General features: G+C 45.2%; 1 protein-coding gene across 1 annotated transcript; it reads left to right on the top strand.

Annotated features, from left to right (window-relative positions):
- Window positions 1–111585: 111585 nt before the first annotated feature.
- Window positions 111586–264037, top strand: GTF3A (general transcription factor IIIA). The gene is made up of 9 exons (XM_069639704.1): window positions 111586–111866; window positions 147239–147339; window positions 153960–154056; window positions 182908–182996; window positions 202886–202959; window positions 205088–205171; window positions 233795–234024; window positions 234112–234165; window positions 263760–264037. The coding sequence occupies exons 1-9, from the start codon at window positions 111681–111683 to the stop codon at window positions 263922–263924; spliced, it is 1080 nt and encodes a 359-aa protein (XP_069495805.1). The 5' UTR covers window positions 111586–111680; the 3' UTR covers window positions 263925–264037.
- The last annotated feature ends 24321 nt before the right edge of the window (window positions 264038–288358 follow it).

The following is a 288358-nucleotide window of genomic DNA, read 5'->3' as shown; positions in this document are numbered from 1 at the left end:
TAGTGGCAGATGCCGCCACATAAAAAACATAGTAGGCCTGCCAGACAGCAGCAGTAATCAGACCAGTGGTGAAAAATATCTCTATCATCTTTATTACAGTTGCTATTACCAGTGGCATTTTTATTCTTACCTTTGCTGCGGTCCTGCAGCTACTTTACTTTAGATGATATAGGTGACCGCCTGAAAATCTCTCAAAATGTGCGTTATTACTGTTAGTACTTTGATTCAAGCCCTGCGTATCAAGTGATCATTCAATGCCCAGGCGAAAAGCTCTTCCCACACTTTCCTTACCGTCCTATCTCTTAAGGCAGGTAGTGCAGCGTGGAGGTGTGGAAACGAGCGTATAATTAGCAGGAGAAATGCGTTATAATAGATGCGTATCATCCGTGGTTTTAAGTATTTCGGCCTTTTTATAATATATACAAATTGGTGTGACAGAGATTCTGGTATATCGTCTATGGGCAGCATTTGCCCCTGGGCAGTGGTGTGTATTCCTTGTTAGCCACTAACATATACAATAACAATGCACAATACCTGCATGTGCGAGACAAAAAGAGATCATGCAGGTGTTTACACAGTGTGGTGTATATTGCAGATTCCTTTGACAATATTCCGCATCAACTGGTGGCTGGGGGGGTGTTAATTTTAGCTAAACTTATTTATTTTGTCTGGGATCATGGGGTGGGCTATAGGTGATTGATCGTTTGTGTCTTTTGGGGTATTTGGCTCTTGCACGTTGTTGTTGTTGTCAGTTGTCGTTGTTGGAGCGTTGGCCCCTTCGCTGAGGTGAGGGCAGGTCTGTGCTTTGTAGGGCTTGATGTCATAAATGTTTGTCCTTGTCGTGCAATTTAACAGCTCTAGGGGCTACTCTTTGCACAATATGGGGACTAGTGAATCTAGGGGCGTTCCACTTTCTGCGATAGTTTTTTAGAACTTCATCTCCTTCTTTTACTGTCCACTGTGTAGTCAGTTCCTGTTCATCGCTGTTTGCTTCTCCATGTTGATTGTTCTTCGACCCGCCCTGTGTCCGTTGGATCTGTTGAGAGATAAGAGAGAGAGATAAAAGTGGCACTAGTAAACAAGGAAGAGACATACTTGTGCATTTCTTCACCAAAAACAGTACTTGTGTTGTCACAATCAGTCATTGCCCTTGATGGTGGTGTAAGTGGGAGGTGCATCTGACGTCCGGTCACCACCTCATGGGGTGTGAGGTGGTGGTCCGACCCTGGTCTTTTCCTCAACTCAAACAAGGGCAAAGGGAGGCAGTACAGCCAACTCTTTATGGTTGTTTGCTGGCTTGTTGCTATTTCTTCTTTTAGGAGGCAATTGAGGCGTTCACAGATGCCATTGGCTTGTGGGTGATACGCACAGGCAAACTTGTGCTTAATTCCTAGACGGGCAGTTACGTGCTGGAACAATTCATTGGTAAAGTGAGCGCCATTGTCTGACCTCAGTACATTGCATACTCCCTACCTCGGGAACACCTCCCTCACCAAGAACTTGGCTGCTCTTATTGCATCTGCATGAGAGCAGGGACTGGCCTCGATCCACCTTGAAAATGGGCACACTACTAGAATCATGTATCTGTAACCTTGACATACGTTGATCATGTCAACGTAGTCAATGTATAGATGCAAGAAGGGTCCTTCCGGCCGGGGTATTGTACCTTTGATCACCTGCAGCGTGTGACCGGACGTGTATTGCTGACATGAAATTTGCAATGTGTGAGTTTAGCTCGGGCAGAACCATGATTCTTTTATTCGTGCTGCAATTACCTCTTTCCCTGTGTGCGTGGGATGGTGTAGTTGGGTCAGAGCTGTTTTCAGTAGGGCCAGGGGCATCACAACGTTCCCTGTATTGTTCTGCCGCCATAGTGCATCTGTGGGGGACATGGTGCATCCTCTTTTGACCCACAGTTCCTTTTCTGCCATTGGTGCTGCTGCCTGCAGCTCCATAATCTGTGTCTCGGGGATGTGTGTGTACCCATCCTTCATTAACATCTGTCTTACCCCCACCCCCTTGTCTTTTTGTTTTTCTGGGAGGTTCCATGACTCACCAAAGTATGCAGCATATTTTGCATGTAGGTCTGCTGTTTCGTTACCTCTTGAGATTGGGTCGTCACCATTAGTGTGTGCCTGGCACTTCACCAGTGCTACCTCTGCTGGGTAATTCATAACTTCAATTAGTTCACCCAGTAGGAGAGCATGTTGTACAGGAGTACCATCTGCCCTTCTGAATCCTCTTCTTTGCCACTTTATCAATCCTGAATGTACTGTTGACGTGACATATGCACTGTCAGAGTATATAGTTACTCGTTTGTCATTGCTTTCTTCTAAAGCCAGAATAAGTGCTACTAGTTCTACTGCTTGGGCTGAATAGTGCTGGGGTAATTTGACACATTTTACTGGAACGTAAGTCCAGTCTTCCTTCAACCGCACTACTACTGCTCCTGTCCTTCTTATTCCATCACTTTGATCAATTGTTGATGACCCATCGATGTATATTCCCCCCAACCCCCCGGGGCATTCTCTTCCACTTTTCTGGTACATGAGTAATATTTAATTGCATGTGCACAGTCATGTGCATACTCTCCATTTTCCACTTCCTCTGCTATAAATCGTGCTGGATTGACATTACTGCACCTTACTATTTTTAGCTCAGGTCTGGACAGGATAATCTCATACCCCGTTGCTCTTTGGGTAGTCAGTGCGGATTTTGGCTTGTTTAATATTGCAAAGAGTGCGTGTTCCACGCACAGTGTAGTGGAGCACCCCATGGTGACTGAGGATGAATTTTCTACTGCAAAAGCTGCTGCAGCTAGGCTTTGTTCGCATGGGAAGTGTCCCATCATTACAGGGTCCAAATGGCCACTGTAAAATGCCACTGGTTTGTGTTACATGCTTGTCTTTTGTGTTAGTACTGCTTTCATTACTGCACTATCACAATGTGAGAAGATGTGAAATTCCTCTTCGTAATTGGGGGTTGAAATGGCATGTTTTAGTTCATTGAATGCATCTGTCATTTCTCTTGTCCATCCCAACTTCCTTGCCCCCCTCTGTGCTTCCCTGAGGGCCTCTAGCAGTGGTTCTATGTATGAGCTGTAATCAAAGACCCATGATCTGCAGTAGTTGCATAGGCCAAGGAATTGCTGCAGTTTTCTTACTGTCTGTGGTTGTGGTGTATTCTTTATTGCTTGTGCCCTTTGTGGTGCAATCTTCCTTCCTTTTTGTGAAATGATCTGCCCGATATAAAGTACTTGTTCTTGACAGTAGTGCAGTTTCCCCTTGTCCACCTTATATCCTTTCTCAGCCAGTACTGTGAGCATCTTTACAGAGTCCCTCCTGCACTTCTCCTCAGTGGTGCTGCAGATGATGATATCATCTACATACTGCAGCACCGTGCTTTCCATCTCTATGTTTCCTAGGTCCATTTGTATTACTCTATTGAAGATGGATGGTGACTCGCAGTACCCCTGGGGCAGTCTAGTGTGTTTCCACTTTGTGTTGCGGTATGTGAAGCTTGTTAAATGTTGTGAGTCAGGGTGCAGTGGTATTGAGAAAAATGCATTTTTGAGGTCGATCACTGTGAATCGTTACACCTCTGCTGGTATTCCGCACAGTATGGTAGCTGGGTTAGCTGCTATCGGGTACTCTGCCTCCACAATGTGGTTAAGAGGCCTCAAATCTTGTATGAAACAACAAGACCCTTCCTTTGTCTTGCGCACAGGCTACACCACAGTGTTGCACAGTGACTCTGATGGTACCAATATTCCTCTATCTATTAGGGCAGTTATTGTCTCATAGATTCCTTCATCAGCTTCCTTAGATAGTGGGTAATGTTTCACCCTGGGCAGAATTGCACCTTTCTTTAGCTTTATTTGTACTCCTCCAATGCTTTTTATCCAACCCACGTCATAGGGACTAGTAGTCCATAGTGAGGCGGGTACAGCTGCTAAATCTTCCTCGTAGAAAGGTACTTGGGTAGGGGTGGGTGCTTCTAGTGCCATTGCCATTTTCTGTGCTACTTCCTTGTATGTCACTCCCAACCTAATATATATGCTCATCTGGAACACCATCTCCCCATCTCCTGCTTCGTCTGAGAACAGCTCCTCATCTGACACCTGCGTCAGCCTGCACCCTTCTACTAATGCTATCACTGCTCTTCATGCTTTCCCTTCCCCATCCTGGGCGCAAACTGCAATGTAGTCTGTGGTCACCACAATACTCTCGATGTCCACTGATATTATTGCCCCTTCCTCCTCACTAGTGGGCGTTTCTGGCCTGAAAATGTATGCTGCTGGTCTCCTCCACACCTTGCCCTCAATTCCTGGTAGCCATGCTATTGCCATGTCTGTTCCATACTGGAAGAGGTCTCTGTCCACTGGTTCTGCTCTTGCTACTGTTTTGCCACAGTAAGCCTGGAGCATGTGTCGTGCGGTGAGCATGTGTATGCCTGGTGTGGAGCACACTATTCCCTTGTCAGTGAAGGATATAGTCATGTTCAGTCTGCTCATAATGTCTCTCCCAAGTATATTTACCGGTGATTGTTTTGAGTACAACAATGGTAGAGATAGATTGTGATCTCCAACAGATAAGGAGATGTGATCAGTAAAAGGAACCAGCCCTCGAGCCCCAGATGATCCTTGAGTGTGCATGGCCTCGGCTGACAAGTTGAACTTCCCTTCCCTAATACAGGACCTAGTGGCCCCTGTATCAACTAAGAAAGACAATGTTTTGTCACCTATCGCCACCTTTATGCGTGGTTCCTCTGCAGGATTAGGTGTTACTGATAGGATGAGACACAACAATGACGTCTGTGGGCTGTCCTACTGGGGGTATAGTGATTGTTCGTTCCCTGTGTATGGGTTGTGGCCCAATATCATCACCTTTCCCAATTGCGTCTGTTGTATTGGTGTGTCTGCAGGTAGTTGTTTACTGTCCTCAGGAGCATAGGAGACACATAAAATCTGGGGGGAACAGGGGGCATCTTGGGGACTTTGCTTTATTTATGCTTTATTTATTTATGTATTTATTTATTTATTGGGTTTTAGTCAAAGAACTCGACTTTTCACAAAATTAGAATTAAAATAGCAGTACGTATTAAATTACAAATATCACTGTATAAAACAAGAGAAAAGAAAAAAAGAAAACAGAAGAAAATTAAAGGATGCAGCAGCAAAGAACATGTGTTTGTATGTTGCATTTCTGGATTTATCATCTGACTATGAGCTCATGGTAATCAAGAGGAAATAAGAATTATTTCCAGTGGGCCACAGCTAGGACGCCTGCTCGTTAAGAGGCAGATCACCTGTAAGTGGACTGCTGCCAAATAAAGGAGTTGCAGCCTTTTCTACCAACTGCAAGTGCTACTTTTTTTTATGTGGAGCAAGGAGACGTGTGTGTTGGAATGGAAGGATGGTGGTTTCAAAGAAAGAGGAAATCTTTTTTGTACCTCTGAGTAAGCCCTGTTATGGGAATAGAGAGACCAGGTGTGTGATGTTGCTGCTTTGACTGTCCTCAGGGGGGGGAGTACAGCAAACTAGGAGGATGAGCAATCGCAAGCCCACCCCCTTATAAGCACTCGCGAGGTCTGCAACTGGATGTGTCGAACCCGGGGGATGCCTAGTAGGTGGGGTGTATGTGGACCCAGGGGGTGGCCAGAGGGGCAGCCCGCTATGTGGGCTGCCCCTCTAGCACTCCTGCGAGGGCCAGGCCAGCCTCTCACAATGAGTCTGGTGCCTCTTATTCCATCTCATGCTGGCTTCAGAGCCTAGCCTTTCTTTGCCTTTGTTATTCTGAATGCAGAGCTGGACTCTGTTTCTTTCTCATTTAACATTTGCTGCAAAGCCTGATCTATTTTATTCTCTCATATGTTTCTAGGACGGCAGAGCATGGGTCCTCTGCCCTGCTACATTATTCAAAGAGCTCCTCTGGCCTTTCTTTGCCTCTCCCTTGTCTCACTGCTTGCTTGCTTAATACATACCTCCTTGCATGAACACTCAACATATTCTCCCTAACACAGCAAAGGCAGCTGCAGTCTGTCTTAACTTCTATTTGTTCTGTATCTTGAATTGGCCTCTTATTTCTGCTTTTCTGTCTGCAGGGGAAAGGCATTTGCCAGTCACTGCCATGATGGTTCTACCTGGCCAGAAGAGGGCAACAGCTAGCCAATATTGGAAGAACATGGGCATATTATGCCAGAGGCTGGCAACTGCCTTCCTAATGCCTACACAAGAGACAACTCTTGCCTTTGTTTCTAACAGTAATTCAGTGGATGAAGAAACGCGAGAACACACATATTGCTAATAAATGAAGGGGATGATGTCACACTTGGTTAAGGCATTTTGATCACACCAGGAGCTAATTTCCAGCTGCAATTAAGCTATTACCTTTTAGACCTCTGGCTTTAAATAATGTTAGTATCACCTGGAAAGCACAGAGGTTGCTCAACAGGGTTCCTGGAGCACGAGGGGTACCCTACTCATGGGCATGGATGATTGGAGGGCATTCTTGCCCTGGTTTGGAGCCTGGCCCCTACAGCCATGATGGGGGGGAGGCCTATTACTTTTGGTTGTACGTACCCTTTGAGGGTGGGCAGACATTGCCTCCTGCTTTAGCCCACTAACAGCTCTGCTTTACAACTTTATCACACATACATGTCAGGTGGCATGTAACTCAATGCTACTAGTTTTATCAGCCTCAGAAGTCTGAAATCCCTTGCCACATCAACTAGGGTACAGGTTTGCTACCTGAGACTTACCCATGTCTGAGTCGGCATCTGTCGCCCTGTGGGGAAGACACACGCAGAAAGAGCAGGGCGCAGTGCCATTGTGGGTTTTTCACACTTCTTCCTCTGGGTGGGCACAATTTACTCCACAGAGAAAGTGGCACATGCTGGGCAACATTCTCCCACTTTGACAATGTCACCCAACGAGCGAAATTGACCGTTTGAAATACCTCTATCGACTTATTATTGCGCAATCCACACTGATGGGTTTAAGCACCATGGGTTTAACGCGAGATGGCAATTAAGGGCATTTACCAACGCACTAAAGAAGCACGGGATACCCTCTTACCAGCAACATGCCGTGATCACTCATTCTGATCACGAATTGCCATTTTTCTGGGGTCATGTTAAATGCATTTATTTATTACATGTGTAGCATCACGCAAAACCCCAAAGCATGAAGGTGCAAAGTAAACTGCATGGAGTGGACCACTTCCATTGGCGCACGTTTTTCCTTTTCCGCCACAAAATGGAAGATTTGAATTGACAATGGCTTCCTCTGGACTCTGCCCGCTTTTACCAGGTTTCATTTCTAAGCAGATCCCAGAGAATCCCTTTCCTTATTTCCAACATGAGAATCCATGCTGGCAGTAAGGCCGCATTTGTCTGGTGGAGTGGGAAATACAGGGGGTCCTGGTATGTCCACTCGGCTCTAGAACTCCACACAGAGAATGAACGAAAATCTGGCCAATTAGAAAAAGCGACAGTAATAGTGTTTTCCACCACTTTTTCTGAACCAATTGACCTGGAAAATTCTGTGTTGCTTCGGAAGCTGAATGCATTCACTCTGCCTATTATCCCAACGGAAGATTAAGCCAGGAAGTGAACTCAGGTGTTACATATTCCTGTGCACAATCTGCATTTGGAGCATTAACTAACTGAGCTACCCTACAAACGATATCTCCTCTGGGGCTTTACAGTCTTAACCCCTTAACTGCCATGGGTATTTCCCCCCAGTGCCAAAGCCTTTTTTGGTGATCTCGGTATGTCGCCTTTGAATCCCTTGTAACTTCTTTGTTACATGAGATAACTCGGCCAAAGTTGGCCCCTTTTTTCCCACATGTAGGCGGCTGTAACGCCACCAAGGAATCCTAGTTTACTGTAGGGGGGTGAGAGAAAATAACCAAAAATGAGAACATTTGTTTTTTTTCTGAAAATGGCAATAAAATGTTGTACAAAGAAGCCTGTGGTGTTTTCCTTGTAAGAGCTAGGAACAAATGGTTTGCTGTGCTGGATTCACCATTGTCCGGGCTTTCAACAACAGATTGAGTAGAAACCAAAATAACATATTTTGATATGTTAATCAGTCGTTTTGTGAGAGGTAGGCGATTTTGGTGTTTTTTTGTCCAATAGGACTTGCGTGGACGGAATGGAAGAAAAGGGTGGTGGTGCCAGTTATGGTTGCTTAGCTTACCATAACTGGCCAATTTCAGGGGTTTTTCGGTTTTACTTGGAACCATAACGTCAGTTTAACAACGTTTTTTCTTTGAATTTGATAGGTTTTTATTAGTCCAACTTAACCATAACGTCCCTTTAACAAGGTTTTTTCATTGAATTTCAAAGGTTTTTATTAGTGCAACTTAACCAAACGTCCCTTTAACAAAGTGTTTTCATTGAATTTCATAGGTTTTTACCAGTGCATGCTATTTTCCTACAACTTACTAATATCATACTTACCCAATATAGCAATATTTGCATCCAATTTCCAAAGTTTCACCTTAAAACTCTGCGATTTCACACCATTTGGAATCATTTTTAACACTTCTATACACTTCTTGCAACTATTTGAACTAGTTTTGCAAACGTAGACGTCTAGGAACATCTGACTTCATAGCGAACCTTCCGGACAGTGCCACATGACCATACGCTGGCGCACGGCATGATGACGTGTCTGAGAACCCGTCCGCACTTCACGATAAGATCTCTGCTTGGCGGACAGTTCGGAACTGCATTTTCTACTGATCTAGGAACTTCCAACTTCAAAATTTCCCTCGCACAGCTCCAACACCTATTCCTTCTCATTATCCATTAACAATCTAGTACACATTACATACTTTCAGCAAAACTGCTATTTATCTTAAAATGGCATCAGCTAATGCCATCCCTACTCCCCAAGAGCCACCACCACTGCTGTAATCAAGGAGCATGAGAAACAGTGCCCCCTAACTTAGAAATAACACACACACAACATTTTCCCTTGTCCACCTACCCCTCCATATTAGTGTTTGGTTGCTCTTCCCTCATGTCCCTCCCCACCTTTCGTTCTCAGCTCTCCTGCCAAAAAAAAATACATCCAAAAACAACAAACGACATATTCCTTTAGGAACCACCTTTCATAGTTAAAAAATAGAACTAAAAAAAATGTATAGACTCCATTTACTTTATATTTCTCAGTAAAGTACATAGACTAAATAAGATTTTCCAACATTTCCATTTGCATTTTGTGCTATGCTAATGGGAATATTGTGGCGTTGATCCTCTGTTCCAGGGACTGGAACGGTGAATACTGGCCCAGCAGCCCAAGTTATCAGCCCAAGAGAAGCGAGGGTGGATAACGAGGTCTCTGGACCATTATCCCCTCATTCCAGCCCCTGAAATGGGGGATGAAGGCCATTAGCACCCTAGGTTACCAAAGCGGGAACCCGGGGTGCTAAAAAATAGGATTTTTCTTCCAACACCAGGACGCCTGCAGCATCCCGGTGTAGGAAGGAAAATCCTTTTCCAGGATGGACACCATGGAAAGGGAAGGTGAGGGTTCCATACAGGGCCCCTCTTCGCTTTCCCTAGTAGCCTGCAGAAGGCAAAAAGAGAACCCTATGACCATATTACCACAAGCACATTTTTCTTCCCTTTCAAATCTATCCTAATTTCAAATAACTTTACCACAAAGCCAGACCCAGGTGGATATGGCCACTTTAGTCCTATGTTTTGTCCCTTGTGGTCATGGCCAGTAGCCAAATTGGCTGGATCATGACCTTATTCCATGACCTGGACAATCTGGCCACTGCCCATGGCCACAGGCTACCCCTCAGTCACTAAAGGTATACCGCTATTTTTTGTAGCTACATTATGACACTTGTGAAATAATAAAACACTGGCACATTTGCAAAACCATGCTTGTAGGTCCTTGCCAATGCTTCTTACGCAAGTTTGCTGGAAATCCACCCATGTTTTATCTTTTCTAAAGTGTCAAATGTATGCACATACAATCGTCATATAACCTAGCCCCCACTTGACAAAATCTATTCAGACTTTACGAAAACATCTGAATCTAGATCTATAATCTTTTTGCAAACCTTTGTATAGATTTGTCAAATGGCACCACGTTTATAAGCCTTTACAATATTTTGGGACCCCCACTCTAATTTTGCTCCCTCTTGACAGAATCCCACCAAACTTCGCAAAAACATGTATATCATGATCTATTATCAGTTTGATATGATATGATATGATATGATATGGCATTTGTAACGCACCTATACACAAGTGTTTCAAGGCGCGACGAGGCAGGGAGGGGGGAACAGAGGGAAGACAGACAACGATCCTACTAGGCCAGGTGTCATTCAGATCGCGCAAGTGCATGGGTGGAGAGAAGGGAAGAGTGCAAGGGGAAAGGGAGGGGGGAAAGTGCAGTACAGGGTAGTGGAACAACAGATAAATAATAAGGCCAGACTGGTGGCAAGTGCAAGGTAAATGCAGACAAGTGCTGGTAAAGGGGGGAGCTGTAGGGATACAGAGACAGTCCCACAGTGCAGGGGTTGCCAGGGAGGCAGTGCAAGTGGAGAGCAGCCCAGTTGCAGGTGAGTGCAGTTTCAGTCAAGAATTTAGCAGGGGAGAGGGGGGGGAGAAGGCAGAAGCAAAGGGGAAGGTTTTGAGGTGCTTCCGGAACCGGAGATGGTTCTCCTCAAGTTTCAGGGAGGCAGGAAGGCTGTTCCAGAGGGAGGCCCCTGCCGCGGAGAGAGATCTACCCCCAGCTTGTTTCTTGGAGAAGCGGCTGACCCTGAGGGAGTTGGAGACGGATGAGCGAAGAGCTCGAGAAGGAAGATATTTAGGAAGAGAGAGTTGAAGGTATTTAGGCCCCAGCCCCCAGAAGGCCTGGGGCCTGGGGTTTGCCAAATAAAGTGTAGATTTGTCAAATGGCACCTCATTTAGAAGCCTTTACATTATTTTGGGACCCCCCTCTAATTTTACCCCCTCTTCACAAAATCCTACCAAACTTCGGAAAAACATTCATATCTAAATGTATTATCAGTTTCCCAAATTAAGTGAGGATTCGTCAAATGGCCCCTCATTTATAAGCCTTTACATTATTTTGGGACCCCCCTCTAATTTTGCCCCCTCATGACAGAATCCCACCAAACTTTGCATACTCACTCAGAATCAGCCCAGGAATGTACATGCACAATTTCATGCAGTTCCATTACATGGCGCCAAAGTTATGAGCCATCCAAGAATTGCATTTCAGCAACCCTGTAATGCTAAGGTGTTCGCAAACTTTCACAGGACTGTTCGCGAACATCAGGACTGTTCGCAGACTTTCACGGTAAAAACCACCTGTTTTTTTTTGCTTCTTGCAGCCATATCCCATCCCATCCTCATCACCCCTCACCTTCCAATAGATTATTTGTTAAGTTTGACAAGTGGAATGCTGTGTTTTTTCATATGTTTTTACCGCGATGTCCGCGGACATCGGCCGCTGTCCGTGAATCCAAGATGGCGGGTTTTTCCAAAAATCTGACGCACTTCACGCTCATCAACCATCCAATCAGCGAACACGTTGCATGTCCGCGGACATGACGCAAGATGTTTAGCCAATCAGAACATTGTCCGCGGAGCGAACAGGGAAGTGTGTCCGCAGACTGGACATACATATCACTAATTTTTTGTGACCTACGTTTTGGTCAATTTTTAAAAAAACTACTAGACGGATTTTCACCAAATTTACAAAAACACGGTTTCGGGACCAAGCCGCTGCTCCTGCGCAAATTTGGCGAAAGTCCGTCCAGCGGTTTGGGCTGTAGGCGTGAGCAAAGTTTTTTCCCCATTCAGTCTAAGGGAAAAAAACGAAATTTTGGGACCCCCCCTATAACTTTGCCCCCCCTGGACCAAACCTCACCAAACTTTGCAAAACAATTCAGAGTGGGTCATATACTTTGTTTACAAAGTTTGGTGAAGATTCTATATATATATATATATATATATATATATATGGGGTGGCAAAACGTACTGCCCCAGGCTTGGGGGGAGGGGTGGCTCTGCCAATATTTGCAGTGGCCTCCCCCCACCCAAAATGGATGGGGGCATCTCATGTACCCCTTCCTAGGGGCAGAAATCTACCGCCAGGGAGGGCTACATAAGGTGCCCCCCATCCAATTAGGGTGGGGGGGAGGGACACCCCCTTGCAAAAATCCCTGGTGACTAGTCGTCCCACCCACACCCACCCCAACCCAAAACTACGTTTTAAAAAAAATCTTTTTTGTTTTGTTTTCCCCCCTTCCCTGGGGGCAGATGATCACCCATCTGCCCCCAGGGTATTGCCCCCATGCTTTGGGGTCAGGGGGGAGAGGGCAGCTTACATAGTAAGCAGCCCCTCCCCCCACTTCAAAAACAGATCCCTGCATCACACACCAAACACATCTTCTGGGGGGGATAACTGACATTACATCCCCCCACTTAAAATTGTGGTGGGGATTTGTCCCCCCTATCCACCCCATGTCCTACGCCCATGACTGTCTTGTATTTGTGTGAGCTGTTGTACTGTCTGGACGTGTTGTTGATGTGCTGTGCTGGTTGGTACTGCACTTGTGATGCAGGGGGCGTCATGTATGTTTGCTGTTGCAGCTGAGGTGTCACTTGTTGTTGTACTTGTGTTTCTGTCACCTGTTGTGACTGTTGTTGTTGGTAGTATTGTTGTCCCCCATTGAACCCCTGTTGCCCTTGCTCTCCCCATCCTGTTTGTGTCGGTCTTGCCCTGCATGTGCGTGGTGCGTGTCCTACTAGTCCACATGTCCAGCAATTGGCGGCTCTCATGCTTGCCATGGGTATCGTCCAGTGCGTTCTAAGTACCCCTGATGTCCATATTGGTTGTACCCTCGGAACCATCCCCCTTACTGTGGTGCTGCTGGTCTAAATCCCCTCCCTCTTGCTGGCCCACCCCTCCCCCTGCAGTTGTTTGTGTAACCATTTCCCGTTTGTGGGTATCCACCCCCCATCGGAGGAGCGTATGAGTGTTGTGCTGTGTATGGGGGTGATGGTGGCATCTGCTGTGTCGCTATTTGTGCTTGCTGTGGTGATGCTGCTAGTTGTTGTGGTTGTTGTGTAGCTGCTGGCAGGTGTGTGCTGGTACTGCTGTCACCTTGGCGGGGTTTGTTATTCCATGACGTATTTGGATAATTTCTACTGGACCAGTTTTGCCTCCTCTGCCTTCCTGTCTTCCTCTTTCCGTGTCATCTTTTCCTGCCATTGCCTACAATGGTGTACTATTGTTAGCTGTATCTCTGGCCATGCTTTTGCCTCCATGCCTACCAACTTTTTTAACTGCCTTTGTACTGGTTCTGGGAGTCCCCGTATCAGTATGTGGTAAAATATTGCTAGTGTTTTGTTCCACGGTTCCCGTGTTTCCAGGCACTACTTCTCCTGAATTTCCTGGATGTAATCAACAGGGTCCTCATTCTCACGCATTTTGCGTGACGTTATTGCCCCTATGTCTGAAGTGTCTGGATATTGCACCCTCAGTGCCTGCCATAGTGTGTGTCTACAATTTGCAAATGGCGCCCCATCATGTGACGTGTCACTTATTGTCACCCCTGGGAATCCCGCCCTCTTCCAAATGTCATCTGCTGCATCACCCAGTATGGAAATTAACAACCCCTTGACATCGCCCACTGCTAGCTTTTGTCCTGCAGTTTGCTTTTCCATTTCATATATCCATTTCCCTGCCCCTCCACTCAAAGATGGTAGCCTGCATTTAATGTTTTCCTTGTCTGCATGTTTCCATGGGACATATTGCGGTCTTGCCACCCTCTCTCTAATAATGGCATTAGTGTGTATTCCTTTACCTCCCCCTGGCGTGCGTCTGTGCGGTGATGTGTGCGTGTATTCGCTCTCATCTTCTATGTCAGAAAGTTCTTCAAGAAAGTCAGTAAGGTGTTGTGTGAGTCTATTATCTCCTATGCTCTTATGTCCTCTCTGTTGGCCCATCTGATTCTTCTTGTGTGGTGTAGCTGATCGCTCCATTCTGCGTCCTGGGAGCTCTCTAAGTCTATTAAGATATGGCGTGTGTTGTGTTGGTGGTGTTAGTGGTCTTTATGTTCCTTCTTTTTGTTGTCTTTTGCCCTCCTTCCTGTCATTCCTTCTTCTTGTGTCTTACATTCCCATGATGATCCACTGTCTGTGCGTGTTATGTATAATTTACTTAGCCCCTCCCCAGTTCCATCACTCCGTCCTCCGCAAGATCCCTCTTCCTCCTCACTGCAAAATCCATCTGAGAATGTCAATTTCGTGCTTGTACGTTTACCCTCCACTGTTACAGTCTCTAAATCTATGTATGTGTATTCATCTGTCTTTTCTGTGTCTCCCTATTCATGTGTCACCGTTATCTCCTCAGTGTCACACGCATGTATCTTAGCCCCATGTGTTTGGTTCTTGGACCTGTACCGCTTCCTTTGTTTCCTTCGTCCTCTAACCCCTTTCTAGCCCTGCACAGTTCGTTCATGATAGCATCACTTACCTGTTTTAATACTCTTGCGTCTCCATCCTTGTCGTTCCATATCCCGCCCTCCTTTGCTAATATACTCTCTATTAATCTCTCTTCCTCGTACTTCCATGTGCTTTCAGCTATAATCTTCCTCTTCCATAGTGTCATCTCCCTGTTGTTCTCTTCTCGTTCCTCTTCTTTCCTCCTGATCTCCCGCTGCTCCATGCATGCTACTCTTTCTGCAATCCCCTTAATGCTGTCCTCTTCCCGTTTCCTTCTTTCTTCCTCTTGCAATCCCGCTCGACCCTCTTTACCTTCCTTCCTCTTCACCCTCCTCTCCCGTTCCTCTTGCTCGAGCTGTCTGATCAACACGCTCTGCGCCTCCCTCAGTTCTTCTAATTTCGCCTCCAGCACTGCCTCCTCTTCCCTTGTCATGCTTCCCCCTTCCCTTGTAGTTACCTCGCATCCTCTCTGTGTGTGTCCTATCTCTTCCTTGCCTACCCTGTTTACCGTTTCTTCCTCTTCTTCTGTTAACGTTCCTCGAAGTTTCAGTAACACCTGCGCTGCTATCCATTCGTCTGGCCCTATATTTGCCAAATCTATCTGTGCCTTTTTTATGCTCTCGGAGCTTACCTGTGCCGAATTTGTGTCTGCTGCACTCTCCGCACCCACCCCCTTTTGGTAGTTGTCTGCTGGCGCGTATGGCGGTGGGTTGTATGTAGGGTTTGAATATCCTTCAGCGGCTGTTAACTGTGATCATGTCACTTCTCTCAATTCTCTTATTGGATACAGCCCTTCTATTTCTTTCTTTACCTCTTTAGTTATGGGTATATCTCCCTCACTTTCCTTTTTTATCTCTGCAACTGGGTATGATCCTTCTGCCTCTTCCTCACTCTCTTCAGCGCTGGGAAGAGCTTGCAGTGCGCTGCTCCCGGCCTCCTCACTCACTTTCTCCTCCTTTACCACCTGCATGTTGAACATCCCTGGTACACCTGGTACAAAACCTTGAAATACTTTCCAAAGATCGAAAACTTCCAGGTGGCTTGCTAACTTCTTCCCCTTATATGTGTTATGTAAATATGCTAGCAATGAATGTTGGGTGGACATGTCAAAGCTGCCGTTGAGCGGCCATGGTATCCTAATTCTGTTATCCGTCCCTTGAGTCCATTCAATACTGTACTTTACTATTTTGTCTCTGTACGGTGTTAGTGTTGCGCAAATATGCTGGAGTAGTGTGGTTAAGGTGCTGGTTCTGTATCCCGCCCCCGCCCCATAATACATAGACATTTTGAAATGTTCACTTTTCCAATACCACCGTTACCTGGCCCCGTAAATTGGGGACTTTCGACTTCCCGCCGCAAGGAAAAGCAATTGTGTTATTACAATACTTTAGTGCTGGGCGCCACCGCCCTCCTTCTCTGTACAACACTATCACCTTCCTTTACACTCCTCCCTTCGGAGTTAGGGCCCCCTTAAACACGTAGCGCACGAAGCCCCCTGCGGCTTCGCACCCCGCGTGATGTGCTTTGAGCCTGCCCACCTTTCCAGTGCCGCCGCTTCTCGGTGCATCTGCAACATACTTCTGACTCCTCCTCCTTCCCCTCTGACCTCACCGCCTGCGCAGTGTATGCCCTTTTCTTCCCCCCCCCACTGGTCGCACCACCTCTCAGTGCGACCCCTGTTATTGAGGACATTCTAGCGTTCTCCATGCACGGCCGCCTCTACCCCTTCACCCCTCCTTTACCGCGTGTCTCTGCCCCGACCACGCTTGAAAAAGACAGCAGTATTCTATGCAAGCCCTATGGGTGACGTCACCAACTACTACAATGGGTTACCGGTGCGTACAATTTATAACAGAAAATGAAATGCGTGCTGTTTTTGACAATGTTATTCCCCACAATCCTCCCCACAGCTGTCTTCCCACCACGCCTGGAGTGGAGTATTCATTAATCACTTCGTCATTACAATTGGACTGCACACGATGTGTCGCCTCACGTGTGATACGCTCCCTCACTAGGGGAGCTTAACCAGCCAACTATATTCCGCACTGAGAAACAATCTAGCTACCTCCTGCAGGAATACGTCGTCTATTCACCGAGCTAAAACACTCAATCAATAGGAATCCTCATCTATTCATTGATCTACAACACCAACTCATAAGAATGCCGCACCCCCTTATACAGGTGTCCGCGATCAAGACCAATCAGCACGATTCGCCAGACCCACGTGGGTGCTTTAGGCCCCACCCAACTTGCTCTGTCACACTAGAGGGGGCGGGCCTCGTGCCGGTCCCCACTACACTTTACACATCAATTGCCGCTCAATGACCAAAATCTTTTCTTAACACACTGCGAAAACCACCCTCCACCCCAGTTACAATGCCTCCCGCCACCCGAACAACATTGCAATGCTGGTTGTGTGTGCCATACTCACATAGGGCTATCGCCTGCCGGTGGCGCTCGACTGCGGGCACCCCTCCAATCTGCTCATCGCCTCCCCTCGTTTGGACCACGTCTGGACACTCGGCAACTGCGGGCAGGTTACTTCTGAATTCGGCTCCCGATGGCCAATCTCCGGATTGCGCTGTCCGGTCGTCTCACAGTTCCGCGATGGTCCTGCAGTCCTCCAAAGGGGGCAACGGCAGAGGGGGCCGTGTTGCTGGGCAACCTTGACGCAAGTGGCCTTGGTGTGGTCTATCTCACTATCTCAGCAGTGTCTCCAACTTGTCAGGGCCCCAACTCCTCCCGCGTCACAAAGGAGTATGAGGCACACACAAGAGCAAAAGAGTTACTGCTGTTTATTGCAAAAACAGACAGGGACAATTTCTCGGATCACAGGTACCCAGGAAACGTCTCGTTTGTGGTGGGCTTGCGGGCCCTTGTTATAGCCGGATGACACAGCCCCTAGAAAACTAGCCCCTAAACCTAACGCTATCTCAGGTTGGCTCCCGGAGTGGTAGGGTCAGTATTGACCCGTATAGAGGAAAAGATTATTGGTAGAGAAAGCGTTAGGTGGTACACTTGGGTCGTCCCTAATAGTTGCTACATGAAAACTGTTACAAGGGGAATATTAGTGATTAGCTAAACTATAGTGGCGTCAGTGGTTAGCCCCTCGTATTCTGATTGTTTCACCCGTGAGCCCCCAAGCCTGGGACCATCGCTGTTCCCAATTCGTGGTGTACCTGCTGCTGGCAACAATGTATGACTATGTGTCAGTGGCGGAAAATGGACAGGTCTGACTATTGGCTGTTGGGTGTCCCTTTCCCATCGCTGTCGGTGTCCAATTTGTCACTTCATTGTTGCAGTCTGTGTCCCAGACGTGAGACCCCAGAGCTTCTCTGGTCCTTGGGCTTGGCATCATATCAGGTCGGCCTGGTCACGTGTTGTGAGACCGTGGCTGGAGCAGAATTACGGGTATTTGATTTGTATTTCTACTCTGAGGAGTGTTTAGCAGTAGCAGGTGTAAACTTGGCGCGGGGAGCGCGGCGTGTAGATTGTAATTTCCTGGCCTTTGCTGTGGGCTTTCGTCAGGGTTCGTTCTGCATGATCAGCGTCTTGCAGCTTCGTCCGAGCTGCTCCGGCCTGGGAACTCTGGTTTGCGGCCTACCTTGGCCTTGCTCATGGATAGCGGTATACAGTCCATAATACAGGGGTTGTGGGGGCGACATGGGTTCTTATGCATTAGTCCATATATAGGATCTTGATAGCTTTAGTAGCGAGGAAGCGTCTGCAAGCATGTACACAAGCTCTTCTGGCTTCTTGCATTTCTGCGATGCTGTAGTTGGCTTATGTGAAAAATAACAACAATACATATGTGAGTGTGAGTGGTCCTCTATGTCATAGTACTGAGTATGTTCTTTGTGTGGGTTGGTGTGTCTCTGATCCATGTGCTTGGTGGCACGTGTGTTCTTGTCTGCTGGCTATGTCGTCATGTCGTCATGGCATCTCTAACGATGGCGATGTTGGTGGGTGATGTCTAATCGAATTGGTCCATATGGTCGGTGTCAGCTCCACCCGAGATCCCAGCCTGAGGGTGCGATGACACCTGCATGGGAGTGCGGGGCGTGGCCACGGTGGATCTTGACGTCCGGGGCGACAGTGGGCTGGTCGAAATCCACCCGCAGCGGGTGCTTAGGTCGTGACGTCATAGGCCATGGTCTGGACGAGAATCGGGGGAAGGGATCGTCCCATTTGCCCTCTTCAGCTCTGTTAGGATACTCCTTTAATTACACAGGCCACTCAACTTTTAAAGCTTTATTAAATACTTGGGAGCTGAGGCTGCGCAAGTCCCTCTTTAGGCCCTGCTCCCTAATATTGCATCACTATGCATTGGAACCCACCCTAGATTTCTTATCCCACATAAAGCACTGGGGACACAGAGATATAGGGCCTGATTCATGGAATTTTGTCAGCCGTGCAAAGTCACTTTGCACCAGTGAAAAGTCACATTCCTACGTGCAAAAAATTCCACGAGCCAGGCCTTCGATCTCATCCATGCATTCATCCTCCATCTCATCAGTGCATTTCGTTGCATTCTTGCATGAGATTTTCATGCAGGCGTACAACAAATTGATTCCTACGGAATCCACTCAGTTTTGCACCTGGCCAAGACCAGGCCGATTTTATAGGAATCCCTTAGTGAACCCCATTGATGATACGGAGGGGAAAATTAAAGAATAAAAGTGAGTTTGCCCTGCTTTCACGCTTTCATTTCTGCTTTAGCCCTGGGAAATGTTACATTTGCATGCAGGAGACCCCACAGCACGTAAGTGCTAACGTTGGTGGTCCCTTGCATGCAGTTTGATTTTCATGTAAAATGAGGCTCTTTCTACCTAGCACAAGAAGTGATAAGGGAATCTTGCTGGTCTCAGAGATCCTATGGTTACTCAAAATAGAACACCAGAGATTTATCCTTACTACACCTGGAATGTCGACACTATTTCACTAATCAAAATTAAGTATAATGATCAAAATACTACGATTTCAATGATCAGTTGTGAGTCAAACATTTCCAATCTCAGATGTTTACAACAAATATGAAATTGGTACAAAAAAAATACAAATATTTGACATACAGGTGAGGAAACATATAAGTGATGCCACCATAATTACATAAACATACAAAAATGAAAAGTAATGCAATGTCATTGATATAACTGAACAAATACAAAAATTACATCAATTTACAAACAAAAACCCCAAAACATGAATTATATGGTACAGTCGTGACATTCCAAATGGACTATTACACGCATATCTTCTAGTTGTGACTTTGCAAGTATTAGTTTATATTGTATTTTAATTAAGTTGTGATAGCTATTCACTTTACAGTCAGTATAAAAAGAAAGTGGAACACTTTTAAACATTTAAAAAAATACAATGAAACTGTTACTAAAGAGGAAAATGCAAGCTTGAAAGAAAAGGAAACATGTCCTAGATAACAGGGAAAAAATGTCAACTTTGTCAACAAGGACAAGCCTAGAACTTTATTTACAGAGGTGAAGGGGCATGTATACTGCCCCCGGTGAGGCAAGGTGCACACAACAGGCTTGGCCTCAGAGTCGAAATGTCTCTTTACATTCAGGACCCGGATTCTTGGGTAGGAGCTTGACCCGCATTGCTCACACTGGTCCTGTTCGTGCACACCTGCACCGCGAGCTAGGTCGAGATCGTTTCTGGTCCCATTTTGGGCCTTGGCCAACTTTCTTGCAGTGAGCTGCCCTACTTGCCTTATCTGGAGAACTAGATGTGGCAAAGGTGGCATTAGGTTGATGCCACCAGACCACAGGCTTAGGTCTTACTAAGTTAATGACCCGTGACTCTGTGTCCTGTTTTTGGCCTATTTCTTCGGTGCTATTTGGATCTTCAGCTGTCTGCAGAGCTCGTTGCTGGTGTTCTCGCTCACAGCTCGTTGTTGCGCAGTACTGTTTGATGGAGGTTTCTGTTCCCACCCGCTACTATGATGTGGTCTTTGGTTTTTAGATATGACTATACCTGGTCCCAAGCAGTAACTTTCCTTCTCATCATGTGACTCAGCTGTTTTGGATATTCCTGCACCCAGGACCATGAGATCCCTATGGTCACTGATTAGGTCTTCAATTTTCTTGTTTCCCACTCTCGGCGTGTCGCTTTCCTGCAGAAGTCATTGTGTGGTCTTGCATGCTTGCACCCCTAGATTTTCCTGTTGCTTTTCCAAATGGTCTTTGTCCTGGGTGCTAGCTTTAGAATAATGTTACCCTCCTGGCGTGGGATTCTATCAGTCTGTGTTTCTGCCTTTTTGGGACCCCGAATGATGTGGATTGGGGAGGAGGTATGGTTGTTTGAGGCTTTTTTCTCTTTGCCGTTCTTCTTCCAACTTCTGCAGAACTTTTTTCCAGGGCTTCTTTTGTTGTGTATAGCTTAGCCACAACCACTCGGATTTTATTCCATAGCACACACCGACTTGCATCTGGGACCTTTGTTGCTTCAGATGTTTTCATGGGCTCTTGGAAGTACACGCCCACCATTGGGGGTTTTGTCTATTTTATTCTCTGCATTTTCCCTGTTTCCAGCCTTACATCAGTAATTTTCTGTTTATTCAAGTGTGAGGGCCTGGTCACGTTGGGTACAAGAGGTGAGCAACCTGGACTGGGTGAGAGCAAACTGGTTGAGGATTTGTTTATTTATTATTTATATAGTGCTGAAAGACAACCAAGGCCGGAGGCATCAAAGCACAAACAAGACAAGACAAACAAAGAACCAAAACCTGGCATTCTAGGGGCAATCAACAAAGGCTAGGAAATCCTATGCATGAGCTCAGGCAAGTAAACGAGTCTTCAAGGCACGCTTTAAGCAGTCCAGCGAGACACAACCCCTCAGATCTGGAGGTAAAGGATTCCAGAGTTTAGGTGCTGAGTAGTAGAATGCACTCTTGCCGACCATGGTCAGTTTCGTTCTCGTCACTAGTAAAAGATAGGTGTTGTTCGATCTCTGGGTCCTTCGACAAAGCAACCAAGACAGACTTTCTGATGGACCAGACTCTGGCCAAAAAGGCATTTGTGTGTCAGGGAGAGAAGACAAATGGAGATCCTTGCTTCCACTGGCAACCAATGGAGTTCTCTCCTGGATTGGGAGATGTGGTCTTTCTTCCCAATGCCTTCAACTGCATGCACTGCACTATTCTGAATGACTTGCAGTTTAGATAAGTCGCCTTTCGCAATTCCCTGAAGCAAACTTCCACAATAGTCGAGTTTGGCACCAATGCTGGAGATGGAGATGTCACAACCTGCTGCGGAACAGGCGAGGAACATTTGGAAAAGACATTTAATGTTGACCCTTTCTCTCTTCTTGTTTGTTTTGCTATTGACAGCCACCCCATTGCATTAGAAATGTGAGGTGATCTCTGCCCACTCTTTGGCTTCTTAATCACAGGCTTGGGTAAAATCTTAGAGTTGGTTAAGGTGGTTGATCTCGCTTTCATGGGCCAGTGTGTGTCTCCGAACTTGCCGAGGAGCCTAGACTCCTGCTTGTTCCACTGTGAAAGCATGCGTTTCTTGCAGTCTCTTTTGCAACATCTACCGCAGAAACAGGGAAAGTGGTCTCCCTCTGAAGGGATGGTCTCATGTTTTAACTTAGATTTAGAAGGAAATGACAACTAGCCTGGAACACGTATGGCGCTTGCTAGACTGTGTACTTAAACCTGTTTTACACTCTGCTTCAATGCCAAACTTGGGGTGAGTGGCGTTTAGTGCACCACATGAGGGCTTGAGAGCAGGCTTTGTGAGGTTAGTAAGTGTTGGGCTATTGTCGGAGGCCCGAGCCTTTGGAGGCATGTGTCAGGTTGAAGCTTTGGGGGGGTGGACTTTGGGCTAAGTGTCAATGGGCCTCATTAGGACTCCGGCGGAAAACCATGGTGCTATTAGCACCATGGCCGATGCCGGAGTCCGCCATGGCGGAATGGGGAATCACCACCCCATTCCAAGGTTGGCGGGGCGGTAATTTCCCATGCCACCATGACCCTTCCCCATTCCCACTTTTGCCCCATAGGGCATAATGGGAATGGGGAAGGTGGTAAGTATAAAATAAATTCTCACTGTGGAAAAATGTGTTTATGGTGGAGAAAATATATTAACCAGCATTTATATAAGGTCAATCAATCTGTCACAAACCCAAAAAGATAACTGGACAAGAGAGGGGTAATCATTTTTTCCTTTTATAAACTTTAATTTTCCTTTGTAGAGTCCATTTTCTAAATCCAGATGGGGATTGGTCGGTCAAAGTCTTGGGCTTTATAGTCTTCATGAACATTCCCCGCTGGTGACCATCACTTATCATCAGGGCTGGCTCTCATTGACGGAAGAGCAAAACACCAGTGTCTGGATTGGTCATTGAACATCTGTCACTCTGTCCTTGCATCCCACATGTGGGCCACAGCAAGAAACCACACCTGTGTCTAAAGGGTACTTACATTCTTTTTGTTCTGAGGTGCTAAGGTGTAGGATTATAGTGTACCATGAAACCCCTTTCGGTATCTTGCCATGCATTAAATGTCACCATTCAATATACTAATTGTGAAACGACATGCAGTCTCTTCCGTCCTCATCTGTATGCGTGCTGTGCTGTGCTGCGCTGCAGAGGTTCAATAATGTGTTGCTGTCCCTTCCTTTTCCCCTTCTTATAGACCACACAGAAACCTATTTGTAACCGGACTTCAACCTTACTTCAAAGGTTTGCAACTTAGCTGGGCAACTTTCATGCCCCCGGGTGTCTGTAAATACTGGGAAACTGTGCCATGAATGTTCCTTTCAGAGAGATTGCTCATGTTATGTTAGGAGGTTTTTACACAGCATAATGTTTGCTATGTATGTGGCTTCATGGCGCAGTTGGTGCGCTCTTTGAGTGAGGCAGCTATTTCCAGTTGGGTTGTGTAGGATGCTATGCTTTGGCAGTCATTTCAATGGGGCATCCAGTAAAATGTGTGCAGATGGGAACAGCAAATTATTTAAACATGACAGCACTTTCAGTGGGGTCAGTATGGATAAAGGCAAATAGGGACTTAGTGCAGGTGAAGGCAGCAGATTAAAAATAATACATTGGATTCATGAAGCAGGGAACTAGGCTTTCAATGGTGTCAGCAAAATGGATGCAAAAGACAGCAGATTTAAGGTGCACTGAGCACATATAAAAATGACTCATGTTATATATGAATTAGCATCTGTGTAGTTTTGCATTAAAGAAACTAACCCAGATGAATCAATTAACCATTCCTATTAAATAATATCCCATTAACTAATTAGTACTTCTTTTAACATTGAAATGCAAGTGAGCACAGATTGAAAATTCTTTTTTTTCGTTCTGTGGAAATAAACGTGCTGCAAAAATGAATGGGCAGTCTTTTCCATTCAGAGAGATTATTGTTTTTGCAGGAAATAAGTTGATACATGTGTGCCCTCCCTGAATGATTGGACGGAGAAGGGCTATGGGTCTGGAAACCTACTGGGGCGACAGAAGGCATAAAAAAAGGGCAGGTTTAGTTTTTGATCGACAGGGCTCAGGCATAAATACATGAAGCAGAAAGGGTGTGGGTTCTTCTTTGCTGCTGGCGGTCGAAAGAAGTGGGAATAGAGAGAGCAGAGGGAAGCATTGAGCTGCCCAGGCCTTGGTTGCAGCTGGGCTCCGAGGTTCGGAGGCCTGAAAAGCAGTGCAGAGTTTGCAACACTTCTTTGCAGATAACCACAGCAGAGAGGGATTTCTTCCTGTCTTCCTGCCATTTAGCGTGAGTATATGTAAAGTGAGGAGAGCGCGGGGAGAGAGAGAATTATCTTTGCAATTAGATAGACAGAAATAGATCATTAGTAACTGAATCATTGTTTTGTTTTTCTTTCAAACACAGTGAATTCACAGAAAATGAAAAAGGCTTGAGCCATGCATGTATGTGTCTCTTCGCTTAGAAACCTGTATGTGTGTGTGAGTGTGTTCAGCTGTGCATGCTGGAGGCTGAACAGAACCGTTAAATACAGTAGGCTGATTTGTTATATATGTCATCAGCACAAAATGTGGTAATATTTTATTCCTACTAAATGTGTAAGGTCTTGTAAATTGTACTTACAGTCAACCCTAAAACAGAATACAAGTACAAAAGGGGGGGGGGAGTTTGTCTCATCATATAGTGCAGTACTATAAATATGCTCACCACTGTTATACCGCCATACTAAATTACCACCAATTTACTGCCAATTTACCATAATACTAAAATACCACCCAAGTTAGGTAATAGTTCTATGACACAACCCCCAACAGTTGGCTCCCTTTAGAGGGACTATCGAGTTTGGGTTGTTGGCACAGGGTGGCCGGGCCGTGCCATGGGACTTCAACAGCAATGAAATAATTGCAGGAACAATAGTGTAGAATGACGCAGCCCCAGAGAAAGGCAAGCAACAGAGGTTTAAAATGTGCATTTAGTAGAAAAATGAATAGAATTCAACTAACGGCATTTCTTATATTTCTATGTATCTTTGTACACAGTGGGCCCTCTGGAAATGCCATATTAGTGTGTGCATCAGCTGGAGCTGCCCTGCTTCTGCATGCTTTTTTCCTCACCTCCCCCCTCTTTCCCCAGCCACTTTCCTCCCTGGCCTTAATAGCGCTTACCAGCTCCCAACCGTAGGGCTCCCCCAATATTGCTCTTCTCCCTCTTACCCCATCCCCTTGCACTGATCATCTTGTCATGCAATTACACAGTAGGATTGACACAGGGCCAATATAACCATTTCAGTTGTTTCTTGTCGTTTTCCCCCTGATTTCCCATGTCCCCTCACCCCCCACCTTCTTGTCTTGTGGCACCTGGAAACACTTGTGTATGGTGCCATACAAATGTCTAATAAATAAATAAAATAAACAAATAAAAATGAACTCAAATTGGGATCTCATCCTCCAACCTCCACCCTAACAATGACATTACTTAAAGTTCAAGGTGTCCAATGAGAGCACTAGCTTCCCGAGCAGCACCTGCTTTGGGGTGGGACACTCCAGAAATGGCGTCATTTTCAATCTCCCCGTTTTTGCTCTGTGTCTTTCAAGCTTGCTCAGATATCTACTTCTGCGGCCCCTTCCTTGATTGGTTATTCTCGGCGCACCAGGACTCGTTACCAGGGTGGGGACGAAATGGACGAAATTCACTCCAGTGAAAAATTGGTGAATTACGGGCAAAGTCCGCCTACTTTACCAATTGCACCCACAAAGCCAATTCTGGTATTTTCCAGGCCACAATTTCATTTTTCTGGATGGTTTTGCCGATTATTTCAGTCAATCACGTGGGCGCGAAAGGTTTCAACCCTGTAGCTGCCTGAACTTTTATTAAAAACCACCTAAAAAATAAAATGTTGTGTAGAAAAACTAAAATTGTTCAAAAGAGGCAATTCAAGAAAAAGTCTGACATGATGGTGATCAAAAACTGAAGGTGAATTTCGCTGCTTTAGCTTCGCCAGGGATAATTTCACACACCCATACTATGGTGATAACACAGGATTTTAAATGTGTAAACTATTTCATTTGGAAAAAAAGCACCATGATGCCTAATGTGTCAAAACGTCTCCAAAACCTAAATCATTAGCTTAGAAACATTATTTATTTATTTTATGTATCATATAGTTGTAAGGCGCCTATACAACAAGGTGTTTCAATTTTGCACCTGTCACATTTCTTACTCGCCAAAGCTCCTGGAAAATCCATTGCTATTGCCAATCTTGCACCAAAATTACTCTCATTGAGCGTTTGGGGGCAACAAGCAACATTCATGGTGACATTGCATAAGCTTTTGCGGCCTGCCCCCAGCAAGGCGCCAGCTGCAAATCCGTCCCCACCACCCACGTGTGGTGCCACTTCCATTAGGCAAGTAAATGGTTCGTGCACAAAGCAATTTTGCTTCAAAATATAATGCAAGTAATCGGTACTGCAGGCCAACACAACCATGAGCCATATTTTTACTTGAAGTCAAAAATCAATATTCATTGCATGTAGAGTGAGGATGGCTTTTGTGGCCAGCGAACCGAATTTCAGTGACCGCAAAAGCGCCTAGGATAACTCTTGGAATGTTTCAAAATACGTTGGAGAAAGCAGGTGAAAGTGGAGCAAAATTGTAAAACGAAAGATGTGAGCAAGAAAGTGTAAGGTAGAAATTGGTGCAGTCACACTGTGAGACTATGCAACACTGACCTGCTTGGTATTCGGTAACGCACCCTTTGATATAGGTCTGTACTACACAGCTTGGTAGTGTGATTGAGCAGCCAGGCCAATCTCAAGAGGGCTAAATGTGAGCTGTAGAGCTGAACAAATGGAATCCATAAATACAAGTAGCCAAGTAACACATACTCAAGGTTTTAGTTATAAATAGTTATTTCTTTATTTAATGACTGTTTTAAATAAGCATTCTTTAAAAAGGCAATGTGTTGTAACAATGTAAATAGACTTTAAAATTACTGTTCAGAATCAAAACAAGTTAGTGGATCATTTTTGGGTATGCTTCTTACGCAATTCATACACCGTGAGGTGTTTCAATCCCAACAACAGTAATGGCATTTATATATCACACTGGTAAACTTTGCAAATTGTGAGGTTGTAGAAAGGAAAGGTTAGGGAAGTAAAAAGGTTAGAACAGTTTCTCAGTAAATGTGAGGACAACTAAATCTTACAATGAAATCTAGATAATCCTTTCCCAGCAGTAACAGTATGCAACACGCTACCACCTATGAGGGACAGACAGTATCAAAGTCAATGGACTAGAAGAGTCTGCAGGGAGCCAGGACAGCCAAAGTCATTTGGCACACAGTCTATGGATCTGATGCACTTCATTGATCAAAGTCTTACACAAAGTTAGAGAGTGGTACAAAAATCACTTGCAGTGTGACAAGTTGTTAAGCCTGTGAGAAGTGAGTTGGAATCAATTAAAAAAGAAGGTAAGCCAATGCAATTCCCAAGTGAGAAAAGCGCGGCTACAGGCAGTGAGGTAAGTACCCCAAGCCTAAACAGTACCTCTGGTTAGAAGAAGAGTGGTCCAGCTGGATTCTGTCTTGCTACAGCGGTGAAGATCCTGTGTTCCTGAGCCTCAGTCATGGGGACAAGAGGGAGGACGTCTGGAGGGCGCCTGCGGCAGTACTTGGGAGGTCATCGGCAGCTACTGGCTCTTTTTGGTTTAGCGGCACTTTGTGGTTTAAGCACTTAGCAAACAGCACTGATGCAGATCTCAGACACTGGTTGGATCTGTTCGCTCCCTCGGTCCGGCACTCTGGTGAGGGGTCTCTGGATCTGGAGGTCCTGTTTCAGGATGGTCCTTAGGAGTTTCCTGGAGCTTTAGGTCGGATTTGTTCTGTGGGGTATGTTGCACTCGACTACGGACACTCGACCCCTAGCATTGAGCTTTCGAAGCAACGGAGAGGCACAGCAAGTTGGCATGGTGGTCCAGTGGAGTTCGTCTCTGGGTTAGTTGGTCCCACTAACCCAAGGGGAGAGGTTGTTCTGTCTGGAGCTTCTATGTTGAGGTGAAAAGGGAGTTTCAGCACAGCAGCAGGGGTTAGCCGGGTAATTCAAAGGTCCAGGAGGTTGCAGCAAGCTTTTTTCATGTTTTCTTCATCAGGTGTTTCTCCCAGTGGTCGGCTCTGCCTGTAGTCTCAAAACCCCTGCCTTTCAAGCAGGTTTCTCCCATTCATGCACAACCTAGGATGTCAATCACACAGCAGGATAGCCAGCCAGCCAATCAGGACTAGTTGCATTCAGGCATTCCTAGGGACAAAGTACAGGGGGGTGTCGGGACCCTCCCTCACATCCTGTCCTTCCAGACACACTGGAGCCAGAGGCGGGCTTCAGGGCTGAAGCCCACTAAAGGCAAGACAAACAAATAGCTCAAATCTGTCTCAACACACGGAGTAAAACCCAAGAAAGACCTCACAAACAGAAAATGGCAAAAAAAAGAAGACGGGGCAATTTTAGAGAAGCACAGAGGTAGGAAAAAGTAAACCACTGCCACCAGCCATTTAAAGTAGTGAGGGTAACATAAAAATGTTACAGGAGAATGTAGGATAAGGGGCTACTAGGTAACCCCCCAACACTTCACATAAGATGGTGTGTGCTGGACCTACAAAGAGAAAAGTAAAGTAAAGTCAATTTCACTTTATTATTCTTGGGAACTGTAGTTCGCACAAGAAAAGGTATTTAAACCTTATGAGAAATCTAAAGGATTTCTCAGTGACACTGCACTGAAGGTGCTGTGTGTCACCATACAAAAAGTAGATGCTTATGGAGTTTGTCAGACTTAAAGTCCCAAGTCCAGCAAAAGAGCTGGGGCCTCTAAGGTTGAAGGGAATTAGCACAGAAATTAGAATTCTCCCTAACAGAAAGGAATGAGAAACAGCAAGAAAGACACAAGAAAGACAGCACTGGAGAGAAGATGGCACACTAACAGGCGTAAGGCAGAGGCAACACTGACAGAAAAAGACAATGCAGGACAATGTAGAATAAAGAATGATAGATTATGAGAAAAAAGTCAACAGGAGGAAGTGGTGGAGGCGAAGATTAGAAAAAGCACCCTGGGTGAAAAGGACAAGAGAGGGCTGTAGCCAACCAGATGAAACAGCATCAGGGGGAGCATGATTACAGCAATATGGAGGAAAGCGTGAGAAAACAGCGAGGGGAAGAAGAAACACTATTGAAAAGTTTGAAAAACGGGCGGGAAGAATGAAAATGTTCCGAGAGATAACGCAGAAAATAGCAGAAATTGAGAGGTGACGTATCATAAAATATACATGCTCCTGGGGTAAGAACGGGGTAATAATGGTGTCTTTTTTAAGTTGCACCATAATGGGCTAAGCTTTCACCACTGAGAATTTTATGCAATCTGTATTTTCAAAATAGCAGAAATTGAGAGGTGAGGTATCATAAAATATACAATTGGAGAACCTATAACGACAGGCAATGACTTATCAGGGAGGAGACAAGTGAAAGGCCGGACATCATCTATTGCATGCCTGGAGGATACCACATTCTTCACAGTGTGCGTGCTGGGCAGGATGTCACTGTGTGTGTGGTGTGTGGGTGTTGGACAGGATATTGTCCATGGCACGCATGTGGGGGTCTTGGCATCGATCATTGTTGTTGATTAGGCAATTGTCTATAATGTGAATGCTACGCACGGTATTTCCTGTAATGTGTATGTTGTGCAGGATATAGCTCACAGTGTGCATTTCGGGTGGGCTATCGTCCATAGTATGAATGCAAGGCACGGTATTTCCTGTAATGTGTTCGTTCTGCAGGATATAGTTGACAGTGTGCATGTCGGTTGGGCTATCGTCCATTGTGTTAATGCTAGGCACAATATTTTCTGTAATGTCTGCGTTGTGCAGGATATAGTCCACAGTGTGCATGTCGGTTGGGCAATCGTCTATAGTGTGAATGCTAGGCACGGTATTTCCTGTAATGTGTGTGCTGTGCAGGATATAGCCCACAGTGTGCATGTTGGTTGGGCTATTGTACATTGTGTGAATGCTAGGCACAGTATTTCCTGTAATGTGTGTGTTGTGCAGGATATAGTCCACAGTGTGCATGTCATTTGGGCAATCGTCTATAGTGTGAATGCTAGGCACGGTATTTCCTGTAATGTGTGTGCTGTGCAGGATATAGCCCACAGTGTGCATGTTGGTTGGGCTATTTTACATTGTGTGAATGCTAGGCACAGTATTTCCTGTAATGTGTGTGTTGTGCAGGATATAGTCCACAGTGTGCATGTCGGTTGGTCTATTGCCCATAGTGTGAATGCTAGGCACGGTTTTTCCTGTAATGTGTGTGTTGTGCAGGACATAGTCCACAGTGTGCATGTCGGTTGGGCTATTATCCACAATGTGCATGTCGTTTGGGCTATTGTCCATGGTGTGAATGCTTGGCAGGGTATTTCCTGTAATGTGTGTGTTGTTCAGGATATAGTCCACAGTGTGCATGTTGGTTGGGCAATTGTCTATAGTGTGAATGCTAGGCACGGTATTCCCTGTAATGGGTGTGTTGTGCAGGATATAGTCCACAGTGTGCATATTGGTTGGGCAATTGTCTATAGTGTGAATGCTAGGCATGGTATTTCCTGTAATGTGTGTGTTGTGCAGGATATATTCCACAGTGTGCATGTCGGTTGGGCTATTGTCCATGGTGTGAATGATAGGCACAGTATTTCCTGTAATGTGTGTGTTGTGCAGGATATAGTGCACAGTGTGCATGTTGGTTGGGCTATTGTGCACAGTGTGAATGCTAGGCACAGTATTTCCTGTACTGTGTGTGTTGTGCAGGATATAGTTCGCAGTGTGCATGCTGGTTGGACTATTGTCACAGTGTGCATGTTGGTCGGGCTACTGCCCATAGTGTGAATTCCAGGCACAGTATTTCATGTAATGAGTGTGCTGTGCAGGATATAGTCCACAGTGTGCATGTGGGTTTGGCTATTGTCCATAGTGTGAATGCTGTTCCTGTAATGTGTGTTCTGTGCAGGATATAGTCCACAGTGTGCATGTCAGATGGGCTATTGTCCATTCTGTGAATGCTAGGCACTGTATTTCCTGTAATGTGCGTGTTGTTTAGGATATAGTCCACAGTGTGCATGTTGGTTGGGCTATTGTCACAGTGTGCATGTGGGTTGGGCTACTGCCCATAGTGTGAATGCAAGGCACAATATGTGTGTGTGTGTGTGTGTGTATATATATATATATATATAAATAATGTGCATAGCGTGTGTTCAGGGTGCATCTCATGTGTAATATGGATGTCAAGCGGGGTGTTGCCCATTGTGCGCATGTTGAACAGCATAGCCTGCATAATATTCTTATTCTTATTGGACAGGGTGTTGTTCACAGTGGATGTGATGCGTTGGATATTGTCAAAGAGCGTCTTCTTGGCAGGATGTTTACCACACCATAATGGCGAGACGCGATGTTATCCACAGTGAATCTGAATCTGGTAGTTTGTTTGTTTGTTTATTTATTTAATAATGTGCACCAAACCCATAGGTAGCTGGGCGCAGCAAGAAAGAATACTTTAAGCTTAGTTACAACATGGTATAGATACAATACAAGACATAGTAGTTACAGTAATATTTACAGGTGAGAAAATGGTGAAGGTATAAGTACAAGTAATGTGATAAAAAATAACAGTTGACTAGCAAGGACTTTCTTAAGAGTATAGGAGGTAAGGAGACATTATGTGTCAACATACCGGAGCCAAGTTAGTGCCTTACCTCTGAAGCTAGTGTAGGATTGGTTTATTCTAAGGTTCAGTGGAAGGGCATTCCAATATTGTGCAGCTTTAACTGGGAAACTGCTCCCTCTAGCTTTGGTGAGCTTAAACCTTGTTATCTCTAGACAGTGGGAGTTCATAACTGTAGTCGGATGCGAAGAGATTTTTTTATTTATTCGGTTCACTAGGTATGGAGGGGCTGCATCATTAAGGCATTTGTGGGTAAGTGAGGTGGTTTTGAGTAGTATTCTGTCGTTAATTTTTAGCCAGTGATGCTCTCTTCTAGAGTTTGAGATGTGCTCTCTATTGGAGAGGTTCAGAGCTGTTCTTAAGGCATTATTTTGCAGTATCTGCAGTTTATTGAGGATGTAATTATTAGCTCCTAAATAAAGCGCGTTGCAGTAATCAAGCTTAGATAATATAAGGGCATTGGCCAAGCTGATACAACTCGCTTCAGATAGATACAGTCCACATGCTCAGATGAGTTTGCCTGTTTAGGCCATTGAAGAAGCTAACGAGTTCACCTGCTTCCTTAAGGTTAAGGTAGAGTCCAAATAGAATCCCAGAGTTTTTACCTCATTTAGTGTTTTAATTGTGTTTCCATCTATGTTAAATGACGCGTAGTTGGGGGTTAGTTTATTTAAGTTGGCTTTGGAGCCGAGGATCATGATTTCAGTTTTCTCATCATTCAAGCAGAGGCCATGGGAAGCCATCCATGCTTGAATGAGAGTGTATATTTCATTTACCAAGGCCGTATCATTGTCGAAATTGCCCGGGGATGAGGATCTGGGTGTCATCTGTGTAATTCGTGTAGGTGACACCCAGTTTGTCCAATTTGTCAAATAGGGGCTTGGTAAAGATATTATACATGGTAGGTGAAACACAGGATCCTTGTGGGACACCACATGTAGTATGGATCGGGTCCGCTGAGTCAGAAGGGGAAAATATTCGCATGGTTCTATTTGCAAGAAATGATTGGACCCAGGCTATGGCGTCACTTGAGAAGTGGGCCGCTGTAGCTAAGTGTTTGCATAGCACTGTATGGTTCACTAAGTCGAAAGTGGCCAACAGGTCCAGGAGCAATAACATTGCTGTTTTTCCCTTGTCTTTTAGCTCATCTATCTGTGTTTTAAGGTCAATCAGTGCTGTCTCAGTGCCATGTTCGGGTCTGAAACCTGATTGTCGAGACCCTAAGAGGTGGTTTGCTTCAAGGTAGCCCTGAATCTGAAGGTATGCTACCCGGTCAATTATTTTAAGAAGAATTGGGACTGTTGTAATAGGTCGGTAATTCATAGGGATAGAGGGGTCCAGTGTCTGTTTCTTTACTAGAGGAAGAACCCAGGATTCTTTTAAACACTCAGGGACACAATTCTTTTTAAAGGATGCGTTTATGAGTTTGGTTATAAATGGTGCTAGGTCTCTAGCTGCGTCTTTAACTATTTGGGCAGGGCAATTGTCACCTTTGCAATTAGACGGCTTCAGGGACAATATAACTTTCTCTTTTTCCAGGATCGGCACCTTTGTGAAGCTGAAAGGAGTTAACAGGTTCGGGGTTATGGGTGGTAGGGTGGTAGAGGTCGTAGTTGGTATCAGTAAAGCTTTCTTTTTTTAAATTTTGGTTTGGAGGGAGACTATTTTATTAGTAAGCGCATTTGGAATATCCGTGCACCACTGTTTGTCTTTCGGGATGTTGTCTGCAGGGGGGATGGGGGATTCTAGCTCCCGGAGGATCATAAAGAGCTCCTTAGTGTTAGAATTTGCTTTTGCAATTCTTTCATTAAACACATTTTCTTTAGTATTTGTATATTGTCAGTAGTATGTGTGAGGGGCAGGATGGTGTTCAAAGTGGGGATATTAGGACATTGTTCATAGTGTGTGCATTGGGCAGCATATTGTCAAACGTGTGTGTGCACGCGCGCACGTGAGCGCCGCAAGCTATGGCACGTTGGGCGGGATAGTATAGACGTTTTCTTATTGGGTAGAACATTGTTTATGTTGTATATTGTTATAGGTATGCACGTGCTTGGCATGACATTGAGTAAAAGTGTGTTAGGCAGGATATAATGTACATTGCTGTGTTGGACATAATAAACGACTTCAAATTAATCATTAGCCCTACAGCAGTGAAACGTGTGAATTAAATGCCTAATAATCCTTATTATTTTACTATGTGTACATGTTTTATTAGGTATAGTAATGTCTTAGTTTTATTGACATTGTTACACTAATTACCACCAGTAGAAAATGTGCTTGTGCAAGAACGCGTGTCATCTACAGCCTCTTGCATGTTGGAATTCAGTATCATTCACTTCGTGTGATAAAAAAATATAAAGAGCATCAAGCTTGAGTTTGCAATGTCCAAGTTTGACCACAAGGTGGCAATGTTCAACCATAACTTGACATTTTGCTTCCAACAACCGCGTCTAAAGCAGGCGCACTATGCTTTTTTATTAGTTAGGTCTCATGCTGCTGGGACGTATGTGCTAGGATTTGAGGCAAAACGTATTATTTGCACAAGCACGCGTGCTTTGGTTCCATATCAGGAGTGACTCCTGCAGCCATTCCCTGCTTTTTAGATAACAGCACATTGTTTGCAGGCGATACGCGTTGGCATGTCATGATTCATTCTGCGCCAGAGAGAGCATATAGGGTGATTTGGGCACATTGCTAATAAGCGCAAAGAATTAATCTTCATGAGCAAAAATGTGCATACATTTAGAACCATTGTTTGCAAATTCCACTCATTGATATTAATGAGGGGTATCCTGAAACTCTAATCCTGCCCTTGGGACCTGGAGTTGGACAACCCTGCGCTTTTCTCTTGTCTTTAGAGACAACACAAGTTCCTCCTGAGTGATTTATATAATCTAAATGATGAGCCCATCAGTGGCCTCGTGTGTTCCACGTAACATGGGGCCACGGAGCAGATATTGAAAAAGCAGTGAATATGGGACGCAATTGCAGGGTCTGGAAGCAGGGTTTGTGTGTAGAGGCCTCCAAACTCCATTAGAAAGTCGCTTCCCTGGAGAAGGTCGGGGAATTCAGCAAGCCTCGTGTGTCTCTGTGAAGGGCAAATAACCACATGAAGGTTTCCATACAAGTAATCTATTAGCTGTATAGATACATACTTAGAGGGGGCAACATAATGTAAAGGCTTATAAATGAGGTGCCATTTGACGAATATTCACTTAATTTGGCAAACTGATAATACATATAGATATAAATGTTTTTCCGAAGTTTGGTGGGATTTTGTCAAGAGTGGGCAAAATTAGAGGGGGGTCCCAAAATAATGTAAAGGCTTATAAATGAGGTGCCATTTGACAAATCTACACTTAATTTGGCAAACTGATAATACATATAGATATAAATGTTTATGCGAAGTTTGGTGGGATTTTATCAAGAGGGGGCAAAATTAGAGAGGGGGCAACATAATGTAAAGGCTTATAAATGAGGTGCCATTTGACGAATATTCACTTAATTTGGCAAACTGATAATACATATAGATATAAATGTTTTTCCGAAGTTTGGTGGGATTTTGTCAAGAGTGGGCAAAATTAGAGGGGGGTCCCAAAATAATGTAAAGGCTTATAAATGAGGTGCCATTTGACGAATCTACACTTAATTTGGCAAACTGATAATACATATAGATATAAATGTTTTTGCGAAGTTTGGTGGGATTTTATCAAGAGGGGGCACAATTAGAGGGGGGGCCCAAAATAATGTAAAAGCTTATAAATGAGGTGCCATTTGACAAATGTATACAAAGGTCTGTAAAAAGATTATAGATCTAGATATAAATGTTTTCGTAAAGTCTGAATGGATTTTGTCAAGTGCAGGCTAGGTTATATGACGATTGTATGTGCATCGTTTAACACTTTTGAAAAAATAAAACATGGGTGGATTTCCAGCAAACTTGTGAGGAGCATTGAGAAGGACCTGAAAGCGTGGTTTTGCAAATGTGCCCGTGTTTTATTTTTTGACAAGTGTCATAATGTAGGTACAAAAAATAGTGATATACCTTTGGTGACTGAGGTGTAGCCTGTGGCCATGTGCAGTAGCCAGATTGTCCGGGTCATGGAATAAGGTCATGATCCGGACAATCTGGCTACTGGCCATGTCCACCTGGGACTGGCTTTGTGGTAAAGTTATTCGAAATTGGGATAGATTTGAAAAGGAAGAAAAATGTGCTCATGGTGATATGGTCATAGAGTTCTCTTTTTGCCTTCTGCAGGCTGCCATGGAAAGCGAAGAGGAGCCCTGTATGGAACCCCGCCTTCCCTTTCCATGGTGGCTGGAGTCCCGGTTTTGGAAGAAAAAACTTTTTTTTTTAAGCACCCTGGGTTCCCCCTTTGGGAACCTGGGGTGCTAATGGCCTTCATCCCCCATTACAGGGGCTGAAATGGAGGGATAATGGTCCAGAGACCTCGTTATCCACCCTCGCTTTGCTTGGGCTGATAACTTGGGCTGCCAGGCTTGTATCCACTGTTCCAGTCCCTGGAACGGAGGATGAACGACACAATATTCCCATTAGCATAACACAAAATGCAAATGGAAATGTTGGAAAATCTTATTGAGTCTATGTACTTTACTGAAAAATATAAAGTAGATGGAGTCTATAAGTTTTTTTTTAGTTCTATTTTTTAACTATGAAAGGTGGTTCCTAAAGGAACATTTCTTTTGTTGTTTTTGGATGTATTTTTTTGTTTTTTTTTGGCAGGAGAGCTAAGAATGAAAGGTGGGGAGGGAAATGTGGGAAGAGGCACCAAACACTAATATGGAGGGGCAGGTGGTCCGGGGATAATGTTATGCTTGTGTTATTTATAAGGTAGGGGGCAGTGTTTCTCATGCTCCTTGATTACAGCAGTGGTGGTGGCTCTTGGGGAGGAGGGATGGCAATAGCTGATGGCATTTTAAAATAAATAGCTGTTTTGCTAAAAGTATGTACTGTGTACTAGATTGTTAATAGATAATGAGTAGGAATAGGTGTTGGAACTGTGCAAGGGACATTTTGAAGTTGAAAAATCCTAGATCAGTAGAAAATGCAGTTCTGAACTGTCCGCGAAGCACGGATTTTATCGTGAAGTGCGGACGGGTTCTCAGACACGCCATCATGCCGCGCGCCAGCATATGGTCATGTGGCACTGTCCAGAAGATCCACAATGAAGTCAGATGTTCATAGACGTCTACGGATGCAAAACTAGTTGAAATAGTTGCAAAAGGTGTATAGAAGTGTTCAAAATGATTCTAGAAGTTGGGAAATGGCAGAGTTTTAAGGTGACACTTTGTAAATTGGACACAAATATTGTTATATTGGGTAAGTATGATATTAGTAAATTGTAGTAAAATAGCATGCACTGATAAAAACTCATGAAATTCACTGAAAAAAACATTGCTAAAGGGACATTATGGTTAAGTTGGACTAATAAAAACCTAGTTGCACTAATAAAAACCTATGAAATTCACTGAAAAAACTTTGCTAAAGGGGCGTTATTGTTAGGTTGGACTGATAAAAACCTATGAAATTCAATGAAAAACCTTTGTTAAAGGGACGTTATGGTTAGGTTGCGCTACTAAAAACCTATGATATTCAGTAAAAAACGTTAAAAGGACGTTATGGTTACAAGTAAAATCAAAAATTCGCCAGTTATGGTAAGCTAAGCAACCATAACTCGTGCACTGCTAAGACTTACACCCAGGACATCAAAGATGACATCACAAATATCATTGATGACATCACTGATGACATCACATGTCTAGCCCCTTCTTTTTTGTTCACTACCATATCTAGGACAGGTGGTTTAATGTACTGACAGTCAGAAACTTAACATTCAAAAGGTATTACATTTATAGATGTTGGTATTCTCACATGTTCTTACACTACTTTCCTTAGAATTTAATTGCATCTTATGATGTACATATATAGGGGAAGAAGCAGGCCTGTAACACAGCAATCATTTTTGTGTGTGAATACCATCATGTAGGTTATACACAGTTGCTAATGATATTGCCTCTTGTTTGCTTACTTTAATCTCCATAAATAAGCCCCATATGTGTATGCATTGTAGTCTATTTATGTTTTGTGTGTAACAGTAGAAATATGTAGTAAGTGATGCATCGTTAGCTACTTAGTACAGGTTTCACAGTACGGACAAGTCTGATACAGAAGCATTCACCGTTTTATTATATAACTTTGGAAAATTACAAATATTGCAACTTTATGGTGTATGCTGCAGCCAATACCTACATTTCTGTATGAGTAGGTTCCTGTACTAGAGAGAACACTGCAATGGAATGTTCTTTAGGACACTACATTGCGCAATGAAGTATGTAGTTTATTACACATCTCCCGATAATCCCTGATACTTTTTTGCCAACATTACATTCAGAACCCCTTGTATGAAAAGTAAATGCACATGTGATGTCATCAGTGATGTCATCAATGATATTTGTGATATCATCTTTGATGTCGTGGGTGTTAGTCTTAGTAGTGCACTGTGGTGGCACGAGTTATGGTTGCTTAGCTTATCATAACTGGCGAATTTCAGGGGGTTTTCGATTTTACTTGTAACCATAATGTCCTTTTAACGTTTCTTTACTTAATTTCATACATTTTTAGTAGCGCAACTTAACCATAACGTCCCTTTAACAACGTTTTTTCATTGAATATATATATGCATACATGTGTATATTATAATTATGGATGAATATGTAATCGATTATAACACACTTTATTTAATAATTAAAAAAAATAATACATCAAGGTGTCACATGCCAGGGGTGAGTGAGTAGTGCAGGGCGTTATTTGACGCAAAGGACAACAGAGGACCTTGCAGCAATGATGCTGTTTTTTAGGCTACCTCCCTATTTTCTCTCCTTGCTTTCAAGACAACACATCCTCTCTTCCTCAGGCAGTAGTGGTCACATTTTTATTCTCTGTATTCTGGGATTAGGAGTTTTAGTTTTCCCATTTGTAAGTCATGATCACTAGAGACAGAGCGCAATGAAACGCAGGACTGGATGACCCACTTAAGCATGATGGCGCGTGATAGTCGGTCTCGTGCACATTATTTATAAAAGGTCCAGAAAGCTGCAGTTGGGACATTGGCCATTGGATACAGGCTGGAAGGCCTCCCGATTAGATGTTCTAGTGCCAAAAATAGTTTATCGCCTCCTCTGGAGTAGCCACACCAATGTGTGAAGCGGATGTACAGGCACTCTTCCCAAAAACTTTACTCCTAATGGGGCAGCTGCGCGCCCTACAGGGGTCTGCAACCTGCGTCTATCCGGATGTTTTGGACTATGAATCCCATGATCCTTCACCATTGACTAAATTGGCTAGTGCCCAATGAGATTTGTAGTCCAAAACCTCTGGAGAAACAACAGTTGCAGTTCCCTGCTAATACATCACAGGCTGAAACCTGGATTGTTTGTGGTACTCACTTTTGAACACAGTTTAAAGAGAGTGCAGAAGTATGTAACATTTGGGTATTAATTGTTAGTAGACTACAAACTACGCAGGTCATTCAAAGTTGGGTGGATTTGTTGGAATACCACTGTAGAAAGTTACCACCTTCACCTGTAGTATTTCTGAAAATCCACATAATTCATCATTTGTCACCAGCTGCAATAGTATTTCTGGAATACCTCCAGAGGTATTTCAGGAATACCAGCTCTCTCAGTGGTAATGTAAAAAAGGTGTTTTTGAAAAACATTTTTTACCCATTCTCACCGTTAGTCCAAATGTGCAACTGTATTATGTACAATAGTGGAACATACTACTTAAGCAATAAGCCCCGCACTGGCTTCACTCGGGCCTGCAACTATGGGCCCCGGGGCCTTACGTGAAGCGGTAATGCCCCCCACTGAGGGGCTTATTGCTATTAGTACCCCGGCCCGTATGTCCGGGGTAATAATGGTGTCTTTTTTAAGTTGCACCATATTGGGCTAAGCTTTCACCACTGAGAATTTTATGCAATCTGTATTTTCAAATCCTGTCACGGCCAACACAGAATTTCACCTTTATAAAATTGTTAAATGAGTACTGACTTCCATTGGTTAAGAGCCAGTATCTGCGGTATAGCTTTCAGCAGGCTCTCTGCATCCCTCCTTTCTCTCTGCCTGGTCTCAACCGTGTCTGAGGAATAACTTTAGCAGGCTCTGTGCATTCCTCATTCTTCTCTGCCTGGTCTCAGCCAGTGTCTGAGGTAGAGCTTTCAGCAGGATCTCTGCATTCCTCATTCCTCTCTGCCTGGTCTCAGCCAGTGTCTGAGGTACAGCTTTCAACAGGTTCTCTGCGTTCCTGCTTCTTCTCTGCCTGGTCTCAGCCAGTGTCTGAGATATAGCTTTCAGCAGGCTCTCTGTGTCCCTCCTTTCTCTCTGCCTGGTCTCAGCCTGTGTCTGAGGTACAGCTTTCAGCAGGCTCTCTGCATTCCTCATTCCGCTCTGACTGGTCTCAACTAGTGTCTGAGGTATAGCTTTCAGCAGGTTCTCTGCATCCCTCCTTTCTCTCAGCCTGGTCTCAGTCTGTGTCTGAGGTGTAGCTTTAAGCAGGCTCTCTGCATTCCTCATTCCTCTCTGCCTGGTCTCAGCCAGTGTCTGAGGTATAGCTTTCAACAGGTTCTCTGCGTTCCTGCTTCTTCTCTGACTGGTCTCAGCCTGTGTCTGAGGTATAGCTTTCAGCATGCTCTCTGCATTCCTCATTCCGCTCTGACTGGTCTCAGCCAGTGTCTGAGGTATAGCTTTCAACAGGTTCTCTATGTTCCTGCTTCTTCTCTGCCTGGCCTCAGCCTGTGTCTGAGGTATAGCTTTCAGCAGGCTCTCTGCGTTCCGCCTTCCTCTCTGCCTGGTCTCAGCCACTGTCTGGGGTATAGCTTTCAGCAGGCTGTCTGCATTCCTCATTCCTCTCTGTCTGGTCTCAGCCTGTGTCTGAGGTGTAACTTTCAGCAGGCTCTCTGTGTTCCTCCTTCCTATCTGCCTGGTCTCAGCCAGTGTCTGAGGTATAGCTTTCAGCAGGCTGTCTGCATTCCTCATTCCTCTCTGTCTGGTCTCAGCCTGTGTCTGAGGTGTAGTTTTCAGCAGGCTCTCTGAGTTCCTCCTTCCTCTCTGCCTGGTCTCAGCCAGTGTCTGAGGTATAGCTTTCAGCAGGCTCTCTGCGTTCCTTCTTCCTCTCTGCCTGGTCTCAGCCTGTGTCTGAGGTGTAGCTTTTAGCAGGCTGTCTGCATTCCTCATTCCTCTCTGCCTGGTCTCAGCCTGTGTCTGAGGTATAGCTTTCAGCAGGCTGTCTGCATTCCTCATTCCTCTCTGCCTGGTCTCAGCCTGTGTCTGAGGTGTAGCTTTCAGCAGGCTGTCTGCATTCCTCATTCCTCTGCCTGGTCTCAGCCTGTGTCTGAGGTGTAGCTTTCAGCAGGCTGTCTGCATTCCTCATTCCTCTCTGCCTGGTCTCAGCCTGTGTCTGAGGTGTAGCTTTCAGCAGGCTGTCTGCATTCCTCATTCCTCTCTGCCTGGTCTCAGCCTGTGTCTGAGGTACAGCTTTCAGCAGGCTGTCTGCATTCCTCATTCCTCTCTGCCTGGTCTCAGCCTGTGTCTGAGGTGTAGCTTTCAGCAGGCTGTCTGCATTCCTCCTTCCTCTCTGCCTGGTCTCAGCCTGTGTCTGAGGGATATCTTCCAGCAGGCTCTTTTCGTTCCTCCTTCCTGTCTGCCTGGCCTCAGCCAGTGTCTGAGATTTATCCCACAGCATGCTTGCATTCTCTCTCTTCCCCTTGGAACCTTCTCTGCTCCTCTTGCTTCCAGGTCTGAATCCTGGACTGTGACTTGCACTGCCAAAAGTTTCATGCTTATAAAGTACACTTGATTGTCCTGAAAATTCAACCAGTGGCCCTCTTGCCTTTCTTTGTTTGGGGTCTAGTATTGGCAATGCCCTGTTCCTAAGTCCTTGTTTTCAGGTAAAATGCGTCTGCTTCTTTGATTCCACAGCTGATAATGATTATTTTCCCTTGGTGAGTAATATCAAGCAATCACCTTTCTTTCTGTAATGGCACATGGTTTAAAAAACAAAACCGCCATGTTGAATTCAGGCAGTAGTGATTATGGAGCCATGGGGGTACTTGGAGCAATGACAGGCTCTGGCAACTGGCTGCCTTGAGTCCGGGCGGCTGCTTCACTTTGCTGAGTGTTGCAATATTATCTCTAGGGCTTGGGGCGCAGAATCAGGAGGAGGCAGACTGAGGGCTGTAACACTCCCATGTGAATACCTGCTTATCAGGTTCCAGGCACCTTCTTCTTGATAGGCAGGATTGACATAAATAAGATGCTCATCATGGGCTGAATAGGGGCCTCACTGGCTGGTTTTGTGGGAACCCAAGAGCAAGTTAGGTTGTGGAAATAAAAACCTGCCTTCATATTTTGTCTCACTCTATCTGTGAAGCGCTCACCTTGAAAAGGAGAGCTAGCACGATGACTGACCAATCAAGTATGCTTCTAAGTAAGATTGCATGAATATCTGACATCCAGGGGATCTTTACATTCTCTAAGTCCCCTGGCTTGGAGAAAATGGATGCATGGCATCTGTACCTGCTCGTGTGATGCCCGATGTTTGGAATAGGTAGAACGATTCCTCAAGATGGACAAAGAAAAAGACTGGGGACCCTGGTTGTGCCAAATTTAGATTCTAGGTCCACGGAAGCAGCTACTCCTTCCACAGAGGGTCTTGTGGTGAAGGTGGTGCATGTTGCAGTGGGACAGGATTCAGTGATGCAAAGGTTTTCTACTGGCATAGAAACAGGACCTGAGATGAAGATAACTTATTTGCTTCAGAGGTCAGGGGCCTGACGGAATTGAGTGATTTTTTCAAAGCTGGAGGCCCAAGTCGGCTGACATTTTCTAGGCACTGAGAGACTACCTCACTCTATCAAATCGGCAAAGGGCAGGCAGAGAAGCAGGCTCTGGGCTAAACATCTGAGATATTCAAGGTGTACTGCGAGAATGGTCTCCTGTACAGTGAGGTTAAGAATTCTGATGACAGGATCAACCAGAGCTTGGTTGTGCAGGTACAGGTTGTGCAGGTACACTGCTCATCCAAAACCATCAAGGACCATATTGACACCCTCGCTCCTGCCCAAGATGACTTCTTCAACCACTCCTTCGCCTCTGGATCCTTCCCCTCCCCTCTGAAGCTCTCTCTTGTGCACCCCCTACTTAAGAAACCCACAGCTGACCCCTCCTGCCCAGCTAACTATCGCCCAATCTCTATCACTTCTTTCCTGGGCAAACTCCTGGAAAAGCTGGCCATCTCCCAGCTTAATCTTCACACTGATTCTGTTGGCTGTCTCCATGACCATTAGTCTGGCTTTAAAGCAGCCAGAAGCACGGAAGCCGGTCTCCTGAACCTCCATGAAGACCTGCTCTCCAACCGTGATTCTAATCTCCCCTCTATCCTCATCCTATTCGATCTCTCTTCTGCCTTTGACATGGTCAACTATGCCATCCTGCTCAACTGCCTCGGTGATAACCTGGGTATCACTGATCAGGCTCTGGCCTGGCTGACCTCCTTCCTCTCCAACTGTCCCTCCCAGGTCCAACTTGGGTCCTTCTTCTCCTCTATCTCACTCTCTCCCTGTAGTGTTCCCCAGGGGTCTAACCTCTCCCCCTGGCTTTTCAACCAATACCTGCCACCCCTCGCCCACTGCCTTGCTGCTCTCTGCTCCAATTTTCAATGCTATGCGTATGACACTCAGCTCGTTTCCAGGCTCCCCTCTGCCACCTCTTCTCCCTCTCTCATCTCTGATTGTCTGTCTGCAATCCAGGGTTGGTGTGCCACCAACGACCTCTGCCTTTATGCCAATAAGACAGAGATCCTCCTCATCGGTACTCCTGCACCTTACTTTCCTGTCACTCTGTGGCCACCTCCCATTGGCCCTCTCCCTGCTCCCACCTGTGAGGCTAAAAACCTCTGGGTCATCTTCGACTCCATGTTCTCCTTTTCTCCACAAATCTCTGACGTCTCTAAGAAGTCAAACTACCAACTTCACCTCCTCGGAAGTATTCTGCCTTTCCTCTCCTTCCCCAAGAAGCTCAATGTCTCTAGAGCTCTGGTTCTCTCCAGGCTGGACTACTGCAACAGCCTCTTTCTAATCTTCCTGTTAACACTCTCCACCCTCTGCAACTCATCCAGAACAGGACTGCAAGAATTGTCCTTCGCCTTATGCCCTGGAATCGTATCTCTCCAGCCCGGAAATCTCTTCATTTGCTCCCAGTGGCTGCAAGGATTAAGTTCAAGACCCTTTGCATTGTCCACAAGGCCTTCTGGGGCCTGGGTCTGCAATAACTTCAACTCTCTCATCAGAAATATGTTACTACTCAAGCTCTTCGCTCCTCCACCTACAACTCCCTCAGGGTCAGTCGCTTCTCCAAGCAACGTCTTGGGGGTAGATCCCTTTCTTCAGCAAGGGGCCTCCCTCTGGAACAGCCTTCCAGCCTCTCTGAGACTTGAGGAGAATCATCTTTGGTTCCGGAAGCAGCTCAACCTTCCTCTTTGCTTCTACCTTCTCTCTTCCCTGCTGATCTCTGTCTGCTTCGGCACCGGGCACCTGGCTACCCTCTGATTTCGGGTCCAGATGCCTGTGCACTCAGCTGCATACCCGCACGCCTCCCGGCAACCCTTGCATTTGGGCCTGTATCTGCAACCCTAGAGTCCCCTTCCTGCACTTATTAGACACTGTTTGTCTGCGCCTTATGATTGCACTTTGCCACCAGCTGGCCGCATTACCGGTTTGATGCTTAGATCATGTGTTCAGCACTTCCACTCCCCCTCCTTGCCCCTTGCACTCCCCGCCCTCTCCTCTGCACTTGCACATTCTCATTGTCACTGGGCTTAGTAAGATCTTTGTTTTTTGTCCTCCCTTGCCTCGTCGCGCCCTGAAACACTTGTGTATGGGCGTGATATAAGTCAAATATCATATCATATCATATATCCAATGCCACAGGAGCTTCCTGCTGGACCTGGCTCATTACATTCCTTTGGGGGTCACTTAGGAGTGACCAAGGCAGCTGCCAGGTTGTCTGTCCATTTCTACTGGCCTAAGATCAGAGAAAAAGTCAAAGAACCGGTCCTGTGCTCTCATAGTTGCTAAGCTTCAGGTAAGCCAGGCGGGATGACAAAGGCCTCCTTAATTCATAACAGTGGTTGGGTGGCCTTCCAAGAGGACTGGCATGCCCAATGTTGAGCCTGTGCAACCCCAAAACACCTCAGGGCACTGGTACATCTTGGTTGTGATAGATCAACCCCATCCAGGGCCCTGAAACAATACCCTTGAGGAGCATCAACACCCCTATGGTAGTGAAGGCTCTAATAGGGTTATTCTGTCATGTGGAGCTCTGTAAAGAGGTCATATCTGACAGGGGCTCTAATGTCATTTCTGAAGGCAATGTGAGAGGAGTGTGGAGTAACATACAAGTTCTCTACAGCTTTCCATCCCAAACTAATGTGTTTGTTGAGAGGCTCAGCCAGTGTCTGAGGTATGGCTTTCAACAGGCTCCCTGCGTTCCTCCTTCTTATCTGACTGGTCTCAGCCAGTGTCTGAGGTATAGCTTTCAGCAGGCTCTCTGCGTTCATCCTTCCTCTCTGCCTGGTCTCAGACTGTGTCTGAGGTATACCTTTCAGCAGGCTCTGCATTCCTTGCTGCCTCTCTGACTGGTCTCAACAGTGTCTGAGGTGTAGCTTTCGGCAGGCTCTCTGTGTTCCTCCTCCCTCTCTGCCTGGTCTCAGCCAGTGTCTGAGGTATAGATTTCAGCAGGCTTTCAGCGTTCCTCATTCCTCTATGCCTGGTCTCAGGCAGTGTCTGAGGTATAGCTCTCAGCAGGCTCTCAGTGTTCCTCACTGCACTCTGCCTGGTCTCAGTCAGTGTCTGAGGTATAGCTTTCAGCAGGTTCTCTGCGTTCCTGCTTCCTCTCCGATTGGTCTTAGCCAGTGTCTGAGATATAGCTTTCAGCAGGCTCTCTGTGTCCCTCCTTTCTCTCTGCCTGGTCTCAGCCGGTGTCTGAGGTATATCTTTCAACAGGTTCTCTGCGTTCCTCCTTCCTCTCTGGCTGGTCTCAGCCTGTATCTGAGGTATAGCTTTCAGCAGGCTCTCTGCGTTCCTCATTCCTCCCTGCCTGGTCTCAGCCAGTGTCTGAGGTATAGCTTTCAGCAGGTTCTCTGCGTTCCTCATTCCTCTCTGCCTGGTCTCAGCCAGTGTCTGAGGTATAGCTTTCAGGAGGCTCTCTGCGTTCCTCCTTCCTCTCTGGCTGGTCTCAGCCTGTATTTGAGGTATAGCTTTCAGCAGGCTCTCTGCGTTCCTCCTTCTCCTCTGCCTGGTCTAAGCCTTTGTCTGAGGTATATATTTCAGCAGGCTCTCTTCGTTCCTTCTTCCTCTCTGGTGGTATCAGCCTGCGTCTTAGGTATATATTTCAGCAGGCTCTCTTCGTTCCTTCTTCCTCTCTGATTGGTCTCAGCCTGCGTCTGAGGTATGGCTTTCAGCGGGCTCCCTGCGTTCCTCCTTCCTCTCTGCCTGGTCTCAGCCAGTGTCTGAGGTATAGCTTTCAGCATACTCTCTGCGTTCCTCCTTCCTATCTGACTGGTCTCAGCCAGTGTCTGAGGTATAGCTTTCAGCGGGCTCCCTGCGTTCCTCCTTCCTCTCTGCCTGGTCTCAGCCAGTGTCTGAGGTATAGCTTTCGGCATACTCTCTGTGTTCCTCCTTCCTATCTGACTGGTCTCAGCCAGTGTCTGAGGAATAGCTTTCAGCAGGCTCTCTGCGTTCCTCATTCCTTTCTGCCTGGTCTCAGACAGTGTCTGAGGTATACCTTTCAGCAGGCTCTCTGCATTCCTCCTTCCTCTCTGACTGGTGTCAGCCACTGTCTGAAATATAGCTTTCAGCAGGTTCGCTGCATTCCTGCTTCCTCTCTGACTGGTCTCAGCCAGTGTATGAGGTATAGCTTTCAGCAGGCTCTGTGCAATCCTCCTTCCTCTCTGCCTGGTCTCAGCCTGTGTCTGAAATATAGCTTTCAGCAGGCTTTCAGCGTTCCTCATTCCTCTCTGCCTGGTCTCAGCCAGTGTCTGAGGTATAGCTTTAAGCAGGCTCTCTGCCTTCCTCATTCTCTCTGCCTGGTCTCAGCCAGTGTCTGAGGTATAGCTTTCAACAGGTTCTCTGTGTTCCTGCTTCTTCTCTGCATGGTCTCAGCCAGTGTCTGAGGTATAGCTTTCAGAAGGCTCTCTGCGTTCCTTCTTCCTCTCTGTCTGTTCTTAGCCTGTATCTGAGGTATAGCTTTCAGCAGGCTCTCTGCGTTACTCCTTCTCACCTGCCTGGTGTCAGCCTTTGTCTGAGGTATATATTTCAGCAGGCTCTCTTCGTTCCTTCTTCCTCTCTTGCGGGTCTTAGCCTGCGTCTGAGGCATATATTTCAGGAGGGTTCTCTTCGTTCCTTCTTCCTGGCTGACTGGTCTCAGCCAGTGTCTGAGGTATGGCTTTCAGTAGGCTCCCTGCGTTCCTCCTTCCTCTCTGCCTGGTCTCAGCTAGTGTCTGAGGTATAGCTTTCAGCATACTCTCTACGTTCCTCCTTCCTATCTGACTGGTCTCAGCCAGTGTCTGAGGTATAGCTTTCAGCAGGTTCTCTGCATTCCTCATTCCTTTCTGCCTGGTCTCAACCAGTGTCTGATGTTTAGCTATCAGCAGGCTCTCTGCATTTCTGCTGCCTCTCTGAATGGTCTCAGCCAGTGTCTGAGGTATAGCTTTCAGCAGGCTCTGTGCGTTCCTCCTTCCTCTCTGTCTGGTCTCAGCCTGTGTCTGAGGTATAGCTTTCAGCAGGCTTTCAGCGTTCCTCATTCCTCTCTGCCTGGTCTCAGCCAGTGTCTGAGGTATAGCTTTCAGCAGGTTCTCTGCGTTCCTCCTTCCTCTCTGTCTGGTCTCAGCCTGTGTCTGAGGTATAGCTTTCAGCAGGCTTTCAGCGTTCCTCATTCCTCTCTGCCTGGTCTCAGCCAGTGTCTGAGGTATAGCTTTCAGCAGGTTCTCTGCGTTCCTGCTTCCTCTCTGACTGGTCTCAGCCAGTGTCTGAGATATAGCTTTCAGCAGGCTCTCTACAGCCCTCCTTTCTCTCTGCCTGGTCTCAGCATGTGTCTGAGGTATAGCTTTAGCAGGCTCTCTGCATTCTTCATTCCTCTCTGCCTGGTCTCAGCCAGTGTCTGAGGTATAGCTTTCAGCAGGTTGGCTGTGTTATTCATTCCTCTCTGCCTGGTCTCAGCCTGTGTCTGAGGTACAGCTTTCAGCAGTCTCTCTGTGTTCCTCCTTCATCTCTTCCAGGTCTCAGTCAGTTTCTGAGATATAGCTTTCAGCAGGTTCTCTGCCTTCCTGCTTCCTCTCTGACTGGTCTCAGCCAGTGTCTGAGGTTTAGCTTTCAGTAGGCTCTCTGCATCCCTCCTTTATATCTGCCTGGTCTCAACCTGTGTCTGAGGTATAGCTTTAGCAGGCTCTGTGCATTCCTCATTTCTCTCTATGCCTGGTCTTAGCCAGTGTCTGAGGTATAGCTTTCAACAGGTTCTCTGTGTTCCTGCTTCTTCTCTGCCTGGTCTCAGCCTGTGTCTGAGGTAAAGCTTTCAGCATACTCTCTGCGTTCCTCCTTCCTATCTGACTGGTCTCAGCCAGTGTCTGAGGTATAGCTTTAGCAGGCTCTGTGCATTCCTCATTTCTCTCTATGCCTGGTCTTAGCCAGTGTCTGAGGTATAGCTTTCAACAGGTTCTCTGTGTTCCTGCTTCTTCTCTGCCTGGTCTCAGCCTGTGTCTGAGGTAAAGCTTTCAGCATACTCTCTGCGTTCCTCCTTCCTATCTGACTGGTCTCAGCCAGTGTCTGAGGTGTAGCTTTCAGCAGGCTCCCTGCGTTCCTCATTCCTTTCTGCCTGGTCTCAGCCAGTGTCTGAGGTATAGCTTTCAGGAGGTTCTCTTGGTTCCTCATTCCACTCTGCCTGGTCTCAGCCATTGTCTGAGATATAGCTTTCAGCTGGTTCTCTGCGTTCCTGCATCCTCTCTGACTGGTCTCAGCCAGTGTCTGAGATATAGCTTTCAGCAGGCTCTCTTCATTCCTACTTTCTCTCTGCCTGGTCTCAACCTGTGTCTGAGGTATAGCTTTAGCAGGCTCTGTGAATTCCTCATTCCTCTATGCCTGGTCTGAGCCAGTGTCTGAGGTTTGGCTTTCAGCAGGCTCCCTGCGTTCCTCATTCCTCTTTGCCTGGTCTCTTCCAGTGTCTGAGGTATAGCTTTCAGCAGGCTCTCTGCTTTACTCCTTCTCCTCTGTGTGGACTCAGCCTGTGTCTGAGGTATATATTTCAGCAGGCTCTCTTCATTCCTTCTTCCTCTCTTGCTGGTCTAAGCCTGCGTCTGAGGGATATATTTCAGCAGGCTCTCTTTGTTCATTCTTCTTCTCTGACTGGCCTGAGCCAGTGTCTGATGTTTGGCTTTCAGCAGCCTCCCTGCATTACTCCTTCCTCTCTGCCTGGTCTCAGCCAGTGTCTGAGGCATAGCTTTCAGCAGGCTCTCTGCGTTCCTCCTTCTCCTCTGCCTGGTCTCAGCCAGTGTCTGAGGTGTATATTTCAGCAGGCTCTCTTCTTTCCTTCTTCCTCTCTAGCTGGTCTCAGCCTGCGTCTGAGGTATATATTTCAGCAGGCTGTCTTTGTTCCTTCTTCCTCTCTGACTGGTCTCACCCAATGTCCTGTTCCTAAGTCCTTGTTTTCAGGTAAAATGCGTCTGCTTCTTTGATTCCACAGCTGGTAATGATTATTTTCCCTTGGTGAGTAATATGGAGCAATCATCTTTCTTTCTGTAATGGCACATGGTTTAAAAAACGAAACCACCATGTTGAATTCAGGCAGTAGTGACAATGGAGCCATGGGGGTACTTGGAGCAATGCCAGGCTCTGGCAACTGGCTGCCTTGAGTCCGGGCGGCTGCTTCACTTTGCTGAGTGTTGCAATATTATCTCTAGCGCTTGGGGCGCAGAATCAGGAGGAGGCAGACAGAGGGCTGTAACACTCCCATGTGAATACCTGCTTATCAGGTTCCAGGCACCTTCTTCTTGATAGGCAGGTTTGACATAAACAAGATGCTCATCGTGGGCTGAATGGGGGCCTCACTGGCTGGTTTTGTAGGAACCCAAGAGCAAGTTAGGTTGTGGAAATAAAAACCTGCCTTCACATTTTTTCTCACTCTATCTGTGAAGCGCTCACCTTGAAAAGGAGAGCTAGCACGATGACTGACCAATCAAGTATGCGTCTAAGTAAGTAAGATTGCATGAATATCTGACATCCAGGGAATATTTACATTCTCTAAGTCCCCTGGCTTGGAGAAAAAGGATGCATTGCATGTGTCAAAAACAAAGAGGTGATGGCTGGAAGGTTTAGACTTAATCTTAACCACTGGCAATGCTCTGGGCAACCCTCCAGACCACCGTTCTTCGCCTGCCAAGCCATTACAGAAGGGAAAGACCATATGCAAATCAGGCTTGGCCCCACCCCAAAAGGGGCAGTCCAGCCCGAACTGCTAGGCCACATCCCTTCTGCACGAGACCACAAGCATCCCCAAACATGTTTCGCCCTTGTTGGGGCTCATCAGTGAGGAGTAGCTTGGGTCTCTAGGCCCAGCAGGCACGGGACCCACGTCTGGGCATACCCGTCCCACTCGGGGTGACATAGCAAAAACAAAGAGGTGATGGCTGGAAGGTTTAGACTTAATCTTAACCACTGGCAATGCTCTGGGCAACCCTCCAGACCACCGTTCTTCGCCTGCCAAGCCATTACAGAAGGGAAAGACCATATGCAAATCAGGCTTGGCCCCACCCCAGAAGGGGCAGTCCAGCCCGAACTGCTAGGCCACATCCCTTCTGCACGAGACCACAACCATCCCCAAACATGTTTCGCCCTTGTTGGGGCTCATCAGTGAGGAGTAGCTTGGGTCTCTAGGCCCAGCAGGCACGGGACCCACGTCTGGGCATACCCGTCCCACTCGGGGTGACATAGCAAAAACAAAGAGGTGATGGCTGGAAGGTTTAGACTTAATCTTAACCACTGGCAATGCTCTGGGCAACCCTCCAGACCACCGTTCTTCGCCTGCCAAGCCATTACAGAAGGGAAAGACCATGTGCAAATCAGGCTTGGCCCCACCCCAAAAGGGGCAGTCCAGCCCGAACTGCTAGGCCACATCCCTTCTGCACGAGACCACAAGCATCCCCAAACATGTTTCGCCCTTGTTGGGGCTCATCAGTGAGGAGTAGCTTGGGTCTCTAGGCCCAGCAGGCACGGGACCCACGTCTGGGCATACCCGTCCCACTCGGGGTGACATAGCAAAAACAAAGAGGTGATGGCTGGAAGGTTTAGACTTAATCTTAACCACTGGCAATGCTCTGGGCAACCCTCCAGACCACCGTTCTTCGCCTGCCAAGCCATTACAGAAGGGAAAGACCATATGCAAATCAGGCTTGGCCCCACCCCAAAAGGGGCAGTCCAGCCCGAACTGCTAGGCCACATCCCTTCTGCACGAGACCACAAGCATCCCCAAACATGTTTCGCCCTTGTTGGGGCTCATCAGTGAGGAGTAGCTTGGGTCTCTAGGCCCAGCAGGCACGGGACCCACGTCTGGGCATACCCGTCCCACTCGTGATGACGCCCAACAAGGCTGAAACATGTCTGGGGATGCTTGTGGTCTCGTGCAAAAGGGATGTGACCTAGCAGTTCGGGCTGGACTACCCCTTTGGGGGTGGGACCAAGCCTGATTTGCATATGGTTTTTCCCCTTTTGTAATGGCTTGGCAGGCGAAGAACGATGGTCTGGAGGGTTGCCCAGAGCAATGCCAGAGGTCAAGATTTATTCTAAACCTTCCAGCCATCAACTCTTTTGTTTTGCATTGCATGTGTACCTGCTCTTGTGATGCCAGATGTTTGGAATAGGTGGAAGGATTCCTCAAGATGGACAAAGCAAAAGTCTGGGGATCCTGGTAGTGCCACATTTAGATTCTAAGTCCACAGAAGCACCCACTCCTTCCACAGAGGGTCTTGTCGTGAATGGGGTGCCTGCTGCAGTGGCACAGGATTCAGTATTGCAAAGGTTTCCTACTGGCATAGAAACAGAACCTGAGATGAAGATAACTTATTTGCTTCAGAGCTCAGCGGCCTGCCAGAATCGAGTGCATTTATCTAAGCTGGAGGCCCAAGTAGGCTGACATTTTCTAGGCAACAAGAGACTACCTCACTCTAGCAAATCTGAAAAGAGCAGGCAGAGATGCTGTCTCTGGGCAAAGATCTGAAATATTCAGGGTGTACTGCGAGAATGGTCTCTTGTATAGTGATGTTAAGAATTCTGATGCCGGGGTCAACCAGAGCTTGGTTGTGCAGGTACAGGTTCTTCACTGCTCATCCAAAACCATCAAGGACCATATTGACACCTGCGCTCCTGCCCGTGTCGACTTCTGCAACCACTCCTTCGCCTCTGGATCCATCCCCTCCCCTCTGAAGCTCTCTCTTGTGCACCCCCTACTCAAGAAACCCAGAGCCAACCCTTCCTGCCCAGCTAACCATCGCCCAATCTCTATCACTCCTTTCCTGGGCAAACTCCTGGAAAAGCTGGCCAATCTCCCAGCTTAATCTTCACACTGATTCTGTTAGCTGTCTTCATGACCATTAGTCTGGCTTTGAAGCAGCCAGAAGCACATCAACTGCTTTCCTAAACCTCCATGAAGACCTGCTCTCCAACCTTGATTCTAATCTCCCCTCTGCCCTCATCCTACTTGATCTCTCTTCTGCCTTTGACACGGTCAACCATGCCATCCTGCTCAACTGCCTCAGTGATAACCTGGGTATCACTGATCAGGCACTGGCCTGGCTGACCTCCTTCCTCTCCAACCGTCCCTCCCAGGTCCAACTTGGGTCCTTCTTATCCTCTATCTCACTCTCCACCTGTGGTGTTCCTCAGGGGTCCAATCTCTCCACCTGGCTTTTCAACCAATACCTGGCACCCCTCGCCCACTGCATTGCTGCTCTCTGCTCCAATTTTCAATGCTATGCGGATGACAATCAGCTCGTTTTCAGGCTCCCCTCTGCCACCTCTTCTCCCTCTCTCATCTCCAACGGTCTATCTGCAACCCAGGATTGGTGTGCCACCAACAACCTCTGCCTTAATGCGAATAAGACAGAGATCCTCCTCATCGGTACTCCTGCACCTTCCTTTCCTGTCACTCTCTGGCTGCCTCCCTTGGCCCGCTCCCTGCTCCCACCTGTGAGGCTAAGAACCTCGGGGTCATCTTAGACTCCACGTTCCCCTTTTGTCCACACATCTCTGACGTCTCTAAGAAGTCAAACTACCAACTGCACTTCCTCAGAGGTATTCTGCCTTTCCTCTCCTTACCCCAGAAGCTCACTGGAGGTCATTACGAGGTGGGCGGTAAGGGGTTAACGGCGCCGGTAAAGGTGCCAGAGCCGTCAACCTCTTATCGCCCCATTACGAGTCTGCTCGCGGGAACCAGCTAAGGACGCCTGGTTTTCCCAGGCACCCTTAGCGCGTCCCGCGAGCAGACCAGGGTGCTAACAACGGGCCTGTTATTTACGGGCCCATTGTTAGGACACTCCCCATTCCAATTGAGCCCTATGGGGGCTCAAATGGGAATGGGGATGGGTTCCTTGCATGAGGAATTACCGGCCTTCCAAAGTCGGAATGGCCGGTAATTACTCATTCAAGGAACCCGGACCCGGTAAGGGGGTGACCATGCCGCTAAAAGCGGCATGGTTACCTCCTACCTTGTAATGACCCCCACTGTCTCTAGAGCTCTGGTTCTCTCCAGGCTGGTCTACTGCAACAGCCTCTTTCTAAATCTTCCTGCTTACACTCTCTACCCTCGGCAACTCATCCAGAACAGGACTGCGATAATTGTCCTTGGCCTTCAGCCCTGGGATTGTATCTCTACCACCCTGAAATCTCTTCATTGGCTCCCAGTGGCTGCAATGATGAGGTTCAAGACCCTTTGCATTGTCCACAAGGCCTTCTGGGGCCTGGGTCTGCAATAACTTCAACTCTCCCCTCGGAAATACATTCCTACTCAAGCTCTTTGCTCCTCCACCTCCAACTCCCTCAGGGTCAGTCGCTTCTCCAAGCAACAGGTTGGGGTAGATCCCTTTCTTCATCTGGGGCCTCCCTCTGGAACAGCCTGCCTGCCTCTCTGAAACTTTAGGAGAACCATCTTCTGTTCCAGAAGCAGCTCAAGACCTTCCTCTTTGCTTCTGCCTTCTCTCGTCCACTTCCCTACTGATTTCTGTCTGCTTCGGCACCGGGCACCTGTCTACCCTCTGATTTTGGGTCCAGATTCCTGCCCACTCAGCTGCATACCCGCACTGTCACCTGGCAACCCTTGCACTTGGGCCTGTATCTGCAACCCTAGAGTCCCCTTCCTGCACTTATTAGCCACTGTTTGTCTGTGCCTAATGATTGTACTTTGCCACCAGCTGGCCGCATTACCAGTTTGATGCTTAGATCATGTGTTCAGCACTTCCACTCCCCCTCCTTGCCCCTTGCACTCTCCTCCTTCCCTCTCCCCTGCACTTGCGTATTCTCATTGTCTCTGGGCTTAGTAAGATCGTTGGTTTTTGTCCTCCCTTGCCTTGTCGCGCCCTGAAACACTTGTGTATGGGCGTGATATAAGTAAAATATCATATCATATCCAATGCGACAGGAGCTTCCAATGGACTTGGCTTATTACATTCCCTTGGGACGTCACTTAGGAGTGACCAAGGCAGCTGCCAGGTTGTCCGTCCATTTCTACTGGCCTAAAATGGGAGAAAAAGTCAAAGAACCAGTCCAGTGCTCTCATAGTTGCTAAGCTTCAGGTAAGCCAGGCGGGATGACTAAGGCCTGCTTAATTCATAACAGTGGTTTGGTGGCATTTCAAGAGGACTGGCATGCCCATTGTTGGGCCTTTGCATCCCCAAACCACCTCAGGGCACTGGTACATCTTGGTTGTGATAGATCACACCATCCAGGGCCCTGAAACAATACCCCTGAGGAGCATCAACACCCCTGTGGTAGTGAAGGCTCTAATAGGGTTATTCTGTCATTTGGGGTTCTGTTAAGGATGTAATATCTGACAGGGGCTCCAACGTCATTTCTGAAGGCATTGTTATAGGAGTGTGGAGTAACTCACAAGTTCTCTACAGCTTTCCATCCTGAAGAGAGAATGGAAGGAGACTGTGACTTAGGCGCCCTTTCTAACACACATGAATTCAGACACTAATCACTCTCTGTAGCAGTGGTGGTTCCAGGGTTAAAAGCTTTCCTGGTGCACTCATGATAGACTGGGGACATGGGTGAGGGCCTGGTGTGAGCCTCATCAACTGGGAAAATGCCTCATCAAATGGGTGATTACTAAATCAACTGGTTCCCAGGATTCAATCCATGCACCATTGACTCTTCTAATGCATTCAGTACCTCATACTGTTTACACCTGTTTTTAGTTTCTCCCTGCATTTTCATATAATCAAATATGTGGGTGCTAGTAACAAGCCCTGGAAATAAGCACCAGTGAATGCATGCAGTGTTTACTTTTACTTGCTTTTTTAAATTCTTATATATCCACAGTAGCTTTTCCAGTTCATTGGACATATTGGTTTGTACTACATAAAACACAAACAGAAACAATCTACAGCACTGTTCTTGATAAATCCCCAATCCACCACCTTACTCCAAAGTTTTCCTCCCCTTGCTCACTTCATCTACCCTCTTTCTATTTCTATTTCTTTTTGGTTATTTGTATAGCGCCACACAGCCAGGGGCATCAGAGTGCTTACAAGACTCACAAACAAGAAACATGAAGCTGCCAGTGGTACAAGGTAGTCAATTAGTCAATATCTCTGTCAAACAGGAAGATCTTCAAACATTTCTTAAACCGGGGTAAGCAGGGGATCATTTTCAATGAGTATGATAGGGGCTTCCATAATAAAGGCACCCAGACCTCAAAACTGGTGCCACGTACTTCTTTAGGGCAAAACTAGGTTGATCCAATAAACTGTCCTTGTTAGAGCGCAAAGTACATCTGAAAGGATCCCTCTTAGGACGTATACTAAGGTAGCAAGGGGCATTACCTGACAGGAATTTGTAGGCAGGGGATGAAGCCGTATGCTGCACCCTATGGTGTACTGGGAGCCAGTGTAACGTTCGACAGGCCTCTGAAACATGGGATAATTTTCTGAGACCAAAACCCGCTCTCACTGTCCCATTCTGAATTACTTGTAGCTTCCTGATGTGGGACAGCGAAGTACCAACCAAGAGGCTATTGCTATAGGCAAGTTTTGCATTAATAGTGGCAGACGCTACACATGCCCTATTTTTATCAGATAAATATGGCCGGATCTGCCTCAACAGTCTGATCATGTACGAACAGGAGGATCTAAGATGCTTCACATGCTTGCAAATATACTTCCAACATTTATATGTCCCTGGCAACAGGTATGGCACATCCCGCAATTTTAAACTGGCTATACTGAGGATCAAGTTTCCTCAGTGTAGCACCCATTCCAACGATAAGTACTTCAATTTTCTTATCGTTCAGTGCCCGGGAGTTTAGCGCCAACCAGGACTGGATGGCGTTGTAAATTCTGTTAATCATGCCTGTGCCCCGGAGATTGTGCCTGGAGAGCTCTACAAGTATCTGGATATCATTAGCATGATTTGTGAAATTGTACACCCAGCCCATCCAGAAGGTAACACAGAGACCTGGTATAGATATTAAATAATAAAGGGGACAGGCAAGATCCCTGGGGTACACTGCAAGTAAGACTCACACGGGTAGATGGGAAATCATTCTTGACCACTATGGCTTGTCGTGGACCCAGAACGGATTTAAACAACAGTGCAGCCTCATTAGAGCACTTTTCTATCCTGACTAGTCTTTCAATCCAGAGGGCATGATCGACCAGGTTAAATGCAACAGATAGAGCTAGCAGCAAAAATAATGCTGTGTGACCTTTATCGATAGTGTTCACAATATTGGCCTTCAGATCAAGCAGAGCAGTCTCTGCATTTACACCTGACCAAGTGCCGAGGATTCCACTTGCTCACCTCTCCTGCCCGATGCATTCACACTTGATAAAGTGCTGAGGACTCCATCTAGGGCTCTTCAAGCCTATAGTACTTGGAAAGTCAACTGGGACCAAGGACAGACAGACAAAGACACACACACACACACACACACACACAGAGCGCAATCCTTGTTGTTGTAACAAGTTCCCTTTCCCTTATGACATCACACCCAGAGTAGTTTGCTTACAGGCAGGAAATACAGGGAACAGGAAAAAGGTAGCAACCCCTAACAGAAACCAAGATGGTGGGACCTGTGATGAATCCGGCAGAGTCATCACTAAACCCCAGCATAAAGTCTCCTCCCATGTGGCCAGGGGAAGGCAACCACTATGTGATCCTAACCCTGGGGGTGGCATCAGGAGGAAGGATCACATGGGAGGAGATGGCTGTCAAGGGGACGCTGTGACTCTGTTAGGAGAGACCCGAAATTCTGAGGATGAGATTTCCCTAATGCCTAAATATCTAATGGCATGCTGTCACTGTATGGTTCCCTCTCAGAGAATTACCCAAAGTACCAAACATGAAGACCCTTTTAATAAACATGAAAATGGTACACTAGGGGATCAGGCAGTTAATATCACAGCCTCAGGGTGATATGGTTCTGCTTTATATCAATGTTCTAAACCCAAAGGAAAAACACCACTCATTTAATAATCTCCCCTAGACCTGAACACTCTCAGTTACCCAATCAGATTGAGTTAACTAGTAATCATAAACACAACATTATGGACTTGAAGTCCCATAATACCCATAGTACTGAGGCGAGGAAGAGGGGCTCAGAGTCAAGGAAGTGTTATGAGCGGTCTAGTAGTTTAAATGCAAAACACCTAAGTGGGATCCTTAAAAAAGTAAAGGCCTTTCAGGTGCGGGAACAGCAGCAGGGAGACGCCAAAGCTAATGTTGGCATTGTGGGGCAGCTGGACGCTGTGTAGGAGATGTGGCAGATGTCGGGACAAGGTAGCCATGCAGAGGGCGCGAAGCGAGAAGCAGTGCTGAATCAAACAACGGTGTGTGGGAGAGAAGTTCCCGACATACAGAGAACTGCTCCAGTATTGCATTCACACAGTACGGTGTGCGGAGCTGCAGGAGCTCCATTTAAGGTCGGTGAGCATGGCGATAGTCTGAGAGGAGCTATCAGTAGCAGAAGTGGTCCCAAAGAGAGCAGCAGCAACATGGGTGAGTCTGAAGGAGACGTCAAGGCATACCAGTAAGTTGGCCTGAAGAAGGTGATATCTACCATCTCTTTTGTCCTCAATATGATGTGCTCCCAGGAAAGGACAAACTCCTAATCTCTCTACAGTTAGAGATAGAGTACCCTGTTTCCCTATCCGTCTACATTATGCCTTTACAAGAGACAGGGTTGAAAATATTTCCTTTGGTTTCTCGTAGAAAGGAAAACTGATGTTCCTGAACACTTCACTAGACTCGCGTGAAATACATAGGGGTGATGGAGTAGGAAGATTGATATATGATATCGCTTTGGAGGCATGTGTTTTGAACAAGTCCAGTTAGAAACTAGAGCTTTTGACCAACCAGAAACTGTTAATCTGAACTCTGAAAACATATAACCTTCTTGGAACTCAGATAGATCTGATAACTACTTGAAACATATAGACAGCTGTCAAGGGGAAGTGGTGACTCCATTAGAAGAGATGCGGTATTCATCCTCTTCTGAGGAGGAGATTTCCCTAATGCATAAATATCTAATGGCATGCTGTCACTGTACAGTTTCCTCTGGCAGAATTACCCAGAGTCGAAGCATGAACACCCTTTTAATAAACATGGAAATGGTACACTAGGGGGTCAGGAAGTTAATATCACGAACTAATGGTGTTATGATTCTGCTTTAACTCAAAGTTCGAAACCCAAGGGAAAAACACCAACTCTTTTAATAATCTCCCCAAAACCTGAACACTCTCAGTTCCCCAATCAAATTGGGTTTACTAATAATCAAAAACACAAAAACATTATGGGCATCAAGTCCCATAATGTCCATAGTACTGAGAAGCGGAAGAGGGGCTCAGAGTCAAGGAAGTGTTATGAGCAGTCTAGCTGTTTAAATGTAAAACACCTGAGAGGGACATTTAAAAATATAAGGGCCTTTCAGGTGCAAAAGCAGTGGCAGGGAGATGCCGAAGCTGATGTTGGTGTTGTGGTTGCAACAAGCCGCTATGCAGGAGACGTGGCAGAGGTCGGGACACTGTGGCCATGCAGAGGAGGCGCAGTGGTGCTGGAGCAAGCCACGCCATGTGGGAGAGAAGCTCCCGACACACAGTGAACTGCTCCGGTATTGCATTCACACCGGAGAGTGTGCAGAGTTGTGTGAGCTCCATTGAAGGCCGGCGCGCACCATGTCAGACCGAAAAGAGCAGTCAGAAGCAGAAGAGGTCCCGAAGAGAGCAGCAGCAACACAGGCAAGTCAAAAGAAGACGCCAAGGCATCCTGGTGAGTTGGGCAGAAGCAGGTGACCGCGGCGCTCCGTCCGAATGAGACCACTAGCTGATAATAACTATTCTGAATAATGGACAATTAAATTAAGGCAAACTGGGAGCATTCTCCTATTGTGGGATTCCAAATAGGGGAATATTGTAACCTGCATTGCCAAAGCCAGAAAAGACTTATACACAGACGTATTGGGCGCAACTCTCCTAACCAGGGATACCAATTAGGACACAATTGTAATCCTCATTCTCGAGTCAGTAGAAGAGTATTCCAAAGGCAAATTGGGTACAACTCTCCAAGAAAGAGATGTCAAGTAGGAGATAATTGTAACCAGCACTGCCAGCAGCCAAGAGGTTTCCCAGCCAAAAAACAAAGGCTGCAGGAGCAAATCCCTCTTTGTTTGAGCGATCAAAGTGGAGAGAACAGTAACCTACATTGACTAAACCCAACTAACAAGCAAGATAACAAGTATCCTTTTGTGGAATATCAATTTGAGAAGAAATGTAACACATTCTGTTAAGAGTCAAAAGACTATCAAGAGAAGCTGTTGTTGGTTCAAATGTCCTAATGTATGGTTCTAGTTTGGAGAGTTTTGAACAAGCGAGTGAACATTTTAGTAGTAGGAGTGTTATCCTGGCAGGTGAAGAAGCCAGGAAAGGGACCAATTGTAGTTAGTTCTGGCAGGTAGTTGTACATGGAAGAAGAAGATGATTTAAAGTACTGTGTTTGTAGTAAAAGGTTGTGGTGGCAAAGAAGTGTTGACTCCATCACCTTGTTTTGATAAACTTTTGCATTTCAGAAAGTGATTGTTGAACCATTTGATTTGTGAATTTATGTTTGGAGGAGAAGACTTTTGTTATACTAAGCAAGAAGTATTTGGAAGTATTTGGAAGTAAAATACTTTTGTTTTTCCAAGCAGGAGGCCATGGAAACATTAACAATTGCTTTGATTGGTGAGCAAACCTTTGAAAGAGAGATAATCACTTTGCCAAGAGAAAGGATATATTGACTGGAAAATACTTTTGTGTGATACGAATGGAACTTTATTATTGCACAGAACTTTCCTGATACTGAACTGTGTTTCAAATATTCCTGAATTGATCCAGGGGAAGGGAACCCAACCCTGGACAAAAGGATTGCTGGTTACAACTTTTGAGTATGAATTATATGTCATTTTGTGCGATTTAAGACAGCCAAACAAACCTTGTATTATTTTCTTGTGTATGTTAGTGTGAGGGTCATATGCCTTTTCGACACTAGGGGCTTCATTACGAGTTTGGCGGCAGCCATGGAGCTATTAGCTCCATGGCTGCCGCCAAACCGGACTCCTTTACCGGGTTCCCTGAATGGGGAATTACCAGGCCATTCCCAGTTCGGAGGGCCCGGTAATTCCTCCCTCAGGGAACCCGGGCCCGGACCTTCCCCATTCCCATTTGAGCGCCCATAGGGCTCAATGGGAATGGGAGCTAATAACGGGCCGATTATGACCGACCCGTTGTTAGCTCCCTGGTCCCCTCGCGGGACTCGGTAACAACGCCTGGTTTTGCCAGGCGTCCTTAGCGGGTCCCGCGAGGGGACCTCGGAATCGTGCCGAATGGTGTTAACGGGTCCGCATCCATTAGCGGAACCCGTTAACCCATTCCGCATAGGTCATAATGAGGCCCTAGGTCATTTTTCTTTAGCCTTAGTTTGTTAGGCATGGACATTCTTGGTAGGTTAGGGAAAGATAGGTGATTTTCTCAACCCTTTTTATATAATAAAAATGGCAACTTGTGAGAAAACTATACCTGTGTGTCCGTCTCACCTTTCTGACCCCTCTCATACTCTTGTCCAGACCTACCTTTCATCTCTAGCTAGTCAAAGCTTGCCCCTTCCCATTCCTGCTGGCTTCAAAAGGAGTCCAGTGATCATCACCTGGTGTGAGGATGACTTTGTTTTGCCAGTGATGCCTCCAAAGGACTTTTCTGAGGAGACCGCCTGGGAGAAATGTCTATACCGTGGGAGAAGGCGTTATCCTTCCTGCTGGAGAATCAAAGAGGCAACACCCTGGCTATTGGTCACGTGTCAGCTGTTGAGACAGTCAGCCTAGACACCGATATACATCAGTCCTGTCATAATTAGGCTCTGCACACAGATCTCACACTGCAGTGATACCAAATTGCTTTGGCTTTCTAATTGCGTGATTCTAGCAATCACCATGCCAAACCAGGAATTATTTACAGATTTTTTTTGTGCCATAAGACTGTCTAGATTCCACAGTCATTTAAATTCAGATCAGTGGTGCACGGAGTTAAAATGCCATCTCTTCCTGCAGGGACTTTTGGCCTCATTACAAGTTTGGCAGTATTCTGGTGGTAAATCAATCACAATACCACCAAACAGAATTACTGTTACCGCCTTTTGGTCTGGTGGAATTCCCGCTGGATTATCAGTGTTGGTATGGCAGTGGTAGTCCCCATTCATGGAGTCCATACGACTCCATGGGTATTTCGACGAAATTATTACCAGTGGTTATTCTGCCAATTTTTCCAATTTCTGGTGGCAAGGTGGCATTTTACTGGAGGTTTTCCTCCACCTCACCACCAAAATTGTGGCCTCCCTTTCAGAAACAGAATTGCTCGCATCATTTTATTTAAGACAAATCTAAATATCCAAGTCTTCACAACCTTTCACAATCTGTCACATGCCAACAGCCAAAAAGATTGAGCCTCAGCCTTCTTACGGTCTGGCTCATCAGCAAAGATATAAAATATAATGAGGCCATCTGCTTTTAAGTGCTGATATTCAGGCGTAAGTGATATGTCTCAGTTGGGATATCTGTACAGATTGTTCAATGTCAAATCTTCTCAACTGTGGCCCAATCTCTACCTCTTACCATGAGTTGCCTGCTATGGTTGGCCATATGCTGATGACCCCCTTCTGAGGTCAGTTGATCTGAGTCTGCTCCAATTTCAGATTTACAGGTGCCTGACCAGCGGGTATGTGATTCCCTGCCCAGAGTTTGATAATTCTAGGAGTGGGGCCCTGCACAAACCATCTTTCCATCATTGAAAAGCTGTTTGGCAGTCAGAGGTCTGCTGACTCTTTTGTTGTATCTGCATAGTGTGATGAAGGCATGGTATCAATAGTAGACACAGACACAATGGATACAAGTTTCGAAAACTTTTATTTATACTTGTGTTTGGAAAGGCAGAATTCCTAACTGGGCCTAACACTAAAATGGGAGAAATCTCGACCATTAAACGATAACAAATGCCTCCAAGTCATTCTGGTTAAAATAAAAAGGCCTATACTAAGAATACCTAACCTTGCCCGCCTTCTTAGAATAACAAATGTGTTAAGGGAATAACAAATGAAAATATTGTCCCAAAAGGCAATGTCAGAATGGCTTCAGAACCAACTCCCTTCCCCATGGGATCTAGAGAGTCTCTAAAAAAAACAAAGAATGGGTGGATGGCACAATTCTTTCAGTCTTGAACACTTTGGGTTACTGGTACAATTGAACAGTTCATTCTTGGGCTTTCAACTTCTGGTAGTTCAATTGCTTGTTGCAATCAATACTCAGTATATTCTCAATTTCTCACAGTTCTGCACAGGCTTCCCTCTGCCGGGCTTGAGCCTGCTTCGCTTCACTTTATTATATCTTTTCTCTGTCGAGGACTTTCAAGACTGCAAGGAATTTGCATAGACCTCTGCATGATCACCTCGACCTTTCTTTCAGCAATGCTTCGGTTCATAATTTTCTCTGGTAGCACATTGGTACTTGAAGTTCTTATCCTCTCACTTGCCTTCTTGGCCTTTCTCCACAGTTCTTATAATTTACTTTTACCCTCTTGACATATGTCACAGTTCACACATATCACTTTCCTCTTATTCAACCTTCCTTCCTTCTTGCGGTTTCCTTTGACCTCCGCTTGCAATATCTTTCAAATTCCATAAACATTTCACAGAGACTTTGGAATGTGCAACTTTCCCTCTCAGGACCACTCTGCTACTATGTATCCTTGTCTTTCAACAATTGTTTTCTTCATTTGCGCTTTATTGGCACACGCGCAACCATCAACTTTCATATTATAGTCACTTTCACTTTAACTTCGAGCAGACTTTAGCTTCCCTCGATAACTCACCGGTTATGTTAATTGGATTTCTTTCATCTCTTTTCTGCAGCTCGAGGCCGTTACCAACGCCTCTTCTGCTACTCCCCAACTCTGTCGTTCACCTGGGAGGGTCGCAGACACTTTCTGGCAACTTGAAGGTTTCTTTCCTCCACTCACTCAGCTTTGATTTTCAAATGCTCACGGCCTACCGAAAGCATGGAAATCTTGCCTGGCTTTCTCTTGATCCTTTCCACTGTCGATCAGCCCGTTGGCCTTCCATCTTCCTACGGGCAGGTTCACAACATCCTCGGCAGAGCTGTTCCTTCTCGTACCATGCCTCGCTCAAAGTGTGGTTGTGTGTGCCACCTTTTATCTTCACAGGGAGTGCTAATAAGTGGCAGGTGTACATTGTCGGAGTTAAATGCCTGACTCTGCTGGGCCTCATTACAGGAACATGGCCAATGCAAATCAGGGGAGGTAATCCTCCTAACCTCATTCCTCATCTTCATTGGTGCAGTACTTTTGGCAGGGAGAAGTGGGGAGGAATTATGAGAGTTGTAGTTTCTCATAAAATAAGTGGGGATAGGGGTTAGATGGGCTGTGGAAAACGGCGGATACAATGTGCCTCATTACACGGTAGGCGGTAGCCATGGTGCTATTAGCGCCATGGCTACCCCCTTACCGCATTCCGGGTCCGTGTTCCCGGAATAGGGACTTACTGGGTCATTCCGACCCTGGAGGACCCGTTAAGTCCCCGTTCCGTGAACCATTCCCCATTCCTATTTCAGCCCCCATAGGGCTCAATGGGAATGGGGAAGGAGCTAATAACGGTACCGCAATTAGCAGTACCGTTATTAGCTCTGAAGTCCCTTAGCGGGTCCCTTCCCTAACGCCTGGTAAAAACAGGCGTTAGGGGAGGGACCCGCTAAGGGACCTCGTAGTAGGCCGGTAAGGGATTACTGGCACCAGTGCCCTTACCGGTGACGGTAATCCCTTTACCGCCTACCGTGTAATGAGGCCCAATGTCTCACCATTGGGTGCTTCTCCCCCACTCCCTGAGGACCACCTACCAAGGTAATCCTCCTTCGCTTGTCCACCCCCAGGGTCGGGATCCAAAAGCAATGGCCTTCCGCAGACCACCTGAGTACGGGATCCCTGGTGACTAAGTTGCGAAACACCCTGTGGTTTTTCACAATAGCCACCAACATGAAATGGGGTCTCCTGCCAGATGTGACTTCCTGGGGGTTCCCAGTTGAAAAAAGCTCCCTTTCCTATCACAAGGACACCCAACAACAAGTAGTGGATTTAAGGGATTCTGGGTTGCCTCATCCGTTGAGGGCCTATAAAAATGATCTCACAAGCTTTCAGTTATCCCAGTCACCTCTAAGTGACCAGCCAGGATTTCAGGAGTCAAGTCTGGGAGCAAACACCTGATGTCTGGGGAACAACCAACTCCTGGCTGTACCCTGTCTCAGAATTCTTGAACTCACTGCGTTTAAATAAATCAGTGCTTTCACCTTGCACCTGCTCCCTGTTTCGAAAATAGACCAGAGTTCTGTCCCTGTGCCTGTTCCACTTTTTGGAGTAAACCAGGGTTCTCACCGTGCATCTGCTCCCCTGTCTGCTTCCACAGCCCTGCCAGATTAGGCCAGCCCTTTTGTTCCTAGCAAAAGTCCAGCTCAGAACAAATTGCTCAGTCCTGCCAGGTCTGATACTACCTGGTCCTCCCTCTCAAGTTCTGCTTCTACACCAGTAGTTAACCATGAGATCGCTGAATCCTGTGCTACTGTGCTACATGCATAGACTCCTCTGTGGCAGATGGGCCCTCTCCCAAAGAGTAGGGGCCTAAGGGGACTTCAGGACTCGGCTAGGGGATACCGCTAAGACTGGTCTCAAACATTCTGTGGCTGAATGAACCTCAGGGCCCAGGGTCTCGAGCGCTTTGTCCTTTGCTGCTTTTAGAGCTCACACTCTAGTGACTGCTTTGACTGTGGGGGTCATTACGAGTTAGGAGGTAACCATGCCGCTATTAACGGCATGGTTACCCCCTTACCGGGTATCGGGTCCGGGTTCCTCGAATGAAGAATTACCGGGCTATTCCAACCTTGGAGGGCCCGGTAATTCCTCATTCATGGAACCCGGATCCGGTACTTCCCCATTCCCATTTGAGCCCCCATTGGGCCCGTTGTTAGCATCCTTGTCTGCTCGCGGTACCCGCTAAGGCCGCCTGGTAAAACCAGGCAGCCTTAGCGGGTCCCGTGAGCAGAACTCGTAATGAGGCGGTAAGGGGTTGACGGCACCGGCACCTTTACCGGCGCTGTTAACCCCTTATTGCCTCAATTGTAATGACCCCCTATGTCTGGATCCAGGAGGTCATTACCTAACATACACCCTTCTGATTGGAGCCTTTGACTGCAACACAGTACATTGAGGATTTCTCCCTCCAACTAAGCTCTACCACTGCCAAGGAACAGCAGCTAAAACCATGAACCACCTTCAGATTTTGGTTTGGTCCTGGGATATACTGCCCTTCCTTCACCCATTGTCTCCTGACTGCTGCAATACTAGCAGCAGTGTCACTCACAGCAGAAGATTGTTCCCCATTTATGAAGACATGCACCAAAAATAAAAAGTTATAGCGAAAACTGGGGCCTACACTGCAGACCCGTACTGTCCCTTCTCAGAGAGACTAGGGAACCTTCGGCCTCAACCTGGCCTAGTGTGACTTCATCTGATAAGATACCTACACTGACTATGGCCTCCTGCATGAGACCAGCAGCCCATATGGCAAGTTTGGGTTTAATCTCGCAGGCCAGACCTCCCACACAGAAAACATTATCAGAGTGTTAAGAGGGTGGGTGCCTCAGTGCTAGAGGGACCCTCGCTGTTCTTTTCTGTGTTAGTGGTGGATGAACTATGTTTCTGGGATTTCCCTTCATGTTTTGAGGGGACTTGCTCCTTATGTTTACTTCTAGTAGATGCCTCTGCTTTTGCTTTGGGTGTTTTTGCCTGAGCCTTCTCGTGAATGTGAGTACTCACATACACATTGGCAGCCCCTCCAAGCTGCCTAGGGACTGTGACAGTCTTGTCCACTAGATGCTGGTGTAAGTCTGTCTCCTAATTGTTTCAGCACATGCTTGCATACAATCAAATAAAACATTCCTTCCAATGTGTCCCTTTGTGACCCACCCATTCAGATACTTTAGGGGCAAATGTTTAAACTCCTCAAAGTTTTGATTCTCCCTTTTTGTGAGTTCTCTACAGCTCCTGGGGTTTTGTCCTAGGGTTTTGCAGAACATTTTGATGATGGCTTCCTTAATTTTGGCATAAATGGGCGTCTCCTCAGGAACCAAGTGAATAATTATGTCAGAGCTCCAGCCATCGTTAGGCGGTTCATTGAGGCTGTTCCCCACAATTCCTCTTCTGCCTCCTGGAGATCAAAGGCTAATTTCAGTGTTTTCAACCAGCTGACAATGTCCATTCCCACCTCATACGGTGGGACAAAGTCCTTGGGGTTCTTGTGGCTAGGTTTTCCTTAGGTGCCACCACTGGATACACTTCACTACCTGCTGGTGTTTTGTTTGATCCCTCTGTTCCTCACGTTACAAATTCCACAGCATCACAAAATCCTTGTTTTTGTCACTCCAATCCTGCTAATGCCCACTGCTTTTTCTTGTTAGGTTCACATTCCCCCCCCCCTTTTAGAGCAGCTTTCTAGCAGTTAGCTCCTCCCCAGAGACACTAGCCTGGGACCTCACTGACGTCTGGGACCTAACCAACGCTCAGGAATTTACTGAAACTCAGGAAATCTGGGCTACCACACAGCCTTCCTTCTGGGAGGAATGGTAGTAACAATTGTTGCTGTCACTGTCTCCTTCCATACCTTCACACCCCAGTGGAATGTGTACTCAGGTAAGGGGCTCCAGATCACTACTGCCCCCTGGACCTCCTTCATGACCCTAGCTTCCTCACAAGCTTAAAGCTTCTTAAGCATGTCAGGTTTACTAACCTTACTGCTGTGGGGGAGTCCCTTTTCTCCTCATAGCCCCGCATGGGGCTCATGCCCATCTCCATTGTGTAGAAATCAAAAAATGCCTGTCAGGGTTTCAAACATTGAAAACACTGGGCCTCATTCCGAGTGCAGCGGTAAGGGGTTAACGGCACCGGTAAGGATGCCGGTGCCATTAACCGCTTACCGCCGCATTCCGAGGCCCTTCAGCAGGTCCCGCTAAGGGCGGCTGGTTTTACCAGCCGCCCTTAGCGGGACCCGCTAAAAGGACCATGGACCTAATAATGGGCCCGTTATTAACGGGCCCGTTATTAGCTCCCTCCCCATTCCCATTGATCCTTATGGGGGCTCGAATGGGAATGGGGATGGGTATTTTGAATGGGGACTTACCGGGTCCTCCAAGGTTGGAATGACCCGGTAAATCCCCATTCAAGGAATCGGGCCTGAGTTTGGAGGCAGCCATAGCGCTAATGGCACCATGGCTACCTCCAAACTCGTAATGAACCCCACTGTCTTTTATTTTGAATGATTCAACTGTATGAAAACCAACAGCTGCCCACCAGCGTAACAAAATGACTAATGCTCTGCAGGAGTACAGGGCTGACTAGTGGCTGTACCGCCCACACAACTACTAAAACCGCAGTCATCCCAATCAAAAAGTTGAAACAGACATAGCCCGGGAAGGTATACCTCCACATCTTTTGATAGTGCAGGCTGAGGGCAGGCTATATCTTCAGGAGGGGTTTGAGGTAATAGCAGTGACAACTCAGACAATTTAAGTAAAATGGTAAAAAATAAAAGCATGTCCCAAAATGTTTCTATGAAAACAAAGACTTTTAATGAAACAATAAAATGCAAACACCTAACTAAAAACACTAGAAAAATCCTACCCTTGTAAAGTAAACACAGAAAATGCAGACTGTTGTATAGCGACACCCTGGGCGAGATGAGCACAGCACAATGTCAATGTTCAAGAATGTTTTAGTAGAAAAAGGCAGAGTAGGGGGCTTGAAAGTTACGATGGTTCCCAAAGTGGACCAGGGGGACAGGGCCTCTTCACACTACCTTATTTAGGTCTACAGTGCCAAGCCAGGCTTCTAGGAACTGCCTTAGGTTGTGATTCGGTGTTAGGTTGAAGAGTTGGTTGACTGGATCCAACAAGTGGTGGGGTCCAAGAAGCAACGGCATGCGGCACAAAGAAGCTTGGGACCGGCAATAGCTGTCCAGTTTCATGGAAAAGAACATCAACATTGTGTATAACTATGCTCAGCACTCTTGAATAAGAGCATCAATGCCTAAAGGATTTGAACCAGTACAAAGTCGGGAGAGAAGATCTGAGTGGCAATTAGGGGGCCCTCTGAGGTGTTTCAGGTCACTATGTCAAAGATAAAAAAAATAAGTGCTTTGCATTGAACATCAAAAGTCACACATGTGGAAAGAAAGGGCATATTATTAGATGGTGTGCCTCTATGAAGAGCAAGAAGATTCAAAAGGTACATGAAGCTATCAAGCAAAGAGAAGAAAGTGAGGACAGTGGTGAAGAGATCATAAGCGTCATTGAGGTGTGTTCTGGGAAATAGAAAAAACTAATGCCTTGATCATCTGCAATGGAAAATCCACCAACCCTTTAGTGGATAGTGGACCAGCCTACACTCTCATAACCAAGGACAGTTGTAAAAATGACAATGATTGCCAACTTACTCTTCAAAGTGCATAGAGCGAAGATTGTGGTATGAGTGACCAATAAACAAGGACATTTCCTTAGTTAGGAAGACCAGGGGAAGCTTGGCATAGTGTTAGACCCCCAACACTGAAGGGCAGGTTCTCATAGTGCAGGGTGGAACACAGCCACTGAGGAATGGACAAGTTAAGGATTGGTTCCCTTAAGTCTTCCAATATACGGTTGGACGCCAATATGATGTATGGAAAGGACTTGACAAGTTGATGTCTGAGAGCATCACAGAACATGTAAATGTGTCTGAGTGGATCAGCCCTCTGGTTGTGGCCAGGAAAGCCAGTGGGTCTATCATACTTTGGATGGACCTCAAGGGGCCCAACAGAAATGTAATTGTAGAGCAATTTCCATTGACAAACATAAGTGAGTTTGTTACAACTGTGCACAGTGCAAGGCTCTTCTCCACAATAACTCTGAAGTCTGCATATCAGTAGCTGAAATTACATCCCAGTTCAATAGATCTTATCAGCTCTAGAATCTTCCTTTGGCCTCTTCCAGTGCAGATGCGTGTCTTTAGGGCTGAACTCGGCAGCCAGTATTTTTCAAAATACCATGTTGAGACTTTTTCAGGATCTTAGAGGTGTACCGCAGTACCAGCATGATATTTTGGCGTGTAGAAAATATGAGAAAAAACAATGCATGCCTGTTTGAGGTATTACAGATACTCAGAAACTGGCCAAGCCCTGAGTTTGAACATGTGCACCTCTGATGAGAGAAGGACAATCGTTTTGGGCATGAACCTTCAAGAGAGCGGGTTAAGCCTGAGATTGATATTTACCTTTCCCAGGAAGTAAAAGTGAAGTTTCATCATTTATAGGTCTAATTGAGTCATATTGCAAACTTGCCAGTCAAGTTTCCGAAAAGACCACACCGGTCATTTTGTAAGGCCTGGCGCAGAAAAACAGTACGCCAACCCAAGGCATAAAGAGGTTTAAACCTTGCTTAACCGCTGTAGGAATGTTACCTTCTGTTTGAAAGCAGAGTAGGCGCACAAAAGGGATCCAATGTTTCCACCATGCATTCCTGATCCATCCCCAAAGAGCGCATGGTTTAACACCAGCATGTATTTTAAAGCTGGCATTAAATGAATGGATTACCATGGAATCTGCCTGCATTTAGCATTTGCTTAAAGCAGGAACATTCCATAGGTATCCATTGTAAATGCCATCTGCAAAGCAGTTTTAAGGTTACATTTTCTTTTACCAAACAGAGTGTAACAGAACGAAGTAAAGGCAATTTCTACATCTTGTTTTACTTTTTACTTCTGCACTCCATGTTGTAAAAGTTAGAACTTGCATACAGAGGTCCCGCCAGTATGTATGTTCTAATGTTTGCAGTCCCATGCATCTAATTAGCTATCTATCGATTTAAATGCCCTGGTGCATAGTGTGATGAGTCCCACAAACTCCTCATGAAGCCACTGCCTAAAGTCTCCTCTCAGGTGGCCAGGGAAAGACAGACGCTCTCTGATCCTGACCTTGGTGGTGGTGTTCTGCGGGAGGATCACGGGGGAGGAGAAATGGCCCAAGGGAATAAGAGGATTCCCTGGGGTGAGACGCAGTATTTGTTTCCCTTTAGGGAGAACATTTCCTCAACACCAAAGTATGTAATGGCTTGTTGTCATAACCATCTTTTTGTTTCACAAGTTGAACATATTAATGTGGGTAAAAACAATAATAAACCCTTAGGCATTGAGAGAAATAAAACCCTTCCTCAAACCTGAAGACTTATAGAGCTAGAGGCTCCCCTAACTCTCAAAGGTACAGTAAAAAGAAGTCAATGAATAATAACAATTCAAACCCTAAAGAACTTTTTTTTTTCTTTTTTTATTGTAAAACTTCAGTTCAATAAATCAATACCAAACTTTTGTTACATTTGTGCATCATCGTCATTTACATGATTTGCCAAGTCGTACTCGACTCCTAAGTCCAAGTTCACATTCGTTACTTTATTATTATTATTTTTCTTTCCTTTTCTTTTTCCCCCCTTTGGCTATTTCATGCTACTTGAGCTTCCTTGAGGTCTGTTCTTTCCACTGAAATGCCTTTCGTCGGGCAGTGACTATGGGCCTCATTACACGGTAGGCGGTAAGGGTTTACCAGTACCGGTATTTTACTGGTACCGGTAAATCCTTACCGCCTTACTACGAGGTCCCTTTGCGGGTTGGGGATTTTAACGCCTGCTTTTTGCAGGCATTAAAAACCAACCCGCAAAGGGACCCAGGGAGCTAATTACGGTACCGCAATTTGCGGTGCCGTAATTAGCACCTTCCCCATTACCATTATGCCCTATGGGGCAAAAATGGGGAAGGGCAATGGTGGAAGGGGGAATTACCGCCCCTCCAACCTTGGAATGGGGCGGTAATTCCCCTTTCCACCAAGGCAGTGCCGGTATTTTACCGGCATGAACCATGGCGCTAATTGCACCATGGTTCACCGCCTACCGTGTAATGAGGCCCTATTTGTCGCACAGAATCATGTCTAGATAGTCAATTAACCTGCATGATAGCTTGATGTTTCTACCGGCACTTACATATGCCCACTATTCGTCCATGTCATTATTTTGCGGTTTGAAACTACTCAAATGCAGAATCCGCTGGCTGTTGGTACCAGTGCAGGCCGTTATCAGGTGCTTCAAGGACTCAGTATCTCCTGTACTACAATATCTGTATTTATTGTCCGTCGTGTCTTTGTTCCGTCTTATCCAGAGCATTTCCCTGTTATTCAAGGCATTTAGCCTGAATATTTTGAACTTGTTTCTGTGATAATGTGACAGGCAGTCTAATAAGTACTTTGGTGGTTTGTAGAGTTTACTTTCGCCCAATCCCAATGGAAGAGCAGTTTTAAGTTTCATGCGTTTTCCGGAGTTCGAAATCCAATCCCAATTTTCTAGTTTTTTTCTTTGTGTGTTGCGGGCGATCTATTAGCTCCGATCTGCTTATGTTGGCGGCTTTCATAATGGCATCTAGCTTTATCTTCCAAATTTGAATTAGTTTGGATTGCATCTCATTGTTTCCAATCTTAAAGATTTTATATGCAGGTATCTTTCGACCAAGGTACATTTTCCTCAGAATCGCGAGGGATTTGCATATGATTATCATGTGGAGAGAGTTGACAGCAAGTTCATGTCTCAGCGCAATTACAGAAATGTAATAAGGGAGCCTCAGGGCTTGTCTCCAAAACATACCTTCTAGTCTTTGCCAAAGACGATGGTCGAGATTCCAGCCAGCTTCGGCACCAAACACAATAGTCGGAATAAACTTTTCGAGGTAGAACCTCATTACTGGAGCGATCGTGAATTTCCCGTATTCATAGTTGATCTTTGCTTCTTGTAGACCAAGTTTGGTTGTTCTGTTGATCAGGTCTTTAGTCCATGCCGCTTCATAGATCGAGTCATTAAACATCACACCTAAGTATCTTATGGATTTTCCAGTGCTAAGTGCATCATTTGCAATGAACAATTATAATTTTTTGTCTTTCCTTGTAAGCGTTTGTCCAATGCTCATGATATTTGTTTTTTCTGCGTTTATCAAGAGCTTGTTTGTTTCCATATACTCGCATAAGCGATTCAAAAGATGCTGCAGACCGATCTGAGTATGGTCAGTCAGCACCACGTCATCTGCATAGGTGAGGCATTTGATTGGAGTATCGCTGATCTTGGGCGAAAAGCATGGTACTGTGTCCAGCCACTCAGGTAGGTCAGCTATAAAATAAATAAAGTTTAAATAGTTCAGCTGCCAAAGGGCAGCTTGCTTGACTCCTTTATGTGTGGTCTCCTTGTTGATTCAGCCTTATTTGCACCGTAGTATTAGCATGAAGTGCTTTTAGTGGTTCCAGAATTGATGGTGGACAATTCCACTTTATTAGTTTTGACCACAGTTGCTTCCGATTTATTGTGTCAAAGGCCTGCCTCAGGTCTATAAATGCAAAGAAGATTTTCCTCTTAGCCCGTTGGGCCTCCAGTTTTAAGACATTCAACAGTAATAGGTTCACATCGACTCCCACACTCTCAGTGAAGCCTGTTTGTCGAATGTCAGTTATCGCTGACTTGGAAGCCCAAGAGGCAAGCCTCTTGCGTAGAAAGGAGCCAAACATTTTCCCAATTGTATCAAGAAGGGTGATAGGTCGATAGTTTGCCGGATCGTCTCTATCACCCTTCTTGTATATTGGGACCACAATTGCTTTTAGCCATGACTTTGGAATGCTCTTGCTCTTGGACACTTTTTCAAATAAAGATTTGATGAACTTTGCTCAATATTCCTTAATGTTTCTTCAACATGATGTTTGAGATTTGGTCAGGGCCGGCAGCTCTCGAATCTTTTAGATTTTGTATTGCCAGTTCAATTTAATCTCTTGATGGCATTATGTCCCACGCTAAAACGGGGTCATTTAATTCGGGTTGGGTGTCCTCAGTTGGCTTTTTGTAAATTCTCTCAAAATACTCAACCCATTTCGCACTGTCAATTGAGTTAGAGATTGTCAGTAAAGATTTTGTGTTTCCTTTATTTAGGATAACCCAGATATTACGCGTGTTTTTTGTGATCAACAGTTCCAACATAAGTTCGGCATGATTTTGTTTGATTGTCACTGCATGAGCCTTTAGCCAGTGTCGATATGCCTGGCGTCTTGCTTTTACTTTGGTGACCTGACAATGCGCAGGTATCTTCATTTTCTTTATCTGTCTCAGGTCTTTCCTTAGTTCCTTTTTTGCTTCTATGATGTCTTTACTGAACAGATGTTTATAAGTGTGGCCAACTGTTCTTAAAGACGCCGCATTCGTCTTGAAATCTGGCAGCAAAGCGGAATAGTCCACATTGTTCCCTCGATTTAGCTCGATTCGTAGTCTTTCAATCTGTGGCCCGTTGATCCTCAATCGGTTGCCTGCTGCATTTGAAGTAAGTTGCACATCATGTTTGACGGTTGGTTCTCCCCAGTCAAATTCCCAGGCAAGGCATAGCAGGTCATGGTCGCTGTTAGACATTGCAATTACATTTAGGCAAGCCACTCTTTCGAAGACGTTTCGTGAAGCACAGATGTAGTCCAATGTATTTCGACTACACGATCCTCGCCATGTTGGGTTACATGGCTGATCGCCTTTGGTATTACCGTTTACCATTGTGCAATTTCTTATTGCAAGGGCATCGGACCAAAGTTGTCCTCTATTGGCTACCGCATTGGCTGGCTTCTGCATATTCGTCTTTTTTTCATAGTCATATTTGACCAACTAAAATTTAGATCACCGCAAAACATTATTGATAGATTGTTGTAATTCAATATTGCTTCATCGATTAATGTTGTTACAGCACTGATGATGCTAGTTGTGGTAATCATGGCGGGGTTCCAATATCCGTTTATTAGAAGTAGGTGTTGTTTCTCAGTCTTATTTGTAGGTGTTGTTTGCATCAAAGTGCCTTGTACAAAAGGATTTGGATTTAACGACTCCAGAGGCGTCAGCCAGTTGTGGTTTTTCAGTAAGTTGACTAAACCAGAGAAGGGGCGTCCAGTAAAAGTTTTCCCAGCAGGGTTTAGGAAAATGCTAAAACCATCTTGGGTCGGTGGCTCACGTAGCCAGGTTTCCTGGAGGCATACAGCAAAGATGTTGTCGATCGGCACCTCAAAGTTGTTAAACAGATGCACAAAGCCTTGTGCATTTCAAGATAACACGATTTGAACTGGATTACTCCTCTTCAATCATTGCTATTGATGTTGAACATTAGATGAGAGGATTCCTGTTCGTGTTCTAGTGGATGGTCCTTGGTTCGTGTACTCGTTACGAGTAGCAGAAGGATATGCCAACGAATTTCGCAGTGTAGCTCGTCGTAAGTCAGTTTTTTCCGCATTTTTGCGGTTCTCTCGACCCGAATTCCCATGTTGTATCTCTTGCTCGGGTTCCAAAGTTAAGTCTAGTCCAAATGCAAGTAATTCCTCCGTAGCTTTCAGTAACATGTTTTTCACCGCCGAGGAACTGATATGTAGTAGTACCTGATCAGAAGTTATCTCAGTTGGGTATTCGACAATTTTTATGTCGTCAGAGGATATTGTCCGCAGTACGGGAATGCATGAGAATAGTTTCATTACATTGGCTCTGTTTAGGTTAACCTCGTTGTAATCAGTTTGAATGTTTTGGAGACGCAGTTTCCAGAGCCGAGTGTTATTTTTTTGGTTTTCGCTTAGGTGAACCCTGCCTGAATAATTGGCTCCTGTATTCCTGTGATTTGATGGTAGTTTTGGATTAAGCTTGGAGGCAAGTGAAGACATTGCCATCCGCAGGGATTTGTCCTTTTCTTTTTGCAAGGTGTTCTTGATAGTTTTTTTTTTTCGGAAGATGGCTTTAATTGTTTCTGATTTTCAGCAGCTGATGTCCACGAGATTCCTGTGCGTCCAGCAGCAAGCCCCTTATTTGTGGCCCTTTCTTGGTCATCAGCTTCGACCGAGTAAGTTGAGAGGTTGCATAAATCTATTGCTGAGGAGGCAGATGAACTGGCATTACTCATATTGTCAGATTCGAGACGACGACGTTTTGCTGACTGTTTATTAGCTTGTTGAACATTTTCTTTGCCAGGGTCTTGGTCGGGCGCAGACTGAGCGACCCGTTTGCTTTGCTTATTCCTGCTGTGCGATCGAACAGACCAGTTTTTGTCGGTGTGGTTAGGTTCCTTATGAACATTTTCACATTTGAGTGCACAAACTTTTGTTGATTGTTTTTCTTTTCTCAAATTGAGACTTTGTTGGCTTCTCTAGCCGATCTTGTAGACTTGTCAGTCATCAGGTTGGTTTTTGCAGGACCATTAAATATATCAAACAAACCTTTTGGGTTGTTTGTTGGTGCCGTTTTTTCCTGTGCCTACAGTTGCTTGTTCGAGGCTGTGATCATTTTTACATTTGATTGTGAAAGTGACGTTCCGGCTACGCGTTGCAAGGCGTTGATTGCATTTGAGGTGCCTTCGAGCGTATTTTGGATGTTTACTTCTATGTTGCCGACTATAATGTGTTCAGGGTCATTAATTAGAGTTCCTTTTTCTGTCGGAGAGCCATCCGAGATCAGTGTCAAGGGTTGTGTCTCGTGGTTTATAGAGACGAGAGGTGTTGTACTGATCTGTGGCTGGCCTTTTTACAGAATGCCTCCCCTGGTCCTTTGGGGTCTTGGTTTTGTTTTGTTGATGGCTAGTTTTAGACGGATTGTCTTTCATTAGGGTGGATTCTCATTGTATCTGATCTTGCTTTTCCACTTTTCTGGTCTGGAGGTGCATCCATCTTACTGCCTCTAGCAAACTTTCAATTAGGTTATCATTTTGATAACGGTGCTGTGCGGCTAAATTGCTTAGGCGTTCCTGCCATCGGACCGACAGATCGGCTTGCTGTTCTATTTGTTTTTGTAAAAACCCTGTAAAGAGATCCAGTTTTTCCATTTTGTTTGCGAGGTTTGACAGCATAGCCCCTTGATCACTGATAGCTCCATTCAGTGATTTATATAATTTGGTGAACGGGAGCAGCACAATTGATGAGGCCGCTACAACGTTATTGTGTAACTGAGTTAAGGTTTAAACAGAAAGACTCAGTTGTGGTTCGATTTGGACAGATGAGTCATTTCCGTTCAATGAAGCATACGAGTTTTCTATATTAAACTGGGCATCCAGATGCAAAAGATTTTGTGATTTTTTATTTGCACGGGAATGCAGTTGTTTTTGGAGCACGGGGTGCTCACATTTATTGACAGGAGTTACGGCTCCTTAAATGTAGAATAATTTAATTTTGATTTTAGTTCAATGATTCGCTGTAGGCGTCGTGCTCTTGCAATAGAGCTCGAGTCCAAGGTGTTCGTTTTGGATGTTGGTTGGGGTGATCTTTGGCATGCAGCCGAGGCATCAGCATTTCCCAAGACCGTGACTGGAGTTGCCAGGGTGTTCTTTCCTGTTTCGTCGGGTACTTGGCATGCATACGCACTGTGATTGCCGAGATTGCTGCTTTCCTTTGTCTGATTGTTTTTTTGCAGCTCCCAAATTTCACCGATTTGGCTTGCCGCCGCCTTATTTGCAATTGCATACAGATGGTTTCTGTTGTTTGTGGCCGGGACACGTGCACACGTGTCATTTCTTGGTGCATTTTGGTCAGCCAAGTCTTTAAACATTTCTTTGTTAGTAACTCGATCGTTTCCTGTCGTGTCCTGTAGCTTCAATTTAGAGGCTCCTGTCTCTGTTGCAGCTGCTTGAGAAGTAAGCCGACACGCTAAAGATGGTGAAAGAAAAGCTTCATTGAAGAATGTTCGAGGTATCTCATTTCCATTTTCAATGGATGAGCATGTTTGAGAGGCCCCTTCAAATGACTCCCGGGCGTTGATGATTGCGGTCTGCAGGTCAGCATGTGGGTCGTTAGATACACTAATTAGCTCGGCATCAGTGACGTAGAAGGGCGAATAGAACGCATTGGGAGACTCGCCATAGTTACTAATCGCGGCCATCTTGGAGTGTAATTGGGGCAGATTAGATGCTGCTGGAGTTGTAGCAGGCATGGTGGCCAAGTCGCGTAGTGATAGCAGGGTGATTACTTTTCCATTAGGGATTGCCACAGACTCCTCGTATGTTTCGCCAACTTCACTACTCGGTTTCATTGTTGAGGAGAGAGCATGCGTGTGCAGGCTAGGCCGCTGGCCATCAGTGTCAGTATTTTGCATGCGATTTCGGGCGTCTAAGCAATCATGTGTGTCAGAGTGCGGAGACTGTTGAAACGAATGTGGTGGACAAATATGGGCATTTTCAAGTTTGCTACACGCACCTCAAGGAGTACTCGGCGACTGAGTGTTAGGCACTGGTAATGTCAATAAGGGTAAAGGTAGAGGCCAGGGTGCACACTTGCTTACCTTTCCGTCCCTGGCCGAGGTTGCTTTCATGGCTGTCCACGAGTTCAGCATACGTCTACGCTGAAGCGTCTTCCGTCTGTTCTGCGGGCCTTCGTCAGTTAAAGTCATGAAGACCGCAGCACTCTCGAAAGACTAAAGACGTCTTGCAGCAGACTGAGGCAGACTGAGAATCTCGGTGCCTGAACTCCGCGCCGCGCTCCATGCCATGGATGTCGTTAAGTTAAAAAAAATGAACACAGAAGAGAGGCAGGACTTGACCTCGTAGTGCAGCTCCTCTCGCCAGAAAGCAGTGTGGGGACTGAGGCAGACTGAGAACTCGGTGCCTGAACTTTATTCTTCTATAAAATCCAGTCTTGTTATTGATCTTTGTGATATGCCTTTAAAGAATATTTTTGGAAATGAGTTTGAGACCAAAAAGCAAGTGAGGAAAACTAACTTTGTCATTAGGGACTTCAAGTCCCATAATTCACGAAGTACTGAGAAGTACTGAGAGAAGAAGAAGGCTAAAGAGTAACAAAACTCCAGGAGTTGACAGCTTATTAATGGGAATGACCTACACCTGAGGGAGACTGGGAGGCTTAAAAGGTCCCTCTGAGGGGCAGACCATTAGTGAGCAGGGAGAGCAGTGTGAGCATTGTAAGCAGCAGAAGCAGAAACTGGACAAGGGAGAAGACGCAGAGACAACTGTCGAGCAGAGAACAAAAGCTGGTCCTGAAGGGGTCTTTGCCTCCACCAGAAGCCTTGACTGAAGAGGTTGCGCAGTGGGAAGCTTGCAAGAGGGAAGCTTGCCCTCTGAAGACATGTTTTGCAGAGGCTGTGCAGCGGGAAGCGAAAGTGTGGAGACATTTCTTCCCCACCAGGCTTTCTCCGGTGACTGGCAAGCACCAGAGAGCCTCCGGAACAAAGGAAGCTCCTTATACAAGTGGTGCAGGCGGCAGCGGACCAAATGCAACAGATTGCCAGTTCGTGAGGAGCCACAGAAGCAGAGTATCTGTGAGCAGTGAGGAAATCAAACACGCAAGGCTTACCCGCTGAGTTCACATAGTGAAAGTGATACCAGAGCGCTCAGAAACTGCTTGAATGCTCGATACAGGGAGTATAAACTCTTGCGTATTAATGAAAGTAATATCGAAGGCAATTTTGAATAACGAACTATACGAAACGAAAGAAAACATTATTTATTTGAAACCAAGTAACTATCTTTAAGCATGCACGTTTATTGAGAACCCAGCAACAAGAGGAGGCAATGCTTTGAAAACCTAATGTAGTCAACCACTATCCTCCTACTTCCTCCTTGACTCTCCACTGATGCCGGACGATGTAAGAACTGCGGGCCTCACAGAGCTTCCACCAACACCACGAGGCTCCGGTGAATACAGGGCACTGTAGCCATCTTTTTGCAGCAGGTAAGCCTTATTCGAGCTTCGATGATCGCGGGGCGCTTTTGTGCTCTTCACATCATTGCTCACTGCCATATTTCCTACTGATCTTCCCCATCTTGTGATCAGTGACATTCAGCGGCCACTTGGTACTCCCTGCTCCGGCATGAATTTGGCTTCTGGTCCTCCTCATACCTAGCGAATCGCGTAAGTGCTGGCTGAACTTTCTACTGCCTCCTCCTCTCACACCTGAACCTTTAACTGGTGGCTATTGCACTCTGCAACTCTACCTTGCCTTCCTACTCTACTTCTCTGACTGCACTTGTGTTCTTTTGCAGAAAGAAAATAGGTTTCTGGGTGTGTGCCTTTTACATCGCTGCATCCATTTTTCTTTGCATTGTGCTCTGTTTAAAATCATTTTTGAGGGTGTGCTTCTTACATCTGGCATGCTTTTATGCACTGCACTCCTGGATCCTTTTTGCACACATTCCTGGCACCCCACTTATTGCTCTGCAGTTGTGCCCGCCTTATCTACTTGACCACCTAGAGTCTGGCCAGGACTGTGCAGTACAGCTCCCACCTTTTTTTATCTACTTCCTCCTTACATCTGCAGCCACTTCCTTATTGCCCAGTGTTCCTCTCTCTGCCACCCCTCTCCCCTTCCTCTCCAACCACGTCTCATGCACTTATCGCTATCATGTTTGTTCGTCTTACCCTACCCTCCCCTCTCTCCTTTTTTTATATATAGCTCTTGCATTGTTGAAATCACTGTCAGGAATGTACAATAACTTATGTCATATGTTGTAATCTGTAAGTATTCCTCTGTGTTCTTTGTTGTGCCTCCAAATACATAGCACTTGACCATTCTGAATGTTCCAATGCCTATTAAGGATGTCAATTTGTGTTTTCTAACCTACTCCCTCCCTGCATTAGAGCGATTTGAAACGCTTGCTAAAGTGTATAGGCGCTATAAAAATGACCAATAAATAAAGCCTAAAGAGAGTGAAAACAAGGCAATTTAAAGCCAACCAATATTGTCATAGGCAGGAGGGGACTAATGAGAATTCCAAAGGTTGCAAAACGTATTGCCATATTTAAAGAAGCATATAGCAAAAGCTGGTAAAAACCTGCATTGCCAAAGCCAAGGAAGAAGTAGAATAAAACCACATCCTTGTCAGTGTTTGCTTGATAATGCAGTGGGGAAACAAGAGTGGCAAGAAGGCTGCCCTTCTGGAAAAGGCTTTCGGAAGGAGAGGAGTATAACTTGTAGAGGTTTTAATGAGAACCAATGTGTATCTTGCATTCCCTGAAGAATTGTTTAAAGTCTGATGTTGTAAACTGATGGACACTGCAAAGCTGCTGTAAGCTGATCTTAACCACAGAGGCACTTGTTATTTAATCCTTCACAAAGTTGTCTGCCTCACATTTCTGACCCCTCTGAATAGACAATTGGCTGCATTGCAAGAGTCTTCAAATCATGCACACATACCGTGGTATGACATGTCCTTGTTGCAACAGGTACTCTTAGACAAGGTTCCTCAAAATGATGGTCCACGCATGCAAATAAAACTGGAGGCATTTTAATGTGGAACCTAGCTGTATTAGTCTGAATCCAGTCAAACCTTTTCCTTGTATCCCATTTCAAAAGAACCATAAGAGGGAATAAACCCTGTTATGGAATCTTCATTACAGCAAGGAATTATTGTCCCTACTTGTAGTACTGGCAATACACTGATTTCACCTTTGAAAAAGCCTGATAAAGCAATGTTTTTTTAGCCGTACCTCTGCATTGTAAATGCAGACATTCTGCCTACCTTTCCACTAGATCTTAAGCCTAAAACTAATTTATTTAGCATTCCTGTAAGGGCAACTTATTTTACAGATGTAGATTTGTGCTGAGTGTTCTTCTCCATACCTGTACATCCTACTAGCCAATATGTATTCACTTTTGCTTACAAAAAAACTTCAATCAAATTCACAAGACTTCCACAAGGATATGTTGAGAGCCTGGTTCTCTTCACAGATATTGAAACAAGATCTTGATTTACTCTTGTTCAAAGGGTAGTCTATTCTAATCCAGTATGGGGCAAGCTCCTGCTGGCATAACCCCATTAGGAGCATGTGAACAACATTCTCTCAAATTGTTAAAAGTGCTTGCTTTGCAAGGACATACAGAATCGAAAGAAAGGATTCAATGTTATCAAACCCAAGTCCATTATCTCAGACATAGTATTCCTGCGGGGGATAGACATCTGTTGAAAGCTCGAGCTAGTGTGATTATCCAGGTACTTAAACAACTGAACTGAAAATGAATGAGAGGATTTCTCTAATTAACAGGTTACTGCTGCAAGTGGATATGGGTTATGCCTCAACTGCGAAACCCATACAGAAGGATCAGATTCAAGAGCCCCCGCTGTGATCTACTGAGGTGGACAAAGCATTTATTAAAATCAAACAAGGGCTGACATTGGCTCAGTCCCTACATTTTACCAATTATCAGAAATACATTTTTGTGATAAACATGATGGGTTATCTCTTGGGGTGCTGACTCAAATGCATGGTGATACATACAGCCCTAATGCATATCATACTGCAGCTATGGATCTTGTTGTGGTGGCCATGCCACATAGGTTCAGTAGCTGACACCAATCTGTTAGTAGAAATAGCCAAGACTTTGATCCTAGGCCTTCCTTTTCCCATAGTAGAGCCTAATAGTGCTCTGGCATTACTTTTGAAAGGAAAAATGCAACACATGTCTAATTCTCATTTGACTAAGTATGAAAAGTTACTATTGTCTGCCATTCATGTTACAGTGACACAATGTTCTATTTTGAATCTTGTTTCTCTGCTCCATTGCCTTCTGTTTAAGAGCCCTATGATTGCTTGTTAGTTACTGAAAATCTCTTGGCTTGCAGGGTTGATTTGAATGATGTACTACTGCATAACCCTGAGATGATTTCACTTGTTTTTTTTTTTACTGTGTTTGTAGTTTGTACTCAGCCTGGCATTTTATGGGTTTGCCAACTGCCAAATGATCATTCAGCCCCGGTTGCTGAACTAGTTGATTTAATTCATGCATGTATTCTAATGAAAGGTAAAACTGCCATGGTTTATACTGATTCCTGCCATTCCTATGGTGTTACACATGACTTTGACATATTGCGGAAGCAACCTAGCTAACAAAGGTCAGTTAGTATACCCATAAGTAATGGTTGTTAAGTTGTGCTTTATTGGAAGTTCTGTTCCTGCCTGCTGCCTTAGAGTAGTTAAGTGCAAGGCGCATCACATTTCTGAATCAATGTGGTCATTAAAACATTATTTTGCTGATGGGCCAGCTCAATCTGCAGCCTTGAAAGGCCACATGTCTCCTAAAGATGTTCTTGTCTGTATTGCAGTGGACCAGTCTTGGATTGCAGCCCTTTCTATTCTGACATTGATGCAGGATTGAGCAACTAAACAAGAGAAGGAGCACTGCTGCCAGAAGAAATATAGGTTGTAGAGTTACACATTGTGTCTGCCTGGTAGCAATTAGATCGCTGTTGCCTTATTTCACTAGACTGGCCGAATCAGTGCCACATTAATGGAAGACTTCCATAGTATCTCTGATTAATAGTGACTAGTTTGCACCTTACTTCCCTACTTTTGCTTTGATTTATTGTAACACGTGCCCAGCATGTCTTGCTTATAATGTGGAACAAGCTGTAAAAACTTTGACTTTTGCAAAGCATACCCTATGAGGCTCCTTTTTAAACATTCAGGGGGATTTCATCCCACTGCCTAGAGGTTTGTCTTATGATTTTTGTTTGGTAAGAGACATGTTGTCTCCTTTATCACTGTCAAATAAATGAAAATTGAAACTGAATGTATTATTTCATTCTGTCTTTTTGTGATTATCAACAGTGAGAGAGGCGCACACTTTATCAGTTAAGTGGTCAGAGATATTTCCAAAGCTCTTAATATTTAGCAACATTTTCATTGTGCCTATCATCCCCTATCCAGTGGAGCAGTAGAATGCAGAAATGGTGACATAAAGAAAACATTATCCAAGTTTGTCAAGAGACTGACCTCAAGTAGCCTGAAGTCCTGCTATAAATTCTGCAATAATCCCAACAGCAAGCATGGATTGTCATGCAGTGTATTGCTTATCAGATGCCCTAAACATATGGCTATGCCCCTCCTTAATATGCAAGCACTTTGAATCTCCATTTAGAGAATGAAGCTGCTATGAAGTATTTTAAGTGCCTTGTAAAGGATAATAGATTTCTCTGTGCAGGTCAAGGAAGGTCTGTGGAAACCTGGAGACTTGGTGTAATTCCATGTGCACCCTAGAAAATCAGAATTGTAGTCACGCTGGTGGGAATCCTTCCAGATCCTGCCCATACAGCTGTTAGGTGCAAAGCGCATACAGTATGGGACCATGCCTCTGCTTGCTGGAAGGTGCAGTCACTAGCTGCAGCATCAAATGTACTATGATCTCTCAGGAGACCCCTGCTTCACTTGCTTCTGGAGAGAGTGTGGGGGAGGGCATGTGGGATGTAATCAAAGGCTCCAAATCAATGGAACTGAAGGGCCCACTGAAGAAAATGACCTGCCAGCCTTTATAACAAAACCTTCATTCTGCAAATGGGCCTATTAAGGCAGACTGTGGGGTTTCTGCAAGTAATACAAGGAAGTGTCATGTGAGAAAGGCCTACCTGGCGTTACAAAAGCAAAATCAGCATTTTAATTCATAGTGATAGAAGAAATGCAAAGGCACCTTTCACGTGGAAAGCAAGATTTTCAAAACACTGACACCAAAATGACTTTGCATGGGCATATGCAAGTTAAAGCAACACATGAGAAAAATGTACCCCTGCTAGCATAACGATGTCAGTTAAAATGCATGGTGTGTGTCGACAAAAAGTACTATACATTATGCTTCACATGCAAAATACCTGCAAACATTTAAAAAGAAAAGTCCACTTTGTTTCCATGAAAAGTTCCTATAGGTCCAAGGAAGAACCTTTTACTTGTTCTGGGGCAAATGTCAGAAAAGACTCCCCTACTGAGAGCCTGGCTTGCATCCCAGCTGTTTACAACTGCAATAAAGTGTGGCCACTAAGGTTGTTGAAAACAAACTTCCCCCAGACTGGGAGTCTCTGAAGCTCATTTCTGTGCAGGGCAGATGACCTAGCCAGTGCATGACCAGAATGTAGGAGGGGCTGCAATCAAGGCTTTCCAGATTGAAATGGTGGTCCCCTTCAGATAAGAGGATAGCATGCCAGATGTCTGTAGTGGGAGATCTCTGTGTTGGCCGGTGCATCCCAGGTATTTATGATCTGGAGCCTACCCTTCAAACAACAAAGAGACTAATAATAAAAAAAGCTCTGGTCACAGGCTGGCCCAGAGTGGCAAATGGCCTGGAGACCAGAGAGGTAATAAAAGGACTATTATCATTTAGGCATTTTTCTCAGCAACCATTACTCGTACTGCATTCATTTTTGTGTCATTTCTCAGATAATTCCCAGGTGATTTTGTTGAAATTAAATTCATCCACCTTAGGGAATTGTAATTGCCAGCTAAAAGGTATTCCTGGCTGTGCTGAACATGTCCCTAATTTGAGAATTGGCATGCTAGTGAAGGGTAAAATTAGCAACGTGGGGAGTAAATTACATGTTCTTAATCTATTATGCTTTTTGCAAAAAGGGCAGAAAAATACCAAACTGCCATGCAACATGGTGCGGACCAGGCTGTTGTTTTATTAAATTCCCCATGATTAGCTGAAGCAGAATATATCTATATTATGCCAGTTACTAGTAAATCACAACATTTTTGACACATAACTAGATTTTTGCCAAAATTTGACATGAAGATAAAGAATTGCAAATGGGAATTGTCATATGCCTGCTCCATACTCCTAAGCCAATAGTTAGGAAGAGGCTGGACTTGGGAGGAGAGAGAAGGGTAACTGTCCAATCCTGGTTGTGAGAACTCTTGCAGGGAACTGCCCAATATTGAGATCTTGATGTTATATCACTGATATATAAAGTGGATGCACTGTGAGAGAAGGGAGAGAGCTTCTGAAAATTATAACCTGACAGCCACAAGGAAACACCAAAGGAAAATTGAAATTGCATCTTGGTGGAGCGGTCTATTACTGCAGAGGCCTAAAAAGCTGGCTGGGCCCTATGGCGAAGAGATGAGTGGCATCCTTGAGAGTGGAGTGATCAGACCCTTGCCCTGTCCTCCAAGAGAGTCCTGAAATGCAGCTGGCATTCCTGAACTTCCAACAGAGGATTTCAATGTAAGTAGAATTGAGCCAATTGAAGCCAAAGGTGGGGGAATCTGCTTGGCTTAAACCCTTTCCCTTTGTAGTGGGCAGGGATGAGGGGTGGGGGTAAAACTGTGTAGATCCTTAGCCTATTTACTAAAAATATGAATTTAATTAATTCCCTTGGTGGAACATCATGGGGTGATTTTTGTTAAAATTCAAAATGAACAAAGATCAATCCCAGTGTGCGCTGAAAACTATGGACTGTAATTTAAATGGGTAACCCTATGGGTTTAGCATCCCCAACACAAGCCTTTAAGTGGAGGAACTGAAAATCCAAAATTCTTAAATTATCCCAATGTTTACTGTCCAACTCCCCCTTTTAAGCACACAGGAAAATCAAAATTACACAGCACTGCCTATGCAAATTGATTTTGTTCATTGACGAGTGTTGATTATTTTTGGAAGTGAAATTGGGATAACGTAAAGTATTGTGATTTTAGTTTTTCCCAACCAACTTGCGTGATTTATTTGTGTAATCAGAAGTTTAATTGTGGGCCACGAAGAAGGTGGTGTTTGTCATTTTGGTGTAATCTCCATTGTTTATTATTCAAATAAATATGAATATATTTCCTATACCCCCGGCCTGGTTCTTGGCTCGGTGTGGGCATGGGGGGGGGGATTTGTGTGACTCGATATGAGTCCTCAGTAAGGCTAGCGCTAAAAGACTTAAGCGAGTATTGCAACCCCCCTTCATTGGGGGTGGGAAGGAACTCCCCAGGCTAAGGGTGGTCTCAATATAACGCGACACTGACCATCCTTCCTGAGCCATCATCTCTCTTCCCTCTGGTCCCCCTCGAGTGCTGGGCTTGGCCTTCTTTAATTTTTTGGGGGAATACACAAGCCGTGTACGCTGAGCGATGCTGGGCAGGAACATACGGAACATGCTAACCCAGGAAGGCCCAAGATACTGACGAGGCCGACAGAACCCTAGAGTGCAGGACTCTGCTTTGAAGTAGAAGCCTGCACATCACACATTGTATGGGCCAACAGCAGGCCGTACATGAGCACAGACTTGAGACAGCAGTGATGAAAAACAAAAAGTGAGGCTGCTTCATTTATTGCAACATGGATGCTAACTACAGACATAACATATTTAACAACACCAGGTTAATGGTCCGTCTACAATAATTGATTGAGAACAGGAGCATTTATCCATAGCTTTAACCAAAGCAGATGTGTATTTGGTCCTAAAGAAGGTGGCAAATTAAATGCCACTGAAACCGGTTGACCCCCATTACGGATATCCTTTTGAATGGTTTCGATAGAGATACCGATTAGGAAAGCAGATATGGTTCTTTCCTTTGAAATTTATATATGACACTTTTGACTTTGAGAAGAATTTATATGCTGACAGTTTTGGAAATCACATACCAACACACTGGGGAGGGGTAGAAAAACCTAAAATCACTTCTTCAAGTGTTAGGTGTGTTTCATTTAGCAACATTGATTTTTATCTTTTATTGTTTTACTTTGTGCTGACACTTTTGGTAGATCTCATAATCGATGGCCTTTAGATGAAGCAAAAACAGTGAGTTTGTTTCTTTGAATTATTAATAGTGGTAGTTTAGCTGAGGGACTGTTACCTCTTTTACTATCCCTGTTAGATAAGCAGTGCAGCATCTCTCCCTAGGGGCAGGTTCCACTTAGGGGCTGCGCAGTTCTTGGTAGAGGGACAGAGTGAGTTTAGTAAGAGGTTTGATTTTTTTCAAAGCACTAAAATATTTGTATTAATCCAAGTCACACTTGTGTGTTATGATACATTACTCTATGCCATGGTTACAGTATCTGAGTTGTAATAGGCTCCCTGCATATGGCTCTTTCTTTGCTACAACCATTTCTGGGCCTTGTACTACTGTCTTCCTCATTTTACTGGCTTGCTCATCCAACTTGGTAAAGGAAGCTACCATCGCCCACAAGTGTATTGGAACCCCAATACTACACCTCTCATGTTCATTTGGGATTCTGTGTTGCCTCATTCAGCGTCTTCATAGTAGGGCCTGGTTCTGCTGGCTGTTTACTTTGTTCCCTCAGATGTTGGTATCTGCTTTGTCATCTAGGAGCTGTCTCCACCGTTGCTTCTACATCTGGCTGGTGGATCGAGCTCCTGGGATGACTGATTCTTTTTCATTGTATGGTTCTTCATAGGGCTGTGTCTCAAGTTACTGGGTGACAGCACCATGCAAACAGCAACTGAAAAGAATAACTGTACTCACCAGGCTATTCTGCCTCGCCAGAGCCATCTTTAGGGTAACTACAAGTGCAAGTTCTTAACTATGGCTCCTGGTGAGGTGAGTTATCCAGTTATTCACCCTAAGGAATCCCTGTGGTCTTTAGACAAAGGTCTCTGCAGGTTCCCTTCTCCCATGATTTGCAATTAATTTGCATTAGCTTGAATTCTGCTTGGCTGCTTCTCTTCCTGGTGCTGCTAAGTCCCGAAATAGGCACTGGAGATCTTCAAGCAGGTCTCCTATGGCATTGGTTGCTGTTTCTTCCGTACCTGTGGGGTAGAACTGGTCTTTTACTTTCTTTTTCCATAACCGCAGTGTCACGTTGATTCCTACAGGAAACTTTGGAACTTAACTGAAACTCTCCTTAAGTGACTTTGGCGGTTCTTGCTTGCTTCTGCACATTTTACCTGTGTCCCCTTGGGCTCCAGGGAGTTTCAGGTCAAAACCTGTAACTGTAGCTTGTGCCATGGATTTGCTATATATTTGTAAAGACTTACATTCCACTCCTGTCACTGATAAATGCTTGCCTACAATGTATACCTATAATGTAAGTATTTTCCCTAGTGTGTAATGAGTTGGTACAGTCAGTCTTACTGCATCCTCACCTGGTGGTCTCAGGCTTTGTATTTTTGAGGGTTCTCCAATTTTTGAAATTTTCCATCTTCGACATACATTGAGGTGTAGATTTGTACCACATATAATATCTCATAGAAGCTAGGAGTATTGTGACTGTGTTCAGTGCCAGCATCTGGAGTCCTTTTTATGATTGCATTAATGTGTGTTTTATCATCTAAGGTTGCCCTTTTCTTCACACTGTTTTTCTCTATATGTACTGTGTCTGTCCCTCGCCAGATAGTGGGTCTAAGTGTAAGTATATGGGTGGTTAGTGCCCTAACTAACATCTACTGTTTGTATGCTTACACTCCCCTGATCTTGCGAAATCTCAATGTCACTTGGCCTGGTAAGATCGTTGTTTCTGTCTTCCCTCTGTTCCCTCTACCTTGCCTCGTCACACCTTGAAATACTTGTGTATAGGCGCATTATAATTACCATATCATATCATATCACTGTGTTATTGCTGACTTAAGTACTTATTTGAATGTGTGTGTGTGAGAGAGAGAAAGAGAGAAAGAGAGACAGACAGACAGACAGACAGACAGACAGACAGACAGACAGGCATATTAAAAGCGTATCATTTTAAGTATATCAGTGTGGTGTGTTTTCTTTGGTTAACTGTGTGGACTAAGTCTAGTTCAATACCAGCCCTTTTCCCTCCTCAAGTCAAGTGTGACTGCTCGGCCACATCTTCCCCCCTCAGAGGGGTCTAGTCTTTGCTTCTGGTTGAAATACTGAAAAGCTTAATGTTAGATGGTCTCACAGCCCTTACCAGAGAGTTCTACAAAAATCACCCAAACACCAGCATATACTGAAAATATTTTCTTCAGAACCACCAGCCCTTTTGATTTGCCTTTTGCTTGTCCTGAATCTAAATACACCTATCTACCACCACAGAAAGAGCTATAATTGATGCGTTATTTTCAATCCTTACCTCTCATTTACCTCCCAAGGCAATTAAATGATGAAGAATCCATACTTCAAACTACATATTCTCTGGAAACTATACCTAGACACAACGCAAACAGTTGTTCTAAGCAGAGTTTCGGCCATTCTAACCTCAGGTATAGCAAAAGCCTTTATCTTGTACTCAACAAATCTTCCATTCATCTGATTTGTCACCTTGGACACTATTCCTCCCCAAGCTTGGTTTCAAGAAGGTTATAGCGCTCAGCACGATTCTTAACAGCTTCAGGAGATTTAATGCCGAGCTCACTTCCAAGGATATAGTGCCCAGCTCACTTCAGCAGTCTAACATGTCACAAGTCTTCTACAGACCTCTTAGCTCTTTTAGGCCTTACAGTTTTCTTGGTCCTACCACCCCCCCGCGAGGCCCTCTATCTCCTGCAGGCCCGTTGGCTGTCTAAGGAATCTTTGCTCTTGCAAGTATCCCTGGCTGCACAACTTGACACAGTCAGCTCTCTGGGTCTGCCAAGCTGTTTCCCTTCCACAAAACAAAATCAGTCAGGCCTTTTATTACCCCATCACCCCATGGTGGGTGGGTATGCTATGGCTCAGTATTGGTTGGGCCTGGTTTCTCTTTTTCTGTGCCCTCTGATTGGTTCGCATGACCCAGTGAGCAATATAAGTCACCTGTTGAGTAAACGTGGCCTTCCAGGGTTATAAAGGTCTTGGCAGCCATCTTGTAATCAGGAGGAAGCCCTGCTGCCTACTCTTGGCTAGTTCCTTGGTTGCTCTAGAGGGTCACACAAATCTGGCGACTTCATCGCACATTTTCCTTCTTTTGTTCCATTGATTTGCCATGATGATACCATCAAATAAGTGAAATCCCTAAGCTTCAATAGTGTCAGCACTCCTGATCCTCCTTTCATTCTAGTGAGTATCCTTGAGGACCCAGTTAGTAAGCAGTATGCCACAGGGAGGCACTGTGCTCTGTATTACATATTCTTGCAGTCTGTGCATGTTTACAATGAGCAAGGGCAGCATGGTGGTGATTATGTGTAAATGTCTCTGTTGCTCCAGATACTATAAGGGCTCCTAATCTGGTTCCTCCTACTACCATTAACATCCACTACCACTGACCTCATGTAAAGTTGATAAAGCATACCATAAAAGAGAAGATGGGAGCTCTTATTATAGGAAGTTTATTTAGAGACTATGTTGAGGGGGGATCTGCAGATGCCAATGCTGACCACCTACAGGTAACTCACAGCATTGGCCTGAGAGCAATAGACTTGCTTTCCTTGTCTACAGAGTCCCCTTAAGGGCTTGGGATGGTTTGGGGCTTTGACTTTATCAGAGTAGCTACTTCGCGCATTGGAAAATGAATAAATAGCGATACAATAATTTGTTATTCTACGCCAGTTTGCAGAATAGTATCAGTACAATGGAGAGCTATGTAAAAGAAAACTACTTGAGAATGAATCCCTCAAAATCCAAGATAATAGCATTTGGAGATAAAACTAAACATAGGGCTTTTGTATCAGTGATTGCTGGTGCAAGCTTGAAAAAGTGGCTCAGTTAGTCTATTTCGGATTTCTGCTTTTTAATAAAAACAGAAAGAAATGGATGCCTTTGATCAATTATCTATAAACTGAAATTGGTTCCTCCTGTTATATATCGATTAGAACCATAGTATCGACAAAGTTAGAGTTGGATTACATTCTTAGAGGGTAGCATTTGGAAGAACATCTTAAAAGTTCATAAATCTATCATAATCTAACCCTAGGTTGGCATTAAGGCATAAATGGGGCACAAATTGGGGCACACCTCTTTGGAAGCAAAGATTATAAGTAAAAGGTTAACTCTCTCCTTTAAAATTGAAAATGCTTTGCCTAATACCTTGTGTGTTTATTTGTAGAAGAAATATCAGGGAAAAAGTGTCCCTGCTGCCTTTAGAATTCATCTTGAAATGTGAAACAGTCAAAAATGAATTGAGAGTACAACTAATATCAGACGGGATAGGATTGTGAAAGCAAAATTATATGAAAAGGATTGGTGCTATAGTGTACATCCGCTTGAGAATTATGTCATATAAATAGGGAATATGTAAAGATACCAAGGAAATTATGATATTCGCCTAAGCGTATACCTACATTTACAAGTAAGCATAGTTGTCTATAGCTGAGATTTTGCCTCAATTTATTAGCACCTTGGGAGAAAGATGAGGCATTCTTTAAAAAATCAATGAGTGTACACTTTGTGGGCAGGATGGTCGTATGGAGTCCTTGAAACACTTGTTAATATTTTTCAAAAAAAACTTTACCATTAAGAATGAACTATTTTTAAAAGTTTGTTACTAATTTGAATTCTGTCTCTACGGAATCTTTTTGATACAGATACATTTCAGGAAATCAAATTTCTTTGGTTTTTTAGCATTGACAAAAATGTTAATAAGAGAATTCATGAATTGCTAGAGGAAAGGTTATGTGTTTTTTAATAATATGGATGATTAGTTTGTAATGTGCATGCTATTTCTTGTGGAATGCAATCTAATATAATTTATTATTTGGAAAACACATTGTGTAAGGTTTTTCTTTTTTTAAACCACAATCACAATAATAATAATAATAATAATAATAATAATAATAATAATAATAATAATAATAATAATAATGATAAATATATACATTTGCCAAAATGTACTTGGGGTTTAAAAGGTAACTTTTTTACCACATCATCCTTTTCCAAAAGTTACTCATGTCTTAAAGTGCATCATTGTGGCGCGTGGAAACACCATTTTGTTGTATATGCGCCTAACAAATGCTCACTAAATCACATCAAATCATATTTCCATGAGTGGAAATGTCTCACGAGCCACCTAGAAGGAGAGAGTGGGGCTGCACACATCTCAAACTCATTTTCAATTTGAAAAGTTGAGCGGTATCTGGCAGTTGCTGCCACTCATGTGGTTTCATAGCACCACTAAAGGTGCTTGTAAACCCTTGCCCTTAACCCAAATATAGCCTACCTAAGATGGGGTTAGGGACTTCACACATGCAGAGAACGCCAAAGAAAAAGAGCACACACTCACCATCATTAGTTCCAACATCCTGCATGTACATGTGCTTTACTGTAGTCGGCGCTGGCCAAGCAGCTGAATGCTCGGATTACTCAACTTTGTAGAGGGACATTTATGGACAACGGGGTCGCAAGCAGGTTTGAAGGATCCAGGGCCTGGGAATGAACACCTCCGGTCCCCAGCCCCTCTGATGCCCTGCTGCGCGCAGGGGATGGAAGACAAATGCACCGCCACAAGTGTTAGACGTTATAATCTCTGTTGTTTATTACAAGCCAATACAATATAGTTATAGACAGAATTCAACTGAACATGAACATAAGATGCTCGTCACAATATGACATAAGGAATATATATAGCATAGTCAACAAAACACATGGAAGCGAGTGTGATACCTAGAATTGGATAGGCAAATAATACACATACATTTTGATCATTTTCAGAGGCGATATTTCATTTGAGGGTATGTTGCGCTTTACTGCATCGCCTTCTCGCCTTTCTGGTGAGGTAACCATTTCTTGTGTGTTCCATCGTGGGACAGTCAAGCCCATGTTCCTTAGGGTGGTCGGTCATTTTTTCGAAAAATAAATGTCGAATGTCAATAATGTCGAAAAATTAATGTAGAAAAAAAAGTCGAATTTCTTTTTTTAAAATTATATATTTATTTCGGGGTCCGGGAATAAAAAAAAATAGGTAAAACCAAAAAAAAATTAAAAAAAGGGGGAACCCCCCATTTCGAATAAAAAACATAATAAAAAAAATGTGACTTTTTTTTCGACATTTTTGTATTCGAAAAAATGACTATAAACCGTTCCTTAGATAACCTTTTATTCAAAACATTGCTTGTTCATGTTTTTACAGAAAATCGCACTAATTAATTGGCACCATTATCTCACACGAGCAGCAGAGAAAAACACACACAGCAAGCAGGCCCTTTCTCCATGTAAATAAAACCATTATTTCTTTGTGCACTAAGAGCGGAATTAACCTTTTAGTCACGTGCTACAACATATAATATGGTTTTGCTTCAGTTTGGAACAGGACACCTAGGATTCATCAGGTTGTCAGTTGAAGAGGAAAACGTGGTCGCAAGCATGTTGAAGTTGAAGAGGATAATGGGCAGGTCACCCTTCAGGTGGCCTGCTGTACTGGACTGGTCTGACTTGTTGAGTCGGGACAGAGAAAGAATAATTTAGACAGCTGAGGAAAGACAAAAGAAACCAGGGGAGAAGAGCAGAGATGCAGCACTACTCGCTGGGGGTCTTCTGCTATCTTGGGCAGTCCACAAGGACGAGAGAGTGGGTGCGCCCATGTGCCCTGCCGTGGGGGCATAGAAAGGAAAGGTGGTGGCAGTTTGTCCCCATTCGTTGGAGTTGTGCTGGAAGAGCACCAGGTCACCAGGCCTTTGCTGCGTGAGCAGAGGAGACCCAGGAAGGATAAAAACCCGGATATTGGCATCATCACAACAGTCTAGGTGAAGCACAGCCGTGCCAGGCAAGGAGGTGGCGAGGGGAGGATACCAGCCCAACCAGGTGCCAGATAGGGTGCAGAGTAGAGAGATAGAAAGTGCAAGTACTCCGGAATCGGGTCTGTCCAGGCCTGACAAGAGGGGTCCTAGGTGGGCAGATGCACATTGGAGTGACTGGTCACAGAGTTACTGGCACTGCGGCAATGAGGCTGGAAGCCCTGAGCTACTGACAGATTGGAGCAGCCCGGGGCAAAGATGGAGTCTGCAGTCGCACTCTGTTCAGGAAGGCAGGAACCTGGGTGATAGGCACGGGAGGGATCCAATGGTGCTGTGTCACCAGTGCAGATCCCTCCCGTGCCGTGTGTGTCCTTGGAAGGGTTACCATATTAACTCAAAAAACAGAGACATAAGCCAGTCATAGGAGGATGGCCAGGTCTATCACCAATGAGAAAGAGCAAGCCCCAGGTTTTAGTCAGATAGATGAGCATGGGATACTTGTCCTTGGCCTCAAGCCCAGAGATCGTATCTCTCCAGGACTGAAATGTTTGCACTGACTACCAGTGGCTGCGAGGAGTAAGCTCAAAACCCTCTGCATTGTCCACAATGCCTTCTGGAGCCTGGCGCCTCACTACGTTCAACTCTCTCTTCCTAAAAATCTTCCTTCTCGAGCTCTTCGCTCATCCGCCTCCAACTGCCTCAGAGTCAGTCGCTTCTCCAAGCAACGAGTTGGTGGTAGATCTCTTTCTTCGGCTGGGGCCTCCCTCTGAAACAGCCTCCCTGAAACTTGAGGCGAACCATCTCTGGTTCCGGAAGCACCTCAAAGCCTTCCTCTTTGCTTCTGCTTTCTCTCCTCCACTCCCCTGCTGAACTCCTGGCTGAAACTGAAACTCCACTGGTCACTTGGCTACCCTCTGATCTCGGGCCCAGGTCCCACCTGCACTGCCCATGTGGCAACACTTGCACTCCGGGACTGATCTGTATTCCTACAGCTCCCTACCAGCACTTGACACCTGAAGTCTGCACTTACCCTTGTACCTGCCACCAGCTGGCTGCACTTCTCATTTATTGCTCCTATTTATTGTTTTATATTATTTATTTATTTACTGTTATCCTATGTACTGCACTTCCCCTCATCATTTCCCCTCGCACTGTTCCCCTTCACCCTGCCCTGCACTTGCGTGATCTCAATGTCACCTGGCCTAGTAAGAACGTTGTCTCTGTCTTCCTTCTCTTATCCTCCCTTGCCTCATCAATGGTTACCTTACTTCTCGCATCACATCACAATGCACTGATGCTCCTGACTCTCCCATGGTGGTTCTTCAACTTGTGTTCTCCTGGGGCAACAGACAGGTTACTAACATCCCGGTATTAATACATAGCGGGCCGCAGGCAACTTAATTGACGATACATGGGCGGCCAAACATGGTGTTCCCCGTACCACAAAGACCATTTCCATTCCGGTGGAAAGTGTGGATGGGAGCCCTCTCACTTCTGCCCCATAATCAAACAGACAGGTTCTCTTCCGATGAATATTGCATCCCACAAAGAAGAGATTGTCTTCGACATCATAAAGGCCTATCACTATCCGGGTATTCTAGGGTTACCATGGTTGAGGGTCCACAACCCCTTTGAGAACTGGGCGACTGGAACCTTCTTCCTAGGCTCTGAATATTGTCTTGGACATTGTCTTCCTCAAGGAGCTCTAGGACTCCATACCTCTTCTAATTGCTCATCAGACCGCTCTCACCCTGCTATCCTCAATCACATTCAAGGACTCCTTGAGTCTTACCACCGATTTTAGAACGTCTTTGCCAAAGCTGAATATTCTGAGCTACCACCCCATCGTAGAGACGATTGTGAGATCAATCGTGTTCCTGACATCCGTTGCCCTTTGGATGGATGTATATCCTGTCCGCCCGAGAAAAGGAGGTACTAAAGGACTACCTTCAAACCAATCTCCAGAACGGTCTCATTGCCGAACCAACTTCTCCCGCAGGAGCATCTCTATTTTTTATTCCCAAAAAAGACTCCCAGGAGTTAAAACCCTGCATTGACTTCCACGGACTCAATAAAATAACGGTTCCTGATCGCTATCCTATGCCGCTAATACCTGACATCCTAGAGGCCGTACGGGGGGCTGTGATATACATCAAATTGGACTTAAGGGGTGCTTATCATCTCATAAGAATAAAACAAGGAGACAAATGGAAGATAGCCTTTAGGACAACGTTTAGGCACTACGAGTACAGGGTCATGCCCTTTGGACTATCCAATGCCCCAGCTGTCTTCCAGCGGTTTATGGATCATCTCTTTTCCGACATACTCCTTCATTATGTAATCGTATACATGGACGATATTCTTTTTTTTTTTTTATTTAGAATACTGGACGATATTCTTGTGTTCTCTTCCTCACCTTCCGAACACGGAAAACACGTTTAAGAAGTACTACGACCTCTGCAGCAGAACCATCTATATTGCAAATTGGAGAAATGCAAATTCCATCGGAAAGAGGTCTCCTATTTAGGCTACCACATTTCTGCAGGGGACATAGCTATGGATCCTCGGAAAGTAGCAGCCATCATGGACTGGAAACCACCTTCTTCTATTAAGAAGGTCCAACGCTTTCTAGGGTTTGCCCATTTTTACAGGCACTTTATCCCTGTCTTCTCTGCTTGTATCCGTCCATTGACCTCTCTTCTCAAAAAAGATGTACCTTTTCGATGGTTGGCCTACGCTCAGCAGGCCTTTGAGGATCTAGAATTCACTTCTCCTCGGCCCCAATATTGATTTCTCTGGATCAAAACAAGGGATTTATAGTGGAGTCTGATGCTTCCCATCACACCATCGGAGCAGTGCTTTCACAGATCGACGATCAAGGGGTAGAATGACCTGTGGCTTATTTGTCTAAGATCTTGGGCCTCATTGCACAGTAGGAGGTAACCATGCTGCTATTAGCGGCATGGCTACTCCCTTACCGCATACCGGGTCCGGGTAGGCGGAATGGGGACTTACCGGGTCATTCCGACCCTGGAGGACCCGGTAAATCCCCATTCCAAATACCATTCCCCATTCCCATTTAAGCCACCATAGGGCTCAATGGGAATGGGGAACGAGCTTATAACGGTACCGCAATTTGCGGTACCGTTATTAGCTCTGAAGTCCCTCAGCGGGTCCCATCCTTAACACCTGGTCAGACCAGGCGTTAAGGACGGGACCCGCTGAGGGACCTCGTAGTAGGGCGCTAAGGGATTACCGGCACCGGTGACCTTACCGGTGCCGGTAATCCCTTAGTGCCTACCGTGTAATGAGGCCCCTTGACTTCATCGGAGACCAATTACACAGTTCTGGGAAAAGAACTTCTCGCCATCAAGTGCTCATTTGAAGAATGGAGACACCTATTATCGGGAGCACAACATCCAATCGAAGTTCGTACTGACCATCACAATCTATGTACCTTACAATATGCCCAGACTTGAAACAGTAGACAAGCCCGGTGGGCCCATTTCTTTTCCCCTTATCACATCATCTTCACTTTCATTCCTGGCCGTATCAATCTTTGAGCTGACGCTCTTTCCCGTAAAGACCCAGTGCGGTCCTCTCTGTTTTGCTCTGCACCCAAATTTCCCCGAAAGCAGTGTTTATTCATGTCATCTTAGATCTTCTACACCAGATTTCGATCCAATCCAAGAACCTTGAATTGCAGGAACCTCAAGTAATCTCTCAATATAATCTCTCCCCAAAGCCCAAGGATGCTATTTTCTGGGCGAAAAAAAAGTTTACTTACCTTCTGATGCTCTTTCTAGAGAAGCTCTTCGTCTATGCCATGATTCTGTAGCCGTGGGTCATCGAGGGGTGCATAACACCATGGAATATATTCAGAGACATTTTTGGTGGCCCACTCTACAATCCGACGTCCAAGAATACGTAGCCTCCTGTGCAGTATGCCTACAGTCCAAGACTCCCAGCAGTGGGTAATTTGACCAGAATGCCCTTGCAGAACAAACCATGGCTGAAAATGTCTACAGATTTCATTGTGGACCTACCTCCCTCACAAGGGTGCAACACTGTTATGGTCACCATAGACTATTACACCAAACTGGCCCACTTCCTACCCTTACCTGGGGTACCTTCTGCTTCATGAATGGCGCGTCTTTTCATCGATCACATATTTTCTCTTCATGGACTCCCTGAAACCATTGTGCCCGATCAAGGTTCACAATATATCTCTCGATACTGGAAACAAATCTGTGCCATTCTAGGTATCAAACGGGCATTAAGCTCTGGCTACCACCCACAAACTTACGGACAGATGAAGCATGTTCATCAAAATCTCGAAGGATGCCTCTGGCGCAACATATCTGCCGCCCAAGAAAATTGGAAGGCATTACTGCCCCTTGCAGAATTTGCATATAACAACGCTGTTCATTCCTCCATCAAAGTTAGCCCCTTCTTTTGCACTTACGGCTACCATCTGGTGACTTTTCCAACCTTGCTTCCTCCTGCTACAGCATTTCATGACATTGACGGACTGGTTGCTCAGATACAGCAAGGACATAAGACTGCCTTTGTGGCTTTGCAAGCGGCTCAAGACCAAATCAAGCTCTTTGCGGATCGACATCGCACACCTGCGCCCGAGATCAAGGTTGGGGACAAGGTGTGGTTGGCTTCTCGATTCCTCCCTCTGCATTTGGTTCCCTCAAAACTCTCTCCCAGGTATTTCAGTCTTTTTTTATTTGCTTGGTCTAAGAGGACTTGCTGCTTTCCATCTCTGCCTGCCCCCGTCTTGGGCCAGGATTCACCCGGTTTTTCATGTTTCTCAGCTCAAGCGGGATGCTTCTAGTCGCTTTCACCTTTCCAGACCAGTTCAGCCTCCCCCATTGGCCACCCCTTTGGGTCCAGAATATGAGGTGGCTGGCATTTGTGACTCTCGTTATCACAGGGGCACACTACAGTACCTTATTGATTGGAAAGGGTATTCCCCGGCTGAGCGCAACTGGGAGCCCGCATCGGCGGTTCATGCCCCCCACCTGCTTCATAGCTTTCACCGCCTGCATCCGGGGAAACCGGGTACTGCTGACCAGGGGGTGTGTTTGGTCTCTATGGGGCAGGTGGAAGTGCTTTGGAGTACACTGTTGCTCCTCTCCCAAGATGGCGACGGGAGTGTTGTGTATTGCTTCAGTCTTTCCTGTTAGCCATCTTGGCTTGACTCCACCCCCAACCAAGGCAGATGTTTATCTGCAGTCTCCACCGGTGCAGAGTTGCGTTGCATCTCCTCTGGCAGCCACACTTTTTAAATTTGCATTGGTTCAGTATCCTACTCTCCTGGGGGAAGAATAGATTGTGAGCTGACTTTCTATTCCTTTTCTTTCCCCTTTCTAGTCTCTCCTCCTGTTTTCCGTCACTCCCGCCGTAGCATCACCGTGTTACACTTCAGACTTCCCCGCCGGCATCCTTGCAGAATACAACTTCTTTACAGGCTCCTCTATGGTCCAGGTACAAGCTACCATGGCGTCTGTACAAACGTCGACGCACTCCAGGTCACCTGACACGCCTTGTATGTGGAAGACGTTCAGCAAGCCACGCCCCTCTTACGACTATAAAACCACCGTCTTCCAAGGGGCTCGTTGCTGCTAATTAGCGTTACCAGCTAAACGCGGTTTCATCCGTTTCCTCTTCGTGTCTCCCTACACGAATCCTTATCTGAACTCATGGTTTTGACCTTTTGCCTGAAATTTGGATTGCTTCGTCTCCTCCCTTATTCTTGTTGTGATCGTCTGGTTGTTGGACTCGGAACGCTACTGGATACGGCTCTCTTCTGTGTCTTGCGGTTCTTCCCTGGTTGCCGCTCTGCACATCAATTTGCTGTCTACATCCGGATCATCTCAACAACTACTCAACTATACTCGTGTACTCAGGTACATATCTATTGTCTTCCATGGACATTGTCTTCTGTTGGATTCTGGGACATTGAGTGACTTTCCTGTGAGATTGTTCTTCAGTGCATATGAACACTTTCTTGAACTGCACCAACCCGGCCCTAGTGCGTCCATCGTGCCGTTCGGGGTTACTTACCTATACTAACTTCCCTGTTTGTTATTTTCTCCTGTCGTTGTCTTCAGAATCCTGGACTCCTCTTACTCCATTTATCTTTACTCAGGTCAGTTGTTATCAATTCTATAGCTAAAGTGGGAACCGATACTGATTTAGATCAATTCCACTCATTCGTATTATTCTTTGTAGATTATTCCGGGGAAACGCAACTCCACTCCAATATCCATATAGGTAGTTGTCCAATCATTTTAAGTGTTCTAATCACTTGTTTAACATCAACACATCAACACTGTCTAATATCTTGGTATTCTTTTGCAGCATTGGTATTGGCAGTGTGTGTTCTCCCCGCTCTTTTACTCAATTGACACCTCTGTCTGTTCTAACTGAAACAGCAGAGAGGTACATTGTGGAAAAGAGCCCCTCTTTGAGGAAGCCTGAGTCTTGTACTCAGGGGAGTTGGGATGGAAGGCAGAATTCGGAATTCTATACTACCAACACCTCCAAGGTCGTGTTCTCCGCATCTTCGGCCTATTCGGAGTGGTGAGTAACACACCGACACACTCTCAAGAACTCAAACTCACGAGACTCCGCCCCTTTCGGTACGATCATCGCCTCTTCATTGTTGATTCCCAAACTCGCCCTCTCTATCATTTCATACAGAACTTACTGTTCTCTTTGCTCCCAACATTCTTCAGAATCAGCCTTTCCTTGGTGGAACACGCTCCACCTTCATAAGAAGTCTGAGGCTTCATCTGTCTTACAGCAGAGGCTCCCGCTAGTCAGCATTTCGCAAGAACCTTTCCCGGTAGGTTCCGTCTCCTCTTCCTCCCCTTTCTCCATTGGTTTCACTTTTCCTCTCTCTCACGCATTTTCTTCAGTCCCTGTGTACCACTCCAGACTGGAATTCTGCAGAACACCCTGAAAAGGAAAGAGAGTCACATAAGCAGTTTAACAATAGTACCTTCCAAATCAGGTATTGACATACCCTTCACGAGGATAGCTTAGATCTCACCGAAAGGCCTTTCTAATACATGGTTTTTCCATTCAAAGTAGTTTTTGAAGAAACGTACCTGAGCACGACGTAGAGGGCTGAATCCATCTCATCTATCCAAAGAAGGTCGTCCTGTCGATCCCGACTAGGGTTTTCTTCCCCAATAGGGTTTCCCTGGAAACTCACTCCCTCCTGGTGTGTTTTTGATTCTATGTTAACTGTGCTCTACAATTGGGAAACACACCGCACAGGTTTTATATTCCTTCAGAATCATATTATACCCCTAAAGGATGAATTTATGGTGTCTTTGTTAGTAGAAGTTCCCATTTATATCTCTCGATACATTATACCGGAACAAGGACCCAGATTTAAGATCTATCCCCTTATCTCTACTGGAAAAGAATTGACACTTATGGTTTTCAATTTTTCAACCACTACTCATGAAATCCATTGAGGTGATAGACTGGGCAGATTAATGTATGATGTAGCTTGGGAATGATGGCCTCAGGAGAGAAATGTACTTACCAATATTAGCTGTAACGCCAGAATCTATTTTACTACCTGTGAACTTTATGACGCTAATTCTAGTGAACTTAAAAGGGAAATTGCCAGAACCCCAGGCTATATTGTATGGGAAAAGAAAGCAGGTATCCAAATAGTGAACCCTTACATAACAAGAAAAGGAGGAGTTCCCAAAATAACATGTTATATTGTTTTGAGAAAGAAGATAGTTACCCAGAACTTGAACCTCTTTTCCAAGAACCAGAGGATGACTCCTCGAGTGTCGAGGAAGAACAAAACCCTCATCCTTTTGAGGAAACTTTCAGGTTTAGAGACAATCATATGGAGGTTACTCTGTGCCTGTGACTAAACATTTTTCTCCTGTCAAGAAGGAAGATCAAAATTTACCTCCAGGCTTGGAAACTCCACAACAGTCTGGTTGTTTACGATCTGGGGGTTTTGACCATTATGAGCATGGATGTAGACCTCAGCATCCATATAGGGTCTTGCACGATGATTGGGAAGAGGAAAATCAGGTAATCTCTAAGAAAAGTATGTCCTCAGCAACTCTGTATATGTCTAGACAAAAAGATCAATGAAGTAACATGGTATGTACTGAGGATAAAACAGAATCGTACAAAAATATTGCCCTCATTTGTGCGACCCCACAGTCACTGCGACTTTGGGGGCACACAAAATACTTACTCCCATTACTGCACCCAAGCAGAGCAGGGGCTGGGGGGTGTCCGCCACTCTCCTTGAGCGCAGTAATGGCAGTCGGGGAGTCACAGGTTGTGGGGGGGTCCCCCGCTTACCATTGTGGTAAGCGAGGCGGGGGACAGGAAAGTAAAAAAGAAAAAGCACCCTGCGGCATCAGCTCTGACCCACGTAAGTGGGAGGAACCGACGCCGCAGGGATAGCAGGGAGTCGGCGGCACATACAGAAGTGTGTGCCGTAAAAAGATAAGTGAGGAGGGGGCTCGGTTAAGGGAATGCGGGTCGGGGACGCCGTAATTGGCGCCGACATTTTCATCGGAGCAGTGATCACATAGATTCACTAAAACCACTTATAGAATACCTGTGGTGTTTCAAAGCAAACCTATTTGGGCCCAGCTGGAAGTAAAACCTCAGCTATACAGGTTAGTTTACTACACGAGGGTTGTAAGATGCTGAAGTATTAGGAAATAAACTGTGTAAATGGGCAATTGGAGAAACATCCCATTACCATCCTCAATGTTACCATTCTGGGGAAGGGTTGTTCAATATGTGCAACAGTAATATCTGACCTTCCCATTTCTTTGATTTTGGGTACTGAAGTCCCATGTTTTAATGAGTGGATTTTTAATATAACCCAACAGAACTTAAAAAGTGAGGACAAATCTGACCAATTTGGAAAAGGGAGAATGCCACTATAATCCAGTCACTCTACTAGACATGCAGGGGTGGTCAAAGTAGAAGAGAAGATGGATACTGGACCGGGAGGTCAGGTCTTTAGGGGAAAGTTATGTGGGAAATCCTGCAGATCCCTCACCAAAACCCTGCCTAAAGTCTCCTCCCAGGTGGCCAGGAAAGGGCAGACGCTTCCTGATCCCAATCCTGGTGGGGGTGTACTGCGGCAGGATCACCTGGGTGGAGACAAAGCCCAGGGTAGTGATGAGATTCTGTGGGATGAGACACTGTATTTCTCCTCTGAGAGGGATATTCATACCACCATTCCAGAAGAAGTTATGGCTTATTGTCTTTCTAATGGTTTTCAGCCTTTCATTAAAACCAGGGTGGTAAAACCTAAGATTGTTACACCTAAAACTATTACATCAAAAGAACAAATATTTTGTTTATCCCTAAACTCAAATGCCCTCCTCAATTCCTAATGTACAATAATAGGAAGAGTGAGTGTGTGCCTTTCTTATATAAGCGCTGCATGCCCATAAGCGTCAGTGCGCTGACACAATATACAACACAAACATAACATACAATAAATCAACAGCACAATCAGCCAGTAATTAAAAACCCCAGAATAAAGGTCCATAATTCCTACAAATGACACAAAGATACCAGTCCAGAATAATTCTCAACTTGGTATGAGATGACATATTACGCAGGTTTTTATAACGGCTCAAAAGCAATGGTAAGTTACTTTGAACACATCCTATAACAATGCAATCTGCATTGCAAAAAGAACACCAGTTGTTACTATACACCCTACGGAGGACTCTCAGGTCCTGTGTTCTGATCCAACTTTGGCCCACTCTCTGATGTAATCAGGCCAAAACTTTTTTTTTAGTGCCTCCCTTGACTCCAGTTCTTAAGGCTTCTCAATGTTAGTAAGTATAATGGTTCTAGGGTCCATAATAAACCCCCTTAGGGTCGGGTCAGCAATCTTTGACATGTGGGACTTTCTTATACAAATATCCTTTGAAGGCAAAGAGTCAGATGTAACATTAGACATTTTATTTATTTATTTTTACATTTATAAAACATGCAAAAACCCTCGGGCAACGAGGCACTGTTACAATCCAGTTACATACACATAAAGGTCAAGACATACAATTGGTGGGTTTATTTGAACACCCAAGGTTTTAGTACTATTCTGAAGGCCCTGTATGATTTTTAGGCAGGGTGGTAAAGTGTTCCATTGTCTGGCTGCCACTGCTGGGAAGCTTGAACCGCCCCTTGCACTCAGTGAAACCATGGTTGGGTAAGTCGATGATTGTAGGACCTTCTTACAGATGTAGAGGACGGGGCTTTTGTGAATTTCTGTGACAGGTAAAGAGGCACAGAGTTGGAGAGGCATCTATGTGTAATGGATAATGTTTTGAACATGATTCCATCTCAGACTGGCAACCAGTGGGCATCACGTCGAGCTCCTGCGATACGATCCTGTTTCGGAATTTTGTGTGCAGCGCAGCATTGTTTTGGATCACCTGCAGTTTGCAGAGGTTGTAAGCCAAGGTTCTGCAAACAGCGCATTGCAATAATCAAGCTTAGACCCGATGAGAGCTCTGGCAATGGTGAGGGAGTTTTTAGGGGATAGGAAAGGCATGGAGGCATTGATTAGCTTAGTGGTGTAAGCTGTGGAGGAGGCAATAGCGTTCATCAGGCAAGTCATGGACAGCTTTGCATCGAGGTAGACATCCAGGGTCTTCACTGTTGCGGAAACTGGGATCTGGAGGCCATCAATGATGAAACAGGAGTATGAGGAGTTCTGTTTCTTGACTACTACTGGTGGTCCTGCCATCAGAATCTCTGTTTTCTCATCATTTAGACAGAGACCATTTTAGCCATCCAGGCTTGGATGGTTCAGTAGATAGTATTTAGTGTGATTGAGTCTTCAGAGTGGTTACCAGAGAAAGGTAGGAATATCTGGATGTCATCGGTATAATTGGTGTATGAGATGCTGATGAAGTCCAGGAGGTCAAAGTAGGATTTGATGAATATATTGTAGAGGGTAGGGGAGGGACAGGAGTCTTGGGGCACTCCACTTGAGATGGGGGTAAGAGGGGTATAAGCTGTTTCGGAGAACACTTTACATGTTCTGTCTGTGAGGAAGGATGCTACCCATATAGTGGCCTCTTGTGAAAAGTTGCTGGCGGATACTAAGTGATGGCATAGTATTTTATGGTTGACCAGATCAAAGGCAGCCGATAGGTCCAAGAGCAAGAGGAGAGCATGTCTAGGATGTGGTGGTCCTCGAGGAAACGCTGAATTTGGACGTAGTCTGCCCTATCAAGGATTTTTAGGAGGAAGGGGACCGTTGTGATAGGGCGGTAGTGGTTTGATACTGAAGGGTCTAGCATGTTTTTTTTGATGAGAGGGTGGACCCAGGCTTCCATCAAGCTGGTTGGGACTGTGCTGTAGGAGAAGGAAACATTTATGAAGCAAGCGAGGAATGGGATGAGGGGTTCAGCGCAATCCTTGATAATGTAGGATGGGCAAATATCCCTTTTGCTCCTGGATGGTTTTAACCTCTTAAGAATGTCGGCAACCTCCTTTTCAGAGACATTGCGTAAGTGAAAATCTGGGCAGGAGGTGGGATGGGGCGTGGGTGGGGGTATGTTTTTAAGTAGAGTTTATTTGTCACAGATGTTCTTCTGTAACGAGATAATGTTGTTCTGCGTGGCTTTTTGATATTCGCACACCATTCTTCGTCTTTGGTAAGAGTTGGTGGAGGGGCGGCTGGTGCTTTAAGCTCTCCGAGTATGGTGAAGAGCTCTTTTGTGTTCGATTCAGCGTTTGTAATTCTAAGGTTGTAGGAGGTTGATTTTGCAAGGATGATAGATTGTTTGTATTGCTGGGAGATGGATTTAAAATTGTGTTGTGACCCCGTTCCCGAGCTGCAGCGTTTTGGTTTCCTATTGATGGAGGGAGGGCATGTGCAGATGATGTCTGAGCCTGCAGTCAGTGTGCTATTGTTGGAGGGATTGATGGGAAGAAGTGTAGGTTTATTGGCTGAGTTGTGTGTCTTGTGCTGGGTGTATTGACTAGTTTGGGGATCCTTGGTGGCAGAGTGGTGAGGCAGCGGTCTGTTCTCAGACAGGAGGGTGTCTTGGTTATTGCAGCAGAAGGGGGGCAGCGAGCACAGTGTGCCATAAGAGGAGGGGTTGGTAGCGTGTGTGTGTGGGCCAGGGGCTTACTCATCAAGGTGAGTAGATGCCGCTGAAGCTTGTGGAGATGAGGAGGATCCAGGCTGACATAGGGAACAAAGGTAATCAAGCACGGAGCTCCTATCCCAAGCAGTGGTGTGCTGAGCATAGCAGGCTTCGTGTGAGGGGAGACAAGACTCATGTCAGTAGTGGGAGTCTGATGTTGGCACCTGGTACTCATGGTTTCTGAGGGGTCACTGGCGATCATGAAGGGGGGCTGGGGCCCGCAGCCATCAGGGAGGCTCAGTAAGGAGCAGTAATGGCACTAGTATAGCGGCAGACATTTTGAGGATGGCAAAGGTGAGGGGGGGGCTGAGGGATATGGCATGGGGCATAACAGGGTAATAATAGCATGGCATATCATAGGGAGACATACAATAGATACCAGGGGCATTCGAATTCAAATTGGTACATGAAGCGGTAGGAGTCTGCTTACTTTCAGCAGTTTGAGCTGACGCAATGCTGCGTTCAGTGGCTAGAAGTCCATCAAGGTGTGCCAGTAGTATGCAGACGTGGCAGAGAGAAGTGAAGGCCTTAGAATCATGCCTTGAGGGCAGGCCGGCTGCGCCATCCAGCTTGAAGCAGGATTTAGATTTGTTGCATGTAGCAGCCAATAGTCCCGGATCCAACAGTCTTTGCAGATGATGAAATAACGCCATAGGAGAATTCTATCACTGTTCTGAGAACGGGCCTAGCTTGTTCTGCCTGCTGTACAAGGCAGCGGTTTCACCTAACTTTGTTTGGCAATGTTAGTGAACTCTGTCATGGATCTGATCCATTTGAAGGACTTACCCAACCTCAAAGTATGTACCAGAGGGACTCTTGTGTCCAATGACTCCATCCAGGAACAGGAATTCTGCCACATTTATGCATGCGTTGAGATCACGTATAATAAGCTTCTTAATACGCGGCCATCTCTCTGCATTAATTGATTCATCATCCATTCCCTTCTTGACCAACAAGGACTGTCTCAAGGATTCCAATATCACGTCCTCCATCTTTTTAGTGGGAGAGTGTATTGTCAGAACCAAGGAGGCTACTAAGCTATCAAGACTGCCAGCTCCATTTCCTGTTGACGTTTCCCCAATAACACATAAATGATCAGCCTGAATAGTTGTTGCCTCCTTCACCGGCTCCATTCAAGTCGTGACAGAGCCCCGAGTTGGACCCAGGTCGGCCTCATCATCATCATTATCGGGAGATTTAAGCGTTGTGTCCTGAAGTCGCAGTCTCCTGCGGGCACTTAGTGCTAAGAATTCAGAGAGTCGGCTTCTACTCCCACAGGAGCCTTGGGACTCAAAAGGAACACCAGGCTTCGTGGAAATGCGTACACCTTGTAAGGGTTCAATTCTTACCTATGAACTGTGAGATTTAGGCTGTGACGATATGTCAGACAGGTTTGAACATATTGAGAGCATATGCTCTGACAGGCATTTGTAATGATTTTTTATGATTCCAAATCCACTCAAGTCAGAATACTCCAGTCCAATGCTAATCCCCCCACCAGTGCCCACCACTACCCAACATATAGTAGTAGGGGATAGAAAAGGGCCTACCTGGAGCAAAAATAACAGCCCCCCTGCCTATTTGCCCCCTACGGGACAGCATATTCAGTGTTTCACCTCACTGCACCTGTTCACCTCTCTCCCAACAGCTTCCTTGGTCTCTGGGCACAGGGATCTGAACACATGGTCCTTTACCCACCACAGTCAAAGATTGAGGCCACAGGGAGCACCGCCAGTAGGAGGCTGTTTCCAACATGTTGTAGACATGTGTATTGCCTTGAACACCAACCCTGTATTCTCGTCCCCCACCCCACTTAACCCTCTCTGCACTGACCTTTAGGGCTAGCTTTATAGCTAAATTTGAAGCACAACTCCACCCTCACCTGCTTGCTTCCGTCCCTTTTGTTACCCCACCTCTACATCTATCTCCCCTCTTCAGGGTGCAGAAAAGACCTCTGGGCTTAGCAGTGAATGTTCACTGAAAATCCCATGCATGTCAACCCCCCACCCAGATTTAGGCTGTAGAATCCCGACTTTCAGTGAAAAATGTTGCTATTTTTCACGTTTTCCCACCTAAAGTACTTCTAGCCCCAATGTATTCCTATGGGAACATTTACGTCTCCCAATTTCTCTAATGAAATCTCGTTTCCAGGTGCATCAGAATGTTGGCATATATGAAACCCCCTTGACTTATGTCTATTTTCCATCTTTCCTCCTTCCCTCATTGGGATCTGGAATGCAGCCTTTTGGCTTAGCTTAGAACATCTCCTGAGCCACCCACCCTTTATGTCCTTTCCCCACATTTTCCAGCATTGTGTTGTGTGTTTGGAGCGAAAGTCCTACCCCCGGCTGTGATTGGTGGGTACTATGTCTGAGATACAAGGCATATGATTGGTTACTGGGGCCTCCTTAAGCCATCATTGTAGGGCAGGCCCACTGCCAGCTTAAGCCCCTGTGGCGAAGGGCACCAAGGCAAAGGGAAATTACCAAAGAAGCAACCCCGAGAAGTGTCTGCAGATGTCAGCAGGGGAAGCAGGCCGCCACCCACCAATAAGCACTATCACCAATCACTGCCACCTAACCCAAACCCTGCACACATATTCAAACAGAGAGCCCACTGTGCCACCTACCCACTCTGCCCAGAACCCACCCCACGCTGTGCTCAAGCAACAGGTAAAGTAGTACTCTGCAGTTTATACCCGGCTGCAGTGACAAGCCCCACCTATTCCCCAAGCAGCTGCCAACAAGCTCCCACCAGGTTTTCAAGACATAATTAGACCCATGAACAGCATAAGCAGCATCAGAGAGCATCCACACATGGAAAAAGAGGACCAGACAGCCGTCAACCTGCGTCAACAGACAAGGCAGGGTGACCTACTGGTAGTGATTGCTACATTAACGCTCACCCCATCCTAAACCACCACCTCCTGCAATAAGTACTGCACCCACTAAGCATACTCACCCAAGAAACACTCTGAGGAGTCCAGTGTACACCCAACTTACAGTCACACAGCGTCCCTGGTATGGTGAAACCCAGGCCGTTTCCCCACTACCTAGGAATTTCAAATCTAGGTGTGTTTTTCTCAATTGACTGCCATATTGTGAAACCTAGGCCTTTTCTCCCACTATCTAGGAATCTCAAATGTGTGTGTGCTCTCCCTCCATTTACCAGTTTATGAAAACTAGGCCTTTTCTCCCACTATATAGGAATCTCAAATATAGGTGTGCTCTCATTCTGGGAGGATATAAAGGCTAATGAAGACTCGGACAAAAGCAGAGCTCTAATACTTCTGGATCTCTCTGCAGCATTTGACACAGTCAACCATGACATCCTTATCGGGAGACTGGAAGAAATATGAATCTCCGACATAGTCTTACTATGGATTACATCCTTCCTAACAAACAGAACAGAAACTGTATGGATCAAACCTTTCAAATCAACTCCAAGAGAACCCACCTATGGATCGTCCTTATCCCCATTGCTTTTCAACATATACCTGGCGCCACTAATCAAGCTCATTAAAAAACAAGGTATCACATGCTACAACTATGCTGATGACACAGAGATCGTCTACAAAATACAAGATAAACAGAAAGGAAAGATAACGTCAGAAGACTGCCTACAACAACTCTACGGCTGGATGAACACTAGCAGCCTCAAATTCAACCCGGGCAAAACAGAAATAATTATCATACCCAAAAGCGGCAAAAACAGTCACTACATCCCATTGCCGACGGAACTAGGAACAGCACCGACCCTATAAACGATAGTAAAAAAACCTGGGAGTCTTGATGGACAACGAACTAACACTTGAGCCACAAGTTAACGCCATAATCAAGAAATGTTTCCTCCTACACGTGGTAAAAGGGAGACTACCATTTCTTTCTTTCACCCACAAAACACTCACCATCATCACACTCATGTCCAGAGTAGACTACGCCAACAGCCTATATCTAGGAATGCCAGAACTATTAAGGAAACTTCACTGCATTCAAAATGCTGCGGCCAGACTCCTGCTCAAACTACCACGAAGAGATCACATTACCCAGGAACTGAAAATGCTACACTGGCTACCAATAAAACAGCAAATACAGTTCAAAACAATGTGCATAACGCACAGAACAATCCACGGCCAAAGACCAGAGTTCCTATATGAGAAAATAATCATCTACCATCCGACGAAACCATTCAGATCAAGCAACAACATTTGCTTAGAACCAAAACCATACAACAAAAGAAAATTCAGAGGATCATCATTCTCTCACCTGGCAGCCATAACCTGGAATGACCTACCAAAAAACATATGCAACACAAGGCATCATTTGGAATTCAGGAAAATACTCAAAACGTGGCTCTTTTCTCCAGAATCAGAAGGAAACGACTTGGAAGCATGCACCCCACAGGAAACAAGAATCCTAAGGAGTAACCCATGATCCTGACTTAATCTTCCCTAACCGGAAACGGAGGACACCCCAACAACCCATGTCCACATACAGCTAGCCACAAAGGAAACTTGGTTAGGCAAGAAACCCCCAAGGGACAGGCAGGGAGTGACCAGAACCCTCTAACCCAAACATCGCCAACCCAGTGCAGGGAACACGCCTGCATCAGCCAGGTAGACATACCATTAGAGTAACACATAGGAAAACTGCAGTCAACAAGGCGGAAAAACTACAATACCAAACACACAGGATAATTATAGATGTTGAGCACAGAAACGCAAAGACAACGAGGTAAGGAAAACCTGCTAACCGAACTCTAAAACCTAAACTTTCTGCATACACTTCCCATACAGAAACTAACACAACCACATCTCTGCACAGCAATCCGCACGTACTTCACCACATTGCAACAACAGATTAACAATACATAACCCGGCACAACAGCACATGGGAAGTCGCACCGACCCGAAACCCGCACTTCAGCTCAGCAGACGGTGCTATTCCCACTACACCCTACTAACCCCCCCAGTTCCCTCTTTTTTCACACCCTTCTTTTCAGATCTGCCAAAGCGCCTGGGGACCACTCTGGTGGTGTCGGTGCGTGATACAAATACCTTTAACATTAACATGAACTGTGAATTTTCCTAAAGTTTCCTTACACATTCGTTTCCCCTTACCTACCCTCTGAAGATTTTTTAAAGCAATTTTCATTTTGCAATGCAATTTATGCAAAAATATATTTTCTACCCTAATGCAAGTTGCAAACAATATCTCTGCTACTGTAAAGCAATTTACAAAAAATATAAAGAATAAATAAATACCTGGTAAATGTCTATACAATACCTATTCAAAAACCAACACTATTGGCATTGTCACGGCTTGATATCATTGTGTGGGTTGGGTTTGTTTTAGGCTTCTTTTTATGTGATATTAGGCATTTCAGGCAAAACTGTTGGGTGCGTACATGTCAGGTGACTAAAGTGACCATAGCCATAATGTTCTCCTGCGATGGTGGGCGGCGAAAGGGGAGGACCCCCACACCAAACAGCATAAAAATCGCAGACCGCGCGAAAAATGGCGGTCGCCGAGAGCTGGTCGCCAACGGTACAGAGCAGGGTGTTGGCAGGTTTCGTTGTCAGCATGGGAGAGTCGGGGCGTGTGGATTGCGGCAAGCGCTTCATCTGTTCTGACCAGGACTGCGATGCGACCTTTAACAAGGCGTGGAAGCTCAGCGCCCACATGTGCAAGCACACTGGGGAGGTGAGAGTGCAGTCATGCCACGGTAGATCAGGGAGCCAGAACGTAGTTCCCGTGCACTTTCCGCATAGCCTCCTGGGTTGCGCGTACGTGCACGAGCTTCCAATAAAAGTCTCGCTACGTGCTGCAGTGTCGTGCCGTGCCTCGCCGCTGACGGTTATCCGTTTACTGGCCCAGTTATCTTGTACACCTAGACCCTGGATCATATTCGTTGTTCTTGTCATGTGTTTGTCGGGGACACTGCTTGCTGGGTTTAATCGTTTCTTCATTGGTATTCAAATTCGTTTCTAATAATCTAATTTTAGAAGTTGTTCCTGCAGTTAATGGTAATGACACAACTAATACCTGCATTTCAATTCGTGTTTGCAAAAGCTCCGAGTTTTGTGGAACTTTGTCTGGCAAGTTGTATGTTGTAACACCTGGGATTTATCAGTGTGCCGGTTTGCTGTCAAAAGCTGCTTAAAACGGAATTTTCCACAGCTGATAAAATGGTATAAAAAAGGGCATTGAAGTCTCATCCTTAAAATATACATGACGTACCAAAATGCCTACGCGTACAGACTGATGAGTATATCTGGTGTGTTCTTCTACCGGGATGAGCTTTGTCTAGCTATTTTTTATTGTCAGTTTATAGATTTTACAGATTACTGTAATCTTCCCCCAAATCATCCTGAAGGTTTATCGTTCGACTGGAGCACACTGATTGCTTCAGTTGGGAACACTACTAGGGCAATGGGTTTACAGCACCCTTTTTTGCATTGGTGTATAGTTAGGAGAGATGACTTGTTGGGGCATGGCTTGTGGGTGTTTAGTTATTTATTTGCCCATTGACTGACTGCCTTTGGCCATGCTGTTCCCTATGGCCATTCCCATCAACTTCTTTCCCTTCCCCACCCAAAACCCATTTTCCTGGGACAAGGCATACATGTATTAATCAAGATTACTAAATAACTATATTTTGTTAGTAATCCAATATATATGACTAGCAAATTCGTATAGCCTTACTTTAAATCTGGGTCAGTGCTAGGCATGTGCCCTCTTGTGCAGCACCAGGTCTAGGGGCCTGGCCTTGCCACTGGTGCTATGAGACAATGCCTTTTGTTGGGCATGTTCCACGTAACCTGGCAAATTCAACAGGGCTACCCAGGGCTTTGCAAATATGAACACTCCATGCTATCGGCAGAACACTTAAAGGGAAGGTCCTTATTAGTGAGGTTCATTGAGGAACCATTGTTTATGACCTGTCAAACAATGACTACACAAGTAACCTAATTGTACAATATGTTTTGATATGTGCCTAAGTATTGAACAAATATTTCCCAACTTGGAGGATGTTTTAGTTTTGTCACTTTGCATAATAGTTCTTTTTTCCTGTTCTATAATTAAGCATTAAGCCCCTAGTGGGGGAACGTGGGGGCATTAACACTTCAGGTAATGCCCCGGTGTTAAGAAGGATTTATGAACTCTGACCTGGAGGGGCAGAGGTTCAGAAGGCCAGCCTAGTTTCTTGGAACAGGGTAACCTCTGGACAAGCCAGACCAATCAGGGTAGCTATGGCAGGCGGTCAAGACTCTCAGGAGGGGTGAGGGTGACTGAAGGACCTCAATGAGCACACAGAGCAAGGACACTTACAAATTACTCCAGACAGGTGTTCTATCAAAAACACATTTATTACAAGGCCTTTGTAACATAGACCATAGCAAAGAATCACAGTAACACTAAGTAAACCAACACATCACACTCAATACAATATATATACAAGACCATTGAGGTCTAGAGGGTTAAATGCACAAAATATGTTGACAACCTAGAGGGGCAGGAAACTGGCAGTGTAGTTAATCTTTAGGCCCAGTTCAACATCAATAATTCGCCTAACTAAGAGGCAGTCCAAGCCCTACGAAGAGAGGAGTCTTGTGCTCAATAGTACATGCACTCGCTTGTGCCAATGGGCAGAATAGGGTCTCTAGCAGCTCAGGAAGGTGGATGAGGCGATGCAGAACAGGTTCCCACTATTCTAGACGGACCTCCAATTGAAAGTAGAGGCAGTTTGTGAGTGCGGGATGGAGTTGCTGTTTTGCAATGGCTGTGGAGAGGAGATGATTGGCTCTTGTGCTAGGGGCCACCGTTTGGGGTAAGGAGTACTCACCGGTCCCCGATGCAAGCAGTCCCAAACTTTGTCAGTTCAGTCCACTTCCTCTCGGCACCTGCACTTCCTGAGATACAGCGATGCTTCCCAAACAGGACAGTGGGGATTTCTCCGCTCTGGGAGGACGGCTCAACCCAGTTTGACTATATCAGGCTTCAGGGGCAAGAGGGTCACAAATGCATCGAACTTGCACAGGTCGTTGCCGCGGCTTGGCAACACAGTAACTGCGCTTACTCCAGTCCTGGCGCTCTCGTCTCACTTCAGACCTGGGAACGCCAAGTGTACAAAATTCGGTGTGAGGGTGCCGTGGACACAGAGCTAGCAGTATACCAAGTTTCGAGGGCCTCCTCGAAACGGCGGCGGTGACAGAGCAAAACAACTGGGTAAGCTGGTCAGTCCACTGGTTGGCCCAGGGACACTTCAGAGAAAGCTTACTTGCAGGGTTTGATGAAGGTGCCGAGAATAGTTGCTCCAACTATTCCAATGGGTCTAAGCGTCTTTGCCGACCTTCTAGGACGACCAGATGCAGAGGGATCCCATGGGACGACAGCGGGCTCAGGGTGCCAAACCTTCCAGCGGTTCCTCGGCATCGTAGTTGCAGGATACTTGGATCCTATCCTATGTTTGGTGTGAAGTTAGGAGATCGGCCTGGTAGTGGTGTTTTCAGCGTAGGCTTATCCAAAGTTCCTTTCGTGCCAACATGAAGAGGAACCAATGGGAGATCTGCTCACAAACTCCATATGTGGACCAATCGCGGACCACGGTGGTCCCAGGCATTCATGGCACTCCACTCTCTGGCACCCAGGATGTGTATTGGAATCAGACATTCCATCCCACATCCTGGAGGCACACACGCCCTGCAGTAGCCCGCGAAAGCATTGGGATTCGCGGGAAAGTGAATGACCAAATGAGGACTGGCCCGGGTCGACTTGCCCTGGGGAAGGTGAAGGGGCAAGATGGCCAAAGGACAGGACAAAGAACCTCGTGGAATGGCCATTTTGGAGCCAGGCCACCTATTCATGCCAAATGCGGTCAACGCAGTTAACATGGCAGGAAAGGGTTAAAAATAATGCGAAATGATAGCTGCCACCTGTCCTGTCCATGACACATCTGCACAGTTCATGAAAAGTCCAGCGAGAGTATCTAGGGCCTTTGGAAATGACTAGAGACCCAAGTGTGCTGTATGGTAAAATACATTGCGCACTTGTTACATGTTGCACAAAAGTTGCAACATGAGGAAAGGACTAGGGGAAACAGTCTCCCAGTACTGACTGTCTTAAGGGCATGTCAGTTTCCCCATAAAAAGTGAGCAAGCCCAGAGTGCAGCTGAAGGCTCTGCTTCTCTGGCAGTCAGTCAATGATGTCTAAAACAGCAGCAAAAAGCGTGGGGGTTAACACATGGAGGGAAAATTACATACAATTATGAAATCTTTCCTAACACCCGGGGCCCATAGTTACAGGCCAGAGCAAAGCTACCCTGCCCCGTAAGACCGGGGAACTAAAAGTATGTTTGTTTCTGTTCTGAAAAGCTCTGGTGTTTCGGAACAAATAAATGTTAAAGGAATGGCCATCGGGGGAAGGGAAATCAGTTTTCCCTTTCCATGGTGGCCATTGAAAAAGTAAACAAGAAAATTGCCGCCATGGAAAGGAGAGTCCCTTCTTCCTTTCCATGACGGCCTGTCGCAGATCGGGAGCGGACGTGCTGGGGGGAGAAGTGGTCCTCGCGCGTCCACTCCCAAAATGTACTTCAAAGAAGGTAAGTGGGGTTTGATGGTGGGGAGGGAAAGGGACCACAGCCGTTGGGGTAGATGGCAGCCTCCAGCTGTGAGGCGGCCTAAAGCGGGGGATTACCGCTGGTCATTCCCTCCGCCCCCTGTTCTGAGCATTCTCATTGGCTGAGAGGCTGCCACACCCCCAGCCGCGTGCTAATGGAAAATAAAGCTGTTGCCATACTGTCTTATATGGATGAATAACTTTTGTTGCAATTTTCAAGTCCCCTTTACAAATGTTAAACCAACACCTTTTATCAACTAAAGCTGGGAAGATATTTGGTAAAGTGCCTCAGTTGCAGACTGATCACAATGCCTGGATTCTCCAAGAATTAAGTGCGTGATCCTGAAAAATAATTTTATTTCAAAGTGATCTGACAACATTTTTGCCCACAGGCCATTCAATTGACGTGTACACCACACTTCACATTCAACATACTGCTTCTTATAGAATAACAATGGTGCCCCTTGATATACTGCACATCATTTATTTGTCTCGATGTACATATAGAAAACACATATTCAGTAATTTTGTGTGCTATTTGTAGGGGTGGTCAAGAAAGGTCCCACCGAGGATGGAGGGGTTCATGTTGCACACCATGTTAGTGACTGTTGCGGCAAAGTTAGCGCGAGGTTGCAACTTTATGTATCCATGTAGTTAAATGTGAATGGGGTTTGTTACTTTATTATTTTGTCTTTGATGCATATTAGATTTGCACACGCAAAATCGACAAATGAAATAAATGAAAACCGATCCAGAGATGGTGTGCCTAGAAGCTGGACAAGGAGTTTCATAATGTGCATTCAAGGAAGTAGACTGATCATAGAGAACCCACGATGAAGAAAACATGACATTAATGAGATACATACACAGGAAGTTTATAAATCTGTGTTGATGTAACAATGTTGTACAAATATTTATTCGGGTCACCAGAAGTTATTGTGCCCAAGGCATTATAAGAACGATACAGCTTTTTGTGTATTGCTCAAGTAAGACACTAGTGAGATGAGGCAGGCCTTGTAAATTCTTTAGTTACACTAGACCTGCGAGTTGAGCAAGGTTTACCTACTCGACCTAAGAGGGGGGGGCGAGAGCCATTAGGGAAAGAGGAATGTAGGTTGACCTGTGCTTTCATTGAACAGGGTAACTTAAATCGCTAGCTTTGCTACACATGTGTCGCTTTAAGGAGCAAACCTACAGTTGCTATGCGACACTGCTTATTTTATGCCTCGATATAACGTGTCAACTTGTGTGCTTCAGGGAGACTTGGGTTAGTTTGACTCTAAAGGCTCAGAATTCTCACATGTTCTTGTTCCCTTCTCCCTTGGAAACCCCCAGCACTTTTGCTGGACTTTAGGACGGTTATTTTTTATCCTGGACGGAGACCTTTTTCCCACACATATATTTTTCTTTGATCTGAACTGTTTCTTTTTGTTTTGGAATCTGACAAACGCCATAGGCATAATCTTTTTACTTTGTGTCAAAGCACCTTCAGTGCAGTAGCACAGGAAGTCTTTCAGATTTCCCAAAGGTTTAAATGCCTTCTCTTGGTTAAACTACTGTTTCTAAGAGCAGTGAAATTGACTTTACTTAGTAGCACACACTATCTTAAAAAAGGATGCTGTGGGGGTTACTTAGTATTACCTTTGTCTAGTTTCTCATGTAACATTTTTATGTTGCAATGGCTTGTGGTAGTTACTTTTTACTACCATTGTGTTTTTACCACGGGCTGCCATTGCAGCCACACTAAAGCACCCATGGGTGCCCATTTTGTAAAAGTGGCCCGAGTTTTCTTTTTTCACCATTTCTTGTTGGAAAGGCCCTTGAGATTTACTCTGCGTGGCAAACCAGGTTCGGTGCCTTAGTTTGTTGTCTTTGGTGGGTTTCACTGATGAAGCCCACCTCTGGCTCCATGTCTGGCAGGGCAGGAAGTGAGGGATTTTCCTGAACTCCCTGTGCTTAATCTCCTAGGTGACAGGAATGCACCCAAATGTGATTGGCTGGCTTTGGAGGACAGCCACCCTGCTGTGAATGACGGCTAGGCTACGAATGAATGGGAGAAATGCATAAAAGGCGAGGTCTTTTGCTTGGAAGGCAGTCGACCACTGGACGAAGGAATCTGAAGAACTTGGAAGATGCATCTTCTGCATCTCCTGGACCGTTGGTTTGCCCAATGAAGCCCTGCTGCAGTGGTGAAGCTCTGAATTTGCCTCGACTAAAGAAGTCCTGCAAGGATGACTTCTCCCCTTGGGTTCGTGGGACCAATCAACCACAAAGCAAACTCTTCTGGACATCTCTCAGAACTGGCTGTACTTCCATTGCTGCTGCAAGAACCAATTGCCAGGGAGAGGAACACCAGAATAGTGTCTAATTTTTAAGTTGGACCCGAGCTCCATGAAGATCCTCCAGACTCCCATGAAGCAGCCTGAGCCACCTCAACAGAGTGCTGGACCCCAGATACAAGGAAAGACCAGAAGGTATCCGAGAACCGAAGTGGTGCTATTCGCGAGAGGCTGAAACAAGTGCTGCTGATCTGAAGTTTGCCCATTGCTGCTGCTGAAATTCAAACCGTAGTGCAGGAGTCCCCAAACATCCTCCCTCTTGTCTCCACAACTGAGGAACAGGATCTGCCATACAACTCCAACAGAAGCCAGCTGGAACCATTTCTTCAGACCTAAGGTACTGTAAACTAAGGGGTACTTAACTCTTGTGTAGCCATACTAGCTCTCAGTTGGGACTTGTCTTGGTTGCATTTGCAGAGTTGCCTCCCAGCTTGTGGTCCTACAGTGATTTAATTTTCTACAAAGATTTCTAAGACATTGTTCAAGACTTTTTACTTACCTTCAAGAATAACTTCAGCTCCCCAAGACTTTTCTCAAGTGACATTGGCTGTCCTGGCTCCATGATAGACTGTTCTAACCTCTGACTGTGGTTTGATCTGTCCCTCCAAAAAGTTACACATGCTATAACTTGTGTAGCTGGGAAAGGGTTACATTACTTTGCATTGGGGAGTTCAAAAGTAATTACCTGCTTAAGAATATTTTTGAACCATTGTTATTCCCTAACCTTTTACGCCAAACTCAGTATTGCTCTAAATGTGCCAGTGATATCTGTGTCCTAGTTATTTAAGTTACCTCAGAATGTAGGAAATGTCAGTGTGTGCCATCCCCAATGGCTATCTACTGATTTAGTGAAATTGAGTTTATTGAAGTATGTTACATATTTGCTCCCTTCTAAATAACGCTTATTCAACTGACTGTTAAATTAATAATTGTTTAATCAAGAAACCTTTTATTTGAATACCTGTTACTGTGAATCTGTTAACCCTACAGCTCACATTGACCCCTCTTGAGTTAACAACTTGTGTAGTACATGCTTATACCAAAGGTTGGGTTAACTATGGCCAAGAGGACCAGGCTTGTGCAGTCTCCCACAGGGTACTGCATACAATCTTGCATAATAGTTATCTAGCTCCTCCTGTTCGTTTTAACAATAAACTTGCTTTGTGGGTAAAACATGCTCAAAACATGCAATTGCTTATTAAGAGGTGAGGTGTCTAATCTAGGTTAAGGTAATTGGAGGCCTGCCCCTACATATTGCTTCAGTGAGGTATATGCAATTTAGGGGAGCCTTTTCACGCAGCCCCACAAATCGTGGACCTGCTTTCTATGAAAAGTGTTTGGACTGAAGGTCAGATGGTGGCATGCACTTTTTCTATTTAATTATCTTATGACATGTACATCCATTAAGAAAATAGCCTGCGCTTTGCATGTTTGGTCCGGACTTGCATCTGGCAACAGCAGGGTTAGCAATGATCTTAGATGTTGGTGCTGTCATTGAATTAAGATGGTGCACAAAAGCAACATGTAAAAATGCAGAAAAACCATAACGGAACGGAGTGGAAATACATTGTTGAAACACTGAAGATGGTGGTTTGGCTCAAATTTCATAAATTGGGTAAAATTACTTTGTGGACCCTCACCAATGGTCTAATATCAGACCAGTTTAAGCTGCAAAGAGGACCACACAAGGATGTGTACTCTCCCTTGTTTACTATTGCTATGGAATCTCTGGCCACTTTGCTTTGGAAGTGCAGCAACATTTGCGGAGTCGGATACTAAGGAAACTCGGGCAACATCTGTTTATACGAAGCAGCTGAGGAAGAACCCAAAACCAGCATTGCCTCCCTGATGGATATAACGGATGCCCTTTTCCAAGATTTTAGGGTTTAAAGTTTAAGTCGGGCAAATCAGCAGTCTTACCTGTTTCTACTTCTTGCTTGAATCACATGTTCACTTTAGCTTTACATGGTGTCCCACTAAAATGAAGTGTTTGGGCCTCCTGGATCAGCTCGGCGATGAACGAATGGATACAGATGAATTTCTCCCCATTGTTACCCAACATCAAAACCGTCTTGGATAAGTGGTTGTCCACCTGTGGTAGGACTGGAAGTTTCGCACTGGGGCGGGTGATAGGGCTTCAACTTAGTATACGCCTGAACTACATAAGTATGTTGGTAGCAATGGCTGAGCAGCCAGGTTTAGTCTAGGACGGAACAGGGCTGTAGATGAGTACAAAGACCTTTGAGCACACTTATGGCCAAGGAAACACTTGCACACTGTATTTATATAAAAATATGCTTATGTACTGGGCAACGTTAAATTGAAAAGAATTGAGCTAAGTACAAACACGTTCAAAGATATTTACACTAAATATTTGCTGTAGCAATAAATTATCTGGTAAGTACAAGCATAGTTTTAGGTTAGCAAATCATACATCCACAATTACTGAACTAGCAATACTGGTAAGTTAACGTTAGGAAAGCCTGATCTTTAGACGTCCAACCCTATCTGGGGAATGAGTCGCTAAACTCAGATGGAGCACACTGGGGTACCAGTAACCCTTGGGCAGCTGAACAAAAGAAGGCAGGCACTCTGAAAGTTGTCAAATGCAGATTAAGCCACAGATTAAGCTTTTCATAGATAGTAACACATTTTGATTCAAAGATTTCAGGGGGACTAAGTAGGCCAACCAAAGGATTTCAAGCCCTAGCACAGGTGTCCTTGGGCACAAGAGAACATGGGTGGGTCGTCCATCCCAACATGCCTTAAGATGCTCGGGAGGAGTGAACGGCAACAACTGCATATGTAAGTACCCAGTAGTTGGACAGTAGCTTCAAGTATGAAGAGCAATGTCACCAGCGGGTCCCCAAGGTAAGACTGCTACAGCTCCAGTTCAGAGCTCCAGTTTAGGTATCTGGCCTAGGTGGCTGGATGAAGAACTGTTGGCGGGAGCAGACAGTCCGATTCATTCACAGGGATGCCCTGCAGACTACCTTCATGGCACTTGGTTGTGGAGGCTTGGCACAGCTTTGGAGCAGCAACGGTTGTCACTCTGCAGACTTTCTTCCTTCTCTCGGTCCTCCATTTCTTCTGAGGGAACTAATACAATGCGATGGAGTCTCTGTAGGCTCTGGAAGATGCCCACAAGTTTGCAGCTGAAACTGTGCTTGACGAGACTTTGCACAGCAGTAGTGCCCACCCAAGGGTATTCAGGTTTTGCAGGCCTAAAAGGTTGCAGCACTTGGTGGGATGGCTCAAACTGCATATGGTTTCGACTGGTTAGGCCCACCAATCCAAGGGAAGTCACCTGGATCTTCTTTTCTGCTTGAGGCCTAGAGCTGCAGCGGTCACTCAGTCAGCTTGGCGGTTGCTGGAGGTGGCTGCAGACACCCTTCTCCATCGGAATGTAGTGGTCGACTCTGGCTTTGGCATACCTTTGCCTTTCATGCAGAAACCCAGCCAATCGGCATGCATGCAACATTCAAACTTTGGTTGTTGGCTGTCCAAGGGGACAGCCAAGCACCCAGTTAGAGCTGGATTGGAGCAGACACTGAAGGACAAAGAACCGAGGTGCTTCAGTGTCCTCCCAGCATCCTGTCCTCAGACACACTGGCACCTCAGGGCGGGCTTCCCAATGGGAGTCTGTCAAATACAAAGGAGTGAGGACGACTTTCCCCCCTCGCCGCCCCCCAACAACCCCCCCCCCCCCCCCGGGCTGCCGTCGGGTTAGAGGAAGGCTCAACAAAGGGCAAGCCATCGTGAGTTGGGGAAAAGATGGGCACCATTTTAGGTCAATGGTGACCTGTGTCCTTTACTGCAGCTGCGATAGCGGCCTGCATGTAAAAAATCATAAAGTTGGTAGAAAATATCCATTGCCACAGTCACTCAGACTTGCCACTGTAATTAGAAAGTTAACTGGAGAAGTGAGAAAAGGAATATTATGTATCCCCTCTGCCCTCCACATAAGGTGGGGTGGGCCGATCTTACAAAAGAAAAGCATAGGTAGGATAAAAAGTATCCCCCTATCCTGGCAACCTCGTTAGCACAGGAATATAAAAGGGAGCCAAAGGGGGAAGCTCGGGGAGCTCCAAGCCACACTGCACAGAAGATGCGGTGTAGTGCAATAGTAAAATACAGATGTAATCAAAAAGATGGAGCAAAGCAGACTCCAAGATAACCAAAAAGGGTTCCCAGAGTCATAGAAAAAGAATCACTGAGGAAAGTTTCCCACTCATTTAGCAGTCAGGAAAAAAACCTATAGCCCAGAAAGTGCTGGGGGACCCACTGAGTGGGGAGAATTATGCACAAGATGGAAATTCTACCTAGCCTTAAGTGCATCCAGATGAATGACACCCAAGATCAATTATATACTTTCTATGCCACATCTCAGAAAAGCGAAAAATCCTTTCAAAGACAGTAAACCACCAAGACAGCGATCTGGAGCTACAACCATCACAAGTGGGAGGGCGCAAACAGACTGCTCTTCAAATCGTGTGAGACATATATGCAGGATAACCAGACCTGAGACTGAACTAAAGTACGCCGCTGGAATCTTGGGCATTACTAACCACAATTTCTAAAAGTATGAAGCAGGAACCCCCTCAACATATTACAAGACTGTTGGTGTAAGATTTCAGATATGCTTCGCCCTAACAAGTTTGTGATCCCAGATGCATCAATATGGCTGAACCCAGGGTTTGAAATTGAGCTAGGAGCTATTTAGCTCCTGCTTCTAGCCTGGTTGGCTTGCTAGCAGGAGAATAACACAAGGGGGGGGGGGTGCGGGTTGGGGTATCCTGTCTGTGATAAATCATGAATTGCAATAATTTTAATGCAAATCAATTACTGTGAATGATCCCTATATGGCAATATTATTCGCCATATTCTAGATCCCTGTACATGATATGAAGCTTACACACATCTGAATGGTATTGAACCAGCTTTTTATGTTGCTGTATATTGAAAACCTTATGTTGAAAACATTCTTAAACAGTTTCAAATCCAAGCTAAATACAACAGACGTCAATCCATCTGTAAGTGTTTCAAAAAAGAGATGCATACAGAAATAATGTTCTAGTACATGATGGTATCCTAGAAGTCGTTTAGCAATAGAAAGCCATCATACATATATCTGTTTCAGGAGGGCACATTTGTTGCTAAACAATAGAGCGGCAGACCTAAATGCATTGGGTCTACCTAAGCCAGGCTGAGGAGTGACCTTATAGAGGTCATGTACTAGAACATTATTTCTGTTTCTATATTTTGTTACTCTTATGTTAGCCCATTGTCCTGTTTCTGTATCGGATTCTCCCTCCACTTACCTTGGCTTGCTACCAGGAGCTACCTTTGGCTCCCCAGGCCAACTGATGCAGCATGCACTGACCTATGTGAAACTTACTGTATTTCAGAAAACCTGTAAAACATTAGGACACATCTATACAACACTTAAGGCATATGGGGTCATAAATAATGGACAAAATGATTGACTTGTATGGGGAATTAGATTTGCGTAATGCTCCTCATTCCTCGGCGGTAGCGCCTGGTCGCTGCTCAATTCTAATAGCCAGGAGCTGATTTTAGCTCCTGCATTTCCAATCTATCTTCATTTCGATCCCTGTGAACCCCGTCTTTACAAACATGGGGGGGGGAGGGGGAAGAGGGGTAACTGTATTCTGGCTGACCTGGTACTTGGGTGATATCCACTATTCATGCTATTATTGATCGCTTATACCCCATTTTTGTGAGCGATATGTCTTACAGAACTGAAAAGATTGATCAATCGTACTCTATTTTTGCCAGAATGAAGCTTGGTCCCAACTGGTTGTGTATGCACGTCCAGCCCACCCAGCTGCCTCGTTTTATAGGATACTAGCTTTAGCTGGTAAAGATGATGCAGAACTTCTATGTAAGTGCTAGGGAACTAGGAGAGGCTGAATGTTGAAATTGACATTCGCTTGTCATTTATGATTGACATGCTGGACGTCGCAATGGATCTATCAGACACCCCACCAACTGATTGCAAATGAAAACCAGAGAAGGGGACCATGAGCCATTTAGTCGTGTTTTTATTGCACGTCTAAGAGTTCTGGAAGGGGGGGTGTTGGAAAGACTGTCTAGTACTGAAATGTACTGTGCCTATGAATGCGTCCCTGCTCGGTCTTGTACCTTCTAAGCTTGGCTAAAGAAAATTATCCTGCCTGACTGGTAGTCACCAACTTGCTTATGCATTGACAACTGGATCATTCTGTTACCCTGTCGAACCTTGGAAAACGTCCTCCATAAGAATAAGGGTGAGTTGGACATTTGAGATCCTGGGGCACTTCCTGGACCTATGATTAGTTTGGACACAAATACAGTACACATCTGATACCCTTGGTATTTGTAGATTTTCACTTGAGTTCAGAATGGAATGTATTTTATTTGTGGTCCTCTGGAATTATCCAATGTCCTAGTGATGTATTACTTTTGTACTTTTCTATGGATTGGCTCTCCTTATGGTTTTTGAGCATTGTACCTTTCTTTTTTTACAAATAAAAAAAAAAAAAAAATGTAACTCAGAATATGTACAACACTGCAGCCTCGCACGAGCAATGCAGACTTTCACAGGCACACCAAAACCTTCACATGCAACATAGCTTTTTTCGCACACGTACAAATGTATCATTTCCAAAGACCATTGATTTGGGAGGCAAGAGGTGTGTGAAAGATTTGGGAGGCAAGAGGTGTGTGAAAGATTTGGGAGGCAAGAGGTGTGTGAAAGATTTGGGAGGCAAGAGGTGTGAGAAAGATTTGGGAGGCAAGAGGTGTGGGAAAGGAATTGATGAGGGAAAAGTAACTGAGAGGAGATGTGCGGGAGGAAGTTACAAGGGTTGGAGGGATAACTGAGGTAAAGGTGAACACGGGTAGAAAAGCAAAGTGACCAAAACATTAAATGGGGGAGAAATGCAGGGGAACGGATGAGGAGGGCAAACTCATAGCTCCCTCCCAATATTTACAGCCAAAGACAGACCAGCTACCACACAGCAGTAAGGCTCTTATCTGCAGTTTACATCTGCCATTGCACTATTCAAAGTATGAGTGTTGGGGTCATACTGGATCCCTGCTTTCCTTTATGTAGGCCGTGTGCTGTTCCAGAGTTTGGTGCACATAATGTGCTCCCCTTCTCTGAAATTCAGTTGCAGTTTATGACCTAATTCAAAGCAATTGACAATTATTGTACCCTGCATTTAGGGATCTTTTCGAGCAGTAACACCAAACTTTGGACTGCCAGTACTATTTCTAATCCATGTGCTACTGATGTTTTACTCCATTGTGCTGTCAAGTTGATTTAGAACTGCTCTTTGCACTGAATTCTTTAAACGAGCGTTGGCAAAGCCCTATAGTTGTGGCTGTAGGCATTGCCATACTAGTAGTAACCATTCTGCCTCTGGTGGCGGTGCAATTGCTTTTTCCCCAACACCTTATAGTGGGTTGTGTAAGTGGCTATTTGTCTCTGGGTATTCAAGCTTGAAGACCTTCACCATCTGACTTAAGTGAGCTTAGACTGGCTTTTCAGTGTACCTTGGATACCTGAAGTTCACCTGTAATTCCTTGGTGTTTTGGTGTGGTGGGTGAGCATGATTTTTTGCATCAAGGTGGTTACTCTTTTGATCTTCCACAACACTTTGCGCTGTTCTGAGTTAATTCCTCCATGTGGTAGATAAACGTGGCATTTTAACTCTGGGTCGCTGGCCTTTGAAACCTTCTGCGGCTGTGTGGTGTCAGTGAAGTCCTAGAATTTACAGTGGTTTCTGGTCTTCCAGATTTTCAGGAATCGTGGTACATGGGTGAGATTGAATGAGGGTGAGTTATTGGGTGTCGCTTATGTGGGCGATTAGGGTAGAGCGATATTGGCTAATTGGCCAATGGAAGAAAGGCCATGGTGGGTTGGAGCAGGGTGGAAAATTCCAAATGATGAACTACAAGACAACCAAATCTGTCAATGAATTTGTTTCATCATGCGAAAAGATCTGGGCATTATGGTCTTGGATCAAAGATCACTTAGATGGGCTTTTCATGATCCAGATGAATTTGTTCGAGTCTGTAAAAAAAAAAAAAAAATTGCCTGTAATATTTCGGAGCAGCTTTTTAATTTTTCCAGGGGTCATTGTGGGGGATATGGTAGGCAGGAGGGGATTATTTCAGTGCATTATTTCGATACAGTAAGGACTTGGCCTCAAGGAGCAGCAAAGGGCTTTAGCGTCTATTTAACGTAGCGGGAGCGTAGGGGCTTTATATAAAACAATTTGGTGTGTGGAGTCCACTTGAGGCTGGCTTACATAAAACATGACAGTGGGGATTCGATCAAAATGACCGAATCCAAATGACCTACACTACTAACATTTCGATACTACTAAATGTCCTGACTAAGTTTGTAGGACCTTATGTAATATCTATTTGCTGTAGGTCATTTGGTTAACAAAGACTTCAGGGGTGTTCCCCCACTCACTATACTATACACAGTATAGTGAGCGGGGGCTGTGGGGGAACCTTCTGAAGCTGACCCAATAAAAAAAGGACCCTGCGGCACCAGTTCCCGATCACTAAAGTGAACCAGCGTCGCAGGGACACAGCACGTCACAATGACTGGTAAGTAGGGTGGTGGGGATGTGTTGGGGTTTTGGGTGGGCGTGGGGGTGTGGGCAGGGGCGGGGTTTAGTGTTTGGATAGATTTTGGGTTTTTACCGTGGATGGAAATGTACGAACAAGTTTATGTAACGTACACTTCTCATGCAGTCATTTCCGTCGTGGACATTTCATCCATGGTAAAACGACCCCAAATCGACGGTGGCAGTAACTTGGTAACCTGGAACTAATGGGTTTCACTCCACTGACTGCACAGTTGGTAATACATGTGCTTGCAGTTTGAGGCACACATGCAAAACCGATATTAAAGTAGTTCTCAAACTAATCGCGACAAGCATATTCTACCTCACTTGGTAAGCCCCACTGTCGGACAAAAAAAAAAACATTTACCACAGGCCTTCGGTTATACACCAGAAACTAATAACAAGATCCCAACCAGGACAGCACCCAGTGTTCAATTCAGAAAGTACATATGTCTTGCTTAAAAAGACATTTAAAAGAATATTTTACTTTTAAATATATTTTTATTAATTTTCAACAATACAATTTTGATGTATTCACAGTACCTTTCTGTGGTTTCCACTCGTTACGATTACTAGGTAAATGTGAAACAGTAGTAAACTCGAAACTTGAGCCTTTAGCCCTTCCCTCCTCCCCCTTCCACATTCATCACTTTTTGCAAGTCAAAAGAAACATAAGTAAACATAAGGACTGACATTACAATCTTAATTCTTTGCTGGTGGGCTGTGCCTTTAGTTTGGCTCGTTGATTCCTGAAATAGGTTTATTTGATGTGTAATATTCTAAGAAAGGTAACCAAATCATTTCTATATTTCTGCGGGATTCGTGCACAGCGGCTGTGAGGTTCTCCATTTCGTAAATGGCATATTTCTTTGATTAGCCATTCTCTCTTTGAAGAGAGTGCTGCTGACTTCCATTTAATTGTTAATCACACTCTAGCTGCTAGTAACAGATTGTGTGGCATGTGTTACTGACTCGTATTAATCTTTCCCCATCCGACTCCACCCCAAGCACAGGTGTTAGTACCCTAGGGACCCCATCTATGGCCTGGATCCACCCCAACACCTCCTTCCAGTAAACCTGTACCTTACAGCATTTCCACCATTGGTGCCAGTAATCACAGCGTTCTCCACAGCCTCTACAGCAGTAGGGAGAGTTGCCCAGGAACATCTTGGACAGCGTAAGGGAGTGTAATGCCATCTCATCAATAGGCGTGCCTTGTGCATTTTATATTGAATAGAAATGCAGGATGACCATACCGCCCTGTATATCCCTCTCCATATCTCTGGCTGAGATGCTATTGCCAGCTCTGCCTCCCACTTGTGACGGGCGCTGGAGGTGACCTCTTGTAAGTAATGGTTGTACATCCGTGATATGAGGCCTCTCGTACTTTGGGGTGCTCAGCAATTGTTTAAACAGCATCGGGGTGCGCTTCAGGGAATCGCCCCAATGGGCATCGTTCAGGGCTTTTCTTAATTGATGGAATGGCAACGGGATATTTCTACACCCTGCAGGTCACGCTTAAGTTCTTCCATAGTGACAAATGCACCCTTTTTCCACAGCTGCCCAGCGCGGGTGAGTCCAGCTTCATACCAAGTCTGAAACCGCAGAACTTCACTCAGGAAGTCTCGGATGGAGGGGGAACAAATGCAGCTAAGGCGGGGGGGAGGCCAAGATAGCTCGCCAGAGGGACCACAAGACTTTGGGATGTTCTTTAACTCTTTGCGTCATGGCCGACAGTGGGACCCACAGCCATTCTCCCAACGTGTCCGGTGCAAAAATGTTTTCTATTGCTACCCACTGTTTTTCCTGATTTACCCATAAGTGATCTGGAAGTACCCGAAGTTGTGTTGCTCTATAGTACTCGCCCAGGTTTGGAAAAACCATGCCTCCCTCTTTAGGCTGAATAAATGTGGCGTACGGGACCCTCTGCTTTTTATTGGCCCATAGGATTTTCAGTAGTGTAAGCTTTCCTCTGCTAGGAAATATTCTGAAACCATAAAAGGTTTCAGATCATCTTTATGGTGGTGAACTGCGCCGCCCAAGACATGGGCAGTTTGAGCCATCTAATATCTTTTTTTGAATAGCTTTCCACAGGGGGACATAGTTGGCCTCGAAGAGGTCAGGGAGAGACTGTAATGTTCACTCCAAGTCCCGGACGTAGTCAGTTTGTACTTGAAAACTCCAGTTCTTTTTAAAAACTCCAATAGCTCGATGTTCTTTTTCAGAGGGACTGCTATGGTTTTCTGGAGATTAGCCCGAAAACCCGAAAGAGCACCATAGTGTGACAATACTCTGAAGAAGGCGGGGATGGACTCTGATGGTCGGGTGAGGTGCAGGAGGATCTTATCGGCAAACGTAGCTAACTTATATTCTTTATCCCCACGGGCAAAAGGCTCCACCGCCAGGGTATAGATCAGGGGTGAGAGCGGGCAGCCCTGCCTTGTGCCTCGGGTGAGGTTAAAGGTGTGAGAACTTTGGCTTGGGCCGATTGGTATGGCTTGGGCCGATTGGTAGTGCTTTCGCTCCTTGTATCCACGCGGCTCCCAGCCCCACCCACCCCAGGACTGCTCTTACAAATGGCCATTCTATACGGTTGAATGCCTTTTCGGTGTCTACTGATAAGAGGGTCTTCTCCTGCTTCTCAGAGTGTAGCCATGAGATCTAAGGTCTTTCTAAGGTTATCCGCCCCTTGCCTACCTCTCACATATCCAACTTGGTCAGAGTGGACTTATTGGGGAAGAACCGGAGCCAGCCGGGCAGCCAGGATGCTGGAGTAGATTTTGGCGTCTACGTCTAAATTTATTAGGGAGATGGGCCAGTATGAAGCGCATTCTGAGGAATCCTTGCCTACCTTGGGGATGACTATAATTGATTTGGTAAGGGACCTGGGGGCCTGTCCAGATGCCAAGATTGAATTGAACTGTTTAGCGAGGAATGGGTAAAGTGTATTGGAGTTGGCTTTATAAAAGGCTGGTCTGTATCAGTCTTGCCCTGGTGCTGAGCCCGCCTTAGGGGCCGAGATGGCTGCCTGTACTTCTATTGCAGTGATTGGGGCGGGGCATTGTGTATGTCCAAGTGATATTCAGCAATAGGTTGGCGGGGAAGGGTAGCCAAGTATTCCTCAATTGTTGAGGAGTTAGTACAGTCCTCGGCTGAGTACAGCTTCGAATAGTATCTAGAAAAGTGGTTAACAATGTCTTGTAGGTTTGTGAGAGGGATGCCTAAATACTGCTCTCTGCTTTTGGAGCCTGTTGGCCAACATCGTGTGGGCCTTATCCCCTTCTCAAAGAATTTTTGCTTAAGATAATTAAGCTGTGTAAGTGCTTTATCGTTCCATATATCCCTTAGTTCTTCCCTCATCTGTTTGACTTTCAAAACGGTGTCTTCATTATCAGTGGCGGGGTGTTCCCTCAAGGATTGCTCCAAGTGATGCCTACTTTTAACTCCTTCCCTGAGTAATCTGAGCCTTTTCTTGTCCGCCCCCTCCGATATTAAGTCCCCCCCCCCCCTTATCGTGGCCTTCCCTGCCTCCCAGAATGTTCAACGACATTCCGTCTATTTCATGTGTTTCAAAGTAGTCTTTGATGGCTTCGGAGAGGGTTTATTGGGTCTCTGCACAGAAAATCGTTACACCGCCACCTACGATCAGGAGATGGTAAGGGACCCAAGCCTAGGTCTAGAGTACATAAGTCGTGATCAGACCAAGTTACTACTTGGATGGATGTTCCTAGGATATCACTCATTTTCTGCTCCTAATAAGAGGTAATCGATTCTCAAAAAAGTGCGGTGTGGTGGTGAAAAGTAAAGGACCTTCCCTTTGGATGTGTCGCGTGCCAGGTGTCTATTAGGTGGTGTTCCCTCAGCTGACTAAGGAATCTGTTTCTTTGGAGACTGCTTGGGGGCAGAGTGTTTTGTTGTGTCGGATGCCAATCACTCTCGATCTGCTGTCACATTAAAATCCCCCCCACAGATCAGTGTGCCTTCCCTCCAATTTTCTAGAAAGTCGAATAGGGGTTCAAAGAAGTTACTGTCCCTGATTGGGGGCGTATGTAGAACATAGTGTGATGGGGCGTCTTCTTAATTTACCCTTGAGTGCCACGTATCTCTTATATCTTTATACAACTGTTCTATTTGGACCCCTAAGGACCTTCTCAAAAGAATACCCACTCTACCCTTTTTTCTGAGGGCCGGATGCCCAGATCACTTCACCGATCCTTCTTCCTGGAATTCTCCTCTCCCCATGCAAGTGTATTTTGACTTGTATAAAAAGGACATCCAGTTTGGATTGTTCAAACTGTCTCGCTAGCGTTGACCTTTTCGTTTAGGGAACCAAAGACTATGCCATCAGAACGAGCCATACCTACTAGAGAGAGTAAGTTACATCCCCATTGCCACGTGGGTCACTCAGTGTTTGACCCCTCTTCATTACGGTGAGGTGGTAAATGAGTGGCAGTGTTGCGGGATGTGTGCGCAGAATCTTAGTATGATTTAGTCTGTCTTAAATGGTTGAGTGGATTCCCCTCCCCCTCCCCCCTTTGCAAGATGCTACCAAGCACATTCCTGGAAAAAAAGGAAAATAGACGCCTTAGAAGAAGGGACAATCCGAGTGGGCCCCTCTCCGGGCCTGATCTTAAACTGTAACAATAGTGTGAGGAAGAAGCAACATGTGTATGAATACGGAGCAGTGAAGTCTAAACCCCTAAAGGTTAACACCACTTCCGATTCATTACATCAAACAGTTGGCAAACTGAACCTGTACTTTGCATTGGCTGTTGACATCGCACAGTGAGTGACGCAGACCTCCTAGGGAGTGTTTAGCCGTTTGTATTTCCATTTTAACTGGGCTTTAACTGGGCTCGGCCTCGCCTTAGAGGCTTGTTGGTCAATTCTAGTTGTGGGACCGTAGGCTCCCTCTGACTAGCAGTATCTGAACCTGTTGCAGGACTTTGGAGGCGACAGCGAGCTTGCTCTGCTTCATCTACAGGGGTTATCCTGAAATCCTCTCCATTGTATTCAAATGTGAGGGGGGGGGGGAAGGGCGGCCCAAACGGTACCTCGCCCCCCCTTTCCTGTAGCCAAGCCGTGAGGGGACAACATCCCCTTTTCGCCAGTGTCATTGCTGAAAGGTCCTGGTAGAGCTTCACGTTCGACCCTCGGAATTCTATTGTAGCTCTCTTGCCTTCTGCAGAATGTCTTGTCTCTGTGCATAGTAATGGCACTTGGCGAGGACCGAGCAGGGACCCTTCGGCGTGCCGCCTGCTCTATGCACTCTATCAAACTCGAGCTTGGAGGAACCCATGTCGCTGTATAGGGTCAAGATTAAGGATGTTACTTTGCTTTCCAAGCCAGATTGGGTCTCGTCCTGTTCTTCTTCCAAACCTATTATGCGAATGTTGGATCGCCGCTCTCGATTTTCTAGATCGTCGACTTTGGATTCCATGTCTTTTTGTTCCAGGTCTAGGTGTCTAGCTTCATATTGCATGGTGGCAATATTTCCCGATTGCTGGTTGCTCTCGACTGCCTCTAAACGATCTTCCACGTTCGCCATTTTTGTTTGTAAATCAGACTGTTTCTGTGTTTTCATTGATTTTCGACAAGGAGAAGGCGAATGTCTGATTTGGTTGCACTGTCACAATCGTTGCCTGGGATGTCCGACGAGCTTTGGACTTCTGCCTCCATCATTGTATTTGTGCGGCTAAACCTCTGCAGGGCGGCCAGGGTGCGCGTGTCCAGCCTTGTCCTTGGTGGAGTCTATAGACTCCTGTTGCTGCGACTAAAACCAGTTGACTAAGGAGTTGTGCTTCTCTTGTGTTGCTATGCTCGATCCTCAGTGGGGAGTGTCACTGTGCACTACCACTACTGTGATTTGCGGTACGGTGCGATTGCACCAATGACACTGCTTACTTTGCCTAAGCCCCCCCCCCCCTGCGGCTATACTTCCTGTTATTTGTACCACCTTCCTTGGGGCTCCCGCTGAACTCCACCTGGAGCAGGTTCAGTTTACTGCATTACGGCCTCTTTGGTGTGGTGCCGTTTCTCTTGCGGGGCACTGTGGGCGGCTGCGATGCCTGTACCGGAGCTTTGATGGTAGCTGTTATCCCTTGTAATATCACTTATGTGAAGTAGCTGATGGTAAGGGATCACCAGTGGTTGCGGGAGTCTGGGGAAGTCCTGGAGGCAATTTTTCAGAGGCCAGTATGGAGACCGGGCACCAGGCTCTTGTGACCGTGCCCGTTTCCCTGTATCACGTACAGTTCAGCCCCCCCCCTTGATCCTAATAGTTGATCCCCTCCGATCCGACATGTAGCTGTTGTTGCCTGGGACCTAGGGTCTGGATCCTGAGATGTAAGTATGTGAGTGGATGGGCCCTTTATTCCTGCTCAGAAGGGAGTTGCGATCTCTAAAGACAGGAAGAGCCGGCTTGAACTTATCTAATTGGGACCGTGCCTCCACCCGTCACGCTGCTACAGTCTCTGGGGGTCGGGAGGGCAGGACTGCCCTGGCAGTGGGAACCGATGCGCCTAGGTATGAATGGCGCACACACCGCCGGTTTAGGCAGCGGAGGAGGAGCTTGCCCCTGCACCAACACTTCACTGAAGGGGAGCACAGCACACCCCCCCCCCCCCCACAATGGGGGGTGGAGGGGAGGGCACAAGGGCACAGGTGGGAGCCGGCGTAGGGCAGGAGAGGGGCCGTGCTCTTGCTGTTGTAGAACCTACCTCTGCCGGGCCGCCTGCACCAGCGCCCGTGTCTCCAGCTGGCGCTCCACCCGACTTGCAAGGGGAGGGCGGTGTCGATCCAGGGCCGAGTCCGGGCCTTCTTGTGCAGCTGCAAGAGCGATCCTTTGCTCGGTGTCCATTTCCCACTACGCTCACTACGGCTGCCATATGGATTTCTCTGATGTGGGAACCGCCATAGTATCAAGAGCACGTAGTATGAGCCGCGGGTGCCATTTTTCTTCCCCGGCCTTCACTCTTCACTTGCACAGCCCTGGGGGACTTCGCAGCAATCCAGATTTCTCCCTTGCGACTGCACGATTCCCAATGCTGCTGCCTCTGGTGCACATTGTCTTCTGATGCAGCTCGCCACTTTCTCAATCGGTTGATTCTCCTCGCACCGCTCTAAAAGCGGACATTTTTCAGGTCTCCTTTTTAAAAATGTATTGCAAACCTCCTGCACCTCATTGTGATATTTTGGCATTAATTAAAAATAATGGTCCGACTTTGAATGCTTCCGGAAGGTCTGCATGTTTAACATGTGTGGAAGGTGAGCATGGTTTCGAGGATTGGTCTGGCTTTGAGGTGTAGGACCAGTGAGCAATGGGGTGTACGTCGTTGAAATGGATTAGTAGGTGTTAGGGCAAGCAAAGGTTATAGGACTAGAGTACAAGGCTCGAAATTAAGATTGGAAAAGGAGCAAAAAGCAGCTCCTGGGTATCCAGCATTCACCAGTGACCAGGAGCAACCAATGAGGAACGGGGAGTTAGTTCCAAAAATCTAGCTTACATTTTGACTATGACCCTTTATGCTTTACATGGTGTATAGATGTGAACTAATATGTATTCGGTGTCCTAAATGCACAGGGTTAAATTCACATGGATGTGTTTGTTTGGCATCAGGAAGCCTGGGGAGCCAAAAGTTGCTCCTGATAGCTGTTGGTATGATATTAACCGAGTTCTTGTAGGCTACATGCAGGAGCTAAACTGCTCCCAGCACCCCTCAGTTTCGAACACTGGAATAGTGGGTGTGTTAGAGCAGGGTTCAAACTGTTTTCAGTGGTAAACTCTTCACTTCACAATTAAGCAGTGGCAGTGTTAAATTTACACGTGTGCCAAAGTTTATAAACCTTTTTGATAAAGGTTTAAAAAAAGGCGCTAAGGAACACGTACCTTCTTTGTGTTCCTTAGCGCCGACACTAAAGTCTCAAGATATTAGGCTTAAATCACCTAATCAACCCCACTTCCCTGCTCTTTACACATGCAAGCAAACATACCATGTATCGCCCTCCCAAGCACTTAGCAATTTCCAGTGGCAAGTGTACATTTTGTGGCCTTCTGCAGTGTTGATAAATGATGCATAATTTTGTACTGCAGTGGTCATAAATGATGTATAAGCTATCTATAGCCTGAGTGAGTCAAAGGCGTGGTTCATTGCAGTATTGGAAAGTATACCTTTGGAGGAAGCAGTGGGCAGCAAGCAGCATTGCTGTGATCTGGTATTACTACTTGAAAGTGTATTGAATGCTTAAACGGAAAGGCACTCTAAATCTTGCCCGCTGGGGTTACAGAATGTAAGATTGGTGGCTGAAGGGCATCTTTTTGAGGTGGGCTAAGGTTGGCTTTTGAGGTGGGTAGGAATTAGTTTGGGGCTGGCGGTACTGGTGGCTTTATGGGTTAATGATAAAAGCAGCTGGTAGGTGTTTGTAATAGTCACAAGTCGCTGTTGTAGAGGGCGTGGCTAGTTATGGGACGTGGTTGAGGACTACAAGATTTGCAGCATGATGCAGATTCTTTTCATTTTGTGTGCAAGGCTTTTTTGGGGCTTCAGATATAGGGCACCACTGCCTTCTGCCCAAGGTAATGAAACATTTTTTTTAAACTATTTTTGAACACCAACCCACTGCATGCCATGGTTGGGTTTTTAATTGTATTTATGGAAGTCAGTCCGCATGAACCCTAACTGAAGTCCTGAAACTCGATGTATGGTGTAAGGCTCCTTTCTACCACATGCCCGCATGACCAATCCGACCCAGACTCTTGTGGATAATATAGGCCTGTGTCTTTTAACTGCAGTACCACATATTTGCTAAAGATGCTGATGCCCCGCCTGGTTCTTCTCTCTCTTCCTCCTCTACCAGGCTTGCTTTGTTCAGTTGAGGTTTAGCCTGCATAAGCAGTATGTCGAAGTTATTCCTTCGAATTTGGGTTGCAGGAGGTTAATCATTTTCCTCGCCACCAGTATGAGTCAGGAGGCAATGCAACAAGAGTGGTGGAAAGGTGGTTATAATTCTTATTGATTAAGAATCAAATGACCTAGAATCTACATGTAAACATTTTAAAGCTGTCCTTGGGCAAGTACAATCTTTTTACAGGAGAGTAAATTGAATTACATTTCAGAACAAATGGAAAAACGGATGTTCTCAGACCCTGAAATGGAACTAGTGGGCTCATAAGCGAGGCACACCAGTACTGTGCCCCAATTCATATTGTATCCAACGGGCACCAATAGAAGCTAGTGGGAGAACGTATTCAGTTTAGATGAGTAACAATCCTATGCACAATGTGACACAGGCACTAGGAGCCCAAAGAAGACATTCAAGAGGATCTTAAGATTCAGTTTCTCTCCCCTTTCTCCAGGATGAGACTGCAGAGATGAGTAATGGCTTCATCCACCAGGGCTATTGTGGTTCAGTTCTGGATGAGCACTGTCGGCACAAGTGTCACCTATCTACGTACGAATGGGACAAAGTCCCAAGTTGTGTACGGGGACCCCAAGAGGTGCTAGACCAAGAATGTAGCATCGTTTAGAACATGGGTAGCTAGTTTCAGAGTGGCAGCAGATGTTAGTTCTTCTCTGGAAGGGCAGCACTGGAGTCCTGCAGAACCACAACTTCTAGCAGCATGGAGGAGTCTCTTGGAAGTAGTTTGTGTGGGGGGGGGGTAAATGCCACACAGCTGTGGACGGTACTGAGTAGTTATTTCTGCAGCAGCAAGAATAGTGAGTTTGTCAGATGGGTCTGTCAGCAAGTGAATACCCTGATCTTGGAACTGCTGATCAACGAGCCCCGCTGAGGTCAAAGGAACCCCCTTCTAGCCAGTGAGCAAATCTGAAGGAAAGTGCAACTAGGAGGGCCACTAAAGGACTGTGCTGAAAGCACATTGGTCCTGCTACACAGATGACTCACCAGCAGAGGTAATGTCCATGCTGAGACACAAGGATGCAGTGCGCTGTCCGAGGTTCCGCTTCACCATTGAGTACTGGTAGATGACTAGTTACAAAAATACCTTCTAAAAAGGTATCCAGTTGTCTCCACTGGATTAGAAGAAAGGTGCACTGAAGAGTTCTTCTGCTCCAAGACTGAGCTTCACTTTCATTTGCGGAAGATGCTGGTGCAAGGCTTCCAGCTGTGTTTGGGATCAATGCTTTAGAATCTTAATTCCAGCAGTTTGCTAAGTTCTTGGTGCCGATGCTCAGCTTTTTTGCAAAGCCGGATGGCGTGGCAGAAGGTGATTATAACTACCAATACTGCACCTTCAAATATCTGGGGGCCAGCAAATCGCGCGCAAGTGCCAAGGAAGTGCCTAATAGCCTGGCGCTCACTCTACAACTTCTGGATACATTTTGCAGCTCGTCATTTTGGACCTTTACACAAGGCCACGCCCCCTGCTACGTGCCTCGGCTTCAAAAGGCACTGGTCGCACGCCCCCGAGCAGAAGAGCCTGATTGCCTGAGAGCGTTTATTCTGTATAGTTCATATTTCAGCATTCTATGTACTTGTTCTGTGAGCTTTAGCTACCTTACTTCTACCATTGCATTCTTCCAGGTAAAACGCATTCGATATCCAAGCCACTTTACAGTTGCTCCCGTTTATCTTTCTAAACATAAACGCTGTTGCTATCATTGGCATTTGAATTGTGTAACTCTTGTTAGTTGTGTAACCTCGCTGACGCCTGCTATTAACTACCGGTTTCGTGGGTTTTCTTTAGTTAATACTTAACCTTGCATCTGTGTGAAGTCTTCTGTCCACCAAGCTGACCCAGAGTTGCAATCAGCTGTTTTCCTTTGCATTTCCGGCTCAGCCTAGCTTAGTTGGTATTGCATGTATTTTGCCAATGCCTTTGCATCAAAATAGCCGACTAAAATAGCCAAAAGAGTATCTATTGCAGCTTTTTTTGCCTCCTGTAGTAGCTTTGCCATATCTTTAGCTGATTTACACGGTTCAGGGTGCTTGGTGTTTTGTAGTTTATCTGCTTGTCAATTAACGGATATCCTTCCTGCAGTGGGCCTCTTATATTTACTCACCTGTTGCTTGTATCTTTAACATGGACATAATCCTTAGAAGTGGCAAACGGCTTAGGGAACCGCCTGCCAAACTTGCGCCCTGTGCCCTCTTGGAAACTCTTAACTGCGCCTCCATTAGGAAAGCGCTCACTCCTTCACCCAAACCCCTGTTATGCAAGTTGTTTCACTGCCTGGCTTTTCTTCTCAAGCTCTTGCTTCTGGGGTAGCCCCGACTTCGCTGGCCCCTGATGTTTGAGGGTGGTGGATTTGTCTTCTCAGTATTCTCACTCAAAGACGTAAACGAACCCGATTCCTGCTTATCCCTACCATCTTCAGATCCCCAGAAATCTGACATATCATTTGCAGACATGCCAGAAGGCTTTTTTGCTCTTGTGTCTGATACCTCTCTGCTAGCGCCCCTTGGTATGGCAGAACTTGACAAACGGGTCCATCTTTTTAATGGTCCTTGAACTCGAGTATCAAAAACATAAACACCGTGAAGACACACTCTCCACTTCACTCCCCGGTGTTCCTTCTTAGTTTCCTTATCGAACGCTTCTCTCCCAGCTCCCATGACGGCTAGTTCCCCGTCGTCTCCGATTTCTCATCCTGTTAGATTTCTTTCAACCTCTTCTGCTCATGAAGAAAATGCTGACAATACAATTGAACAAGCGTTTCAGCACTTCTGTCCTGACTCGCATTCTTAACTTACTCGGTAAGGTTCATGAGTTCACCCATGTCACCCCCATGTTACCCTTAAAGAACTAAAACGCACTCACTGTAATGCCAAACTGAGCAAAATGGAAGGCTACATATTGGCACAAGAAGCCTGCCACCAATTACATGCCAATTGTTGTGATCTCTCCTGGCAGTTCAAAACCTTCTTTGGCATCATGACAAAGCTAAATCTTCATGCGCTACATTTACTCGAACACATGACGACCTATTGCTGATAAATGTACAGCCTAAATGGTTTGCACATATAGTTCAAGGTCCAAATCATTTTTCAAACCTGCTGCCAGAACATCCTAATATCTGTTTAATGGCATTTGCCAAACTGCAGCATGCTAGACGCCTGCAAATGGAACAAATTATCTTTAGGGCTAATTTGGTTCCCCACCAAGAGGTTGCTACAACTGGTGCCCCTTTTACTCGTTCTATAGAGTCTCCTGATAGTCCTTCGGCTCTAACTGACATACATGATCAACAACCAAACACTTTGCAAACTAATGAATCTGCTGCAGAGAATTCCCTCCCCCAAGATGAAACCCACACTACACAACACTTTATTTCACGCAAAGCGAAATAATCACATCAGAGCAATAAAGACTTTGTTCTAAAAACACTAACAATAACAAATGTCTTGTCTCTAAAGTCAAAGGCCATACTTCCAACATTAGAAAACTTTGTGTTATCTCCCTTGAAGAGCAAGTTTTGGACCTCAATCAGCTTAATGATGAGAGTAAAATAGTCCTCCAAATAAAAGCAAAGGAAGGGCCCTTTTCATGCCCAACCTCCGTTAAGGGTATTATTAAATCTGCAATCTCTCCCCTAAGGTTGGTTAACAACTCAGAGGCATGCCAAGTGTCTCTGGCACCCTCACTTGCTCGAGAATGTGATACTCCAATACCTCTTATTCAATCGCAATTGTCTAACTTCTTCCCGGGAACCAGCAATAGTTTCAATTACTACGCACAATGTTTAGTTTGGCTCTAACAAAACGCTGCCATCTTCCCACGATGCTGTTCCTCCAGTAGCCTGAACTCGGCCCTTAGTTGGGCCTAATCCTGATCAGGTTGCTGCCATGCAATCCGTAAACACCAGAGTGTTCCTGGCTCTCATCAAAACCCCTTATCCTGCCACTCGGGCACAGCAAACGTTGTCATTTGTGTCTGCCATAGTTCTGCCACATACTCAATCTAATGCGTTTGTATTACTGATCAATCAGCCTTGCAGTATGCCCATGAAAAGTATCTTTCCTCTATAGAAATCCCGAGGGAACTGCAAATTATTTTAGGTTGGTCCAGCGACCCTCCCCCCACCCCCAACTAAATGCTAATTTTGGAATCAATCGATCATATTTGATGAACGCGTTTTATAAAATTCCCTCATTATGCAACCTTGTCTCAACACGTTGAATGGATTAAGCTTTCAAATCAGCAATAATAATGTGATGCTTTGCAGTACAATCGCACATAATTGCCAAGCTCCTTTGGGATCCTAACTCTGACCTAAATTTACTCGGTCTGGAGATGCAGGGTTTCTATTCCATGGATGACGCTTGGTAATTCCTGGATTTTATTACACCCCCCCTACCAAACAAGAATCGATTGTAACCAATAATGGTGGTTCCCACTCCAAAACTAACGCATCTAGCCACCTTTGCTAATGCCTTAAAAGGCCTAGCATGGCTGGAACCCCTTGCTATTAAATCTGCAGCTCAGGGGGCTGCAACGGACCCTAATTCATAATCACTTTTGTCTTTCATGGAATTGTTGTGGCCTAAAAACCTCATTTTATGGCACAAATCCTTCTTGCCATCGCACTCCCCTTCCATTATGCTCATACAAGAAACCATGTGTTCCTTTGATTTCCAACTCTCTGGCTTCTCATCTTTTTTCCATATGGCAAAACGCGCCTTAACGGGAAGACCTTCAGGAGGGTTGGCGATAATGATTAACAAGCTGAAATTCGGTGTCAAATCTCACTCTTCAGACCTTTGTCTGATTGTTGCTGTCCATTTGGAGGGTTTCATTTGTAAGAATCCTCTCCTTATATTGGAATCCCCAAACGATACCTCTAGATCTGGCCATCTCTGCCTTCAACACTGCCTTCTCTGCTACATCAGTCAACCATGATTGCGGGATTATCATTGGTGGCGACTTCAGCGCCACCCTCCTCGTTGACGTGCTCCCCCTTTTGAGGGCCCACTTATCTTCCCATTGTACTCCATCTACTGCCAGGGGTCGTTCCTGGGTCCAATTCTTGAAGGAGTGGGACCTCCATCCTCTTCTCCCAGCCTCATCCTCTACTTGTATCACCTGGCCAAGTGGGGCAGCGTGCTCTTCTATTGACTACATTGTAGTTTCGAGGAGGCTCTCTGGTCTTATCCACCCAGTGCTTACTATTAATCCTCTGTTGGGTGACCTTAGGATACTGTCCACCACTCTTCCTTATAAGCCACCAGGCTTTAAATCTATGCCACCTCGCTGGTTCAAATAGACAGACATTTACTTTCTATCCACTGGAATCCTAGTCTCTGCAGGAACTTGGCATTCCTAGTAAATCGTGATGTGTCACGATTCTGATTCCGGACTCTCTGTTATTGATGGAGAAGTTATTTGAGCGGAATTTGAAAATGATTAACTTTCACCCATTCTCCCCTTATAGCTCGCCTTGTGTCAAATCGTGACCTTAGACTAAAAGCACTTGACCCTGCCCAAGTATCCTATGTCCTTCGCCAGGCGCAAAACGGAGCTTAAAAAAAGAGGTGCGCCACTTGTGCAAACGAAACACAAAAGACATCTGGGTAATTTTGCGGAAGCCCACAGGAGCGCCCTTTCTTTCCTTGGAGTCTGCAATTGATGGCTTGACTTGGCAAACATTTTTCAAAACCAAATATTCTTTAACCCCATTTTATATCCCATTTGAAGTGGATACCTTCCTCATATTCCGTCTTCTGTCTATGGTCCTTACAAGACATCTTATGGGCCATACACAAATTCCGAAACTTCCGACCCAGATGGCCTGCCTCCATGTGCAATAATAGACGACCCGCTTTTTTGGGCAACCTTCTTTTTGCAAATTTTTCACAACCTATTTCACTCCATGAACATTCATAGCTCATGGCTCAATTCAGTTATCATTCCTCTTCATAAAAAGGTGCAATTAACGATCCTAATAGCTTTAGGCCGATCGCCCTAATCGATGCTGCTGTCAAGGTTTTTGCATTACTCCTTCACAATGAATTGGAAACTTTCATGGTGTCGAATACTATATTAAAGTACAGGTTGGCTTTAGAAAAGCTATGGGAACCCAACTCAATGCAACCATCCTTTCCCATCTCATTACCTCGTTCCATCAAACCATCAATGGCCCAATCTTCATGGCATCCCTCGACCTCTCATCAGCATTTGACAGCGTCATTGGAGGGTGCCTACAGACAACAATGTTGGCCTATGGGTTTGCACCTTTTTATCGTTGCTCTTATTTCATTTGCACCATAAATTCCAAACGCTGCAGGACTGCTGACAGATGTTATCCCGACTGACATCGGTGTGAAGCAAGGCTGAAACTTGGCAGCTGTCTTGTTCAATCTATCCCTGGCTGACATCGATCGCATCAGGAATACCACTTCTGTATTTCCAATTCGACTAGTAGACCTGCGCCTTCATTGGCTTGCGTTAGCGAACGATGTTCTTTTCGACTGCACCCACTCTGGATTACAGAACAAGCGCAATCTCTTCTCTTATTGTACACAAAAAAACTTGTCCATACATTTTTCAATCTAACATTCTTATCTTTTCATCTAAAAAAAAAACGTTGTCCCTTCAAATGCTCCATCAATCTTCGTCTCAATATGACTTGCATACAACCTCTAGAACTCTTTGACTAAATGCCAGGCATCCTTATCCGCCAAGGTTAATCGCCTAATAGTGCAAATGCAATTGATATTTCGCAAACACTGTAAATTCTCACTGGTACCGTTGATGGACTTTTACTTAATGAAGGTGGAGGCAGTGATCTCTTGATTTAGATCTCTGCTTAGCTGAGATTGGACCATTGCTGAATAAAATTTGGAAGTCTGTGCTTGGACTTCCAAATTATCTACCCAATGCCATCTTAAGACGAACTGGGGTTCCACTTGTTGGCCTCAAAATTCAATTGGTGTCTTATCCAACTTCGCCTCTTTATGAAGACTTTTCTATCATGCTAACAGTCTTTACCTGTCTCGATTGCTCGCTTTGATGCACGTATGCAGTGCTTGCTAACCTTAATCAACCTACAAACTGAGGATCTTAAGTGGCGCCCCATCCTGGCAAGAAAAATTTGACCATATTGTTCAATGAATATGCCAAATTTAGACATAACCAACTTCCTCGTTTACCATATCTCACTATGTTCCCCTGCAACAAAACAAGAGCTCTTTATATGAGATTCTGTTTGGATCTGATGCACACAAAATTGCGCACCTGGAAGTGGTCTCTTGGTCTAGACTCCACTTTCGATCTCGTTTGTTGTTTTTGCGGCCTACCTGGGGCTGAGGAATCTTTAAAACATCTTTCTCTTCTGTCCCCACTTTGAAACTGAATACTTTGTATGAACGACTTTCAGCCGGCAGCTTCGATACTTTCCCGGAATCTCATTTGGATGAGATGCATGTGGGGAAGATCTAATGCAATAATTTTCACTGCTGCTTGCTCGATAACTCTCATTGAAGCAAAACTCAATATGGGATAGATTCATTTTCATTTAAATGTTTCATCTGTTGTCATTTAGTTCAAAGTATTCTTTTGTGCAATGTTTTAGCTAATATGTAGTTATGTTTCTATTTACTGGGGCTTTACTGTGTAATAGGTGGATTCTGTCTTGTCTAGGTCGACAAAATTAATGGTTCATTACGTTTCATTTTGGTACAATTGTTCCTTCTTTTGCCTTGTTTTCTTTAGTACACACAATTATGGCTATTGTGGTTGAATTCAACCATTGCTTATAACCCTTTGTCTACTTGATTACCTTTCTGCTGTAATGGCAATACCATCAATATTGCGTTTTTTAAACTTCCAAGTATACTGTAAAAATCAGCCCAAGGGGTCAGGTGAAGGGTTACCAGACTCTATGTGCACAGCAAACCGTTCTGAAACCCTTCTAGGGAAGGTTCTAAAATTTAGGTCTGGCAAAAGACGCCTGCTAAAACACATAGATGGCATATAAAAGGGAGCAGTTTGCTGCTGTACCGCCGCTAACACCTGGTGGAAAACCTTTCAATTTAACACTAGCAAACGAAACCAATATTAACTGGAAATAAATCTTGGACCAAATGTTCTCACTAAATCGAGCGCTGCATTGTAACCATTGTCGCCGGATTAACATGTGTGGCGATAAAGGTAGTGTTTACCAGAATATGTAACATGCACACCTTGCTGTGTTTTGACTTTCCACTCTTGTGCGCCCAACATGATCAGCATGCATCACTCGAGTCTCTATGTGCAACAACGCTCTGAAGCTGAAAATATTTCATGAATGTTGCATGTTTTAATCGTTGTGACAAACACAATTGGTATCTTTCTTTCAAGTTTCATTTCCTCCTTTCTGTTCATGTGGCTGGGAAAACTCTTCCATCACAAGGCAGAGGTGGAGCGGCTAAAACAGATTGATGCACAAGAGGGGACTGAGTAATAAGGAGTGATTCTGTATATAGGGAGATGAATATTGAGGAACCAATTCAAGATTGGGAGCTGATGCCATGGAAGGATGTCCAGTCTGCGGAGATTTCCAAAAAAAGCCACCTCAACAGTGTTTGCTGAAGGAAGTCCCCTGCTGGCTCTCCAAAAAGCAAAGTTATCTTCAGGTAAATTGATAAAAGCCCCAAAACTCTCCATAGATTAATTGGGGTAAAATCTGGGAGATCCAAGATGAGGCTATTGCAGTTAATACAATTTTAGAAACTAGCACTGCTGCTAATAAAGGCATGACCTGTGTACTGCCCGTTTACATTGAATACAAAGTGAGATGTTCCTTTAAAGCCCGGTTGACTTTGTATTTGAAAAACGAAATTTAAAAATGTTGGTGCCCTTGTAAAGTTTTATATATTTGAAATATAGTTGGTTGTTTAAGCTGCTGGTGTAGTCATTATGGGTTAGTGTTACAGGATGCTATCACCTAGGATGTCATGCATTTATGCAGCCAGGGGAAAGCCATGGTCCTAGATCAGATGTTGGTGCAACCGAGTATAAAGAATGAATTCTAATTTAATAATTGTGCAACTCCTGAATTTCTTTAAATGCACAGGTAGGCTCTTTGCAATTATCTACTGGAATGGAAGATCTTCAGGACACAAATGCATATAGCCTGGAACCCATACCTATGCATTAAAAGTTGTGCAACCCTACATGCATTGAAAGGTGCACATGCAAATAGCTTGAAAGCAGTGCACGGGTGAATTTCTGCAAACATGGTTGTATTCATGGTACACAAGTACTGATTGCAGGCGACACACAGGGTTCCTGAATAATTCTAGGTGCAGCTTTCATTGAACACGTGTTTTGAGAACAGTGTACATGTGGGTTCTGAAGGGGGTAGATGAAGTAGCAATTTTGAATATCAACCTTCAGGAGCCAATGCAGGCTGGCCATTGTCTATGTACAGGGCTTAGTCTCTATGTATTCACAACCCCACATGTAAAGGTGACCATCGAATATAGAAATAAAGGTTATTGATAGTCATTTCCCCTGATAAATATTGATAGAAAATCGAAAAGCAATAGTGTCTTGTATGCTTGTATGAATTGATAATGGTGCGATTCATATATGCAGGTAATTATGTTTTTGTAAAGATTTTAGGATTTACTATAAATACTTTTTTGTTTTGATATTCATGGTGTTCAGATGTCATTACATTCTTAACTTTTCGATTTTCTAACTACTTCCCTGTGTCCCTTGCCTAGAAATGTGGGGTGGGATTGTATACATGGATATGTAAGACTGGCATGCCACACCTGCGCCAACCAAGTCTATAAATACAAATCCACCTTTCCACCCAAGACACGTGCTTGAGCATATGACTCGACCTGATGGGGATATTGATTTATGGTATTTCCATAATTTGTAAAATCATGGAAAATGCAAATTTGGTGTTTGAGGACATAATCATGATCCCAGCACACTTGGTCTCACATGTTACGTGGTACGGATGCTGATTTGTTAATAAACATGCTCTCTATGCCCACTGGGGTGCCTCCGTGCTCCAGCAGTTAAACCAGCCTTTCAGGTTTCTGAATGTACCCTGTGAATAATCTTAAGGCCCCATGATTCCAGTAAACCGACCATGAAGATGTTGGTCCCTGATGGACTGGAACAATCTTTTGGCTAGATTGCAGGTTTATTACTAAATTTAATCTGTGGATTCGCCTTTTGAAGTGCGCAATTCAAATAGGCCTAGATTTTTGAGATTTACTATAGAAAGAACGTTTCAGCCTGTTTCGTCAGATAACCCTAAGGGTTGACGTCAGTCACTTAGGGTATAGGTTGAACATTGCTTTGTTTTTACGATTTGACCATTACTGTTAATTGGGCATCAACTGAAAGTTAGGTGGCAAGCAACGATTTTCTTTTCCACCCCTACCTCCTCTTACCTGAATCTTCTGTTGCTGTGGATGGGCGGATAAAGGCCGAGCCGTGGGTTTATTGGGTTGTCAGTTTGGAGGAGCAACAGTAGCCCAGCGTTCACTTTGCCGCTCATTACACGGGGTAAGTGGGGGGAGGACTAGGCAAATTATGGAGGTTTTTTGGGGGGATGTCACCTGCATACATGGATGGGGAGAGTGGGCATGCGCAATGAAGTTCTTGTTTACTGGATGAATTTTGGATTTTTATGCTTTTGGTTTGGTGTAATTCGATGTGATCGGCCACAATATTTTCTGTTGCGCATTGATCACGTAGATCCCAGAATAGGACCCAAATTAATATGCCAATTTTTCATATCCCTCGATGTGGCTTTTCAAATTGTGCGCATAGGCAATAGATTTTACATCGGTTCAAATGTGTCTTTATGGCTTTGTACAATCGACAAATGAATAAATACATTGACCTGCATCAGTCATTGAAGCCATTGGCTTGTGAACATGTGCACCATTTTAAAACATGGTAATATTTTCTTCTTGCAGAACTTCTAGTGTCCGATTCTAACGGGCCATTATGTCCTTAGACAAGTTGCACAATTGGGCAATTCACACATCATTAAAGGGCATTCTGAATCTTCAGTTGCAAAAGTAGTCTACACACCCATACTTAATGGGCTTGCTTAAATGTTATGGGCGAGTGTGTAACCTCAGATTGTTATTTCGCATTTATTCTTGGCTTAATTTTCCATACATTTGTATCCTATGCACCACATTAGGAGGCGGCAGTTTTTGACAATCATTTCCTTTAGGGAAATAGTTTTTATCATCGCACATCACCAGTTGCAAAGAGCACGTAAGTTGCACTTTGCGGCTACCCTGGGATCAATTGATTGCAGCTATGATGGTGCAGTACAGCCTTCCTCTTACCAAGGCGTTTTTTTTGCTCCGGATTCCAGGTAAAGTTCTTTATTCTGAATGAAGACATTCCAGGCATGTGGCAGGGGGTGACTTGATTATGAAAACATGGAACTGCACAATCAGTGTATGCGTAGTCATTTAGTTGCTCCTGTAGTCTTTGGAAAGCTATTTTTGTGGTTCAATTGATCTCAGTGTACTTCTGTTTTTCAGAGACCTTACACCTGCGAGTATGATGGGTGCGGGAAAGGCTTCACAAGAAATTTCCACCTTGCTAGACATATGTTGACGCATACTGGAGAGAAGCCATTTGTGTGAGTATAGTGGGGTTACTTAAATTAAACTTTATGCATGTGTTTTTCTTGACGGTCATGGTGTATTTTTTATTTATTTCCCGTCTTTCCTCATTCTGTTGTACACTTGTGCTGGCTCATCCAAGTGTTCTGTGAATGGAATTTAGAAGAACGCCAGCCTTCAGTTGGAGACCTGCACCTTAATGTGAAAGTCTGCTTTATCTTCAGTGCTTATGCTCCAACTCTGTTTACTGGGTGACTGAGCGGATGCTACCTGGATTCCCACCTCTGTCTGCAGTAGTGCCTCACTTAATGTGCTGCAAGGATGGCTACCCGTGTTAACATGATTTGGTTATGGCAGGAAGGTGTTTGACCTTTTTTGCAATTTGGTTCCCTGACACCCTTCCAGTGACGTAAGGGTGATGGCACAGCAGCCCTCCTGAAGTGGTGGGGGGGGGGGGGTCTTCAAAGCTGATGTAGGTCTTAACTAGGCTACTGCACTTCACTGGAGTGGCAATGGTCTGAATTAATTTTTAAGCTACAAGATTGCTTTCTATGTATATGTATTCATAAATTCCTTTTTTAAAAATGTTTTTATTTTTTTGGATTAACTTCTTTGCACGTCGGTCTCAGTAATTACTCCGTAATGTACTCAAAGCTAATTTAGTCTGCTGCCCCCTCCCCCTTCCTTCACCAAATGTCCACTCCAAGTAGCAGAATCCTTCACATTCGAGGTCTACTGGGATAATTCTGATCGAGCTTAATGCAGTATGTTTCAGAACACATTTTTGGCATCTTTACATTTGTGTGCGCTAGTTGATTAGAACTCCTGATTTGTTACATCAGTGTTGTAGCCCTCTTGAATATCCCAAAAGACTGCTTTCTGTAAGTCTCAAAGGCTGTCCAGCGCATTAAATGCTAAACCTTCTCTGTAGCTCGAAAAGCAAACCTCATTAACGACGGTGTCCTTGAACGAGGCCATCTGTGGCCACTGGCTGGTCATTTTGGATTAATATGTTTACACTTTTTGTCTATTAGTCTGTGTTGCAGAAAACAGAATGGCGCTGGAAAGGAAAATGCTTGTCTAAACCAATCAAGCATTTGCAATTGGTTTACCCATTGGTTTCAGGCATAAGAAATGGTGTTCTTTATGCAGATGAATGAACTCTATTGTGCCGCATTGCTATGAAACATACCAAGGAACAGCAGAGGCAGATTAATTTGAGAAAATGCTCTCCTGCCCTTAGTCCTTCTGACATTCCTAAACTAGGCGAGGGGCACACTTCTGCGGCAAGTAATAACCTAACAAGCTTTTCATTCATTGCTGACCAGATTGTTAAAACAATGGTATGGAACAGAAATGTTGCCTGCTGCCATTAGGGAGGCAGGCTAGACACCATGGAACTTCTAACCCCCTGCTGATAACATGTGGGGTGCATTTAAAGGCCCCCAAACAGACGTCCCTTTCACATGAATGCCAGGCATTTAAACACAAACGGCCTGTCTTTTGTTTTTTCCAAGTAAAGTTAAAGAGCCATATGGAAAGGGGCCTACCTGTCATTACCAACAGACAATCAACATTTTAATTTACAAAAGGAGAAATCAAAGATCCTTGTCACATGGAAAACAGGATTTTTAAACATTGAAAACAAAAACGGCCTGCACATGTATGCAAATAAAAACTGCTTAAAAAAAATAGAAAATGGAACAGATCACTGCTCACAGGAAAAGGTCAAAACAAAACCTGTGTGGGTTGACCAAAGCAACGTATAATGTTTCAACTACAAAACTCCAGTGACATTTCAGGAGCCACTTTGTCTTCATGGAAAAGGTCAGCCCAAGGCAGACCCGGTTTCTGGCTGTGGTCAAAACTTCACAAAGGAAATCTCTCTTCAGCATGGATGTCACATCTCCCATCTAATGACCCCCGCCCCTGTCATAACATTTCCTGCTGAAGGTGTCGAAAGCCCAGTTTTCTCCAGACCTACTGGGTCTGAAAGCAGGGACTTCATCATCCTTGTCTGGAGCATAACTAAAAGGTGTGAAATTTCAAAGAGCAAACTGCCATCTTCAGGGTTACAGGCTGGCCCAGGGAGACTGTGGCTGTGCTGGATGAAGCAGATCTCCCATTTCAAGAACATAGATTTACAATTCATTTAGAAGGACTTATCATTTAGGCCTCTATCAAATATTGTATGGCAGAGTTTTACCATTTCTTCTGTAATTGCTAGGTGATTTTTTTGGGGATACAAAATGCATCTACCTGTGACTCTGGGAACTGTAATGGCCAGTTAGACTACGTTTCTGGCTGATCTGAACATGTTCTAAATGTGGGAGTTGGTGAGCAGGTGGCAAATTAAATTGTGTAGGCTTTTATGGAAACGGCATCTAATTCTGCATGATCAGCTAAAACAGAAATGGCAGTTGCTAGTAAAAAATGAGTTGTAATACATAACTTGTTTTTGAAAGAAAAGCGAACAAAGGGGCGATTACAAATGGGAATTGCCATATGGTGCTCCAGACCCCTAAACCAATCCTGACTTGGAGGCTGGGTTGGGAGGAGAGAGGGTAACTATCCAATCCTAGTGGCAGGAATTTTTGCAGGGTACCTCCCCAAGATTGTGAAATTGGTGTGATGTCACGGTTGCTGGTATATGGGGGACTGCACTAGGACAGAAGATGCACAAATAAACATGGAGACAGGAGGACAGAGAAGAAACAGACCATCAGGAAGGCTGCTGAAACGTATCATCTGACAGCTGTAAGGAGACACCAGATGAGATTGCTTAGAGTGCATCTGGGTGGAGCTGCCCATTTCTAGGAAGGCCTCAGCTGACTGGGTCTGTGAGAGCGGGAGGCTATCTTGGAGAGTGTTGACCAGACCCCTGCCCTATCTTTCCAAAGTGTCCTGAGATGGTTGGCCTTCCTGAACCTTAACCAGACTTGCTATGTAAAGGGAACTAAGCCCCTGGAAAACCAGAGGGGGTTGAGGGGGGGAGGGGGGAGGGGAAGTCTGCTTGAGTGGGAGGGGCAAAACTGTGTAGATCCTTAGCCTTTAACCAAAAATTATTTTAATTCATTCCCCATTTAGCAGAACACTATGGGATGAATTTTGTTAAAATTAACAAAGCTCACTTCCCAGTGTGCTGAAAACTATAGCCAATAATTTAATTGGGTAATCCTTGTCCAGCTGACCCTGACTTCCTTAAAGAGGATGTTTCAGTCCAACCTTTTATCCAGCTTCTCCAACACAGCCCTTTAAGTAAGGGGGTCTGCAATCCAAAATTCCCCAAAGCATTCTGATTATTCTTTCGGACTTCCCAACATAGACCAAAGCAAGGGGGGGGGTAGGGGTTTCAAACCAAAAGTTTGGGTGAAATTATATTATTGATCAGTGTAATTAATTATTTTGTGAAGGTAAATTGGAAAAAAACAGTAAGATTGTGTTCATAGCTCACTATTGAGATGCATTTGTGCTGAGAGAAGTTGATTGTGTTGTGCCACGGATAAAGTGGTGTTTTTGATATTTTTGTGCTAATTTCTATTACTTTTAATTTAATTAAATGCCAATATATTTCCAGTACACCGGCCTGGTTCTTGGCTCACTATTGGCTCAGGGGAGAGGGATCCCAGGGGCATGTGTCGGAGATGCGGCTAAAGAAAATCTGTTAAACAGTTTGTCACCACTGGGAAGGATCTACCTGTGTTGAGGATGGCTTCTCAATAAACTGTTCATATTGTCACTATTTACAATATCACGATCTCACAGCAAGAGTGTTTTTATTGGGATAACTATGGAAGAAAAATCCTTTTGTACCTTTGTGTGTAAACTGGTGCTCAAAAACATTGCACCTTGCCACATTGAATGCTCTAGTACTATAAACCAAATATTTCGAATGTATAATACGTTACAAATTGGCAACCAATGTTGGTTCTTAATCAGTCATCATTTTACTTTATAACATTATTTTTCAGTAAGTTTACATTAATTTTTCAGTAAATTTATTTACATCAATTGGCAAATCACCTTTCATGATGTAACAATTATAGTTTTCATTCATTGGTGTGCAAATTAAGTGGCTACTAGCCAAGTTTGAAAATCACAATATACAGAACTCCTCAAAGGAATCAGCGAAATACCAGTTAATTCGGTTGTTGCACGTTTACATGATCATGAACTTTCAATAAAGGCCACAATGGTTTAGATTGTGCATGAGGCAGGTGGGTGGTGAGGAGCCAGAATCCCACCATATCCTAGAGCCAAGCCTCTGGGCACTCCAAGGGTGTGGTGCGTGTTTCAAATGGGAGCAAAGCAACTAACGGGCAATGACCAGGGGATTGGAAATGTATCCACTAGTCATGCGACCCGTGCCTGTAGGTAACTGTTTTTATTTTTTGGGGAGAGGCTCAGACTCCAATTTCACCTACTCTGTTCAAGTCTTCTAATTTTTGACATCTCCTGGGTGCTGCTCCTGTTTGTAAAGGGGAAGACTAATTGTGTGTGAATTTGGGACTGCAGACCTAAAAGTACTTGGGCTATTTTGATAAGTTGATGTCCAAGCACAACTGCATGTTACAGAGGTGATGTTTGAGATCAATGGGGCTGGCCAATAATTCTGTGACATCACCCACACCAGGTCATCTACTGAGGGATCTGTATAAAATACTCCTTATTTGTACTCAACTCTGCTCTGTAATGTCACACTCTGTACCTGATACACATATTCCCGACCATAGGCTCATTAACACATTTTTCTGGTGATCACAAACGGTGTTCCTCTGATTTATTGAGCGAGGTCCCCCATGAGCGTCTCCCAATTATAGAGGATCTGGTTTCTTTTGAATAAAGCTATTTCTCTCATGTTGGATGCATGTTTAATTTGGGTCAGTGTACTCTCCACACTTTTTACATGTTTCTCTATCCTTTTGCAGCTTTTTCCACACACACACTAGTCTGTAGATTTCCTCCAATGCCTGTAGGAATGACACATTTTAGCTTGTATACAGAGTTGGACACAGAGTTGTACTATCAGAGTAGGACACCACTCGCAGCCTTGGAGCACTACTCTTTTGAATAACATTGGATATGTGGTCTAACAACTTATGTAAACCTCAAACATCAAGATTGCTAGCAGGTTTTCATAAATTTGCGAGTGTTTGTAATAGATCTGCAAGTGTTTGGACTGTAGTTTGGATTTTGACCTTGATGTGGCCTATATATCCTGTGCAGTTACGTCAAAATTGTTTTGTCCTGATCACTCTGAAGATGCATTCCTCGAAGCATTTCAACACTGTTGCTTAATGAAATCCCTGTGAACTTTTCTTTAAACACTAATATCACTATTAAGGAACTGTGTAGAGTAAAAAAAAAATGTATATAGGTTCCTCACCAGATGACCTTGTGTGGTTGATATAATCCATTGTCTAGAGTTGTCTGGTGGTTTCTAGGAATTTCTGCACATACTTTGAGATTACCCAGTTGCGTGTATGCACATTCTGTGATTCTTGTATGCCTTTTTGAGGGCACATTTAAGTTCTCTGTTTCCAGTGCTGTGCTAGGGAGCTTATGTGCAATGAATAATGAGGGTAGAATGCGGAATCTGGAGGCAGCACATGTTGCATAGATAAACTGAGCAGAAATTTGATTTCAGGGTGCAATGTATGGAGGTTGTCCTGTGGTCCGTGCTTCTGTGACACCTTGAGGGTTGTTGCTACCTACATCCCTCCCCCTGCAGCCCTCCTTCAGCATCATTTGACTGTTTTGATCATATTTGAGCTCCTTGGAGTTCAGTGTTCAAATGGTTGTGTGCTTAAACCTACACATGAGGGCGATTTCTGACAGGGTCATTCCTTTCTCAATGAGGTAACATTGCCACCAATGCCTAGGCTAGATATGTCATTGCAGCTGATTTTACTGGACTGATGACCTAAATGCTGAGCCAAGTAGCGACTGGTACCATCGGTTAGTCCAGTGCCATAATTACTGTCCAACAGTCTCCTCAAAATGACTTGCACGCATGATCCAGGTGGCAGAGAGGTAACTGGTGTTGCAGCAAATCTCTAATGAGGATGCAAGTAACTGGGGCCACAATTATTGTAGTGAAGGAGTTTTCTCTGGTAAGCTGCCAATGAGCAATGTTTAGGTCCGTGGTACCAATAGTGCATACAGAGGGAGTTTCTCTATTACTACCTAATTTAGACACTTGCATCTGTGTGACTTATGACAAGGATAATGAAGCTAAAGGCCCCGTAGGGAGTGGGATCTTACCCAGACCTTAAAAAATATAAAAATAGGGCGTAAAATATTCAGTTAATTTTAGGTTTGGAATTGACTCCATGAGTATTCATTATTATTCCATCCATAAACTGTGTAATTTTGTAAAATTAATGCAGACTCACTTGAATCTTGGTAGATGCCAAAAAGTGCCCCGTACCATTCTTTCACATTTTTCCCATTAATTGTTTAGTGGTGAACTGCTTGTTCACACTGACTAATATTTCGTACATTGTTCCACTCTATAGCACATTTCCCATTGTGATATTAGTTATTTATAGGAATAAAATGTATTGTGGATTGCAATCATTTCCACCTGAAGATTATTTGACATGAGACTTCTGTTTTGTTTCCTTTCATTTTGTAGGTGTTCTGAAGGTGACTGTAAAGAAGCATTTACTACAAATGCCAATTTGAGAAAACACATCGAGCGGAAGCATAGCAATCAAGGAAAGCCATATGTGGTAATCTTTACTTGACTTAATTGTCTAGGATGAAATGGTAGCCCCCAATTGATTAAATAAGCATGGTCCAGATCTGTGCCTGGGGGGGAAGGCTTGCTTTTGTTCCTGCAATTCCTCAAGTGGGGGTGAGGGGCACATTAAGGTTTTAACCTCAGGTGGTGGTCCTGGAAACCTCCACCAAAGTTCCTACAAACAACCTATCCCTGTGAAATTCCCACTTTCAAACCAAGCATGGAGGGAGTCAACTGCTTTAAGGGGCTTTTGCCATTAAACAAAAATTGAACCTTTATCTTCAGATTCTAAAGTCCATTCACTAGCAAGACTCTCGGAAGTGGCTTGGACATAGTGACACTTTGCAGTAATTGTAATGCTGACCTGGTGCCAAATAGTAGGCAAGGGATCTGCAATATTGACGTAGGCAGGTATTTTCAGCAATGGGCATGCAGAGTTGGCAATACTGATGAGCAGGTATGGGATTTGCCTAGTAATCGTTTCATCTTGTTGCACTTCATTGTGCATCATCCCAAGCCAGTGGTCATCAAACTTTCTTGGCCTCGTCCCCCCCCTGAGCAAAGTTTGGGCAGGCCGGGCCCCCCAAAAGTCGCATATGGACAGTATGTAGAAATCGCTATGAACTTTTGCATGCCATCACCACACCCTACTCCCAGTACAGACCCTGGGCTCTTCCCACCCCTATCCCAGTGCTGCTCCCACCACAGCCCCATAACACAAGCATATACACATATAAATAAAAAATAAATCGCCATAAACGTACCTTCTGCAGGGGCCTGGGCATGGTTGCTAAAATGCACTGCTCCAGGTTGTTCTTCCCATATGTGCAAGGAGGCGCAGGAGCACCCCCTCGCACATACATGCAGTGCCCCAGCCAGCATTTCCAATGAACTAGGCAAGGCTGGTGAAGCAAACCACCCCCCGCGTTGCATGGCTTAGTGATCATGTGCGGCTGGGGAAACAAACTGTCAAAGGCAAACAGTGTTTCCCATTGACAGTTCAGCCAGCCCAGGAGCACTCCCTCAGCTGGAAAAAGCAGCTGATGGAGTGCTCAGTGTGGCTCCTCAGCTCATCCATTTTACACACTTGGATTTGAATCCAATGTATTGTTTTCATACACTGCACAATTATCTGTTGAAAAGTTAACCAAAATAAAATATTAGCAGTTGCAAAATGTTTGTACAAAAGTTCACGTAAAGACATTGATAGTTTTGTTTTCTGAATAATGGCTATTGTACACAGCGAGAACAAGGCAGTTTGATTTCACACATTCTGTTATTTGGTAAATTTAGTAAATGCGCATTGTTTTCAAAGTACGCTCTAATATTTTCAATTGCTTTACAGAAATAGAACGGAATGTTTAGGTAATGAAAGTGCATTGCAAAAAATGGAACGGATATTTAGGTAGCTATAGTCATTCTCACCTTAAATGATATCTGTATAGGTCAATGAGTAGAAATTTTAGTAATGCCCCTTCGTTTCTATCCAAATTGTAAGGGTTTGCAGTCAGCGTTGCTTATAGTTTCGTTTTTACATTGCGTGTGATCGCGCAGTGATCTGAAGAGAACAGGATATTGTTAGTTTACGAACTCATCTATGTCCCAGTTATACTAATTCTATGACAGCAATTGTGACCTGTTTGAAAATAATCCCTTTCTTACCTTTAAGTAATCTGTACGAGCGTCTATACTTAGGGTCAGCGTTCTTCGTTTTCTGAATTAAACTAAACTTGACATTAAAATGTCCACCATTTTATACTACGGGTTACCTATTGGCGTTCAGTACGTTTAATGCGTGCATTGCGAGACGCCATTTTGGATCAGGCTGTTATGATTTGTGATTAAGTTTCTATTACGATTTGTGATTTTCTATTAAGAGTGTAATGACTTATTAGAACATTGTTGCAAATTTGTATTAAATACAACAAACTTAAACGTGGATTGGATGTTAATCGGTTAGTCCGAACCAAATTATGAGAATGCATCATTTTAAATTAGGAGATAGTACGTAATTAAAAAGAACAGTGATGATGAGTTCTTATATGAATAAATATATCTAGTGTGGCTTCTCGTTCTTAACAGCCTTTTGTTAGTGAGTTATTAATGTGCTAGCTTATTGCTTATGAATAACACAGCCGTTATTGACATTTACAGTAACATCCATTCTGAGATTTACAGAAGTATTTTTTTGCAAAAGATTATTACAAAAGATATTACAAAAAGTGTCCTAGTTCTGAATCCGAGCTTTGACCCGTGTGGCAGCAGTCTAAAGAGCAAATCCAGAAGGCCTCTTTGCCTCAGTCTTTTCTCGTTATCTCCTCCGCTACTCAACAGTTCGGCCTGCAAAAAGTGGAAGAATTTGATTTTGTCCATATGAGTTACTGAATGCTCTGTGGAAAATGTAGACCAAAGACCAAGTGGGAATCTCATGTCTTTATTTATGATGTGTCTTAAATGCTCCAATTCTGGTTTTTAACATGCGGATGGTGCTGCCCACATACATTACATTTCAGTACGTATACAACAAATTTGTTTTTACAATTAATGAAGCCTTTTATGAGATGAATGTGGCCGTTGGGCATTTGAATTTGAGTAAGCCCATTTGTAGAATACTGGCACATTGTACATGGTCCACATTTGAAATTGCCTTTTAATGTGTTTCCACTCCAAAGTTGAGAGCCCTTTTTGTTTTGCTTGTTGTACAAAGTGTGATGGACTCACTATCTTTTACATTCTTAGCTTTTCTGAAAGTGATTTTAGGTTGGTCATCCAAAAATGGTTGAAGATCTGGGTCTAAATGCCAGTGCCTGGATAGAATATTTCTGAGCACTTTGCTTTCGGAGTTGTATGTTGTGATGCACCTTAATTTTTGAGTGGCAAAAGTTGTGCATTGATTTGGTTTTATTCTGCAGTAGTTCAATTCTTGGTCTGGAAGTAGTTTTTTCTTGAGCTTTCTTCAGAATTGTTTTGGAGTAGCCTCTTGCCAGAAATGTCTCTTCCCCCCCCCCCCCCCCCCCCCCCAAGGCCTATCCTCCTCTCTTTGGATAGGCTTTGGGAGTTTAAGGTGAATTTATGGTACTGCTCGGTCTACCATTTTGAATTTACATTTTTACACATGTCAGTTTGGCACCTAGACTCCTACATGACAAACGTTAACTTTACGCATATAAAAATGTGTATATGGTTACGTTAGACTCATGCTGGATTTGATGGAACACCATGTTTGCACAAGGTTGCAGGTTCAATGGAAAGGCCTTGTGATGAGCTTTCTGACAATAGCGGTCACGCTTCCAAAGTTGATGGACCAAGTATGATCTTCTATGTAACCCATTTATCACACACTATCCCTTCTATGTTCACATTAAGTTTTGTTTCTTCGAACTGCACCTTTGAGCCATGCATGCAATTTAGCATTTCTTGTGAAATAGGCCTGCAGGAGTGACTTTCTCTTCCTGTCCAGATGGTATAATTCACCCTCCATTTAGCAGGGTCTAACATTGTTCAAGTCCTGATTACACCATGGATTGAATTTTAAATGTATGTATTTTAAGCTTTCCTTGCATTAATGGGTCGTCTGTTGATCTATGAGGGTCATCTGCTAACCTCATAAATGCATTAGTCCAGCACAACTTGGCTATGCAGAAACTTCAAAGATTTTCAGATAACTGGGGAAGGTATGCAGTCATGGGGCCGCAAATGTCCTTGGAAAATGTCCTTTTCGGCTAAAGACAGCCAAACTGGTGTTTGTCAATGTTGCACTTGCGTCACATATGAGGCATTCCTTTTTTATTTTTTTATATCATTGCATCTTTCCATCAATGTCCATTGTTCGATTATACATTAAACTGGCACGGGCCCTGAGTTTCACTGGTATACAGTGCCTTTCAATCCTGGGTGCAAACGTCATTTTTCCAAGACAGTGTGTCTGCACTTTAATTTGCATTCCTCTGTAAACAGCATTTTGATGTGGCAGCCCATCCAGGTTTGGCACTTTTTAGGCATGTCTGCTAAATAGTTTCTTTTGTAGTTGGCAGAAAATATCCCACAGCCGTCACCAGTAGTTCACTTCCAGTTCCTGCCAGCATGGCACTGGCCCCTGTCGACATCCATGGATCCAAAATCCACTTTTACAGCCACAGCTATGGCCCAATCTACCAAGACACGGCTCCTCCTTCCAGCCATACCTCCACAGGCATATGCCCACTGCCCGATGGACCCATATGACGAATCGAGTGGACATGAGAATTTAAGACCATAGGAAAGTGGGTATACGTTTAGTGGTGCTAGAATATCTGCTTCCTACTCCCACAGCAAACTGAGTGCGCTCTGGGGAAAATCCCTACTTCCTGCCCTAGTTAACTGCTAAATGTTAGTACACAGGCACAAAGGGCATGTCTACTTTTCTGCAGATAGCAAATGTTGGAAATCGTGATTATGGAAAACCTATTTTGTAAAAAAACTTAATGCGCGCACTTTTTGGTGTTAAATACCTCTGATTTTCAGATTAAGGGCCGGATGGTGGTGCAGCTTGTGCTTGCGTCATAAAGGCTGGCATAAACACAAGAAGTGAGCATTCCAAGGTGCCAGAATCTCAATTTCTTGCTAAATTGAAAATGATGTACTAATGGTAGAGTTTTGTATGCATGCCATTAGTTTATACATTGCAGTTGAATTGTCCAGAGAAGTTGGGGTTGGTAGTGCACTCTTTGTATATATTAGGCCACAGTAGATCAGTCTTAAAGTAAAACCTTGAGGATTACATGGTATGCAGTTGCATGTCGGGACGGCTGCTCCAGGGCTTTGCAGGACCTAATAAAGTGATTTTACAAGTCACTGAGCCAAAATCCTGTGATTGTCATAGGATCATACTTCGCTCTTTGGACTCTTCACTAACCATTGGCTAGTAACAATTGCTGCTTGAGTAAGAAATGGAGGGCTGTGTAAGGAGCCCCTCCACATGAGAGCATCCCAAAATGAAAATCTTGCGGCAAATTGTGTCACAATCCCAAAAACACAGGAGTTCGAGATGTTTCCACGTCCTTTGAAGGCCATACTGCTTTGAATGAGTAGCTCTAAAGCTCAAACATGTTTTTTTGTTATAAAGCGCACAAGACGGCCCTGGGGCACTGTTGCGCTGTTACAATAAGGCTTACTTGGTCACAGGTGAGAAAACATGACAAGCTGTGGGTGTTATTGGGTACAGTGTGAAAATACAAGTACACATTTGCAATGACCTTTAGATGTGCAGCTTTAATCCTTAAGGTCCCATGGGAACCAGATGAAGCTCGCTGTGTTTAGTTTAGCGGGGGGGACCTAGTTGAAGAGCTTGGTTTTGAGATTTGTGGAATGCTGTGTGGGAGGTTTAATTCCTTAGTGTTGTGGGCAGGGCATTCCAGTTATTTGATGCTACAAATGGGAAGCTCGGGCCTCCAGCTTTGGCTCTTTTGAAGGTAGAGAGGTTGAGCTTATTGGAGTGGTTTGATCGCTTAGGTCTATAAGGGGTGGCTCAGACTAATTCCCTGATGGGTATGGAGGTGCTGTGAGTGATGGGCACTTGTGTGTAATTGCTAGGGTCTTAAAGTATGCACTCTTTGAATGGGAGCCTGTGGGCATCCCGTCTTGCCTGGGAGATATGTTCCCTTTTGGGAATGCTTAACGCAGCCGAGGGCATTATATTGAATGATTTGAGGTTTTTGGCTGAAGTGCCCACAAACAGGACTTTAGAATAATCCAATTTGTCCCCAATAGAAGCTCTGGGTATGGAGAGGCAATTTTTGGCAGATGGGTAAGGTTTGACTGCATTGATTTTGGTAGGGAGTGCTGCCGAAGATGCAAGGTCGCTAAATTGGCTCGTCATGGAGAGCGAGGAGTCCATGTAAACCCCCAAGGTTTTGATTGCTGGTGAGGCAGTGATTTGGATGTTCTCTATGTTGAAGGAACTGTATTGAGTGTCAAGCTTGTTGAGCATTTCCTTGGGGCTTACCAGGAGGATTTCTGTTTTGTACCTTTTGAGACAGTCCCTTAGCCGCCATCCAGGACTGGATGGAGGCATATGTTTTACAGTGTAGCTGTGTCCTGTTTGTAGGAGCCAGTGAGAGGGAGGAGGATTTGTGTCCTCCGCATAGTTTGTGTATGCTATGCCACAATTGTCCAGGTCATTGAAGTGGTACAGTGAAAATATTGTACAATGTGGGCGAGGTGCAGGAGCCATCTGGGACTCTGCAGTGGATGGTCCTTGGTGCAGCGCAGGCTTGGTCTGAGAACACTCTCATGAGTCTCCCTTCAAGGAAGGTGATCCAGGATGTGGCTTCAGGGGAAAATTGGGATGCATTCCTGAGTTGCAGAGTCTTGTGGTCGATCAAATGCTGGGGACAAATCGAGGAGAAGGAGCAATGCAGGCTTGCCTTTTGTCCATTATTTCCCCTAACGGATCCAGTAAGGCCGTCTGTTCCTGGGCCTGGGCAAAAGCCTGATTGATTTGCCTTGGCCTGAATGGAAGCCTGATTGCCTCTTTCCAAGTATGTTGGATTTGTAAATCGGCAGCGTTGTCTAGAATTAACAGGAATGGAACAGTGGTGATGGGTCTGTATTTGTTGGGTGATTCTGGGTCCAAGGAAGGTTTTTTCAGAAGTGGGCGAACCCAAGCCTCTTGCAGGTAGGGACGATGCCAGAGGCGAACAAGGCATTCATTGAAGGCTGTTAGAAGTGGAGCTAGAGTCTGCAGTCTTTATAAGATTGGCCGGGCAGACATCACCCTTGCAATTTGAAGGTTTGATTTGTTTAATGATGGCTAATACTTGGGTCTCTGTTATTTCTCTGAAGGAGAAGAGCGTTTTATCTTTGTTGGGGCTTGTTACTGGTGAGGTGGGCGAGTTGGCTTTGGGCAGGGCATTATAGTGGGATTTTGTTTGCCTGCAGGAGATCTATTTTGATCCTTGCTGTCTGGACGCTCGAGCACCAAGTTTCGTCTTTCACGAGTTTGAGTGCTAGTGGCTGGAGAGGCCATTTCCTTGAATATGGTAACCCGTTTGATTCCGTTTTGGCATTTGAAATTTTGGTGTTCTAGGCTGCTGCTTTGGCTAGAGTGGTGGCTTTTTTTGTATTGGGAGGTAAGCATTTTGTAGCCCTCTAACATGGATTTCTGTGGATCGGCTTGCCATTTGGTGAGCGCAATGAGATTATAGGGGCAAAGTTCTTGGAGATCTGTTGTGAACCAAGAATTTGCATGATTCGTCCCTTTTGCTTTCTTTCTCTCTAGTGGGGCAATGGCGTCTACCGCTGATTTGATTGTGGTGTTGAGTTCTACCAGCACAAGGGGGTTGTTGAACAGAGGCTTGAGGGCCGGAACCTCTAGAAACAGAAGGATCCTGTCTCTGTTAAGGTTACGTGAGCATATAGCTAATGCTGGTGGGGAGGGCGTGTTAGGTTTGGCGGTTTTGGTAATGGTTGGGATGGAGAAATTAATAAGGTGGTAGTCTGTCCAGGGGCAGTGAGTGTTGGAGCTGATGTCTGCTCCACAGTTGTGGTCCGCTACCCTGTCTAAAATGCGTCCTTTGGAGTGGGTAACTGTGACCGTGGGGTGGGTCCATAATCCAAACGCATCAATACGAAGGCATGAGCAAAATATTAGTCGGAGCTTGCATGAAGTCTGCAACTTGCGGCTCTCAATGTTGTGGACGGACTCCTGTGATTTATGCTGGGTAGGACAGAAGGGAGTTGCAGTCCAAAACTTCCACAGCCACATGTTGCAGCTCCACAGCTTGTGCTATGGAAGGTCATTTGATCTAAGCATGACAATCGTGATCTGTGAGGCAGGCATTTATTTGTTGCTCCTCCTATGCAGTTCTACAGGTTATATTTGAAAGTGGGAGTATTTTACAACCTATTTAAGTTGGGATAAACTGATGGAGTAACAATGGAAGTCCAATTCCCAATGAGTGTAAAATATAAGCAAGTGAAAAAACAAATGTCTTTCTTTGCACCTAGTTATTCATGCACATTAAAAGATGCATGTTTACTTCTTCCAATCAGGCCGTTACAGTAGTTTCTTTGTGGTACTACATGCACTGATGGTCCCGTGGAGCTGTGAAGATGAAAGGCAGGGCACAAGATTCTACATGCCCTTTTCCTATTTTTTGTGGCCGTATTTATATTACACGGCCCGTGGTAGGGGGCGTGTAGTAATGGTTAAGTTGCTAAACCATAGGAAGACCTCTTTTTCGGCAGATTATAACTTTGCTCGCCATGGAAGAAATCGGATTAAACTTTGCCAGTGAGGTTTCGTGGAGGGGTGCGAGGGGGTGGGGGTTCAAATTTTTTTTTCATTTCTTCCCTTAGACTGAATGGGCAAAAACCTTGCGCATAGCTACAGCCCAAATGGTTGGACAGATTGTAACCAAATTTGCGGCAGAAACGGGCTTGGTTCCAAAAGCGTGCTTTTGTGTTTGGTGGAAATCCGACTAGTACTTTTGTTGCAAAGAACTGAAATGTACATCTAAAAAGTGCTATCTGGCTCTGCTCCGTGGACCCATTTCGCTCCATGGACAAAAGTGTCTGGCTTGCAGTACGGCGTGATGTCAGTGTACATTGGACGCGGCCGGTGGTTGGCTGGAGGGAAGCGTGCTTTGCGTCAATATGTTTGGGTAAACTACCATTGTGTATCGGAGGATAGTGCAGCGCCGAAAGGGCCTGGCAAACATACTTTACGCCATGTGATGTTGGGAAGAAGTGAAGTGGTTCATCTCAGATGTCATTAGGTGGAAGAAGACGGCGGTCTCTGCAGTATCCATGCGTACTGCGCCGATTTGCTGGTCCCTCCACAGGCAACTGCCATGTGTGGTGAATGCAGGCAGCCTTTGTTATGGGACGATGGCTTGTGCAGCGACCTCTCACCGTGGTGACTGATGGCAGCTAAATTGCAGAAGGGTTGAGTTACACATGACATGAGCATTGTAACATAGCGTGTGCTATGGTGGAGGCCTTGCACTGACAACTGTGTCCTGGTTGCAAGTAGGTTTGACATTGTTGCCTTGTGTGTGGTTCGTCGGCATTGCATACATTTTTGGTTCCATGGGTGTGGTGATTGTTGGCACATCCTACAGTGTTTAGTCCATGGCTGCAGCTAATGGAGTGAAGTCCTACGGTGTGTGTGCACACTGGGTGCAGTGTTGAAGTACTGTGTGGATAGGGTTGAACTCATATTTTATCTGCTTGGGTAGTGTCCATTGTGCAGAGTGCGGAGTACTGTAATGCACTATGCAGTATTGGTTTTGTGCACTTGATAGAGTGCTGGTAGCACGGCCACTGCTGTGAAGATTTTGTGGTTTGGTTAGCAGTAATACAATGCATGTGAATGGAAGTGGGTAGGGTGTAGAGGTCTTGGATGTGATTTGGTGCATGCGTGTGTGAATATTCCTCAGTACCAACTGAGGGAGTGCTGCAAAAAGCACAGTGGAAAGGGAAGAACTCTCCCTTACTGGGGTACGGCCTTTGCTGTAGCTGGGAAAGTGCACATGCCACATCCAGCGCTTCGCAGCATAGAAATGGAACTGGGGATTATCCAAGCAGGTGTTTAGGGTGTGGGTCACGGGAAAGGTTTTTTTTTTCTCCAATACGCTGTGTAGTGAGGTTAGCAAAGATGGAAAGACACCGTGCTGATTATGGGTGATGCCTTCGTGCAAGATCTGCACAGGTATGCCGTGCAAAGAGGCATTCCTACTAATTTGGGGTTGGAAGGAGTGCAGCCTTTGTGGGGCAGCCGGGGTGCAGTTTTGGTGGTATGGTTCACGTTTGCAGAGATGTGGCCTCTGTCACTACTGTTGAAGTTGTCGTGGTGCATTACGGGGGGTCTACATTTGGGTTGCATGTCGTGTGGACGTTTGCTTCGTCATCTGAAGAAGTTAATGAATGCAGTGATGCAGATTTTTCCCACTGCCAAGGTGGTTTTCTCATACATACCAAGAGGAGTATGGGACCATGCCGGTGTAATTTATCCCCAGCCAGAGGTTGGAAGGTGTCTTAAACATGTGTGCATTTATGTGCACTGATGGGATGTTCTCCACCCACTATGAGATCATGATTTCACAACATATGCACTGTTTACATGCCAACAGCATTTCTTTGCCTACCATTGGCAATGCTATTTTGTTTTACACTGCAAGAAGCGTTGACCAGAAGTCCTATAAAGAGAAAAAACAAAAGGGTCTTTGCAAGCACGTAAAAAGAATATTTCAAAGCCACCACTAAAAACAAAATCCCCTACCCTGCTTCAAAAGTCTCTTCCCCCACCCCCATTCGTAGCACGATAATTCTGCAGACTCTGTGGTAGTTTCCGGATTACACGTGCCACAATCGGGCCTTTTTAGGATGGCAAGTCATGGAAATGGGACTGTGGAGACGAAGGCATAGCGCAATAAGGTTTCTGGGTGTGGTGTGTAGGCAAAAACTGTGGCAGAAGGTGTATTTGTACAGACGTGCAGAAACCTATGGTTGAAGTGTGCAAGGAAAGTGGCAGACATCCTGTTTGTATGCATTCACTGTCTGTACTTTTATGTTGGCAAGATGCATTCAGTGCTGCTTTTGTGATAGTTTTACGAATGTTGTAGGAAATGGGTTAGTGTGGGAAACATTGTGTGAAGTGTGCAAGGTAAGAGGCAGGCATCCTGGTTTTATGCATGCAATGTGCACTTGGTTTAGGTTGCAACAATAAATTTAGTGCTGCTTATGTTTACCAATTATGTAGGCGATGGGTTAGTGCGGAGAAAGTCATAGAATTGTCGGAAGGAAAGAAGAGTTCCTGTTTGGATATTACAATGGGTGATATGGGTAAATGAAAGCGTATACCATAGCCGAGCTGTCTGCAAACGAGTGGACCTGAAGCTGATTAGCCCGGAACTGTGCCATTGCTTAACCCAGAGGCCCGGTACGAAGACAGCACAACATGTGGCCTGTGGCTCGCAGCGGGAGCCCCTCACGGACAGCAGCAGAAAAAGCGACCCAACAAAAATCCTCACCGAGGCTCCACCTCCCGCCCCCTTCGCCACTCTCACCAGCATCCCTCCTAAAACAAAACTAGGGACAAATCAGAAAACACATCTCCTGTGCGCACTCATTAATGCATGCTCCATCCAAGCGCACACCATGGAGATCCACGATCTCATCACCAACTTAAACCTAGACTTCCTAGCCATTATCGAGACCTGGCTACACGTAGATTCTGGTCCTGCCATCTGCCAAACCCTACCACCAGGCTACATCATCCTAGGCCAAGACAGAACCTCCAGTAAAGGGGGAGGTGTCGCCCATAATCACTAGGGAATCCCTCAACGCCAGGCAACTAAAAACTACTTAAGCGGACAACTATGACATGCTATCTTTACAAATATCTCCATCTCCAAATGACACCATAACACTCCACACTGTATATCGGCCCCCAAGCCCCACACCCGACTTCCAATCCATCATCCATACACTAGGAGCTAATCTTAAAACAAATACAGGAGCCATCCTTCTAGGCAACCTCAACTTCGGCTACAAAGACCCCAAAGACAAAGGCTCTGCACTCTAAAGCTCTCTTAGGATTCTCTCAGCTAGTCAATGACCCCACCCACATCAAAGGTCGTATATTAGATTGGCTAGCGGATCACAACTGCGCAAAGTTCCAATACCCCATGCACCAATCACCATCTACTGCACTTCATACCCTCCAACTGCTGCCAACCCAAACTCACCTGCACCAGCCACTATTGCTAGATCCAAGAAACTACTTACTGCAGAAAGAAATATCCCCCTCCTCAACACTTCTGTGCTTGCCCATCCAAATTCCAACGATCCTACAGTACTTGTAGAGATCTACAATACCACTCTAAAAAAGGTACTAGACACCATAGCGCCATTGGAATTAAAGCCAAGCACATTCCAAATGTGAACTCTTGGTTCACACAAGAACTCTCGGACACGCGCACTGCTAAAAGAGCAGCACTAACTGCATGGCAAACAAACCCTTCTACCATCACAAGAGACACATACACCACAATCGCCAAACAATATAAACATGCCATCGCCAAGACCAAAGCCGCCACATACAATTCCTGAATCCAGAAGGCCAACTCCCAATCAAGTTATTCGCCATTTACAAAACTGTCCATCCCTCCCACATCCACACAACCTATAGAAAAAAACTAAACCTGGTGCAACAACATCCAACACGCCATGTTAAACAAAATCAAGACTTAATACGACAAACTGCCCAAGATCACTCCACCCTCATCTGAGCCTTCAACCCTCCAGATGGTCCAAGACCCTCCACACAAGCCTACACTCTTCTCATTCAGGGAAGTAACAATCCCTGAAGTCACGCATCAAACCTTTGCTATGTAAAGGAGACATATGCCCAGCCAATCTAATTAAAGATTGTGCAGCTGCCCTGGCCCCATTTGTCACCACTTTCAGAAATGCCTCCTTCGCCAATTGCACTGTCCCATCAGCACTTAAGGAAGCGTGGGTTCAACCACTATTAAAGAAACCCACCTTAGACCCATACTCTCCTAACAACCACCGTCCAATCACCACTGTACAATTTCTGCTAAAGATATTGGACAGAGCTGCCTATACACAGATAGTCGTACCTGGAAACCCACAACATATTAGGAAAAAGGCAGTCTGGTTTCCGCCCTCATCACGGCACAGAATCAGCCCTACTAGACCTCAAGAACCAACTACCAGAAGCCATGGACCAAGGTCAATAGTCACTCCTCCTACTCCTGGATCTCTCTGCTGCCTTTGACTTGGTTGACCACAAAATCTTTTGTAAACATCTAGCTAACAATACCCAATTCTCCCAAGCGGCCACCCCCTGGATCACTTCCTCCTTAGAGGGCCGAGCTATGCTGGTCTTTTCAGACCAAGTCTCAGCTTCTCCAACTTCAATTGAATGCGAGTACCACAAGGATCCTGTACAGCCCCCACCCTTTACAACCTCTTTACCCTCCCACTTTTCAGAGACCTAGAAGACTTCGGCATAGCTTTCACAAACTATGCCGATGACACACATTCTTCTCCCCTTAACAGGAAACTACGAACAAGACCTCCACACCCTGCAGCGAACATGCATACATCCAGGCTTGGATGGCAGCCCGTGGGCTCTGCTTAAACGGGGAAAAAACTGAAATCCTGCTAGTAGGCCCCAAAGAAGCCCTAAAAAAACTGAATGTGAAGTATAATTCAGTCATTATTGAGAATACTACCATTACAGCCTCCCCATCAGTAAAAACCCTTGGGGTTTACCTCGACTCTACCCTAACCATGGACAGGCAAGTCAGCACCATATCATCCGCCACTGCCCTCACCACAAAAATTATAAATGCAGTAAAACCCCTCTACAAGCAATCTCCTTAACATTGCGAGAGCCACAATTGGAGCAAAACCTGCCTACTGTAACATCCTTCTCATAGGCACTTCTGCCAATACATTAACAGACTACCGATTGCACAAAACTCCCTCAGAGCCGCCCTCAGCATCCCCAAGAGCACATCTCCCAGGCAAGAAAGGATGCCCATTGGTCCCAATCAGAGAACGCATAACATTCAAAGCCCTCACCATCATACACCAGTGCCTCGCCAAGACCGCCCCAGCCTACCTAGTAGACAGAATACACCAGACTACAGCCCACAGACCTAAACGTGACCAATGCTCCCTACTATCGGTCCCAGCGTTCAACAGAGCTAAAGCTGGCAGCACCAGCTTTGAAGTATTAGCCCCAATAGCTTGGAATGCACTACCTCTCAAGTTAAGAAGCAAAGAATCTGTGTTCAGAAAACTGCTAAAAACTGTTATTTAACTAACACCTTTTACAAATGTACTTTCTACACCCTGTTCCACTGTAACCCTTGGAACTTTCTCTACACTGTCACTGAACAGATACCAACTTCTTCACTACCTATGTATTACCTGTCCTACTGTACTAAGTAACTTGCTGTAACAGCGCCATGATGCCTCTGGCCCGCTTTATAAATTCAAATAAATAAAAAGTACATGCTGCTGTTTGTATATGCTCGTTGTGTTTGCTGAATGGCACCACTATGTCAGAGCCCCTGCCTTTCTGAGCAGGTTGGATGCCACCCGATGTTGCAACCAGACACGTAGTCTGCGACTGCTGTGCGCATGAACATAGTGCCAGTGGGTTCAGTATGTTGTACAGTACATTTTACAGACTATGGGTATCCTGCTAAACTATGAAATTCAGTGAAAAAACGTGATGTTATGGTTAAGTTGCACTAGTAAAAACCCATGAAATTAAATGGAAAAATGTTGTTACAGGGCCGTTATGGTTACAGGTAAAACCAGAAATTCGCCAGTTATGGTAAACTAAGCAACTATAACTCGCAATACAACTGTGCACTGCAAGGACTAACACCCATGACAACAAATATGAAATCACAAATGGCATAGCTGACATCACGGATATCACGTGTGTATTTAGCTTTCATGAAAAGCCTCCACGGGATGGTCATTGTAATGTTGGCAGAAAACTATCAGATCATTGGAAGAACTATCATGAGATAAATAGTTCATGGCGCAATGCATTGCTATAAACACAATTGCATTGCAGAGTTCTACCAGCTCGTGTAGAAATGTAGGCATTGTCTGCAGCATTCCCCATAGAGGTGCAATGTTCTGAATCTTCCCATGTTGGATAGTAAAATGATGAATGAATGCTTTTGTTTCAGAGTTTTGTGTACTGTGAAACATGTAATAAGTAGCTAAGAATGCCTCACTTACTACAAAATTGTAAAACTATACACAACATAGAGACCAAAACACATACAAATATATGAGCATCTACAGGGAAAGTAAAGTAAGCAGAAAAATAGCAGTACTAACTGATTAGCTTCATGCACAAATATTATTGCTGCTTTTCAGGCTTGCTGCTTCCCCTATGTATATGTATCATATGATGTGACTGAACCATAAGGAAAGTAGTGTAAGAACATCTGAGAAGGATAAGACCAACAAATGTAGTACCTTTTTGAAGTTTTAGTTCCCGTCAGTGAAGAAAAGCATCTGGTGTAGATGTCGCGGAACAAAAAGGGAGCCACACATGTGATGTCGGCAATGACATTTGTGATGTCATCTGTGTTAGCCTTTGCAGTGCATAGTGGTATCGCGTGTTATGATTGCTTAGCTTACCATAACTGCTGAATTTCTGGGATTTTTCGTTTTTACCTGTAACCATAACTTGTGTGTATATTACACGGCCAAATTATTGCTATCTGTCTGCTCCGCGGTCACACTTCCCTGTTGGCTCTGCGGACAAGATACTGATTGGCTAAGGGGGTCGTGTCATGACCACGGACCTGCGACATGTGCTCCGATTGGCTGGAGTGAGGCGTGATGTGCGTCAGATTGTTTGGATGCACCCGACATCTTGGATCCGCTGACCAGAGGCGAAATGCTGTTTTGGGGAGTGTTTTGATGTGTCACAGTGCTTGGGCAGGTTCACAGAGTAGCGAATGTTAAAATTGACTACATGCCGCAGTTAACATTTTTGTTTCTATGGGTGTGTTACTGAGTTCTAAACCGCCATGGGTGTGATATGCTGTGGTGGTTGTGGCCAGGGCCTAGTCTTGGGTGCATGGCCGTAGGCCATACTCCTAAGACTCTAGGCCCTGGCCACAACCACCGCAGCACATCACCGTAATAGATACACCCGTAGTATCGAATATCCATCAGGTGGTTGTGGGGAGGGCCTAAAGTGTTGGGTGCATGGCCAATGCACCCAAGAATTTATACGTAGTGACGTTAAAAGCCACAATGGGTGATATGCTGTGGTGGTTGTGGCCATAAGCACTGGAGTTGTAAGCCACCATGTGTTTTATATAGTGCACGCCCATAGATTTGCTTATCTATGGCCACACACCCAAGACTCTAGGCCCTGGCCACAACCACTGCAGCATATCACAGCAATAGATACACCTGTAGTATCGAACATCGATCAGGTGGTTGTGGGGATGGCTAAAAGTCCTGGGTGCAAATTGAGTATATGCTGCAGTTAAAATGTTTCATTCTATGGGTGTGGTAATGACTTTTAAGCCACCATGGGTGTGATATGCTGCGGTGGTTGTGGGCAGGGCGTAGAGTCTTGGGTGCAAATTGAGTATATGCCGTGGTTGAAATGTTTGAATGTATGGGTGTGACAATGAGTTATAAGCCGCAATGGTTGTGATATGCTGCAGTGGTTGTGGCCAGGGCCTAGAGTCTTGGGTGCATGGCCGTAGGCCATATACCAAAGACTCTAGGCCCTGGCCACAACCACCGCAGCATATCACACGCATAGATTAATCCATAGCATTGAATATGTATCAGGTGGTTGTGGCCAGGGCCTAAAGTCTTGGGTTATAAGCACTTAACGTTATAAGCCACCATGGGTTTCATATACTGCGGTGGTTGTGTCGAACCTACAGTCTTGGGTGCATGGACAAAGGCCATGCACACAAGACCAACATTTTAGGTACTAAAGTTATAAGCCACAATGGGTGTGATATGTTGCGGTAGTTTTGGCCAGGACCTACAGTGTTCGATGCATAGCCGAAAGCCATGGACACAAGACCCAAGTTATAAGCCCTGAAGTTATAAGCTAACATGGATTTCATATACTGCACTGGTTGTGTCCAGGACCCAGACTATAAGCTGTAAGTTATAAGGCACAATGGGTGTGATATGCTGCAGTGGTTGTGGCCAGAACCTAGAGTGTTGGGTGCATGGCCAAAGGCCATGCTCCCAAGACTGAAGTAATAAGCACTGAAGTTATAAGTCTTGGTTGCATGGCCGCAGGGTGTAGGCCGTAGGTTATACATCCAAGACTCTAGGCCGTGCCCACAGCCACTGCACCATATTACAACCATAGATTACCATATAGATTCGAATATGTAAGAAATGTGTGAAATTATACTTACTGTTTAATTTGTTGAGATTCCATATATTTCTTACATGACTTTAGTACTTGGAGAAAATATTCTTTTTCAATTTCTGAAATGAAAGAAAAGAGCATGTTGACTTATTACATTGTATAATAGACATTTTAGCTTTTTTTACCCTCATTTAGTTTACAAATCTGTGTACTTTGCATTTTGCTCAGTTTCTGTGTTTGTTTTTAAATCATTGGGTCTGGGGGGAAAAAATCCTTGTCGGATTAAAAAAACCCTTTCTTTGCTATACTACAAACAATTTTTGTTTGCTTGGAGTGTTCACTTGTTTCTCATGAATGTTCTATGTTTTCTTGCAGATTTTTTAAACAGGTAGCTGTTGGCGTATTCTAACTGTATTTTTTGTTGCAAATCAGTGGTATTGATTTATCTGTGTGGTGGTTGTACAATCTTGGGCAGTTAGATACCTGGTGGCGTATTCTTACAGTTTTTAGTTGAATTTCTGATAATGTTAACATACACATTAGTTATTAAATATTGGCTTTAAGAAGATTAAATAAGCGTTTGTAAGATTTGCTGGTAATCTCTGCTTTAGAGTAATGCTACCATCATTACATTCAAACCATTTTCTTTTTAATATATGCAGTGTAGTGACCTGCATTGGTTGCGGTTCCTGCACGGTAGATTATACCTATTGTGAAGGTTTTCTTACCAAGTGACACTTGACCGTGTGTGAATCCAGTCAGCTTGCAGTTGTTTTGGTGCCATCTGCATTGTAACGTAGAAGCATTAGTATTATGTAGTTACTGTTTGTATCAGTAAGGTGGATTTTGTACCATGGTTTGCGTTTTGTACAAGTTGCTGAAATGGAATGGATTCACAATAAGTATGGATACGTACACAAATTGCTCGTTAGGGATTTGTTCCTGTCTCACATTGTTGGAGAGTGCATGTATGAAATATGCAAGATTTCATTTATAGGTATGTTTTTGTTTTCAAGTACTTGTAGTAAGTACATTAGAAATTCTTGTGGATCTTCTTGTGAGTTTATAGTGAACCTCACCATTCCAGCACAGTAGTCCAATTCTTGTCTTATTCCGTGAACACTATACTTGTTGTCAGGATTGTTGAGTTTCTGTGAAGGACTAACATTTGCAAACACAATTGGTCTGTACTGTGTAAGTAAATGTTGTTAACAATTGGTGGCAATTGAAATAGAATATTCATTGCTACACCAGTTACATTTGAATGGACCAGATAGTTATGTGTCCGAGTGATTTTTTTTTTCTTTTTTTTTTTCTGAGTTTGTTCCTTTTTTGGAGAAGTACCCGATTTACTTTCACTAATAGGTTCTTCTTTGCTTGTGGTAATTACCTTTTGATTTCTTTGCAGGATTTGCAGTCAAATCCTGTTGCATTTCTGTTTGAGTTAATTTTCTTTTACATTTTCCTTTTTCTGGAACAGGATAGGATTTCAGATGAGGGCGGCGGGCGTTGTACAGTGAACGCAGTCTAATGTATACTAAAATGCAAGGAATATCAGCGTTCACTTTACTTGCATCAAAGTTGATTAGAAATAGACTGTCAAGTGTACGTAAGCGTGATAGTGCTACGCAGCTCATGCCTTCGTTAAAGACTGTTTCAAATATCTATCAATGCTTTGTCTAGGGTAAGACCTTGAGATTTATGAATGGTGACTGCATATGCAAGAGTTAGAGAAAATTGTTCTCTGCATACATACATGTCTTTGAAGAGAAGGAATCGAGCTGTTGAACACCCTATCCTTTTTACTTCTGAAAGCTTGTCAAAGAGAATATTGACATGTTTGAAAGCCAACAACTGTACCCAGTGCCCCATTAACTAGTCCTTGCTACACGTCAAGGTTGCGTTTAAGCATTACTCTACCATTTAAGGACAATTTTAATATTTTTCCAACCCTTGTTGTGGCTTGCTGACACATGTGTAGTGTCATACCATGTATGTCCAGTTTGTCTGTGGAGCAAATTTCAATTATTGGTTGCATTTCTTTTTTTAACATTGTTTCATTTGAATTTGGAGCAGCTGTCCTAGTGGTTCTTGACTTCCTGTTATAGAAGGTTGACTACTGTCGGAAGTGTCGTTATCTAGTTGGGCCTGGAGTTCTTTGTGTTGCTGTTCATTGTGCAACATTGTTTTGTACTGCGTAAAGTTCACATCGGTGATGGCGTTTTCATTTGCGTTGAAAGCCTCTTCATAGCAGTCGTAGTTATCTAGTATTTCTTCCTCTTTTCCCCATGGTTTAAAAAGTTGTAGCAGGGACATGTAATATAGTTCTTTCTGTTGAGGAGTTTTTAATGACAATTTGACAAGATTGATTAAGCTTCGTTTGGTAAGTTTCACTAAGCTGCCTTCACAATCTGTCACTCTATCTACCTTTGCTTTCATCGGTTTTATATAATTTGTTTATGCAAAGTTTTGGGCTATGTGGTAGAGACGCATGGTTTCCAAAGTGCTACTCCTGTTCGGGTAGTATGTGTCTAGTAAATTGTTCTTTAAAAAGTCTTGACTGTTGGGATAATTTTTGGCTATTTTTATGTCCTCAAGATTTGAGAACTCTTTTCCTAGATTTAGCAGGACCAAGACTTAGCCATACTATATTTTCAGATTTTCCATACAAAGCAGTAACGGTTAAACTATCTGCAGCTTCATAGGCTCCACATTCTCTGAGAGCATTTTTATGCCTAGGCTGTACAATTTCTGAGTGTTTTGTCTGATAGGTCATTCCAGAGGTCTTGCAACTCTTTTGTTAAGTAGGCTGTAACATATCGTTCAACTGCAGTGGAATTGTCTGCAATGTACTGCACATCTATGTTTGCATTCCATAAGAGGGCAATGATTGCATTGTAATCATTGATATATTTTGATTCTTCTGTTCTTTTTATGTAATGTGTTCTTAGGTGATTTACCTTTATCACTGTCGAACTGAAGACATGAAGTTGTTCACTTCACCTGTTTCTGTAACTGGTCTAGGGAAACCAAAGCGGCATTTGGTGCAGTATTTCCCTTTGCTTTTGTATTTGCGACAACAATATTTGCCACATTTGTGTCTTTGAAATTGTACAATTTGTCCATGAAGGTCACTGTCCTTTTGTGAAGGGATTTGACAAGTGACATATTTTTTGGATGAACTGCAAAACAGTGGCATCACTGTCAATTTAGGTGCACCATTAATCCATAAAAGCATGTGGATTTGTGGTGCTCCTCTGGCTTGGTATTCTTTTCTCCAAAAGAAGTGTTGCACTTCTCCGAGGGGAGGAACAGTTTTATTACAAATAAAGTGTAGCATTGCAATGAAACGATGGTGGAAATACCTTGAAACGTTAACAGGATCTAGCGAGCAAAGTTCTCCGGATGTTAGTATATCTATGTTGGTTTTGTTTGATATGCGTAGGAAATAACGTAAATCTTCCCATGCATATTCTGCACAACTTAATGTAACAAACCAAGTGGGCGGTCCAAGGTTTCTGATCCTACAACGTACATCTCCGTGACGTTGCTAACAGATTTGTTATGCTTGATTGTAAAACCTCATCTTTTTCTTGCACTTTTTGTATTAATTGCGTAGCTGACATATTTTTAAAGTGTTCCAGATTTCAATGTGTGCAACTCCGTAACATAGGGTTGCTAGTTCATCTTCAGAATACATTCGTAATGAGCGGTATTCTGATGCTTTTTATCTGAGTGGGTCTATCATCGTATCTTCCTCCTTTGCCAGTAGGAAATAGTAGTGGAAAAGGACGTGCTTCTATACTTTTTCCCATATGCCAATTGGTGACCCTTTGGTTTGTCGCATTTGCTAAGTTTGTAGTGCATCATCTATGCTTTCATCAGAGTTCAATGGATGAATTGTATAATGGTCTAAAAGAGTGGATACTGCAGCAGGATCCAGAAGTTCAAATTGACCAGTTTCTTGAATCCGTCTTGAATTATTTCAGTTGTTTCCCTTAAGCTTTCTTCAATATTTGTCTTTGTAGTATTCATTATTGTGTTTCAGATATTTCACTCCTCTTATTAGATTCTGAAGGACTCTGTGGAGGAACATTTTTGCTAAAGTACTTTTTTTACTATGGTTTCTTCCTACTATATCAGGATTTATAGGAGAAGTGTTGCCAGTAGTGGTAGCTGAATTATTGTGAAGCATTTTCTGTTCCGTGCAACATTTTAATAGAGGAGGCAAAGTTTCTGTAGTTGAAGATTAATTTGTTTCGCTAAATGACTGCATTAGCTGTTTTTGTTTTAACGTTTTGTACACACTCTGGTCGAGATGGATGCTTACTTTCGACACTTATTTTCATTTGCTCTATTTCTGCGTTCCTTTCTACAGACTTGCTTTTTGGTAGGCATTCTTTGGGGTCTGTTGAAAAAAAAGAAGGTATGGGTTGGTCTGTTTTACTATGTATGTGTGCTGTGTTCATGCGAGTTTGATGGGGAATATGTATGTGATGGTGTGTGATGTGCATTGGGCAGTTACAATGAGCTGGGAAGGCTATTCTTCTGTTTGTATGTTACTACACTGTGGTTCAGATGAGAGTAGAAAGTGAGGTAGTGGTGAGCAGCAGTAATAGTAAACGTAATGGTATAAAATTAAAACAGTTCTTTGTTTTCTAGTACAAGGGATGAGTATGTTATTTGTGTTCCAAAAAAACAGATTTGTGTGCCATTCTGTCTGCTAATCTGTTTAATAAATGGGGATTTGTGGGCAGAATGGTTCAGAAAGCAATGTTTTTTTGGTGCGCAAATTACATAGCCCATACAATCTCTTTGAGGAACAGTAAGAATATAAAGGTAGTTTTGTACTTTTTTTTTTTTTGTGCAGTGATCAGGTTTCTTCGGATATGTTTGTAGTGTAGATGCTGTTTTTCAGGAGAGTGGTCTTCACTGCAATTGTAAAAGGAAGAAGTTAGTAATTTTGTGTGTTTTATAGCACTGATGATGATCACGTTCATTTTTCAGCTTTTGTCGAAGTATTCTCGTTTGATATCTCGACAGTGTATACGTGCATTTCATTTGACTATGTGCAGCCTTTATATGTTTGAAATATGTTAGTTGAATCTGCAATTCCCTTGTTTGTTTGCAGCTGTGTTGCAGATAGAGGTTTGGAAGTGATGGGTTATAGAAGATGGGAAAAATTTGAATACTTTCATATTATAAGTAGGAATGCAAAAAATCGGGAGCACCTGAGGGGGAGATGTCACCACAGCATTCGGGAACGTGGGAAGTAGCATTAATTTAGGCAGAAGACAGTAAAGAAATTGAATTTTTTTATTGAAAAATCTTGCGTGTAAATCGGGGGGGTTGGCACGTATGTATAGGCTATGTGGGAGATGGTAAGAAGTAGTGCTATTTTTCAATGACAACTCGGAGTCTCGCACTTAAAGCAGGAGCGTTGGTATGCATGTATGTATTGGCTATGCAGATTTAGTGGCATTATTTTTGTTTAAAAGGATTCATAAGAGTTGCGCATGTACTCTGAATAATATATGCATACCTGTACTTTGTAATCATGCATGTGGGTATGCATGGAGCTGCAAGTAGAAATCCTCAACTTGCACAGTACTTTTTGGAGTAGGTGCTTTGCAATGATATGAGACTTGTATTCAGAGTGATCAACAGTACATTTGAAGTGCGGAACTCTGATGACTGAGTTAGATGTAGAGGTCTTGGATGTGATTGGTGGATGGTTGTGGGACAGCTTAGCTGTGTCCAATGAGGGAATGGATTTGCGAGTGATGTGAAAATGGTAGAAGGGCTGGCTAAGAGTTTCGTGCCGCACAGACACCGCGCATGTCTGCGGTTAGGGCATGCCACATACAGGGTTTTCCAGCAAATCCAGCATGGAAAGGGGACTGTAGGGATCAACCAATCCGATGTTGACATTGTTGATTTGTGTAGAAAGAGTGTGTGTAGTGAAGATGGCAGAGGTGGAGACAGACGGGGTGTTGGTGCTCAGATATTTTTGTCCATGGTTTATTTACAGCACTATTCTGAATGTAGGCATGTGGCAAACAATTTCGATGTATGAGGAGTGGTGGTGTGGAGCACTGACGGGATTGCAATGTAGAGGCAATTCGCCAAGTTTGCAGAGATGCGTAGGATGAACAGTCCCCATATTGTAGTTTTGCACTATGGTGCTTTCCATTTGGGCTATGTGAGTTCACCTACTTAATTGGGAGATTTGGAACAGTTGGTTCAAGCCGTCATCAACATCTTTCCAACTGCTAAAGTAATTCTTTCTGGCTTACTCCCTCGAGCAAAATGGGACAACAGTTCTGTTTTTTGTCCTGATCAAAGTATTGCTAGGTGTGCAATCAATCGCGGCATGTGTTCATGTTAAGAGCTGGTATGTTTTTCTGCAGCCACGAGAACATGGTTTCCAGTAATGCAGCTTATTTTGAAGCAGATGGTGTTTCTTTTTTGGGAAATGCCATGTTCTTTTGTAATGTAAGGCTTGCTTTGGAGAAGGTTATGAAATTATTGTAGGAGTAAACTTGAGAAGAACCCCCCCCCCAAAAAAAATACAAAATAACAGGTGTCTGTTAGGCATCTGCAAAAAAAAGGCTCTTTTCAGAGCCCACCTTAAAAGGGAAAAGAACACTATTTAAACGTACAGTCGTCACGCTCAGATCCACTACATGTCCACGTACATGGTGGTAGTCTGCAGGCAGCGCGTACTACATGCGGGGATTCTGTGGCGAAGAGGCATGCAAGTGAGAATGAGTGGAGCTAGGGATTGGTCAGTTAAGTTCAGTGGGTGTGTTGTGAACAGAGAATTTGTGAGAACGTCTTTTCCCCTGAGAGAACAGACAGCTATGGCTGTGTGCTCAAACAGATTATCTGGATTTTGGGAGACTCATGGATACATTGGTTGAAAGTGCATGCAGAATGTTGCGGTATATCTGCAGATCTTGGATTCCTTCATGTGGAAGTGCACTGGCATGGAGTGCGTGGAATTAAGTGGCTGGACTTGGTACCTCTGTGCTACTTTACAGACAGAGCGTCATCCTGATATAATTATCATTCATTGTGGAGGAAACAGTTTTGGGCATGTGTCTGGAATTTCTTTGCAATTTGCAATGAAGGAAGGACTTTTAAGGGTCAATTGCATGTTTCCAAATTGCCAAGTAATTTTTTTACGTAGTGTACAAAGACAAATGTGGCTGCGTTCTTCTTTATATGGTCCACAAATGGAGAAAGCGAGGCGCAATGTCAATAAGGCTGTTTGTACCTTTCTAAGAGATGTTGGCATGTCCTCTTTCCACAATGAAAATATTATGTTTCGTAGCACATTCATTTTTCGCAGAGATGGAGTCCATCTTACATATGCTGGCAATCGATTTTTCTTCGCAATGTGCAAAATGCATTGCAACCTTTTTTTGCCATTATAGTCACCTATTTTGCATTACATGTTGAGGAATCAAACACGCACCTCACCACCAAAAGGCAGAGCCACCACTTGCTGCCACAGAGGTGCATTGGTTTTGCTACGGTTGCACCCTAAAATTTTCTGTCCTAGGACTGTCCAGACTTTTTAAAAAATGCGCGGGGTCCTACACCTTTTATTTGACAGTTCCTTTTTTAAACTGAGAAAGGTGGCTCTGAAAAGAGCCTTTTTTTTAAAATGTGTTTAATTTTTTTTTAGATTTATTACACGACACACTAGAAGAGGAGGGGTAAGGAAGGGACACCAACCACGGGGATAAGAAAGGGCAGGTGGAGAGAGGAAGATGTAGGGTGGGCCTTAGGTAGGTAGCAGGTCTTCTGGTGCTCTGTGAACAAAGTCTCGAAAGCACTTCAAAGACTCTCTCCCCCGCCCCCCTGCAGAGTAATGTCGCAGTACATACACAATATTGTGACCTTCAAAAGTTAAGGGTCAACGGCATCGCAAATGGCCTGCGAGGCAGCTGGAGGGAAGCGCTCTGCCACAGCAGTCTCTTTTGGAGAGAGGATCGGACACTGGGGATGCTCTGGAGGAACTCTACCTACTACGTTCTTTACATGGTACCACCTTGCGAATTTCCGTACCGTGGAACGAAGTTAGGTGGCGCTTCATGGTTGTCGCACCAAAGCTGTACGCACCAGGTCTCCCACGACTCAGCACCAAATCGCACTTTTTACAGGTGACCAGGGTCGCACATGCTTTTGGTACGTTACCAAAAACGGTAAACCGCCAAACCCACGACTCCCGGCGAGTGCTGGTAGTATGGAGTTCCCCTCCACGTCATTCTCTTCATCCTCTTCTTCCTCGCACTCTACATCCTCACGCGTATTTCCCTCTGCAGGCCCTTGGGGAGGTGGTGGAGGGTTTGGGGGTGGTGCGGAGGCTGATGCTGTAACAGCAGCCATGGATGCCATTAGGGTTGGTGAGATAATCTCCACTAGAGCACTAAAGGCAGCAAAACTCAATCTACAATCGCCAGAAGTACAATGAAGATGAGCTCAGGGGTGTGGCCTTTTATAGGGGTGGAGGGGTGCGCCTCGTGACCATATCGATCACTCAAAAGCGTTGAAAAAGTTCCAAACAATATGTGGAAAGTTAGGGCCATTGTATGGGACATGTGAAATGACGATTTTGTATTGTTAAAAATAATTAGCCTTGTCTGCAGAAGTTCTTTTGAAATGTTGCGGAATCAGAAAAAGTGCTCAAATTAGGGCACACGCTCAGCATGAGTGCGGTCACATGATGATGTCGTGAACACATCTGCGAAGGAAATGGGTGCCCGCAGGACACCAAATGGCCAGGAACGGTCGTGTGCATGCGCTTGGGTGTTCTACGGACAGTGTTCGGGTCCTGAAACTAAAAGTGCGACACAAGTGAGGACAGTTACGGACAGGCGCAGTGTTCGCAGGACCTACGGGTGTGGTGTGCATGTGCATAGATGTTCTGCTGACTGTACGGCCAGGTATAGTGTCCTTAGGACACCTCAGTTTTGTTTGACTACGGACATGCCGGACACCGCCTGTTCTACGGACAGTTCCATCTTCGCTGCGGACAGGTATAGTGTCCACTCTATTGTTCATTTACGCATCCCGGCCACCTGGTGTGTTCTAAGAAAAGTTCCATCTTGGTTGCAAATGGTACGGGTAGGTGTATTGCCCTTAGGACATCCATATTTTATTAATTACGGACAGGCAGAACAGGCGCTCTGTCCGGACATTTTAACACTAAAAATAAATTTGACACACAATTCCATTAAAAGTAACTTAACATTTTTTTTTATAAACACATATACAGCAATTAAGAGAGGGGAAGCAGACACAAACAAATAAGGGAAGTAGGGGTTTCCACAGGCTCGTTGTTGGATGAAGGGATGGAAGTTTCGTCAAAACGTTTATGATCTTCAGGGTTTGGGGATAGTTCACTGGGAAATGGAGAAGGGGGACAGGTACAGGTTGGACGGTGTTATCTTACCTTTGACGTGGTCCTCCACAAATTGCCTTAACCCGTTAAAATTCTTTTTAGCATGTGCACTTTGCCTTCTATGCATTTCATGGTCTTTTGGTGGACTTTGTTCATGTTTTACCTGGTCTGTTAAAAATATATATGTTAAGTATCCATAAAGTACAGACTATTCATTTTCTTATGCAGAGAAGTGTGTACCATTATTATCGCTATCTTCTGACATTTCGCCATGCGGAAAATTCTCCTCCAGCCAGTCCAAAGTACTGCATATTTCTGTGTGAAAACAGACATACATTATTTGTTCTGCACCTCATACAAAAAGTGTACTAACATGCACAAAAAATGAAGTTCACTTACTACTTTCAATTTGTATTTGTTGTGTTGTGTTAGTCTGTCGCTCCTAGCTGTACAGTTTCTGTGAGGTAATTACGTTGGAGGCATATCTTTTTTGTTATGGTATAATCCATTTCATTACACATGGTATTTAAATGGATGAGTTATGTGTGAGACGTGTAGGTTCCAATGGTTATTTATTACTAATAATGTGTTTATGTGCTGCTTTTTAACCTTGTGCAGTTTTTATATGGCATGATAGAACAATTTCAAATACCCCTTACTGTTTGGGTAGTGTTGCTCTCGTCTGCGCCCGTCTGCAGACAGACGCTCAGTCCGTGGTCTTCAAATATTATTAGCGAAGGAGGTTCAGTATGTTACATGTACACAAAGTAAGGGAATCCTAGTAATTATCTCCCAATTTCACATGATGAATGTGTATATTCACGTTCTGGTTAATTTTCCCTACTAAAAACCTGTGAAATTCAGTAAAAAAAACGTTGTTAACAGGACGTTATGGTTCCAAGTAAAACCGAAAAACTCTTGAAATTCGCCAGTTATGGTAAGCTAAGCAACCATAACTCGCACCACCACTGTGCACTGCTAACACTAACACCCAGGACATCGAAGATGACATGTCTAGCACCCCCTTTTCCCCTTTACTAACATATCTAGGCCACATGGTTTTCTTCAGTAACAGTCAAGAATTAAAAAATATTAAAAAGGTACTATATTTGTAGATTTATCCTTCAAGTATGTTCTTACAGTAATTCCCTTAGGGTCCAGTCAAATCATGCGATACATATGCATAGGGTAAGTGCCCTGTTGCCCTCCCGCTCATGCCCCCCCTATAACTTTGCCCCCCCCCGGACGAATCCTCACCAAACTTTGCCGTGGCCATGTGATATATATTTGTATTTGCTCATTTTTAGTGAATGAAAGTGGCTAAACGTTATCTGTAGGGCTGCTCCTATCCTTTTACTTTTGTGTTGATCTAGATTGCCAATGTCCCGTGTGTGTGCGCGCACCATTCAAACATAGAATGACAGCGCACCAGTTTACTCTGCAAACTGTTTTGGGCCTACTTTTAGATCTATTCTCTGCTAAAGGAAGTAGCTAGCGTCAATCCTGTTCTAGCTCCCAGAGACTTGCCACCGTGGCCTGTTGATGGTGTGTACTCTGTCAGCATCCAGGGCCAGTGGTCTGGTGTGAAGGAAGCCCATTTTAAGGCTTGGGACAGATGGGCCTCCTCCGGTGAGCGCATTTCAGTGTTTGATTAGTTTAAGTGAAATTTGGAGCAGTGGTATCGATATAGCAACGTTTTGCTGGGGAGGTTGCGTTATGGAGTGTCAAAATGTTGGCATTTCAACCATGCATGTAGGTCATTGGAGTATACATTCTTGCTAACATTTAAAAGCAAATCCCATTCTTCGAGCAGAGGATATGATTCGGGGTGTTGGACTGCTTTCCAAGGTCTAAGCCTTTAATTATAAATGGGTTTGTTTCGTAGCACAGTGGGTTTAGGTAGATCTCATGTGGTGGTAGTCTGGTGAGCACATGTCTTTTAATTTGGCAATTGCTGCGACATCTGTGGCTGGCTACTCCAAATAAGTCGCACATTTTGCAGTTCATCGCGATTCCCAAATTCCGCCTAGGTAGGATTTGATAGCTTGGCATGAAGGACAATTTGTCTTCTACAAGGACCACTCATGTTGCTGACAGACTGCTTTTTCCATTACTCACGCATTTAGTGTACTGAATTTCTGGTGCAAGGCCTATAGCAATGCAAATGTGGGAGAAAATATTGCTAGTGTGGGTCTCCCACTACAAATTGTAAAGCTGTTTTTTCTGGGATGAGACCTTCATCTGCAGAAGAATTTTGAAAATGAATTTGTAGGCCTGGCCAAATAACCAATACATCCCAACCCCTCCCTTACGCCCTCTAACAGTAGCATCCCACCTATCAAAATAAAATATTCTCAACTGGATTAAAAGTCAAATGTTTTGACTTGTTAGCCAAAATGTACTTTTTGGAGGGTAATGGTTGTTGCTTCTCAACATGCATCTTTTTAGCACCGATTCCTTTTTTGTGTACGGTGAATTGGGTAGTCTGGGTATTGCCTTCACTTTTGCATTTCTTTCCTTAGTGCGACTTTGAAGGATGTGGCAAGGCCTACAAGAAACACCAACAGCTAAGAGTCCATCAGTGCCATCACACCAATGAGTTGCCGTTCAAGTAAGGATGATCTTTACAGGGGAAAGTGGTATCTATTTAACACATGGTAGCAAATGTATTTGCATTCTTCCAATCCGCACTTGTGATGCAAAGACTACTGCTCGGAGTACAGGAATGAGGGGTGGCTAAACTTCCTACTGAACCCCACACTACTACACCAGCAATGATCCCAATCTTAAGGGTTCAACCTAACAGGTATACATGCTTTGCCTCTTTTTGTGACATGGGCTGAGGGAAGGTATATACTAGGTAAAGGTGTGTGCTGATGACAGTAGCAATCCAAACGAGTGAAATCAATCCTAAATTGGAAGTCCAAGGGTCTTGGACAATGGGAGCTTTAAATCAATGCAATCAAACTAAAGTCATGAACCCTCTCCCTCCCTGTAAAGAAACCCAGAATGCTGAAGTTTGAGTGAAAGGGTAGTGATGTTCATCCAATACTCTGCTGCAATGTTTTTTGCTCCGTTATGTCTTTAGAGGGGGGTTTAAGTTGCTATGCCCATGTACATTTTGAAGTACCTTAGTGCTTCTCTTTAGGTGCTCAACAGTTTTGAGCCGCGCTGCTCAGTGCTTCCACTGTGATCGAGACACTTGGAGTTGTGTGGTTTGTCGTAATGTATATTACGTGTGCTGTGAGGTGCGCGTGAGGTTGAGCGTAGCTTGGAACGTGCAGTGTATGACTGGAGGCTACGTTCTATGTTTGACAGTTGAGGTTGACTATTGTGGCCGGGTGGGATGTGCCGGTGTCATTCGCTTACCATCAACGTAATAAGGATGGCGCTGTAACGAGTAATAAACGTACCATATATATTACTTACCTGCGTATTGGATCAATGTAACATGATTTACATCATGGTTCCACTGGCAATAGGTTTGTGCAAGCTACTGTTGTGTTGGCTGTGTTCGTGATGGCCGATGGCTTCCTATGACTCAGCATGGCTGTCAAGTCGCCAGCCAGACGATTATTCTGATGGCTGGAGTTTATTCCAGCAGCACACATCCACATGCAAATTAGCAGGCTTCACAGCCAACTTGGCAATCTTGTTGGGTGCTGCAGCCCATGGCAATGGGTTAAGCTGCCATGTGGATGTTTTGTACAACGCAAAAACAGCAAAATGGCACTTCTAGAGCTTAGAAATGCATTGATCATGGTCGAGCCACCTTGAGTTGAACTGGGTCCAAGCTGCTTGCAGGTTCAATCCAAAGTATACAGCACAAGGTTGGTACCTCAGTTCTACACTTCCGCTCCTGGAAGTTGGCTAGCACCGAAGGGGACCTTCACATCCATTGAACAGCAAGTTCCATTGCCACGGCTAGAGGGGCCTTGGCCATCCCTGGGGATGGCTGGGGAGCAAAGCTTGCTTTTGCCTTGCATGCTTTCTGGCAGATTACTTTGAGATGGGCTGTATCACCAAAAGGGACCCAGCAACTAAGGGTGTTCCTCCTCCATGTAATGGCATAAGGGATTAGCCCAAAGCAAACCTGCGACGATCAGTTATTTTTTTACAAGTGCCCTTTGCCTTCTGACCTCGTCTAGAGTACCTTGCAGATGATGGGAGCTGGAAGTTGTACTGTCCTTGCATAATCAGATGGTGGAAACCCCTCTTTCACTCTACCTCTTCTCTGGCTACTTTAACTCTACAACTTTCCCTTGTTTGACTTCCAAGGGGCTCCAGGGGTCTGCACCCTAGTGAGTGGCTTTTTCAGTGCTGGTCTCGAAGATGGCCTGGTGGGGTTCCTGTGCCCAGGAAAAAGGTGTTGCCCTTCCTGCAGGAGGATTAAAGACATTTTCTTGGCCTTCATCCACATGGCAGTTGTGGAGACATCAAAGGCTGTTAATGCACATCTGCATTCTCACAGAGCTGACCCTCTGCCCCCCCAACCCCTCCAAGCCAGGCCCCCCTTTACCTCTTTCAGACATATCATCCACCCATAACTACACCAATGTGGGTGTTATTAGTCCTAGGTATTTTTTATTTGCCCAGCTCAAGATTGTATTCACAAAATACATCTCAGAATCACAGCCTGACCCGCCACTGCATGAATACGGCATGCATGGTCTGATTTCTGATACCATGTTCACCGTGCACTGGCAGAATGGATCTGGGCCCTCGGGCATAAGAGACAAGGAGAACATATCGTTTGGCGATAAGTACATGGGACAGGATGGTTGAAGGGGCATGGGGAGCGTGGGGGCAGACTTGGCCCCCATTGAACGGCACAGAGGCAAGTGGGGTCAGGGTGAACAAGGCATTAGAGCAGACTAGGACAACTGATTTCAGTGGGATTTTGTTGGTGGGATTTGGGTAAAGGGGTCGGTACTCGCATGGATCACATTTTATTTGCATTTGAGGGGTTCAAACCAGCAGTCCATTCATAGGAAAACATCTTGTTATGGTAGATTTTCATTTTTTACATAAATCTCTGCCACATGCGAATCCCCTAGCACTTTCGGATTTTTGATCTGTTCCCCTGAGGGGAGGGGGGGGGGGGCGCAGGCGCGGTCGACCTTTTCCACACGTTCTTTTACCCATCTGCTTTTTTCTTTTTTTAACTCTTGGAGTAATCTTTTCCTCTATGGCATCTGTCATTTATTTTTGTGACACATAGCACTCTTTCCAGTGTGGCTGGGAGCCTCCAGTGCCATCCACCAAATGCGGTCCGTAGCTAGGAAAACTTCTGCGCCATAGCTGACATTAGCCATCACTTTGGCCTTATAGACTTGAATCACCGAAGCCATAGAAAAACGGCTAAATCTTTTTAGCAGAATTTGTGCCTCTGATGCCAGGTGTCACCCTTGATTTCTATTGAGAAATCCTTGGGGCATCATGTAAACTAGTGTTCATCACATCCCCAGGTACGCGAAGGAGGTGTCAAACTCTATTCATTCTCAATTTAGATGCCATGGTGGTTAAGATTTTTTTCCTCCCAGCAGCAGATTAGAAGTTTCGTTTTAGGAACATTAATCCTGATTTTAACACAGCCCTGAAGTTAATTTTACTGTCTTTTGTAATCCAGTGGGGGTTTGGTTGATTAAGACTAAGTCCTGTGCATAAAGCAGATACCCCACTTGCTACCCATTAAACCTTGGCGGGAAAGATCTTATCAGCCGAGGATCCTACGGCCAAGATAAAAAATTCAATAGCTCTGCTGCCAAGGGGCAACACTGTTTAAGGCCTAGCTTTGTTTCAATGCTCGGATGTCTGCCCTTAGTTTGTCCCAGAGCAGCTGGCGATTAACAGAGTTGAAAGCTTGTTTTGCTCGAAGGGCTTTAGTTTTCAAGATGTTCAGTAAGAATACATTTAGAGCAGTCCTGACTTGTTTTACAAAGCCTGCTTGATGGAGGTCGAAACTTGCTGAGTCCAAAATCCACTGCTTCAAACTCTTTGAGACCAATGCAATGGGCCGGTAGTTGGTGGGGTTGTCCCAGACTCCCTTTTTCAAAATCTTTACTATTCTATATGCCAAGAGTCTTGTACCTTCCCCTGCCTTGCGATCCTGCCAAACAATACCCAAAGGAAATCCGTCAACGCCCACTGCTTTGCCTTGAACAATTATGTTGGTAGAACATCCGGTGGCTGTTCTTTTCTGCAATTTCATTTGCTTGTCCCTTCTTGGTTCTTTTGCCGTGCTGGGTCAGGGGAGGTACTGGTTTGACTGCGACAGGAATCCCTTTGGGAAGCCCACCAAGGCTCCAGCTTGTCTGTGGACAGGAAAAGGGGGGGGGGGGGGGGGAGTAGTAACTCTGTTCGGTCTTCTGGCATGTATGCCTAGGACCAGTAGCAATTGCGGAGCTGACCGTCCTGAAAGCGGCTGTCACCACCCAGAGTTTGAATGGTGCATGTGTGCTGGTTGGCTGGGGTTCCTGGATGAAGGGGTTGGATCCTGAGACTGAAGATGAGCTGACCACTGGAACTGGAGAAACTATGAAGGAGAGGTCACACCTGCAGCCACTTCTGACAATCGGAGATGCATACTGTGTAAAGGCTGCTGTGATTTGAAACCCCAACCCACCATCCACCCCCCCCTCCCGTCCTTCCAAGCATCAGAATTAAGGACGGTTCTTACCCTTAGACTGATTTGACCAAATCAGTTTTGAGGCGACCTGCATTTCGAGCCATACCACAAAGAGCTGTGACCTTCATGGGCTGCACCACCAATGCCCTGAGGCCTGTGGCCACTGCTGTGCAGCGCATAGTTTTCTGAAGATATCCTCCTGAAACTGTGGGAAAGATTCCACTCGCCCCCTCACCAGATTGCTGGACCACAATGGCAAGACGAAACAGACCAGCCAGTATTCATTCCTCCCTGGTGTTTCCCAAAAGGTGCCATAATTGCAGAACTCTGAATAATGCTTTGCTGAAAGCCTCTTCATTCAAATGCTGATGTGAGATCCACGTGTGTCCCTTTTTGGCTGCATGACCAAGAATCTAGTGACCTGGTCTGCTGCATTGTGTGGGCATCGTGCTGCAACCTCTTCATGAATACGGTACTGTGAGACTCTAGGTAGAACTTGCCTAGAGTTGCTTTGCTGCTCCTGTGTTGCTGCAGTGCTGATTCGTGTATTTGGCCCAGGCCTAACGCCTGTGCCTTCAGGGAGCCTTCTCCGAAGGTCTTTTTTCCAACACTGTTACTTGCTGCAGAAGACTTCCCCTGGAACCAACTGTCTACACCTTATAGGGATGGACTTCTAAGTGTGGGGCCTCTGTGGAAATATTGCAAAGTAATGAACCTTGTGTTGGTTTCTTTCATTTTACCTGAAACGAAAACTTTTGAATTGCACACTGCCATTTTAATGTATGCAAAAGTGTTTTACTTACACTCTTGCATTGGTTCTTCGATGTACTGATTTTGTTATAGTACATACTTTTTACCTTTTTTAGTGTTTATAAAACCATAATTTTTATGTAACTTTGGTGTCATTGTTTCCTTGGGTCTTTGTGTAAAAGTTATTTTGTACCACCTACAGCACTTTCTCCCTCAAAGATGAGCTTGGCTCTGCCATTGCTACCCACATACTTGTGTGGCTCAAACCTATGCTAAGAGTGGGAGCCCTGTGTCTCAAGTGAGTCTTGTAAATCCCTACCTTTGGTAGACTTTTTAACTCTAACAGATCTGAGCAGTGTTACAGGTATTGCAACTTTGTAACCGTCTAAGGTGTGGGTATAGTAGAAACAAAAATTGGAATGTTACGGATGGATTTGTATTCATAAAACATTTACAAAACCTAATTGGCAGTGGTGGAAGAAAAATGTCGAAGAAAGACTAACCTAGTTACCGGAAAGGGTGAAATATGAGATTTCAGACTAGTACGGTAGAAAAGCGAATATCTAAAGGTATGCATTCAAGTGTTCTGGAGCAAGAAGGGAGAGAACAAAATTGAGCAGGGTTGCAGAAAGGTTTAATTACCAAGTAGAGCTGAAGATAGTGAGGCCGGAAGGGTGAGCTGAAAGACTACAGTGGGAGCCTTTGCTGTGGAATCACTTGAACACTGACGGGAATCTAAAGGGAGAATGGCGATAGAAAGAAGGGATAGGAAAAGAGGATGTGACTCGCAGAATTAGGGCAAAGAGGTTTAAGATGAGAAGAGGGAAGACCAAACGGCAGGTCTGAGCAATGGTCCAGACAAGAAAAGATTGGAGCTAAAATATCTTTAGGGCCATGAGGACAAAATATATTGGACATGATTAATATGAAGGTGAAAACGACGGGTACGGTCAGTATTGGAGATGGAGGGAATTATTTTGTGCGGATGACTGAAATGAAAAGTACAGAGGGTGGAAAAATTGGGTAATAATCTGGGAGGACATTTTGGTCTTGGAGGGGTCCAGGTATAGTAAATTGAGGACATCCATTATTGGGTGGCCAAAACCAATTCTGGTGAATTGAAATGTCCAAAAAAGAAAGCAGACCTGGGATTCATCGGCGTAGACGTGATAAGTTTAGAGACTGGGAAGAGATGAGACCCGTTCAATGGAAGGGTTGAGTGATTTTTGAGTAGGAATGATGCTTACATGCTTAAAGGAAGAAGTGGACAACGTGACTGAGAAGAACAATGCCATGGTTAATGTGTAGATTACTGTAATTGAGGCATAGGGTTAAGGTTGTACAATGGGTGAAAGATTTGGAGGCAGTGTCGGTCAATAAGGGCGTGGGGGGGTAAACGGATGGGAGAGGGAGTGCAGAGGTGGGGGGAATTTAGGGTGTGAGGTGTGCAAAGGAACAGTCAACTTCTGCAAAATTGGTAGAAGGGGTGTGGAAGGGTAAAGAGGTTTTATAGATTTTATGAACCTGGTATAAGTGATGCGCTTAGTGACTTAGTGACTTAGTGACTTAGTGACATAAGACTGAAGGGCATAGATCAGTGGGCAAAGTTTTCTTCAAGCAGCGTTCATCTCGGAGGAAAGGGATGGTAGAGATCGGGGCAAGCCAAGGTTGGTAGGGGAAGGGTTTGACGGAAGGGATGGTTTGGGTCAATATTTTGCAAAGAACCATCCCTGTCTGAGGAGAGGGAGGCAAAGGTCACTGGTATGGTGACGGAGAAAAATGTCAAAACGTGTTCTGACTCGAGAGTGGAGGAAGGAGTATTACGGCTGTAGAAGGGACGGAAGCTAAGAATGAGGGAAGTGATCAGATTAATAAAGGGGATATGCGTACCCTGAGGTATTGGGTGTTATGGAAGTGTGAAAGAGCTGATCCAGAGACATGCGGTGGGAAAAGTGTAAGAAAAATGTTTGCAGTGATGATGATCCGGAAGAGGGTGGTAGAATGAAGGGGGAATCGCAAAGCATGAAGGGGAATAGTGTAAAGTGGGCAGTGCAGAACTTCACAGTTGGAGAAGTGGGCCGCGCGTTTGGACAATAAAAGTGAGGGTGAAAACTAGAGAAGGAAAATTGGCATTCAAACGAGTAAGATTAGCTGGCGCTGGTTCGAGTCCAGAAAGAGCGATAGACTCCACTGCCCTTCCCACGAACAAAAGGAGTTTGGGAGCGTTTACTAGAGGCAGAAGTATTGGACTGGAATCACTCCTTGTAACAGCTCAATTCCTGAGCTCTTCAGAGAACCAGCAGTCCAAAGCCCAACTGACACAAAGGTGGCAGAGTAGGAAAAAGGGGTTAGATAAGATTGATTGCGAGTGGAGCGGGATCTGTAGGTTCAGGGAGAGAACTAATGTAAGATGTAGAGCATGAAAAGATGGGAAACCGGAGTGAAAAAACCAGCAACAGAGAAAATTCCTGTTTTTTCTGATATTTGAAGGGAAATTACAGAACTGAGTAGTCAAAATTAAAAGCAGACCGGTCAGCATGAAAAGTGGCAACTGGGGTGCACAAGCGCCCTTACACAGGTTGCAAAGGAAAGCATTCAAGATGGTCCCCGCACTTGCTGGTAAAAGGTGCAGGGGAAGGCCATGTGCATTGTATGCTGCAGTGTCAGAAATGGAGGTCTCCATGTTACTGGTGATGGAAATGTCAAAAGGTATGTGGACATCCAGGAGGGGGCACCCTCCTGGATTCCTTGTTTGCAGATGGGTGGCTGACGATGTCAGGGCTGCTGAAAGGTCGAGTATTCATGGAAGTTTGAAGTGGTGGCAGTAGTGAGAAAGCTGAATAATTGGGTAATTGTGGATTCTCTGTAGACTGACTCTGTGAATCCTCATGTGGATTTCATGTTGACCTTCCAACATCTGAAGTTTGATTTACTTTTTTCTTTTAGAACCGAATGCCACAGTATTGGGGCATCTTTGGGGAAGACTTGCCAAAAGTTGTCTGGGACGCTAGTCTGCAGCAGGCTTCATTTGAATCTGTTGAACAGCTGCTGATTTAAAGCCCGGCAAGATCTATGAATGAGAGATGTGTTCTTTTTTCAACATGTTTATTGCCATTTTTAAAGAAACAATCGACATTGAAAACATCCGTCTCCCCCCCCCCCCACCCCCATTCCCTTAATCCTGGAGCCAGGTGCACTGTCTTTCTCTCTACTTAGCAGCAATTGTGAAGTCAGGGGGCCCTATTCCATTAGTTACTCTCATATAGGCAAGGACTTGTGACTCCATTCCCTCCTTTTCATGGATCGGAGTCCTCTTGTGAGTCAACAATTCCTAACAGTTGCTGCTTTAGGACACCATGCTCTCGTCTTTCCTCCTCCGAGGTATGCCAGGAGGGCGGACCAGTCTGTTAACTCAGAGTGATCTCCCTGTATGGAGTATGTGAGCCATTCCATGGCAACCACTGACCATATTTTTGCAATCCACTCATGTTCCTGTGGCGATGCTTTCAACTTCCACTTGCGGGCCAATACCATAGCTGCCGACATCATGATTACGTTTACTCTATGGAGTGATTTTGTTGGAATATCGGCCAGGGTCCTATTCAGGCAAAGCATATCTACCCACTTATTTTTCCCCTTGCACCTTCCCCAGGACCTGTGATAGCCTGGTGTATGCATCCCCAATATGTGTCCAGCTTTGGGCATTCCCACCAAATGTGCGCCTATGTGCCAATCCCCACCCACAGTCTCTTCAGAAAAGTTGGGAAGAATTTGGGTACATTTTATGCAGTCTGACTGGGGTTAAGTGCCACTGAAACATTAACTTTAGCCAGGTCTCCCGGACCTGAAGAGATCTAGGGAGTTTAGATATCTGGATCCACAGTTGTTGCCACTCTTGCTCCCCTATGTCAGTGCCTGTGTCTGCCTCCCACTTTCTCGTATGGGTCCAGCTTGGTGTGCTTTCCCCTTCCTTTGTGTTTGTATATAGAGGTCATCGGGCGCTTGTCCCAAGACTGGGTTTCTAAATATTTTTCAAATGGGGTTTGGGGCCGTGAACACGCTTGTTTCAGTTGTGGGTGGGACAACAGACACGCAATTGCATGTATCCATACCTATGTCTCTCTTCTAGCTCAAAGTCTGAGTCTTTGACTTTGCTGCCTGCAAACATCTCACACCATTCGGCAGCCGCCTTGATACCACTTGTTAAAGGTTGTTCCACAGCCTGGGGAGAATTGTGGGTTTTCAAACAGCAGCGTGTAGGGGGAGGGGAAGGTTGTAACATAAGCCCATTTCACCACAGCATCCCATGTCTCCCCCACCGTCAATGTAATTTTGCTAGAATACATTTGGGGTGTTCTATCAGCCCTCAGTTTCCATAGCATTCCCCTCTAGGTGTCCTGCCACCACTGCCCTATACATTGGGCGCCACGGTTTATCCCGGTCGTCCCTTTGCCAGTCCCTGAGTATTCTAATTTGTGCCATTCGGTAGTATGGCCTGAAATCCGGCTCGCCCATTCATCCTCGGCAGTTGGTGTTCTCATGAGGTTTGCAGAGATTCTCTGGTGTTTTTGCTTCCAAATGAAACTTTGTGGTTTTCTGTAGGGCTCTAAAGACACATGGGATGTCTACGGGTAGTGCGGCAAATAGATATAATAGCAGTGGCAGTATTGCCATTTTTAAGATGTTCACCCGCCCCATGAGATGGCTAGCGGCCCCCAATCAATTAGCTTTGAATTAAATTTCTCCAGTAGAGGCGGGTAATTTGTCTGATATGTTTCTTCTATAGTTTTAGTTATGTGTACCCCCAAATATTTGATTTTATGGCTGGCCCATCTAAAGGCGTGTGCAGATATAATTTTTGTTCAGTGAGGATGGGCAGATTTAGACAGAGTAATTCTGACGTATTGCTGTTTATTTTCAGCCCAGCCACTCGTCCGAACCGGTCGAGTTCCTCGCAGACCCCTCTCTAGGGACTGCTCAGGACACATTGGTGTAAGAAGTAGACCGTCCACAAAGGCGGCCACCAATTATGGAGTCTGCCGTTCTTACCGCCGCCAAGAACGGTTCGTGGTGCAGAGCGTACAGCAGCGGGGAGAGTGAACAGCGCTGTTTAGTGCCTCGCTCTACTTTAACCTGGTCAGAGATTTGACCGTTGATTGTTAATTGGAGGGTTGGGACTTGGTAGTTGGCCATAATCCTGTGTATTTGGGGCTGAAGCCCATTTTAGTCATTGTGGTGAAAAGGAAGCCCCAATCCACCCGATCGAAGGCCTTTTCGGCATCTATCGCTAGTAGTAGTGCAGGTACCTCCTTTCACTGCACCATTTCAATTAGATAAGCTATACTCTTCACGTTGTCTGCCATTTGCCGGCCCCTAATGAAGCCCGCCTGGTCAGATTGTACTAATTTGGGCATGATAGTCTAGCCTGGATGCCAGGACCTTGGTGTGTATTTTAGCATCCACATTTATTAATGCTATCGGCCGATAGGACCCACATATCTCCGTATCCTTCCCCTTTTTGTGTGTAAGGATGATCTTTGCCTCCTCCATTGACCTAGGTATGACTTTAGTGGACCCTATGTGGTTGAACAATCTTGTTAGATGAGGGATTAGGAGTTCTTTGTGTAGTTGGTAGAATTCAGAGATACGAGGGGGTTGAGTCAAAGGCTTCCCAAGCCAATAGCTTGATAGGAGGTTACTGAAGCCTTGCAGAAAGAGCTAGATTATTACTAGCTCAGAACAAAAAATCACCGTAGAGGAACAATACAATATAAATTTATTTAACAGGAAGACATTTTTGAGTTTTTTTGTGCCATTATGTGGCATATATGCATACAATAGATCTGCATTATAGTGGATTAGTATACAATAGTGACAGTCTATTTTCTGTGTTGTTTACTTTCACAACACATTAACTTTGTCGACACTTGAGTATGTGTTTCTGGTTCGGTAAATAGATGAAATGAGGCAGTGGCTGATGGAATTGGAGCAGCGCTGCACAGAGGATACCGAACTGTCTTCAGGACTTGGAGGTCGATTTCAGACTGGGTGAATGAGTGGGGCGTCATCCTATAGTAAAAGAGGCTATGTTAAAAACGGTGAGTCTAGATTATGTACACTAATGGTGAGAAAAAGCAAGGCAAGGGACCTACCATATGAATGTTGATTAGCGCCATGGCTGTGGTCTAAGTAAATAGCAGCTGCTGGAAATGCGGCTGCGGGGGTCGATCTGCAGATGTCAGAGGCCCCGATCTAAGTCAAAAGGGAGTCAAAAATGACTGGTAAGAGTTAATCTATGCAGGGGCCGTGACTGTGCGAATGGTTTCATCGAGCTTGTGTACAGTGGGCGGCCAAGACTAGGTGTCTGAGGTGAAGAACACTCATGACTGATTCTCCAAATTTAAGAGAGAGTTAAGGTGAGGCAAGCGGTGGATTAATACAGAAAACGCAATAATTGCAAGTCCGTTATTTAGTGTTGTTTTAATTATGCTGGGAGACCGATAATGTGCAGACTGTTTAATTATCAGTGTAGGGCGCGAGTAATCCAGGGATCTGGACAACAAGGGTGAATTGTAGGAGTGGAAATTATGCGAAACCTTAAGTAATTGCGAAAGTTGGTGCACGCAATGCGAGGGGAGAGAGCTGTGCCGAGAGACTTACCAGTGTCCCAGTCGGGAAAAGAGCTGTGTCACTGTCGTCGGGTGTGCTAGACTGACTGCGCATGTCAGTAGTTAAAACGAGGCCGTAGTGCTCGCAGGCACTGCGCATGCGTCTGGGGATAGTGTACGTGGTGGGCGCGGTCGTAATCAGTGCGTAGGTTCGCGCATGCTTGTTGGTCATGTGTGGTAGTGGACGCAATTGAAACCTGGAAATGCGTAAGCCTTTTTACTCCTTGAAACATCAATAAGGAGATAGAGTTACCGGCATGCAAGCAGAATTATTTATAACAATAGAGTCAATAGGTACTTATATTGTTATGATGCCAACAGTGTAGGGTTTCATTTCTAGTCATGTGTTACAGTGTAATGCAGAGAAACATTACGGCACTCCATAACATAGTGCCTCCGAATACATTACAAATATAAACAGTATGCAATTGCTGTATCTTTTCTGTATAGACAGATGACCTTAATAAAATGCTCTGTTATATTAAACTGCGTAAACTCGAAAATTATGGGCAGCTGAAGGCTGAAGGGAGCGTACTCCACTGGTTAGAGGAGACAAATGGGTGTATGGGTAAACATGGCGTGGTCAAGGCTCGATGAAGGGAGCAATGGGATATGACTTCACTTATTGAAGAACAGGTTCCATTCGATGGAAATATTAAGACCCTGTCTCTCAGAATCCAGGCGATAAATCCATTTTTGCTCAAGTTTACGAAGGGCAAGGTCCCTGTTGCCTCCGCGGGAAGGGTTGCCTACTGTTTGCAATATTGCCCAGAAGATGTCGTTATGGGTGTGATTCATCATCTTGAAGTGTGCCACTAGTGGTTTATCTTCTATTTGGTTTCGCACACAGGAACGGTGTTCGCAAATCCGTTGTCGAATTTCTCTCTTTGATTTGCCTATGTAGATAAGGTCACAGGGGCATTTGATGATGTATACGCACCATTTTGTTTTACAGTTGGTGAACGAGTTGAAGGTCCACTGGTTTCCTTTCAGATCGATGGTCTTGAGGTTGGCCGTGAGGTTACAGACGGAGCAATTGCCGCATTTGAAATGGCCTATCACAGGCGGGAGGTTCCACAGTGTGGTTTGAGTACTGTTAGGAGCATCCACTTCTGTGTACGTGTGTACAAGTCGGTCTTTCAGGTTGCGACTCCGTTTGAAGGCGAATCTTGGTTTGTCTGGTTTAAAAGATTCTGTCTGTAGTATGTCCCAGTTTTTTAGGACTGCCTTTTTGATTGAGTTACTCAAGGGAGTAAAAGTGGTGACGCAGGTCATTTTAGAGTTGGATTGATCTCTGGTGGTGGGAGTGAGGCAAGTCTCCCGATTGGTGTGTTTGACTCTTTTTCTGGCCTGACGGATAATATGGCTAGGATATCCCCGTTCTTTTAGACGGGTAGCAAGTTCTTTGCTCTTGGATTCGTATTCAGTTAGTGTGGAGCAATTACGTCTGATACGTAAGAATTGGCCATAGGGTAAGTTGGTTTTTAACCCTAGAGGGTGGAAACTGGAGTATTCTAGTAGTGTTTTTGGATGTGGGTTTGCGGTATAGAGAGGTGCTGAGGGAGTTGTTTAGGTTCTTGGATATTGCTAGGTCCAGAAAAGGAATTTGATTTGGACTGTATTCCATGGTGAATTTGATGCATTCATGTTGTGAGTTTAACCAAAACAGGAACGCGTGGAGATTTTCTTCGGTCCCTTTCCAAATCATGAACACGTCATCAATATATCTTAGCCAACATCCAATTGATTCTTTAAAGGTGTTGTGTTTATTGTAGATGGAGTTTTTTTCAAAAGTGTCCATGAACAAATTTGCCACATCTGGGGCAAAAGTGGCTCCCATGCTGGTCCCGTGGCATTGTTGGTAAAAAGATTGTTTGAAAATGAAGTAGTTTTCCGTTAGAGCTAGTCGGGTACACTCAAGGAGAAAAGCGGTGGGGGGTTCACTTGTTCGCCTCTCGTCTAAGTAGGTTTTAAGAACTTGCAGGCATTCAATTTGAGGGATGCTCGTGTAAAGTGATTCTACGTCCAGGGTAACTAGTAGGTCCGCTTGTTCGGTTTGCGAGCACTACGGCCTCGTTTTAACTACTGACATGCGCAGTCAGTCTAGCACACCCGACGACAGTGACACAGCTCTTTTCCCGACTGGGACACTGGTAAGTCTCTCGGCACAGCTCTCTCCCCTCGCATTGCGTGCACCAACTTTCGCAATTACTTAAGGTTTCGCATAATTTCCACTCCTACAATTCACCCTTGTTGTCCAGATCCCTGGATTACTCGCGCCCTACACTGATAATTAAACAGTCTGCACATTATCGGTCTCCCAGCATAATTAAAACAACACTAAATAACGGACTTGCAATTATTGCGTTTTCTGTATTAATCCACCGCTTGCCTCACCTTAACTCTCTCTTAAATTTGGAGAATCAGTCATGAGTGTTCTTCACCTCAGACACCTAGTCTTGGCCGCCCACTGTACACAAGCTCGATGAAACCATTCGCACAGTCACGGCCCCTGCATAGATTAACTCTTACCAGTCATTTTTGACTCCCTTTTGACTTAGATCGGGGCCTCTGACATCTGCAGATCGACCCCCGCAGCCGCATTTCCAGCAGCTGCTATTTACTTAGACCACAGCCATGGCGCTAATCAACATTCATATGGTAGGTCCCTTGCCTTGCTTTTTCTCACCATTAGTGTACATAATCTAGACTCACCGTTTTTAACATAGCCTCTTTTACTATAGGATGACGCCCCACTCATTCACCCAGTCTGAAATCGACCTCCAAGTCCTGAAGACAGTTCGGTATCCTCTGTGCAGCGCTGCTCCAATTCCATCAGCCACTGCCTCATTTCATCTATTTACCGAACCAGAAACACATACTCAAGTGTCGACAAAGTTAATGTGTTGTGAAAGTAAACAACACAGAAAATAGACTGTCACTATTGTATACTAATCCACTATAATGCAGATCTATTGTATGCATATATGCCACATAATGGCACAAAAAAACTCAAAAATGTCTTCCTGTTAAATAAATTTATATTGTATTGTTCCTCTACGGTGATTTTTTGTTCTGAGCTAGTAATAATCTAGCTCTTTCTGCAAGGCTTCAGTAACCTCCTATCAAGCTATTGGCTTGGGAAGCCTTTGACTCAACCCCCTCGTATCTCTGTACTTCTCTACCCTCTCGAGTCAGGCCCCCTAAAAAAGAGGGTCCGCCCATTCTTTTTCTACCTGTTGGTAGAATTCAGCCATGTTGCCGTACGGACCTGGGGCTTTATTTGTCGTTAGTGTGCCAATAGCCTTACTGACCTAATCTGTTTCCTCTTCCAACCGATCCCTGTCCTCTTTTGATATGGGCGTAAGCTGTACTCTGTCAAGGTAAGACTCTTGCGCTGCTGGATCGGGGTTGCTAGAGGAGTACAAATTGGCATAGAATTGGCAAAACTCCCTTTGTATCTCGTGATTTCTTGTATATGTCCGGCCCCCGTCCCCTTAATTTTCAAGATAGTTTTGTCGTTCTCTTCCTTTCTTTATATTTTCGCTAAAAGGCAGTCCGATCTGTTTACCTTGACACAGTACCTTTGATGTAGGCTCAGCAGGCTTTGTTCTGCTGCCCTGGTCTGAATGAGATTAATTTGACCTGTGTGCAAACCTCTTTCAGCGGCTCTTATGTTTCGTGGCCATCTGCGCCATTGCCTTTGTCTGATTTCTAGATTTCCTTCCTCTCATCTTCCTGTCTCTCCTCGCCTTGATCGTGATAGTCTTGCCCCTGAATGTGGCCTTGAGGGCATCCCACCACACCTGGGTTTATGTATCCCCCCCCTCATTTATTATGGGCAGCGAATTCCTCCATCTCCTGTTCTACTTCCTCTGCTAGAATTGCATCTTTGAACAAGGGGGTCGGGTACCACCACCTCCACAGGCCTGTTGGTCCGCGTGTCCTAGCAATATTCAGGGTGAGGGGGGCATAGTCTGATATTGACATGGTCCCTAGGTCGATGTCTGTGCCCAGGAGAGGGGAGGATATCCATATATTCGGGAGTGGGTTTTATGCATGAATAGAATGTGTAGCCTGCCGTGCTCCCCTTGATCTCCCAAGTATCTATTAGTGCCAGATCTCCAATGTTTTCTTCCTGAGATCCCCAGAGGGGGCACCCTGCTGCCCTGATATGTCCCTGCTTCATCTATAGAGGTGTCCCATGCCATGTTAGTCCCCCGTTACTATGATGCGGCCTCTAGCAAAGTTGCCTAGTCGGGTGAGGGATTTCTGGATGAAGAGTCCTGACCATTGTCGGGTGCTATTGTGAATGCCCTCCCCTGTCTTCGAGCAGCACTGCTAGGTATCTTTCTGTGTTAATTTAATTGCCAATGCTAATCCGTCTTTCAGGGCGATGACCACTCCCTTCTTAGTCTTGTGTGGCCTGGATCAGCCTCTTATGTGCCCAAATGTTTATTCTATGTAGGTCTCTGGTTTGGATATGGTCTCCTGGAGTGTGGCATTTGCGGATTTTCTTTGCGGAGGAACCTCTCCACTTTCTTTCTCTTGTGGGGAGTTTAACCCATTGACATTTAGGGCCAGCACTTTCAGCTGTTCAATGTTGGCCATTGAGGTGGGCCTTTGGAATCGCGCCCTTCCTGTGGAGACGGAGGCGTCCTGGATATCTTGTCAGAGGTCATGGCATCAGCCCTTGGGTGCCCTTTGCTGGTTCCTAACTCCTGGATCTTAATCTCCCCCTCACCCCTTACTGGGTGGGTCCAGCTGGCGTTAAGCCCCTCTCGGTTTGGGAGCCCGAGAGCCAGACCCTAGTAACTGCCCGACTCATCTCCACGCGGGAATTCCTTCTCCCATTCCAAGAAGCCGGGTCCCCCCGCCCCCCTTCTTACCCATTGCGTCCTGCTCATGTCGGTGTGAGACCATTTCATGTTCTTTTAAGCACTAAGTGTACCCCTTCCCCAGGCCCCTTGAAGTTGGGGGGGTTGTGCCCCTTGATCGGCTTATTTGTCATTCATTGCTGGTTGTCCAGCAACACCCCCGCCTCCCCCCCCCCCCCTGATCTGGTGTCAGTTCGTGGGATTGAGATCCGCGGAGGGGCTGTCTCCGCTACTTCCTTGATTTCTTTGGTCTGGCCTCCGTCCATTCCCAGGCTGTCAGGGGGCTCGCTTGGCCAGCGGGCGAAGGGCATGGTGGTGGTGCATTGTCCTCCAGGCAGAGTATAGCTGCTCCTTGGTCACACGTCATAACTTATGGGGTATCCCCTGCCACGTGAAGCTGAGGGCAAATGGTGGAGCCATCTGTAGTGTACCTGGTTCTCTTAGATGGATCAGAATCTGTGCCATGCGCTTTCTCCGGTTAAATGGATAGATCTTGGTATAGCTAGATATCTGCACCATTGTGAGTGATCTGGACTGCCTTTCTGGCTTTTTGTAAAAGCTGTTCCTTCAGTGAGTAACTATGGAAGCCACCAAGACATCGCGTGGTCTTGCTCCCGATTCCTGAACCTTTGGCTCTACCCTGTGTTTCCTGTTGAACCTGAGGTCGACGTCCTGGTCTCTTCTAATAGGTCCCCGAATATTGCTATAATTGTTTCAGCTTGGTCTTGCTCCAGAACTGCCTCTGGGGCGGATTTAATGTGTATATTGGATCTTCTGGACCTATTCTCCGAGTCCTCAGCTCAAGGTTGTGGGTGGCTGTTGCTAGCGTTTCCAGAAGGGTGTCTTACTTTCATGCAGCCTCCGTTAGTTCCTGTATGGCCCTCTCATTAGTGTCAATTTTGTTGAGGTCTCTATCTCTTGTAGACCTTCGGCCAGATACTCCCTTAATGCGTTTATTTGCTTCTGCCCCTGCATCAGTGATTTTCTCCATGATTTCCCCCAGGAGAACCTTGAGCATTGATTGATTGATTGACTGACAGGCATTTCCTGTACATCCTGTCTGCGGTCCAAGGCTGAGACTGCTTCCGTGGTCCCATCATTGGGGTCGTGAGTCCTCTGCTCACTCGCTGCCCTGGCCCAGATTTGCACTGTTCCTTCCAGAGTCTTTCTCAGGTGCTTGGAAAGGCCTGTGGTAAAGCCGTGGAGGTTCCTGGGTAGAGCCTGATCGGGTTGCTCGGTGCGGTGGCCCTGTTGGCCTTGCTGTTGCTGCAGGCTTTGGCTGTCGAAGGGGGTGGGGGCGAGGAAGAGTATCCATACTGCCATTTGCGTGCTCAAGGGGCCTCACTGTCATGGGTGATCTGGTGTGGATGGTGTCTTATCTGGCGGAGAGTGAGCAGCCCAAGACCCCCTCTGTTGTAGATCATGGGAGGCCAGCTGGTCCGATGTAGAGGATCTACGTTCTTAGTGAGCTAGATGGGGGTCGTGTTGCTGAGTTTGCCCCGGACTGGCATTTTTCAGCGATGAATCTTGGTTGTCTGCGCCAGGGCTCCTGGTCTGGCTGGCAGTGTCTGGGCCCTCCAACCAGCGCCGGACTGTCTAGTGTCTTAGCTGTTGGCAGTTGGGGTGGGATGGTAGATGGGGCACCCCAGTGGGCTAATACTGGGCAGAGAACCTATTTCCACCTGTTGGCCATGTCTCTGGGTGTACCAGTGGTGGGACGAGCATGTAGTGGGACCCAGCCTTCCCTACTATTGCCCATGCAGCCGCCTCACCCCCCACTTGTTCTGCCATAGATGGCCTGTGTCGGATCCTCCTCTCTGGGGGAGGGCGAGGTGTTGACAGGCCGATGTGCCCGCTGGCCGAGCGGCCCTCAACCCAGCTGCAGCGGGGGCAGCAGGCTCTTGCAGCGGACTCTGGCTGATTGGGGGGGTGACCTGGGCTCCGGCGGCAGGTCCACTCCGGGGCACAGCACCACCCTGCGTCTGCTCTCTCGGGGGCTTGGTGCGTGGCGAACTGGTGCCCCGCAGTGTCCTCCCGGGGTCTGCCCTAGCTCCTCCCCACAGCATTCGGTTCACGAATTCTGGCTGTTCGGGGGCCCCTCGGCCTGTGTTGTGGATTTGATTGTCCAGGCGGGGGGGGGGGGGCTCCTTAAGTGGGCCGCCCCCGAGCTCGACTGTCGCGTAATGGAGTGCGGGATGACCCCTCGCAGCTATCCGAATCTTCAATGTTCCTGGGGGAAGCACCTCTGTTTCTGCTTCAGCCGGTCCTCCGTGCCTCCTCCTTATGGTGCTGCGGGACAGCGGCTGCTCAGGACTTTCGGTGGGGAGATTGTCACCGGTCTTCTGGAGGCTCTAGCACCGCTCGGAGGGGTCCGGGGAGGGTTATTTAAGGCATTTGGGTGCTTTTCAGTTATCTTGGAGCAGGAGCTCAGGGTAGCGGTATTCACACCAATGCTGCCATCTTGGAATACCTGAGGGGGAGCAGTTTTAGGGTGCAAGGTCTTTGACCTGTTTCGGTGCATTGGCTGTAGGAGAATGCGAGGAAACACAAAAGAGCCAAGGGAGGATGGATTATAGGTGAAGAGCCTGAGAGGGCGGGAATAAGAGCCATGAGTGTTGCAGATCTTTGTAGAAATGCAGGGTGAAGTCACTTGTGTGTTTAGAAGTGGTGGTGAGGGGGGGGGGGGCAGCGTGGCTTCATGGTGAATGATTCTGGGGAGGGGCTAGATTGGTGAATCAGGTGGACTTTCCTGCGTCCAGAGGTGTGCAAGGTGGCCTGGTGTGCCGTGATGGGACATTAAAGTAATTGCGTCCAATGGCAGTTTAGAGACCTTGTGCTCCATGGCTGGGTGTACGTGGTTTAAAAAGGAAGTGGCGGTCGCTGGAGAAGAGCGAGTACCAAGCTGCCTGTCGGAGGGTTGACTCCAGTCCTAAGTTTAGGGAGACCAACCTGTAGTATTTAGATGTTTACTTTCTGCTCACCTGTTAAGATGAGCCTGATTCCCTCCAACGTACACCTTTACCCTAGATTTAATGGTTCCTGCTCTTGACATATGGAGGAACATGTGCAGCTTGTGAAAAAGCTGGTGATCTTGCACCTCCTTTGATGCAGCTTGTCTAAATAAAGTACTTGTACTGTGCTCCTTCCGGTATGCTTGAACAGTGTGCCACCCAAGCTATCGCCCCCAACTGTTATTTTCCTCGGATACAGTTCTTGTATGCATATTTCAATAGTATTTTAGACTGAACTCCTCTGGTAGCACACCCATTTACATCTGAAGTCCAAACACTGCTAACTCGCCCTGTGATATACAAAACAATCAAGAACATGGTTTGAAAAGTCTGTGTACTAGTTGAGTTTTGTATTTACTTTTGTTTGCACTCCTATCTCCCCCGATTTGATAAATTTTAATCCATATTGTAATAAAGTTTCAGGGGATGGGGGGGCAATAGTTTAAGTTATGGTGAGGGGGTGCAGGGATGGTACCACTGTCATAATAAAAACATGAGTTGGTTGTTAAATTTAAGTCCACAGCTGGCTTGCATGTATACTGAAGTTTTCGCTACTTTTATTTTAGGTGTAGCCACCAAGATTGTGGGAAAAGCTTTCCATTACCAAGCAAGTTAATACGGCACGAGAAAGTTCATGAAGGTTAGATTTCCATATTTCTTTGCTCTAGCTAACATGTTGGCAAGCTAGGTATAACTTGGGGAAGTATGTACTCCATTAATAGTGTTTACTTTATTCCTGTGTCAGTATCCAGAAATGTACATGCCTTTTGGACATCACAGGATCATACCAAAGGAGGCTCGACATTTTCAGTAACAATATTCTACTCCTCAGCCTATAATGTACGTTCTTGAAGTGAAATGAGGTGCATTGTACTCTTGAAAACTGGCCTGTGTGACCTTAATCTGAGGTAGATGGACGCATTGCCCCATCTGCCCATTGGAGAGGCGCATCTGGCTGGGTACACCAGGTGCATGCCCCTGGCCTTCTTTCATGATGGTTGCAAATGGTTTTTATTGAATATGGTGGATCGGGGTTGTCCACAACTGTGCTAGGACTCTTAAGGTGCACCACCCTGCTCCATTATGATTACGTTGCCTGAGTAGCTAAGTGAGTCGTGTTTATTTTCTTTAACTTTCCTTGGTCTCTAGGGACTGTCGAGGTAAACTGTGCCGATACATTTCATGAACTCTGCTTTTTGAACAGTGTTCGAGTTTTTGCCTAACTTAATATGTCCCGTCAGGGTAACAATGTCTGGGCACAAGCTACTTGGCAGCCATGAAGTCTTAACCCCTACCTGCTGAGCCCACCCCCAACAGTTAAGCATTTTTGTCTAGAGTCGCTTCTCCCTCTTTAATGGCAAGTGCCTTGTACAACTTAAGGCCTGTTTCTCGTGGAGTACAAAGTTCACGTTTGCCTATTCTATCCAGAGAACATTGTTAAAGTCTTGTATATGTTTTCTGCTCTGAGAACTTCAAATGGGCTTCAATTGTGGGAGAGTCCAAAAGCTTTCGATTAGCCATGGCTTATTCTTTGTGTTTTTGATGCCTTTCGGGTGAATGACCAGTTTGTTAGATATTTTCGCTTGATGGCTGCCCCCTTTTTATATTGAGCATCAATTGCTGCTTCTCTGGGTGTCATTGGTTCCTGTACATAAGGCGAATACTAAATTCCAACCTAAGGTAGAACATCCCAAAACTGTCTCCTAAAGATCGCAGCCACTGAGGTTTCACATTTTACGCACACCAACTCTTTACTCATTGCCTAGTTTCTACATCAAGACCTGGAAGAAGTTCATATAGTTTGAATGTTAATACTGGTTTTGATTCAAGAAGGTGGTCATGGTTGAACTCTTGGGGTTTCAGTTTTGACGCCTGGGATTCACAAACTTTTTAGGAGGGCTTAGAGCAAAGCTTATAAACTCAAAGTACATCATTAATTGGTGATTCAATCTCTTTGCCTCGGTAAAGGGGCTTTGTGTTATGGACCTGAAAGATCTTTACTTCTAAATTCCCATCCAATAAATATCGAAGGTGCATATTTGGTAGGGCTAATCTCACTTTACTTTTCTTTCCGGCACAGACCATTCTCTTCAAGGACTTCCTTACTGACTGAGGTCCTAGTACTTTCCTTCCCAGTTGCAGAGGATGGCACCCATTCAAAAGGCTCTTGGCAACTAGTTGCAAGGACTCTTGGTACTGGATTCCTTGGTTCAAACTCGTTAAACTAACGGGTTGGGGGGGTGGTGTAAGGATGCGATTACTTGAAGGGTCTTCCCTTCCAACACTTTTGGCCCCTGGGGTCTCTACAAACATTTGGTGAATTCAACTCCATGGGGTGTGTCTCAGCATGAGTCCATGTTTTGTACAAGAGACCCTTTCATCAACATACACTAACTCCCTACTATTAGACTATAATACTGTATTTTACTTCCATTGGATTGTTTGATATATTTTGCAATCTTTATTGTTAAAACCGTTTTTAAGTTATTTGGAGGTAAAGCTTAAATCTTACTGCCACCTTGGAACTGGTTGCTGGTTGGTAATCAACAGCAATTGACTCATCCATAACAGGATGCAGCAAGAAAATGGATTCTAAATCATTACAGCCAAATCGATTGCAGGTATTGCCTTTATATTTTTTGTTAATTGCAAGATCTGTTCTTTTTTTGTTTGCTTTATCATCCAAAGCCAGTGAGTGATCAAAAAGAGCAGCACCTTTTCTTGTGTGGCAGAATATCAATGGTGATGGATTTGACTTTCCATTCTAGGATATCCCTGCAGGATCAAGGATTGCTCCTTTCTTGCTAAAACCTGGACTGAAAATCTGAAACATGTGCGCGAGGACCATGTTGGTGAGTAGAAATGTCTTTAAATGCCAGGTGTGAAAGCTGCAACTGCAATGTAGGGTACCTTTCATTGACAAAGTTTTATATAACCGTTTCTCATTTTTGTTTTTTCTGAAGAGACTGTCTTAGGTGGAATAGTAAGTACCCCCCATTCCAAGGGTTGAGCAATTGCTGTCTAAAATTACCATGCCACTTTTAGCATATCAATATAAATATAGCCACGCTTGTTCTCCTGCACAAGGACTCTGTGCATTCAATGGTACCTGGACATAGCTAGGAAAGAACAAGTTTTCCATTTGCTATAGATTAAGCATCTTTAACTGGAGCACCTGATACATCGTCATAGGTCCGTAAACCAGTCTTCCCTGACCATGCTATGGCCTTCTGCAATATCACACCCGTGTGAAATCCAGATCTGGCGGAAAGGCCCTTTCAGCATGCATAGCGGACCGAGCCGTTCACCATTTGACTATCAAGATCTTGGATTCAGTGACAGGTGGTTGGTTTTTAACATTAGTCTTAGTTACAAGGGGACTGGGAAGCAGAGGGTAAGTGACGTCCTATGTGATGTCATTACTGTGTTTGGGGGCTATGCTCTTGGTGGAGATGGTGTCGCTCCCAACGCTTGCCGAATTTCAGGGGCTTTATTGCATTAAATCATCACCTTAACGTCACTTTGATTTCTTTTCACCCCCCAAGGATTTTGTTATGCTAGTCTTGCCATGCAATTCTACTTATTCATCATAGAACTGATGTCACATCCTTTTATCCTGTGTTTTTGTAAACTACACAAAGGGGTTTTATCAAGTATTTCATCTTTTCTTTGTCCACTTAACAAATCCAGATCATCAGTGCTGACTGTCCCAAAAATGATCTTCATTGTTCCTTCAAATGCACCTAAATGCTCTACCCAAACTAGCATATTCAGTGCTTGCCACATCACGATCTTAGATTTGTCGTATGATTGATCTTGAAAAAATTGTTACACAGATTTACGAAAGAATAAGTCTGGCCCTGCTCCTGCCAAAGAGCCTTACACATTCACTCTGTACATTAAATAGCAAATGACTGCATCTATGTATTGAAATATATGGATCTTAAAGATCCAGCTTTTCACTGCTGACCTGCTGAGAAAATCTGGTTTTTAAATCGAGTGAACAATCGAAACAAAGGCTAACTAAAACCTGTATAGGCAACACTTGTGCTTGTGGTGCACTTGTTTCAATTTCTAGTCCCTAAATCACAATTTCAAAGATAATACCCCAATTCCTCACCAACTCACGTTAGTGTAATTAAGGATCCAAACCCTGCATTTTTAGTTTATGCCAATATCGGAGATTGCTTCATAAATTCACTTGCAATACTGCCCTTGCCTCCCCCATGCCCCCACTACCATATACTAGGATTGCTTCATCTAGTAGTAGTGTGCAGGTAGTATGTGTGCCGCTAAACCGAATTGTCATGGGAGTAGCTGATTTCTAGCAGAGGTTTTGCTGGTATGAGTATTTGTGCAGCTAGGCCGATTATCTGGGGGGCGCGAATTGCTACATTCTTTGTTATTGCCACTTGATAAGATTCTGGGAAATGCTCAGAAAACAAATTTTAACTACATCCCCAGATTTCACAAATTCTGATAACCTGCATACATGCTCCTTATCCTCAAACCTATCCTACTCCCTTGTATTTTAGGGCTGTGTTTAAGATTCTGCATTATTTTAGTCTTGCCAATCTTTTCAAGATGGTGGATTTTCAGAAATGAAAAGCCTTGGGTCTTAACTTTGAGTACTGGTGATATTTCTTCCACGCTTTCTGCTCAACTTGTTTGTTTGGTAAATCCGCCCAATAGATTGGGCTGTGCCCTTGAGCATACCTTTACTTTCCATGTGGGAAAATCCAAGTAAAAAATGAAACTTACCCTTATTTTTACCCATTTCTTTTGAACGGGAACATGGGCAGAGAGGGCCACAAACCAAAAGTTATTACACATAGAATTCCGAAACCTTTCAAGCCGGCGCGAGCCGATATTCCTTGATCGCGTGTCCTGTGGGAGCCAGAGTATGTGCGCTCACGCGCTTATTGACCAGCAGTAACTGAGAACCAAACTACCCGGCGACCATTTTAAGCGCCTAACTATTAATTTATAGAAGTGGGCTGCTTCTTTCTGGCCACGTGATCACAGCGTAGGTCTACTACGAATAACAGGTTACACTGACATTATACATGACGTGAGGCGGCACAAGTGGAACACACACACCAGGATTTATGCCAATGAACTGTTACCCGGCCCCTGGTAGTCCAGAGGAGAATTGAGGCTCTTTAGCCATTCCTACCCCCACTCTTTGTTATGAAGAGGCAACGCGGAATCAGAGATTGCTCTGTCCTGAAAAAGGTTGACCTAAATCACCGGATAAGGGGACCTCCACCCTTACTGAGAGAACTCAACCGAAACATATGTCGACAAGTTTTCTAAACCCCTCAATGTAGACAGGGTCACATTGTAAAGAGTGCTGAATTGACATTTGTTTGACTTTACTTTTGTGATATCGATGATCTATCACCAGTTTGTCCCAATATATTTGAACATGATAAATGCATGCGAAAGTCGTGAATGAATGGTACATGGAGGGATGTGGTTTTTTGGTATATTGAGCTGAATTTGTTCATGAAAAAAATCTTTACATATCTGTGACTGTAATTATATAAATATGCTATTCTCCTATTCATACACTTGTGAGTTAACTGCACTTCGCCCTTGGCACTTCTCCCCTTCTCTGCACTTGCGTGATCTGAACACAAGGCCTAGTAAGATTTTTTTTTTGTCCTCCCTTTGTTCCTACCGGCTCCTTGTCTTGCCTAGAGACACTTGTGTACAGGCACGTTATAAATGCCACATCATATATCCTGAAGGTTCAGACCACTCGTGCCACAGGAAGGGGCTGGAGGGGGGGTGGGGGTTTACCCAGTTGCATGCAGTGTTGGGATTGTGTGGGGTGACCATGCCTTTTTGTTTGGATTATTTTGCATGCGTTATACTAGGGACATATCCCTAGGCCACCTAAGCCTAGTCTTACAGCTTGGAACTGTGGAGTTCAATTCCCCCGATTAAGCCATACAACTGCACATATCCTTAACTACTTGTCCTGTGAAATGGGGAACATCGTAACACTGCCAATGGGAGACCAAATTTGGGTTTGAAATCGGTGAGGTTTTTTATTGTAATTCTCCTTTCTACATGATATGCTTCCACCTACCCTGTAAAAGAACAATGACCCAAACCATAGTCAAACCCAAGACCTTTTTAGAGCAGATTGAAATGGATCTGCACGTTCAAGAAGGGACCCTCTAGGGCTGGATATTCAGACAATAAGGGCTTTACAGCTAGCCCTCATTTGCTAGAGAAACATGGCAGTTTTCACAGTAATTCTGAACTCTACAGTGCGGACGTAGGGAGAAAATTAGTCAATGTTGATTATTTCTCCAGTATCCGAATGTGCCAGTGTGCCATTAGTCGTGATGAGGAAGAATCGATCTAGGTGGTATTGGGCAGTGTGTATCAATGATATTCGTCCCTTCTCCCCAAGGGGGAGGAACCCCCTTTGAGGTTAGGGAGGTGAGCTTGCACTGCAGGACCCTCACTAGTGGTCTGGGCAGGTGGTACCTCACTGGGAGTGACCCTTTGGGGGACAATGACGAACTCCCTGGATCCCCAAAGCAAGACACCAGGAGACTGGCGGGCAAGGCACTGGGTAACATGCTGATCACGAGAGATGTTCAGGACTTAGTGGGAAGCCTCCTGACATGATTGAGGCAAGAAGGTGGTGGTGGGGGGAGGCAGCCGGAGAAGGCACACATGAAGAGTACAACTCGTCCCAAGTCTAGTCGAGATGCCAAAGGTCTCTAGAGTCAATAACCTTGTGAAGGGAGTAACTTGCAGGAAGAGTCAACTTGTCCTAGTCCCAAAAAAGATATGCAAGGAATTTACCTGGCAGTGTGAAGAGCTTGTAGAGTGAATACCAAATAAACCCATAACCGTAATGGAGAGACTGGAGACAAATACCCTGGGAGGAAGGGATATGGTCTCATAACCCAAGAGGAAAACTGGAGAAAATGTGGCCAAAGCCGCATCTTAAGAAATATGGTATCTAATACTCAAGAGTATGAGCAGAAGAGAAAGCACTAAAGTAAGATCCCAGTAGAGGGAGATTATACAAGGTCAAGTCCCATCTATTCAAGGGTGAATTGAGACTATAAAACTAGTGTGCAAAGATGTGAAGACTCATTGGCCACAACATATCCTTTAAAGTAAGCACACAACCCTGGAGTGTTGTCCAAGAACTAAGTGCTCATGGAGCAGATAGCCAGGCTTTATTGAAGATTAGAAAGAGGAAACTGGTGACACTTCTACTGAAGACATCGCCAACCCAAGTGAATGAGTCAAAGTTGTTTCTTAGTGGTAGACCATTTTATTTTAGGACTTACTGACTAGCATACTTGTTGTTTTTGATTGTTAGGAAGAGCTCTTTATTGATGGGGAAAGTTAGGCCTGATCTATATACTTTCGTTAAAAATCACTATACGTTTTCGGCTCCTTCGGACCCTCCACAGCAGCTATCCAAGTGCCATTTGTCAAGGTGTCTGGATACAACTTAGAATATTTGTTTTCTGTAAGACTTGGAACTAATGTCTGTGAGCTACAGCCAGACTGGAACAAGTTGCTCTCAGTGATTATTTTACTTAAACACAAAGCTATTGTTTGGAGCCAGGGGGACAATGCATTTAAGGCATATCAGCCAAGTCATCACCGCCTATTATGAACATCATTAACATGGTATTTGACAATAGCTAAAAATGAGGGAAGTGCTTAATTCAGTCAAGCGGAGAATGGGTGCAATTTTTAATATAAAAAGTGGTACTAGCAGGAGTCCAATAACCCTGCTGCTTCCAAAAATAACACATTTACACAATGCTGTTTGTAGTTTTTTCCTTAGCCAGGACACAGAGGTGATTTCACTAATTGTCCACTTGGGCATATTGTACATTCGATGGGCCTACAGAACGTTGTCATGTACATACTACACAACCCAATGACTGCCTGTATTATCTGTCAACAAAATTATCTCTGGTTTATGCAGACGCACATCTTTTATCCCAATTCTGGAAGCATGAGTTTTCTACCACCAGCAATCGTGGGGCTGCCCATCTGAAGGGTTTGGAAGCAGGGGGAAGTAGGGTTTAAAACAGAACTGCTGATGGTCATATTTGCTGCTGAAATAAGTAGCTTTCCCGTCATTCAGTAATTTGGAATATGCTGGGTCTTGCTCTTCTGAAGTAAGACAAACCACATGCAGCACTGCAACTGACTGGGTACCTGTGAACTAGAGGATCACCTTTTTTCAACTAACCATGCTGAAGAGGGAGACATGAATGTGGCGCTGGTCCCGCACTCGTCACAGAAATGAAAGGTGCACATCGTTCCTGGCCCCTTCCGCCACATCGATGTACCGCAGATGTGTTATTCACTCAGCCATTTAGACCCTATATGATGTCGTTGAAGAGATACATTTACAGTAAATTTTTGCAAGTATACTGACTGTAACCACACAGAAGGCTGACGTCATGACTAGGACATGGATGCATTGGACATGAAGCACATATGCATTCCTGCCTGAAGCTACAGAGATGCTTGCTTTTAGACCAAGAACATGCTTATGACTCAGAGGATGGACACAGCTTTGCTATGCAGTAACCACATGTTGCATAAGAATACATATGAATTGCTAATGCAGAACACAACAAGCAGCCATGTAAATAAAGATGGAAGCTGCATTGCAATGAATGTAAGGCACTGAGAGGGCTTGTGAATGGAGAGGCTTGACATGCTGATTTCTAAGAGGGGTTCAGACCAAACTGTAGGTGCAGCTGTTGTGCACAGCCTTGCCAAGGACACTGATGTAGAGGAAAGTTTCACATTAGCAGAAGAGATAAGACACCTGCATGTGTAAAGCCAAACATCCTCAAATGCAAGCGGGAACATTTTAGGTTTGTGGTCCCTACACATGCAACTTGAACCTGGAAGACCAAGCCTATTCTTTTGAACCAGACCAATATTGTTGTTCCCATCAAACTGAAGGCAAGATGATGCAAAAGTAATATTGGGTTGAAAGCTTAATGTTCTGTCTCAAGGCATAGAGGATTGGACGTGGTGACTTGAGTACAAGCAGCACCTCTGGGGTTGTTCCCACCACCTTGAATAGTTGCTCATGTGCTGGCAACTTTCCAAGCACCAAGGCTGAGTAGACACTTGCTGACAAATCCTTATTCACATTCTACGCTTACTCGCACTTTGTTGCAAGGCCCAATGGCAGCACGCTAACCTGACCTGCCTGTAGGTAAAACATTTAGGCAGTGGTCACAGGAGAAACCACCAGATAGTTTAGCCAATAAGGTTACTAACCCCTATACATACTATAAGTGGTCTACCTCCCTAACAATCCCATTGTACCTTAGGTTTTTGCAATGTATCATTTATTTTGTGATTAAAAGACTATGACAAGCCTGAGAACTATGAGAAAGTATTGGAGAATTGTGTTGTCCATAACTTTATCCCTGTTTTCAAAAGCTTCCAATAAACTGTCTAATTTGTCACATTGTTGGACTCTTCCGTTTTTGATTGTGGGGGATTTCCTTGGCCAGTTCCTCTTGCTTGTAATTGGGGACATTAACAATCCCGCACATTACTTCAGGTGGTAGCAGAGGATGGTTAATACCCCTGGCGAATACAGTTCGGTCCTCACTGGTGATGGGGCATGCGGCTGGAAAGGACCATGTGTGTGAACTGAGTTGGTCATCAGGAGCCCCCTTGGTGAAATTCCTGCCTGCTCCCCACGGGATGCTCAGCAGACCGGAAGGCAGAGTGTCAGTGTCTGAGGGCTTCAGCGGATCCACGGAGTGAGTAGAAGTCAATTTGACAAATATTGGTGGGGGGGAAGAATTGTGATTTGTCTTGTGTGTTCTTTAAAAGAATACCTGTTTCCAGGTGTTGGCTAGGTTACAGAAGGGAAGAATGACTGTTTTCTAGGTGGTTTGTTTAGTTTACCGATGATGAGATGAATACCTTCCCCCTTCTGCTTAACTGGCTGCCTGGTTCCTTCAGAAACTTGCAGGGCACCAGCTACACCCTGAGCCCCCCCCCCCCTGTCCATTCTACCCCTGCACTTGGGCTCCCCTGTCAACCTGCACTTGCCCTGCTGCCCCCACCTGCACTAGCCTAGCTGGGCCTGCACCCTTGTAGCCCTGCCTGCCTCTTACCTCGCACGTAGCTCATGGACCTTCCTTTCCCTACACTCTGCTTTCCCCTGGCCTCCCCCTGGCATTCGCTTTTTCTCATGGGCCCTTCCTCCCTGTCCAACACTCCCCTGTACCTCCCTTGCACTTCTCTGAACTGCACTTGCACAATCCGAATATCACAAGGCCTAGTAGGATCACTTTTTGTCTGTCCTCCAAGTTCCACCACCCTCTTGTCTTGTTGCACCTCAAAACGCATTGTGTATAGGTGCAATATAAATACCGAATATATAAAAATACTTGTTTCTAGGCTCAGCTTAGTTTATGGATGATGAGATGAACACTTGTGTACAGGCGTGTTATAAATGACGCATCCTATCAATCCCTGTGTCTAATTAGGTTGTGGAAGGTGGTACCTTATTGAATTGGTGAGGTCCTCCTATCCTATGGTGTAGAAGGACCACACCCCTGAGTGGGCATTTTGAAGAGATCGCTTCCCCTGTTAATGAAAAAGCAGGATGACCGCCATGAGGTATTTATATTGTGGTATATCATTTTACTCCCAAACATCACAAAGTCTTTTATGCATAATGGTTGATGCCAAAAAAGGTTAATGGGACATAATTCACGCAAGGATGAAAGCCTGCAGTGGGGCATGAAATTGTTGACGAAGAAAAATGGAAAAGGTGGTTTTATAACTGGGTGAGGTGGTGTTGGAGCTTTGGAAACCCAGAAGGGTGTCGTACCATTTGGCTTGGGGTTGAGGAGCATTTGGAAGAACTGTGGATTGGTCTTGGAGGGCAGAATGTACGGGCGGTATGTGGAACACCCTTGTTGTTGGTGAGCCAGAAAGGCTGGTGGAATAGACGAAGTACAGAGTGCAGGTTGTGTTTTAGCGACTTGATTAATTGTTGACAACCATTGTTGCATTGAACTTGGCATTGCCGAAGTATCCAAAAATCCTGATTTGAGGTCAAGTATAGTCAGTGACATGCGCCACCATGAGGGATACACCCCTTAAACAATTGTGCAAGTCACGTCTGCATCAGGACAAACCATGCAAGTATAGCATAGAATGGAATTGCGATAGAGGGCAAAATGGTGAGGCCATGGACCCGGGAAGGCAGTCGTTCAAAATATGTGATGCGACACATCACCACTTTTACATGCTGCATATGAGGCAGTGAAATTAAGCAGCAGATTAGCAATATCGTAGTTATGGAAGATGTTTGAGGACAAGTAAGACCCCTCCAAGGAGTGGATACTTAGCCAGCATGATGCGGGGGGGGCAACCACCCGCAGCTCCTCCTCAAACCACTGACCCACCAACAGTTTGCCAGGGAATTTACCCCTTCAAGGACTAAAATCAGCGGCAATGTACACCAACCCTGTTTATGCACCTCCTGCGTATAGTAGCAAAGACACACTTAGTGGTGAATAAGAAAATGGGCACCATGATTGAGCGCAAAGAGTGCGGCGATCTGCAAGTGTGAACACAAAGGGGATGATGAGGCAACGGTTCCACAGAATGAGTGGGTGGGAGGACCGATATTGCTTAAACTAGACGGAAGGAGTGTAAAAGAGCCCAGCGACACCTTCTTCCTACTTGGTTTCTTACCTTCCTCCTCAAAGTGGGCAGAGGTAATGGAGGAAGTGAAAATGAGGAAAGGAAGGAACATAAGTAGTTGAGCAAGGAGGCAGAGAAAGTAGAGGAGGAGAAGACAGAAATGGAGAAGGTGATGAGAAGGCTGAGGAAGAAGGGGAAAGCCAGTTGCAATTGAGGAAAATGGAGATTGAGAGCATTGTTAAAGAACGTCGACAGACAGGAGTGGGAAAGAGATGCCTTAAGGAGGCAGAGGACATAATGACTGGGCCCAAACTTCTAGATGCCGAGGAAGCAGAAATACAGAGGAGGAGATGCTGTATAGGAGCAGGAGGGATGGCACTTCTGCCCCTAAGGCAAGCAGGCGTGTAACGGGGATTCCCACTGAGTTGGAGTGGCTCACTGGACAGAACAGTGGCGAGACGATGGGGATGTGGGGGTACATTTTGAGGCTGAACTTTGAGGATAAATGGGGTGAAGACAGTGATTATGGCTTGGAGACAATCTGGTCAGACCAGGAATTGGGAGAGTGATGGCGAAGGGAGGAGGCCATGCCGCCACTGTGAGGGAGTAAGCCCAGGGTGAGACTCTGGGACAAAGAGGAAGATGCAGCAAGGGTAAAGCTGGACCTTGAAGTGTTCCAAAGGCAGATCGCATAGCGCAGACAAAGTTACCCCATATGCACAGAGGTTAAGAGGGTTACCCGGACGAAAGAAAGAGGACTAGTCTGACGAGAGCATTTACTGTTACAAAAGACGTAGGGAGATGGATGTGGGGCTGACGCAGTTTCCATTGCTAGAAAAGGCTGATGCCATGGTATTTATTGTGGTCATTTGCCAGAGGGACAAAGCCATTGTTGACTGCAAGAGTGGGGAAATGGCTCTATGAACCAGGAAGATTGACTGCAGGGATGACCCTGTCAGTGGGTGGCCATGAAGAGCTTTCTTTCTGCCATTCTTCGGGAAGTAACAGGATATCCAGGACTAACAGCGCAGAACACAGCGCACAATGGGGGGCCAGTCAAAAACTGCAGAGCAGCTGTATGGCAGGCTCTGTGGGGTACAGTACCCAGACACATCTGACAGAAGTGTGATTACGGCACGCAAAATGTGAGGACCAAGACCCAATTGTATTCAGGAGATGCAAGAACATTGGTGTCTCGACACGTAAACCAAAGGATAAAAGTGGGTTTATTTTACCACGGTCTAAGCCTGGGGTTACCAGAACTGGTGCAGAAGCAATTTAAAAAGATTAGTGGGAATGGAGGCGAAGCCATGGTCAGAAATTCAGTAGACTATGTTACATTATTGCTGTCTAATGCAGGAGAATGTGAGGCGAGAAAAGGGGACGACGCAAAGTTAGTTCAGAAAACAACTCAAATATACAATGGAAAGGGTGATTCGAGTGGAGAGGAGTTACTGAGAACGGGCAGATTCTGCAGCAAATGGCGGAGGGAAGCTTCCCGGGAAGGGGAGATACTAATTATTGGACGTGGGGGAAGATGTGTGCCTAGGGGAGGGGAACAGGGTACCCTGCCAGGAGACAGTTTTAACAGGGACAGCCCAGAACCATGGGAGGTATGCAACAGTGTTGTACGTGCGGAAAGATGGGCCATATATCCAGAGTGCGTAGAAACTGCGAGGGGAATACAACAGTGGGGAGGCGACATACCTGCCACCATACAATACTGAGCAACTCTACTACTATGCCCAAGATCAGACAGACACATGCGCTGCAAATGGCCCAGTACAGAATGCATTGGCCCAGTCACAACAGCCCATTATTGAATAAATCTGTGTACAAGCAGCATCGCAACTACTGGCGCAGCAGAAAGCTGTAGTCACAAGACACGCAGACACTGCAATGCAGACTGCCGCACATGGACTAGGGGACTGACCATAGTGGGAGGGAATCCTTTCACTGGGACTGGGCTGACTTTATACCCACAATAGGACAGCCCACAGACTTTGTTCAATCCTTGTGTTCAATCCCTTCTGTTACATCCGACCTGAATGAGGAACCACGTGCAGGGATGACCATAGGGGACAAGACTTTCTCTTTTCTCATCGATAAAGGGGTGACAGATCCTGTATTAGGGAAAGGAGATGCCCTATGTCGGGCATTGCCATGAATGCTCCAGGTTTCTTTGGGCGCTATAGATTTGGTTCCGTTTACTGACAAATTGTCAATCTCCATTGGTGAGCATGACCTCGCCATGCCACTGTTCTATTCCTGCCAGATGCCAATCAACATAATAGGGAAGGGACCGGAGTAAACTCAACCTGATGATCTGTTTTACTGAATCCACTATATGAATGCGCAAGAATTCATTCATGCATTTTGCAGACAAACTGTTGTAGTGGGGCAATTATTGACTAGAGAGCATGTTCATACTTTGCCCACCTGCCTTCCCCAGAAGACCTGAAATTATTATATAAGAATTTGAAACAGCACTTTACATTCTCCTGGAAATGCAGCTGGCACAAAGGATAGTTATTTTACGCCACACAAGTAGGGAACAAACCAGGCATTAGCTTGCACAATTAGTGTGTCTTTAAAATGGAATAGATTAGGTGACAGGAAGGTGCGTGCAACAGGAAGGCGATTGTACACAAGATAGACTCACTACACAAATAGGGCAGAACAACTGTAGGCAGATAAGGTTGCTGATACCCATAGGGAGAAATGTGACATGCTTGCATCAGGAACTCGGTAGATGGAAAAATAAATGTGTCCTGCAGAGGAAAATAACGTGACAAGCAGTTAACATTTTAAAACTGCATCTGAAACCAGACTGGTGGTCGTGCAGACTAATCAACAGATTCATTGTGCCGAGGGAAGATGGCCATCTGTCCAAGAGTTTGCCCAGGAAAGGGGTGATGGAGATCAGGCGATAGTTGGCTAGATAGGAAGGCTCAGCAGAGGTTTTTATCTTTTAGCAAAGGGGGGAGGGGGGAGTGGTATACAAGAGTGCTTAAGGGGAAGGGAAGGCTCCAGTGGCAAAGAAGCAATTGCAGAAAACTGCCAAGGCTGGAGCAAGGGTATCAATGTGGTCCTTGATAGCTCTGGTGGATGAAAAGGCTCACCTGTTTTGATGACTTTCATAGATCAAACTTGTCTAGAAACATAGTCTGGGGTGGGGTGAACAAGGGAAAGGAAGGGAGGAGAGACGGCCACAGACGGAGGAGGAGGCAGCAGGGGGAGAGGCAGGGGGGAAGAGAGGGTGGACATGATGGCCTGAGTTTTAGGGATGTAGTGAGAAGCCAAGGCTGTACAGAGGGCCTGGGATGGAACGGGAGAGGTAGAGGGTGCCGCAGGATTGGCCAGCTCCTTGCAGATTTAGAGTTCAGCAGAGACGCAGGCTTTGATGTGGGCTCTCTTCTTGGTGAGGACAGTCTGTATTGGCGAGGACAGAGTCTGTATTGCCGTTTGAGAAGGCGGCAGGCCAGTTTGTCACAGGGTGCTCCTGATGTCCTCCACTTCCTCTCGGCCACCCTGCAGTTTCGTTTAGGGTGATTGAGGTTGGAGTCATACCAATAGTTGCACTTGGCTTTGGGCTTCAAGCAGATCCTTGTGACAGGGGCAAGTACATCAAGAGTGTTAGAGATAGAAAGCTGCAGGTTAGAAAGGGCTGTCAGGGTGTGAGTTAGCCAAAGGTGCAGAAGGAGACAAGATGGCGGCGAAAGCCTCATCTGACGCAAGCATCATGGGTCGATTGACCGAGAAGGTAGGTGGCAGTGCTGGAGTCTGCTTTGCCTGAGGGGTAGAGAGCGGGTTGGGAGGAAAGGAGAAAGTGATCACTCCAGGAGAGAGTGGTGAGAGTTCGAAGATCAGAACATCCAGGGTGTGCCCTGCAGAGTGAGTTGGGCCTGAGGGAAGAATAGAGATGCAGTGTCCTGAAGGGCAGGTAGCATCCAGGTGGATGTTGAGGTCTCCGAGGAGGAGACTGTGAGGAGTGGTCTGCCCACTCAGAGGCAGGGGTGACCTTGCCAGGCAGCCTGTAGATCGTGGCCACAGTGACTGGCCAGGAGAGGGGGATCCTGCAGACAGGCATTCAAAAGAGTAGTCCTGCATAGGAATGCTATAAGCGGGGATCCTTTTTGGGAAGATCAAGGCTACACCCCCACTGGGGTGGCTGGTTCTGGGTTCGGAGAGAATCTTGTAGCCATCAGGAAAGAGTGACGGAGCTGGCCATGAACTAAGTTTCGGTCAGACTGGGTAGATCCAAATCTTACTGGAGATGTCCGCAGTGTTTGACAGCTATGTGGAGCAGGTGGCCCCTTTGAAGGACTTCTGTGGAGGGGTACAGGTCAGAGGTATGCCCTGCAGAAGTGTTGTAGGTGCCAGTGGAAGGAGGAGAAGGCAAGGTAACTAGGGAGCAGTAGGTGGGGGCCAGAGGGGTGGCAGAGGAAGATGGCAAAAGAGAAGCAACAGAGGCAGCCGTAGTGGTGGCAGAGGAAGGAGGCGGCAGAGCAACCAGAAGGGGAAAGGAACAGCAGGAGAAGGGAAGTTGATGAGGCTTGTGAAGAGTATCAGAAAGGAAGTTGGCCTGAGGGCCTTGAAGGTGGTGGGGGGTGGCTCCTACTGGGTGCCACCATGAATGGGCTAAGAAGAAAAAGGAGGGGAACAGACCATATTGGGGGGGGGGAGGGTGTTCCATAGTCCTGGAGAGGGAACAACAGGGTGTCAGTATGGGTCTGTCTAGAGGAAGCACTGGTAAGGGTATTGGCGATCGGGAGGCCTGGGTTGGAGACCAGGATATCCCTCTTGAGCATCTTCCTGCCAGATTTAATGAGGGATAGGATGGTCGATAGAAAAGCAGTTGGAGAAGATGGGTGAGAAACCATAGAAGGTGCAGAGAGGAAGGGGGGGGGGGCAAGCAGGGAGAGGTGTAGCGCTGGGAAGCAGGCAGGGAGCTGAATACTAGGGGGAACACGGGGAGGGGCACACAGGGGACAGAACACTGACAAGTCAGTCACCAACTAGAAGTAGAGAATGAAGGCAGTCCAATGTAAACAAACCACCCTGGGAAACGAAAATGACAAGGAACAGAAGTCACCAAAGGAACCTAGAAGTAGAGCAAATGACCTTGGCGAAACAACCGGGAACCTAACCATTGCCACAGGAACCAAGAGTAAAGATGAACACAGCAGGAATGCAGGCAGTACAATGTAAGCAAACAACCCTGGGGAAACTAACGTCACGTACACATCTGGAGGGGTGGGGGCTAGGAAAGTGAGAAACCTGAAGGTGTCTCACCTGCTAGTCCCTCGGGGTCTGTCATCCAGGTGGCCAGGACATAGCCATTGCTATTGGAACCAGTTCTGGGGGGGGGGGGGTGTACCAGTGCAGGGCATCACTGGGATGGGGGGTGTCTTCGTGGAGTGGAAGTGAGACACCGAAGGGCGAGACAGTATCCTCTTCCTTAGGATACCTAGCAACTCTGACGGACTAACAAAGAGCTGTATACCTGACCTGTCTCAAAACAAGTATCAGGCAGTCTGACAATTACGCACACCTGACTTCATCACACTGGCCCACACGGATAAAAGGTGGAGCACGAAAGCACACTCTGAGCAAGGCCAAACACGCAAGAAAGCAGATATTCCGAGACAGCAGTTTAAACTGAGGTGAAAGGTGGCAAGATCAGAGAGGACGACCAGGAGTTTTCATCCCAGAGCTGCGACTTTCAAGAAGCCTCAAGGAAAAGAAACCTAAGACTGGGAATTGCAGCTGATGAGTGGTGTAGCATGACAAAGGTACATGCGGCCCTCCCGCACTGATAGCCACAAAGGTACATGCGGCCCTCCCGCACTGATAGCCAGGGGCGGAGAAGCGATTGCCACCGTGGTGCTGTGCTTGACTCCGACAGCAAAGCAACGCCAAGGAGTTCAGCACAGCCGGCGAGTTGGAGAAACTGATAGCAGACTGGACTGTGTTGTGCTCAAGGTTGAAAGTGGCAACATTGTATGAAGGAGAACTGGCATTCAACTGACTTTTGTGAAACTGAAATTGGTACCAGTTTTCTGGTGCCACGTGGGTGCTCACTCTGTTGGTGGTCCCACTTGAGCGGGGAGGAATTATTGAACTATGAAATCTAAGTGGTCCTGCAGATGGTTACGTTGAATTCAGTGCACATTTGAAAGTCTTAGATTGTCTGTAAACTGAAATTGGTCTGTGCCTGGCTGAGGGGGACTAATTGTAGAAAAATGGAGTCTGAGCCCAGAAGAACAGGATCCTGGGTGAACCCCCGAGAAGATTGTTGTGGCAAATGTGAACCCAACTGAGGGATGCTCATAAATTGTAGTTGGTCTGAATCCACCTGAGGGAGGCTAATGGTGAAGAGTAAATTGCCCGGTGTGAATCTTGAGAAAGGACCTTTTCTGTATTGTTTGAGACATCCAGTCCTCCGAGGCAAGAGAATTTGCACTAAAGATACTTGGGCACAGAAGGCCCTGATGGTGAAAGGAACTGTGACCTTGTGCAGGAGAAGCCCAGGAGTGTGCTGTACTCTAGTGATCCGTGCTAAAAGCGTGGGGAAGGGAGGCCCCGGCCTTGATATCCTTTTTGTGAATGTTATGCCACACTATTTTGCAGCCTAGCTGTAGGGATTGGCAATAGGTTTTTTAGTATAGGCCCTTATTTGACTAGACTCAACTAGGAATGTATTTGATGGTCGTAGCTTGATCCCATTGTAGATTTAGGATAAGGTAGGTGTTTTTCACACCCCTGATAAGAGTTCAATAAAGATCCTTAAACTGTGATCACTTGTCTCTTACTTTGATACCATGCGTTCCTTACAGAAGCCCCGCAGGGGATGCAGGGACGCGCAGAGGGAAGGACGTGGGTGCACGCAGCTGAGTAGAAAGAGCGCACATGACCCAAGAACTGCATGGGGTTGAACATGGCCTAGAGTTGCGAGGGAGCGAAAGTAAGCAGGTGTAGTGCGAGGATGGGTTGCAGGAGCCAGGGGGGGGGGGCCATGTGCAAGAGTGAGGGGCACCAGGTCAGGGGGGTGCATGGAGTGTAGCAAGCTAAATCTCCCCGCTCTTTACCTGGCGGCTGCAGACAGGAGGGTGGGGTTGTCCGCACTAGAGTCTACACTGCTACCCGATCAACACCAAAGACCTGCATCGCTCAACACCGTGGCCTTGTCCTATGATGGCTTTGCCGCAGGGGCACCGTACCTCGGTTCTTATAGGCACGGAAGCGTGGATGTAGCAAAGCGTGCTACATATAATCAGGCAGCATCTCTTGCGATGCTAAACACTGCGGCCTTGTCCTGCGAGGGCTAAAGGAGGCCTAGAGGGGGGATGGCAAATTAACATGGACAGGTAAGATGACCGAAGCGTTCAACAAACTGAAAGGGGCAATATGCACCGCTCCAGTATTGGGGATTCCTGATTTTTTTTTTTTTTTTTTTTTCGCATACCAATGGAGTAGTGATGACCGCATGGCTCCCACAGAAAACTACCCCAGGGCACAAACTGATGGCTTACTACAGTGTGTATTTAGGTCTAGTGATGAGAGGTCATTATCCTTGTGAACAAGCATTGGCTACTTCCACCTTTGCAGTAGACATCGGCAAGTGTTACAATCAGCGGTAGCACCACGCTGTACATGGAGCATGCCCATTTTGCCATTCTTGAAAAACCTAACACCCTGACCACACAGAGCATCTGGATACAAGGTGACTATCATGAATCTGAGTGGTGAGGTACAAAATTGTAAACCCAGTGACCTTTATAGCCGAGGCAGTAGAAGAGGGAGACTATGTACACGACTGCACTGCGTACACAGAATGACTACATTCATAGAGCAAGGGGGAATGCCTTTGAGGGAGGGGAGGTACTTTTAATTGACAGGCTCTCACTATTGACCAGAAAGACATACGTGGTCTGCAGTTGTAAAGTTCGAACCGAGTGTGACAATTTAGGTAGTGGGGAGCACAAGATTACACTCATATTTTTCAGTGCAAGCAGCAGAATTGATTGCACTCGTAATGGCAGAAGCGCATGAGGACAAGGAAATCTGTTTACTCTGACTCTGCGACTTCAGCAGTATATGCAGGACTGTCATGTTGGAAAAGGCTGGGCTTTTGATGTGCTTGCTGACTGTGCGCTGGTGCAATAAGCGTCCCTATTGGACAGGCTCATAAATGCACTGCAGCCTCCCATCAGCAATTGCAGTAATGATATGCCAAGCCCACATAAGGACGTGGTTTCTGTGGCTACCAAGCAGCAGAAGCAAAGCAAGCGGCATACTTTTTTTTTTTTAGAAATAAATGACTTTGACACCACTTAATAAACTCATGCGAGCGCTCAGCATGATCTTGCGAGAAGGGTATAGTTCATTGCCAGTTACCCAAATAGACTTTCAGGGACGAGCACCAGCAGAGGAGAACGTTGTGGATAAGGAGATGGTGTTCAATATCCCCCATAGGTGCGATGTGGTGGCAGGAGAGCACCGGAAATCCGGCTATTCCCTTCACATTATTGCAGATTGCGCTCACGTAGCTGCACTATCCGATCCACCTTAGTAAAGCAGTTCTTGCAGCACAAATGGCAGAAGACTAGTTCTGTCCCATTTGGCAGAATATATTTCTGCATAACTGCATTGTCTGTCCGAAATGTACTGCGAGCCACACGAGCAATACAGTGCCCTAATGGGCCCTTCCGACAGCTCCACATAGATTACGTGGACCTGATTCAATTTTGTAAGGGCTACTGGTATATGCTTGTGTGTCCATGTTCTCGCTGGATCATGCTCACACCCTGATGCCCTCTGTGTGGCGAAGTTCCTAGTCTGAGGTTTTCCCACAGTGGATGGTGTGCACTATCCTTTGATCAGCGATCAGACAATGGATCTCACTTTGTAAATTAAGTATATTGCAGCCCTGCTGAGGATGAAGCCTATACTTTCCTGCGGTTATCACCTGCAAGCGAATGGGATTTGTGAACGCCTCAGTTGCTTGTTCAAGGAAAAAATTGAAAATAAAAATGACCTTGAAAAAGGGGTGGCTTCATTGCGCAATGCGAATGTTAGAGGCAGATTGCCTACCCCATCTGACCACCCTTTAACTACTCATGGTGACAGAATGAGACATGCGCCTCACACTTGCTTCTCCCACTAGAGCCCTGAAGCCCATAATGTTGCCACTGTTCTTGGTCATGAGATTTATGAATATCTCACTCTAGTGCTTCTTTTATCCTTTGACCTCCCCAGCTGCAACTTCAGCTGTTGAGATAAAAGTTAACGCACCAGTAGAACTGCTCAAGGGACCACTTCTTCTTTATCCAGGGGACCAGGTCCTGTTGAGACCTTTTATTAGAGCGTGGCACAAGCCACGCTTCAACAGTCCCTTCACTGTCGAGCAAGCAACAGATAAGGCTGTTAAATTTGTTGGGACGAAAGCATGGAATTAGCTGGTGGACGTCAAGCCCTACTGAGATGTAATCTCTAGCCCAGTGCATAGACAATACTGTGAGAAGAATAGGAACCGGGACCAATTCAGCCACGGTCCAAGAGCAGAGCTAGACAAGAGCACACAGTTGGAATAGTCTTTTCTTTATACTAGCACTAGCTAATAACCGTCTGGTATGGACTGACTTCCAGTGAGCAATTTTACACTTGCGTGATCCCTGAAAAGCATTTTATGTACTCCTAGCAACCAAAAGGCAAATTATATTTTTTGTTTATGCTTTACTTAGTTGCACATTTATCAATTCTGACAAGTAGTAACATGCCTATTTTTGCCTTGCTTGGTTAACCTTTGATTCAATTTATCTGCGAGAGGCTCTTTATTGCTGCATTAGAATAGTATTATTTCTGAAGTCCCTGAGTGGCTCAATAATGGGGTTCTCAAAGGATATGAGTTTGAGTTCTTTAACCTCTTTGAGCTGCAGAAAGCTGCATTGTTTCATACAATGAAGTAATGCTAATGCATCCCCCGTTCCCGATTTCACCGAAGCTATACCTGAGCTGATCACTAGTACTACCCGAGAAGTTAAAAAGATGAAGGCTTTGAGTATTGAATGCTTGACAAGCTGATTAGGCCCACATCCCTAATATGTGCTACCAGAACCTGACCGATGTGGGAAGAGACCACAAAGAGCTGCTATGCCATGAGTGCCTCCAGAACATTCCAGCAGCTGGAGCACTAGCACTCTGCACTACAGGGCCCATTTCAAGGAAGGTGGGCTGCACTAAAATGTCACAGAAAACATTCCGGTTTGGAGATGGCTACATCAAGACTCCAAGCAATGATGGGTGATTATTGGAGGACGCAGTATATTTTGGAAACCCCAAATAAAGGGGAGGCAAGGATGGTAAAACGGAGAATTGCAGTGCTCGGAAACAGGGAGAAGAGACTGGAGGACTGCCAGGATGCTGGGAGAGACCTAAACTACTGGTGTTCGGACAGGTGTTCACAGGAGAAGGGTGGATGGTGGGGTGCAAGGCACAGGCACTCATGACAGTTCCAGTGGAAGCAGTACAGAAGGAAAATGACTGCCTCAAAGAATGGGTGGCAAGGTCCAAACTTCTCACGTGGTTTGGAAATGAAGCAGGCCCTATGTCAATTATACTACTTGAGAATGCTTCCATGTGTTTCCAGTGGTAGTCCAGTGAATGTTTGGGTGAACAAAGGATGAAAACTAACATCAAAGATACCGGGTAAGAAGGTCTGTACTGCAGTGATAAAAGACCACTACTGGACCTGTGGGTCCAAGGCATACATGCAACTACCACCAAACTAGGGAGGGCTATGTTCTTTAGTGCTGCTAAATACACCAACCTTAGTGCCTCAGAAAGATATACAAGTTGATGGGCTTCCCAAAATGTATGCACCAAAGGAATATATGTGGAGGCGATGAGATTTAAAGAGAACTGTCACATCAAAAATGGAAGAAGCCGTGGATGCGATACCATAGGCTGTTCAGCAGAACTGAAATGTTCTTTGCTTCAGGTGCAGACCAACACGAATGTCAGATGGCTCCAAATTACATGGTAGGAACTCTTTTCAGACGATCATCTTGAAGGTTAAGGTGTTCAACACCACTCAAAGAAGAATTGAGAGCTGTCAGACTCCTAACCCTCTATTGTCTTGAGCTACAGTAGTCCTCTTTTTAGGGGCTGTGTGGGTGAGGACAGAGAAACACAAAACCTACGAGATCCCACAAAACAGCTTCCTCCCCTTTCTGCTCAGTGTGAGTAACTATAGATGCGTATGCACTTTGTCATGTTCACCCCCTAACCAAAAAAGGGGCGAATCACCATGTAATTATCAAATATACATATTTAAATTTTTATCAAACACATTATACAACAATATATTGCTCTTAAAAAAGCTCCATTATAATCAAAACACATCTGTGTATATACATTGTACAATACTTTGGTGTAGACTTGCGGGACCCCCGCGAAGCAGCTCAACAACACCGCCACGCGAGATAGCATACCGGAACTAAAACACGGAATAGCTACACTTTAAACGGAACACGTGGAGTGCTTGGAATTGTAGTCCCACATACAAAGGGCTTGACCATGAGAAAAAGTGAATATATTTAAAGAATACCACTATCAATCATGATGGACATGCCCCTTACCCGACAAGTCAGTGATCATTTCGAATGCACAAGTGATGTGCACAATAAATATTGAATTTGAACACCTCCCGCACTGAAAACAAATTGAAAAGGACAGAATATTGAAATTGTGGCCGTTAACAAGTGATGACATACATGCGAACCAGAGAATATATGACAAAGATTAAGTGTCCTGAAGACCGCACCAGCAGAATGCACAATCTGGATTGATTTACATGTGTATTCTTTTGATTGAGTTTCATGTTGGTCCTAGAAACACATTTATGAAGTGTTGGCACAGTCTCTTGCCCGTACAAATCAAGAGGGGCAACAATAATAACAGTTGTGGTCAAGATAGACACACACCTTAGAGTTAGGTATAGAAAGGGTTTGAAGTGTTAGCCTTTTTTCTAGGTGGACAATGTATATACACATAGATATGTGTTTTGATTATAATGTGGAACTTTTTTAAGAGCAATATATTGTAATGTGTTGAATAAGTGGTCACCTGGGTGGAGTGAATCCCAAAGTCATATGTTAGAAGGGGGAACACCCAAGGATGTGTGTTCGACCAGAGGGGGATTGAAGAGGGTGGCATGAATGTGGCCCTCGTTGCAACAGTCCCACCCACAGAAATGAAGGGTGTAAATCGTTCCTTGCCCCCCTCCGCCCCATCACCACTCTACCACAGATGTGAGAAACGTTATTCACTCAGCCATTTAGACCGTATCCTGATGACTTTGAAGAGCTACATTTGCAGTTGATGAAGCAAGTACGGACTACCATGTAGAAGGCTGATGATGCCACGGCTAAGGCTATGACATAAATGAGTTAGACATGAAGCACATATGCATTTCTGCATGAAGCTACACACACTTTATTTTACTTTAGACTCAAAGAAAATGCTAAATGCTTGACTAAATATAAAGAAGTGCTCCTGGAGGATTCAAACCTATTCTGCCCAGGAGGACTTTAGTTACTAGAACACAGATGAAAGGGTCGTGAGCAAAATTATTGAAGAACCTCCTCCCTTATGGTTCATTCGAAGTTTCAGCACAATGTGTAAAAAATAAATAAATAAAAAAATAAAAAATCACACCTATGGTTACAAAAACTTGTTTATCGTTTTTTGGTATCTACTTTTTACATTGTTTAAGAGATGCTTCTGAACATCATGGAAGATGACAACACAAGCAATCATTTGCACAGAACAAAACAGAGGCAACATATTATTCTTGCATAGTGATATTAACAAAAGACATAATACAGTTACTACTGTCGCTAGTCTAAGTAGACGACGGGGGTCAAAACTCAGACAAATGGACAGCAGGTCTATAATATCTTGAACTGTTAACAATGGTGGCACTGTGTATTGGAGGGAAATGCGTCTACACCCTGTGTTTCAGCCCTATAAAGGAACTAAGTGAGCCGTTTCTTACTAGGGCCTTCATCAGGACAGAGGACTGTGTGGTCAGGGTATTCAGGAGGTGCTGTGGGGACTAAGTCAGGCCACAGGTGTAAGTAGTAAAGGTAATGGTAACCTAATTAGTGGTGACCGTAATCTCGAGTATATTGATTGAGGCTGCTTTTTGCTTCACAATGGTGCTGTTAGAGCAGCGCCAAAGAAAGGCTGCGATGGTGATGTCTTACTGTGGCATCAGGGCGGTCAAAATTTGCATCTATGTTCATGCAAACCCAGGGTTAGTACTGAGCCTGCGGGTGGAAGGATCTCTGCAGACCAGCGGCACGGCTGCTCTGCAGAGATGCTTCCACCCGCAGGCTCGCGGAAAATGTCTCTGCGCTCCAACTGCAGACAGATACTGCAGCGACACGGATGCTCTGCAGAGATCCTTCTACCCGCAGACTCGGGACTAACCCTGGGTTCGCATGAATATAGATGCAGATTTTGGCCACCCTGATGCCACAGTGAGACATCACCATCGCAGCCTTTCTTTGGCACGGCTCTAACAGCATCATTGTGAAGCCAAAAGCAGCCTCAATCGATATACTAGAGATTACGATCACCACTAATTAGGTTACCATTACCTTTACTACTTACACCTGTGGCCTAACTTTCGTCCCCACAGCACCTCCTGAATATTCTGACCAGTCCTCTGTCCTGATGAAGGCCCTAGGAAGAAATGGCTCACTTAGCCCCTTTATAGGGCTGAAACGCCGGGTGCAGACGCATTTCCCTCCAATACAGTCATCATTGTTAACTGTTTGTTTTCAAGATATGTATTATAGACCTGCTGTCCATTTATCTACTGAGTTTTGACCCCTGTCTACTTCGAGTAGCGACAGTAGTAACTGTATTATGTCTTTTGTTAATATCACTATGCAAGAACAATATTGCCTCTGTTTTGTTCTGACTGCAAATTATGATTGCTTGTGTTGTCTTGTATGATGTTCAGAAATATCGCTTAAAGAAAGTAGATACCAAAAAAGCATATAAACATACGTTTTTGTAACCATAGGTGTTATTTATTTTTACACATCATTGTGCTGAAACTTCGAATGAACCATAAGGGAGGTTCTTCAATAATTTTGCTTTCAACCCTTTTGTCTGTGTTCTAGTAATTAATGCTTATGACACCTTTTCTATGCAGTAACCGCAAGTTGCACAAGAATACATATGCACTGCTTGACGCTGAACGCAACTAACCCGAGCGGCCATGTAAATAAAGATGTAAGTCGCAGCTGCATTGAAATGAATGGAAGGCACTAAAATGGCTTAAACGGAGAGAAGCCAGACATGCTGATTTTGCAGAGGGACGCAGACCAGGCGATCAGTGCAGCTAGTGTGCACAGCCTTGCAGAGGAAAGTTTCACATTAGCAGACGAGATGGGACACCTGCATGTGTAAAGCCGAAAATCCTCATAAATGCAAGCAGGAAAATGTAACTTTGGTCTCTACACACGTGACTTGAACCTGGAGGACCAAGCCTATTCGAGCCAGACCGAGATCGTTGTTCCCATCCAACTGAATACCAGATGATACAAAAATGTGGTTGAAAGCTTTATGTTCTGACTCTAGGCCTAAAGTATTGGAGATGGTAACTTTATGTACAAGCAGCACCTCTGGGTTTGTTCCCACCACCATGACTAGTTGCTCATGGGCTGGTAACTTTCCAAAGCGCCAAGGATGAGAAGACCATTGCTGACCAATCATTATCCACCTTCCACGCTAACTCATACTTTGTTGCAAGGCCCAATGGCAGTGCGCTCACCTGACATGCCTGTAGTTGCAAACATTTAAGAGCTAACAGATGCAGTTTAGTCAATAAGGTTACTAACCCTGTATACATCCTATATGTAGTTTACCTCCTTAACCAATCCTATGTTACCTTCGTTTTTTGCAATGTATCATTTATTTTGTGACATCCCATTGCCTTAAAAGAAAAGCCTGAGAAAGTATTGGAGAACTGCATGTTGTCCATAACTTGATCCTGGTTTTCAAAAGTTTTGAATAAACAGTACAATTAGTCACATTTACTTTTTCTTTTTTGTGTGTGCATGGGATATCCTCGGCCTAGTTCCTTTTGCTTGTAATTGGGGACAGTAACAATCCTGCGCCTTACATTAATGGCTGGACCCAGGAAGAGATGCTGGACCATTTAAGGCATCCTCTTTGGATTTTCAACAGGCTGTTCTACTTCAAGGGATTCTTGGTGCCAACGAGCTGAATAAATAGCTGCAGAAGTCCTCTTGTACAAAATCTGCGCTGGACGTGAGTCCAAACCCACCAATGGTAAGTATCTGCACCATTCAAACAGTCAGTTGTCCAGTGCAGAAAATACTAGTTTCACATGTTCTCCATACCTTGACCATGGATGTGGAATGGGACTAGACAGCCCTGTTAAACCATATTCACATAATACTGTTTTATGAACATTGGCCTAAGCACATTTGCACTGTAAAGAAAACTGCGTCTAAAATGCCCTGAATAGAATTGACTAAAGCTGCATTATATAAACATCTGCTATTTTGATTCTAATCCCTGCTTTCTGTCCTGAATGGTTAACTGTTTTCCGCTGCTACTGACCAAAGTGAACTTTGAGCCCATGTCAACATTCGGGCTGCTGAGTGCGGAATACTTGTTCAGTGCAAAGAGACCTTGTAATAAAGATGAACTGCCATTCAAAATGTTATCTGTGTCTACAAGCCTTATCTTCATTCAAACAATGGAACACAATGCAAAGCAACTAAAGCTGTGTGCTTTAGGAGAAACCCTTTGTGCTCATCTCTTGAAACTAGTCTTACCCAAAGCTCAAGAACAAGGAAGGGTCTACATACATGGCCAAGAAAAGCAATGTTTGTCATCGTATTTTTTTGTGTAGAGGATTGTCTTAAACTGGAAACAATGCTGTATTTGCTATGTGAACTGGGCATGAACTCTAGCAACTGTAACTTGAAGAGGTGCTCGTCAATGTAACCGGGCTTGGGGAAGAAAGTATAAATACTGAGTTTCGTAATGTCCATTACTCTCCCCTCATGGCGTCTGCTGGTACACACTGCAAGGCGCTTGAGAGCCAGATGGCTATCTGCTTTCATATTTGTATGCGTACAGAATAAAAGTTATAAGTATAACTGAATTTGTGACTGGCAGATTTCATCTTTGGTGGTACTAAGCCTCGATATTCTGTGCTGATCTATCAGCCCCACCACCTTCCTGACACACAAGGGCATCAGTCCATTCCCTCACTGGGTAAAAGTTCTTCAGTCAGTTGAGGGAAGCAAAGTCACGGGCAACGGTAGAAAAGGCAATGTTTCAAACTTTAAATACTTTTCAAGTAGGATGCTTTAGTGGATAAACTGTTAGTAGGGACCTTGGGGAAGGACTCCCTATAGGTGTCGAAGCTGTTGGGCCTGGGCAATGGGTATGAGCAACCCAAACTCTGGATCCAGCACTCGAGTAACACGAGTGAAAATTGGCTTGAGGTAAGTACTACCTTGAGCTGCATGGTACCTTTTGGAGTATTGAAAATGCAGCTTGATAATTTCCTGTGCAACAGCGATAGACCTGGTTGTGGTGACGAAAGGAGGGACTCTGGAAGAGCTGTCGCAGCAGCAGTCGCAAGAAAGGACCCTCTGCAAGGAATTACTTACCTAGCCTCATCTACTTTACCTCAATACCTCTACGAAGATCTCCATTTATTTTGTTTTTCATTTTATTTGTGTCCACTCAGCCTTTTTAGCAGGCTTTTGCTTGCACACAGGTAATGCCCATCTTTTACATATGTCAATGTCGTGCGTATTGATCATTAAACATTTGAGGTTCAGCCCCCTCATTCTGCTTTATGCATTATTTTTTTTTCTGCCGAACGAAGTGCGCTTGTGTAGCCAAAGAGGCGTTTACTGCTTTTCTGTGAGGTGTTATTGTCGTATGACAGTATTTGTGATTTTCCTAGCTTATTTGTCCTTTTCATTTAAGATGTGGATTTTATTTTTCATGAAATGGGTACCAGATTATACTGTAAAATGTTGCATTTTTTGGTATACTCTTGTGTCAGTAGTAGAGGATCCAAGCCTAATTTTCCTAGTTTACATATTTTCATTTTTGTAGGGTATTTATATGTTCCCTGACGAAGGATACTTTGTTTTCTGAAATGCATTGGCCTTAAATCTGCTCCCTTCTGTACTTATTGTTCTATTGCACCTGTGATTAGAAATATTTGTTTTGCTAAAGAATGATCCACGTGTTTTCATAGGTTGCTTTACCTTTGTGCTCTCAAGGTGCCTCATTTGTGCCTCTTCCGTGAGCACGCAGTATTGAAGTTGATTTGCTTCAGTTGAATGTAGGATTTTTGTACTTTCCCAATTGTGCCAACTGGGATACTGCACTGGTCCTCATAGTTTGACTGTTCTCATTTGTGCTAAAAGGTGGTGCCCATAGCTACCTCTTTGCTGCCACCAGCTTGTCATTAGGCCCATATACAAGTAATCACAATCCATAGGGTGATTTAAAAAGCATCCCCACTGCACTGGAAGGTGTTTTGTGCAGTGTAAAAGTACCAGAATTCAAAAGCCAAACCTAGTTTCCCAGTACGGATGGGCTGAAGGACGAATTTTGTTTCCCCCATGGTAAATCAGCAAAGGTGAAGCTAAAGGCTTCACATGCATTCAAAAAGTCAGAACCGGTTTAAGAATGGGTGGCCCATAGGAACTATGGAGGGAAAGTTGCAAAACATTTCCCAGCATAGTGGTTTTGAGTTCATTAAGAACCAGCGTATGTGTTGGGTGGCAGCATGGCTGCGGCCCCACAGTCCACTAAGGTGCCGAATCACCGAATAAGAGTTCTGGACTATGCAAGTATGCATGCCTTTCAATGCTGCTTGCTCCTGGTATTATGCAGCAGTCTGAACAGACGGTTTGCTCTGCCTGTCTTGCCTACAGTCCAGACTCTTCTGTGTCCACCATTCCACTCGGCACCTACCAGAGTTTGGGTTTCTGGTCTCCTTCTCTCGCTCGCCCCAGGTAAGCGTGCTGGTTGGTACACTGTTCTGATTTGGTCAAGGGCTGGTGAGGTGGGGGTGGTCTTGGGAGAGAGCTTGAACTCTGGACCCTTTTACCGCCACCCCACTGTTGCCCCTGAGGTTTCTTACTGTCCCCTTTTTAATATGACAACTTTTACACTTTCTGGGCTCCTTCTACTTGCATCAGCTGATCTCAATTGATCCCCCTTGTTTCTACATGCCATGCCTGGCCAAAAGATACCAAACTCCTTCCTTGGACCTTTTGCGTGGTGGTGGTATATGGGGGACAGACCTCGATTTCTGTGTGAAGCCTGGTAAGTAATCCCAGAAGTATAGGCTGAACGCGAGTAGGGAACCTGCTTGTTCTACAGTGAGTGCTATAGCATTGCTCAGATCCCACACAAGCTCATTTACTAAGTTATTGGTATGGTTCTACCACAGCAAGGATCGTAATTTCTTCCAATCTGTATGGATAGGATGTAGAGGCAGGTACCTGTGGCGTATCCTGTGTTTCTGTGCCCCTATGTGCTCAATTTGTTTGCGTTTTCAATTAATATTTGCTTTTACATGGTGGTTAATATCGTAGGTGCAATTGTATTTTGGTTGATGGAGGGGGTTACATGAAGAAATTGGTGCTTCCCTTGTTATGATTACAATATTACATAGCCTGATAATTGATTGAGAGCGTTTAACTACTATTGGGCAATTACCTGGCTGAAAAACGTACTTTTAAGGCCTGTGTAGCACCAGATGCCACAACAAAGTCGGGCTAGTATCTAAGAGTTGCAAGAGGGAAATGACCAGAAAAGGTGTCCTTCCACTGCTATGTAAATGGGCACATCAGGTTGCCACCATCTCTCCTGCACTCCCGGGACCGTCTGAGGGCCCCACTCTCAACACCACTCGCCTCCCCCTCCATGTTTCCTCCCCTCTGCCATGCTCTATTTCTGTCTGTTCTTTTTTGTTGTGTGCAGCACTTACTTGCTATGTTTACCCTATATAGGAGGGTGTCCGTATTAAGATATAAGAATGGGCAGGGTGAAGGACTGTTTGATACAACTGCAAAGTCCGTACTGTTGTCCATTTGTTGCAGCTAGACACTGAACGGAGCTAGAATTGCTCACTCTAAAATGGGCTCCAAGCATTAGACCTTTTAAGACCCCACATTGGCACCAGCCAACTCCATTTGAAACCAGGATGGACTTTGATACGAAACACACCTTGCCACCAACGGGATGCATGACAGTCACCCACCAAAGAAGCGTTCAATTACATTTCAAAGTACCTTCCAACCTATTAACCCAACAGACTGCTACCTCCTCTCCCTGTAGGAAAAGTGTGCTCCTAGGGCGCCTTCTAAGGTTCAGCTACAGCTCCAACACATGTATTTTGTCCTAAATGGCTGTACTGCAGCTACCTCTGTCGCCACTGACCACTTTCCTTGCTCCAATGTCACCATTGGCAGAGCAGCTTGGTGGTTAACCTGTTTCCATGCTTTGGCTTTAAAATCATGTGTTCCCATCACTACCCCGTTTTTAGCGGAGTAGTCCACAGCTGAAAATTTAAATGACGCTGGCAAAATGTAATCTTGCGGCACAAAATTGTGAAGCACTTTCAAAATTGCTTTTATGCCTTTTTGTTTTTGTTTACGTGTTTTTTTTTGTTTTTTTCCCCCTACTAGAAGACCACATTTGTGATGTTTGTGATAAGAAATTCAAACGCAAGGACTACTTAAAGGAACATCAGAAAAGTCACTTGGTGGAGAGGGAGGTGTATCTATGCCCAACGGAAGGGTGTGAAAGGAAGTATACAACTTTGTTTAATCTCCAAAACCATGTGCTCTCATTCCATGAGGAAGTGCGTCCCTTTGTCTGTGAACACCCTGAATGTGGAAAAACATTTGCAATGAAGGCAAGTTCAATTTTCCTGAATTCAACATTTTGGAAAATGGTAGCTTATATATTGTGAATTAAGCATTTTCTTTTTTTATAATTGCAGCAAAGTCTTGAAAGGCATGCTGTCATACATGATCCTGAGAAGAGAAAATTAAAGGTAGGAAGATGCTTCTACTCTTTGAGAGTACTCCCGCCCAAACCGATTTCATTTCAAATTAAATTGTACTTGAATCGTACTCTGAAAGAAGCAGCACACAGCAACAATACACCAGGCCCTTAAATTTTTTTATGCTACTCTAAACGATTTTTGTATCGGAGCAGGGTAGAAGCTAGCAGTAGGAAACATGTTTAAATAATTTGTGCCAAAATGCTGCTGCATGCAAATAAAGGCTTTCCCGTTGGATGGCCCAAACCTGCCTTGAGGAATCCATATCGTCCAGTCAAGTAGGCCATGGTGGTGACCTGGTGTGTGGCAGCCCTGCACAAAGTGGTGACTGAAGAAACAGGAATTTGAAAATGCTCTCCTTAGTCAGATAATTTTGGGTTGAAAGCGGTGTAGGGGCACTGTAGCAGCCTTGTGGTTAGAATATAGATGATGGAGCCCCTCCTTGCAACAGCTGAAGCATTTGATAAGTACAGAGGATTTTAGAGTAGGTGTGTTGACCACACATGGTGAATGACCACAATGCCAGGTATAGCAAAGTCATTTGAAAGCTTTGCCCATATTTTAAGATTCACGCAGCAGGCAGGGTGGTTTTGGATTTAGAGTTGAGCAGATGCTCCACTCATTCTCACAACTTCACCCACTGAAAGGGCTACAACCTGGTACTATGTCGGCTTCCTACCGATTGCTGGCCTGTTCACCTAGGCCTAGCTTTTAAAATCACTCCCAACTCTCCACCCAGTGGATGCTGCAAGAAACATTGAGCATTCTTCCCCTCTGAGCTGTCAAACTGAACAGGCACCAGCAAACTGAATTGCACATTTTGCACACTGGACATGTGCACCCCTGTTCAATGAAACCGATGCAATCAGTCAGTTTAGGGGTTGCATGTTGTAAACATATGCCACTTACGATTATGCATGGTCTTGAACATCCTCGGTTGCACAAAATCACTTTGGAAGGCAAAACCCTTCTAGATTAAATGTTTATAAAGCCAGACCCTAAAGCAAAGCCTGCTTTCAGGTGGTCAAATGCAATCTCTGCTCTACTTGCAGACCTCATTGCAAATCTACCAACCCCAACTCTCCTTTGACATAATGATCATTTAATTTGTCCAGTGTGACTCCAACTGTCCCATATCCACTCCTGACCACTTCCCTCTTACAATGGATTCCTTCCAGACTACAATCAACCCTAAAAGCAGCTTCAGATGGCGACTTTCTATTTAGTTTTTTCTTTTTTGTTCACCTACACATTATCGCTCACCTTGATAATGCTTGTCGCATTACTAAACATCACAACATTCGATTTACTTCTGACACCACTTGGGCACTAATGTCTTGGCAAACTACATTGCTCCTACCCCATTGCATGCATCATGCTGACAAAGGCAATGGAGACTACATAACCACCTTCGGGTCTACCAAGCCAACTCAAACCAGGCGGTCCATCAGACTGAGTATTACAGAAGCCCCCCACCCTCCTGAGCCACCTAGAGCAGCCCAGTTCATCTGCCTTGCTTTCTACTTGAATCTGTGCAACCAGCTACCATATTGATAAGGATAAACCTACTTACCAAAAATAAACCTTGCCATTCTGTTCTCCTCGTTGGCCCTCCACCTTCCCGATGCATCTGTCAGCTGCTGCATCCCTCGCATTTCTGCCACCGGGGATCGGTGTAAACGTACTACTAGCCAGCCATAAGTCGCTCAACTCCATTTTATACATGCACACAATTTTATACTCCCCAAGAGTCAAACCTAACTAGCCAATGGCTAGTGGCAAGTGCACATTGTGCCCTTCTACCCCATGATATGAAGTCTTTAAATGGAACTACTAGCAGAATCACTGGATAGGCAAGACAGTGTTGCACAACAATATGCTTTGACAACTTGCCAGTGAAGCAGTATCCAATCTGCCAGTGATTGCCTCCATTACTGCTTCCACACAAAACATGGATATTGGTGCTCTCCCTTAAACTCAATCCCACAGTGTTCAGCCTCCTATGGGAGTAATCCCCAGCCACAATGGAGGGATGCCTATCGAAGAAGCACTTTGAATACTCTGCCTGTTGACTCCAACTCAACGCAGTGTCTGGTTTTCTAAATAAACCCATAATCTAATTATTGCATATAAAGCGGGCAAAACCACATGGTACCATCCTCCTGGAAGACTACTCTTCCTACCTATCCCTCGACATTACTGATTGTACAAGCATCTCGTCCACATTGAGATGGTAGTGCTCTTCTCACTACCCTCACCAGCTCGACCCTTCTTTCTTAACTCCCCATACCCTGAGGCTGTTTCCATGTTGTGGGAATATCTATTTCTGTCAGCGCAAATTTTAGCATATTGTTCCTGTTCTAAAGAATTTTCCTTTCATGCCCCACCAGGCTTGTTCCTCTACAAAGCCCTCAACACCATCTGATTGTTTGGATACTGAAACTGTCTCTGGTTGTTTCCCACTTCCCTGCCTCCCCACCCACCATCACCATGTTACGTGTGAAACTGGAAAGCATAGGCCAAGAAGGCTTGCCACCTCTCCCCCAGCGGCCCCACTCCCTCAGCTATGAACACCCCAGCATGCATATTGTAGAGAAGGAGCGAAGTAACCCCCTTCAGCCACTTTACCCAGAATGCCTGTATGTTGGAAACCATGCCAAAAGAAATCCTAGAAGCAAGGGTCCCATTGAGAAAACCATAACTGCATTCAAGACATTATGATGGCTGTTTAAACGAAATCCCAAATGAATCAGGACGCGAATTTCTGAAAGGGGAGGTTGAATGAGCCAAGAAGCCATGGTCTTATTCGGCTGAGCAGAACAGAAATTAGTTGCAATCTTGTGAAGGAATGAAACTCCTGTTCAGAAACTTGGAGAGAACAAAGACGTCGGAGGTCTATTAGAAAATAGCATTTTAATACACTGAAAGCCCAATTTCGTGGTCTTCTGTCACATGGGGAGAAGGAGTTGGACGAGCATGATGGTCACACTTGCGCACAAGGACAGAGCGTGCCTCTACTCCCCTGTATCTTCCAAAAAGAACACTCCCAAGGATGAGGTCAAAGGCCCTAATTGACAACCGACCACTGAGGTGATACTAATTTAATTGGTGGGAAGCAGATGTTTAAGACTAACTCACCAGCACCTGGGCGCTTGGCCTGCCTGCGTGCTGAACGATGCTGATGAATGTTAGAAGCCAACCATTGATGGAGGATCGCATGATCAGGGGTCCTATAATTTTGTAGGCAATAGGACGTTGTGTATTTAGTGGCGTTCATAGTGATCTGTTTTGAGGGAAGGGCTTGGTTGCCCCACCTGATAAGAAACTGATCACCTTTCTCACGCCCATTAGATGAGTATGGATTATATACTTAGTTCCCTTAGACCCGATCACCTTCTTTAGTAGGTTTTTGTAGTTTGCCACGTAGGATGTTAGTAATGCGCAGGTAGTACGTCACCTATGACGAGATTTTTGTATACAAATATGCTTTTTTTTATATAAAGTTTGTGGAGACCTTGCTATCCCTGTTTTAGATAATTGATATTCAGTTATCTTTTTGCCAACTTCCTGAGTCGTTTCGTTTATTGATGTTTGCGTAACCTCTGCATCCCCATTCCTCTCGAATGTATTGCTGATTTATGTTAAAGGGCTGGAAGTTCTCCGGTTCAATATGTAACCCTAACATCTCCAGCTGTTTGATACTTTAATCGGGCCAGTACTAAAATATACCTCCATGAGTTCAGCCAACGTTGTCTGCTTGTGAAAGCTCTTCCTTTTCATAGTGCAGTGTTAGTTTCCGAATTGAAGGGTTTGCTAGATAATCTCCTGATGAAGGGTGATGGTGCTTGGGCTACCATCTTGCATTCCTTTTATATGCACTTTAGAAACTCCCAAGGATGCAAGGCTGCATCAAGTTTAAAATTCACTTTCTTCAATTAAGAATATGGTTTAATGTTTTATTTTGCAAATGTTAGTGAAGGGTCACAAATGCCTGCAACCTTTTAGTTTTCTTACTTCAATCGTAGAAAATCAAAAATTGGTAGTTTCCTTTGATCAATAAAATCTGCTGTTTGGCTCTCATGTAGTAAGTGTCTGCTTGTTTTTTTCTGCATTTAAAATTGCAATCGTGTGGAGAAATTAAATGCAGAATAAATGTATGAAGTGGCCCTCCATCTTGTATAACCATGTATTCTGCTTGCATGAGGCATGTTATATTATATTTTAGATGCACCATAAAGCTATTAACCACTACTGCACAGGTCATTGAAATGCACCTTGAACAGGTGCACCCCGCTCAAAGCCTTCCGCTCTGTAGTTTACTTGCGTACTCCGGCTCCTCAAGCAGGCTTCCCAAAGGGCCGAATGTAAGTGGCATTTTATCCTTCACCCGAAGACTAGTGCGGACTATAGACTAGTTCTTCATGAATATCCAAAAGCCATTAAACTGCCCAAATCCCTTTACTTTGCCAAATCCCATCACCTCGGCTACCTGCTCCTCGCGGGAACTGTTAAAATAGCTTAAGAGCTGCCCATGCCTCCTCATCCTAGGATTGATCCTTCCCACTCGCAGGCAGTGTGTGATCACATTACTGGGTTTTTTCCATGATAAGATCGATAAGATTAGGAATTCCATAGTCCAGTACGGACAGTTTTTGGACTGTGCCCCCGTTATCTTTTGTTCGGAGTGCTACTCAAATATCCACTTTTCTTTTTGAACCTGTTACAGATGAGATTGTGATTAAAAGCCCTTAACCAACTAGTATCAGCCTCCCCTGGAGACCGTTGCCTCTCAATCTGGTTCAAGCTGTGGCTGTAGAATGTGCCCCATTCTTTACAGCTGCCTTAGAGCATTCCTCTACAAGGGTACTATTCCGGGTCCACTAAACATGCCATGTTTCGAATGGATTGTGTCATCCAACGTATTCCACATCTTTGACGTGTAATGGCCACAGCTGTGTAGTTCGGAAACTTTTTCGGCAGAGGGCGTCCTGTGTCGATGTCGGGTCGATGTCCCTCGAAGACCTCTGTCGAGGGCGACGTCAGCGGATGTTATAAATAGGACGCACCGCGACCGTAGCCTCAGTTCCGTTTTTTCCGCAAACATGTTTGCTTCGGAGACTCAGCACGCCTCGTGTTTTACCTTGTGAAGAGGTCTTCTTCGACTCCTCGGTCTGGCTTCAAGACTTGCCAGGATTGCAAGTCTAAAATGTTGATCACTGACCTGCATCGCATTTGTTTGTGGTGCTTGGGCGAGAGTCATGTCACCGACTAATGTTCTAAATGCCACTCGCTGACTGCTAAAGCCTTGCGGGAGCATAAGGGAAAGCTTCAGGTAGGTAGGGGTGCTAAACCCAGTAAGTCCAAGGGTATGTACACCAATGATTCGAGGGGGACTCTCCGCGTCGGAAGGATTCTCGGGGGGGGGGGGTGTGTATGTCCAGAGTGCTTCCCGCCATTCATCCTCCTCGTCTCTGCATTCAAGGAAGCAGTCACTGGTCGCCTTCCCCGTCCTCCGGAGGATGGTGCCTCGAAAGTGGCTTGCCCAACGAAATCCTCCACTCCGGAGGAATGGGCTGCCTTTAGGGAGCAGATGGTGGTGATTTTTCAATCGCAGGGTACAGTTCCATCCGCGCTTCTCAGCGGCAAGGAACAGTCTCGAACTGTGGCTCGCACGCCTTAGGGCTCAGGTCCTTGGCACGATCCTCATTGGTAACCTTTGAGGTCCCGCTCAGGATGTTCGCAAGAGACATGCTTCCGGGTCTCGGTCCTCGGCGAGACCGCAGAATCCAGTTAAGGGAGTCGGCATCGGCGCCGTCGGAGGACGTTGAAGCAGTGCCTTCGTATTGGCCCTCGTCGACGCTGAAGCAATCAGCGCTCTCGATGACTTCAGGGCTTTTTGGGCGAAATGTAGCATCTGAGATCCTCCTGGGAAGGCTACTTCCAAGTCTGTGAAGTCGGTGGTGGACTCCAGACCCTCTTCTGTCCCGAGGCAGGGTTTTTACCTCCCTCTGGATGACCTTTGAGGAGGAGGAAAGGTCAGACTTTGATGTGGACCCTATTGAGCCTGATGAGGCTCCTGTCATTTCTGGAGACAGTCATTTGGAAGAGTTGAGGCAAACTCGTCATGCCAGTGGTTTTGCCACTTCTCCGGAAGTGGAATTTGGCAGGCCTGAGCCTGGGGCTCATGCCGAGTCATCCTACAGGAGACTCATGGCTAGGGTCAGGGTCACGGAGTATCTGGGCTGGTCCAGTCCTCCGGAAGCTTTTGTGCAAGATGATCAAACTGACATTTTAGATCAAGGTCCATCCTCTGACCCGGTGTTACCTTTTCACCTTGCAGAAAAGGATGGCGGCTGCTTGGCAGTCACCGGAATCTCTTCTGGATGTTAACAAATCATTGACCAAAAAATACCACCCTTCCAGTAGCGACCCCAGCCACTTATCTTCTCGCCCCACTCCTGAGAGTTTGGTGGTTCAGGCTGCTACGGCCACCTCGAGGCAGGTGGCATACCCTACCATCCCTCCGGATAGGGACGACAAACGCTTTGACAGTTGGGCATGCAAGGTGTTTTCTGCGGGGAGTATGGCGTTGAAATCAGCCAACTCCACTTGTGCCTTGGCAAGATTTTCACACACACTGTGGAATTGTTTCTCTTGCGGCTGAGCATATTCCCGAAGGGGAGGGAAAGGATGGTTTCCTTGCTCTTGTGTATGACAAGGATGCCATGTGTGAATCCCTTCAGTCTGGTTTGGACACGGCCGACCATGTGAGCCGGTCCATGGCTGCGAGCACCGTTATATGCAGGCTTGCGTGGTTGCGGAAGTCTGGTTTTGCCATGGATGTGCAAGCCTGTCTTTTGAACATGCCCTTTGAAGGCGGGCATTTGTTTGGCAGCAAGGCTGACGAGCCTTGAGAGGTTGCAGACCTCAAAAGCTGCGGCAAAATCTTTAAACGCAGCTGTGCGTCAACCTCTGCCTTTTCGTCCTAGGGGACAGCAGTGGAGGGGAGGTTCTTTACTAATTTGGTAGAATGAGAGGAGCCGTCAGTCGAAGGGGTCCGCAGAAAGTACCTGTGGTGGTCGGGGAAATGGAGGTGCCAAGGCCACTGGGGCAGCGGCCTCTTTACCTTCAGGCGCTGCCGCTCCAAAACAGTTATGAGGCCATATCCCATGGTTAGCCGGTTGGGGGCAGACTGTCTCATCTCCAAGAGTGGCGAGCCATTACTTCGGATATGTGCGTACTAGATACAATAGCCCACGGCTACTGCCTTCCCTTCCTACAGCGGCCTCACGACAATCCTCCAGGGAATCTTTGAATCTTCTAGATCTGCTCCTTGTGCAGGAAATCTTGACCCGGCTAGAGAAAGGCGCTATAGAACTGGTGCCTGTAGCGGAGAGTAACAAAGGATGGTATTCCCTATTTTTTTTATTCCAAAGAAAGACTGGGGATGGAGACCCATCCTGGACTTACATTGGTTGAACAAACTTCCCAGGAAGGACAAGTTCAAGATGGTCACTTTCTCAAGTCCTCCAGGATTGGTTGGTGTCTGGAGCTTCAGGATGCTTACTTTCATGTGCCAATTCATCCAAAGCACAGGAAGTACCTGAGGTTTGCTGCGGGCAACTCGCACTAGTTTTGGGTCCTGCCATTCAGATTGACCTCCGCCCGAGGGTCTTCACCAAGCTGCTGCTGATGGTGGTGGCAGCGTACCTGAGGGGCGGGGGGTGGAGGATTCACATCTACCCCTACCTGGACAACTGGCTGATCCGGGCATGTTCTCCCGAACAAGCGTTGGATCATCTCCTCTCACCTGCCGCTCCCTCCACAAGCTGGGCTTCTCCCACAATTTCAAGAAGTCGCATCTGACCCCTTCCCAACAGCTCCAGTACATCGGGGCTGTGGTGGACACTTCCTTGGAGAAGTGCTCTCCTCCCAAGGTAAGGGCTTATCACATTTCTCAAATGGTGGAAAAGTTTCAACATGCCCAGAGTCTCCCGGCTTTCAAATTCTTAAGCTTGCTTGGCCTCATGGCATCCTGCATTTTTCTGGTGCCAGGCTGAGAATGAGATCCCTGCAGTGGGTCCTCAAGATGCAGTAGTCGCAGTTCTCGGGCAAGAAGATGTCGGTTCCCGTTCAGATTCCACTCTCGGTCTCCCAGGACATTCTGTGGTGGGCCAACGAGAGGAACCTGATGAAGGGGGAGCCTTTTTGGCAACCATGGCCAGAGGTGACTGTAGTGACGGATGCTTCCCTCACAGGATGGTGGGGCTCATGCAGACGACTTGACCGCCAGCGGTCGTTCTCTGTCGGAGTTCAAACTCCACATCAGCCTGTTAGAGCTGAGGGCCATCAGGCTAGCCCTGAAGGCTTTTCTGACGTCTGTGCGGGGGAAGAGTGTCCTGATCATGACGGACAACAGTGGCCATGCATTACCTCAACAACAAAAAGGGGGTGTAGCATCACTCCTGTTGTGCAGAGAGGCAATGCAGCTCTGGTTCTGGGCCATCCAGCAAGGAATTTCACTCTCGGCAGTTCATCTGGCCGGAGACAAATGCGATGGCGGACACTCTGAGCAGGCAGAGCACGATCTCACGAGTGGGAGTTGGCTCAGAAGTCCTTCTGGAGATCTTCACCCTTTGGGGAACCCCACAAGTGGATCTCTTCACCACCAGTGCCAACCGAGAAGTGTGAGAGATTCTGCTCAAGGGAATTTCCTCCAAGAGAAGCCTTGGGAGACGCATTTGTAGTAGATTGGTCATTCCCACTGCTGGTACATGTTTCCTCCAGTCCCCGTCATTCCTCAAGTGTTACGGAGGTTCGGATCCCACATGATCCTCATGCTCTGGTTTGGGCCAGGAGAACAGTGTTACCCAGACCACCTAGAAATGTCCATCTGCTCTCCACTCTGTCTTCCCTACTGAGATCTGCTCTCGCGAATGGTGGGGTGGGGGGGTGGTCAGGTTCTCCATCCAGAGGTCAGGACTCTCAACCTTAACGCTTGGTATCTGAAAGGTTGAGATATACGGATTGGGACCTCCCGGATGATGTAATGGAGGTGTTGCTTTTGGCCAGAAGGCCAGCAACAAAATTCCTGCACTGTTGCTGTAAGTTTTGTGACTGGTGCAGAGTATAAAATGTTGATCCTTATCAGTGTTCCATTCCAATGGTTTTGTCTTTTTTACTTTCTTTGGCCCACAGGGGCCTTCAAGTAGTTACCATTAAAGGTTACTCTGCGGCGCTGATTTAAGCAGTCGTCTGAAGAATGTTCCTACTTCAAGATTCCTTTTGATTTCTTAAAGGACTGATTAATGTGTTTCCCGCCGTCCCCTTCTTAGGTGCCGGTTTGGGATTTGAATTTGGTTTTGAAATTTCTAATGGGTGCTCATTTGAACCTTTGCATTCTTGTCCTTTGAGATTATTGTCCTTCAAGACTGTTCTTGGTTGCAGTTACTTCCGCAGAGTGTGAATTGCAGCCACTTTCATCTAAGCCGCCCTTTACTGTGTTCCACAAGGACAGGGTTGTACTAAGGGTACATCATTCCTTTCTACCTAAAGTAGTATCTGAATTTCATTTGAGCCAGAAAATGGTTCTTCCTTCTTTCTATCCTCCTCCTGGTAAGGAAGAGGAGCGACTCCATAGGTTGGATCCTAGGAGAGCTCTGAGCTTTTATATTTCTAGGATGTCCAGGGTCCGAGTAGACTAAACTCTTTGTGGGCTATGCTGGACACCGATTGGACCAGGCTGTTACCAAACAGACCTTGTCCAGGTGGATTATTCTCCCCATTACTGAGTTACCGATTGACTGGTAAGGACCCTCCTGAAGGGTTGCAAGCTCATTCCACTAGGGGCGTGGCTTCTTCCACAGCCTTCAACGGGGTATTCCTATTAGAAATATTTGTGATGCAGCCACATGGGGTTCTATCCACAACTTTGTTAAACATTACTCCCTGGAAACGATCCATAGTCAAGATATCGCCTTTGGTAAGGCCATTCTTTATTCCGCCTTCTGATTGGGTACTCCTTTTCCCTCCCATTTTCTGTTACTGCTTTGGGAGTCTGTCAAAGATGTGGAATACGTTGGAGGACACAATCCATTTGAAGAACAAGTTCGAGGAACATCCAATCGAAAGAACGTTACCAGTTGGTAAGTAACTTTTCTTCTCCCACCTTGAAAAATCCTCTACTTACCGGCACTTCCGGAAAACTACTGCCCTATTTCTTTGCTGCCTGTACTCCTGAAGCTTATGGAAATCATTGTCCCCCCACAGCTTTCTCGATTCCTGGAAACTGTCACCTGCACTCATTCCAAGCGGGTTTTAAGCAACAAATGGAAACCCAGTAAATTAAGATCTCAGTTCTCGATGACCTAGCACTGATGCAAGACCGGGAAGAGGTTGGAGTCCTTATTCTCCTTGACCTCTCCGCGGCTTTTGATACAATGTATCAATTTACTGGCCCTCCTCCTACCCCCACCTGCGAGGCTAAGAACCTCGGGGTCATCTTTGACTCCACCCTTTCCTTCTCCACCCACATCTGAGGTCTCTAAAGTCAAATTTCCGACTGCACCTCCTCAGAGGTACTCTGCCTTTCCTCTCCTTCCCCCAGAAGCTCATGGTATCTCAAGCTCTGGTTCTCTCTAGCTTGGACTATTGTAACAGCCTCTATCTTAATCTACCTGCCTCTACTCTCCGCCCTCTGCAACTAATCCAGAACAGGACTGCGAGACTTGTCCTTGGCCTCAAGCCCTGGGATCGTATCTCTCAGCTCTAAAATCTCTCCACTGGCTCCCAGTGGATGCAAGGATTAAATTCAAAACCCTCTGCATTGTCCAGAAGGCTTTCCGGGGCCTGGGTCCAAAATACCTTCAGCTATCCCTCCGCAAATACCTCCCCTCTCGAGCTCTTCGCTTCTCTACCTCCAACTCACTCAGGGTCAGTCGTTTTTGTACGAAACAAGCTGGGGGTAGATCTGTCTTCGGCTGGGGCCTCCCTCTGGAACAGCCTCCCTGCCACTCTAAAACTTGAGGAGAACCATCTCCGGTTCCGGAAGCACCACAAGACCTTCCTCTTTTCTTCTGCCTTCGCTCCCCCTCTCTCCTGCTGATCTGTTCTCTCTTGGCACCGTGCACCTGGTCCTGTCTTTTGGGCCCAGGTACCTGCTCATCCTGCCACCCTCCAGCACTGCCTCCGGGCCACCCCTTGCACTGGGGTCTGTATCTGTACCCATACAGCCCCCCCTTGTTGTTCCTGCACTTATCAGACCTACCCTGTCTGCTGCCTTAAACCTAGCACTTGCAAATTGCTGGCTGCATTACCACTTTGTTGCCTTTATTATTTATTTATGGTTATTTATCTGTTTCTCCTCTGCTTCGCACTTTCCACCTCTCCCCCTTCCATGCACTTTTCCCCTCCCCCCTCTCCCATGCACTTGCACGTTCCCAATGTCACTGGGCCTAGTAAGATCGCTGTTTTGTTCTCCCCTGTTCCCCTCCCTTGTCGCGCTCTGAAACACTTGTGTACGAGCGCGATAGAAATAAAATATCAATCAATTTCATCTTCGTCCAACCACTGGAACAGATTGGGGTGTCAGGGGCTCCTTTGGCCTGCTTAATCTCCTTATCGGAACGTCAGACTGTTTCTCTATTCACATTAGTGTCCACTGCCACCTTGGTCTCTTGTGTCCCTCGGGGGTACTCTCTCCTTTTTCATCTTTATCTGCGCCCCCTTGCTGATCCAGTCTCCTACGGTATTCGGTTCTATACTTTTGCGGACGATACTCATCTAGTTTTCTGCCTCGCATCCCCAGCCTCTGATCCTCACTCTAAGTTTAGGGAGTGCCTTGCGGGGATAGGGACCTGGATTGCGGCAAACTGTCAAACTCAAAGGTGGGAAGACTGAGGTCCTTGTGACTGGCACGACTGACCCCTGCGCCGTCTTGAACTCTGACTTCTGGCTGGATTCTTTTGACTCTCTCCTGATTCTCCAGTGTTGCAAGTCTAGGGATTAAACTTCTTCCCTCAGGACTGTGCGAGGCCCAGATTACTTTGGTTTGTAATGCTGGATTCTTGATGTTAAAAATATTGGAGAGTTTTGCCTTTTTTCCCCCCTCCCTCTCAAGCTACGGTTGTCACGGCTTCCATTATGGGCTCTTATGGAATCTATCTTGGACAACCAGATTTTTTGATTCACATACTCCAGTTTCTTCAAAATGCAGCAGCACGGTTGGCACTGGGTGCCCCTAAGGTCACTCACTTGGCTAATCTTTTGGCCAAACTTCATTGGCTTCTGGTTAAAAACCGGATTGTCTTCAAGGTCTTGTGTATTGTACATCAAGCTGTCCACTCGGCTGGTCCGGTCTTCCAGCAGTCTAAACTCAAAGCATATGTGCCTTCTCGTAGGCTATGCTCTGCGTCAAGGAATCTCTTGGTGATCCTCCTGTTTCTGTAAAACCAGATCTGAGGGTTGCTCTCTGTCCTGGTTCCCTCCTTGTGGAATTCCCTCCCTCAGTCCGTTTGAGAGATCCCGGAGCATTTGTGTTTTCGGAAGGCACTGAAGCCCTCTCATTTTAGGGTCTAATCCTTGCCGTCCTGTCTAGTCTCCCTGTCAGCGCCCAGATGTCTTCGGGCCTTGGTTTTATTGCGCTTCATAAATATACATGCATACTATGAAAGAATGTTCAATTTCACTTGTTCATGCTTCTGATGCATATCCTGTTTGGCACTTTCTCACTCGTGCTTTCGGTTCAAAGTGACCCTACCCAGCGGAAGTTATGTTCCATTGGCTCTGGCCTGCTTCAGAGCAAGTGAGATGTATTAGGGAGTACAGGCACCCTTTAAGACTTGCTTTCCCCTGTTCCGCCCTTTGTAGATAAAACTAACCAGCATGGCTGAATACAGCTGGAATAAAAAAGAGCAAGGTGTAAGCGTGCCAAATGTAGACCACCCCATTTCCATTGAGACTCCTGTATTCTTTCAGGTATAAGGGAGGACGGAGAGGTGTTTGTGCTGCTGTATTGTCTTAACATTGAATGTTTGTCTGCTTACTGCTTTCGCTAATAAACTGGTTCATTGATCCACCAGCATAGTCAGTGGCTGTTATTTTCCACTTCAATCGGGTGCCGTTTAGACTTTGGACCCCGCTGCTCTGCTGCGGCTGTACTTGGGCCACCGGGTGCTCTTCCCATTGTTCTGGGCCCAGCAAGGATGATTTCCTCAGAGGGAGACCCGACCGGACCACCCGGATGACTCGAGGCAGGCAGACTCGGAAGAACCAACCAATTGGAAATGTGTTGATGAACACAGCTAACTGCCGCAATGTGTTGTGGTATTATGTATTGGGTTGCTCAAAATTGGTCAGAGTATTTGAATGCAAAATATAATCTAGAAACAATAAGAGGGAAGGTTCCCTGCCTAAACTGACTATCTGAAATAAAAGAGCAAAAGCAGTTGGCCACCTCAGTTCGCAAGCAGTGCATCCATGCTTACTACTTAAGAAAATGAGTGGTCTGAGTAGTACAAGACTGGTAGGGACAAAGATGAATGAGTTATGTTTATGTGCGGAGGAAACAGTTGGATGAAAGAACCCTGTGACTGTCTTGACCCCACCTTTTGTCACTTGAAACCTATGTGTAATGCAAGTTGCAACCCCCACGTTACATTGCCCTCTTTCCTAGCACGGGAGCTGTAAACGGCTAGATTTCCAACAATTTTCTTGTCTTCGAACCTCACCTACCCATTTCACTGAAGAACTGAGCATCACTCTGCATAGTGGGTAGAATGAACAGGGGGGGCTTCAAAAAACAGTTATCTGAATCTGACGACACCTGAGGGTGCCACCTGAAATGTCTACTGGGGAGGAACTGAGGGCGCAGGTGACGCCTGTGCCCCCCGATTAGGCATGGCAGATCAGTAATGTCCATGAGCCGTACCCACGCTGCCAACAACAGGACTTGATGTCCTGATGCAGACTTGGTTAGGTACGGACCTAGACCCATAATAAGCTATACCAGTCTCTACCCCCTGATAATGGGTTCAGGGCGATCTAGACAAGTACCACTTCCTCCTAAAGGAAATCCAGCACGCTTCAGGTTTACGTCCTACTCGCCAAAAACATGCAAGTACCTCGAGCAACAGCATGAATATGAACTGAGTTACCTAGACATTCCCCTCAGAAAGGCACATTTGACCTGGACAGGGTATCTAACCTAGGTCATATGTGCACCAATTCCAGTGGGACAGCAATCTCAATTTGTATACAGAATCCACTAAGAATAACTGACTCGGTTAGGGAGGATTCTCATAAATGGCTGATTTCCCTAAGATAATGTCCCTCAGCAGCTTTGCTGGATTTCTAGGATTTATTTTTTTCACCTGGTAAGAGTGAGCCTTTTTCCCACTCTGTTTTGCCATGTGTTTTTACCATGTTGTGTTCTTGGGCTCTGGAGCCTCATCTACTCCACGAGCACCACTTTTTTGTTCTACAGCACCTTCAGTGCAGTGACACAGGGTTGTCTTTTAGACTTTCACTCACTCAATTTTTCTGGGGCTGACTACTGTCCCCCAGAAACATGTAAAGTTGCCATTAACTTTATCTAGTCTCTTTAAACCACAGATCCAGTACACCCCATCTTACATGGAGTATTGGAAAGGGTTAATTCTTATCCCTTTTTGTCTGTACCTCTTGGAGCCTTGTTTAAGTCCCTTAACATCAAGACTTGGCTGGTGGCAGTGATAACTACCCTAACTTTTCTACCACGATTACGTGGTATTGTTTTAGGCTATTATATTAGCCTCGAAACTAAACCTGCTTGACCAAATACATTTTATTTTGGCTCCAGCTGGGTTTATTTGCCATTTCTTTTAGTCTTTCTCGTGTTTCTCTGCGCGCCAAACCTGGGATGATTCCTTTGTTCGCTGTCTTTTCGCGGGCTTCTGCACAGAAGCCCTTCTTAAGGCACCTGAAAGTCTGGGTAGGCAGGATGTGAGGGAGGGTCTTAGGACCCCTGCCATGGGTTCCCTTGGTAACCCAAGTCGCACTCCTGTTTGTTTGGCTGGGGGCAGTCCTTGCCAGGACAGGCACCCTGCTGTGATTGACAGCCAGGCTGAATGAATCGGGGGGGGGGGGGGTGGGGGGGGACTGCATAAAAGGCAGGTCTCTTGGAATGGAAAGTGAGTCTCCACTGGAACGAAAGAACCAACGAGGAACTGGAAGAAGAGGACCCCTACGACTGAACCGCACGGTGAAGCCCTGAGGCAGGTGCGAATCTCCCGAATCTGACGACAGAGAAGATCCTCCAGGAAACTTCTTCCCTTGAGCTGGTGGGACCAACCAGTTCACCCAAAATACAAGCCAGGACCCCTCCTCTGGTCGAATTAACTGTACAGAGCTACAGTGGGCCGGATAGCCAGGAAGGTCAGACCCTGCTTGGGTTTTAAGGAGCACACCTTTTATTTGTTTTGCTCGCTGCTGGTTTCTTCCCTGGGTGGCGCAGGACTCTCCTACTTGTCTGACAGTAGCTTCAGGAACCGTGAGCCTGCAGGAACCACCAGGAACGTCTGCCTCAGCTACAGCTCCCTCTCCGGTTTAAGGTACTATGCAAATCCGGTTGGCCGTTTTGGTCAACCGAGGTAAAAGTGTTTTAAATCTTTTGCCAATCCGAGGGCTTGTCCTTCTCTTCTCTTTTAACTAACGTTTCTACCAACCAACCTCGTCTGGAATCTGTGCCACGAACTTTACCGCAAACTACCCTGAACTGTGTGGATCTTGAGCAAAAGACTTCTGACCCATTGACTTTGGCCCTAAGCGTTTTCTAGCTGATCTCCTCACTGCAGTTTCTCTTGTTCAATTGCCCCGAGTACGTACTTGTTGGTTTGCCTAATTTCTGATAACTTTGTCTTTCCCTCCCTTTTTAAATTGCTGGAGTGCCATTTTGCTCCCAATTCATTTCGTGAGCTTCACTGGAATTTAAGGGAAGTGGTGTGGTGTATTTGATTGTGATTTTAACTTGCTGAGAATAGTGAAATGTTATACAACTGTTGAGTAAATATATATTCTTTTACTTAGAAACCTAGAGTCAGTGTTTGCCTGAATCATAGTAATTGCTGTTCGAGGGGATTGGGTCCTCCGACGTATTCCATATCAATGACATGTAATCACCACAGCTGTGCTGCTTCGGAAACTTTTTCGGCGTCTGCGTCCTGCGTCGATGACGTCGATGCGCCGCCGTCGAGGACCTCCTCCGACGTCCGACGTCATCCGATGTGATAAGTAGGACGCACGACGCCAGTAGCCTCAGTTCCGTTTTTTCCGCGAACGTGTTGCTTCGTGTTTCTCGGTTCTAGCCTCGACTCATTAGAGTTCTGTTCTTTCCGGTTCTTCGAACCTGTTCGTTTGTGAATTGTTCCTTCGACGATGTCTTCCACTTCGTCTTCAACCCCGCGTCCGGGCTTCAAGAAGTGCGGGGAGTGTGGGTCCAAGATGTCGGTGACTGACTCGCACGATGCCTGCCTCTGGTGCCTCGGGGAGGCCCACGACACGGATGACTGTGTCGACTGCCTGTCGCTCACGTCCAAGGCCTTACGCGAACGTAAGAAGAAATTGTCGGTAGGTCGGGTGTCCAAGCCCCGGAAGTCGAAGTCGGCGGGGCTTTCGACGGATGATTCGAGGGGTGACTCTCCGCGTCATCGTCGGAAGTCTCGTCGGTCTTCTTCTAGGAGTCGGTCTCGCCACTCTTCGGCCTCTTCGAGGCATTCTCGGAAGCGCCGACACCGGTCGCCTTCCAGGTCCTCTTCAGAGGACTCTGCCCGGCACGTCGGTTTCCCCACCAGCCGTGCGTCGCCGGAGGAATGGGCTTCCTTCGGGAAGAAGATGTTGGCGATTCTTGAGTCGCAGGGTACTCAACCGTCCGCGCCCCCGAGTGGGGTCGGCCGTGAGAGGTCGAGAGCCACCGCTCGCAAGAGTGGTCGGCGCGAGTCACGGGAGAGGTCCCGTTCGGACAAGGGGGCTCGTTCTCGCCGTACCCGTTCCAGGTCCCGGTCCTCGACGCGATCGAGACCGTGTGCACCTGTGATGTCTTCGAGGAAGACATCGACGTCTGAGGCGTCGAGGGCGTCGACAGGCTTTCTCGAGGCTCCGGCTCCGAGGAAGTCGTCGAAGCCGTCGACGGTCAGGTCGTCGAGGGACACGCTCGGAGCTCCGGCTTCGAGGGCTGTGTCGACGCCGCCGATACTGGAGGCGCTGCATCTGACGTCGACGCCGATTTCCTCGACGTCGACGCCGATCCTCTCGGCGCCGTTGCCGGTTTTCTCGACGTCGGCGCCGATTCGCTCGACGCCATCGACGCCTTTCGTGTCGGAGGTGCCCCGTGTCTCGGGTGTTCCCCCTAGGAAGGCTCTGGTTAAGAGCAGGCACTCTCGGGTGCCTTTCCACCACTTGGATTATATTTCGGAGGCGGATGAGGATTCGGATGGCCTGGTTCCTAGTCAGGTGCCGGATGACATTGTCTCGGGCCATAGTCAATTTGACGATTTGAGGCGGTCGCTGCATGATGCCAGTGGACTGGACACCTCTCCGGAGGTGGAATTTGGTCGGCCTGAGCCTGGCTCCCATGCCGATTCCTCATACCGGCGCCTTATGGCTAGGGTGTCTGAGTATCTGGGATGGTCTGCTCCCCCAGGTGAGTTTGTGCAGGATGGTCTGACGGACATCCTTGATGTTGGTCCCCCAACTGACCCGGTACTGCCGTTCCATATGGCTTTACAGCGTAGGGTGGCGGCGGCTTGGACTGCTCCGGAGAGTCTCCCGGCAGTGGGCAGATCCTTGTCGCGAAAATACCGTCCAGCCAGTGGCGACCCCTGCTACTTGACCAGGCACCCCACTCCGGAAAGTTTGGTGGTGCAGGCGGCCACGGCCCCGGCAAAGCAGGCGTCGTACCCTACCATCCCTCCTGATAGGGACGACAAACGTTTTGATGGCTGGGCGAAGAAGGTGTTTTCTTCTGGTGGTATGGCGCTTCAGGCGGCCAACTCCGTTTGTGCCTTGTCGCGTTTCACGCACACTCTGTGGAACTGTGTTGCGTTAGCGGCTGAACATATTCCCGAAGGGGTCGAACGGGATGGTTTCCTTGCTATGGTCCAGGATGGTAAGGATGCCATGTGTGAGTCCGTTCAGTCGGGTTTGGACTTGGCTGAATGCGTCAGTAGGTCCATGGCGGCGAGCACCGTGATACGCAGGTTTGCGTGGTTGCGGAAGTCGGGGTTTGCTCCTGATGTGCAGTCCCGGCTCCTCAACATGCCCTTTGATGGTGAACATCTTTTTGGCAGCAAGGCTGACGAGAGCCTTGAGAGGTTGCAGACCTCAAAAGCTGCAGCGAAGTCGTTGGGCGCTGCAGTTCGCCAACCTCCGCTTTTTCGTCCTAGGGGACAGCAGTGGAGGGGTGGCTCCTTTCGCTATTACTCGTCCTTTGGTAGAGCGAGAGGAGCTGGCAGTCAAAGGGGCCAACGCAGGGGTACCAGAGGTGGACGACAAGGTACCCGTGGTGCCAAGGCCGCTCGGGCAGTTGCCTCTTTGCCCTCAGGTAACGCCGCAGCCGCTCCTGCTCAGTCATGAGGCCATGTACCATGGTTCGCCGGTTGGGGGAAGGCTGGCGCAGCATCTTGTAGAGTGGCGTGCCATTACTTCAGATGTGTGGGTTCTGGAGATCATTTCCCACGGCTACTGTCTTCCCTTTCGGCACAGGCCTCGCGACAATCCACCGGGGAACCTCTCTTTGAAGAGTCCGGATCCGCTCCTTGCGCAGGAAATTCAAGCCCTGCTGGAGAAAGGCGCCATAGAACTGGTGCCTGTAGCGGAGAGGAACAAGGGATGGTATTCCCCTTATTTTTTGGTTTCGAAGAAAGACGGGGGTTTGAGACCCATCATGGACTTGCGCGGTTTGAACAAACTCCTCAGGAAGGACAAGTTCAAGATGGTTACTCTCTCTCAAGTCCTCCAGGCCCTTCAGCTTCAGGACTGGTTGGTGTCACTCGACCTCAAGGATGCTTACTTCCATGTGCCGATCCATCCCAAGCACAAGAAGTACCTGAGGTTCGCGGTTGGCGACTCGCACTTTCAGTTTCGGGTCCTGCCGTTCGGTTTGACCTCCGCCCCGAGGGTTTTCACCAAGCTCATGGTGGTGGTGGCAGCGCATCTCAGGCAAGGGGGGTTTCACGTCTACCCCTACCTGGACGATTGGTTGATCAGGGGGAGCTCTCCCGAGCAAGTCCTGGATCATCTGTCCGTCGCCTGCCACTCCCTTCACAGGCTGGGCTTCTCCCTCAATTTAAAGAAGTCCCATTTGACGCCAACACAGAGGCTCCAGTACATCGGAGCAGTGCTCGACACTTCCCTGGGGCAGTGTTTTCCTCCCCAGGTGAGGGCTCTTCACATTCAGCAGATGGTGCACAAGTTTCAGCATGCCCAGACGCTCCCGGCGTTCGAGTTCTTGAGGTTGCTCGGCCTCATGGCATCCTGCATTCTTCTGGTGCCAGAGGCTCGCCTGCGGATGAGATCTTTGCAGTGGGCACTCAAGACGCAATGGTCGCAGTCCTCCGGCAGGATGTCGGACCCGGTTCAGGTGCCGCCCTCGGTCGCCCGGGACCTTCTGTGGTGGGCTGTCGAAGGCAACTTGATGAAGGGGGCTCCGTTTTGGCTACCCTGGCCGGAGGTGACGATCGTGACGGATGCATCCCTCACGGGATGGGGAGCTCATGCCAACGGGCTGACAGTCAGCGGTCGTTGGTCTCCGTCGGAGTCCAGACTCCATATCAATCTGTTGGAGCTGAGGGCCGTCAGGCTAGCCCTGAAGGCTTTTCTGCCGACTGTGCGAGGAAAGGCTGTCCTGATCATGACGGACAACACTGTGGCCATGCACTACCTCAACAAAAAGGGGGGGGCAGGGTCACTTCCTCTGTGCAGGGAGGCGATGCAGCTCGAGTTCTGGGCCATCCGGCAGGAAGTTTCGATCTCGGCAGTTCATCTGGCCGGAGACGAAAACGTGACGGCGGACGCTCTGAGCAGGCAGAGCGCGATCTCTCACGAGTGGGAGTTGGCTCAGGAGATTCTCCTGGAGATCTTCGCCCTTTGGGGGACCCCTCAAGTGGATCTCTTCGCCTCCAGTGTCAACCGGAAGTGCGAGAGGTTTTGCTCGCGGGAATTTCCTCCGAAAGGAGCCTTAGGCGACGCGTTTGTGGTGGAGTGGTCGTTCCCGCTGCTGTACGCGTTTCCTCCAGTCCCCGTCATCCCGCAAGTGCTGCGGAGGTTGCGGAAGTTCGGTTCCCGGATGATCCTCATTGCTCCGGCGTGGGCTCGGAGGACGTGGTACCCGGACCTTCTCGACTTGTCCATCTGCCCTCCACGTCGTCTTCCCTACCGAGACGATCTGCTCTCACGGGAGGGGGGTCAGGTTCTCCATCCAGAGGTCGGATCCCTCAACCTTCACGCTTGGCTTCTGAAAGGTTGAGGTATAAGGATTGGGACCTCCCTGAAGACGTGATGGAGGTGTTGCTTTCGGCCCGTAGGCCCGCAACTAAGTCTCTGTACCGTTGCCGTTGGCGTAAGTTCTGCGACTGGTGCAGAGTTCAGAATGTGGATCCTTTTGCATGTGACATCCCCATGGTTCTGTCCTTTTTGCTTTCTTTGGCCCACAGGGGCTTGCAAGTGGGTACCATTAAAGGTTACCTGGCGGCGCTGTCCATCTTTAAGCGCTCATCTGAAGAATGTTCTTACTTTAAAATCCCTTTAATTTCACAGTTTCTGAAAGGGCTCACTAATGTGTTCCCTCCGTCGCCTTTCCTGGTGCCCGGTTGGGATTTATACCTTGTTAGGTTTCTTATGGGTGCTCCGTTTGAGCCTTTACATTCTTGCCCTTTGAGACTGTTGACTTTGAAAACTGCGTTTCTAGTTGCGGTTACTTCCGCTCGCAGAGTGAGTGAGTTACAGGCACTTTCTGTTTAGCCACCCTTCACTGTATTTCACAAGGACAGGGTTGTCCTTCGCGTTCGTCCTTCTTTTCTTCCAAAGGTAGTGACGGAATTTCATTTGGCCCAGAAGATTGTTCTTCCGGCTTTCTATCCTCCTCCGCATCCTGGTAAGGAAGAGGAGAGGCTCCATAGGCTTGATCCTAGGAGAGCTTTGAGCTTTTATGTTTCTCGCATGTCCCGGGTCAGAGTGGACGATCAACTCTTTATTGGTTACGCTGGTAAGCGCTTGGGGCAAGCTGTGACGAAACAGACTTTGTCACGCTGGATTATTTTGGCCATCTCGGAGTGTTACCGCTTGGCGGGTAAGGACCCACCGGCTGGCTTGCGGGCCCATTCTACCAGGGGCGTGGCTGCATCTACTGCCCTGCAGAGGGGTGTTCCTATTCGCAACATCTGTGATGCTGCCACCTGGGCTTCAGTACATACATTTGTACGGCATTATTCCCTCGATTCCATCAGAGGGCAGGATCTGGCCTTTGGCAAGGCGGTCCTTTGCTCTGCTATTTGATTGGCTATTCTAAATTTTGTTTCTAAATTCTTTCCCTCCTCCTTGATTTGGTACTGCTTTGGGAGTCTGTCATTGATATGGAATACGTCGGAGGACCCAATCCCCTCGAAGAACAAGTTACTTTCTTACCTGGTAACGTTCTTTCGATGGGATGGTCCGACGACGTATTCCATATCGCTCCCACCCTGCCTTCCCCGCTGCAGAATTTCTGTTGCGATTGCAGCTTACGTTCCGCAAGGCTTTGTGTCGGACTGGCAGTTGACTAATGTCACACGTTCTGGGGGAAAAAACTACAACTGAGGCTACTGGCATCGTGCGTCCTACTTATCACATCGGATGACGTCGGACGTCGGAGGAGGTCCTCGACGGCGGCGCATCGACGTCATCGACGCAGGACGCAGACGCCGAAAAAGTTTCCGAAGCAGCACAGCTGTGGTGATTACATGTCATTGATATGGAATACGTCGTCGGACCATCCCATCGAAAGAACGTTACCAGGTAAGAAAGTAACTTGTTCTTCTTTGTGTAACTATTTGATACTGCTCACTTACTCTTAAGTCTGGCTGCTCTGCTACTGCTACCACTTTAACTGTGTAGTACAGGCTTGTACCAAAAGTGAAATTGTACTGTCACTTGTCTTAATTGTGTGTGGTGTTCCCAAAGGGTACTGCATATAATTCTGCCTAACAGACCCGGGTACTAAACTCTCAAATTAAACTCCTGGAGCAGGTTTAGTCTGTACCCAGTTTTGTGGGTTTGAACCTTTAGGTTTGAGCACTCATTTTTCACAAACGATATCGCATCCTCCAAGGAGAACCACCACCGAATGAAAGCCCGAAGATCTATTGCACACTTAAGATCTGGCCATACTAAATAAACCCACCCACTAGCGAATCGACTGCATCGATTCCTCCCAACCACCCACCCACCTACCCCCAGAACAGCTTTGGAAGGCCCCTTTAACCCTAAAATGTGAGCACATATATTGAAATGATTTACACCATCCTCGTGCTCATTGAAAGGGTTCCCAAACTCCTCTAGCGCTGGTACATTCCCTCTCAGACAACTCACTGGAGATGGTACCATAGTCACTGGAGTGCCACTGATCTGTTTAACATGCTTCAGAGATTCCCCAAGTTTCGAGAGGACCTGGTCAAGTTCAATTAATAATGGACTTATAACCCCATGTGTCAATTTAAACCAGCTGTTGTGTGCAGTGTTACCCTCCCACCCCCCAATACACATTCACATTACTCAAGGTGCATGCAAATTGGCCAGCCGAAGAGTCAGTGGCAACCTGACCTAAGACTGGTACTCTATTCTTGATCTGTCCCCATAAGAACTCGTGCAACGGTTGAAGGGAGAACACCTGGTGCAGTTCCTTGACCGCCTAAAGCCATGTTTTGAACACTGTGGGATTGTGGATGCCACAACTACCGCAAGTGATAGTGGCACAAGTTGTCATGGCATTGCAACCCAAGGTGGTGGAAGGGATTGAGGCTGTAATGATTGGATGGGAAGGAAAGGGATTGGTTGAGGTTTTGTTAGCTTTGCAAAATATTTTCATGAAAGTTGGAGAGACAATTGACTGAAGCCAAGCTTATGGCACTGCCGAGAGCTTACAACTCTTGCAGCAAAGGGTTCCGGGAGAGAGGACTGGGCCCTAGAAGGGAATGGGGAGCTCCACAGGCAGGGCCAACTGGGCATTCCACTGAAGGATATTACCTTAACACGAACTGTGACTAGTGCAATTATTGTAAGCAGACTGGACACCGGAAAGCGGAATGCCTGAACTGGCATACATATGACTGGGCAGGCAGTTAGCTTCTCCAGGCAGGGCGGCTCGAGGTCTGCCCCAGTCACCATTCATAACCATTGTCGGGGGGGGGGGGGGGGGGGGGGGGGCGGGGGGGTTCTTGGCTCCTGACCTTGTTGCACTGCTCATATCAATTGATCCCGCAGCCCCATTTGTTGACTAATGTGGCTGGCCAGAAGGTTTCATGTTTAGTAGACAAGCATCTGGCTCCACGCTGAGGGTTAGCACATTTTTCTCAAACCCTGCACTCAGACAAAATCTGCCATCGGAATAGGAGTAACACGAATTCCGCACCCCATATGATGGGCTCAAAAGGAATACATGTCCAAAAACTGGGCCCATACTGGCCATGTTCTCCAGTGAATCTGTTTGGGTTTGATTTGTTGTGTAAATTGATTTACACCATTCACTGCTCCACGATGGTGTGCATCTAGATATCCCCACTCATATAGCATGAGGTGTTAGCTGTGTTACAAGAGAACCACCTCAAAACCGAATGACCAATCTGACGCCCACCTGTCCGCGGCAGAGGCTGTTGGACTAGGTCCTGACCTGTTCATGGTCGACTCGTACCCAGTATTTTGCATATGTGCCAGGCCTGTCTAGCACACCCTGAATCCTGCCAAACCATTCCCTTGCATACCCCACTATCCCATTACCCAGAAGGAGGAAGGCATCTGCCCCATGATAGTGTTCCTGCTCCAACAAGGTATCATTGTCCAGAACCAAAGCAAAACTGAAAGGATGAGCACCGTTCAATTCAGGATTTGCGCATAGTAAAAGCAGCTGTTGCCGTCTTTTCCTGTGGTGCCAAATCCTGCCTCAGTGTCATGTATCACCTGGACTGCCGGTTATGTCCCGATTGTCGATCTATGCTCTGCCTTTTTGTACAGTCCCAAACAGTCCATATTTATTCGCATTTAAGCATAAACTGACTCCCAATATACATTCACTCCTCTCCCACTGTGAAGGACTTGGACTTTGCAGTTCCCAGGAGCGTCGACGCTGGTGCAGAACGTAGGTGATCTGCTGATTTTCCAAAGAGGGGGAGGCTGACACCCTGGTCCGTTTGAGAGTGCTTGCCCAAAAGGGACGCAAGGCATTGAAAGACCAGTTTGTTATGTCTGCCACATGTGTGATATGTGGACCATGAAATCTCTGCAGGGAAAAGACACCTGTCCCTTGATATCGGATTTCCATGATTTAGAGGCTCCCCGAACCAAGAAGCAGATGGGGGTGGGGGGTTAATCAGGATGGTTGGTTATTGTAGACGTAGGCCCCCGGGGTTGCAGCCATCATGAAGCCCCTCCAAAACCATACGCATGATTCCAACCTCTGCCATGGTCTCAGAAAGCAGAAGATGCCTTTTTCACCATTAAGCAGTCGCCCGCAACAGCTCCAGCCTTGAGGCTGCTGGAGAATAGCAAGCCCTTTGTCCTTTTTTGCAAGGAGCGTGACGGGTTTGCTCAAGGTGTGCAGATTCGGAGTGACAAGCACCGTTCTGTATCCTACAGAGTGTGGCCCTGGACACTGTGGCCACGGGGCTTCCTGTATGTCTGCAAACCGTTGCTGCCCTATTGATTAAAAATACGTACTCCCTGGTCCAGGAGCATCCAGTCATGATTTTTGTCCCACATGCCATGTTGTCATTGTTAAAGGGTAAAACCCAACATGTGTCCAACTTCTGTCTCCCAAAGTATGAAAAGCTGCTCGTTAATGCTTCTAATGTGACCCTGTCTTTAACCCTGCCTCATTGTTGCTGACCCGGAAGGGGGAGAGCCTCACGGCTGCCAGGCGGTCGTAGACCCACTATTGTCCCCTCGCACTGACTTGGTTGATGTGCTTCTGGAAAATCCAGAACTAATCCCCTTCACGTATGGCCCGTGCACCTCCCTTCCTCAACTGGTGAACTAGTCTCAGGGTATTTGGTGTACACCCCCATTCAGTCCTTGAACCATACTGACTGCCAAGTCAGCCCAGGTAGCCAAACTCATGGCCCTAACCCGTGCATGTACTCTGGCCCGTGGTAAGTAACTATCTACACCCACGGGGTGGTTCATGATTACTGGGTTCACTGGAAGCAACTTGGATACCTGACGTCCACGGGAACCCCCCAAACAGAATGGAAAATGTGGCAGTCCTGTTAGATTCCCTGCTCCAGTGCAAGGGTCATGACCCCTCAGTCCTTTACCACCCTAGGAAACAATTTGGCAGATGGTGCAGCCCTCAGAGGGCCCCTGGCTCCTAATGAATGTCTTGTGTTGCAGTTCCAAGGTCACCCATGTCTCGTCAGTCTGATTTTGCATGATCAAGCTTCTGAGGCTGAGCAGGTGACTTCGGTTCAGAATAGGTAGAGCTTTGGGGCAGACTCCTTGTGATTCCCCACACACCCTTACCTGGTTATGAAGCTCATGGGGTGGCCCATTCGAATACAAACGCCATGATGACACTATTCCACCATAGACTGGGTAGCACCCGGTTTGTCATCTATGGCCCAGCACCACTATGAACACTACAATAACATGTTTGTCATATAATTTTGGGAGAGTGGTACCTGCAAGTCTACTTGCGTGTCCCTCACCTAGTGGGCTATTTCTGCACGTGCAAATCTACTTTATACTACTCCCCGCCTGCCTGTCTTCTCTGGTGATGGATGTGTTTTCAGGGTGGGGGTAGAAGCTTCCACCTGCAGAAAGGCAGATGCCATTACTGTGGCCAGAAAGCTGTTGGAGGAGTTCATACCTCTGTTTGAACTGCCCTGATGTATAGACAGCGACCGAGGTACCCATTTCACTGGCCAGGTTATCAGGAAAGTGTGCAAAGCACTAAATATCCCTGCAGTTTTACTGCGCTTACCACCCACACTCCAGCGCACACGTAGAACACTGTAAAGGTGACCTTAAGTTGCAAGGTCTGCAAAGAGACGGTCTGAAGTGGCCCCATTCCCTCCCAGTAGTATTACTAGCAATGAAGAACAATCCCCCCAGCGAAAAGACTAGTCATCTGCCCATGAAATCCTCACACAGCTCCCAATAAGAATGGGAACATGCCCCCCCAAACCCCACTCAGTTGCTCGAGCCCTGAACTTGACCCTAGAGGATGATGCATTAATCCAGTACTGATGCACATTTATTAAAACTGTTCACTCTCTCCACGCATAGGTCCACAAGGCCCTGCCCGATCAAGCAGTAGAACCGCGTCATCCCCTTCGACCAGGACACTGGGTCTTGGTGAAAATTCTTCATCGGAAGATGTCTCTCCAGCAGAGGTGGAGTGGCCCGTTCCAGGTCCTATTGGTCACCAAACTGGCTGTGAAGTGTCTCGGAATCCCAGTCTGGTACCACGCCTCCCGCTGCCGCAAGGTGCCACCACCACCTGATAACATCACTGAGACTACCTATCTTCCTGGGTCACGCACCACCACTGCCCAGACCTGCGACACACTTGCTTGTGTTGCTGCTAAAACCTTCCCAATGCCAGAACCGTCCTGCATTCCTGGAGCAGACCAACCTGCATTGGCAGACCAGAGCCCTACCTACCATCAGCCAGTACATGAAAATGCTGCAACAGAACCTGAAATTACGGTCTCTCTTTACCATCGTGAGAGCCATGCAAGGGCTATTGCTAAAGCTCCTCCACCAGGCGATCTCGGCTCCGGAGGGGACAACCTTGATACAAGTTCCTCTGTTGGTACACCACTTCGGGAGCCTGACGCACCCCTGGACCTGTCAACCCAGCCAGCTCCAGATACTTCCTGCAATCCCGAGGCAGAGTACCAAAGATACCTAAACACTGAACATAGTGGTGCTTGGGAAAGTTACTCACCACGTGATCCTGCCTGCCAATCACCATGAGCCTGCCCGTGAGGCGGCGTCTGAGCAAAGAAACAATTTCCACCATGGCCTCAGCAGCCATGCAGTATTGCCCTTGCTGCTACCACCTGCTGGTCTTCGTCTCATTGACCCTCCTGTTTGTCGGGTTCTGGTACCTGCAGATGTTGTAACGCAGGGTGGCTCACGAGAAACATTTGTTATTGGAACTGTTGCTTCTGGAACTGCTGTCTCCCCTTAAACCCTTTTGCTAGAACTTTAGTTTACACCCTGACCTTTTGCCATTGAAGTGCCAGCGCGTTTGAACCCTCACCTTTCGCTCAAACATTCATGGTCGTTTGAAGACCTTTCACTGGAACATTCGATTGAAAGCATTAATCGAGGACATTTGAACCACTTTGCTTCGGTATCTATCTCGCCAAACTCGTTGCCTGAGGTGAAGGACTGTCCCCCAAAGCTGTTCCGTCAGTCCCCGGGCCTGTGCTGGCCGTGTGAACCAGCGCCCTCTGGGAGCCTCACCAAAACAATGTCCGGATACATCTCTCATTGTAGTGATTGTACACCTCATGCTGATGGTCCACATAAATGTATATATATTTTTTCCTGCACCTCTTGCCATGATAATGAGGGTCCCACGGCGCATCCCTGGGCCCACAGCGAGAATACCTATTTGCACCTCTCATGGCAGTATGCATGCATTTTTAACCTGACTGTTGGGTGTGCTCACATTTGTCCCATGATCTGCCCGCCCAGTTTCCCATACCCTTTCAGTGGGGATATATCTGCCTCACCCCAAATCAACTGACCAGCCCATCGAACGAGTTCCCTGTAGAACTGCTCTGTCCCACAGAGCTTAAAGGGAAGGACCCATGAACCCTGCCTCCTCTGTACTGGTTATGCGAGAGCCAGCAGCACTCTACCTTTCATGCACAGCCACTGGTCTCTTGTGCTACTTTAACAAAGGAGGGGCCTGGGGGGGAGGTGCGGGGATCATTATTCGCCATAGGGGGTTACATCATGCCAGGCTTAGAGATTCAGATAACTGAGACCACTTGTCCAAGGTGTCAAGCCTGGTGGAAGAGATTGCAAATGCTACCCTCTCCCCGCTGTCCCATGAGCAGTTGGCCATCCTTACCATTGTGCTAAAATTGTAAGGCCCAAAGCATTCTACTGCCCCAGCCCTCCAGGGTGGCACCTGCGCAGTCGTGAAAAGTGACTACTGCACATTCATACCAAATTACGCCAGTAATATCACTGACATTATCACCCACATAGACAATACTGTTGCCCGCCGACACAATGACTAAGTCTGGCTGGTCCTTTGGATCATGGATCCTGGGAGCACTGGGTCCGTTGGGCACACCCAGTGGGCAGATTTTGCTCATATTGTTAGTCGCTCTCATAGGATTATCATTTGTCAGTTATATGTAAGGTTCTGTCAACGAGCATTAACTCTTGCACTGTTACTTCCACGGCACAAGTCATGTACCTGCCGTGATACCGAAAACGCAATTTGCTATGACATGCCTGATGGTGACCTCTCCTCCTATAGTAAAATAAGTGAGACTGGTGAGATGGTCTCATAGGAGGACTTTTGAGCCCTCCATCTTGTATAACCATGTATTCTGCTTGCACATGCCTCGTTATATTATGGTTCACACAGAACCCAAAGTTATTACCCACTACTTTACATATCGCAGTTAGACATCCACCTTGCACAGTATTAAAGAATGATCGCTTCCACTTGTCCACGCTTCTGATGCATATCCCGTTTGTGCTGCCCTTTGCAGATAACACTAACGAGCACGGCTGTATACAGCGTGCATAAAAACACTGTATAAAAAGGGATTGCCTCCCGTCAGCAATAAAGTGCAAGGGCCATGCCAAACGGTGGCACTCACTGCCCGTTCGAACGCGCCCACCCCCCCCCCCCCCCCGCACCACCGCAGTCCTGTGCCGCAGTCCTGTTTTACCGTTCAATGTTTGTCTGTTTACTGCTTTAACTAAGTGTTCATCGATCTAAAAGCCTCGTCAGGGGTCATTATTTTCCAGTACAATCAAACGGTGAAGAAAGAATCTACTTGTGCATGCCCTATAAATCTGACTGATACTTGCCACTCAAAATGTGGACAGACGGAATGTGTATTTATTTTGGGATGCATTTAATTTCCTAAGTTTATAAAATTAAAAACGTTGAATTGTTTCAGACTGTCAGTCTGACAATTGGTTCAAACTTCGCTTAATCAACAAAACATTTGTGCAGAGGGGTCACTACGTCTCTTCCGTGGAAACCTTTCCTACACCGGGTTATCTGTAATTGCCACATACTCTGTAAAAATGTGCAAACTGATGGCAACCACATGCTTTACTCATCTAGCCATTTGTGCAAGTCTGACTGTTTTGTTTGTCCTTAGGTGAGACGCCCTCGTCCTAAGCGGAGCCTTGCATCACGTCTCAGTGGTTACATGGCTCCCAAAACCATCCCTGCGCAGGATACTGCATTAATCCCAGCTGAGGTCAGCAAATCAATCGGAGAATCCCAGGAACCGTTGTCTGTTGAAGCACTTGCTCTAAGTTAATAGTGGTCTTATTTATATTTTGCTAAACTCCTTAATGGAGTGCTCATTTTTGTTTTCAACGAAAACCACTTTTGTCGATGTTTCTTTATTAAAAGCCACTGATGCAGAACAAAGATCTTTGCCTTTATTTCCTTTTAAATGTTCTCCTTTTGCACACTCTATGCCCAATCCATCTGTAAATTACAATTTTTTTTGATTGCCCAAAAGTCACATACTATTATAGCTGTTTTTTCGTTTGTTTTTCATTTCTGCATCAATGGGTAGGCCGTTGGTAAATTCATGCATGTATGTAAACCTATAGAAACATGTGATTTCCGGCTGGTATGATGGATATAATCAGACACTTGGACACATCTGTTTAGCCTTCACCATGCTGGCTTTGGATCCCATCAAGACTGACTCAATTATTCATCCGTGTGAGGCTGATGGGTGTTCATACCCAATAAACTGGTACTCCATTTATTACAGTGCCTAGAAGTGGGTGGCATCTGGTTTTGTTATACAAATGAATATATTCTATCCTACTGAGAAGCCGTCTAGCATGCTATATTTTCGTTTTCTGTTGATTTAGAAACGTTCTTAGCCATTACAAATTACTTGTTTAAATGCAATTTTTATCGACATGGACTTCTAAACTGATTTCAATCCCCGCTAAGCTTTTCAGAAGTATAATTTTGTGGGGTCTTGGGTATGCAGGAAATATGTGGTTTAGGACACTTGAGGGGCTGGCGTTCATACATTTTAATTCAGTAGTTTCCATTCCTAATAAGAGATGGGGTTAGTGCTAGCCTTCTAATGCATGGGAGGTCCATTGCCTATAAGTGATTACTGAATCGGGTCTTGTGGAGACTAGAGCCCAAAGAGCTCCCAAAACCCTCTTGCCATGATTGTATCAGTCTTTCTCTTTTGTTTTTGTTATCATTGCAGGCAACATGGTCTTGGTTTTCTCTCCATAGGGACTTTCCTCCATCACACTGGTTTCACTTTCTATGCGTTTGATCAGTACTGCACAAGTGGGAGTTTTAGGAATGTAGGAGCAGTGCAGTTACACTCTGTATTTAGTCCCCAAGGGCAATGCATGATGTGTTAACCAGGTTGACTATGCTGAACAACACGTAATCAATTTGAAGGATGACTTTCTGAAGAAACCACTATATGCCACACTGGTGCTTACTTCACTTAAAGGTGCTACCTGACTACCGGAGCTAACGCAGAAGTGTTCCAATCCCACTGCCTCTTGTGGCAGGTTGTCTAGAGGGTCACCCTCTAACCAACAGATTGCTGCATTCTAAATCTGCCCTTTTCCCGCTAAGCCAGAATGCTCAATAATATAGAAGTTTAAAAGTCTTGTGCACTGTTACCAGTACGCCCAAGCAGAGAGTGCTAGGATTGTGCCATAACAAGTTAAGAGTAGTAGCACACTGCTACCAAGTACTGGGCTTCAATGAGATGTAGTGCGCAGGGCCTATTCCTGGCCAGCTTCTTTGCACGGTTGTCCTCCCGCCTTGATGGACCATTTCCTAGTTAATCTGAGTGGTGGTGCTTCCGAAACAAGTGTAATTGTAATATGTGAATGCAGCTTGTTGGGGGCCAGAGGTGCGAATGTGATCTGATGATATTGCTTGTTGGCGCTTTCTGGGACAAGTTAAAACGCAATTTCTACCTGGCTATCTCCACTGTGCTTGTATTAGAATTTTTTTTGTGTGCTGGACAGACTTGCTCGTGCAAGGGTAGAAGGAATTTTCTTGTAACTATTTTGAAAACCATTTCATAAATTTGCACAATTCTGGCGCCAAGGCACTCTGCCCCCATCTGCCAGGCAAGACATCCTGCACTTTAAACGTCCAATCTAATAAACATGACCTGTCCACTGGCCCCTGTTGGCTTTGGCTCAAGCTAGTAGTCTTCTAAATTCATGGTCCCCTATATTTGGACAAGTGCAGACACCCTACAGCTGTGATCTGCAACCTGCAGCTCTCCATGTTCTGGACTACAACTCCCAAAAACCCTCTTGGCAGGGGGTGATGGCAGTTGAAGTGTAAAACCTCTATACTGAAAGGTTGCCAACTCCTGACCTAGAGGCTCCTTGCACGTGGGTTGGAAGCTTCCTGTATGCTTTCTTCCCACTCATCCTGGCTGCTTTACAAGCTTCATAATGCATTCCTTGCAACATACTTTGTAGTCCAATAGGATCGGTTTCTCTGACCCACTGCCCTTAAGTGGTAGGACGTCTCGCATGCCTGACAGTTTAACTTCTCCCTCTACTTTTATACTTAAAAAAAAATATGTATATATTTACAATACCCTTCTCAACGATCCCGACTCAAACTAGAAAATTGTATAGTAGTAGCAAATTGTGTTAAATGAAAAATAAAAATAATCTTGACCTCCTAGATCCAGAATCACTTTACGTGTTTGGCCATTCTGCAAGGTTCCATTTGTGATATCCTTCATGTCCCGGGTGTTAGTCTTAGCAGTGCATGGTGGTGGCGCGAGTTATGGTTGCTTAGCTTACCATAACTGGGGTTTTCAGTTTTACTTGTAACCATAATTTCCCTAACGAAGTTTTTTTCACTGAATATATTACACGGCCCACAGTATTGGCCGTGTAGTTATGGTTAAATTGCTAATCCCATAGGAAGAGCACTTTTTGGGTGGCTTATAACTTCCCTCTCCCTGGACGAATCCTCACCAAACTTTGCACAAAAAATAGTATATGCCCACTCTGAATTATTTCACAAAGTTTAGTGAGGTTTGGTGCAGGGGGCAAAGTTATAAGGGGGTCCCAAAATTTCTTTCATTCCCATAGTGAATGGGGGAAAATTTTTGCTCACGCCTACAGCTCAAACCTCTGGATGGATTTGCACCAAATTTACGGCAGGAGCAGCGGCTTGGTCCCGAAAGCGTGCTTTTGAAAATTTGGTATAAATCCATCCAGTGTGAAATGACGAAAAAGTAGGTCTAAAAAGATTAGTGATATCTATGTCCACTCCGCGTACACATCTCCCTGTTCGCTCTGCGGACAGGACACAGATTGGTGTGTCTGCAGACACACATGTTCGCTGATTGCTTGGCATGAAGCGTGAGGTGCGTCAGATTTTTGGAAACGCCCGCCATATTGGATTCCCGGACATCGTGGTAAAAATATATTTAAAGAAACATTGCACTTGTCAAACGTATCAAATAATCTCTGGGGTGATGAGGATGGGATGGAATATGGCCACAAGAAGCAAATAAAACTGGTATTTTTTGCCGCGAGAAGTCGAACAGTCCGGATGTTTGCGACAGTCCTGTGAAAGTTTGCGGACACCTCTGCATTACTGGTTTGGTGAAAAGCAGTTCTTTGATGGTTTTTAACTTTGGTGCCACTAATGGAACTGCATGTAATTTTGCAATTCTATTCCTGACCTGATCCCGGATGAGTTTCCAAAGTTTGGTGGGATTCTGTCAAGAGGGGGCAAAATTAGAGGGGGGGGGGCAAAATAATGTAAAGGCTTATAAATTAGGTGCTATTTGACGAATATAAACTTAATTTGGCAAACTGATAATACAAATGGATATAAATGTTTTTGCAAAGTTCAGTGGGATTTTGTCAAGAGGTAAGCAGAATTGGCGGGGGGTCCCAAAAAATGTTGTAAAGGCTTATACATGTGGTGCCATTTGACAAATCTACACAAGATTATAGATCTAGATATAAATGTTTTTGTAAAGTCTGAATTGATTTTTGTCAAGTGGGTGCTAGGTTATATGACGATTGTATGTGCATCATTTAACACTTGAAAAAATAAAACTTGGGTGGATTTCCAGCAAACATGTGTAAGGAGCATTGAGAAGGACCTGAAAGCATGGTTTTGCGAATGTGCCCGTGTTTTATTTTTTGACAAGTCATAATGTAGGTACAAAAAATAGTGATACCTTTTGGTCGCTGAGGTGTAGCCTGTGGCCAGATTGTCCGGGTCATGGAGTAAGGTAATGATTCGGACAATCTGTCTACTGCCCATGACCACGAGGGACAAAACATGGGGTTAAAGTGGCCATGTCCAGCTGGGACTAACTTTGTGGTAAAGTTATTCGAAATTGGGATAGATTGGAAAGGGAAGAAAATGTGCTTGTGGTAATATGGTCATAGAGTTCTCTTCTTGCCTTCTGCAGGGTGCCATGGAAAGCGAACAGGGGCCCTGAATGGACCCCACCTTCCCTTTCCATGGTGGCCATCTTCCTTCCTACACCGGGATGCCGGAGGCGTCCCGGTTTAGGAAGACAAATCCTTAGCACCCTGGGTTCCCACTTTGGGAACCTAGGGTGCTAATGGCCTTCATCCCCCAATTACAGGGGCTGGAATGCGGGAATAATGGTCCAGAGACCTCGTTATCCACCCTCTCTTCGCTTGGGCTGCCAGGCCAGTATCCACCGTTCCATCCCTGGAACGGGGGATAAACTCCATAATATTACCATTAGCATAACCCAAAATGCAAATGTTGGAAAATCTTATTGAGTCTATGTACTTTACTGAGAAATATCAAGTAGATGGAGTCTGTTTTTTTTTGTTAGATTTGTATTTTTACTGTGAAAGGTGGTACCAAGGAACATTTCTTTTCTTTTTGGATGCATTTTTATTTTTGGCAGGAGAGCTTACAACCAAACGTGGGGAGGGAAATGACGGAAGAGGCACCAATGGAGTTTCAGGTGGATAGGGGAAAATGTTGCACGTGTTATTTCTAAGGTAGGGGGCAGTGTTTCTCATGCTCCTTGATTATAGCAGTGGTGGTGTCTCTTGGGGAGGAGGGGATGGCATTAGCTGACTCCATTTTAAGATAAATAGCAGTTTTGCTAAAAGTATGTACTGTGTACTAGATTGTTAATGGATGTGTTGGAGCTGTGCAAGGAAAATTTTGAAGTTGAAAGTTCCTAGATCAGTAGAAAATGCAATTCTGAACTGTCCGCGAAGCACGGATCTTATCGTGAAGTGCGTAAGGGTTCTCTGGACACGTCGTCATGCCACGCGCCAGCATATGTTCCTGTGGCACTGTCCGGAAGGTCCGCAATTAAGTCAGATATTCGTAGACGTTATGGTTAGTTGCACTAATAACCTATGAAATTCAGTGAAAACCCATTGTTAAAGGGTTACAAGTAAAACCCCTGACATTTGCCAGTTATGGTAAGCTAAGCAACCATAACTCACGGCACCACCATGCACTGCTAAGAATAACACCCATGACATCACCAATATGACTGATGACATCACAGGTGCACTTCATTTTCATAGGAAGTCCCTACAAGGGGTTGTGAATGTAATGTTGGCAAAAAAGTGTCAGGGGTCATCTGGAGATGTGTGATGAACTACATACTTGATTATGCTTCCATTGCAGCGAATTACCTCCAGCTACACAGCTAAAATCAACTGCACAACTGTGCAGCAGTACCAGCAAAACTTAAAGAAACTACTAAGTACACTACATTCATTTTTATATATTTATAAAGTATAGGGTACAGTAATTTCTTTCTTTTTACACAGAAATGTCTAGTACTTTGGAATGGCTAGAAGAAAATGTTCCCCGGGGCGAAATGAGTGAAACAGTGATACAAATGGTAGACACTACACTTCTCTAAACCAATTAATAGCCGTTACTTTATGTTTAGTTATATTTTTTAACAGACTATACAGACATTAAAAAATAATACAGAAATGGACACCTTGGAAAATCATCTGCAGCTAGTAGAGCAAAAAATGGATCTATTGAAGACAAATTTCATTCTATTAAACTTTGTGGAGGACCATATAAAGGAATACATTTATCACTATCCCACATGTACCTGTACCCCTTCTCCATGTCCCAGCCAACCATCCCCAAAAACTCCCCAACAAGAAAAACATTATGATGAGACTTCAATGTTAGGGTCTCTGCGGACAGCGCGGGTGTCCGGTATGTCTGCAATTGAGCAAAATGGGGGTGTCCTAAGGACACTAAATCTGTCTGCAACTATTCAAATTATGGTGTCCTAAGAACATTCCCCCGTTAGCATTGTCTGCAACCAGAATGAATGTCTGTAGAACACATAGCCTGTTCGCATAGCTGTGAAGCACATTTAATTGCATGCGTATCACACCCTTGGGTCCTACGAACATCGTGCCTGTCCGTAACTGTCTGCCACACGTGTGTTGCACTTTTATTAGTTTGGGGACACAAACACTATCCGTAGAACACCTGCACGTGTATACCCGACCCCGTGTATTTGGTGTCCTATGGACACCTGTCCCATTTGCGAACATGTCCGCAACGTTGTTGTGTGCCGCACCCACGCTAAGCGTGGGTCCTTGTTGGCGAACAGTCTGGGTCCCCGGAGGATGCAGAGGAGAGTGATGAAGAGGCTGACTAGGGTGAAGTAGTGGAAGTCCCTATTACTAGTTCTCACAGTGAATCTTGGGTGTGGAGGTTGTTTGCCACTCTTGGGAGTACCGAAAGCTCATGCAAACAAGGTGCGCTGCACTCAGTGCCAGTTGGTACTGAGTCGTGACAAACCAAGTTTGTACAGCTATGGTACTACCTCAATGAAGCGACACATAAGGTTGTTACATGGTGGGGCTATTTGTAAGGTTGTAACTTAAACATAGTAGGTTGAGTTCCCCTGCAGCATCCTCAGTTTCCGCTCCTGCCACCACAAGAGACACTCCTGGGGGGCAGTGCATCCATCAACTGCCTCGCAGGCCATATATGATGCTGTTGACCCTTACCTTTCGAGGGTCACAGTATTGCGCATATACTGCGTTGCAGTACTCTGCAGGGAGAGCACCTTCAAAGTACTTTCGAGACTGCAGTTAAGGAGCATGAGAAGAACTGCCCACTACCCGATTAAGGCCCACCCAACATCTTCCTCTCTCCACCTGCCCGTTCTTATCCCGGTGGTTGGTGCCCCTCCTTTCCCTGTGTTATGTTTTAAAAAAAAGAAATGTAACAAAACCTGCCCAAAAAAGGCTCTTTTCAGAGCCACCTTTCACAGTTTAAAAATAGAAGTGGCAAATAGTGCAGGGCCCTGTGCAGAATTCTAAAATTTTTGGGGTGCTGCCTTACCCGAACCATTGCTTTTCTCTGGGAGGAAGTGGTGGCTCTGAAAAAAGCCTTTTTTGTGGTGTTGTTTTTGTTTCGAATACTTCAAATAGTCAACACCTACTGCAAAATGGATTGCTATAATTCCAAAAAGGGTTGCAATGCATTTTGTATATTTCGCAGAAAAGATTGCCAGCATAAGTAAGATGCACTCCACCTCTGCGAAAAATGTGTGTACTACGAAACATAATATTTTCATAGTGAAAAGAGGACATGCCAACATCTCTCAAAGGCACAAACAGCCTTGTTGACATTGCGCCTCGCTTTCTCCATTTGTGGACCAAATGAAGAACGCAGCAACATTTGTCTCTGTGCAATACGAGAAAAAATTACTGAGTTTGGAAACATGTCCTGACTTTCCCAAGGCCGCCTTTCATTGCAAATTGATTCCAGAGACATGTCCTAAACTGTTCCCTTCACAATAAATGTCTGGATGACGCTGTCACCAAAGTAGCACAGAGAGGTACCAAATCCAGCCACTTCATTTCACGCACTCCATGCCAGTGCACTTCCCCATGAAGGAATCCAAGAAGTGTAGCCTCTCCACAGTGATCTGCATGCACCTCCAACCAATTTATCCACGAGTCTCCCAAAATCCAGACAATCTGCTTTCTGGAACACACAGCCATAGCTATCTGCACTCCTCTCAGGGAAAAGACTTTCTGACAGTCTCTCCTTGCACATCACACCCAGTAAACCTTATTGACCAATCCCTTGCTCTGCTAAATCTAATTTGCATGCCTCTCAACCTCAAAATCCCAGTATGTAATACGTGCTGTCCGCTGACAACTGTGCTGTCTGCTGAGAAATCGTAAAATCTCAGAGTGGGGAATGAACCTTTAAATCATGTGCCCCATTTCTCCTTTGAGGTTGGCTCTGAAAAGAGCCTTTTTTCTTTTTTTTTGTTTTGTTTAAGGATGCTTCAGAAACACTTTTTGTACATTTTTTTTTTCTTATTTTCCTCCAAATATCGTCACATTAGCTTCTCCAAAGCAGTCCTTATGTTCCAAAACAGCATGGCATTTCCCATAAAAGATAGACATGCCATCTTCTTTAAAGTAAACAACGTTACCAGAATCAATGTTGTCATTACTGCAAAATAACATGCCAGCTCTAATCATAAAAGCAAACGTGCCTTGGTTAATTTAACACCTAGCAACAGTTTGCTTAGGACTAAACAGAACTATTGTCGGATACTGCCCTAGGTACCTAAGCAGAAAAAAAAAAAACCTTGGCATTTGGAAGTTCTTTCATGACTGCCTGAACCAAGTTTTCCAGATCTTGCAACGAAGTAGGGGCACAGACATAGCCCAAATGCAAAGCACCACAGTGCAGGACAACTACATGTGGACTATTAAACCTATAACCATATCCTGACAAACTTCTAGCATTGCACCACACCACCTCCACTCCTTTATGCCAAAATTGTTAGCCACATTCTTAGATTTAGCATACTGCTCCAAACCATTCACAAACATATATCCAACCACCAACACCCTGAGTCTCTCTCAATACAAAGCAGAACCTCAACACCTGATTGGCTAATCCCCACAATACACTCCCATTTAATGATCGGAAGCCCTGGATGCGACACGCCCTGTCAGCGGACAGCCTCGGTGTCTGCAGTGTGTGTAACACTGGGACAGCCCTTCTACCCTTTCCACTCACTATCTGCACCATTCCCTCATTGGCTACTATAAACTGTCACACAACCATCCATCAATCACTTCCAAGAACGCTACATCTAACTCCATCATCACATTTCAGCACTGTTGATCACTCCGAGTACAATTGGGCTGTGATTGCAAAGCACCTATAGCAACTACTACAAAACTCCAAGATGTCTACTTGCAGATTCATGCACATCCACATGCATGAACACAAACCACAGGTATGAATATTTTCCGCACAGTACATGTACAGCTTTTGTATAAATGCATATAAACAGAGTAACTGCACTTACCCTCTATAACAAAAGCTTACTGTCATGTCTCCCATCTGCTATTAACATGTGTCACTTGCAAAGCTGTCTGCTCTCCAAATTTGTATTTACCCATATTACTAACTGTAATGTGTAAACTGTTGTATTCTTCATTCCATCATTTATGTAACCACTGCCCCCTATTCATTTCAACCATAATAGCATGTAATGCATCGGTTGTACATACAATTTCCTTTCTATACATTCTGCATATTTAACATACATTTTATCATTTTAACTTCCTTTAGGAATGATTATAATAGTAATCGGACACAACACACCCAGCTGTCTAACAAGTGTCATTTCATGTTAAAAGATGGGAGAAATAACAGTATAATTGTGGGAGAAGGCTTTCTAGTGTGTCATAAAATGCCATGCAGCCAGGATGAGTGGATGCATCTTTATTCATGCACACAGATGGCCAATATCATTTGAAAGGCTCCCAGCTGAAACCACACCACTGCCTCTACAACTTTTCTTCCAATCTAGACAGCTCTCATTCCAGCTGGTTGCCCATTCCGTTCTAAAATTTACAACAGCATTCAACTATACACAGGTGCAGTCATGTCTATCACATCTACAACTATGTACAAACAGTGTACCAAGACATACATCTCCCCCTTTCCCTGCAGTCTGCAACGCAAGTACCAGACCCTTCATTGCAACCCTTACTTTATTTCAGACTCTCAACTCCAAGCACCACAGTATCACCCACTAGTTAGTTGCTTTGTCCCTTTGCCACGTCTCTATAGTTTCCTTCTCCCCTACAACTATCCTGCAGATGAATAAACTGCTGAACCGATCAAATCCTTCTGCTTTATTTCCCATACCTTCACAAATGCATACATTGCATGCTTTTCCCCAAAGCTCCTGCCATTTACCCTGTATAAATGGAAGAAATAATCATATGCTTTTTTTGCTGTCTCCTAAAATCCAATAACACTGCCTTGTGTAGAGTAAATATACTGCCTTGCTATTGTATATATTTCCTCTGTAATTTATGTACTACTTGTAACTACGGTTTCCTTTGCAACTAAGATGTCTGTAACAAGCGCCACGATGGTTCTGGGCTGATGTGCGCTCAACAAATTTGAATAAAATAAATAAAGTTATCAGAAAACACTACTACTGCAAAAACAAAAATTCATGTCTACATTAACAGTGCTATTAACAACCATATTTACTAACTTCTTTCTTTCACAATTGCAGTGAAGACCACTCTCCTGAAAAGCAGCAGCATCTGAAGTACAAACCAAAACACAGAAGAAACCTACTCTTTCCATCCATAAAAGTGCAATACTGCCATAATGGTCTAACTGTTACTCAAACACTGTAGAATTCTAGTATTCTAGAACAAACAATTGGATTAACCCTGCAACATTAGACTCGGTATTAGTGCTTCCCCTCAGCAGCTGCATACTTTTTATTGTCATCTGAACACCACTATAGTTACACACACACACACACACACATGAGAATAGCCTTCCCAACCTGAAGTAGCAGCCCATTGCACAATCGCACACGTCTACATACGTCCTTACTGTCATACTCGGACACTCATGCACAAAGAACGCATACACTACACAACATCCCAACCCAATTTCTTTCTACAACAGACCCCAAAGAATGCCTACCAAAAAGCAACTCCATAGAAAGCAACACAGAAGTAGACCAAATCAAAATAGTCTCCAAAATAAGAATCCACATCTAGCAGAATTTGTACACAAAGTTCAAACAGCTAATGCAGTCACTAAGCGAAACAAAACCAGCTTCCAGTACATAAACTTTGCCTCCGCTTTCAAAATGTAAAATGAAACAGTGATTAAGAAGACTGCAGATACCACTAGTGCTAACACTGCACCTATAAATCTTGATGTAGCTGCAAGTAAGCATATCAAAAAATGTTCCGCCACAGAGTCCTTCAGAACCTTATAAAAACAGGAGAGAAATTGTGCACAAACTTTAAAACCTACTGTAGAAAATTAATCCTAGAAGCTCTCATAGAATGTGCAATCCTTCTGAAAAGGAAATTATTTATTTTAGTTTTAAACCGAATGAAACCACCAACAAAACCAACTACAAAGAAGACTTCTCAATAAACGGAATATCAACAAAGGTAGCTTCACAAACATCTGTGGAGGTGACTGGAGTCACACCACAAGCACAGATCCATATTTCAATGAAGAATCATACAAACAAAAGCAAATTAACCCAATTGCCATCAATGGAAGTGGACGAGGGTATGAAAAACTTAGTACCATTATGGAACAAGAAACTCTGCTCACAAAAATATCCCCAGAAACCTACCTTAGTATCAACTCTCCATTCCACTGAACCAATACGTCGAGTCTACAAATGGCCGTGCACATCAATGTGTAACATAGCCAAACAATCTTTCAAATCTTTACGCCAGTTCCTCAATCAGTATGTGAAAGGCAAAGCCAAATTCAAAATGAAACTACTACAAAATATGGACTCCTGTTCAGTGAGCAAATATACAGGACTACAAGGACATTCATTAGCCTGCATTTATGGACCTATTGGCAAAAGCACCTTCCACCATATCAAAGTGATAGCAACACACCATACAACTTTAAGAAATCTGGTTCATAAACTGTACCATGCCAAAAGTCCTGCTTAAGCACTAGCCAATTTAAATAATCTTCTACACGGTACAGCCAAAGAACTACTCTAAAAAATGGAGCATATCCAGAGAAAATATTTTGGAAGTTAAAGCCACTTACAAAATGCAATAGCTTTACAACAGATGAGCAGCAACTTTACAGATGGCAACCTTCTACGACACACATACAAAAAAGAAATACTAAAGTTTAAAAGTACACCTGCTGAAGTAACAAACCATGTGTATGTGTTGCTGCTGGACTTTTTATATAAAAATAGCACAAACTGTAGACAGTACAAAATTGAAGACACTGAAGTTTCCAAGTGGTTCCAATTAGCTCTCTATCTTATAGCAAAACACAAATTCGAAATTACTGACCCCTTAATACTTTGGTTGTCAAGTTTTGCAGTGCAGTAACTGCAAACACCTTCATGTGCCATCACAAATAACTTGGAATTATTCTCACTACCAAAACCCCTGCAACGACTTAACTTGCATGAGAGCATCATAATTCAAACAGTGCACCCATTTCAAGCAATAATACGCCATCAACCAAAAATGGCAAAATTACCTCCCTCTGAATTTGTGAAAGGCATTTGTGGCAAAGTGGTTTATTTGCCATTAGATCTCAAAGAAAATGTACACACACTGGGAGTGCAACGTCCAATAGATCAATCTTTAATTATCTTAGTAAATGGCGTACCTACAAAAGACAAATATTTGGCCACAACTCGTGGACTTACATAAAGTTAGACACGCCCTGAAATATCTAAAAGACAACAATGTATACTACAAAGAAATTAATATTGAAGAAAACCTTGGGAAAACCACTGAAATAATTCAAGCCTCATCAGAAACTGGTCAATTTCAACTTCTCGATCCTGCTACAGAATCCAATATTTTAGACCATTATACAATTCACCCATTACACTCTAAAGACACCATAGATGATGCACTGGAAACCTACCAAATGCGACAAGCCAAAGGATCTCCAATCAGCATATGGGGAAAAAAGAACAGAAGCATGTGCCTTTCCTACTGGAAAAGGGGGAGGTATGATGATGGATCCACACAAATAACAGCATCAGAATACCACTCTTTATGAATGTATTCTGAAGACCCCAGATTCAGACAAAACGTGGAATACATATTACACCATCTCTTTGAAAGTGAACTAGCAACTCTATGCTACCGAGTTGCACACTCAATTACTACAGAAAGTGCAAGAAAAAGATTAGGTTTTACAGTCGAGCATTACAAATCTTTTAGCAAACATGTGTGGTACAAAAGAATACTGGTTCCGACGTCAGAGATGTACGCTGTAGATGGGGAAACCTTGGCCCACCCACTTGGTTTGTGACATTAAGTTGTGCAGAATATGCATGGGAAGCTTTACATGATTTCCTATGCACTGCAAACAAAAACAAAACAAACCTAGATATAAAAACACCATGAGAACTCTGCTCTCTAGATCCTGTAAATGTATCAAGATATTTCCATCATCGCTTCATTGCTGTGCTACACTTCATTTGTAATAAAACTGTTCCTCCCCTTGCAAAAATTCCAAGCCAGAGGAGCACCACACATCCACATGCTTTTGTGGATTAAAGATGCTCCTAAATTTGGTCAAGACAGTGATGCCACTGTTTTGCAGTTCATCCAAAAATGTCACCTGTGAAATCCCTTCACAAATGACACATCGTGATCTTCATGCACAAATTGTACAGTTTCAAAGGCACAAATGTGGGAAGTATTGTCGTCGCACTTATAAAAACAAAGGGAAATACTACACCAAATGCCGCTTTGGTTTCCCTAGACCAGTTTCAACAGGTCAAGTAAACAACTGCATGTCTTCAGTTAGACATAGTGTCAAAAGTAAATTACCTAAGAACACATATTACATAAAAAAAACAGAAGAATCAAAATGCATCAATTATTGAAATGCTATCATTGCCCTCCTATGGAATGCAAATATAGATGTGCAGTGCACTGCAGACCATTCCCCTTCAGTTGCACAATATGTCACAGCCTACTTAACCAAAGCAGAAAAAATAGAGCTTCAAGACCTCTGGGATGACCTCATCTGACAAAACACTATCACAGAAATTGTACAACTTCAGCATAAAAATGCTCTCCCATAGAGAATGTGGCTGCTATGAAGCTGCAGGCCGTTTAACTGGTACTGCCTTGTATGGAAAATCTGAAAATATAGTATGGCTAAGTCTTGTTCCTGCTAAATCTAGAAAGAGTTATCAAATCATATGAAGACATAGAAACTATAGACAAAAATTATCCCAACAGCCAAATTTTGAAAAACAATTTACTAGACACATACTACCCAAACAGGAGTACCACTTTGGAAACCATGTCTATACCAAGTAGCCCAAAACTTCACTTACAAAAATAATATTAAACCAGATGAAAAAGGTAGATACAGAGTGGCAAATTGTGAAGGCAGCTTAGTGAAACTTACCAAACAAACCTTAATTAATCATATCAAATTGTCATTCAAAACTCCTCAACATAAAGAACTGTATTACATGTCCCTGCTACAACTATTTAAACCATGGAGAAAAGATGATTTACTAGATACCTATGACTCGTATGAAGACGCTTTCAAAGCAAATGGAAGCACTATAACAGACGTAAACTTTACACAGTACAAAACAATGTTGCACAATGAACAGCAACACGAAGAACTCCAGGCCCAACTAGATGTGGACACTCCTGACAGTAGTCAACCTTCTGTAACAGGAAGCCAAGAACCACTTGGACAGCCACTAATAGCAAATGAGGCAGAATTAGCCATGACAGAAGTAGAAAACACCATGTGTCAGTATTAGCAATCTACAGAAGACTTTGCTCTACTAAAATCACAACTAAACGATGAGCAGCGCACCATTTTCCAAGAAGTAACAAAACATATTGAACATGGTGTGCAAAATTAAAGTAAATATTGTACCTGCCAAGACTACAAACTTATACTGCAATCCGTGAGTGGTCAAGCTAGTTCAGGCAAAAATCGTCAAAGTTCCTCCAACAATTAACAAACAACAAACTGTCAGCTGTTGTATCTACCCCCACAGGTTTAGCTGCCTACAACATAGGCAGTGTCACTTTACACCGATTACAACTCCTTCCAGTAGAACACCAAAACAAATTGGACTATTACAAACTTTCTCCAGAAGCTGCAATGGAACTATGCAGAGTTTGAAAACAAAAGAAAATGCTGCTAATAGATGAAGTAAGCGTGGTTTCAAATCTTATGTTAGCCTTCATTCACCTCAGATTACAAGAGGTACTGAAAACAGACTATGAAGAACTCATTGGAGGAAAACACAGTTTTCAGAGATCTTCTTCAATTAACACCAGTTAAAGGTGAACCTATTTTTAAAACCTTAGGGCACAAACTATGCCGTAAAACTCTTGACAGCATAGGAAATGTCAACCTTTGGCAACATTTCCAATGCAGAGAATTAACTGAAATCATGTATCAGTCTGCAGGCCTCACGTGCGCCAACATTTTAAAAAGTATTAGAGTTGGTGTACTATCTCAAGAAGCACAATCTATATTAAAAACCAGGCACATCCGTGCACTCTAAGGCCATGATGTCATGGAACAATTGGCACACAAAAATGTCAGTTTTATGTCCTTGATGCCAACTCTTGCAAGCTGTTCAAAATTTAATGAAACAATGTTAAAAAGAAATGCAACCAATAATTCAAATTTGCTCCACAGACAAACTGGACGTACATGGTATGACTACCCATGTGTCGTCAAGCCACAACAAGGCTAAATACCTTACAAAACCATCTCTAACACAGCTGGTTTGGAGATAATATTAAAATTACCTTTAAACTGTAGAGTAATGCTTAAACGTATCCTTGACGTGGACCAAGGAGTAGTTAATTGAGTGCTTGGTACAGTTGTTGGTTTTCAAACATACCCACGTGACAACAACATTCAGTTTGTCAATATTCTCTTTGACAAACTATCCGAAGTTAAAAGATGGGACGCTCAACAGCCCACTTCCTTCTTTTCAAAGACCTGTGTACACAGAGAACAATTTTCTCTAACCCTAGCATACGCAGTCACCATTCACAAATCACAAGGTCTTACCCTAGATAAAGCATTGATAGATATTGGTTGCACAGTCTTTAAAGAAGGCATGAGCTATGTAGCACTATCATGCTTACGTACACTTGACAGACTACTTGCATCAAAGTGGATTAGAAATAAAGTAAATGCTGATATTCCTTGCATTCATACAATAGACCACGTTCACTCTACACCCCATCTAAAAACCTATCCTGTTCTGCAAAAAGCAAAACGTTGTAAAAGAAAACTACTCGGACTCGAACTATGCAGGATCTCACAGTAATTCCTCCAAAGAAAGTAAAAGAAGCTAATATTTCATCAAGGACCAAAACCAAAGAAAAATCTACTGCTCAAACTAACTCGACTACCTCTTCAAAGAAACCACGCACACTCTGAACAAATAACTTGGGCACAGAATTGTCAGGTCAATTCAAATTTTCAAATACAACTGGTGTAAATTGCTAGGCAAATGTAGCAATCGATATTCTATTCCAATTGCCACCAATTATTGACAACATTTACTTACACAGGACAGACCAATTGTGTTTGCAAACGTTAGTCCTTCACAGAAATGCAACCAACAATCCTGACAAGTTAGTGTTTCTGGAATAAGGCAGGAATTGGACTCCTGTGCTGGAATGGTCAAATTCACTATAAACGCACAAGAAGATCCACAAGAATGTCTAATGTACTTGCTACAAGTACTAGAAAACAAAAACATACCTATAAATGAAATCTTCTAGATTTCATACTTGTGGAAACATACATGCACTCTTTGCAGCTATGTAGCACAAGAAGTTCCTAATGAACGCTTTGTATATGTATCCATACCTAACTGTGAATCCACTCCATTTCAGTGACTTGTACAAAATGCAAACCATAGCAGATTATGTACTACCTGCAATTCAGATAATCGCTCCACCTTACAAATACACATAATAAATACGTAATAGTAATGCTTTTATGTTACAAATAGTAATGCTTTTACGTTACTATGCAGATGCTACCAAAAACAACTGCAAGCTGACTGGATTCACACATGGTCAAGTATCACTTGGTAAGACAACCTTCAAAACAATAGGTATAATCTACCACGGAGGAGCCACAACCAACGCAGGTCACTACACTGCATATATAAAAAAAGAATTGTGGATGGTTCGAATGTAATGATACTACCATTACTCTAAAACACAGATTACCAGCAAATCTTGTAAACTCGAAATATTCTTAAAACCAAAATTTTATAACTAATATGTGTATGAACATAAACAAAACTTCAAAACTAGGAACAGTTAAAATACACCAACAGGTTTCTAACTGCCCCCAAAATCTGCAACAAGCCAACAGATCGATGAATACCACTAAAATGGAAAAAGAAATAAACAAAAAATACACCAACTGCTATCTAATTGCAACAATACTACCACCACTTCCAACTCAAAAACCATACACCTATTCAATTCCTCCTACTGAAATCCATGAAAGAAATATAGTGTACCACAACATAGAAAGGCTTTTATTTATTTTTTATTTTTAATCCAGCATTGATTTTTTTTTTTTCCCCACAGTCCCAATGATTTAATCAACAAACACGGGAACTGAGCAAATTGCACAGTACACTGGTTTGAACTATATTACTTCTAAAGTACTAACTATGAGGGTCGACAAAATACAGAAATGTCAACTATGCAATGCAACAACTCCTAAACTACCTACACTAACATATGTTTTCTTTTTTCACAGAGATTGAAAAAGGATTTCTGCTCCAATTACCCATGTCATGAAAAAACTGCATACAACCACAAAAAGTCAAACAGTAAGTATATAATGATTGGACTCACAAACACCACAGAATAACGCACCCATTCAAGAAAACACCTGACCACAGACCACAATCCAAAATGTTTGCTTCCATGGGTATCTTATGCTGCAGTGCTTGTTGCCAAACCCTACAATCTTGACTGTATCGCCTGGCCAAAACTCTACTTACAGCCTCAACAATGGAAACCGTAAGTATATAATGATTGGACTCTCAAACACTGCAACATAACACAACCATGCAAAAGAACACCTCACCAATAAATACACCCAAAATACCAACATTCTGAACACAATCCAACTAACGCACATCATCTCACTACCCTATAAACACTACTGCCAGTCAGTACTCAAATGTTTGAAAACGTATCCCCTAAGCAGCCCACATGCCACAGTCAAAAAGTTTGGCAACATTGGTGTATTATGCTGCGGTGGTTGTGGCCAGGGCCTAGATTCTTGGGTGCATGGCCTAAGGCATAAGCCTTCGCCCATGCACCCAAGACTCTAGGCCCTGGCCAAAACCACCGCAGCATAATACACCCATAGAAAAATACACCTACCGAATGACCACAACCCAAAAACATAACACATCCACCTCAAAACCTATCCACTTCAATTAACATTCTAAAATAATAATTACAACCAACGCACAAACTCTTCAATACATACCCTCTTCACCTAATGCTCTACTAACAACCCAAACCCAACATCATAGTAAAGTAAAATAGCCAGTAGTGCGCCTAGTGTTTAGTATGTCTGCGGACAACCACGGTGACCGCGAACACATCGCAGCCTTCTCCCACCAAAAAAAAAATCCATCATTTGACCCATCTCTTACTCCCGTACCCTCTCCAAGCACTCGTACGCACCAACATACTCCCCACGCCTGTTTGCCCTTGGGCTTGGTCTGCGCTATATAAATAAAACAAATACAATTGGATTTATACCTGGTTCCATGCCGCGCTGTCCACGGATCCGATATGGCGGGCGCATCGAAACAATGTGACGCAACTAATGCTTCACCCAACCAATCAGCGAACACGTGTGTCCGCAAGCATGCAAGCCGATTAACTAATTGGTGTCCTGTCCGCGGAGCAAACGGGGGAAGTGTGTCCGCGGAGTGGACATAGATATCACTAATTTTTTTTAGTCCCATTTTTGATCATCTTTTTTAAAAAGTACTGGATGGATTTTCACCAAATTTACAAAAGCATGCTTTTGGGACCAAGCCACTGCTCCTGCCGCAAATTTGGTGAAAATCTGTACAGCGGTTTGTGCTGTAGGCGTGAGCAAAGTATTTATATATATATATATATATATATATTTTTTTTTTTCTCCATTGAGTCTATGGGAAAAAGAGAAACATAACTTTGCCCCCTGGACCAAACCTCACCAAACTTTGCAAAATAAAATCAGTGGTCCATATACTTTTTGTTTTTGCAGGATTCATTCAGGGGGAGCGAAATTATAAACTGCCCAAAAAGTGCTCTTCCTATGGGTTTAGCAACTTAACCATAACTACAAGGCCACTACCGCAGGCCATGTAATGTTATTTATATATATATATATATATATATAGTGAAAAAAACATTGTTTAAGGGACGTTATGGTTAAGTTGCACTACTAAAAACCTATGAAATTCAGTGAAATAAACTTTGTTATAGGGACGTTATGGTTCCAAGTAAAACTGAAAACCCCCTGAAATTCGCCAGTTATGGTAAGCTAAGCAACCATAACTAGCGCCACCACCGTGCACTGCTAAGACTAACACCCAGGACATCAAAGATGACCTCACAAATGTCATGGATGACATCACATGTCTGGCTCCCTCTTCTTTTTTTTTTAAATTTATTTGCATATATATATATATATATATTTTTTTTTTTTACGGACATATCCAGGCCAGTAACAGTCCAGAACTAAAAATTCAAAAAGTATATTTGTAGACTTCTACTTCAAATACAGTAATTCACTTGGGGTTCACTCACAGCATATGAAACATATACACAGACTTGGAAGACAGCAATGCTTTCTATGTATGAAGTTTATCAGTAAGGTTATGAACACTTTCTTATAGTTCTGCTGTTTTTTTTTATTACTGTACTTTCCCTTTATATGCTCATATTTGTATACATTGTACTCATACTACTTTCCTTAATGTTCAGTCACATTATGTGATAGTTATACATAGGGAAGTAGCTTTAAGCAGAGCAATAATTTCTGTGCATGAAGATAATCAGTTAGGTTATGAAGATTGTCTGATAATACTGCAGTTTTTTTGTCTACTTCATTTTCCCTGTATATACTCATATTTGTATGTGTCGTTGTCTGTGTTTTGTTTGCAATATGCAATTATGTAATAAGTGTGTTTTATTCAGTACTTAATATATGTTTACAGTATGGGGAACTGTAATAAAAAAGCATTTATAATGTAAGTATTTAACATAGCAAGATTATTAATATTGCACCTAATGTCTGCTGCACACTATACCTATGTTTCTACATATGTATCTTAGTATACTTGAAAAAACTTCATAATAGAATGCTATTTGTATTCATGCATTGCTTAATGCACTACGTACCTCATGGTATTTATTCCAACGATCCTTAACACTTTTTTTATTAACATTACAATAGGAATCCCTTGTACAGACTTCATGAAAAGTAAATGCACATGTGATGTCATCAGTGATGTCATCCATGACATTTGTGATGTCATCTTTGATGTATAGGGTGTTAGTCTTAGCAGTGCACGGTGGTGGCGTGAGTTATGGTTACCTAGCTTACCATAACTGGGGAATTTTTTTGGTTTTACTTGGAACCGTTTTTTTTCAATGAAAATAGATATATAGATAATGTAAATTTGATAATTGTTTACTAGGATGGCCTTAGTTTATATACATATAACATACTGAACCCCCTATGTGCATTAGTGGGTCTGATGTCCGGGGACTATGCACCTGTTCGTGGACAAACTCTGACAACATCAACACTATCCAAAAACTCAGGGGGTATCTTGCATGGTGTTGTCATCCCAAAAAAAACAAAACACTAAATGTGTTTAAAAAGCAGCACATAAATTACATTCAATAATAAATAAAAACTGTGTATGTAAGACAGTAACAGTCCAATTACATAGCATATGCAACATAGTGGAATGTACCAAAACACAATAAATATGCCTCCAACAGAATTGTCACAAATTCCACAGCACAAAACAGGACACCTACGCAGCAGTAACAGCAAAACTTAGTAAGAAACTAGTGAGTACACTACATTTATTGTATATATTTATAAACTTTCTGTATTAGGTACACTAAAACTATATATTTTCTTTTATACCCAGAAATGTCTAGTACTTTGGAATGGCTGGAAGAAAATGTTCCTCTGGAGGAAATGAGTGAAGCCAGTGATACTAATGGTAGACACTACTCTATATATGCCAATTAATAACCACTACTTTATGTGTACATAACAAATACATTTTTTTAAACAGACCATAAAGACAATCAAAATAATATAACAGATGTTAGAAAATTCTCTGCATCGAATAGAGCGAACAATGGACCTGTTAATGAAAAAGTTGATTGTTTTAAAAATCTGTGTGGAGGACCATATAAGAGAAAAAATTAAATATCAGTGTCCCACATGTACCTGTACCCCCCCTCTCCATGCCCCACCCAACTATCCCCAAAAACTCCCCAGCAAGAAAAACGTTACACTGAGACTTAACTCCCTTCCCTACCATCCATCATGTGCTAACACCTAATTCCCCTGTATTTGTATCTGTTTCTGCTTCCCCCCTCTTTTTTCTTAATTTTAATATTTTATACAATAATAAAATAAGTGTGTTAGTATATTCCTCTGTGTCTTATTGTTTTTAAAAAGGCAGTTAGGGTGTCCGTGGACAGCACAGCTGTCCGGGATATCCTCAAGTAACCAAAATGGGGGTGTCCTAAGGACACTATACCTGTCCTCAATCAAGATGGAAGTGTCCTTAGGACACACAAGATGTCCGCCTGTCTGTAATTAACCAAAATGGGGATGTCCTAAGGACACTATACCTGTTCGACTAGGCCATGGTCAAAATGGGAGGGGTGTCCGCAGAACACTAAAGATGTTCGTAGCTATGCAAAATAAAGTGTCCTAAGAACGTTTCCCCTGTTCGTATTGTCCGTAACTAGAATTAATATGTACGTAGAACACAGCCTGTCTGCAAAGTTGTAACGCACATTTGTTTTGGTCGGGGACCGAAACACTGTCTGTAGAACACCCGTGTGCATGCGTAGCACACCCTTGCCCCTACAAAAATCGTGCCTGTCCGCAACTGTCCTCCGCACGTGTGTTGCGCTTTTATTTACTTTGGGGACTGGAACACTGTCCGTAGAAAACCCGCAGGCATGTGTAGACCCGACGACCACGTGCATTTGGTGTCCTACGGACAGCTGTCCCATTCGCCCACATGTCCTCGATGTTATCATGTGACTGTACCTGTGCTAAGCGTACCGAACACTATCCGGGCCCCCGGACACCTAAAAAGTCTTTCAGCAATCCAAGGTATTTTGCTGGGAAAGTTTACCCTTGCACATCTCTCACACTATGTCCCTGGCGAGCTGCATACTTTTTTGAATTTTTGTAGCCCTTTCCTGGTGTTCGTAGTGTCCTAGGACAGCGCGGGTGTCCACAAAGCGTGCCCCAATACCCTTATAAAAGGCCACACCCCAGAGCTGCTGCTTATTCTGTTTTTCGGCTTCCAGGACAGAGACTGCTACTTGTTGCATTGGATTGTTCTTGCTCTTTGAAACAGCTGTCCTGATGGCATCCATGGCTGCTACTGCTGTTTTAGCAGCATCCCCTCCACCACCAACCCCTCCCGAGGGCCTGCAGAGGGGAACGGGCATCAGGATACAGAGGAGAGCGATGAAGAGGATGAGGTAGTGGAAGTCCCTACTTCTAGTTCTCACTGTGAATCTTGGGTGTGGAGGTTATTTACCACTGTTGGAGTACAAAAAGTGCGTGCATACAAGGTGACCTGCAATTAGTGCAAGATGGTGCTGATTCGTGGGAAATCGGGTTTGTACAGCTATGGTACTACCTCAATGAAGCGACACCTAAAATCGTTCCACGGTGTAGCTATTCCTAAGGTTGTACCTAGTGATAAACATAGTAGGTTGAGTTCCCCTACAACATCCTTCGTTTCTGCTCCTTCCACCACAAGAGACGCTCCTGTGGGGCAGCGCATCCCTCCAGCTGCCTCGCAGGTCATACATGATGCTGTTGATCCTTACCTTTCGAAGGTCACAGTATTGTGCATGTACAGCGACGCAGTACTCTGCAGGGGAGAGAACTTTCAAAGTGCTTTCGAGACTGTGATCAAGGAGCATGAGGAAAAACTTCTACCTACCTGAATAAGGCCCACCTTAAGTCTTCCTCTCTCCACCTGCCCTTTCTTATCCCCGTGGTTGGTGCCCCTTCCTTAACCTCCTTTCCCTTCCTTTCCTTGTGTGTTGTGTTTGAAAAGAGACTTTTTTTTTTTTTTTTTTTTTTTTTTTTTTTTTTTATAGAGCCACCTTTCACAGTACAAAAAGAGAAGTGTCAATGAAATGCACAGGGCCCTGTGCATTTTTAGAAGTGTGTGGACATCTAAAATCTTTGCAGTGCTGCCCTGTGACAACCATTGCACATTTCTCTGGGAGGAAGTGGTGGCTCTGAAAAGAGCCTTTTTGTGGTGTTTTTGTGTTTCGAAAACTTCAAATGGTCAACACCTACAGCACAATAGATTGCTCTAATTCCAAAAAAGGTTGCAATGCATTTTGTTTATTTCGCAGAATAATCTGATTGCCGGTATAAGTAAGATGTGTAATGTGTGTACTACCTAATGTTTTCATTGTGAAAAGAGGAAATACCAACATCTCACAAAAAGGCACAGACAGCCTTGTCAACATTGCGCCTTGCTTTCTCCATTTGTGGCCCAAATGAAGAACGCAGCAACATTTGTCTGCATGTAACGCTCACCTAGTATCCATGGGGACGTCACTCAGCCTGTTCTGACCTCTCATGACCTCAAACCCTTCCCTGGATTCTACTCGACTGGAGACTGGGCCTGGAACACTGGATTGGTAGAGTTGAACTCCCTATTGTCTCTGTGTGTTTGGACCCCTTCTTCCCCGGGGTCCAACCGTTCCCTTTGATACACAGCTTACCTTGTTTTGGAAAGTGTGCTATCCGTCCTGCTTTCAGTGCAGGGGCACATTGATTGATGCAGGCTCATTGCTGCCTAGTTACTTCACTGGCAAGAGTCTGACAGGTAAGTATGAGTCTTTTGAACAGTACTCTAACTTTGTTCCTTTCCTTCCTTAGATGGTGGCTGGCGTCCTGGGATGGTGACGTGCTGCTGAGATGAGTGGCACTGAAGGTGAGTGAGAGTGCGATGCAACCCTTTTGTATTTGTATTGAACTAAGTTCTTTTTCTGTGTCTTTTAGGTGCCGTGACGTTTTCAGCGTGGATGCCGGTTATGAAGAAGAAATGCGGTGAGTAAGCGTGGTATGCAGCGCCTCTAGATGTTTCCACGCTAACCTCGAGTGTCTTTTCCCTCTTGCAGATGGATGAGAAGTTCCAGAGACAGAGTTCCCCCAGAGCGGCTGGGATTCAGGTAAGCGTTTGAAGCTTGTACAGTCTTTAAAAATAAGCAAAGATTTGCTGAATGCTTACTAATGCCTTTTTTCTGTTCTTTTCCCTTTTTCTTAGGAAGCGGCGTGCCGGGATAGGAATGACCCCACCGAAGATGCCTGCAGAACAGAAGGAGC

The sequence above is a fragment of the Ambystoma mexicanum genome, chromosome 7q, assembly GCF_040938575.1.
Source record: "Ambystoma mexicanum isolate Mex_15411 chromosome 7q, UKY_AmexF1_1, whole genome shotgun sequence".
Classification (NCBI taxonomy): Eukaryota; Metazoa; Chordata; class Amphibia; order Caudata; family Ambystomatidae; genus Ambystoma; species Ambystoma mexicanum.
This window is presented reverse-complemented; position numbering and strand designations above follow the sequence as displayed.

Bases quoted from the DNA above. Each gene is read 5' to 3' on its own strand.
- GTF3A (XM_069639704.1), top strand. From the start codon at position 111,681: ATGGCGGTCGCCGAGAGCTGGTCGCCAACGGTACAGAGCAGGGTGTTG. The intron at 182,997-202,885 runs GTAAGGATGATC...CTTTTATTTTAG, and splicing joins ACCAATGAGTTGCCGTTCAA to GTGTAGCCACCAAGATTGTG. The intron at 202,960-205,087 runs GTTAGATTTCCA...TTTCCATTCTAG, and splicing joins GCACGAGAAAGTTCATGAAG to GATATCCCTGCAGGATCAAG.